The 229313-nt window shown below is 41.0% G+C and overlaps 2 protein-coding genes and 1 long non-coding RNA gene across 5 annotated transcripts; all 3 read left to right on the top strand.

The window, feature by feature from the left end:
• Positions 1-3795: 3795 nt before the first annotated feature.
• Positions 3796-4713, top strand: LOC124865056. Its single transcript, XR_007037435.1, has 3 exons — positions 3796-3949; positions 4034-4080; positions 4507-4713. It is a non-coding gene; the product is annotated as an uncharacterized LOC124865056 (long non-coding RNA).
• Positions 4714-6043: 1330 nt separating this feature from the next.
• Positions 6044-182129, top strand: LOC124864062 (centrosomal protein of 112 kDa-like). The gene is made up of 28 exons (XM_047358676.1): positions 6044-6123; positions 6483-6588; positions 8536-8726; positions 8860-9023; positions 20746-20830; positions 24464-24541; positions 29884-29931; positions 30044-30109; positions 45729-45815; positions 54138-54237; positions 54595-54713; positions 55965-56108; positions 63274-63424; positions 63930-63933; positions 64157-64286; positions 64371-64463; positions 64584-64643; positions 68069-68148; positions 91092-91227; positions 97204-97311; positions 107382-107564; positions 116082-116312; positions 134368-134430; positions 140654-140803; positions 170279-170368; positions 177073-177174; positions 180957-181021; positions 181831-182129. Exons 2-28 carry the CDS (start codon positions 6489-6491, stop codon positions 181832-181834), a joined length of 2832 nt encoding a protein of 943 aa, XP_047214632.1. The 5' UTR covers positions 6044-6123; positions 6483-6488; the 3' UTR covers positions 181835-182129.
• A 17732-nt stretch (positions 182130-199861) lies between these two features.
• On the top strand, positions 199862-216047 carry LOC124865030 (axin-2-like). 3 transcript variants are annotated; one of them, XM_047360020.1, is made up of 10 exons: positions 199864-200752; positions 203515-203646; positions 207148-207250; positions 209579-209719; positions 209812-210338; positions 210823-210999; positions 211084-211299; positions 211513-211638; positions 212300-212458; positions 215559-216047. In XM_047360020.1, exons 1-10 carry the CDS (start codon positions 199962-199964, stop codon positions 215683-215685), a joined length of 2499 nt encoding a protein of 832 aa, XP_047215976.1. In that variant the 5' UTR covers positions 199864-199961; the 3' UTR covers positions 215686-216047. The 3 variants fall into 3 exon arrangements, with proteins under 3 accessions (XP_047215978.1, XP_047215976.1, XP_047215977.1); XM_047360021.1 differs by having other exon boundaries at positions 199866-200752; positions 211087-211299; XM_047360022.1 differs by lacking the exon at positions 215559-216047 and having other exon boundaries at positions 199862-200752; positions 211513-211741; positions 212300-212434.
• Positions 216048-229313: the final 13266 nt, after the last annotated feature.

The raw sequence follows: 229313 nt of genomic DNA, 5'->3' as shown, positions 1-229313 counted from the left end.
GCACCCTAAACGTTTCTGCAAATTTCATTTTCTTACACATTAAACTCATTTTCTCGCTGTGTACATTAATTTGTGGCTGGGTTTTCAGAAAGTACTGTTTGCCTAATTGTGGGGAAGGAAGTGGCCTTCCTACATTTACCACAGATGACTCTAAGGCCTGGAAAAACGTTTATATTCTGAATTAAAGTGTACAAGAAGCTCTAAAAGGCGACGTCTCCCGATTTTGATAAGCTCAACTGTTCAAACTACAGTTGCGGTGCGCCTCTATGTGGACATAACGTGTAACTGCAGGATTAAAGAAATGCATAGCTGGTTGTGAATTTTAAAAATCGAAAAATTACTTTATTTAAACTGACCATCTCTTCAATACCTATACTTTACAAATTGAGTTTAAATAATTTCCCTTTGGGATTAAAGTATTTGAATTCCAGAGCCTGATGCAGAAGCGATTCGTATCTACGATTGTCCCCTTATTCAACCATATTGGGTTAAATCATTTTGAAATATGCTTGATTTTATTTTTTGTACTATACCAAAGTGGGCTGTAGTGACTGGTATTTGTTTTGAATGTCGTAATACAACCTGTAACTACAAAACGGTTCATGAAAGTACCCCAAATAATAGAAATGGAGTAGGAATTTTTCCTCTTAATTTTAAAGGAAATGCACTCTAAATGGAAGTGGAAAACCTTCATTGAATGTGAACTTGGATGCTTTTGTGTACATATACCGTTTTGATTGAACATAGAAGTGTACCTTAAGCATATTCTTTGTGTTCATAGAACGACTACATTGTGCACTGAGAACCTCTGTGTAAAACCTGCACTGTCTGTTCTGTCAACAGAACATTATAAATTACAGTCTTCTTTGGAATGGTCATCTTGCACTTTATATGAAGAGGAGAATTGGGATTTTCATTAACTTATCTCAGTGCCTTAAATTTAATTTCAACCCTATTTTGTATTGTTGGAATAAAAGCCAACATGCAAAGATGTATTGCACAGTGATATATTGCAAGTTTATAACTCATTTTTGAAGATAATAGTTTACAACTAGTAAAAATCCAAAGTTTGGTTTCTCAGAATATTGAATTATTCATGAGATAAACTTTAACAAATTCAAAGAAAAAAGTTATGCAATGGTCATGTCGTGGGCTATCCCAATCATGGGACTTGAGCCACAAAAGGTCATTGTTACAGAAGCTGTCTGTTTTGCTGGTTTCTATTGGAAAGTTGAGCGGAAGGAAAAGATAAAAAAAGCTTTGAGATTACAGTGAACGAAAACACACTTGTTTGAGAGAGATTCATAAGACATGGACTACAACTGGAGTGAGTGCTTTAAGAGTCACCACACACAGATGAGGGGAGAGACCCCAGACCCAACAATGCAGATGAGCTGAAGGTCACATTTATGCAGTAATTATTCAAAAGAAGTTCATGTACTGTACAGTGCTTTTTTATTTTATAACTTTATTTTATTTATAATCATTAAAATGTTTGCACATTAGGGATAAGTTTTTATCATCAAAATTATTACAAATGAGTGCTGTAAATACATCACTCAATGTTTAGTAGATCTATGTAATATGTGAGTTTTACTGTTTGACACAAATTACTGAAATAATTTTATTCTAGTTTGTTGAGATGCAGATGGTCCATAGACTGGTTCATATTTTTAGGTGATGAAAGGTAAAGAATTAGCTTAAAATGAAACACAACAGCAAACTTTAAATCTATGGAAGAAAAACCCATGCAAATAAAGTTAAAGACATAGTGTTATTGCATTTCCAATGGATAAAAGCAGCCTTTATAATATAAAAGAAGCAGAATCTTGGGAGAATTCGTTTTTAAATTTGGAAATTTCACAACGATTTAGAATGTGCCATAATTCAGCCGCCGACAATGGTTACATATAAGTTTGTAGACTTCAGCTCGGCCTTCAACACCATCATACCAGACATCCTCCACCAGAAGCTCACCCAGTTCAATGTCCCAGCCTCCACCTGTCAGTGGATCAACAGCTTCCTGACAGACCGACAGCAGCAGGTGAGACTGGGGAGCATCTTCTCCCGATCCATATCAATGAGTACTGGTGCCCCCCAGGGGTGTGTTCTATCCCCACTCCTCCCTCTATACAAGTGACTGGACCTCAGTGGACCCGTCCGTGAAACTCCTGAAGTTTGCAGATGACACCACTGTCATTGGACTGATCCAGGACGGTGATGAGTCTGCATACAGACAGCAGGTGGATCGGCTGGTACACTGGTGTTGTCAGAAATACCTTGAACTGAACCCACTCAAGACTGTGGAAATGGTGGTGGACCTTTGGAGAACACCACCCCCATACACCCCACTCACCATCCTCAACAACACTGTATCGGCCGTGGACCACTTCAGGTTCTTAGGAATCACCATCTCTGAGGACCTGAGATGGTCTTCACACATAGACACTGTTCGAAAGAAGGCCCAGCAGAGACTGTACTTCCTGAGGCAACTCAAGAAGTTCAACCTTCCACAGGAGCTGCTGGTCATCTTCTACACTGCCATCATTCAGTCTGTCCTGTCTTCATCCATCTCAGTGTGGTTTGGATCATCCACAAAACAGGACAGGTCCAGACTGCAACGAATAATCAGGAATGCAGAGAGAATAATCAGAGCTGACCTTCCCTCCATCCAGGACTTATACAGGTCTAGGGTCAAGAAAAGAGCTGCTATAATCTCTGCAGACCCCACACACCCTGCACATAAACTGTTTAGAGTTTTACCTTCAGGCCGTCGCTACAGAGCACTGTTTACTAAAACCAGCCGCCACAGAGACAGTTTCTTCCCCCAGGCTGTTTCTCTGATGAACATTTAATAGAGTACAAAACAACTGCATGCTGAACTTGCAAATGCACCTTTGTATATAAGTATATTTAAGGACATAAAGATATATGCATAAATATATCTTATAATGCACAAAAAAAACAAAAAAACCAAGAGAGCAAAGTGTACCGGAGTCAAATTCCTTGTTTGTATGTACGAACTTGGCAATAAAGCTGATTCTGATACAGGAGGAGATTAGGGGAAAAAGTCTGTAATTTGCTGAGAACATACCTACAATTAAATGTACATTCCAAAAATTATTTTAAACGTTCTTTTTCCTTATTCTGTCAATCTCTGAGAAAATGACGAGTCCAAGTAAAGCTGTGGGTGGCCTGAAGGAAAGGAAGAGAATGACAATAAAAGAACTACGAAGATTAAAAAATTCAACTTTTAAAAGAAGTATAAATAAACTTCAAAGAAAGGCAGATGGGAGTTATTTAAAATAAATACTAGACATTATTTTTTTCAGAATACTTTACAAAACATTTCAGCAAGATTTGCTCTAATAATTGATTGTTTAGTTTGGTTGTAATGTTCTGAGCATGGAGTCCTTTGTCATTTTATTAGAACAATAGAGCTGAGGGTCTTTTCAATAGAACATCAATATGTAGCAATTATTAGCACTTTAGGTTTAGTGTTTTTTAAAACTTTTGTTTTAAAAAACACTAATATAAATGTTTACATACACTGTATAAAGAGACATAATCATTTTTCTTACTGTCACACATTAACTCCAACTAACTTTTTGCTGTTTTAGGTCACCTGGGATTTCCAAAATTATTTCTATACACTAGATGGAGCATTATGATGTCACTGATAATGTTACCAAAAAGCTTTAATGTTAAGTTAGGGAATAGTATTGCTCAGCTGCTACAGCTGCACCTCATAGGCCAATCATTGGCCTATGAGGTGCAGCCGGTAGTGCTCTTTTTAGAAACAAACTGGGAACGGTATATTAAGCAAGGCTGAGCAGCAGTGGTTATTTTCCAGTTGTTCTCTGCTTGCTTTGTCTCAAGCCATAGCATCTGAGAAGCAAAGGAAGCTGCTTTTCCGTCAAAAGATCATGGCTCCTGGACTTCTTTTGTGGTATCTTTTGTTGCTATGTGAGTTCTTGTTTGTAATTGTGAGCAGAAGAGATCCTCAATGAAATGTTTGTTTGCAACATTGTAGGATTTCTTTGCTGTTGAACCTCTCTGCTGGCTTTTCAACTCCAACAGGTAGGTTTTTTTATTTTTGATTTTTAGATATATATATATATTTTTTATATATAGATAGATATATATATATATAGATAGATAGATAGATAGATAGATAGATAGATAGATAGATAGATAGATAGATAGATAGATAGATAGATAGATAGATAGATAGATAGATAGATAGATAGATAGATAGATAGATAGATAGATAGATAGATAGATAGATAGATAGATAGATAGATAGATAGATAGATAGATAGATAGATAGATAGATAGATAGATAGATAGATAGATAGATAGATAGATAGATAGATAGATAGATAGATAGATAGATAGATAGATAGATAGATAGATAGATAGATAGATAGATAGATAGATAGATATAATCTATATCTCTTCAAATGCTATTATGTTCATATTTTAACAGCTCTTGTCTATTTGCAGGAGGTCAATATCAATCCCTACCAGATACTCAGAACCCACTGGATGAAGAATTCTTTAATGCTATGGCCACTGGGGATGTTGTGGATAACAAGCCAAGTAGTCCTGTCATAGTATAGTACAACTGGCCTTTGGTCTCTGCTAACCAAAACCAGCCAGAATCCCAAACTAGACCAGTGATTGCTAAACCTTCTCAAAGTGTTTCATCCCCAAACGCTGCAGAGTGGTCTGGCCAGGACAACGAAGTTGACAATCCACCTGTACATATCTCTCCTCCATGGAAACCTTCACCTCCAAATCAAGTGGACGAGGCTTCCTACAAGGATTGGATGAGCATGGCTTTTTCCAACATCTTTAACGAGAACCTGTTCTTTGACCTAATGGATTTTCAGCCAGAAAATTCTGTCAACTATGAAGTATTGGGTTCTGATGAGCTTTCCCCAGATGGCCTAACAACCGGCCCCTCCTCGCCCAAGTTGTAAAAGCCTGATTAAGACGTCCAAGACCGGTTACAGTCGCGAGAGGCTTCTCCAGTCCAAAGACGCTTACTGGTCTGCTGCTGGAATGCAGCAGATGAAGGCTGCCAAAAATTGGGATCCAGTACCAAGAAGGGTCCCAACTCAAGGTTATCGCAAAATGTGAACACTTGGCGGTAAGTCCATTTCACATTAAAATGCTAGTGGGTGAGGATACTAGTCATAAAACTGAAATTGCTGGCAAATGCTGATATCTACCTTTTTTTGCTTGCAGATACCTCCCTTCAGGTGAAATAAACTTTTTTTTTTAAATTCAAAATGGTTTGCAGTTGTGTTTTGGGGACTTGTCTAACTTAATGGTCTGTTAAGAGCCTTTCTGAATTGGCGTGGGGGGGGGGGGACGGATGTTGTTCAACATGCCTTGGTGGAGTGAAGAGCAGTAATTGTGGAAGAAGTGTAAGTTGAGCACCTGACTCTGTAAGGAATCATGCCCCCTACATGGGTGGTGGGGGGGGGTTAAGGAGCATTTATTTGGAATGTGGATAAGTACATATTTAAATCAATATTTTTAACAAGGCTTGCAGTGCTAGATTACTAACGCATTGCAGTCTTGGGATTGATGGCTTATGATAAACTATACTTGAAATTAGTGTTCAGTCTCCTCAAATACTCATCTTAAAATCCGTCTGATCAGGGTGACATCGTTTTTTAATTTAAGGAAGAAATTGGAGTCCAGCACAAATTGTTTTAATGTTTCAAATTTAACTGTGAATTTTCAGAACCCAGCTTTCAAAACTTTATACTATCCACCTTTCAGGTCAGGTCCATCCACGGGGTAACCGCAGAACCCTGAACACACAAGACCTGAGGGCAATTTGGCGTGACCCAAGACTGATATTGGTACAATAGTTCTATGTAATGGTGTATATTTTCCTTTTAAAACTTTAAAATAAAACGTACTAAATATCGTATAGTAATATAAAATCTAAATTGGTAAAGGGGAAGCTGGTGTCAGGCGTGCATCCAGCTCCTGTATGCAGGAAAGGGATCTTTTGAAAGGAGGAAGAAGTCGTCTCCGCGGAAACGGATGTGCCGTAAACGATTAAAGTTTGAAGCAGTTTGAGCGGCGAAAGTCCTGCTCAAGGTAATTCTCATTTCATGTCAGAGCTTATATTTTCGTACACATTGTATTATGTTTTAGAGCCCCATTAGCTCGCCACAGAAAGCGAGAGGCAAACGATACAAGAAGCAAATCCTAGCAAGGCAGCAGTGAGTTAGCTCGGCTAACATTAAAGCTAGTCACTCTAAACAGATTGTCTAATTGCCCAGCGCTGCTAAGAGTTGTCATGGCAACGCAATATGTTGTCTCTCACGTAGAAAATGGATTTAAAGAGGCAATAGCCGAAGCTGAGCTTCAGGTTGATAACCGTGGGGACTGGTTTAAAACAGCGACGTGAATCCGTCCAACATTCTTTAATTTCGTATTCTGATAAACCCTCTCAGGTCACTATGAGCGAACATGAAGCCTTATGGGAGAGGCTAGACACCGAGTTTGACCATGTTCTGGTAGACATGAAACCGTATGTTCTCAAGCATCCCAGCAAAACAGGTGAGATTTCATCACAGCTGCAGTAACAGCAACACACAACAGAAGTGAACACATCACCTATACGGTGCCTTGCAAAATTATTCACCCATTGAGTGTTTTTTTTGTCACATTACGGCCATGTTCTCTATTTAGGGCAACACAATATGGAACATAATTGTGAAGTGGAAGGAAAGGAACACATGTTTTTCAATATTGTTCACAGAAAAAAATCTATGGGAATTTTTTTATTTTGCGTTCCCACGCAAAACTTCTGCGTTCTCATCCAATAGTCTTTGCGTTATCTCGCAATACTTTGTGGGAGACCCGTTTTTGAGATTTATTTAGTTTTATTTTAAATCGGCATTAAATAAAAGGATCTTCAATCAGACTTAAAGACAGTTATCCACAAGCTGTCAAACTGCTGAACTCTGAACAATAATGCTGCACGAAACCACATCTGTGACACTTTTTGCTTATTCCTGCTGCATGATGTGCAGTTTTTTTGCACGCCACTTTTGTTTTTATCGTGATTTGAACGGGTCTTCTTATCCCAAGCATTTAATTACACTGTTGACTGCGTGTTAACCTGCATATGACAAATAAACCATATCAATGCCATATCAGGGCTGTTTGTCAAATGTGCTGCTGTTCCAAAATGCACAGCTTTCTCAAGGTGATTAACATCTTTTGCGAGCGAACGCAAAAGTATTGGGGACGCAAAAGAAAAAAAAAAAATCCCCCCATGTCCCCTCGCGGGCTCCATACAATACTACAGAGCCCGCGAAGGGACATGGGGGGGATTTTTTTTCTTTTGCGTTCGCTCGCAAAAGTCGCACCTTGAGAAAACTGTAAATTTTGGAACAGCGGCACGCATGACAAATTACTTACAAAACAAACAACACTGATATGTCATTGATATGGTTTATTTGTCAAATGCAGGTTAACACACAGTCAACAATGCAACGAAATGCTTAGGATAAGAAGAACCGTTCAACTCACCATAAAAACAAAAGCACTAATGGCGTGCAATTAAAAAAAAAAAAAAAGTACACATTGTGTAGCAGCAATAAGCTAATAAAGTGTCACAAATGTGGTTTAGTGCAGTATTATTGTCCAGAGTTAAATAGTCTGACAGCTTGTGGATAATAACTGTCTTTAAGTCTGATTCAATAGACTTTTATTTAAGGCCGTGTTTTCAAAATAAAACTCAATGGGTGTAGTGTTTGTTCCATTTTTGCAGTTGTCTGATTTGGAAACTATCCCACAAAGTGTTGTGAGATAACGCAAAAAATATATTGCGTGCGGACGCAAAAGTAAACAAAAATCCCTCCATGTCCCTTTGCGGGCTCCGTAGTATTCAGCCCTCCATATGATAGCCCTAAATAAATGCAGGAGCAACTGATTGCCTAACCTGGCCCTAAGTAAATATGCGGAACAAATTGCTCTGGTCAGATAAGAACAAAAATGACCCTTATGTCATATATGCAAAAAAACTAACACTGCACTAAACTCTAAACATGCCCTCCCCACAGTAAAACACGATAGTAGCATCACCTTTGGGGATGCTTTTTTTTTTTTACAGCAGGAGCAGGGAAGCTGGTCAGAGTTGATGGAAGCTCCATGAAGCAAAACACTTGCCCTAGAAAACCTGCTAGGCGCTGCAAAAGCCTTGAGACTGAGGGGTGGAGGTTTGACTTTCAGCTGGAGAATGACACCATTCATACAGCCAGGGTTATAATAAAATAATTTAGATCAACATTTTTAGATCACATTCATGTGTTAGAACGGTCCAGTCATAGTCCACGCCGAAATTCAATTGAGAATTTGTCGCAAGACTTGAAAATTACTCTTCACAGACTGTTATTTTAAGATTTTTGTTGTTTATTTTTGATATGTAATGAACATATGTAATGATGTATTTAAAAATAAGTTACAGGTTTTAATTTCCCCTTTGTCAACTCATGTTAGAGCGCCAATGTTGTGCCATATGGATAAAGAAGCTGTGTGACCCGGCAACATGTGGTTCGGGTCTGACAGATCGAAAGAACCGCAACACGTATGCCCGTTTGCTGCTTTATATGCTCAAAAGAGGGATCCTGGAGGGCCCTTTTACCACCAAACCAGAGCCTGGAAAGCTCAAAACACTCCCTGCCTACATGGTATGAAACAAATTCTACACTTCACTTGTGTTTTTCGAAGATTTAAAATTTCATAACCATCGACATCGATTGCGTAAGAAACATTTATTTTCCAGATATTCTAATATTCTGCTGTTTTAATCTGAATTTGTAGTCCATCTATTTTGATGAACCACTGACTGGTCGATCTGTGGAGCAGAGCAACAGAGGTCTTCCTGACTGGGTCACAGGAGAGCTGAGCGGGTGTGCGGATGAAAGTTTGGCCATGGATATTCTTAAGGACCGACCCAGTTCTACACCCGTCACTGCTCACCACAGGTGGGTTACAACTGCAACCACACATAATCGGTTTTCGTTTACAAACCTTCTGTCAGAATGCAGGTACTATTAGAACAAAATGTAAATATGTCCGCTTATTAAAGGATTTGGCGTAAGATGATTTTACAGCGGGGAAGAAAAAGCGAAGAGCAAAAGCGAGCTGCCCTGTTACGGCATCCAGTGAAGCTGCCTTTTGTCAGTTTACTTGTTAAAAATGTTAACCGCAAAAATGCAAAATTTGTTTCCGAGTAAATATTTGGGAAAAATAGTGAAACCTTCGAATTTGAACATGCACTTTGTATCTTGAGAATTTGTATATGGAGACCATATTTGCCAACTACAAATTAATGAAATTAAAACAATTAGTTCCAACCCCACACCCAAGCCCTCCTAATAAATGACAAAAGCAGAGTTATTTACATCCTAATAGAGGCATTGTTCTTTTTAATAACATCGCTAGAAGGATTGTGTGGTGAAATACAAGACCCACACCTCTTTGAAAAGTTTTCTTTTCCATCTGCAGCACTGGCACCCATCCCATCATCGTCTCTACTCGCAGTGGGATTTATGGAGGGTCAGACAACAGCTTTTCCGGGTGATGCTCGGCAAAAAAGCCCAGTGTCTTTTCCTGTTGTGTTGCTTTTCTGCAAGTAGAGCAGATCGAATTTAAAATTGTATTCTTAATAGAGTTTTATATCTCATTAGAAACCCCAACTGACATTTTAATTTAGTAACAGTACTTATGTTGTTGCATGTTATAGTATTAATTACTGCCTTTTTTGGGATTGAAATCAGGCTCAGTAATGTGTTTGTGACTCTAATAAGCCAATCGCATGTCTAAAAACTAGAATGCTATGATAAAGACAAATGGAACTGTGATACGTTCTCCAAAGCCCTTTTGTAGTGTGTTTCTCATTGAAACACACATACAGCCTCATTAGTTCTACAGGTCCTTCTTAAAATATTAGCATATTGTGATAAAGTTAATTATTTTCCATAATGTCATGATGAAAATTTAACATTCATATATTTTAGATTCATTGCACACTAACTGAAATATTTCAGGTCTTTTATTGTGTTAATACGGATGATTTTGGCATACAGCTCATGAAAACCCAAAATTCCTATCTCACAAAATTAGCATATTATTAAAAGGGTCTCTAAACGAGCTATGAACCTAATCATCTGAATCAACGAGTTAACTCTAAACACCTGCAAAAGATTCCTGAGGCCTTTAAAACTCCCAGCCTGGTTCATCACTCAAAACCCCAATCATGGGTAAGACTGCCGACCTGACTGCTGTCCAGAAGGCCACTATTGACACCCTCAAGCAAGAGGGTAAGACACAGAAAGACATTTCTGAACGAATAGGCTGTTCCCAGAGTGCTGTATCAAGGTACCTCAGTGGGAAGTCTGTGGGAAGGAAAAAGTGTGGCAGAAAACGCTGCACAACGAGAAGAGGTGACTGGACCCTGAGGAAGATTGTGGAGAAGGGCCGATTCCAGACCTTGGGGGACCTGCGGAAGCAGTGGACTGAGTCTGGAGTAGAAACATCCAGAGCCACCGTGCACAGGCGTGTGCAGGAAATGGGCTACAGGTGCCGCATTCCCCAGGTCAAGCCACTTTTGAACCAGAAACAGCAGCAGAAGCGCCTGACCTGGGCTACAGAGAAGCAGCACTGGACTGACTGTTGCTCAGTGGTCCAAAGTACTTTTTTCAGATGAAAGCAAATTCTGCATGTCATTCGGAAATCAAGGTGCCAGAGTCTGGAGGAAGACTGGGGAGAAGGAAATGCCAAAATGCCAGAAGTCCAGTGTCAAGTACCCACAGTCAGTGATGGTCTGGGGTGCCGTGTCAGCTGCTGGTGTTGGTCCACTGTGTTTTATCAAGGGCAGGGTCAATGCAGCTAGCTATCAGGAGATTTTGGAGCACTTCATGCTTCCATCTGCTGAAAAGCTTTATGGAGATGAAGATTTCATTTTTCAGCACGACCTGGCACCTGCTCACAGTGCCAAAACCACTGGTAAATGGTTTACTGACCATGGTATCACTGTGCTCAATTGGCCTGCCAACTCTCCTGACCTGAACCCCATAGAGAATCTGTGGGATATTGTGAAGAGAACGTTGAGAGACTCAAGACCCAACACTCTGGATGAGCTAAAGGCCGCTATCGAAGCATCCTGGGCCTCCATAAGACCTCAGCAGTGCCACAGGCTGATTGCCTCCATGCCACGCCGCATTGAAGCAGTCATTTCTGCCAAAGGATTCCCGACCAAGTATTGAGTGCATAACTGTACATGATTATTTGAAGGTTGACGTTTTTTGTATTAAAAACACTTTTCTTTTATTGGTCGGATGAAATATGCTAATTTTGTGAGATAGGAATTCTGGGTTTTCATGAGCTGTATGCCAAAATCATCTGTATTAAGACAATAAAAGACCTGAAATATTTCAGTTAGTGTGCAATGAATCTAAAATATATGAATGTTAAATTTTCATCATTACATTATGGAAAATAATGAACTTTATCACAATATGCTAATATTTTGAGAAGGACCTGTATATGCAGTGATTTTCACTCTGTTACATGCTGATGATCAAATCAGAGGCAATCATGGGGCCTCAGTGCCTTGCCTGAAGACCCCGGTATTACAGATGTGAAACACACCTCCTGTATTTTAGTCAGAAGATAACTACTCTTTATATGAGCCACACAGCCAGTCTAAAGATCTTATTTGTTCTCTCCTATTAGCTGGTTTATTTATTTGCTTAAGCCAATTTAGACCTGGCGAGTCTTGACCTGGTATGGGATTCCTATGGTTTGATATCCTTGATAACCTTTTACAATATCACAATATTTACATCAAATCCTCAAACAAAATTGCTTTTTAAACCAAAATGTTCTTTCTACTGCTTGTAAAATAGTATAACATATTGATTATTATACCTTGATTGTAAGGGAAATGTCTCTTAAGGAGTGCCATCAAAGCAAGACAAGTTTATTTGTACAGCACATTTCAGCAACAAGACAATTCAAAGTGCTTTACATGATGAAAAAACATAAACAAGTACATTGCAGTTGCATGATAAAAGAACTACTGAGTGAAATTAATGACCTCGACTTTTGAAAAATCTGAAGACTAAACGAATCCCCTGCAGGGATATTCAAGTCTTTAACTCATTCATTGATGCAGTCGGTGCTTTTTGGGTCGTATTTTTTCACCATAAAACCAAATGTTACTCCCTGGGGAGGAGGTCATTCCTTAGAACCCTCCACGTCTTGACCAAGAGTCAGAGGCTTCTCGGCGCTCTGTAACCTATCCCCTAACTATTGTTAGGAGGGCCCAGCTCAGCCACGGTCAGTGGGGAGGGGTCTTCTGCAGTGAACTGCTTCTCAATGCACGCAGCGAGGTCCACCTTGCTCACGTTCTAAGGTGGAAATTCCCAAGCTCCCATTAACCCTTTACATTATAGGAGCTAGTGTTGGTATTAACAGATATTAATAAAGATCTATTGTTGAAAGTTAATACAAATATTAATAACATGCATAATTTCTGTGGCCATCTTTGGAAACCAAGAACAAATATCTATTAATAATATAAGCAGACTTATATGTATGTTGGCCTATGACACCTAGAAGGCAGAATTAATGAAGGTTAGAAATCAAAGGCTTTTTAACCAGCAGCCGTTACATCACGCATACACAAACAATGACAACCGCTTTTTGGAAATGTGCAATATAAATTCTAACAGTAAACAAGCAAGGATTAAACTCAGTGGTGCTAAACCTACTAAACCTATTTGACTAATACCTAGGATTCTGTAAAATGTGCAATTCCAAATGATCATCCCAGTGTCTTTGTTTGGTGTGAGAAATCTCTGAGATGACTGCTGATACCATGTGGTCAGTCTGGTCTTGAAACAAGATGGTTGTCGTAGCTAGAACACAGACATTGAGATGGAAATCTAGTGGACCCCATGTTGCTTACTGAACATTGTGCTCTACACCCACTGTGTTTCAATACAGGTGGTACAGAAGACAGTGGATCTCTCTTGATTTCTAGTCCTAGTCCATAACAGAGAACATGCTAGGTTGTGCGACCGATGTGCTAGGTTAAACAAAGGTAGGGTTAGTTTGCTCGCAAGATCCTATCTAAGACCATTTGTACCACTTGGCCAAATAACCACAAAGGTAAAACACAAATTGAGATTGAGATTTTCTTCTGCAGGCCCGTTTATACCCACCCTTTGAAGCTGACATGATTTTAGAAAGCATTACCGTTAGCGGTCGCACAGGGTGAAAGGAAGCGGGAACAAACTCTATAGCTGACAAATGCGCTGGCGAGAACCTTGATGTAGAATCAACATCATGGCAGCCTCACTTCTGTCAGTGTGCCCCAGGGTAGCTGTGGCTACAATGTAGCTCACCACTGTCAGTGTGTGAATGTGTGTATGGATGGGTGGATGACTGATTGTAGTGTAAAGAGCTTTGGGGTCTCTAGGGACTTGATAAAGAGCTATACAGGTGCAGGCCATTTACCAACATCTGCTAAATTTATTTTTTCAAATGCTTATTGCATAAAATTGTCTAAGAATAAGAGAATAAGAAGCTGTTATTAGCTGGCAAGTTAGTCAGGCTGTTCCCTAAGGTAGCCAACCTGCAGTTAGCTAGCTGTCATGCAACTCATAGCTTACTAGATATATTTGTTAAACAAAGCAAAAGTGTAGAAGCCTTCTGACCGGTAGGAGGGGCAGGAGTTTGCTACCTTATACTCCATACAAGCAGAGAAAACTGATCACTCCAACACTTTCTCAGACATGTCATTAAAAGGACCTGAAACTTTAGGAATGGTGTGCAGTAGCAGTTTGTAACCGTAGCTGTTTAGAATCAGAATCAGAATCTTTTAACGCAAAAACCCCCACCAAAAAAAAGAAACCCAGAGAGCAAAGTTTACCAGAGTCACATTCCTTGTTTGTTGTGTGTACGAACTTGGCAACAAAGCTGATTCTGATTCTGTTTATGTCTTTGGTATAGCTTATTACGGGTTACTGCCTGATGCCTAGAGATGACCCACCTTTACCAACTGATTTCCTGAATGTATTATTTTCTCCACAGCTGAAAGCTAAAGCCAATAAATCTGCTATTGGCGAGCATGATGTATTACACAGCTTTCAGTTCATAGTTACTCATTAAGATTGAAGTGGGGAGTCCTTTTACAATTAGATCTGTACTTAATAGGATAAGTGTTATATTGATGTGTATAAGGGGTTCTGAAGGGAAACGTGCTTTATTTGTCTGTTAGGGAGACAGGCACAGGAGATGTTTGCGTTAATGGATACGGCATCTGTCGGAACTTCTTCATTCCAAACTTCTTCTACTGGACTGAGGAAATTGAACTGCGCTTTGAAGCTATAGATAAAAATAGCTTTTCTTACTGATTGCTTGTCGTATTTGCTCAGGAGCACTATCTGAAAAGCTAAAGACATTGCCAAGTACTTGCATCAGTCTGCTTGAGCTGTCCATTTTGGGTTTTCAAAGAAAAACACTTCAAAACAACATGAGAGGATAAGGAACTTCTCTTATACTTTACCCATCGTTCTGTTGCTCCTCTCCACAGCTGTAACCCCACATTGCAGAAAAGGCAAAGAATAAAGCTCAATACATCATTAAAATGTTTTATTTATCTTTTAACATTTGAAACGTTCAAAAAATAATTTGTTTTAAGCTTAAAATTAAGTAATTCAATTCAATTTCCTTGTCTTTTTTATTACTGTGTAAATGTGTCGGATTTGAAGGCAGCTTACTTTACTTGTCATCAGTCATCCTAACACTCTGGGATATTTCCTCTGACTGGAGGCAGTCCAGGGGCTCTACAACGTGTTGTTAGCAATGGCTCCTGGTTTTTCAAATTTAATTAGGAAGGAAAGGCAAATCAGAGCCCAGTGGCTTCCCATACTCATTAGCATCATAAAAAGAGAGCGCTGTAGTTGGCAGCGATTAATTTACACCAGGGCGCTGCATACGAGGGAGTACAAGTCCACCGCCGCCGTATTTAATCCAAAGTTTTCTTTTGGGGCGGTGGAATTATGTCGTTACGATTAGGCGCAGCAGCAGTTAGTGCTGTCACCTCTTGGGAAGATTGGTTTAGACAATAAAAAGGCCTGCTGGGGCCTCACTGTGTGGCATTTATACATGTATTCCAAAGATATGTTAGTTAACTGACAAAAGTCTCTCACAGCTCTGGGATTGAACTGTATCCTGTTGTCCAGCCGTCCTGGATTTGCAGTCAGCTTCAGCCTCTTTGCAAACTGCTAAAGGTTAAGTGCATTTTCCTCTTCCACGAAATAAAATGCTAAATTTTTCATTTCACATGAACCTTGCTCTAAGCCTGAGGCCATGATTCGTATCTAGAATAGGTGGATTGCTCACTCAAGGTTTCTGGTCAGAATCTGCCTAAAGCGAAAGAGTTAAAGTATCTTGGTGTTTTGTGCCCAAGAGATGGTAGGATGGAGCGGGTGATGAATAGACAGAATGGGTCCCTGTTGGCAGTAAAGTGGACCCTTGCTCCATTCTGTCTTCATGAAGAAAATCCTGAGCCCAAAGGCAAAGTTCTTATTATACCAGTCACTCTATTTTCTGAATCTCACCTATGCTCATGAGATATGAATCATAAATGAAAGAACAGTGCAGATGAAGCTAATGGCTGAAATGAGCTTCCTCTGTGGAAGTGGATGGATGGATAGACAGACAGAGAGACAGACGAATGCACAATAGGTGCATTCAGTCAGTAAGTCATAAAACAAAATACTTATAGGTTTAATGTTTAAATCAATGTGAGATCGAGCAATTTAAAGTTAAATATGATTTAAATATAGATCATTCAAAAAATCACTTAATTTAGTAGTAGAAGGTTTTTGTCTTTATGAAACAAGTTTGGAAAAGCAAGCGTATTATTTCATTTTTTTCCATTCTTATCCAAATTTCAGAAACCCTATGTAACACTTTTTGGTGTGGCCACTGTTGCCAAGAAAAGATTTAAAAGTTTGATATTTTCCATGTCAGTAAGGTGTTTAAAACAAAGTCAAAAGGAATCACAGAACTGTACGGTGCTTAAAGGAAATGTATTTTTTTACTACATGTCAAGACATGTCCTCAGATTCTTCAGGCTGTGAGAGACCGAGAGAGAGCAAGACTTTCAGCAGATATCAGGAAGGATGAACGAAGTGCTCTGTTTTATATTTGTGACCTTTTAACCTCTGTCTGTTGTGGAACATGCTGGCAGCTATTTGGAAAACTTGGTTAACCTAAAGATCTGCATTTCTAAAGAGAAGTTAAAATGTGAACTTCATAATTATTTTGTCTTTGTTTTTAACTAAATAATAAAACGCTGTTTAACAGCAAATGCTTCATGTAACCAGACATCATTACTGCTCCCATTGTAAATAAATAATAACTGCTAATGGCAGGAGAGCGGGAAAAAAAACCAAAAACATTTTCAATATTTTCTCATGTCCTCTTAAAGATAACATCAAATAACATCAAACGTGATTTTAAAACTTTGTCACTACAGAACCTTTTACAAGTGTCAGACGAGCCATTTCTTCTTCCTGTGTTTCTGCTGAGCACAATTCTGAGATAAGAGCATGAAAAACTCCCAGATTACAGACAAACATCCTGAAAGAGAAAATGAATCACTCCACGAGTCCTTTTATGTTTTTGTTTCATTTAGCTATGATGTGTCGCTATGATGTGGCACTGTTTGATCTCCCCACAGTTTGGTGTGAGGTAGACTTACTTGCTGCTTGCAGAACGGTTTGGCTTAATTCTGTTTTAACCCCATCTCAAGTTAAACTTTGACTGTTTTTTTTCCTGCTGTTTTCAGGTGTTGCTCTGTGTTGCTTAGAATTAGGTCTGCTGCCATATGTGGATTTTGTCTCAAGCTTAGATATTCCTTTACACGTACTGTTCCAAATTTGACCACAAGATGGGGGTGTTTCATTGTGTATAGCAGTCTGTCATTCAGAGGAATCTGGAAGAAAAACTCATTAAAAGCTAAAACAGTTCTCTAGATTTTTTGTCTTCTCCAACTTTTTGTGCCTGTTGTGATGCAGAGTAATATAAACTGTTGTTGGTTTAACAATAAGTGCCCTCCTTTTTTACTTTTTAGATCAGAATATTACATCATGTATGTCTGTTTTAGAGCTTCCTTTCACGTTTTATTTCTTTGTTTTCCTCTTTTCTATCCTTGATGTCTGTCTTCCATCTGTGTGCTTTTCATCCACATATGAAAACGCTTGGCCAGGTCTACAGCCCCCTTCATTCTCCTCTGTGTTTTTTCTCTGGGCATGTGTGACAGTAACATTTTCTGTGCAGTTGTGCGATTTAGTTGTTTATTTTGGTATAAGTGTCTCTCATTCCTCGCTCACAGAGTCTTTTCTCTGATCTTTCCCTGTGTCTGTTTATGGTGAAGGGTGTGCAGGGACATGTGGATGTTTGTATCCCAAGGTCAGACTTTTTCTGGGGGTGCTTGAGGCTAAGACCTGGGCCCGCTGGCTCTGCACCTGGAGGTCAGGCTGGGGCTTGGATGTCAGGTTGCTTTAATCAGCCAAGCTGCAGCTTCTGAGGCTTTACATAGTGGGTGCTCTCTTTTGTGTGTGTGTGTGTGTGTGTGTGTGTGTGTGTGTTGCTCTGGCCTGACCTGCCACTGCTTTGATCTGTGGGCCTCAGACTCCAGACACATCTGATTCAATTATCCTCATCCACCTGTTGACTCAGAGGCCTAAAATTGTGAAGCTTGGCCCCCCATCCAAATTTCAAAGCTACATGTGTGTGAGTGTTAATGTGAGCACACAATACCTTGCCTCTTTTATTAAAACATCTTGATTGAATCAAATTGGTTTTGCAACCTAAAGTTTTCATACACATAATCCATGAATAATAAATTAAGATATATTCTGCAAGCCAGTCTGGACACTTGCAAGATGTTGAAATGCAACAGCCAGAGAGGGAAGTGGACCATAGTGATGTTTAGTTTGCAAAAATTACATTTGTTCATTTCTTTTGCACAAACTTGATATATCTGAGCTCATGCTGTCACAATGTTGGCAATAAGCTGTCATAATCCAGTTTGAGTTTTTCATATTAAAATAATTAGGCCAAATGTCACGTACTAGGGTTCAGAAGGAAGATGTGTGGTTCATATGACAGCAGAGGCTCAAATAATTTTTGATTTATGTAATTAATTTCTAAAATAACCATTAGATACATGTTCCAAGTACATAGACAAGACCCCACAACATAAAAACTCTTAAAAAGAACAATAACTAATGACACCCCATTATTCAACACAGTGCAAAACCACTATGGCAATAATACCTTGAAGCAGCCACCAACTGTATGCCTCCAATTTAGCTTTCAAAAATGTAGATATACAGATGCGTTGATGGGAAACGCAAATGTCCAAACCACCATACTTAATTTCATTTAATTTCTTACTTTGTTTTTATAGGAAGTACTTCAACGTTTGGACCCAAAGCTAATTTACAATGCTTATCCCTACCTAGTTAGGCTTTTGATTACAAAGCAACCAAAATTATACAAAGTTTTAAATATAAACACAAACAGAGTAAAAAGATTGCACTCATTAAGACCTAACAGATCATAGAAGAAAATACAATACCATTAAATTGATGAGAAAATAAATGGTGGTAGACATTGATGACCACATAACTGATCCTTCCAAAGAAACTGTTCAAGTTTTAATCTAAAGGGGTTTCAATCGGTGCTTAGTTTAATTCAACAGCATGAGCACCACAGGTCATTCGAAGTGTATCGCACATGTGCGCCGCGCTACAGAATTGACACAACTGCAATTCAAGTATTGCAGCCATGATTTAATAACATTGTTTAATCTCATTGTGTGCTATGAAGATGCTTCTCTCTCCTAGGCATGATACATCCCTGAAACTAAAAGTGAAATAAATTTCTGTTTTGACTAATTCAGCTTTTAATTATCTGACCACCTGGGGGCACTCATAGAGTATTTAAACCTCATTTTCAGATGCTCAGTTATTGTAAAAAAGGACACCCTCGATCGCAATAAACCTGCACTGTTCTGAGCTGAATTCTATCAAAATTGCAAACAAACTTCAAAGATGTGACAGGACTTGATGTTCCACAGAATCCCTTCATTTCCTCACATGTAGTCCCAGTTGTTTTCAAAACCGTGTAAATAACACCTAAGGGATCCTTAAAGCATTGAGATAAAACAAGATGCTATTTTAGAGATGCATCTTCTAAATATGCGCAAGTTTAGCTTCATTGTATGAGTTGCTTTGACATCAGATAATTAGGTCACATCATGCGGCACTGATAGAAGTATTTAATCTAATTAATACATTAACATCACTGTTCATATATTTACATTACCTCTCAAAAAATCGAGTCCTTGCGGTTTTTCACATTTTATCCCATTACAAACAAAGATCAATGTGTTTTTTTGTGATTTTGTGTTATAGATTGCATAATTGAGAAGTGAAAAGAGAAGGATGCAGGGTTTTCAAAATGTATCCCTGATCTGTCTGGTGTGTTCCTTGGTCAACATGTTGCTGTTTGTTCACTACTATTTATTCTAAGAATAAATTACATGTTTATCTGGATTTCATTTAGGGGAATCTGAGTGCAGGGAACTGAATACATTTGCACACCACAAAGTGTAAAATGGTTTTAGGGGGTATGGATACTTTTGCAAGGTGCTGTTAATATTACTGGCTCTTAATTTGAGCAGATTATTTCTAACAGAACATTTTTAGACCTAGGGGCAAATGTCTCTGAAACACAGCTACCATAGATTCAAGCACTTGTTTAGAGTTTTGAGGGAACAGATGAATTGACGTGTTATATCTTAGAAGACCTAACACTGATTAATATAATAAGTGTTGTGCATTTCCTTCATAGTAAATGCCCCCAAAGAATGACTCTGCCTTTGATAAATGAGATTCAGTGGTCTTTGTGCTTAAAAATGTACACATCGACAGAAGGAAAATCCCGTAGGGGTTGTTATAAAGTGCTAATCAGCCACCCTCCAGAAAACAATGTGATGTCTTTATAAAATGACTGGATTTCTTTTATTTCATTTTCTTTTAGTGTGGCTCCACATCCGCAAGGCTTTCCAGCATCCATTCACTCAATTTGTGTTAGTGGGCTAATAATGTCTCGTGTGCCTGTGCCTAATGAGATTGTTAACTCAGTTATGCCCCTGATACTGTGTAAGAGTATGTGAGTCTGTGAAATGTAAAGAGCACTGTTAAAACAACTGTGTTTGTGTGTGTGTGTGTGTGTGTGCACGCGTGCGAGTGTCAGCAGTTTTCCTGTAAAGCTTCTATTTTAATACACCATGACAGACATGATGAGAAACAGTCACTGACGTGTCTGATTATAAGGAGATGGTTAAAGCCTTAGCCAGGCTCCCGACATGTTGCACATGGACACAGAGTGAAGAATGGAGTGGACATTTATTGTTCGGATAATGGATTGGAATGGATTGCAGACCAAAAACCACACAACCAGTGCCAGATGCTGATATGCACATATGTCAAGGAGGACTGCCTATGCAAGCACATTCATATACAAAGAGGGAGACACGAACAGACTGCAGGACTATGCAGTCAGAAGCTGTAGGTTACATTCTTTACATGCGTTCCTCTAATGTTTCTCTTTCAGGAGGAGACTGTATGAGGAGAAGATTCTCCCTGAGCCCATGTCCTCCAGTCCACTAAAGCAGTGTCCAAGACCAGATGCAAGAATGGTTAGTTTATAATCACTCTCCAAACTGGAAAATATGATCAGATAGTGCTATTAGATGAATATCCTGAATACACATACTGCTGCCAAGTGAAATAGAAGGCAATATTTATTCATTCATTAACATGGGCAAGTTTTGGCTTTTTTGTAACTCAGTCTTGTAAAGTGTAGGGAAACTCCCCTTCCCTTCCCTCACCTCTTTCTGTTTTACAAAGTTAAATTGTTCTAAACAAGGTATTTCTGACCATAGTATGAATGTACTGTATTCCCTGCCAACAATTAACTTATGTTATTCTGGAAGATCTTTCCTTATGAAGATTAAAAGTTTGAGCGTTTGGTCTGAGATGATTAAGAGTGGAGTGGCTTTCTCTATACAACCAGACCAAGGTTTACTAAAAACTGCTATATAGTGTCTGTGCAAATATTTACCTAAAGATTACCTAATACAGGCTTGAGGTTTTTTTTTTTTTCAAAGCCCATCAAGTTTCAGGGGTCAAACTAAACAGAAGCTGGAAAATCCTTGAACCTCAGTTTAATAAAATGTATTTGCTTTAGCTGTTATAACAGTGTCCTATCTGGCCATTTATGTTGGTGTAATAAAAACGTGCATTACTATGTCTAAACGTGAGCAGATAAAGATGATTTATGTGGAACATCAAGTCTGGTCAGGATTCTGAAGTATATGCGCTGCTTTCATTTATTCCTATTCTATATAGTGCAAGTACAGGGGTTGGACAATGAAACTGAAACACCTGGTTTTAGACCACAATAATTTATTAGTATGGTGTAGGGCCTCCTTTTGCAGCCAATACAGCGTCAATTCATCTTGGGAATGACATATACAAGTCCTGCACAGTGGTCAGAGGGATTTTAAGCCATTATTCTTGCAGGATAGTGACCAGGTCACTACGTGATACTGGTGGAGGAAAACGTTTCCTGACTCGCTCCTCCAAAACACCCCAAAGTGGCTCAATAATATTTAGATCTGGTGACTGTGCAGGCCATGGGAGATGTTCAACTTCACTTTCATGTTCATCAAACCAATCTTTCACCAGTCTTGCTGTGTGTATTGGTGCATTGTCATCCTGATACACGGCACCGCCTTCAGGATACAATGTTTGAACCATTGGATGCACATGGTCCTCAAGAATGGTTCAGTAGTCCTTGGCAGTGACGCGCCCATCTAGCACAAGTATTGGGCCAAGGGAATGCCATGATATGGCAGCCCAGACCATCACCGATCCACCCCCATGCTTCACTCTGGACATGCAACAGTCTGGGTGGTACGCTTCTTTGGGGCTTCTCCACACCGTAACTCTCCTGGATGTGGGGAAAACAGTAAAGGTGGACTCATCAGAGAACAATACATGTTTCACATTGTCCACAGCCCAAGATTTGTGCTCCTTGCACCATTGAAACCAACATTTGCCATTGGCATGAGTGACCAAAGGTTTGGCTATAGCAGCCCGGCCGTGTATATTGACCCTGTGGAGCTCCTGACGGACAGTTCTGGTGGAAACAGGAGAGTTGAGGTGCACATTTAATTCTGTCATGATTTGGGCAGCCGTGGTTTTGTTTTTTGGATACAATCCGGGTTAGCACCCGAACATCCCTTTCAGACAACTTCCTCTTGCTTCCACAGTTAATCCTGTTGGATGTGGTTCGTCCTTCTTGGTGGTATGCTGACATCACCCTGGATACCGTGGCTCTTGATACATCACAAAGACTTGCTGTCTTGGTCACAGATGCGCCAGCAAGACGTGCACCAACAATTTGTCCTCTTTTGAACTCTAGTATGTCACCCATAATGTTGTTTGCATTTCAATATTTTGAGCAAAACTGTGCTCTTACCCTGCTAATTGAACCTTCACACTCTGCTCTTACTGGTGCAATGTGCAATCAATGAAGACTGGCTACCAGGCTGGTCCAATTTAGCCATGAAACCTCCCACACTAAAATGACAGGTGTTTCAGTTTCATTGTCCAACCCCTGTATATTGCGATCAAGGGTGTGGATTGACAGTGTTCTGCTGCTTCAGGGTGAGCTATGTTACTTTGCTGTGACATGGCTGTCTTGTTTTTCTTTTTTTTCATATTCAAGAATCAGCTGCCTTTCTTGGAAATACTTTAAAAAAAAGAATGGCCGATACGCATTAATGTTACAGGTTTATTAGTTGGGATGGATTTTCTAAAAAGCTCTAGATCATTGGGTTCAGTGAAGTCAAAAAATTAAAAATGATTCTTACTTCCACAAGCAATAATGTCTGTAAAACTACAAAAATCACCCCTCTTAAACACAACCTAATATAAACAGAGAGGGAATAAATATTGCAAAATGTATGATAGACGTGGCTACAATGTAACCCTTATAAGTCAACCTTTTGTAGTTAGAGTTGTGTTAGGAATGTTTTTTCTCTATTTTTTCTTTTGCTACCAGTTGTTAGATACAGGTAGATTTTATCTGCAGTGCCCATGTGCTGCTTAAAATAAGAACTAAAGCCCCTCAAATGCACCTCAAGCAAAGGTCTAAAAGCCAAAGGGCTGTTCATCGTGGCCAAATTGTCTCTAGAGTTAAGAAACCAATGACAAAGGTTTGGAAGGATGAACATTTATCAGAAACTATATAAATGTACATTTTGCTAATTTGTTTGAAGGACTTTCAACATGTATTTAATCCCCTGACCTACTACTTGGCTCTGTAGTTTGACTAAACTGGGTTTTTCTAAACACACTTTGCTTTTTTTTTTAGATTTGGGCCTTCTTGCATGAGCTTGAAAAAGGGTTAAATTATACAAAATAATAAACTACAACTTTTTTTTTTTTTTTACCAAGGCCCTAATAATCACCGGACAGCTGAGTAAAACTACTATCAAAATCCCTGTTGGTTCTGATGAGTTTAATATAGAAGCAAGGCTGGGCAGGTATTATGTACTGTTCTCATACAATTAACAAATATATGAGCAAGATTTGCTGCCAGAAGTAATTGAGGAACTTCTTTAAACTGGGCTTTCTTGGGCCCTACAGAGCCCATGTTTTGCTGGTTTGAACAGTTAGTGTAGTGCATTCCCAGCATTCCTATATGCAGAAATTAAACATTTATCCTGTTTTTCTGAGTTTGAGGCTTTGAGGCCGTATTACCGTTCTAATCAAAGAAGCATATAATCCTTAGCTATACCATTCATCTGTTTCCCTGTGCCAGCGCCATCACACTGAGGTCCTTCCAAGGTCCGCACTCCATTAGATCCTAATCACATTTAACAACATCACTCAGTTTCCTATTGCTCCTTCAGTTTTATTAGATATTTCCCGTCTTCCTACATCTGCTGCCCAAACTTGACTTGGTAAACCAATCTTGTATCAACAAAACCCCTGGAACCATTGGAATTATGGCGCATAATACAGATCCGGAGCGCAGATGTAACAAAAGGCTGAAAATATTTCCAGTGTAAGAAAGCCTAGCTGCACATACCTCTCTTGGAATTAACTGTTGGATAGATATTATGTAGAACTGCTGCACATCTGGAGAACTGGATGTTAAAATGAATAGAATGAGCAGAAAACATTAGACATTGCTCAGTGAATACAGTGTTGTTGGTATTTCAGGAAAGCCATCTTTTAACCTATCTCTTTTCTCTCAGGTGGATGGGCTGCTAAAGGCAAATGTCTCTTGCGATGACAGTGACCTGGAGGCTCGCCTTAACAGCTGGAACCTGGGGGTGAGTCCAGGGGCATGCTGTGAGCTTCTTGGGTGCAGCAGCTCACAGCAGGGACAGAGGTTCAGAAAACTCAGAAATAAATCTACAAGACCCAACCAATACCCTTACTTTTGTTCTGCTGCAGTAAGTGCTGGTGGTGCCAACAGTAAACATCTAAAAAAAATCTGTCAAGATTTCTTTTTGTTTGGAACCAATAAAGGTTTTTGCCCTTTGTTTTCACCAAAATTCCTCAATGTTCGAAATAAGAACTAACCATAAATACGGCAGTGTCAATTCATAACACATTCCTTATTAATTCATATTAAACCCCCACATCTTACCACTGAGAAGATTAAATAAACTGGCTTTATTCCCATGAAAATGTATTTAAAAACAAGCTTTAAAAAAAGACACAAAGCTTGGGCTACTTTGTTAAAAGTGTAATAAAATTGTGACAAAAAACTGGAGTTAAGATCCTTTAAATAATAATTCGAAAAACTGGGCTGATCAACAAGTTGACAAACGACGTCCTGTTAAAAATTTGCCTGTAACTCTGCATGGCATTAAAATTAAAAACAGTTCCTGGGCAATTTAATCAGTTAAACAGCTGTCCGAGGACATATTCCACAAAGGATGAATTGTTTTTGTTAAAGGTTTGTAGTAAACTCATCGGATCTTGTTTTAATTCTCTTCGTCAATCTTTAGATGATTACCAAGCGTGGTATGAGTAAGTCTGTAGTTTGTTTTAGTTGTTTTTGGAGCTGATTTGGGGCTACCTGACCATGTTTCTTTGCGCTGCATCACTGTCACATAACTAGACAACTACCACAGGGCATACCTCCTCCCCTCCCAAAACACATCCACAAACGGCAACAAGAGGGAAAAAACACCAGCAGTGTTTTTTTAGATTTGTTTTTTAGTGAATAAAAAACAAATTACACAGTATAATTGTGTAAAGTATATCTCAGCAGATCACTTAAATAGTAAGGGGATGCCATCATGCAGCCCCTGTAATGGCTATTGGCTAAGTGCTTTCAGCAGTACGTTATCAGCCTCCAGAGTAAGACTGAAGCACTCTTAACCGCAGTACTGTAGTGATACCGAGTTACCTGTGGTGCCTGGGTGCCTCTGAGCAAATAATGAAAAGGGCCTTTTACTTGAGTACTCTTGAAGTCTCCTCCTTTTGGCATTTCACTGCTGTTGTAGGTTGTGAGGGTTGTGTAAACTGTGTTGTGGAAGATGTCTGCACCTGTTTTATCTCTGTTGTCTGGAGAGCTCCAGGTCAGGGCTTGATAGGCAATCTGCCCTCATATCTTTTATTTCCTTTCTCCTCACCTGCATGACTCTCACTCCTTCTTTCTCTCATGTTTTGCCTTCCTGTTGCCTCTAACGTTTTCCTACATTGCCTACACACAGATATTTTTGCTGATCCCCCTCAGCTCTACTTTTCGTATTCCTTCTCAGTTACTTTCTGTTCTCGTCTTTCTTCTCGTCTGTCTGTCCGTGGTTCTTCTGCTCTTTCCACTCGGCTCCCCTCCCTCTCTTCCAGTCCTAGGGTAATCTGAGGAATCTATCTGCTGACGTGAAGCCGTGCACTGCACCACTCTGCTCTCCACCGTGTTGAAACACTGATAAAAAGCATTGCTTGGCAACACTCCCCCAAGCCTGCATCCCTCAAATCAACAGATGTTTCTTCACACACAAACACACACGCACAAACCCTGCTGAAGTTTTAGAGATGCACAGCTTCAAAGTGCCCAGCTCCTACAAAATTTCAGCAGAGCCAAGCATCACTATCTGGAACATCTTTCATTTAGATGTTCTGAAGCAGTCTATATTAGTTTTACATTCATTTCTGCTTTAATAGAGTGTAGTCAGTGAAGTCTATCATGGTAACCAGAGCCAAAGTTTATGGAAGAGTGTAACATTACATACAAAATATCAAACTCTGGCCTTAATCTATAACACAATGGCTGCCCAATAAGAAAATAGTGATAGTCTTCAAGTTGAGACGACGATTTACAGCATGTGGTGATTTGTCCAGTGAGAATGATGTCAGAAGTAATGTCTAAAGGCTCCCACCTGCTTGACTCCGAGGACCTCTGCTCATACTAGAGGCGGACTCAAAGCGGAAGGCCACCAGACACGTCCACGCAAAGCTCAGTTTTTACACACAATAAACTGTTCGGTGGGACAAAGTCTTCACGTTTAACTGTTTTATATTGTCACTGCCACTCTCTGCGCCACCCTGGCAAGTGTCATCCCCAGTCAGGTTTAATGACCTTATATACCACCTTCTTTTCTTTTGTTTTTCCCAAAGCTACAAGACAAAGTAGCTATTCCTCCTCGAACGATGACGCTATGGCAGTAAGTGTGGATAATGTAGGAATTTGTCAGGAGAAATGTAGGAAAGGTAATCTCGACTATGAAATCTCAAACATCCTAGACCTAACATAAATATCTGTGAGTCACCACAGCGGTGAGTTGCTACTTGTAAAAAAAAAAAAAAAAAGTAGTCATGCATGCAGTTAGAGCAGGGGTGCCCAAGTTCGAGCCTTGAGAGCTACTATCCTGCAACTTTTAGAGGCATCCCTTCTGCAACACACCTAAATCATATGAATGGCGTTTTACCAGACCTTTAGAATCAGAATCAGAAAAGCTTTATTGCCAAGTACGTTTTTGGACATACAAGGAATTTGTTTTGGCGTAGTCAGTGAATGACTGAATGCTGATGAGGGAATTCAACCATTCAGAAGTGTTGGAGCAGAGATGGATCTAAAAGTTGCAGGACAGTAACTCTCCAGGCCTAGACTTAGACAACCCTAAGTTAGATGATGTAATTTCCACTCCTGTTCTGACCAGCATTGTTACTCTGATGTGCACAGATGTATGTGAGGACTTAGTAGTTATCTCAAGCATTGAACAGTGAATAGAAACAGATGGATGTTTCTCTTTTCTGAACATAATCACTCTCGGTTTTTAATTAGGAAAATCCTTGAGTGTTATAACGTAGTCTGTCATACCACTCAGAATCTATAATTCCAGGTTTGTCTGCATTTTCTATTTGAGGAAGGACATGTTAAATTCCCCTTGAAGCAATGCTAGACATGTGATAGTTAAAAAGGAAGTCTGATATGTTGTTTCTCTTGGACACTAAGAGAAAAAAATTGCAGTTACACAAAATTTTTACAGGTTTTTGATTTATTTGTTAAAAGAACCGGAGGATATCAGGATACATTTTGCACTGAATTAAAAACCATCACGAACAACACATTTTCTTACCAAGGAAAGTTTATGGTAACATACAACACCAACACTCAGCTGGTCTGGGTGCTGACATTTCCAGTGCTACCTCTCTTAGCCTTGGCACCAACTGTCCATTAACCATGAGCTGTTCCTACTATTGAAACCATTATTTGAATTGTTCCAACTGGAGCAAAAGTTGTACTGAAGCACATTGGGTGCAAATCTCACCAACATTTCCTGGATAACTGATGTTAGGGGAAATAAATATTCTCACTCTATGCCTTTTTTTGTATTGCTAACAAGGGGCCATGCATCCTCTTGATATATTCCAGTTAAAAAAGATCTATTTTGGGGTGCTGGGTGGCTCAGTTGGTAGAGCAGGCGGACTGTGTGCAACGGCTTAGTCCTCGATGTGGTTGTCCTGGGTTGAATTCTGCGTCTCGGTCCATTTGCTGCATGTCTTCTCTTTCTCCATTCCGTCTCCTGTCAAACTACTGCCCAATAGAGGCCACTAGTGCTGCTAAAAAGTTTATTTTCTTTAAAAAGGAAATACTGTTTAAAACAACAGTTAGCCATCCTCTGTGGTTTCAGAAGTTACGTCATCATCAATACATAATAGTGCCTTTCCATTTTGAAGAGGTGTGCTTTAAAAAACAGTGGATTATTTGTGCTTCATACTTTTCCGATTTTTGGTTTCTCTGTCTTTCAAGTATTTGCCCTTTAAATTATCTCTGAGGTAAAACGATGCTCTAACAAAGAAACAGGAGTTGACTCATACTAAATCACTGTTCTGTATAAAATAAAAATTTGTATATTCTTTCTAATGCAGCTCATTTAGTTTGTGTGAAATTATTATGCTATCAACAAATGTGTTTCATTGTTGAGTCCTTGGCATTCATATGCATGGTGTTCACGTTTACTGCGACACTGTGCCAAGACCACACCACAGGATTTAGTCTGCATGTCCTCTCTGTCCTGAGGGCCATGCTCAATCAATCTGATGACTGGATGTTTGTGGGTATAAAAAGAAATCCCATTTTAGTTTTCTTGTTTGGCACCAGTTTGCAAAAAATAATTTTTTCCCTCATTGCGCTTGAAGCAGCTAGGTTTTACTCTGTCTAATGGACAGAAAGTAGAATGATTTTCTGATCCTGTACATTTCTTACAACAATGATTTCAACCAGTTTAAGGGTCACAGTATGTCAACTCACAAAATATGTTGCTCATTTTTACCTGTGTAAGTTTGTCAGTAAGGCAGAGCTGCTTTCTTTCTATTGTGAATCTCTCGCTCTGAAGCAACAGATTGTGATTTTATTCTGTCACTGGATACAGCTTTCTTACCCCCAAGTCCCTAAATTCTCTCAGGTCGTGTTCCCTCATCTCCCATTCATTCAGGATTAGCTTTGTGTGAGTAGCGCCATCTTAAAGCATTGATTCCCCTTTTTTAAAACATTGAATTCAATCCCGTTATTTTCTTCTGTTCCCACTCCTTCCTTTTGTTTTGGAGATTAGTATTGGAAGTCGTTGCCATTATTTTGAGATTTATGTTCTTACTCTGAAAGGCTGTGATGTCGATGTTAAATGTGAGCCCCCACAGATGGCCCTAAAGCATCAGAGAGAAGCGTTGTATGATGATATTTTTGCAGCTTGTGTCACAGTTAGCGAGCCTCACTGATGTAAAGCCACTAAAGTCACATGGACCGTGACCCGCTTTCTTTCAGGTGGTTAACCTGCTTACACTTTTCAGTCCTCTGTGTTTTGTATTGTAAGCAAAGAGCATGCCGAGTCAGTGTTTGGCAGGGATGTATACACATTGGTCTCATGTGATGGTAAACAGAGTGGGGATAGCTTACAGATTAGCGGTCTTCAATGTTGACAAAAGGGACAGCAGAAGGGGAGCTGAGAGCGGAAACAGAGCTGGCCACACACACAAAGCCTTGAAGTCGCCTGACAGTTCTGCCTCTCTAAACAGACAGGAGTTGATGGAAAAGACTTTGGCTGTCCACATTGTTTATGGCAAACTCACTGCTAGGGATACATTCTGGTAGTTTTAGGGCTTTGTAAGCAGGGGCTGAAGGAGAAAGATAGGTCTGAATGTTTTTCTGTTTGTCTTTCAGATCGAAAACCCCAGGTATTTGAGAGAGAAGTCCGTTCCCTTGTCACCAGTAAGTTGTCAGGGGTCATTTGTTGTTTACCTGTTGCTTGGACAAAAATGTGTCACCTTTGAGTTCTTTAGTCTTCTTATCACCTATTTTTTTCTCCATTCTATCTCTGTAGATATTCAAGTCAAGCTTTGAGAGGAATAACACCTTTGCCAATGATCATGGCATTCAAAGCAGAGAGGTATGCAGCTGAATGTAGTAAAACTTGGAAAAAGCCCAATCACACCGTTTCTCCTTTAGTCACATTATAAGCACAAACCTCATTGCTTTTAATAGAAGCATTATGTTAGTGGAAAAAGGGATATATGGTTTTCAAAAACTTTGAACAAAAATTAGGTTCTAAATCTAAACATTTTCCTTTGGAGACAAACAAAATATTGGGCTATCTGCATTCTGCGAGGCACAGATACACGCAACCATTGTGGACACCCAGGTGAACGCTCACTCCAGCCAATAGACAAAGACTGTGCCAGAATAGATGTCACTACCACCTGCAAGACAAGCTAAGATATCTGCTGGATTGGTTTTTCCCGCAACGTCTGTTACTAAATAGTTTTTTAGGTTGTTTTGTTTTTGGTTTTTATTCATATCTTAGATGTGTGGTTAACTGTACTTTTTATTTAAAAATCCTAAGCAGGGACTTGGTATTCACATTAGCTGATGGTTAGAAGGCCAATGTACAGAGCAATAGTTATTTTGAGACAACGATTATGTGTTCTCCATGACCAAGTAAACGTGAATGAATTTAAGGTCTGATAGGTGCCGTATATTTCCTTCCATCGCTTTTTCTATGCAACTTTTTCCTTTTTCTTGCTTTATATGTATACAAAAACTAGAATAACACATGGAAAAGTCAAATCTCCCCTGCCTGCATTAAGGTGTTAGATATCCCAAAGTCATTTATAAACACCCGTATACATGGCTTATATTGTTGGAATGGCCAATTCCTCTAAGAAGACAGAAATATTGCCAGCTTCCTCTGATGACTCTTTCTTTCCGTATGTGAATTTAAGCAGAAAATCCGATTCTGAAAGCATGCTTTGAAGTCTCGTCTGACCCTCCCCAACTCTCCCAAACCTCCAGTCATTCCTTCCACTGAGCACCTTAAACGTTAAATATAAAACTGTGCATGACTCGTCTGTAATCGTCATGGCTTTTTGTGGCTGCAGCAGTCACTTAGATGGCTTCACTGTGAGGAGGATGTGGGTGTGGGGAGGAGTTCATGGGAGAAAAAATGACACACAAGACATTGTTGAGAGGTGTTCTTGACATGGTGTTCTTCACTGTTTGTCCTTTAACCTAGAATCGCACGGTATCGGTAAACTGATTTTAACTCAGCTACTGAAAAACAAAAACGTTAGATCGTATCTTAGACTGGCTGACTGGCTCAGTATGGATGAATGTCATGGGAATTTATACTCTACACTGAATGCATGCAACACATGTGGGTTTACACTGGTGTAGTGATATCCAGTATTTCAACCCTGTTACAAACTGTAAAGCTTATGAGCTGTTGTCATTTATAAAGGCTTTGATTCAACTGTATTAGTTTTTAAGGCGGTGGTGTCCAAACATTTTTCCATTAGGGCCATAAACATAAAGTTGAATGCACTTGGGGGATGTTTGGCGTTCTGTCCACTAGAAAAGTTAGATAAATGTAGAATCCTGGTTAATAAATGAGGAATAATTTTTGTTATACCACTAAAGGGCAAAACATAGTTGTGCGTACTTGACTCCCCAGATGTACACGCAGACTCGAAGTGGAGTGACTGACTGCTTCAAGCAGTCAGTCGCGAGTATGCACAGCGTCATGGCCACTCTCTGCGCAGCACTGACAAGTGTATTCTTCTTCTTCGTCCCTAGTGTGGTTTAATGGCCTTTAATACCTACTTTTCCTTTTGTTTTTCCAAAGCTACATGGCAAATTAGCTCTGCCTCCTGATCCAATAACTCCATGCGGAGTCTGCGCTGCTCACAGTACGCCAGACTATGTTCTGCCCTTAACATTGTATCATGTAACCTTTTTTATTTTATCATATATTTTATTTTACCTGTCGTACTCTTACTCGTCGTCTTCCAGGACTGGGTCGCGGGGGCAGCAGACTCAGTAAAGACACCCAGATGTCCCTCTCCCCAGACACCTCCTCCAGCTACTCCAGGGGGAGCCCGAGACGTCCCCTGGGCCTCCTCCCAGTGGGACTTGCCTGGAACACCTCATGAGGGAGGAATCCATGAGGCATCCGGTATAGATGCCCAAGCCACCTCAACTGGCTCCTCTCGATGTGGAGAAGCAGCGGCTCTACTCCGAGCTCCTTCCGGATGGCCAAGCTCCCATTCTATCTCTAAGGGAGTGCTCAGCCACTCTGCAGAGGAAGCTCATTTCAGCTGCTTGTATCCGGGATCTCGTTCTTTTGGTCATGACCTAAGGTTTATGGCCATAGGTGAGGGTAGGAACGTAGACCAACCTGTAAATTGAGAGCTTTTCGGCTCAGCTCTCTCTTCACCACAACGAACTGGCACAGTGCCCCCATTACTGCAGCAGCCGCACCGATCTGTCTGTCGACCTCCCGCTCCATTCTTCCCTCACTCGTGAACAAGACCCGAGATACTTGAACTCCTCCACTTGAGGCAGGAACTCCCCTCCAACCTGAAAAGGTCGAGAACCATGGCCTTGGACTTGGAGGAGCTGATCTTCATCCCAGCTGCTTCACACTCGGCTGCAAACCGCCCCAACGCATGCTGTAGGTCTTGGCTAGAGGGGGCCAGCAGGACCACGTCATCTGCAAAAAGAAGAGACGAAATCCACTGGTCCCCAAAACCAGACCCCTCCGGCCCTTGGCTGCGCCTAGAAATCGGCTGACCGGTGACAAAGGGCAGCCCTGCCGGAGTCCAACATGCACTGGGAACAGGTCCGACTTAGCGGTGGCAATGCGGACCAAACTCTTGCTCCGCTTGTACAGAGACCGGATGGAGGGACCCCGACTCCATACTCCTGGAGCACCCCCCACAGGGCACCTCAAGAGACACAGTCGAATGCTTTCTCCAGATCCACAAAACACATGTGGACCGGTTGGGTAACCTCCCATGAACCCTCGAGTACCTTGCAGAGGGAGTAGAGCTGGTCCAGTGTTCCACAGCTGGGGCGAAAACCACACTGCTCCTCCTGAAGCCGAGGTTCGACTATCGGCCAGACTCTCCTCTCCGATACCTTGGCGTAGGCCTTACCAGGGAGGCTGAGGAGTGTGATCCCCTTATAGCTGGAACACACCCTACAGTCACCCTTCTTATGAAGGGGGACCACCACCCCGGTCTGCCAGTCCAGAGGCACTGTCCCCAACCGCCACGCAATGTTGAAGAGGCGTGTCAATCATGACAGCCCCACAACATCCAAAGACTTTATGTACTTTGGGCGGATCTCATCCACCCCCGAAGCCCTGCCACCGTGGAGCTTTTTAACCACCTTGGTGACTTCACCATGGGTGATGAAAGAGTCCAACACCAAGTCCCCAGCCTCTGCTTCCACCAGGGAATGCGTGATGGCAGGATTGAGGAGATCCTCAAAGTACTCCTTCCAACGCCCGATAATGTCCCCAGTTGAGGTCAGCAGCTTCCCATCCCCACTGTAAACAGTGTTGGCAAAGCACTGCTTCCTCCTCCTGAGGCGCCGGACGGTGTGCCAGAATCACTTCAAGGCTAACCGGTAGTCCTTCTCCATGGCCTCACCGAACTCCTCCCAGGCCCGAGTTTTTGTCTCTGCCACAGTCTGGGTCGTGGCGCGCTTGGCCTCACGGTACCCATCAGTCACCTCAGGAGTCCCACAAGCCAACCACAGCCGATAGGACTCCTTCTTCAGCTTGACAGCATCCCTTTCTGCCGGTGTCCGCCACCGTGTTCGCGGATTGCTGTGCGACAGGCAACACAGACCTTACGGCAACAGTTACGGGCGGCAGCATCGACAATAGATGCGGAGAACATGGTCCACTCGGACTCTATGTCTCCAACCTCCCCCGGAATCTGGTCAAAGCTGTCCCGCCAGACGATCCCAGCAGACCCTACTATACTTGGGCCTTCCAAGTCTCTGACTCTCTCCTCTTCCAGCGGACCCAACTCACCACCAGGTGGTTATCAGTGGACAGCTCCATCCCCCCCAGCGAGGTGACATTCCACATCCCTAGAGCCAGCCTAAGCATCCTGAGATCGGGCCGTAGAGGTCTCCACCTTCGTCCGCTGCCCAATCCTCTTAGCACCGGTCCCCTATGGTTCCTTCTGAAGGTGGTGGACCCACTGGGGGATGGCCTCGCATCTCTTGTTCGGGATTGGACTGGCCGGGTCCCGCGAGGAGCAACCTGGCCACCAGGCACTCTCCGACGAGTCCCGACCCCAGGCTCCGACGTACAGGGCCACTTCACATGCCTCAATTGTGTGGTCCTCATGACGGGGTCTTGAACTGCTCTTTGTCTGAGCCATCACCCGGAGCCTGTTAGCCATGGGAGAGCCTACCATACAAGCACTCAAACCCCTCCACCACGTTAAGGTGGCGGTTCAAGGAGGGGTATGTTACTGCTAATATAATACGTAATATACATATATGTGTGTACATATATATACAGGGGTTGGACCATGAAACTGAAACACCTGTCATTTTAGTGTGGGAGGTTTCGAGGCTAAATTGGACCAGCCTGGTAGCCAGTCTTCATAGATTGCACATTGCACCAGTAAGAGCAGAGTGTGAAGGTTCAATTAGCAGGGTAAGAGCACAGTTTTGCTCAAAATATTGAAAGGAACACAACATTATGGGTGACATACCAGAGTTCAAAAGAGGACAAATTGTTGGTGCACGTCTTGCTGGCGCATCTGAGACCAAGACAGCAAGTCTTTGTGATGTATCAAGAACCACGGTATCCAGGGTAATGTCAGCATACCACCAAGAAGGACGAACCACATCCAACAGGATTAACTGTGGACGCAAGAGGAAGTTGTCTGAAAGGGATGTTCGGGTGCTAACCCGGATTGCATCCAAAAAACATATAACCACGGCTGCCCAAATCACGGCAGAATTAAATGTGCACCTCAACTCTCCTGTTTCCACCAGAACTGTCCGTCGGGAGCTCCACAGGGTCAAGATACACGGCCAGGCTGCTATAGCCAAACCTTTGGTCACTCATGCCAATGCCAAACATCGGTTTCAATGGTGCAAGGAGTGCAAATCTTGGAATGTGGACAATGTGAAACATATATTGTTCTCTGATGAGTCCACCTTTACTATTTTCCCCACATCTGGGAGAGTTACGGTGTGGAGAAGCCCCAAAGAAGCGTACCACCCAGACTGTTGCATGCACAGAGTGAAGCATGGGGGTGGATCAGTGATGGTTTGGGCTGCCATATCATGGCATTCCCTTGGCCCAATACTTGTGCTAGATGGGCGCGTCACTGCCAAGGACTACCGAACCATTCTTAAGGACCATGTGCATCCAATGGTTCAAACATTGTATCCTGAAGGCGGTGCCATGTATCAGGATGACAATGCACCAATACACACAGCAAGACTGGTGAAAGATTGGTTTGATGAACATGAAAGTGAAGTTGAACATCTCCCATGGCCTGCACAGTCACCAGATCTAAATATTATTGAGCCACTTTGGGGTGTTTTGGAGGAGCGAGTCAGGAAACATTTTCCTCCACCAGTATCACGTAGTGACCTGGCCACTATCCTGCAAGAAGAATGGCTTAAAATCCCTCTGACCACTGTGTAGGACTTGTATATGTCATTCCCAAGAAGAATTGACGCTGTATTGGCCGCAAAAGGAGGCCCTACACCATACTAATAAATTATTGTGGTCTAAAACCAGGGGTTTCAGTTTCATTGTCCAACCCCTGTGTATATATATATATACTGGTCCTTCTCAAAATATTAGCATATTGTGATAAAGTTCATTATTTTCCATAATGTCATGATGAAAATTTAACATTCATATATTTTAGATTCATTGCACACTAACTGAAATATTTCAGGTCTTTTATTGTCTTAATACGGATGATTTTGGCATACAGCTCATGAAAACCCAAAATTCCTATCTCACAAAATTAGCATATCATTAAAAGGGTCTCTAAACGAGCTATGAACCTAATCATCTGAATCAACAAGTTAACTCTAAACACCTGCAAAAGATTCCTAGGGCCTTTAAAACTCCCAGCCTGGTTCATCACTCAAAACCCCAATCATGGGTAAGACTGCCGACCTGACTGCTGTCCAGAAGGCCACTATTGACACCCTCAAGCAAGAGGGTAAGACACAGAAAGAAATTTCTGTACGAATAGGCTGTTCCCAGAGTGCTGTATCAAGGCACCTCAGTGGGAAGTCTGTGGGAAGGAAAAAGTGTGGCAGAAAACGCTGCACAACGAGAAGAGGTGACCGAACCCTGAGGAAGATTGTGGAGAAGGGCCGATTCCAGACCTTGGGGGACCTGCGGAAGCAGTGGACTGAGTGTGGAGTAGAAACATCCAGAGCCACTGTGCACAGGCGTGTGCAGGAAATGGGCTACAGGTGCTGCATTCCCCAGACCTGGGCTACAGAGAAGCAGCACTGGACTGTTGCTCAGTGGTCCAAAGTACTTTTTTCGGATGAAAGCAAATTCTGCATGTCATTCAGAAATCAAGGTGCCAGAGTCTGGAGGAAGACTGGGGAGAAGGAAATGCCAAAATGCCAGAAGTCCAGTGTCAAGTACCCACAGTCAGTGATGGTCTGGGGTGCCGTGTCAGCTGCTGGTGTTGGTCCACTGTGTTTTATCAAGGGCAGGATCAATGCAGCTAGCTATCAGGAGATTTTTGAGCACTTCATGCTTCCATCTGCTGAAAAGCTTTATGGAGATGAAGATTTCATTTTTCAGCACGACCTGGCACCTGCTCACAGTGCCAAAACCACTGGTACATGGTTTACTGACCATGGTATCACTGTGCTCAATTGGCCTGCCAACTCTCCTGACCTGAACCCCATAGAGAATCTGTGGGATATTGTGAAGAGAACGTTGAGAGACTCAAGACCCAACACTCTGGATGAGCTAAAGGCCGCTATTGAAGCATCCTGGGCCTCCATAAGACCTCAGCAGTGCCACAGGCTGATTGCCTCCATGCCACGCCGCATTGAAGCAGTAATTTCTGCCAAAGGATTCCCGACCAAGTATTCAGTGCATAACTGTACATGATTATTTGAAGGTTGACGTTTTTTGTATTAAAAACACTTTTCTTTTATTGGTCGGATGAAATATGCTAATTTTGTGAGATAGGAATTTTGGGTTTTCATGAGCTGTATGCCACAATCATCCATATTAAGACAATAAAAGACCTGAAATATTTCAGTTAGTGTGCAATGAATCTAAAATATATGAATGTTTAATTTTCATCATGACATTATGGAAAATAATGAACTTTATCACAATATGCTAATATTTTGAGAAGGACCTGTACATATATATATATATATATATATATATATATAGTATATATATATTTATATAATACGTATATATTAAATTTTATTTTATTTGCCTGTAAAACAATCTCCCCCTAAAAATAAAAAAATGTACATCAACCGCCAGATTCGGCCAGATTTGCCTCACCCCGCCGCATAGAATCATTAGGGGGCCGTAAATGGCGACATTTGGGATGTTTATGCTTAAGAGATTTTGTTTCTCTTTTAACGGTTTTACTCTTTACAGAGATTATGTTCATCAAATTAAATCAGTGCCTTTTAGGGAAAGAGTTAGTGCTGAAGAAAGTACGTGCTTGTTGATATGGAGGTATTTTGAGTTGTATCTGCATTTCACACTCACACATTGCCATGCACTCCCTTTTTGCTTCCCTTTCATACCCATAAACCATTTCAAACCCATGTTGCAACACCATTGTGTATCACTATATGTGTCTTGCTAATTAATTGTTGAATTGAAAAATTATGGACAAAAATAATAAAATTGCTCCAATGTCATATAATTTTAGTTTAAGATTTTATATTATACCCTGTTTCTATTGATTTTGACAATAAAATAGATTATGATTCTCTGATCAAAACAAAATAACTACAAGCTACTGCTCAGAGACTTATACCCATATTTCCTTGCAATGGACTAGGTTTGCTCAATTGTGGAAAAAATTACAATCATGATTATTTTTTGTTTTTATACTAGGAATGATCAGTTATCCAGTTTGGAAAAACAAAGTTTCAGTTTCATATGAAGAGTGAATTTCCTTCAATATGATTTTTTTTCCCCTTGACACCTTCTTGCTAAATATTTCCTTAAAGTATCTGACTATGTATTTATATACATATGGGATATAATATAAATAAATAAAAATGTTAAAAATAAATAGCTAAACAGCCTGTGTATTTATATTGTGTGATGTAGCAGTGAGAGATGGTGTTTGTGACCATTCTGAGATGGATCGATACATCATGTACATCGTTATGATAAAAGTAGAACTACATGATGACACTGATGCGTTTAACCCTTTAGATTAAGAGGTGTTTGACACATGTGTAATGTTCCATTTAGACCCCTGCAGAGTTTGACCTCACACCTTATATTCCCATTTGCTGGTTTAATTTTTTAAAGCATACATGTTGATTCGTGATTATTAAGTGACCAGATGCAGCACAGAGGCGCTGGTCTTTTCAGCTTTATCGACAGCTCTGTTCTTTGAAAGAGGCCTCTGATGTCGCACATAGCTAACTGTAGTTTTAAAACAGCATTACCTTGACAAAGTGATCGATGCCACTCTTTAAGTTTTCACAAAATTACTGTTTTTTGTGACTGGAAATATTTTTTTTTTTTTGCAAGTGAAAGAAATGTGTAGTACCTATCTTTCAGCCAGCTGTCGGGCAGTGTGCAGAGATACAGTATTTCACAAAAGTGAGTGTACACGCCTTTTTCCATTATTTTCTTTCTGGTGTCACGTGACTCGTTACGAGGTCTCAGGTGAGAATGGGAAGCAGGTGTGTTAAACCTGGTGTTATCACTTTCACACTCTCTCCTACTGGTCACTAGGAGTTCAACATGGCATCTCATGGCAACGAACTCTCTGAAAATCTGAAGATAAAAATTGTTGCTCTACCTAAAGATGGCTGAGGCTATAAGAAAATTACCAACACCTCTGCAGCACGGTGGGCATTAGTATTCAGCGGTTTAACACGACATGTTCCTCTCAGAACAGGCCTCAACATGGTCAACCAAAGAAGTTGAGTGCACATGCTCAGCATCATATCCAGAGGCTTTCTATAGAATAAATGGATGAGTGCTGCCAACATTGCTGCAGAGGTTGAAGGGGAGGGGGGGGTCAGCTTGTCAGTACTCAGACCGTACGCCACACGCTGTAACAAATGGGTCTGCATGGCTGTCTTCTGAGAAGGAAGCCTCTGCTAAACATGATGCACAACAAAGGGGTGTACCCACTTTTGTGAGATACTGTTGGTGGAGGAGGGGCCGCACCCAAATACTCTCTGCTCCACATAACCGGAGAAAACTCTTGCACTTTCTTTGGGATTTCTTTAAAAGGACTTTAAACTAGCACAGTATGACTAAAAGGTTTTGCGGTTTCAAAACCAAATCTTTACTTGGATATAGTTGCTTGATCAAAAAAATCCCGACTGATCGGAGTAATATTTGTTGAAATGTGTACAAAAACATAATCCCCACCAGAAAAGCAGCAGTGAAAAGTGGATTCAAAGTGTATATGTGCAACAGATTGTGTTCAGGAGCCCACAGCGTGAGTAGGAGCCTTAGTCCCCATGTCTATGGACAACTCGATTCACTAAAAATAAGAACTAAATCACCTTCAGTGTTGACACAGCTTGACTGTTTATGCCCTTTAGTGGGAGGCTATGTGTGCATGGCATGCCTTTAGGTGGAGCCTTTCCCCATAGTCTTTCCCTAGACATATGTGACAGCTTATAGGTGAGTTCTGGATGTTGTCTTGCAGGAGCACAAAAGACCTGTTAATGCTACAGCACACTCTGGAAGTGCTTAGTTTTAAGAAGGCCGGGCCTTTATTTAGAAATTCAATTAAACTGTGACTGATGAGTCAGTTTTAGCTTAGCGTACGCCTAAGGCTAGAGACAACAGAAGATACTGACAGAATGATAAAGTCTCACAGCCTTTCTTTTAGGCTTATGGTGTACAGGCCATCTCGAAGCTTTTCCCTCGGTACCTGACCTCAGGGAAAGATGGCAGCAGCCTCGTAGATGTGTGTCAAGCGGTCTTGGTCTAATGGTCACAAGCCCTCGACTGGGGATCAGATCCCTTTGCTTTCTGATGCCATAATGATGCAGTCTCTCTAATCTGACAGTCCTCTGGGACGGAGCTTGAGTTCTGAGCCTGTGATTTAGAGGGCCATGGCCTGTCTTATCTGATCGCTTTTGAAAGCTAAAAAAGGGTAACTGTGCGTCTCTGTAGTTTTTAACGGGGACTAGTTCTGCAGCTGGCTTTCAAGATTGTGCTTGAGGCAGGGAACCTTGAGGGATTTACTGTGTTTCATAATAATAAAGTTACTATTTCAAATATATCTCCTCTGTTCTTGTTACCTTAGTGCTTTATGGATTTATACTAGATAATTTGAATGATAGTCTCTCATTCTCATACTCTCTTTCTGTACATATAATTTTAGCCATGATCTTGGTCCAGTCTTTTTATCTAGACAGAGAGATGTTAAGTAATGTGCTGTTAGGTGAGGGAACGGTCTCTAGTTGCTCCTCAGTAAGTAGCATAGAGCTGTACAGGGTTTCTACACATTTTTCATTTAATCACTCCAGGCTTTTTGCAAACTAAATTTCTAGAGTTCAGTCCATATCTAGATGGGTCAGGCTTTAAATATAAATGGATGGATGGAAAAAACAATAGATCAATGGAAGGATGGATAATGGTAAAATGGTAGGACTAGATGGATGGGAGGATGGAGAATGGATAAGAAATCCATATTTTTATGCGTTAAGGATGAAAAGTCTAGAAACGCAAATATTTTTCCATATTCTGTTCTCTTTTCAATTAATATAAATATTTAAATAAATAAAAAGTTTTCACCCCCCACACCCCGTCATTTTATCTCTTTTGTGACCTTCCGACCTGTAACTTAATTATTTTATGTGAAAGGTCTGCCCAAAAAAGTCTAAGTTGGTATGTGGATATGTATGCACCCCATTTGCTATGAAGCCCCTAAAAAGTTCTGGGCCCGTATTCACAAAGATTCTCAGAGTCCTTTCAGAGAGCTCCTATCTTAGCCGACAAATTCCTGGCAAGGACTCCTAGCTTAAGAGTGATTCAGTTCTCTGCTGAGAGCGACTCTGAGCATGGAGACGACAGAGAGGAAATTGCAGCACACCAGAGAACATCTCCACAGACGGGAATCATCGTGAATGACAATTTAGGTTTAGGCTGCTGACATCATCATGTACATCTTCCTTCTATGTATATACTGTTTAGATAATTTTTTTGATTTTTTTCCAAATTAATTTGATTAGAGACTTGAGTATCTGTCCATAGGACCACAATAATCCATAGACTATAGAGCTGGGCTATATGGAAAACTGGCCAGAGAAAAGCCATTACTAGAGTTAAAATAAGAAGGCATGTTTTGACTTGGTGAAAAGCATGGGGGGCAATCTCCAAACGTATGGAGGAAGGTGCTCTGGTCAGATGAGTCTAAAATTGAACTTTTCAGCCATCAAGGAAAACGTTATGTCTGGTGCAAACTCAACACATCCCATCACCGAAGGAAAACGTCAACCCCACAATGAAACATGGGGGGGAACTGGAAAACTGTTTCAGGTCAGTGCAGGTCTCAATGCTCAAATCTGATTTTTTTCAGGAATCTGAGAGAATTATCCAAAGTAACTTGCTGCTGTAACTGCCACAAAGTACTGACTTCGGGGGGACATTAATGCACGCTGACACTTTCAGTTGTTTTGTCCTGTTTGTTGTTTGCTTTACACTTAAAATGATACTTCAGAGTTGTTGGAATGTTCTGTAAATGAAATGGTGCAAACTCTCAAACAGTGCATTTTAATTCCAGGTAGTGAGGCAACAAAACATGAAAAATGGCAATGGTGGTGAATACTTTTGCCACCATAAACAGTTCCTGGACAATTTTGTGATCGTATCCCCCCTTGAGCATAAAGCCCCTCCCCACTCTCAACATGGCATTCTGATATTGAACAGAAAAATAGATTGTTTCTCTCTTCTGCTCACATCCCCCATCCACCCCCTGCTTCTTCCCGCCCTTGCTCTCATCCTCTCAAAAGCGAAGTGTCAAAAAACATGGCATCTTACAGCGCTCGCTTCAACTCAGAAAAAGAGAAAAGGGAAGGAGCTGTACCACCCAGTTGGGACTGATTGAAGACATCTCAGAAGCCTTAGGTGTATGACATTCCTCCTTCTCCTCCTCCCTTCACCGACGCTTTTATAAACAAGTTTCAAACACCACTGATCTAGTTTGACAAACTTTCTCCAAAGAACATTTGAAGAGAGGATAAGAAAGTGACACCCCCACATGAGCTTTTTTATTTTTTTTGTTCAGGAACCGTTAGAATCAGGTCTCTACTTTACGTTTCGTTTTTCAGTCAACGCTTTCTCCCTCCTTCTCCACATCTGTCTAACTCTCACTTCTTTTTGACTTTTTCCTTTCTACTCTGACAAGTCTCCTGTGGTCCTCTCAATTGCACAAGAAATAGTGTTAAATGAAGAAAAAAGACAAGGAAGAAAGTGCCGAACACTTAAACGAGCTCTGTCAAGGATGCAGTTTGAATGTAGCTCAAGCGCTATAATGAGGAGCATCATCCAGAAGGCAATTTCTGCATTTTAGTTGGACTTTTATTTTTAAAGGGGCTCTAAGTGAGAAGGGAATTGCTGACTTCAGAGCATAACTTGAGCTCTTAAGTTTTTTCGACTGTTTCAGTCCCAGAGCATGGCTACATTTAGTTGTGTGCTGTTGATGTCTTCATTGTGTTCTGTCAATATTTAGACACACAAACAATACTGCAGTTAAATCATGTATTTTTCTTTTGATAGTTATGATAGAGACAAGGTCTAATGAGTTCTCCCAGTGCCAGGTAACATTTTGGGAATTTTTCAGGTTAATGGTTTTGATGACTAGAACAAACAAGATTTAGCCTCGGGATGTTTTTAACCACCGACTTGCTCACACACACTCACACATGCACATGCTCCTAAGCACATTTTCAAAGGAGCAACATTGTCACCCTGCTGCAGGTTTAACGCACCAGAAGATACACAGACTATACATGAGTGGTGACATCAAAGCAAACAAACCAGACAGTTTTTCTGTCAAAGGTTTTTCTTTGCGCTTCCATGTGCTGTGTGTTTGTGAGGGGAAACATCCTCTAATTAAAGACAGCAGCTTTAGGGAAAAAAAGAGGAAAACTAAGATTGTCAATGATCAAAAAAAAGTATATAAGTTAAGGAAGGTAACAAGGTTTGTTATGGAAGGATAAATCCATAAAAAATGTTGGGAAGAAGATGCAGTGTAGATTTTTACAGGCAAGCCCTCTCTTTAAGGAGTTTTGTTGCCTTTTTCAATATAAAAGGTATGCTGAGTTATGCAGCATTTCCTCTGTACACACACATTTTCTTTTGGCACTAATGGCATTAAGCATTAGCTAGAAAGGAAGTAGGGTAGAGAAAGAAGGGGAAGACCTGTAGTAAATGGCCCAGGGCCAGGAATTGAACCCAGGATAGCTGCGTCGAGGACTGCCTCAGCTTATGGTGCACTTACTTCTACAACTGAGCCCACGTGACACCGCAAATCGATTTCCTCATTCCAAGTTGGTAAAATTGACAAGTTCCTCACCATTCCCAATCCAAAATTGCTGCAAGAGAAATATTTTTAACAGGAACATGTGTTTGTAGAAATCTTGGCTGGATGTGAAAAGTATGTTTTAAATTTTACATCTGTTATGGATATATTTGCAGTCAATCCTGATATGTATCTGATTTACTCTTTTTACTGAAGACATTGTTCGGTGGTTAAATAGTTTTTTCCCACTTGCCAGGAATGAATCCTGGCAAGGCTGAATGATTCTATTTGTTTGCCGTCAGCAGGAAAAAACACTGTGATGATCTCATTAAACCCCCCATTGTTCTGTTAGTACTGTTAACATCTTTTAGTGAGCGTGTTGCTTTAGTGTGTTGAAATGTAGATAAATATGTTGTTAAGGTTCAGGGATCCTATTGAGTCTGGAAAAGTATAGAATTTGATTTAAGCTTTTTCTGTTCTAGGTAAGTATAGAAAAAGAAAATGGAATGCGGAAAAATATTTGTCTCTCTAGACTTTATTCCCTGTTCAGCTGTGTAAGAATTGTATTTGTATCAAGTGTATGTATTCCTGGCAGTGAGACTCCATCCCACAGACTGAATGTATTGGATTCCTGACACTTTCCTGGCAACACACGGAATTATACAGCCAACAAATATTTCAATCTTATTGGTCCTTTGTGATATCATTGTGGCACACACTGATATTCCAATGTCAATATGTTTGGGATATATTGTTCAGCTCTACTACAGATGTCAGGAGATAGTATTTGGGAATGTTTAACCTAACTGTTCACTAGTTGCAATATGGACAACCAGTGGATTTGCTACACCTAGCTTATTAGTATTAGCAATACAAAAACATTTCCACTTACTGATTTACAGTACTGTGTGAGTGTGTGTGTGCATACACATTATTGCTGCAGCTGTAAGGTTGTTTTAAGCTGTATTAGATTTTAAGGTGGGGTTTTAAGCTAAAAACCTCAAACTTTCTAAGGTGGATTTCTGACTTCTGAGTGTAAAATGGAGCGCAGCAAGAGTTGGATGTAACGGCATTCTCAGATCTGAGTTTCACCTTCCAAGGTAAATGGAAAGCCGTATTAAAATGGCAAAAATCCAGGGTTTTGTCATGTTACATCCACAAACTTCATTCATTTGCTAATAAAATCCCAAATACAAGCACAGACATTTGCGATTTTAACCTGAGAAATTGTGAAAAGTATGGATATTTTTTCGAGTGGGTCTTTTCCAAGTTGGATCCATGTCATTTACAGCAAAGGCCCTCAGGACATGCCTGAAGTAAATGTTAATAATTAAATCTTGTTTATTTGCTATGAATACATGATATGAGAAAACTGTTTGGTTGGAGTGATTCATGATTGGGTTTGTAGGGTTTAAAGAGACTGAAATCTAGAAGCTCACTTAGTTCAGGGAGATCTGCTCCAAACTTTCTCAGCACAATGTCGAAACTGATCCTTTTCTAAATAGTACATTTGACACAAAACCGTAATCTCTGTTTGATTGACTATTATAGAAATATTACATAGTCATTTAACTGACACACACCTTCTTTATTAGTTTTCTCCTCTGTGCCAGAGATTTGCCTCCCAACAAGTTAAGTTTTATATTAAAGTGGTTTTTTTTTATGTTTGCTGTTATTTGCTCCAGCATCCATTCTAGTGGCTGTTTTAATGTGAAGGTTTTTACTTCCCTTATTTCTTCCACACATGGAAAAATCCCCAAATAAACAGGCCTTCAGTTCCATTCACTCCTGTGCACAAATTTCAAGGTGTGTGCATAAATGTTTTTGGAATGACATCCACAAATGTAATGAAAATCTGTCCCTGGAAATCAGTACATCAGATACATCTGCAGATGTTTTCACATCCATTTTTGGAAGCTACAACTAAATTACAGAGTACCAGACATGGTGTGAAGAGGGTGTTTTCTTTTCCTGTGCATGACATGATCTTTCCTGTGTTCTCAGACTGAAATAAAGATCAAAGTGTTGGAGGCCAAGCACCAGGAGGAGAAACTGAAGATGCAGCAGAGACATGATACAGATGTTGAGAAGGCAAGAATGAAAAACATGAAGCCATGACCCACCAACTTAGAAGCTACTTTTTTCACTAGTTTTATTTGATGATTTTAACCTGTTTTTCAGTTTAAATGTTTAACTTTTAGTAAGAAATTAGAAGAGCATGTCAAAGAGTGAATTTAATACAGTTTGTATTTGCCCACAGAGAATGATCTAATAGATAAAACACAAAAAACCTAGATTCTCTACCAGATGGACAAATCTTCTAACAACCATTGAATCTGCATCACGGTGCCCATCATAAAGCCAATAGGTGGCAAAATGAAAAGTAAAGCAATACTCCTCTCCTCCTCTCTGGTCCATCCAATGAAATAATTATCTCTTCAAGGCTTCTTGTCAGATGGAGAAAGCAGCACTAAAGCTGGTTTATTTCAATGTACGTGCTGTCATCTAGACTGCAGCTGAAACACCTGGAATCCATTTCATCCTCACATGACTTTCCTTTGCTGCCATTGAAGCTTTTAACAAAACAGAAGAAAACAATCCAGTTGGCTCTTCACTTACGATGTTTCACAATCGGCAGGATGACGCATCACTCTGTGTAGTGCTTTCTGTCTTCGAATAAATACTGATTGTGAGTGACTTTCAGTTTATGTTCATGTATATGCCATAAAGATTAACATACATCCTTAGGGGGAACAGACAGTGAAAATACAGATTTTTTTTTTTTTTAGGGGTTATCGTATTGTTAATACGGGAAGGGCTGCTGATAGAAATGCACTTTTCGGAATCTTATGGTTGCCGATCTCATATATATACACACACAGTACAGACCAAAAGTTTGGACACACCTTCTCATTCAAAGAGTTTTCTTTATTTTCACGACTATGAATATTGTAGCTTCACACTGAAGGCATCAAAACTATGAATTAACACATGTGGAATTATATACTGAACAAAAAAGTGTGAATCAACTGAAAATATGTCTTATATTCTAGGTTCTTCAAAGTAGCCACCTTTTGCTTTGATTACTGCTCCGCTCACTCTTGGCATTGTGTTGATGAGCTTCAAGAGGTAGTCACCTGAAATGGTTTTCCAACAGTCTTGAAGGAGTTCCCAGAGATGCTTAGCACTTGTTGGACCTTTTGCCTTCACTCTGCAGTCCAGCTCACCCCAAACCATCTCGATTTGGTTCAGGTCCGGTGACTGTGGAGGCCAGGTCATCTGGCGCAGCACCCCATCACTCCTTCTTGGTCAAATAGCCCTTACACAGCCTGGAGGTGTGTTTGGGGTCATTGTCCTGTTGAAAACTAAATGATGGTCCAACTAAATGCAAACCGGATGGAATAGCATGTTGCTGCAAGAAGCTGTGGTAGCCATGCTGGTTCAGTATGCCTTTAATTTTGAATAAATCCCAACAGTGTCACCAGCAAAGCACCCCCACACCATCACACCTCCTCCTCCATGCTTCACGGTGGGAACCAGGCATGTAGAGTCCATCCGTTCACCTCTTCTGCGCCACACAAAGACACGATGGTTGGAACCAAAGATCTCAAACCTGGTCTCATCAGACCAAAGCACAGATTTCCACTGGTCTAATGTCCATTCCTTGTGTTCTTTAGCCCAAACAAGTCTCTTCTGCTTGTTGTCTGTCCTCAGCAGTGGTTTCCTAGCAGCTATTTTACCATGAAGGCCTGATTCACACAGTCTCCTCTTAACAGTTGTTCTAGAGATGTGTCTGCTGCTAGAACTCTGTGTGGCATTGACCTGTTCTCTAATCTGAGCTGCTGTTAACCTGCGATTTCTGAGGCTGGTGACTTTGATGAACTTATCATCCGCAGCAGAGGTGACTCTTCGTCTTCCTTTCCTGGGGCGGTCCTTATGTGAGCCAGTTTCTTTGTAGCGCTTGATGGTTTTTGCGACTGCACTTGGAGACACTTTCAAAGTTTTCCCAATTATTCTGACTGACTGACCTTCATTTCTTAAAGTAATGATGGCCACTCGTTTTTCTTTACTTAGCTGCTTTTTTCTTGCCATAATACAAATTCTAACAGTCTATTCAGTAGGACTATCAGCTGTGTACTGTATCCACCTCCTGCACAACACAACTGATGGTCCCAACCACTTTTATAAGGCTTGAAATCCCACTTATTAAACCTGACAGGGCACACCTGTGAAGTGAAAACCATTTCAGGTGACTACCTCTTGAAGCTCATCATATATATATATATATGTGTGTGTATATATATATATGAAGCTGAAATACCTGGTTTTGGACCACAATAATTTATTAGTATGGTGTAGGGCCTCCTTTTGCGGCCAATACAGCGTCAATTCGTCTTGGGAATGACATATACAAGTCCTGCACAGTGGTCAGAGGGATTTTAAGCCATTCTTCTTGCAGGATAGTGGCCAGGTCACTACGTGATACTGGTGGAGGAAAACGTTTCCTGACTCGCTCCTCCAAAACACCCCAAAGTGGCTCAATAATATTTAGATCTGGTGACTGTGCAGGCCATGGGAGATGTTCAACTTCACTTTCATGTTCATCAAACCAATCTTTCACCAGTCTTGCTGTGTGTATTGGTGCATTGTCATCCTGATACTTGTCCTTCTTGGTGGTATGCTGACATTACCCTGGATACCGTGGCTCTTGATACATCACAAAGACTTGCTGTCTCGGTCACAGATGCGCCAGCAAGACGTGCACCAACAATTTGTCCTCTTTTGAACTCTGGTATGTCACCCATAATGTTGTGTGCATTTCAATACTTTGAGAAAAACTGTGCTCTTAGGTGTTTCATTGTCCAACCCCTGTGTGTGTGTGTGTGTGTGTGTGTAATATATATATATATATATATATATATATATATATATATATATATAGTTTTTGTAGCCTTCCTGCAGAGATCGGTCATTAATTATTTATAACAGGGGCAGATGTGACAGAATATGGATCCTTACCTTAACTGAGATTTTCAAAGGCCTCTCAGTATTTCCAAATACAGCTAATAATTTGCCAATTCCTATCAAAAGCAGATATCTCCAGGCGCCTTTAGCTGCTACTCATGGTTGACATGTGGATATCAAGAGGCTGATTAGAGAACAGTCCTAATTATTGTAGATTCGTTTCAGTGAAGAAGTGCATCTTTGTGGGTTTATGTTTTTATTTGTTTACAAGCGATCAGGATTTTTTGTCCCAAGACCAATTCCATTCATTGAGGAATAGGCACTTCCTGATAACTAGTGCTTGTTTACTTATTTAAAAACAGAAACTTTTCAGTTCAATTCAAAAATACTTCATTCATCCCATCAGGACATTAAATGTTATTGTAGCTGATATTATACAGGTTTCTTTAAAGATCCATTGTAGATGCTGATGGCTGTGGGCAGGAAGCATCTCTTGTTGCGGTCTGTCTTACAGCACATCTGAATAAACCTTTTTAGGTAAGACAAAATTTCTTATATTACCAAAATAATACCCACGATCTATAATACAGCCATGCACATTTTTAAATACACTGTGAATTTTAAAAACTGGCTGCCTAAACTGTGGTTGGACGTCTCACTGTCGGTATTTTTTACATGAACATGTAAAAGATTAAATTAATCTGAAGTAATGTGGTTTGCAGATGTGAACACGTTTTCCCAGTCAAATATTGCATTGTAACATATATTGTTGCTATAAAAGAAATTTCACTTTACCTGTCAGTGATCATAATGTTTTGGCAGATCATTGTACTTTTGTTGGTAATGCTAAATTAGTTTTCTCCTTCCTCTCTATTTTATTCATTAGATTCTCTCTCCATTAGGATCTCTTCTAAAGGCCTCAGAAAGGGATCATAAATGCTCTCATTTCCCACCGTGGGGTGCACCCTGCCTCAACCTGACACTCTGCCATCGCCTTTGGTTCCAAACTCTGAAAAGAAAAACAAAAATCTCTTTGGGGTGGTGAAATGGAAAAAAATTGGGTATGCCTAAATGTTTCGTGACCTTTGCTCCAGGCGCTCAATCGTCCTTTCATCTCCTCCATCCCGTTCACGCCAGGGTGATGACAGGCTTGGCTAATAAGGAGCGTCACTGGCTTCTAGAGTCGGACAAAAAAATCACATCTCTTATGTTTTTCTGCCATTCCCAACAGGAAAAACTTGTTTGTATAGACTTGTTCTGTAAAAAGATATTTCATTTTTCCATAGTTCCCAGTGATTTGAGTTCCAGGTCTAAATTATTGCACAGAAAAGACTTTTTCTTGTATTGCATATTAATTCCCAAGCAGTGCAACTGAGCTAACGTGCTAGGAAAGTTATCTGCAGTATTTCCATTATTGGAGCTGCAGCTCGCTGTCGCCTAATTGAACTAATTGCACCCAGATGGCAGCAGCAAGCAGATGCTTACCTCATCACCTCAGGACAGGTGGTTCACTCACCTGCTATTTTACGCCGATTGTCTGTGGCCTCCTAAGGAATAGAAATGCATAAAGAATATTTTCTGATTATACAGTGAATGTTCTGATGTATACATGTACATATAGAAAACATGTATAGTTCCTTTTTTTAGGAAATATCTTTAATATTATTTATCATGTGTCATGAATACAAGCGCAATGCTCTTTTATTTTAATGTTTCTGATGTGAACAAAGTCTTCCTTTATTTTTCTATGTGCACGCCATTGTTTAAAAAAAGTTAAGCATGGTTTGTAAATCTATTAGATAGCAAACCCACACTTGTCAGAGTTTGGTTGGGGTCACAATCTTGGGTTTGCATCAAGGTGGTTTGTCTTGTGCAGTTATCCAGTACAAGCTGAAGTCAGGAACAGGTATCTTAAAGGATTTGATTGGATGATTTATCCCGGGTGCTTCATTTTGTCATTACCTTGTTGAATATAGCAATGATTATATCGGTTACGTTTTACTCTGTTGTCCCCCACAGTCTCCACATCATTATCCTTGAACTTAAGCATCTTGGTCACCAAGAACTATATCAGTTTGAGTATAATAGACCATCTAACTGGCCAAATGTTTTATTGCAAACAGAGGTTGATAGCATGACGCCTGATATAATGCACCCAAGCAGACGTTTGCTGTAACAATTTTGCACACATTAAAATTCTGATAACATTTACTGTTTGCTATATTATGCAGATCCACACCTAAATTATAATTACACACCTATTTGCGTGTGCTTAATGTTTTTAAATTTGAGTTTGTGTGTTCTTCTAAGTCTCAGCCCAGACGCAAAGACAGATCCGTCCCTTCAACTCAATTCAGTTTTATTTATATAGCGCCAATTCACAACACATGTTGTCTCAAGGCACTTCACAACAGTCAGGTACATACATTCCAATTAATCCTAACAATTGAACAGTGCAGTCGGAGTTAGCTTTTTATACAAATTGGATAAAAAGTTTTTCTGTCTAAGGAAACCCAGCAGATTGCATCCAGTCAGTGACTTGCAGCATTCACTCCTCCTGGATAAGCATGTAGAGACAGTGGACAGTCACTGGCGTTGACTTTGCAGCAATCCCTCATACTGAGCATGCATGTAGTGACAATGGAGACAAAAAACTCCCTTTTAACAGGAAGAAACCTCCAGCAGAACCAGGCTCAGTGTGAGCGGCCATCTGCCACGACCGACCGGGGGTTAGAGAGAACAGAGCAGAGACACAAAAAGAACAAAGAAGCACTGATCCAGAAGTACTTTCTATGGGAAGGAAAAGTAAATGTTAATGGATATAGCTCCTTTAGTTGTTTCACCTAGAAATAAAGAACAGATAAACTCTGAGCCAGTTTTCAAGGTTAGAGTCTGAAAGAGAGCACATAGAGTTAATCACAGTAAAAGCTCAGTCAATCGCTATATCTAGGAGAGAGAAAGGGTTAAACACTAAAAGACAGGGCTATGTGGATCATCGGTAGAGGGTGAGCATTAAGTTGTTGCCAGCAGAAGCTCGGGCGATTCCCCTCTCCAGAAAGGTGTCACAGGTAGACACAGAGCCAGGCCAGGTGTAGCTTCTAGGAAGAGAAAAGAGAGAACAAGGTTAAAAGCTGAAATAACAGCAAACAATGCAAAATTGGAGAGTAGTGTGAGAATGTAGCAAAGAGGGTGAAAGTGGTCGTTATGTCCTCCAGCAGCCTAAACCTATAGCAGCATAACTACAGAGATAGTTTCAGTTCAGATTATTTAGTTAAACGGCACTTATTTACAACAATGTCGTCTCAAGACAAAGGGTCCCACTGATGGTCATTGTTATACTAAAAACCACAATGATTGGGATACCTCTCTCTTTCAGATTGACCATAACCATTGGAAAAGAGAAGGGGTCATACAGGTAGCAGAAATGGAGGGTGTGTTTGCACCTCATAACTGAGTCAGTTTAGGCTAAACCTGACTCCCCCTTACTCCATCCAACAGGGAGGGAGGAAGGCGGAGGTAAAAAATAAGGAAGATAGCTCAGGATAACCTAAGCCACTCTAACTATAAGTTTTATCAAAAAGGAAAGTTTTAAGCCTAGCCTTAAAAGTAGACAGGGTGCCTGCCTCACGGACTAAAACTGGGAGCTGGTTCCACAGGAGAGGAGCCTGATAACTAAAGGATCTGCCTCCTATTCTACTTCTAGAGACTCTAGGAACCACCAGTAAACCTGCAGTCTGAGAACGAAGTGGTCTGTTAGGAACATATGGAACCATCAGATCTCTGATGTATGATGGAGCTAGATCATTAAGGGTTTTATATGTGAGGAGGAGAATTTTAAATTCTATTCTGGATTTAACAGGGAGCCAATGAAGGGAAGCTAAAATAGGAGAAATATGATCTCTCTTTTAATTTTCATCAGAACTCTTGCTGCAGCATTTTGAATCAGCTGAAGGCTTTTAACTACATTTTGTGGACATCCTGATAGTAAAGAATTACAATAGTCCAGCCTTGAAGTAACAAATTCATGGACTAGTTTTTCAGCGTCACTCCTCGATAGGATATTTCTAATTTTGGCAATGTTCCAGAGATGAAAGAAGGAAATCCTAGAAACCTGTTTAATGTGGGATTTAAATGACATGTCCTGGTCAAAAATAACACCAAGGTTTTTTACTTTATTATCAGAGGTCAATTTAATGCCATCCAGGTTAATTCCTTCAAATTGTGTCTTTCTTTTCTGATGCATTTTGCCCACATTTAAAAGAGGCATTGTTCATGCATTTAGAGAAAGTTAGTCTCCATTAAATTATTCTCGTCCCCAACATGCAAGGTGGGTAATCAGTTGGGAAGAATTATTATGAATCCTTTCATTGTCTTTAACAATCAACATTAAAAACATCCACATTACTTATGGATTTAGAAACACTTCTTCAGTCTTGATTTATCTCTGATACAGTCAGACATCCTTAAAGCCCATAAAAATTAAATATCTTTCTTTATGGACAGTGGTGAAGTTGTTTGCACTGTTGCCTGGCAGCAAGAAGGTCCTGGTTCCTATCCCGGCCTTGGGTTTTCTACATTGAGTTTGCTTGTTCTCCATGTGAGTGCGTAGATTTTCTTAGGGCACTCCAGCTTCCTTCCACAATCCAGAAACATGAGGTGAATTGGCCACTCTAAACTGCCCTTAGGTATGAGTGTGTGTGTGTATGGTTGTTGGTTCTGTGTCTCTGTGTTGCACTCTGATGGACTGGCGACCAGTAAAGGGTAAACCCCGCCTCTTGCTCAATGATCCCTATAGACAGGCGCCAGCCCTTCTGGATGAGCAGTGATAGACAATGGAAAGATGGATGGATCTTACTTTATCCCTTAAAATGCGACCTGATGCATGAATAGATGAAAGTTGTTCTCATCTGATGGACTTGATGGGCATGTTTGGGCATATATTTAGGGCAGCCTGCTTTGTGAATCTGTTGCCGAAATAAATCAAGTAGCATGTGAAAAACAGTTGCAATAAATGCACTGCATTTAGCACTGCTTTGTTAATGTCTAAAATAGATGCAAAATGTAATCCGAGCACTTTTACATTCATGCTTACTTTGTCACAAACACCTCTCTCACATTTTCAGCAGTTATTACCGTTATTAGGGATGTTTTATACATTACATGTGTGCTGTGTGTGTGCTTCCTAATGCATGTGATTTTATCTGGCAATTAGCATAAATAAAAAAAATAAGACCGAAAGCTGAATGATTGGATACTGACATGCTGAACATTTGGTTTACAGATGAATAAATGCAATTTCTTACATTTGCATTACTACTAGCAAGTTTGAACCTACTTCAATTAGGCAAAGATAAAGAATGCAGCAAAACCACACTTTTAATGCTAAAATACAGCCTGACTGTTTCTGTATAGTCCTGAAAACAGTCCCTTTTTCCTGACACTCTCTAGATTCTGGACCGAAAAAACCGTGAGATTGAGGAGATAAAGAGTGTGTACCGAGCTAAGCAGAAAGAATCTGAGGAGATGATCCGAAAGCTTGAAAAGAAAGGTGAGAGGTGACGTGATAGCAATGTTAGCTGGAAGGATGTTTACCGTAGTGTCTCTGAACACTCAGAGTAAAAAGCCTAGAAAGGTAAAATCCCACAGCAGACCGTACTGGTGCAGAGTGATGTTCTCCAGCTGTGCTGTTCAGTCTGCGCTACGAGCACATCATTTTTGCTTTTTTCCATAAAGAGTTTAGTAACTGTTTCAGTTTTGTACCTTACTTTTATTTTCTGCATGTTTTCAGTTAACTTACGGACACTATCGGTTCCCACAAGTACATTTCTATTTGCATCCATGTTTTTTCCCACTTAAGGAAAGACCTGACTCCCTTTTGTGTGTTTGTGTGAAAACTCTCCCACAGTTCAAAGTGTTCTGCGGGAATCTCAGGTCATCTGTGAGAGCAAAGAGAAGCAGATAGCGGAGCTGAAGAAGATATCTGATCAGAGTGCTGACTCTGTAAAAAACGAGTGGGAGAAGAAGGTGGGATACTCTGCAGTCCTTCGTTGTTTAAGCTGCCTAAAGCCAGAGGAAAACTGCTGGGTAGCGGGAGACCTCTCTGCAAGGAACTAGGCTGTACTGGTTGAGAAAACAGATTAATTCCTGTCTGCTTATCTTTCTTTGGGCTTTTAGTGAACATTTTGGTCCAGTCCACATGTTGCTCCACTAATTTCTTCAGGGTTGCTGACTGTCTTATGCAAGATATTAAAAAGTATTGGAAATCTTCTGAATTACTGGTACTCTTCCAGTTGTATTAAACAAATTGATAACTTTCGGGCATTTTTTCTGACGTTATATCCCTAAACTTTTTCACATTTTGCCACATCACAACCACAAACTTCAATGTAGTTTAAAGGATTTTATGTGATAGACCAACACAAATATTTGTGAAGTAGAAGGTAATTGCTACACAGTATTTAAGATTTTGTACGTGAGGTGTGCATTTGAGTCCGTACTCTTACGGCGCAGTTAAAGTTGCCAGTATTTGGAGTAAAGTATGTCTCTAACAGGACTTTTATGGGTTTTATGGTGACATTAAATCTCACACAGGCAGACTGTTTACTCATTAGGGAAGTTCTGAAGGGTTCTAATACCCTTAATTTTAGGTAAGGTTATCAGATGAAAGGGGTCTTTTGAGATTTTTGTTTTGTAAAAGAATTTAAAAAAATGACAAAAGGTTTCAGAGGAGGGAATAGTTTTGGAAGGCATAGTATCAAACAGACTTTTTGTAACGTATTCTTTCCCATGAAAATTATCTTCCTAACTTAGGTTATACAGATCCTACAGTGTTGAAACAGTTGTTTATGTCACTTGAAGACATTTTTTGTGAGTTGTTAGAGAAAAAGCCTTTATAATTTTGAAAATTTACACTTTTTTTTTCTTTCTTCAGAACATCTTGAAAATTCGCACCAATAATTAAAAGTCCAATTTTTTATTTATTTGACAAGCTCTCTGGCATATTTTTCAAATTGATTTTCATTCATCTCTTTTGTCTTCAATACTAAAGCAAATTCTTATTCAATGTGAACTGTAGCCCATGTGCTGTGGCACTCAGTGACACTTCAAAGAATTAAGTTAATCAAATTTATTTATTATTGATCAACGGAACAACTGTGGCTGTTTTGGGGAAACAGATGAGGAGTGGATGAGTTATGTCTCCAGGTGTTTTCATGAAAAAGCAAGTCATTTAAATTCAAGGGGTGTATCATATGTAGCTTTTCTCTTCCTTTTCAGTTACATGCAGCTGTAGCAGAGATGGAGAAGGCAAGGTTTGAAATGCAGAAGAAACACACTGAAAACATCCAGGGGCTGTTGGACGACACCAACCACAGGCTGGCTAAGATGGAGTCTGAGCATAAGGCTCGTTCTCAGGCTGCTGTAAGTACTGCAAAAGAAAGGTGGAAGTAGTTCAATGAAGTGCACGAATATGACGAGGTTTTAAAATGTTCAATTTGATTAAGTTTTACTAACCGCCCCCACAATTGATTACTGCCAGACTTGTAGAACCAAGAAATTATTTAAATAGAACCATTCTGACAACATGAAGTAGGCTTAGTGATCTCAACCAGCAAAAAGCATCATGTCCTGATCTAAAGAAATTCAAGAACAGAATCAAACTCACTGACATCTGTAGTCTGGAAAGGGTTACAAAGCTGTTTCTAAACCTTTGAGGCTTGAGTGAAGCACACAGTAAGAGCTATTATGTACAAATGGAGAACACATGGAACAGAGGTGAACTTTCCCAGGAGTTCCAAGAGCGCTTCAACTACTCATCTGGGAAGTCAAAAAACAACCCAGAAAAAGCTCTGCAGGCCTCTGTTTCCTCAGTTAAGGTCAGTGTTCATAATTAACCAATAAGAGTGTCTTGGCATAAAATAGCATCTATAGAAAGGTTCTAATGCCAAAACCACTACTGACCAAAAGCAATACAAAGATTCATCCTACATTTTCCAAAAATACCTAAAGAAACCCCAAGACAAAACAGAACTGGAGCCTTTTGGACAGCACATGTCCCGTTACATCTAGCTTAAACCTAACACAGGATTTCCGAAAAGTACATAAATATACCTATAGTCAAACATGGTAGTGTGATGTCTGGGGCTGTTTTCTTACGCCAAGATTTGGACAACTCACAGTATTTTAAGAAACAATTAATTTAGCTCCTAACTAAATAATGTCTATCTATCAGTTCCTAACCTTAAGTCGGGGGCACTTGGGCCATGTGGCAGGAAAATAATTCAAAAGCACACCAGAAAGTCCACTTCTGAATGGCTTAAAAAAGCACATGAAGGTTTTTGAGTGGCCTAGTAAAAGTCTTGACTTAAATCTGATAGGGTGTCCATTATGGGGGGAATTTACTGCCCAAAATCAAGAGCACATATTTTCAATTTGAGAACATGATTTAATTCTGCTTGTACGCAAACTTAGATTAAGCAACTTTTGCTATCTGATCATTAATTGAAAAATTGTCAACTAATTAATCAATCAGAAAAATAATTGTTAGTTGCCAACCTCATTTCACTATATTTTACATTAGATTACGACTGCAGAGACTATAAAGTTGACTACAATAATCAGTTGACACAATTATCTTGAGTTTATCTTTTTATATATTCTTTAAACTTTTTAAAATATTACAGTTGTTTTCTTCCAAATTGCTCAGATGTCTACTGGACCAGGAGGAGGATTTAGGAAAGTTTTTATCCATATTTGTGCTTAAATTTCTTACTTTGTTTAACTTTGCATGTGTACATCAGTCACAAATCTAATAATAAAACATCCAGCCTCTTCATTCCACGCCTTGAATGAAAGGAGGCATCCTTTAACATCTGGGTGGGAGTGACTGCAATTTTGCATGTCTGTCATCTCTTTAAAGGTCTTTGATCTGAGTCCATATTAAATCTTACTCAGTGCTAAGATCGTCCTCAAAGATGGGCTCGCTCACATTCGCACACACCTTCCAAAGCTGCAGGGTCTTTGATGTTATAAAAAAAGACTGTAGTGTCAAATGGGATTGTGCACATTTTATTAACAGGGCTCGTCAACACTAGAAGACAGTTAATTGAGCTGCTCTTTAAAAGGTATGTTATAGAGCTCTTGCATATATTATATAGGTTTAATGTTATCAGCATTATGGTTTTTCCATACATATCACCCATACACATGTATCGCTTCTGGCCTTAATTTATCAACTGGCTGACATTTCAGAGGCATCGAACATTGGATGGTGCCGAACCTATGGTAAGGCACTTTTTTAAAAATAATTAAGGACAGACAGGATCCAAGAGAATAAAAAGAACCTCTAGGTCACGGAAAATTAGTTGCCTTCCTGCCATGTGGTTGGCTTGATCTTCAGACATAGTCAGGATGGCTTGATTAAAGTGGACGCTGAGTTGCTGCAGTCCCTACAAGGGGCAGATTTGGCATCTGGGACAATTAGGCGTCTGGAGGCATTTAGATGCCTCTGAGACTGGACAGCTTTGCTGAAATCCACAGACACCGACGTAATGACTATTGATAACTAAAGCAGTCAATATCCATGCAGTTTGGAATTGCAGTTTTCTAAGCACAGCACCTTGCAAGATCACTCATAGACATTGAACTTTTTCATATGTTGTCACATTTCAACCACAAACATTCAATGGATTTTATATCGAGTTTATATCGATTATTTTCAAGTCATAACAAACAGAAAATAACTCCTTTCTGTGAAGCGGAAAAAAACCGACACAAAAATCTGAAAAAACAGTGCCGTCCATTTATATTCTGCTCCTTTGAAGCAATACTCTGTGCCAACAAGAGGTAGAGCTAGACTTTTTTGTTGTCATTTTGATGGACTGGGTAAAAAAAAGTCTTGTAATGTTTTTTCCCCCCCGTCACTTTATTTTTAAAATGATAATAATTAAACATTCAATAGTATTTATTTTCATTCATTTTAATTAACTTTCAGTCCCAACGAGTTGGACAAAGAATCCACATCAACCAGATGAATTCGTGTAACTTTTTATCCGCAGTGACAAAAAACACGTCCCAGTAACTACATGTGAGCAATGAAATTAAATGATTGCACTTAAAATATGAACAGATCACCTGCTGTGCCCTGAATGCACAATCTCACAACTCCCGCTTAACCTCCTTGCTGCCGCTTGCTCGCTCTGTAGTTGCCGAGGGCTGATTGCTTGTTTGTTCTTCATCTTCCTCTGCATCATTACCTCTTTTTTCACCTCTTTTATCAACACCATCATTGTTGTTGGGCTTTTTGAAGAAACTTCGGACACTCAGCTGCCGTGACATTATTCCGAGTGAAGCCAACGAGATCAAGGCAAACACGTCATATTTTTTTTTCCTAGACCATCTTCCTCCATGTTTGCTGTGTCCTGACATGGCTTGTGACAAACATGACATTTTATGGCTTTCTTTCAACAAAGACTTTCTTCTTGCCACTATTCATTAGGGTCAGATTTGTACAGTGCATGCTAACAGTTGTCCTGTCAACAGATTCTCCCACCTAATTAATGGCTCTCTTCAGCTCCTCCTGAGTAACAATGGGTAAGGTGACAAGATTTCTGAAATCAAATCCAGGGACATTTCCAGGTTGGCAATTAAAATTATTAAATGTAATCAACATATAAGGAAATATCTTTAAATATTTATTCATAATTAAACAATAGAAATCATGTATAATAGCAGGAAAGTGTCTATCTACCCTGTTGTTATCATTTCCTAAGAGCAATAAAACAAATAAAGCAATAGTAGTAGTAATGTCTGTCTTCTTTCCTCTTCTTTCCAATTTTGCTCTGCTGTTTCACTCTTCTCTATCTTTCTATTTTCCTCCTCTCTCCTCTTATATCAGTCTTTTACTATAAAAAGGAGACATAATATAATCACAATCTTCTCCAAAACATTAGAACATATAACCTACCGAAAAATATAAATTTAACAAATTAAATAAGATTTTTGTTTGAGGTACCCTTTAGAAATTGGTTATTTTTAGATAAGAAACTAGGGTAATCCTAATATAATTTTATAAATATTAACGTTTCTTTAATTATTTGACCAGTTTCCTCAGCTGGTAAAACAACAAAGAAACCCACCTATTTTTACTTGGAGTTACAAGGTAATAAAACAGAAGAAATGCACATTTGACCATGTAATTATCTCTCCCTCCTTATTATTCTCAGTTCATGCAATTCTTGCCTTATTCAGTTTCCCTGTTATTAATTCTTTTATTTTTTGTAAGGGACTTTTCAAATGTCCAAACCAAGTGAACAAACACCCCTCAGCCTAAAAGTATGTGTTCACATATTAAAACAATAAATTAACAAATCAACTAATAACTAGCTCTAAAAATATAAGCTAAAGCTCACCAATAAATTTTGAAACATCTTACTTCGGACGAATCCTTGTTGACACTGTAGTGCTCCACTTTACTTAAAGTGATTTCTCACTCTCTTACTCACTCAGCTGCAGCTACTCCCTATGCTCTTGTCTTGCCTTTTGTTGTTCTGTTCATTCATAAAAGCCTGGTTTATTTGCATTTGGATCCTCACCTTCAGTTAAACAAAACACATCCCAGCCCAATTTCCTGGGCACAGCGAATGTTGACACCACTAGTAATGTTTCATATGGTGACCCAAGCCTTCATCATGGGCAAGACAGCCCAGTCCAAGGCGGCGTGCTCAGCTCTTCTTCTACTATGTCTGTAACTGTGACAGCTGTTGTTGCGCCTGACATGCCCCCTCTACGCTTTCTACCCCCAGCTACTGTAATAACAGTCTACACGCAAACATTTTTATTCTCCTTCACAAAACGTTAAAATTGGGGACATTTTGGGAACAGCTTTAGCTGGGGACATGTCGTCTAAAATGGGGACTGTCCCCGGAAATCGGGGACGTCTGGTCACCCTAACTATGGACCTCTCTGCTTCTACTCTGATTAATTCTGTTTTTAATTGGCTTGAAGAATATTCCAGCAAACATAAACATAAACATAATAGGCTGCACGGTGGTGTGGTTGGTAGCACTGTTGCCTTGCAGCAAGAAGGTCCTGGGTTCAATTCCCAGCCAGGGGTCTTTCTGCATGGAGTTTGCATGGTCTCCCTGTGCATGCGTGGGTTCTCACTGGGTACTCCGGCTTCCTCCCACAGTCCAAAGACATACCTGTTAGGTTAATTGGTCTCTCTAAATTGCCCTTAGGTGTATGAATGAGTGTGTGCATGGTTGTTTGTGTGTTGCCCTGCGACGGACTGGCAACCTGTCCAGGGTGTACCCTGCCTCTAGCCCATAGACTGCTGGAGATAGGCACCAGCTTCCCCGCGACCCACTATGGAATAAGCGGTAGAAAATGACTGACTGACTAATTAAACTTTTTCCTTGTATCACAAAGAGTAGAAAACAGGGAGTTGCCTTTTAATAATGTATTCTCTCTTAAATGCATGCACTCCAGACCTTACTGTGGTCATGCAGGTATTTGAATGTATGACGTATGATTCTAAACATTCAGAGCTTAATAATTTCTTCTAAATATTTAGAGAAGTGAGCAGAGAGACTTAAAAGACAAAGAAAAGAAAAGCTGCAGAAATCCACAGCTGAGAAGGGAAAATCTGCTGACAGGACAGCTATTAGGAATTTTCTTCTTAAACATGGCCTTTTGGAAGAGTTGCAAACTTTGTGAATTGTTGATGGGGAGCCAGAAGATTTGCAAATTGCTGCAAGCCATGTAGGGGACCCAGCAAACTGGAAGAAAGGTGCTCTGGTCAAATGAGACCACAATGAAACACTTTGTGTGATGAAAAAAAAACCAATGCACATCACTCTGAATACAGCATTCCCATAGTGCAGCATGGTGGTGGCTGCACCATGGTTTGACGCTTCACCTTCTAATTGGACAAAACATGTTAAATACATGGCCACAGCTATAATAAACTGGCTTAGATGAAACATCTAAATGTGTTAGAATGACCCAGTCAAAGTCCACACCTAAATCTGATTTGGAATATGTGGCAACAGAAATGTTCATGGATATGCTCTGTCCAATCTGACTGAGCTTGAATCATTCTTTAAAGAAGAAATGACAAAAATCTAAGTCTCTAGATTTAGAAAGCTAGTGGCGATATACACCCCAAACAATTTGAAGCTGTAACTGTAGTAAAACATGGTTCTACAAACGATGTATTCAGGGGGTTCTGAATACAAATGCATTTCACACTTTTCAGATCTTTCCTTCTAGTTTCCTTCTACTTTATACATATGCACCACTTCACAAGACATCCCAATAAAATTAACAGGAGTTTGTGGTTGTAAACAGAGAAAATATGAAAATGTTGAAGAGGCATGAATACCTTTGAAAGGTATTGAATTAAGCTGGAGAAACGCTTGTAGCTCCCTGTTTGGCTGCCAGACTTTGACTATATAAAGCACTGATTCTCACTTTGGTTGTTTCTTTGCAGGTTTTCTGTGTCTGTTCTTAAGCTTAATTCATTCTGAAATCTGTATGAGAGCTAATTCTCCCACTGTTCATATCAGATTAGTGGCTCATGATATGTAATGTTATCATATTATAAGGTACGTTGTTTAAGAAATCACCTCAAAGCAATGGTTTCACACCTGCTGTTTGTCACTGTTCTGTGGTTCTTTAGTTTGTTTCTCCTACTTGGACACTAGACTTTGGTTCACATTATACATTCATGCACACAGCCTGATAAACCTCTGGAGATAACTGTTGATGCAGGCTGCCTTCCAGTTGCTGGCCTCGGTTCTGATACAAAAACTGCGAGGGGATGTCCATCACTATAAATGGCTTTTCAGCTGAAACTTCAAAGTCTGGATCACTAAATCTGTGAAAGGCAGCGGAGAGATTGATGTATCTTATATAGCCTGCACTTCTCATCAAGTAAGTCTCCTTCTAAAACACCTAATTACTGGACTTAATTTGCTCTCACCAAGTGTGTCCAGGTGCACCCAGTCAAGGCTCATTGTGCAGACGTGCCTCCTCTCATCTGCTGCCAGGGAGCTAAGTGTCAGCACGCGGCCAAATCACAACACAGGCCCCTTGTTCTTTTCTTAACACCCCTCAGCACTGACACAAAGAAAAAAATCTCTGTCACCAACCTCTGATGGGCACCGCCGTTCCCTCCTGTCATCGCTGGCCCATGTCAACATGTAGATCAGCTAGCACGCTCCATCTCTTATCCGCAGACCATCATCGCCTTTATCTGCTGGGCTCGTGCTACATTCAATGCTGTTATATGCCTGCGTACAGAGACACATGTGCAAGCTGAAGAGTAGTTCTTTTCTTTATTGAAATACTAATCAAGTCAGAAAAAAATATTAATAAACAACAGAATAACTTCATTTATTTTTCATTAATCAGCTTTTGAGGGTTTTCAGAACAGGAATAATCCTTCTTTAATTGGGAGGAGCCAGATTTCTGTGTCTGACTCGGAGAGCATGCTAATCCTCTACCTTGACATTATCTCATGATTCCACCCTCATTGGTTGATCACTTTTTGACTTTGTCCTTTTCTTGCATGTTTTTGGGCCAGGAGCAAAGAATGCGTGAGATGGAGCAGCGAGTGAAGCAACAGTCGGTGGAGGTGGAGAAGGCCGACCAGTTCCAGCAGAAAGTGATGCAAGAGAAGGTCTGGTTGGAGGTCAAGACTGCTTCCCTGAGTGCTAAATTACAGGAGGCAAACGGTATGGTGGGGTTGGGGGTGGATTTGTTAAATGCAATAATTTAGGGAGATATACAGTCTTGCAAAAGTATTTCTACCCCTTGAACGTATGAACATCCCATCATAATTCAGTGTGTTGAACTGAGATTTTGAGTAGCGTAAAATAGGGGGAAAGTAGTACCTACTTTTTACAAATAATAATCTAATTTGTATTCAGGCCCACTTGAGTCAATACTCCTCAATACAAGCCCCACCTTTAGTAGGACCACCATCCATAGGTCTCTTGCAGTTTTGTACTTCTAAAGACTGAAATGTTGCACATTATTCTTTGCAACTTTGGCCAAGCTCAGTTGACTTTGTTGAAAAGCATCTGTGCACAGCAGTTTTCTCTTTACTTGAATTAGGCTGTTCTGTGCTTTGATCTAAACCAAAAAAAAAAAAAAATGTATGTCTGGTGTCCTATTCCTTCCACTGCAGATCTGAACAACTTTGTTTAGCTATCAATTAAAATCCCGAATAAAATAAAGAAAGGTGCATGTGCTTTTACAAGGCTTTCTATAAGAGAATTGATCAAATATTCTACGTATTTGAAAGTCTGAAGTCAATCTTCAGTCATATTCAGATTTTTTTGTCTGGGACAATGTGATCCAGTGAGTAGTTACTGACTCATCTCCCTGTTTTGTTTTACTGTTTGAAGATGTTTAAAAAAATAGCTTGCCAAGGTTGTTTTAACTGAGTCTTTGAATGTGTGCAGGATTACAATGCTGCAGAAGGAGAAAGAACAGCAGAGTGAGCAACACGAGGAGAACGTGATGAAGCTCCAAGCCAAACACGAGACAGACATTAGCCACCTATATCAGGAACATGCTCTGTCTGCTGCTAAGGTTTATATTACCATAACATGTCATCTGTTTTTAAATGTATTGCCCACTGTTTATTGAGACAAAAAAACAAATCATCTCTTGCAGGCCACAGATGTGATAGAGGACTTGGAGAAGACTGTGGCTCACCTCAAGCAGCAGCTTCAGGAGAGCGATTACAGAAGACACCAACAAGTCAGAGTAAGGTTTACAAAGGGGTTTGATGTGAGCTCAAATACGTCACAGATTTTCTTTTGTCTGTGAAGCATTAATGTTGTGTTGTCTGTTGAACCACATGATATAAATGTTGCTTTCCTTCAGGATCAAGAGATGAAGTTCCAGCAAGAAAAAGATGAGCTGCAGGCTAACTGTGAGAAAAAGGTACATCCTCCAGTGACAGCCTCTCTGTGATCTACTACTTTATGAAAAATGTGGAAATATAATACTTTATTTGGTGCATATTTATTCTGTGGAGACAAAGGATTCAAAGGTAAAAATATTTTGTAATTTGCATTAATGTAACTCAATATTTGTATTAATATTTCACTGCTTTACGTTCATTATAGTTTCTGAGAACATCCAATCTATGACTTTCTGGTTCCCTTGTGCATAAATATAACACGACAAATAGGCTCAGTTGTCTTAGCCACTGGAAAATAGCCTTTAGATGCGGTGCGCCAACTGGTTAATTCTGAGTAATGCCAAAAAACAAAACAAAAAACAACCTTTTTGGCCCTACCATCACAAACATAAACATGTTGGATTTGTTCAGGGGGTACGGGGGCTTCAGCTGAAGCAGCTTTGGTCAGAGGAGACTAAGATTGAACTTTTCTGCAAAAAAACATGCCAGTAAGGTTTGGAAACAAAAGATTTTTATATAGAAGAGCACCTCACACCCACTGTTAAACATTGTTGAGGATCAGCAATGCTGTGGGCCTGTGTCTCTTCCAATGCCCCTGGAAAAACCGAGAATATTTAAAATAAAAATCTGGTGCACTCTACTGGAAAACTGAAAAAAACATGACTAAAACAACACAGAACTGGTTCACTGGACAATAAATGTACATTCTTCCATAGCCAGCTCAGTCCGCATTAACAAAATCCTGTAATAGATTTGTGAGGTGAGCTGAAATTTGATCATTTCTTATTGCACTTCATAGGAGAGATGAAGTGCAATAAGAAATGCTCAAAATTCTCTCTGTATGGATGCTGTTCCCCCCACACATCCCGTCTTTCTGTCAGGTGTGCCAATAAATGTGACCAGCATGTTTCCTTTGGTTTTTATTTCTTTATTTAAAGTTTTCTCTACCTTCTCTGTGATTAACAAGAGGAAACATAGACGTTATATTTATAAGTAGCACAGTAATTTCAGTATAAAACAAGCAGAGTTAGGAATGGGAAGCAAATTCTTTCAGAGTTCATTGCAATAGATTGCAGTGTTTTTTGAGGGATTTACTGTCCCTTTAGTGTACCCAGGCGGACACTTAATTGCTTGTGCTTTCTACTTTTGAAAGCCATAAAGCATAGAGTCCTGGCTCATTGTTAATTAATCTGAGCTGGACCAGACAAGTGTAGGCCAGATGTCTCGGTTAAAGATCAGGTTTAAAGTCTGTGCTGCACCTGGGTCATCTTCAAAGTGCCATTCCTACAAACTGTGTATTGGTGGAAGACCAGCATACTTGGGGCCCTTTGACTGATACACCTGTAAAAACCTAGCAGACCTTTGTACTCTTTATTCGGGGTCAGGGAGATATTTAATTAGGCCTCTCGGAAATTTAGTTTTTGACCTCTGCTTCTTATACAGGTCCTTCTCAAAATATTAGCATATTGTGATAAAGTTCATTATTTTCCATAATGTAAGGATGAAAATTTAACATTCATATATTTTAGATTCATTGCACACTAACTGAAATATTTCAGGTCTTTTATTGTCTTAATACGGATGATTTTGGCATACAGCTCATAAAAACCCAAAATTCGTATCTCACAAAATTAGCATATTTCATCCGACCAATAAAAGAAAAGTGTTTTTTATACAAACAACGTCAACCTTCAAATAATCATGTACAGTTATGCAGTCAATACTTGGTCGGGAATCCTTTGGCAGAAATGACTGCTTCAATGCGGCGTGGCATGGAGGCAATCCGCCTGTGGCACTGCTGAGGTCTTATGGAGGCCCAGGATGCTTCGATAGCGGCCTTTAGCTCATCCAGAGTGTTGGGTCTTGAGTCTCTCAACGTTCTCTTCACAATATCCCACAGATTCTCTATGGGGTTCAGGTCAGGAGAGTTGGCAGGCCAATTGAGCACAGTGATACCATGGTCAGTAAACCATTTACCAGTGGTTTTGGCACTGTGAGCAGGTGCCAGGTCGTGCTGAAAATGAAATCTTCATCTCCATAAAGCTTTTCAGCAGATGGAAGCATGAAGTGCTCCAAAATCTCCTGATAGCTAGCTGCATTGACCCTGCCCTTGATAAAACACAGTGGACCAACACCAGCAGCTGACACGGCACCCCAGACCATCACTGACTGTGGGTACTTGACACTGGACTTCTGGCATTTTGGCATTTCCTTCTCCCCAGTCTTCCTCCAGACTCTGGCACCTTGATTTCCAAATGACATGCAGAATTTGCTTTCATCCGAAAAAAGTACTTTGGACCACTGAGCAACAGTCCAGTGCTGCTTCTCTGTAGCCCAGGTCAGGCGCTTCTGCTGCTGTTTCTGGTTCAAAAGTGGCTTGACCTGGGGAATGCGGCACCTGTAGCCCATTTCCTGCACACGCCTGTGCACGGTGGCTCTGGATGTTTCTACTCCAGACTCAGTCCACTGCTTCCGCAGGTCCCCCAAGGTCTGGAATCGGCCCTTCTCCACAATCTTCCTCAGGGTCCGGTCACCTCTTCTCATTGTGCAGCGTTTTCTGCCACACTTTTTCCTTCCCACAGACTTCCCACTGAGGTGCCTTGATACAGCACTCTGGGAACAGCCTATTCGTTCAGATATTTCTTTCTGTGTCTTACCCTCTTGCTTGAGGGTGTCAATAGTGGCCTTCTGGACAGCAGTCAGGTCGGCAGTCTTACCCATGATTGGGGTTTTGAGTGATGAACCAGGCTGGGAGTTTTAAAGGCCTCAGGAATCTTTTGCAGGTGTTTAGAGTTAACTCGTTGATTCAGATGATTAGGTTCATAGCTCGTTTAGAGACCCTTTTAATGATATGCTAATTTTGTGAGATAGGAATTTTGGGTTTTCATGAGCTGTATGCCAAAATCATCTGTATTAAGACAATAAAAGACCTGAAATATTTCAGTTAGTGTGCAATGAATCTAAAATATATGAATGTTAAATTTTCATCATTACATTATGGAAAATAATTAACTTTATCACAATATGCTAATATTTTGAGAAGGACCTGTATTTTTCCTTTAATCGGGCGGCATTTCTTCTGCCTTTTCTTTAACTTCCAAGGTTGCAGGATTTAGACTAGTAAGTTATTACAATAGTTTATTTTGCATTTTTTTGTTTCCTCTGGAAAGATTCTTTTTAAACTTTTTTTTGAATGCAGTGTGAGCTAACGTGATGTAGTATCTGTCTATTAGAATGGCCCATATGGCTGCCATAGATCCAAAGTGTGAGATGCTCTGAGCATCCTGACGGTACTTATGATGGGGTGATAGGGAGAAACGGTGAGAGCGTATGCAGAGGGTCACATAGGCAACAGCGGATTTCCTGAGTGATGTTTGATGGTGTCTGCTTTAGCACTCACTTGAACCTCTATCTCTGTCCTACTTTTACTCTTTCTGTCTTTCAGGTGTTGGCAGTTCACAGTGAGGCTGAGAGGGAGAAAATAGAGGCCAAGAGGAAGATAGCTAAACTAGAAGATGCACTGAGGTACAGCAAAAAAGAAGTCTTATTTATTGCATATATTGAAAATAAGGTTTGAAGTAGCTCAGTGTCAGTGCTAAACTGTAGCAAAATACAGATGCATCTTAGTAAATAAGATTATAAGCAAAATACATGTTTTTTTCTGTTATTTTAGATTAAAACTGCTCATAGCAAAAATTAACTCTCATAAAACAGAGACATGTAACCCTAGTTAGAGTATGTCCATGTGCTGTACGGTATAAACACCCAATACTTGGTCGGGGCTCCTTTTGCACAAATTACTGCATCAATGCAGTTTGTTATAAAGATAATCAGCCTGTGGCTCTGCTTTGGTGTTAATGAAACCCAGGTTACTTCAATACCTGCCTTCAGCTCTTTTGCAATGTTGGATCTGATGTTTGTTATGTTCTCTCAACAATAATGCACGGATTGTTGCTTTTGAATCTTGTCTGACCACAGTTTTTCCTTCCACTCAACCCTCAATTGATACTGGGCAGAGCACTCCATAATCAACGATAGTCATCCAAATTAATAACAATAAACAACTGAAATATATTACTCTGTTGTGAATCTGTATATTATGAGGTAAACCTTTTGAATTAAACCACAGATATTCTGATTTATTGAGATGCAACTGCAGCATTCAGATATACAGGTCCTTCTCAAAATATTAGCATATTGTGATAAAGTTCATTATTTTCCATAATGTCATGATGAAAATTTAACATTCATATATTTTAGATTCATTGCACACTAACTGAAATATTTCAGGTCTTTTATTGTCTTAATACGGATGATTTTGGCATACAGCTCATGAAAACCCAAAATTCCTATCTCACAAAATTAGCATATCATTAAAAGGGTCTCTAAACGAGCTATGAACCTAATCATCTGAATCAACGAGTTAACTCTAAACACCTGCAAAACATTCCTGAGGCCTTTAAAACTCCCATCCTGGTTCATCACTCAAAACCCCAATCATGGGTAAGACTGCCGACCTGACTGCTGTCCAGAAGGCCACTATTGACACCCTCAAGCAAGAGGGTAAGACACAGAAAGAAATTTCTGAACGAATAGGCTGTTCCCAGAGTGCTGTATCAAGGCACCTCAGTGGAAAGTCTGTGGGAAGGAAAAAGTGTGGCAGAAAACGCTGCACAACGAGAAGAGGTGACCGGACCCTGAGGAGGATTGTGGAGAAGGGCCGATTCCAGACCTTGGGGGACCTGCGGAAGCAGTGGACTGAGTCTGGAGTAGAAACATCCAGAGCCACCGTGCACAGGCGTGTGCAGGAAATGGGCTGCAGGTGCCGCATTCCCCAGGTCAAGCCACTTTTGAACCAGAAACAGCGGCAGAAGCGCCTGACCTGGGCTACAGAGAAGCAGCACTGGACTGTTGCTCAGTCGTCCAAAGTACTTTTTTCGGATGAAAGCAAATTCTGCATGTCATTCGGAAATCAAGGTGCCAGAGTCTGGAGGAAGACTGGGGAGAAGGAAATGCCAAAATGCCAGAAGTCCAGTGTCAAGTACCCACAGTCAGTGATGGTCTGGGGTGCCGTGTCAGCTGCTGGTGTTGGTCCACTGTGTTTTATCAAGGGCAGGGTCAATGCAGCTAGCTATCAGGAGATTTTGGAGCACTTCATGCTTCCATCTGCTGAAAAGCTTTATGGAGATGAAGATTTCATTTTTCAGCACGACCTGGCACCTGCTCACAGTGCCAAAACCACTGGTAAATGGTTTACTGACCATGGTATCACTGTGCTCAATTGGCCTGCCAACTCTCCTGACCTGAACCCCATAGAGAATCTGTGGGATATTGTGAAGAGAACGTTGAGAGACTCAAGACCCAACACTCTGGATGAGCTAAAGGCCGCTATCGAAGCATCCTGGGCCTCCATAAGACCTCAGCAGTGCCACAGGCTGATTGCCTCCATGCCACGCCACATTGAAGCAGTCATTTCTGCAAAAGGATTCCCGACCAAGTATTGAGTGCATAACTGTACATGATTATTTGAAGGTTGACGTTGTTTGTATTAAAAACACTTTTCTTTTATTGGTCGGATGAAATATGCTAATTTTGTGAGATAGGAATTTTGGGTTTTCATGAGCTGTATGCCAAAATCATCCGTATTAAGACAATAAAAGACCTGAAATATTTCAGTTAGTGTGCAATGATTCTAAAATATATGAATATTAAATTTTCATCATTACATTATAGAAAATAATGAACTTTATCACAATATGCTAATTTTTTGAGAAGGACCTGTAGTTAAAAACAAATAAGTTTATGAGACGCTTTATTGGTTAATAGTTCTTGCTCATAGCCAAATGTTTGACACACTGTGGGGGTCAAAGCACTGATATCTTGGCAGATCTGGTTTTACTTCCTGCAGATTCCTAAAAGTTAAACATCTGGACTGCAAGAAATAAAAAGTCAGGGAAACCTTTGGCCAATATGCCATCCAGTGCTTAGCCATTACTGTCCTAATTGAACAGTAACCAAAGAATCTTAAATTTGGTGACAGATAGTGAGTGAAAGTCACATCCTAGGCTCTGAAACCTAAAGTAGATGGAGTATTCTATTTGTTTCAGAGTTACATCACACACTCCAGCCTTAACTTTCTGAATTTTACCTTTATTAGTGAGTTGTTTATATCTGACTTCAGTCTTTGATCATGAGAACAGTGGGTATGAATTTTGATTTAAGGTGGAGTTTAGTTTTAACAAGCCAATCCTTTGATCTTTTTATATAGCGGAGTTGAACTGCCACATGTGAGGGCTTTGAAAGTGTTTCACATGAGACCTTTAGTTGTGAGTGTTTGCTATGTTTTAAACCGTGTTAGTAATCCTAGACGTATTGCAATGCTGGCATCCTAGATAGCCATCATTTTCAAAAATAGAAGTTAACCTTAGATATAGTTTAAAATTCTTAGTGCTTTTTTTATTTTTACCTTGTTTTTGATGTTTTTAAATTGTAGAAATATTATGTAAGTCAGCTTCAGCTTCCTCCTTAACCTGTTAGGGAAATTGGTCTCTCAGAATTGCTTTAGTATGAGTGAGTGTTTGCATGGTTGTTGTTCCTGCATGACCCTGTGCTGCTCTGTGAAGGATTGGTGACTGGGATCCAGCCTCCTGCCCTATGGCTGCTGGAGATAAAGACCAGCCTCCCCGCGACCCTGCAAAACTATGCGAGTAAAGGCGTGAATATATTTGTTTTTTTTCCCACACCTTTACTGAAAGCAAAAGCACCAACCTTACCACTTTGAGTCTCTACTGCTGCCTCAAAGAGAATATCTGGGGCTTTCGATTCTCTCATGTTTTTATTCTGTGGGTCATATGTTGACTGAAGTGTCATTATTCTCAAAAATTCATCGCGGTGAAACAGGAGGGTCTATATCAGGGGAGTAAAACATGTACTGTAAAATCTTGCCCTTTTTTCTTCTAAGTACATCTGAAGCAATTGTAATGAGTTTAATTTAATAGTATATTAACATTTTAAAAAGCATGTCCTGCTCCTCTCCTTTAGCTTTATCGAACCTCTTTTTCCAGAGCTACATTTAGTTTCATGCAAATGTATTCATACCCCTAAAACTTTCTCACATTTTGTGACTTTAAAAGCAGATGAATGAAATTATTTTATTGGGATTTTGTGTGACAGAATAACCCAAGATATCACATAATTAAAAGCATGAAAAATGCTAGCTGTTTTACAAACATTTTACTAATTAAATTCTGGGAAGCAAGACGTGCATTTACAGGTCCTTCTCAAAATATTAGCATATTGTGATAAAGTTCATTATTTTCCATAATGTCATGATGAAAATTTAACATTCATATATTTTAGATTCATTGCACACTAACTGAAATATTTCAGGTCTTTTATTGTCTTAATACGGATGATTTTGGCATACAGCTCATGAAAACCCAAAGTTCCTATCTCACAAAATTAGCATATCATTAAAAGGGTCTCTAAACGAGCTATGAACCTAATCATCTGAATCAACGAGTTAACTCTAAACACCTGCAAAAGATTCCTGAGGCCTTTAAAACTCCCAGCCTGGTTCATCACTCAAAACCCCAATCATGGGTAAGACTGCCGACCTGACTGCTGTCCAGAAGGCCACTATTGACACCCTCAAGCAAGAGGGTAAGACACAGAAAGAAATGTCTGAACGAATAGGCTGTTCCCAGAGTGCTGTATCAAGGCACCTCAGTGGGAAGGAAAACGTGTGGCAGAAAACGCTGCACAACGAGAAGAGGTGACCGGACCCTGAGGAAGATTGTGGAGAAGGGCCGACTCCAGACCTTGGGGGACCTGCAGAAGCAGTGGACTGAGTCTGGAGTAGAAACATCCAGAGCCACCGTGCACAGGCGTGTGCAGGAAATGGGCTACAGGTCAGCATTCCCCAGGTCAAGCAACTTTTGAACCAGAAACAGCGGCAGAAGCGCCTGACCTGGGCTACAGAGAAGCAGCACTGGACTGTTGCTCAGTGGTCCAAAGTACTTTTTTCGGATGAAAGCAAATTCTGCATGTCATTCGGAAATCAAGGTGCCAGAGTCTGGAGGAAGACTGGGGAGAAGGAAATGCCAAAATGCCAGAAGTCCAGTGTCAAGTATCCACAGTCAGTGATGGTCTGGGGTGCCGTGTCAGCTGCTGGTGTTGGTCCACTGTGTTTTATCAAGGGCAGGATCAATGCAGCTAGCTATCAGGAGATTTTGGAGCACTTCATGCTTCCATCTGCTGAAAAGCTTTATGGAGATGATTTCATTTTTCAGCACGACCTGGCACCTGCTCACAGTGCCAAAACCACTGGTAAATGGTTTACTGACCATGGTATCACTGTGCTCAATTGGCCTGCCAACTCTCCTGACCTGAACCCCATAGAGAATCTGTGGGATATTGTGAAGAGAACGTTGAGAGACTCAAGACCCAACACTCTGGATGAGCTAAAGGCCGCTATCGAAGCATCCTGGGCCTCCATAAGACCTCAGCAGTGCCACAGGCTGATTGCCTCCATGCCACGCCGCATTGAAGCAGTCATTTCTGCCAAAGGATTCCCGACCAAGTATTGAGTGCATAACTGTACATGATTATTTGAAGGTTGACGTTTTTTGTATTAAAAACACTTTTCTTTTATTGGTCGGATGAAATATGCTAATTTTGTGAGATAGGAATTTTGGGTTTTCATGAGCTGTATGCCAAAATCATCTGTATTAAGACAATAAAAGACCTGAAATATTTCAGTTAGTGTGCAATGAATCTAAAATATATGAATGTTAAATTTTCATCATGACATTATGGAAAATAATGAACTTTATCACAATATGCTAATTTTTTGAGAAGGACCTGTATATTCAACCTGCCCTCAGTCAATACGTTGGAGAACCAACTTTTTTTTGCAAATACAGAAGCAGGTTTTTTGGGGAATTTCTCTACCATCTTTGCACATCTAGAGACTGAAATATTGACCCATTCCTTTGTGATATAGCTTGAGCTGTTGTTTTTGAATATTCTGTGACAACCCTTTGAAGTCTTCTTAAAACAGTTGAATTTATATTGAGATTCTGTTCTAAACATTTCCTTCAAGCAATTTTGCTCCAACCATGTCGGTCTCTTGTGTAAAAACACTGTATATATACAAATTTACAAAAATAACCTTTTATTTTTATTCCTATTTTTCTATATATTTATTTTTAATGTCTTTGTTGAGAGCAAAGAGCAGCTGAAGTCAAATTCCTTGTTTATGTGCACAAACATGGTGAATAAATCTGATTCTGATTGTAATTTTTGTGGGCCTTACACCACCTTTAAAGGTGAGAACATGAAAAAATTTTCAAAACAGGTGTGAATACTTTAGTGAGGCACAGAATGAACTCTTTGCCGAAAGTGTCACCAGACCAATCCGTACACCCTCCCATGCAGAACTACAGTGGTTGGACAATGAAACTGAAACACCTGTCATTTTAGTGTGGGAGGTTTCATGGCTAAATTGGACCAGCCTGGTAGCCAGTCTTCATTGATTGCACATTGCACCAGTAAGAGCAGAGGGTGAAGGTTCAATTACCAAGGTAAGAGCACAGTTTGGCTCAAAATATTGAAATGCACACAACATTATGGGTGACATATCAGAGTTCAAAAGAGGACAAATTGTTGGTGCACGTCTTGCAGGTGCATCTGTGACCAAGACAGCAAGTCTTTGTGATGTATCAAGAGCCACGGTATCCAGGGTAATGTCAGCATACCACCAAGAAGGACGAACCACATCCAACAGGATTAACTGTGGACGCAAGAGGAAGCTGTCTGAAAGGGATGTTCGGGTGCTAACCCGGATTGTATCCAAAAAACATAAAACCACGGCTGCCCAAATCACGGCAGAATTAAATGTGCACCTCAACTCTCCTGTTTCCACCAGAACTGTCCGTCGGGAGCTCCACAGGGTCAATATACACGGCCGGGCTGCTATAGCCAAACCTTTGGTCACTCATGCCAATGCCAAACGTCGGTTTCAATGGTGGAAGGAGCGCAAATCTTGGGCTGTGGACAATGTGAAACATGTATTGTTCTCTGATGAGTCCACCTTTACTGTTTTCCCCACATCCGGGAGAGTTACGGTGTGGAGAAGCCCCAAAGAAGCGTACCACCCAGACTGTTGCATGCCCAGAGTGAAGCATGGGGGTGGATCAGTGATGGTTTGGGTTGCCATATCATGGCATTCCCTTGGCCCAATACTTGTGCTACATGGGCGCGTCACTGCTAAGGACTACCGAACCATTCTTGAGGACCATGTGCATCCAATGGTTCAAACATTGTATCCTGAAGGCGGTGCCGTGTATCAGGATGACAATGCACCAATACACACAGCAAGACTGGTGAAAGATTGGTTTGATGAACATGAAAGTGAAGTTGAACATCTCCCATGGCCTGCACAGTCACCAGATCTAAATATTGAGCCACTTTGGGGTGTTTTGGAGGAGCGAGTCAGGAAACGTTTTCCTCCACCAGTATCACGTAGAGACCTGGCCACTATCCTGCAAGAAGAATGGCTTAAAATCCCTCTGACCACTGTGCAGAACTTGTATATGTCATTCCCAAGACGAATTGACGCTGTATTGGCCGCAAAAGGAGGCCCTACACCATACTAATAAATTATTGTGGTCTAAAACCAGGTGTTTAAGTTTCATTGTCCAACCCCTGTACGTACCTTTGTCACCAGCAGACTACAGTGCCCCTGCCAAAGCTAGAATGTGTTCTGAACAACGCTCCACTTTCAGGGCGAGTCACTTTACCGCTATCCACCGTAGGAAGTTTTTAGTTCCAGTATTTCACTGAATTACACACGTTTTTATGTTTCTGATTAAATTACCTGAAGCGTAAGGGCAGAACAAGTTTCACTGTTTATTTGTGTTTATATTAGCAAATAATTTTTTTAGCTCTGTCCTTGTATTTAGAATACAACGCTAGCATGGCAAGAAGACATTAGTCGCTATGCCAGCCTATTGTTTGCCTGTCACTGTCATGCTGACGGCAAACGCAGCAGGCAGATCAGCTGGTGCATAAATTGCTCTCGTTGTTAGCATCAGTAACGAGCCAGTCATTCCCTCGTTTAGTGTTAAACACCAAAGAATCGGCAACTGGCCCATTGGGCCTTTTGCTAATTAAGTACTTGGCCTCCACAGAGGCACACATACACACTAAGCACTCTGATGTCTTCTACCTGCCTGCTGCCCTGGCAACACTAAAGGCCTTTAGAGGCGATCCAGAAGAACTTCAAAGTCAAAGCAAGACTGCACGCAGGTGTATGTGAGTGTGTGTGTGTTTGTGCGTGCATGTTTATAAGTATGAGGATACATGATAAAATTAAACAAGCTGAGCTGCTCAAAATGCCTTCTATCTGCCAGATACTGTCTGGAATGTGTTTTTCTTGTATTTATGCTGCTGTTAAATTCATGAAAACACATCCTGTTTGCTGTTTTTTTTTAAATATATGCATATATGTCATTATTATGAAAAGAACAGTACCTTGTCTTGCAGGGCAAATAGGCAATGCTGCATCAAATTTATGCCAAGTCTTTGTTGCTATGGCAACAACAACAACAAAGAAGTTTCTTCCCATCCCTCACTTTGGTGCGCCTTAGATCCTTACAGGGCATTAGCATAGAGATGGAGAGGTGCACCACGGAGGGAGGGAAGGTTGTGCATAAAGAGGGGGAGCAGCTTGCCTGATTTTGCAACAATGACCCGAAAGCCCCAGTTTTCACATCAGAAAGCCACCTGTCTAGTAAAAGTAGGGAAAAACAGCTGCATTCATTTCATTTTAATTCTACTTCCATTTTTTATCATGCTTCGTGTTTTCCTTTCTGTCACTTGGCACCAAGTTGGCCTCATCAAAACTGTGTGCCTACCAAGCAGGGTTTCTGTGGAGTCTTTCAAATATACTTAATTCTAAGCCTTAAAATGTCCTAAATACCTAATTTACTTAAAGTAAGTTAGTTAAAACACATCATCATTCACCAGTAGAAGGCTTATTTTATAAAGGTACATCTTAATTAACGTATCATCAAAAAGTCAATTTATTTAAGGAATTTTGTACATTTAGCACATTTAATGTTTTATTGAATCACTTTGCACACCAAAATTGAGTAAGTAAATAAATACTTACTACTTACTTAAATAATTGGACCAAAAAAGGACATTTTATGAAGAAGTGTCGGCTTACAGAAAAGAATGTCGATGTTCCCTGCATGAATGTGGTGTGGCATGGAGCCGATCAGCCTGTGGCTTTGCTGAGTTATTCAGGATAGCCAGGTGGCTTTATTAGCAGCATTCAGTTTGTGTTTGCATTGTTGGTTCTAGTGTCCCTTGAAAATTACCAATAGATTCTTTGTGATGTTTAGGTAAGGCCAATCAAGCACAGTCATCTTTAAAATGGGCTATCCCTGTAGCTTGTACACCTTTTTCCTCTTTAGTTTTTTCTTCCACTCAACATTCCATTAATAGGCTGGGATACAGCTCTGAGTGAACAGCCAGGTTTTTTAGCCTTGACCTTTTGTGGCTTACCATCCTGGTGATTGGTGTGAATAACTGTCAAGTCACCAGTGAGTAGGCCATTACATGGCCATAACATTTAGATGATAGATTGATAATGTTTTTTGTGAAGATGCACCTGGACTGTAAGTTAGGTGACCTAGGTGTAAAAACCTGCCGGAGGAATAAAACAGGTCTTAAAAATCTTACATTTAATTTACTGAAACTTGTCAAACCCCTGACTAAGGTGAGGTGCAGGGTTCTGGTAGTTCTCCCTTCTGATTCTATCATTCCTTCTGATGAACAACACTGACTTAGAAACACTAAGCAGTCTGTTATAAAAAACAATTATAAAAAAAGCTCTGTAATGGTCAGGGACTGTTTTACACGAACCCTTGGCAGTATTCAGATCTCTCCTTAGGTGTCAGAGTTCCTGCAAAGTCTTTCGTGCTTTCCTTCTTTGTGTTCTTCTACCCTTTGTCACCTTGTATCCTACCGTCCCTCCTTGTGTCCTTTTCATTTTCTCACTTTCTTTTTTGTTTCTTCAATTCCTTCTTTCCACCTGGTACACATTCATAGAGAATTTTTCTATTTGTGTTTTGAACAGGGCAAAAATGACCTAAGGACTTTGGAAATTTCAGTCTTAAAATGTGTAGAAATTGTTTTTTTAAAAACCCTATTGTGTTCTTTTTCCACTTACAAACGTACCTTACACCCGAGTGTGAGACTGGACTCATTGTTCTCAGCATGCCAACAAGAATCTAGCAAAGCTCTCTGGTGCATCCAGGGACCACAAGTAGCTAAACAACCTCAGTTAATGTTCAGGTATGGGAGCAGGTGGAGGTATGGATCCTGAATTATAAAAAGGTTAACCAGAGCTCAATAGTTTTTCCCTTGGCAACTGCATAAAAAGAGGTTTTGGGGAAGGGTTAAACATCAGTTCAATACTAGAGAGCTGCAGAAGGAAAACTCTGAGTTCCTTCACTGCGTCCTCCTGCAGCAGTATTTTTGTCAGATACATAACCTTTATCAGTGATTCAGTCATATGTGTATATTAGCCTAAAACCATTTACATTACAATCTTTCCTCCAAATATTGATTTTTGTCTTTGAAAAGCTTCAGATAGATTTTATTCCTCCTTCATTCTGATAGTTGCTTCTTTTAATGCAGCCAGACCTTTTCAGGGTTCCTACCCACCCTGTGTGCAACGGTTGTGCTTTGTAATGTGTTTTGCTTTAGTACTTTCCACATTAATATGGTAAAAAACGAAAGTGAGTAAAAACATTTATGTTTATCTCTATGCTTCTTTATATCTTTTCCGTCTCCCAACAGTTGATTATATAAATGTCTAAATATTAATTGCCACAGAAATGCTGATTTTTTTAAAGGTTTAATTTAGAAAAGAGGGGAAAATAATCATTGTTTTGTTTAATCTCTTATAGGTTTTTTTGCCTCAGGTAATAAAACAGGTTTTCAGTACATGTCTGTATTTGTGGTGTTTGGAGCATACGTGCAATAAAACCTGAATGCTATTCAAACATTTAAAGAAAATCACAGTAAACATTTCTACTTGGATGCAAGAGTGACTCAACAATTGACTAAAATATTTTGAATTTTTTAGTGTAGGGACTGTGACGTATACGCAACCCCACAGACTTCTGAAGGCACCTTATTGCACTTTATTTAGGACTATAGAATTAAAGGGGGTTGAAATAAAAGCATGCTGCAATTTAGAGATTTTCCTTTTATAAACGTTTTTGAAATCATTGTATCATTTTCCTTCCACTTCACAAGTGTGCACGTTTTCATGTTGGCCTATCATATTCAGTGTCGATGGCGGAGCGCCAGACCCAAAAGCGACGCTTTCCGTCTGTCGGTGTTTGAGTAAAGCCCCTTTTCCCTCTGCAGCTCCCCCAGATACAGGTCCATCTCAAAATATTAGCATATTGTGATAAAGTTCATTATTTTCCATAATGTCATGATGAAAATTTAACATTCATATATTTTAGATTCATTGCACACTAACTGAAATATTTCAGGTCTTTTATTGTCTTAATACGGATGATTTTGGCATACAGCTCATGAAAACCCAAAATTCCTATCTCACAAAATTAGAATATTTCATCCGACCAATAAAAGAAAAGTGTTTTTAATACAAAAAACGTCAACCTTCAAATAATCATGTACAGTTATGCACTCAATACTTGGTCGGGAATCCTTTTGCAGAAATGACTGCTTCAATGCGGCGTGGCATGGAGGCAATCAGCCTGTGGCACTGCTGAGGTCTTATGGAGGCCCAGGATGCTTCAATAGCGGCCTTTAGCTCATCCAGAGTGTTGGGTCTTGAGTCTCTCAACGTTCTCTTCACAATATCCCATAGAGAAGCTCTCCCAGCTGAGTGTGCCCGACTCCACCTGCAGGTGGATCACTGACTTCCTGTCTGACAGGAAGCAGTGCGTGAGGCTGGGGAAGCACGTCTCTGACTCCCTGACCATCAGCACCGGTTCCCCCCAAGGCTGTGTTCTCTCTCCTCTGCTCTTCTCCCTGTACACCAACAGCTGCACCTCCAGTCACCAGTCTGTCAAGCTTCTGAAGTTTGCGGACGACACCACCCTGATCGGACTCATCTCTGATGGTGACGAGTCCGCGTACAGATGGGAGGTGGACCATCTGTTGGACTGGTGCAGCCAGAACAACCTTTAGCTCAACGCTCTAAAGACAGTGGACATGGTTGTGGACTTCAGGCAGAACCCAGCCCCACCTGCCCCCATCACCCTCTGTGACTCCACAATTGACACTGTGGAATCTTTCCGCTTCCTGGGAACCATCATCTCCCAGGATCTCAAGTGGGAGCCAAACATCAGCTCCCTCATCAAGAAAGCCCAGCAGAGGATGTTCTTCCTGCGGCAGCTGAAGAAATTCAACCTGCCAAAGACTATGATGGTGCACTTCTACACAGCCATCATTGAGTCCATCCTCACCTCCTCCATCACCATCTGGTACGCCGCTGCTACAGCCAAGGATAAGGGCAGGCTGCAGCGTGTCATTCGGTCTGCTGAGAAGGTGATTGGCTGCAGTCTACTGTCGCTCCAGGAACTGTACACCTCCAGGACCCTGAAGCGGGCAGGGAAGATTCTGGCTGATCCCTCCCACCCCGGTCACAGACTCTTTGAGACTCTCCCCTCTGGCAGGAGGCTGCGGTCCATCCGGACCAAAACCTCACGCCACAAGAACAGTTTTTTCCCATCTGCCACCAGCCTGGTTAACAAAGCCCGGAAACCACCCTGACACTCTCCCTTTCCCCCAAACCCCCCCTTTTTTTGCTGACAGGACACCTGTAACCTGTAACTCTATGCGTTACATTAACGCTCAGCTTGGACTCCTGCTTTACTTGCACATTGATCACCTGCACTGTTGTATTGCTCTTGCATCTTATACTGCTCTATATTTACTCTCACTCACTTAAAACTGTGCACATATATTTATATTATATTGTAGATATGTTTATACTGTTTAATTTGTATTGTATTGCACCGACTACGCCAAAACAAATTCCTTGTATGTCCAAAAACGTACTTGGCAATAAAGCCATTCTGATTCTGATTCTGCTTCTCTATGGGGTTCAGGTCAGGAGAGTTGGCTGGCCAATTAAGCACAGTGATACCATGGTCAGTAAACCATTTACCAGTGGTTTTGGCACTGTGAGCAGGTGCCAGGTCATGCTGAAAAATGAAATCTTCATCTCCATAAAGCTTTTCAGCAGATGGAAGCATGAAGTGCTCCAAAATCTCCTGATAGCTAGCTGCATTGACCCTGCCCTTGATAAAACACAGTGGACCAACACCAGCAGCTGACACGGCACCCCAGACCATCACTGACTGTGGGTACTTGACACTGGACTTCTGGCATTTTGGCATTTCCTTCTCCCCAGTCTTCCTCCAGACTCTGGCACCTTGATTTCTGAATGACATGCAGGTCGGCAGTCTTACCCATGATTGGGGTTTTGAGTGATGAACCAGGCTGGGAGTTTTAAAGGCCTCAGGAATCTTTTGCAGGTGTTTAGAGTTAACTCGTTGATTCAGATGATTAGGTTCATAGCTCGTTTAGAGACCCTTTTAATGATATGCTAATTTTGTGAGATAGGAATTTTGGGTTTTCATGAGCTGTATGCCAAAATCATCCGTATTAAGACAATAAAAGACCCGAAATATTTCAGTTAGTGTGCAATGAATCTAAAATATATGAATGTTAAATTTTCATCATAACATTATGGAAAATAATGAACTTTATCACAATATGCTAATATTTTGAGAAGGACCTGTATTAACTTGTGCTAGTTTTGACCTGCATTTGACTCCGGTCTTTGGTCCTAAATATATCTGGGCTGGTAATGGAGAAAGGTTTGAAATGCAAAAGGTCAAGTGCCCAGAAGTTAATGCAATGTCTTGACATGTCAGTTTTCTGTCACAAAAGACAAAACAGCAGAAATCTATGAATACGCCAAGTTAGACCTTAATGTAGGACTTATGCACAACTAAGTAACATTTGTACCAGTTTGCTTTAATTTGCTGTATTTTGTTTTAGCCTCAAAGGTGAATGGTAGATGAAGCGTATCTAATACTAAGTACGTTTAGGAGATCATGGCAGCAATACGCCCAAAGCGCTCCATCCAAGCACACTGATGACTGTCCACTGATGTTCTGTTGATGAAGGATAATAAGAACCTTATCTCTTCTTACACACTGTGGCCATTTTATTTCAGTAGTTATAACATGCACTGCCTTCAACAAACAGGCCACATTTGTAGGCAGCTTTAAAGCTATCCAGCCCAATGATGCTCAGCTTTCTGCGCTCCCTTTTCAACTCGTTCTGTCTTTAATTTTTTGCTTGTCCTTGCGTTGTCTGTCTTTTGTGTTCACTTATTTGTGGTCTGTCTATCATTCTCTGCTTGTTTCGGTGCCCCCCCACTCTCTCTGTTTCCCTGGGGATGTGAATAAAAAACCAAGCCTGTTTTTTTTTTTCTTCAGAGGGCGCTGAATATTTCAGTTTTGCATTTTCACTCTTTTTATGTGCTCCCTCTTTTATTTTTTCCAGGGCCCCTTTGATGTGTCTGCGGATTCGTTATCATTCCGTTTGGATGAGCTCACAAACGTAGATGCGGGGCGCTTGCATGCACTACCACACACACACACACACACATATGCAATGTAAGCACACACTCTGACTTTTTTTATACTACAGACCAGAGGCATCCATATGCAAGCTTACATTCAGGTCTGTTCGCCAGTTGTTTCCATGTGCTGCTCCACCCACATTACTCCATACAATTCCTAAATGCTCTATTTACATGGGAGGAAGAAAGAACATGTGCATAAACCATCAGGGGCTTCATTGTGTACTCATGTGTTAATTGCATATCTATGGGGTTCCTACAAACTTTGTAAAAGTATGGAATTTGATTTCATTATCTTCCCGGTCTGCATAAGGATGACATTTCTACCTTCTTTCAGTGTGTCCTTCATCCTTGTCTCCTTCCATTTTGTGTAGTTCATTTCCTTCTTTATACACTTTCTTCCATCCTTCCTTCCCTTTTCTTGTGTTGCTCCTTGTCCCTATTTCCTTCTTTTGTTCCTCCCTGTTTGTTTGTAGATTTCATGGTGTCTATATTTAGATCTTTCCCGCTGTATAAATATGTGCCATAAATTCGTATTGAACAAGTGTCTTTTGTATTAAAATGCACATGAAGGACTGGGAATTCTTGAAATTTGTGTTTTTGGAAAACTAGAATTTTTACATGAAAAATGTGTGGGAAACATGTATTTATGTGTTAGTGAATGTGTACATCATTTCCCTATGTATGCATTACGTGGCACACAATAACAAAGGCAGCATGTGGCATTGTGTGATTAGAGCAACTTGGAAAACGACCCTATTCCGGTCAGCGGGGCGGCAGAATGACAGAAGCTCCTTCACCCTGTCAGCTACAATCCCTCCCCTCTGCTCACCTCACCTCCTCCTTTAAAACAGCCGCTGACGATTGAGGGATGAGAGGACTTCCTCTTTAGAGAAGGCACATCTTTAATTTGAGCCTCCTCTCCTTCCACATTTCTGACCAGATATCCTTTTAAAGCCAAAGGGCCGCCCTGGCGCCAGCACCTCTCTCCTTTCCTTTCCTTCTCCACTTCTCCTTGCCAGGCCACCCTGATTCCCTTTTTTTTCCTCCTACTCATCTCTTTGCTCTGTTATTGATGGTGACACGCTGTCTGCCACTTTAGTGACCACACACATTCTCACACAAAGTTATGCCTTTACATCCTCATACTGTTAGTTTCATTTTAATGTTAGCTGCGGTGGATTTTTTTTCCTCCTTTTTTCCCCCGTATCCTTGGAGGTGTAGGCCCAGCAGCTAGTTCCAACATAGCTCTAGTGCTTTCTTTGAGTTGCGTTGTCAGTCGCAGAGAGAGTTTGGGACCATGCCTCATGAACAAAGGCCCGTGCACACTTACGTGCACACACCCGTACACCCGCATGAATTCTCTTTGCTCTCTCAAGTGAAGCACACGCTCAAATTCTTTTTTATTTATTTGTTTGCTCTTCTTTGGAAGTTAGCTATTTCCGTGACATCCTCTCGGTTTCCTGTTCTCCTTTCTTTTTTCTTCTTTTTTCCTTACCCTCTCCACAAATTATTTTGTCTGACTGAGTCCGAGAGGCAGTCATGCAGCGGGTTTGATTAATAATTACAGAGTACACAAAATCTGGAACGGAAAAAAATGCCTCTTTGTTGTTTGATGTCCAACATGAGAGAAACCAAAATTACTAAGAGACAGAACACACTTTAAAGAGGAGCGAAAGCCTGCACATTCCTTTCTGAATCTGCTGCTTTTGTTCTTGGCCTGTTTTGTTCTTTGCATTCTGCTGTTACTGTTCTAGCTTTCTCATTGCTTTTATTTTTGGAAAACAATAATTTCTTTAAAAGCTGAAAATTGCACATGGTTGTGTGCACCTAAGAGCTGAGGGTGTTGCATGTTCCTGTGTAGTTTGAATGTTATAGTACTTTGCAAAAGCGTTCAAAAAAACTCACCTCAACTACCACCTTCCACTTCAGTAAAGTCCACTAATTCTTCACAAATGCAAATCTGAAAAGTATGAGAAGCATCTTTCTTTAGCCTCCTTAAGTCAATCCTTTGAAGACCCACCTTTCACAGCAGTTAAAGTGCAAGTCTTTTGGGGTATGTTCAAAAATAGCTCAAGCTCAGTTAAATCGATAGAGAGTGGCTGTGAAGATGAATTTGTAAGTCTTGCTGCAGCTTCTCAATTATTTTTAGGTCCAAACACACTGACATCCTTTGGTCCAACAGAGCTCTGGCTGTTTGTTTAGGGTTGTGGTGCTGCTGGAAGGTGAACATCGGTCTCAAGTTTTTTGCAGCCTCCAACAAATGTTCTTTTTTATGTAGCTTCATCCATCTTCACATGAACTCTAAACAGCTGACCTTTTTGAAGAAAAGTGTCCCACAGCATGATGCTGCCACTGCCATGTTTCACTCTAGGGATAGTGTGTTCAGGGTGATGTGCAGTGTTAATGTTCCACCACACTTAGCATTTGAAAGCATGTGAGCCCTACATGGCTATTGGTAAACTGCAAACATAACTTCTTATGCGTTAAAATGTTACTTTTTTTGCCACTCTTTAACAAAGGCCAGTTTTGTAGAGTGGCTATCAGTTGTCCTGTCAAAAGATTGTCCCACCTAAGCTGTGGATCTCTTCTGCTCCTCCAGAGTTACTATGCTGCGTCTCTGGTTAATGCTGTCAATGCCTGACCTCTCAGTTTAGTGGGCTTACAAAATGTGTGCAAAACTACCATGTCTTGGTAAGTATTCAGTTGTTCCGTACCCTTTCCATTTTCAAATGATGGATAGCTCAGTACTCTGTGAGATGTTCAAAGCTTGGGATTTTTTTCTTTAAACTTTAAGCATGCAATGATTTTTGATCATAAAGATCCTGTTTGTTCAAGTTTTCTAACAAACCTCTGAGGCTGAACAGCTGGATTTATACGGAGATTGAATTACACATATGGATTCTGTTTTAATAATAAGGTTGCAAATTGCTTGCACTGGATTTCAGGTAATGGGAATCGAAGTAAAGGAAGCAGATTTTTATTTGCATTTTCCCTTTATGATTATGATTTATTTTTTGTTGGTCTGTTGCATAACATCCCAATAACATGTTGAAATGTGAACAAACTTAAGATTATAAGTATAAGTACTTTTGCAAGGTACTGTACGTTGCATAATACACTTCATAAGATGGGCAAGCACCGGAAATGTCACACACTGACTTTGTAATAGTTGTTCTTCTAATTGGTTTAAATTGGTTCCCCATTGCACAGGATTCCTTCTCTCAGTCGCTCAGCTGTCCAGGGGGCATAATTATTCACACCTTTTTAGAGCGCCCATTTACAAGAAGAGGAGGAAAGTGCACTGACACACAGCTGGCATGTTTTACATGCTGTTCTTTAATTTTCACTATGAAGAAAAGAAAAGACTATTCATACAGTGTAACACTGACATACTTGTGTCAGAGTGAGGATCTGTCGGTCTGTGACCACAGGGAGCTGGACCTGCATCATATCTGTTGCTTTATTTTAGCATTTTTGAAAGCTGTGTTAAATAGGCTTACCTACAGGTTTTTCCAGGGGCAGCGTAATGGGCATCTCAAATACAGCATGGGGCAATTAACCTGCCATGCATAATTTTTCTCCATACATGACGCAGTAGATGTAGCTTTTACCATCCAAGCCTGACTGAATGCACCCAGCACTTTATGTGTGACAGTCATAATCACAGAGTGATGCTCTCTCAGTGCGGACAGTGTTCGATTACAAGTTTGTAAAAATGTTTCACTCGTACTAATTTGATGCATGAGTGTTTCATATTGCATGAATTTGGAAGGAGCCACACTTTTGGCCAACGGCAGAAAGGTTCAGTATTTGAGCAGAATTTAGGTTAACTGAAGGGTTGGAAATGACTATATGAGTATTTCAGCTCTGTGACTGACTGATCAGTCAAGGGTGCACCCTGCCGATTGCCCCGATGTCAACTGGGGTAAAGTCAAACCCCCCTTCTGCCATCCATAGAGGGAGTGATGGGTGGATGGATATAAAAATAACCCTTTCCATTCTAACCTTCATAGCTACCTTTGTCATCCATCCGGCTCGACATCCCCCCTGTCCTACCCCCCCCCCCCCCCGCTGTGTTGTTGAGCTTGACAGCTGCTCGGTTGCTCTTGTATATGATGTTGAGGCTGGGCATGCTGGCTGCACTCTGACAGGTCTCAGTACGATGCTGTCCCCCTCAGTATGCCTATCAATCCTCTCCTACTTTCAACTCTGTGACCTGACATTTGGCAGCACTAACAGCAAACTAGCATGGAGGACACACACAGGTTCATAGTGTACATGTTTAAAATAATATAGAATATATTTATTTCCTGTTAAATTTACATGGAGTTTAAATAAAACTTCAAATTAAACAAATATGGTAATATAGAATAAATATAGTACATATATTGATGTACATAGTTACACATAAACACTTTTATACTTATAGTACCAATTTCCATGATACATAAATTAGTTTTTGAAAATAAAAGTTTCATTCAAATGTTTTACATTTGGTGACTTTTACTTTGACACCTCTCAATTAAATTTAATTCCATCAATTACATAAATTAAATTTAATCTCAGTATAAATCCAGCTGTTCTGTGAAGGCCTCAAAAGTTTGTTACAGAACATTAGTGAATAAACAGCATCATGAAGACAAAGAAACACAGCAGAAAGGTCATGGAGGTGACTCACGACAACTATTGCTAGTGCATGGTCTTTATGAAAGAGTGACAAGAAGAAAACCTTTGTTGTTATACACCAACAAATAGTCCTGTTTGTTGTGAAACATAGTAGTGGCAGCATCATGCTGTGGGGATAGGTGATCTCTGTCCAATTTGACTGAGTTTCATCTATTTTGCAAAGAATGGGCAAAATGTTCTGATTTTAGATATAAAGCTGGTAGAAGCATACCACCAAAAGACTTGCAGCTGTAGTTGCAACAACAGGTGGTTTTTGCAAAGTATTGACTCAACAGGATGGAAGGCTAATGCAAGACAAACTTTTCAGATTTCCTTTTAAAAAAACAATTATTTAAACATTTCTTTTGACAGTAGGAAAAAATATAGGATTATGTGCTGCCACATGGCAACAACTCAAACAGTGGTTGAAGAAGGCAGAGGGGAGTCATTATAGACCTGAGTTGTTTTCCTAAACAGGATCGATTATATAGGTTCTGAAGTGAAAGCTGGTTTGAGGCAATAATCGTATTTGCGTGGCTGATAACTTTGTTCAGTTTATTTCCATTTAGCTGACGGGTTAGCTGGGTTAACATCAAAATGTTGTCCTGACAGCAAGAATGCTCATGATAAACAACCTATAGTCATTGTCTGGTTAGGACTATAAAAGCCTCTGTTTTCTGAAGAGCATAATTGTGATTTTCTATAAATACACCGCTCTAAAAATAAAGGGAACACTTAAACAACACAATATAACTCCATGTAAATCAAACATCTGTGAAATCAAACTGTCCACTTAGGAAGCAACACTGATTGACAATCAATTTCACATGTTGTTGTGTAAATGGAAAAGACATCAGGGGGAAATCTTTGGCGATTAGCAAGACACACTGCTTTCTGGCTGATGTTTTGGTCACTTTTGAATGTTGGTGGTGCTTTCACACTCATGGTAGCATGAGATGGACTTTACAACCCACACAAGTGGCACAGGTAGTGCAGGTCATCAAGGATGGCATATCAATGCGAGCCTGCGAGTCTGTCAGCGTAGTGTCCAGAGCCTGGAGGCGCTACCAGGAGACAGGCCAGTACACCAGGAGACGTGGAGGAGGCCGTAGGAGGGCAACAACCCAGCAGCAGGACCGCTACCTCTGCCTTTGTGCAAGGAGGAACAGGAGGAGCACTGCCAGAGCCCTGCAAAATGACCTCCAGCAGGCCACAAATGTGCATGTGTCTGCACAAACGGTTAGAAACCGACTTCACGGGGTTGGTATGAGGGCCCGACGTCCACAAATGGGGGTTGTGCTCATAGCCCAACACCGTGCAGGACGCTTGACATTTGCCAGAGAAGACCAGGACTGGCAATTTCGCCACTGGGCCCTGTGCTCTTCACAGATGAAAGCAGATTCACACTGAGCACATGTGACAGAGTCTGGAGACACCGTGGAGAGCGATCTGCTGCCTGCATCATCCATCAGCATGACCGATTTGGTAGCGGGTCAGTAATGGTGTGGGCTGGCATTTCTTTGGAGGGCCGCACGGACCTCTTAAGAAATGACTGCCATTAGGTACCGAGATGAAATCCTCAGACCCCTTGTGAGACCATATGCTGGTGCGGTTGGCCCTGGGTTCCTCCTAATGCAGGACAATGCTAGACCTCATGTGGCTGGAGTGTGTCAGCAGTTCCTGCAAGATGAAGACATTGAAGCTATGGACTGGCCCGTCCGTTCCCCAGACCTGAATCCGTTTGAGCACATCTGGGACATCATGTCTCGCTCCATCCACCAACGTCACGTTGCACCACAGACTGTCCAGGAGTTGGCGGATGCTTTAGTCCAGGTCTGGGAGGAGATCCCTCAGGAGACCATCTGCCGTCTCATCAGGAGCATGCCCAGGCGTTGTAGGGAGGTCATACAGGCACGTGGAGGCCACACACAATACTGAGCCTCATTTTGACTTGTTTTAAGGACATTACATCAAAGTTGGATCGGCCTGTAGTGTGTTTTTCCACTTTACTTTTGTGTGTGACTCCAAATCTAGGCCTCCATTGGTTAATAAATTTGATTTCCATTGATGATTTTTGTGTGATTTTGTTGTCAGCACATTCAACTTTGTACAGAACAAAGTATTCAGTGAGAATATTTCATTCATTCAGATCTAATTCAATTCAGTTTATTTATATAGCGCCAATTCACAACACATGTTTTCTCAAGGCACTTCACAAAGTCAGGTACATACATTCCAATTAATCCTAACCATTCAACAGTGCAGTCAGATTCGGTTATTTATTCAAACTGGACAAAACGTTTTTCTATCTAAGGAAACCCAGCAGATTGCATCCAGTCAGTGACTTGTAGCAGTCACTCCTCCTGGATGAGCATGTAGAGACAGTGGACAGTCACTGGCGTTGACTTTGCAGCAATCCATCATACTGAGCATGCATGTAGCGACAGTGGAGAGGAAAAACTCCCTTTTAACAGGAAGAAACCTCCAGCAGAACCAGGCTCAATGTGAGCGGCCATCTGCCACGACCGACTGGGGGTTTGAGAGAACAGAGCAGAGACACAAAAAGAACACAGAAGCACTGATCCAGGAGTACTTTCTATGGGAAGGAAAAGTAAATGTTAATGGATGTAGCTCCTTTAGTCGTTTGATCTAGAAAGAAAGAACAGATAAACTCTGAGCCAGTTTTCAAGGTTAGAGTCTGAAAGAGAGCACATAATTAGTTACAGTAAAAGCTCAGTCAATTGCTATATCTAGGAGAGAGAAAGGGTTAAACACTGAAAGACAGGGCCAAGTGGATCATCTGTAGAAGTTGAGCATTAAGTTGTTGCCAGCAGAAGCTTGGACGATGCCCTTCTCCAGAAAAGTGTCACAGGTAGACACAGAGTCAGGTCAGGTGTAGCTTCTAGGAAGAGAAAAGAGAGAGAACATAAAGTGAAAACCTGAAATAACAGCAAATAATGCAAAATTGGAGAGTAGTGTGAGAATGTAGCGAAGAGAGTGAAAGTGGTCAAGTATGTCCTCCAGCAGCCTAAGCCTATAGCAGCATAACTACAGAGATAGCAAAGGATAACCTAAGCCACTCTAACTATAAGCTTTATCAAAAAGGAAAGTTTTAAGCCTAGCCTTAAAAGTAGACAGGGTGTTTGCCTCACGGACTAAAACTGGGAGCTGGTTCCATAGGAGAGGAGCCTGATAAATAAAGGATCTGCCTCCCATTCTACTTCTAGAGACTCTAGGAACCACCAATAAACCTGCAGTCTAGAACGAAGTGCTCTGTTAGGAACATATGGAACAATCAGATCTCTGATGTATGATGGAGCTAGATCATTAAGGGCTTTATATGCGAGGAGGAGAGTTTTAAATTCTATTCTGGATTTTAATTTTCATCAGAACTCTTGCTGCAGCATTTTGAATCAGTTGAAGGCTTTTAAGTGCATTTTGTGGACATCCTGATAGTAAATAATTACAATAGTCCAGCCTTGAAGTAACAAATGCATGGACTAGTTTTTCAGCGTCACTCCTGGATAGGATATTTCTAATTTTGGCAATGTTCCAGAGGTGAAAGAAGGAAATCCTAGAAACCTGTTTAATATGGGATTTAAATTACATGTCCTGTTTAAAAATAACACCAAGGTTTTTACTTTATTATCAGAGGTCAATTTAATGCCATCCAGGTTAAGTGATTGACTAAGCAGTTTCTTTTTTAAAGACTCCAGTCCAAAGACGACAACTTCTGTCTAGGATGTTATTTTTTTTGAGCAGTGTATATTTGACAAAAGTTTGAAAAGTTAGTTTGTTGTCCACCAAAAAGATGAGTAACAACCCTCCCTACTTGGTCTTTTATATTTCACAGCATTATTAAGGGTTTTGTTGCCTTTCCTCACGTGAGAGGTGGATGCCACCCTCTGCAAAACAACAGTCTATTGCAACACATTTGTATTTTACAATTTAAAACTATTGATTGTACACTTTTAAAATCTGGAGTCAGTCTATAGTTTAGTTGGCAACTTTTATCTCCTTTCTGCAGCTGATATTCTTTGGCTGGGTGAAGTGTATTCATTCCTTTGTTCTTGTGCTTGCTTTGAAGGGAGATGGAGAGCCAGCTGGACAGGGCAAGACAGAGACAAAGACAGCAGATTCAGCAGGCCGATTTGGCACTGGAGCAGTTCAAGACACAGGTGGAGCTCAGCTCTGAGAAGGCCTATGCTGACATGAAACTCCAGGTCTGACAACAATAATATAGCGCTCACAAATAAAAATAAAACATGTTTTTTGGTTGTTTTTTTTTACAGAAAATCCATTATGTTTATTGAGGAGCCACATTTATTGGCATCCCTGGTGAAAATGTGGGGAAAAAAAATTAGGGTATTATTTGAGTACATTTATTCAGTTGGGGGAAAAAAAATCCATGTTAAGAAATTGCTTTCAACTCACTGGAACTATTGGTACCCAAACAGATTTTTTGTTAAACAAAAATTCATACTTTGCGTTTTGAAGTTGATCAGAGGTTCTAGGAACTTCTTATTAATGATCTATGACCTGTATGACACGACACTGAGGGCCATTTCTCTAGCATACAAATAGTCTGTTCATCCTGCACCACACACAGGAAGCAGGTTTGTAAGGATTTTCAAAAAATGCTCCAAAGTTGTGATCACAAAGTCTCCATAACAATCATTAGCCGCTATCTACAGGGGTTGGACAATGAAAGTGAAACACCTGTCATTTTAGTGTGGGAGGTTTCATGGCTAGCCAGTCTTCATTGATTGCACATTGCACCAGTAAGAGCAGAGTGTGAAGGTTCAATTAGCAGGGTAAGAGCACAGTTTTGCTCAAAATATTGAAATGCACACAACATTAATGGTGACATACCAAAGTTCAAAAGAGGACAAATTGTTGGTGCACGTCTTGCAGGTGCATGTGTGACCAAGACAGCAAGTCTTTGTGATGTATCAAGAGCCACGGTATCCAGGGTAATGTCAGCATACCACCAAGAAGGACGAACCACATCCAACAGGATTAACTGTGGACGCAAGAGGAAGCTGTCTGAAAGGGATGTTCGGGTGCTAACCCGGATTGTATCCAAAAAACATAAAACCACGGCTGCCCAAATCATGGCAGAATTAAATGTGCACCTCAACTCTCCTGTTTCCACCAGAACTGTCCGTCGGGAGCTCCACACGGTCAATATACACGGCCGGGCTGCTATAGCCAAACCTTTGGTCACTCATGCCAATGCCAAACGTCGGTTTCAATGGTGCAAGGAGCGCAAATCTTGGGCTGTGGACAATGTGAAACATGTATTGTTCTCTGATGAGTCCACCTTTACTGTTTTCCCCACATATTGGAGAGTTACGGTGTGGAGAAGCCCCAAAGAAGCGTACCATCCAGACTGTTGCATGCCCAGAGTGAAGCATGGAGGTGGATCAGTGATGGTTTGGGCTGCCATATCATGGCATTCCCTTGGCCCAATACTTGTGCTAGATGGGCGCGTCACTGCTAAGGACTACCAAACCATTCTTGAGGACCATGTGCATCCAATGGTTCAAACATTGTATCCTGAAGGCGGTGCCGTGTATCAGGATGACAATGCACCAATACAAACAGCAAGACTGGTGAAAGATTGGTTTGATGAACATGAAAGTGAAGTTGAACATCTCCCATGGCCTGCACAGTCACCAGATCTAAATATTATTGAGCCACTTTGGGGTGTTTTGGAGGAGCGAGTCAGGAAACGTTTTCCTCCACCACTATCACGTAGTGACCTGGCCACTATCCTGCAAGAAGAATGGCTTAAAATCCCTCTTACCGCTGTGCAGGACTTGTACAGGTCCTTCTCAAAAAATTAGCATATTGTGATAAAGTTCATTATTTTCCATAATGTCATGATGAAAATTTAACATTCATATATTTTAGATTCATTGCACACTAACTGAAATATTTCAGGTCCTTTATTGTCTCAATACGGATGATTTTGGCATACAGCTCATGAAAACCCAAAATTCCTATCTCACAAAATTAGCATATTTCATCCGACCAATAAAAGAAAAGTGTTTTTAATACAAAAAACGTCAACCTTCAAATAATCATGTACAGTTATGCACTCAATACTTGGTCGGGAATCCTTTTGCAGAAATGACTGCTTCAATGCGGCGTGGCATGGAGGCAATCAGCCTGTGGCACTGCTGAGGTCTTATGGAGGCCCAGGATGCTTCAATAGCGGCCTTTAGCTCATCCAGAGTGTTGGGTCTTGAGTCTCTCAACGTTCTCTTCACAATATCCCACAGATTCTCTATGGGGTTCAGGTCAGGAGAGTTGGCAGGCCAATTGAGCACAGTGATACCATGGTCAGTAAACCATTTACCAGTGGTTTTGGCACTGTGAGCAGGTGCCAGGTTGTGCTGAAAAATGAAATCTTCATCTCCATAAAGCTTTTCAGCAGATGGAAGCATGAAGTGCTCCAAAATCTCCTGATAGCTAGCTGCATTGACCCTGCCCTTGATAAAACACAGTGGACCAACACCAGCAGCTGACACGGCACCCCAGACCATCACTGACTGTGGGTACTTGACACTGGACTTCTGGCATTTTGGCATTTCCTTCTCCCCAGTCTTCCTCCAGACTCTGGCACCTTGATTTCCGAATGACATGCAGAATTTGCTTTCATCGGAAAAAAGTACTTTGGACCACTGAGCAACAGTCCAGTGCTGCTTCTCTGTAGCCCAGGTCTGGGGAATGCGGCACCTGTAGCCCATTTCCTGCACACGCCTGTGCACGGTGGCTCTGGATGTTTCTACTCCAGACTCAGTCCACTGCTTCCGCAGGTCCCCCAAGGTCTGGAATCGGACCTTCTCCACAATCTTCCTCAGGGTCCGGTCACCTCTTCTCGTTGTGCAGCGTTTTCTGTCACACTTTTTCCTTCCCACAGACTTCCCACTGAGGTGCCTTGATACAGCACTCTGGGAACAGCCAATTCGTTCAGAAATTTATTTCTGTGTCTTACCCTCTTGCTTGAGGGTGTCAATAGTGGCCTTCTGGACAGCAGTCAGGTCGGCAGTCTTACCCATGATTGGGGTTTTGAGTGATGAACCAGGCTGGGAGTTTTAAAGGCCTCAGGAATCTTTTGCAGGTGTTTAGAGTTAACTCGTTGATTCAGATGATTAGGTTCATAGCTTGTCTTGAGACCCTTTTAATGATATGCTAATTTTGTGAGATAGGAATTTTGGGTTTTCATGAGCTGTATGCCAAAATCATCCGTATTAAGACAATAAAAGACCTGAAATATTTCCGTTAGTGTGCAATGAATGTAAAATATATGAATGTTAAATTTTCATCATGACATTATGGAAAATAATGAACTTTATCACAATATGCTAATTTTTTGAGAAGGACCTGTATATGTCATTCCCAAGACGAATTGACGCTGTATTGGCTGCAAAAGGAGGCCCTACACCATACTAATAAATTATTGTTGTCTAAAACCAGGTGTTTCAGTTTCATTGTCCAACCCCTGTATGTGTCAACGTATTATTTGGAAGTAATGGAAGAAAACAGACCTTTTACTGGCCTACCATTGCAAATGTAAACATTTGAATTTGCTAAACTACTTGGACTTTAACTACAACTGTGCGATCTGGTCAGATGTGCCTAAGATTGGACTTTTCTCCCTGTGGGTTTGGAATATTACAAAGGATGAATACATGGAAAAGCACTCAATGCCTTTAGGCATGTTGCGGGATCTATAATGATGTGGGTCCTTTTTCTCTTCTAAAAGCCCACGAAACCATGTTAGAGTGCATTGCATCATGAACTGTGGATCTTCTGACAGGATAGTGATCAAAAATTCATACAACCAAATCAACACAGAACCGGATAATCCCACAGAAAATTAACCTTCTTTGTGGCCATTTCCGTCCCCACACCAACTCCAACTAAAAACCAGTGAGGTGAGACAGAACCCAGCACTTTGGAAAATCTGGAGAGTCTTCTCTCTGTAGGAGACTAAGTCCTATAGACCAAAGAGTTTTGAACACATTGAAGTACACACAGAAAGATACCAATAACTGTGGTGCCTTTGATTTTGTTATACAAATGTTATAAATGTTATTTCTCCCACTGTTTAATTGTTGGAAAATTAAAAGTTGGCCTTTTCTGAATGTAAATAAGTGTTAAAATTCTTTAAATATTTAAAGAGTTTTTACACATCTTCACCAGCTGGGTTAGTTAATGGGGTCTAGGTTTATTTATTCTTAATTAATTCATCCCAGCTATTTATACAAACACACATTTCTGCAGTAAAAACGTTAAATTCTCTTCACCTTTTAACTGCTTTACACAAAAAAATATATATGTTGGAGCCAGGAACATAATCGCCCTCGGGCCGTTTGCTTTCATTTGGTGAGCCTGAATAAATGAAATGAAATAAAATCCTGCTCATTAAACTTCTCTGCTAACACTTACTGACCTCACAGGTTGTAAGTGGGCAGGACATCGAGTGCTCAGGTTCCAGTAGAGAACGGGCTGTGCACAATAAGCAGTTAGACTAATTAGTCCAGCAGCCGGTGCTGCGTGGGCTGCTGCTTATTGGAAAAGTTTACCAGTCAATATGTACTCCATGCAAAACATGTGATGCAGTCTATAGCTATAGGCAAATTCATTTTTTGTCGAGTTGTGCTGTGTGTGGTCGTAAATGGTTTAAAGTTCTCCGTGTTTTGCAAGTTTTAGTTGCTGATTGGTGAAGTTTTTCCCTTAATCGCTGCGTTTGGGGGTACTTGGGTGTAGGAATATAAGAGATAGTGTGGGAGTCGAGTTTATGCACGGTTATTTGTGGGCGCACAAAACAACCATTGTTTCCTAAGACTTAATTTAAAGAAATTAATTATGCCATTATTTCTTTTCCTCTTGTTTTGTAAAGTCCTGGCCCTCCTTAGGTTATAATATTACTGGATGGATTCATCGGAGAGTTTTTTTTTTGTTTTTTGTTGTTTGTTTTTTTTTGGGGGGGGATTGCCTGAACATGAGTATTTTTGAATATTTGAAATTGAAGACTTGTTTTTTCCCTATCCTCTTAAATGCAATACTTTCCCTTCTCCTTCTCCTTCTACTGTTCTCATCCTTCCATCCTCTCACTCACTCCTTCTTTTCCTATTGAGCCCCTGGCATCCCAATCTTCAATCTGACTTTATCCTCAGCCCACATCAAAGCCGTGGGAGCGCAGAGCAGTCTCCTCTGCATCCCTGTCATCTTCTCTCCCTCTTTTGCTTTTTCCTCCTCTTCCTCCTCCCCATCCTGCTTTTGCATCCTCCTGCTAAGGCTTTAATGTTGTGGAAAGTACTTCAAAATAAGTTTTTCAGTCTTTTCTCGTCCTCTCGTCATTCCTTTCATCGTCTTTCTCTTCTCTCTTTTTACAGATGGTGTGATATCTAAATGGATTATCTGCATCACGCCTGTCTCTATTTTTAAAAGAAAAATCAGTTTCTCACATTTAGGCTGCAGTTAAAAGGAGGATTCTGCCCTAATTTGGTTTGAAATAAAGGAGAAGAAGCAGCATCGCTGTATGGATCTCAAATCTATGTTGCGTGGAGAGTTCAAAGAGGTTTTAGGATTCTAAATAGATTAATAAAGAGCGCATTAAGGATTTCATAAGTCTTACAAACAGCATAGCTGAGATGTTTCTGTAAATTACACCTTTTGTTACTTTTCAACACCTGAAAAAAGTATGAAAACTGTTGGCTGCGAGGAACGTAAAAGGAGCTGATAGTGTTTAATCTCTCCTCACACACCTCATATTCACTTTACCTTGTATGAACAAGTTAATATAATTTGTATATTTAACTAGTTTTATATTTTATATCTTTAACGTCGTCTTATTGAAACAATACTTTTTGCATTGATCCTTGATTAATTTGAAATCCTGGAGAAATAAGATTTAGAATAGCTCCTTCAGAATCTCCTAGAGAATGGATAATGAAATGTTAGTATTCAGTCTTAATATATATATATATATATATATTTGGGGATTTATGAGATTAGGCAATTTATAAATATTAATCGACTTAAATGCAGTTAAACTCTGCTACATATTAGTAAAGGTGAATTGTCACATGTTTAGCAATACTGGAATTTGGATGGGATTTTATCATCAGACAGTGAAAAAATTGTGAACTTTTTCTCTTGTTGTCTTCTTGTTTCACCACCAGATGGAGAAGGTAGAAGAGGACCTGGTCCGTTCCAGAACCCTTAGGGAGAACCAGGCCAAGGAATTCTCTGAGCAGCTAGATGCACTGAGACTAAAATACAAGCAGCAGGTCTGTTTGAGGCTGGAACTTTCTGTTCTTGTTGCTTTTGTTTCACATCCTAACATTCCCTATACGTTGTGAGTGAAAGCTTGGTCTGTCGGGGATGACATCAATTGAAAAATAATTCTCGTTACTCTTTCCTATCCGTTCTGCTTGATTTTTATCTCATGATAAAGGACACGTTTTACATTAAGCCTCAATTCCAGCTCCATAAGTATTTTTACCATGGCTTTTTGAACACTAATGCAGGCTGCATGGACGATGTATAGTTATTTTATTATTTTTCTCATTTTAGAGTCAAGATATCATTTTCAAAACACACCGACTGATGACATTAGATTTAATTAAACCAACAAATTCAATATTCTTCCAGGCAGCTGATCTAATTATTTAAAGCAAGGAAACTCTTGAGACTAATTTAACATACTTCTCATACATGTTGAGTAACTGTGAGTAAAAACACCTAAAAAAAAAAAAACATAATAAAGACATAACAGCACTCTGTTGTACAAACCCTGGTTAGTATCTGTAAAATACCTTAAAATGAATAGGATTTTATTACCATTGCATAGTCACGCACTTCAAAATTGAGAAAAATCCAACTATGAACAGTACATTTATTCATTGAAGGAAAAAAAAAATCACATTAGGAAATAATTGTTTTATAAAGTCACATATGCCAGAAATATTGGCACCACTACAGTCAAATGACTGACAGTCATTTTCTATACCGTTTCTTCAATTGTGGGTTGCGGGGAAGCTGGTGCCTATCTTCAGCAGTATATGGGCTGGAGGCATGGTACACCCTGGACAGGTCGCCAGTCCATCACAGGGCAACACCACTAACAATTCCTATAAAATATAAGAATTTATTTTATTTATACACTGCTCAAAAAAATTAAAGGAACACTCAAATAACATCCTAGAATCTGCTTTTCTATAAATGAAGGTTGGTGCAGAGACGTAAAAGGGCTGGGAAAAACATGTAGTCCGGATCTGGAGTCATTTTCCATAATCTGTAAGCCATTTTATTCACCGAGAGAGTTTTCCTCGTTTATAATAATTGGCTCATATTTTCCACCGCATGGCTGCACTTCTGCCGCGGAAAAACATCTTGCTGAGCTGATTACAGACCTGGAGAAAAAATACACGGACTCTTTCATCATAATACTGGGAGATTTTAACAGAGCAAACTTCTCCCATGAACTCCCCAAATACAGACAGCATATTAAGTGTCCCACCAGAGACCAAAACACACTGGACCATTGTTACACAGCTTTAAAGGACTCATATCACGCTGTTACCAGGGCTGCTCTGGGTTTTTCAGATCATTCTCTAATCCACCTCATCCCAACCTACAGACAGAGACTAAGAGCTTCCAAACCCAAGGTTCACACTGTTAAGAAGTGGACTGAGGAATCAAAGCAGATACTACAGGCCTGCTTTGAATGCACAGGCTGGACTGTTTTTGAAACCTCAGCCACTGACTTAAACCAACTAACTGATGTGGTGACATCATACATCAGTTTCTGTGAGGACATGTGTGTGCAGACCAAGACCTTCTGCACCTTTGGGAATAACAAGCCATGGTTTACTCCACACCTCAGAAATCCGCGCAGGGAAAAGGAAGAAGCTCACAGCAGTGGAGATTGGACGCGGTACAGGCAGGCCAGGAACAAACTAACAAAAGAGATCAAAGCAGCCAAGAGAAGCTACAGTGAGAAGCTTAAGAACAGCCTTTCTACTGGTGACGCTTCAGCTGTATGGACTGGTCTGAGAAACCTGACTGCCTATAGGAGACCCCCCACCTATCCTGAACAGAGTTGTCTCCTGGCAAACCGTCTGAATGGCTTCTACTGCAGACATGACAAGAAGCCATTCACACCTCAAATCATCCCCTCTACATCCCATTCAGGAACAAATTCCTCCCATAAAGCAACCAAACCCACCATCAGATCCTCTGCCTGCACTAAAGATCTCTGAGGAAGATGTAAACAGGCTCTTTCAGCGCAAAACAAAGAAAGCTGGAGGACCTGATTACTTCTCCCCATCATGCCTGAAAGCCTGCACACATCAACTTGCTCCGATCTTCACAAGGATCTTCAACAAATCACTGGAGAAATGTGAGGTCCCCTCCTGCCTCAAACGATCCGCCATCATCTCGGTTCCCAAGAAACCCACCATCGTAGGATTAAATGACTACAGGCCTGTAGCCCTGACGTCTGTGGTCATGAAATCCTTTGAGCGGCTGGTGTTGAAGCACCTGAAAGACATCACAGGCCCCCTGCTGGACCCCCTGCAATTTGCTTACCGAGCAAACAGGTCAGCAGATGATGCTGTTAACTTAGGTCTACACTTCATCCTGCAACACCTCAACCACCCAGGGACGTACGCCAGGATCCTGTTTGTAGACTTCAGCTTGGCCTTCAACACCATCATACCAGACATCCTCCACCAGAAGCTCACCCAGCTCAACGTCCCAGCCTCCACCTGTCAATGGATCAACAGCTTCCTGACAGACCGACAGCAGCAGGTGAGACTGGGGAGCATCTTCTCCCGATCCAGATCAATAAGTACTGGTGCCCCCCAGGGGTGTGTTCTATCCCCACTCATCTTCTCTCTGTACACAAATGACTGCACCTCATCGGACTCGTCCGTGAAACTCCTTAAGTTTGCAGATGACACCACTGTCATTGGACTGATCCAGGACGGTGATGAGTCTGCATACAGACAGCAGGTGTATCGGCTGGTACACTGGTGCGGTCAGAACTACCTTGAACTGAACCCACTCAAGACTGTGGAAATGGTGGTGGACTTTCGAAGAACACCATACATACATCCCTCACCATCCTCAACAACACTGTATCGGCCGTGGACCACTTCAGGTTCTTAGGAACCACCATCTCTGAGGACCTGAGATGGTCTTCACACATAGACACTGTTCGAAAGAAGGCCCAGCAGAGACTGTACTTCCTGAGGCAACTCAAGAAGTTCAACCTTCCACAGGAGCTGTTGGTTATCTTCTACATTGCCATCATTCAGTCTGTCCTGTCTTCATCCATCTCAATGTGGTTTGGATCATCAACAAAACAGGACAGGTCGAGACTGCAACCAATAATCAGGACTGCAGAGAGAATAATCAGGACTGCAGAGAGAATAATCAGAGCTGACCTTCCCTCCATCCAGGACTTATACAGGTCTAGGGTCAAGAAAAAAGCTGCTAAAATCTCTGCAGACCCCACACACCCTGCACATAAACTGTTTAGAGTTTTACCTTCAGGCCGTCGCTACAGAGCACTGTTTACTAAAACCAGCCGCCACAAAGACAGTTTCTTCCCCCAGGTTGTTTCTCTGATGAACATTCAATAGAGTACAGAACAACAGCATACAGATGTTGCAAATGCACCTTTTTATTATATATGTGTATATTGTACATTGTAAATTGTAAATTTGTATATTCTGTAATGCAAAAACAGAACAAAAGAGCAAAGTGTACCGGAGTCAAATTCCTTTTTTGTATGCACGAACTTGGCAATAAAGATGATTCTGATTCTGATTCACATGGAGGACCATGCGACCCTCCAAAGAAATGCCACCTGTGAAGAACACAGGGTGCCAGTGGCAAATCTGCCAATCCTGGTGTTCTCTGGGAAATGCCAAGCGTCCTGCACGGTGTTGGGCTGTGAGCACAACCCCCATTTGTGGACGTCGGGCCCTCCTCATTAGATACCATCCTCATGGAGTTGGTATCTAACCGTTTGTGCAGACACATGCACATTTGTGGCCTGCTGGAGGTCATTTTGCAGGGCTCTGGCAGTGTTCCTCCTGTTCCTCCTTGCACAAAGGCGGAGGTAGCAGTCCTGCTGCTGGGTTGTTGACCTCCTACGGCCTCCTCCATGTCTCCTGGTGTACTGGCCTGTCTCCTGGTAGCGCCTCCAGGCTCTGGACACTACGCTGACAGACACAGCAAACCTTCTTGCCACAGCTCGCATTGATGTGCCATCCTGGATGAGCTGCTCTACCTGAGCCACTAGTGTGGGTTGTAGAGTCCGTCTCATGCTACCACGAGTGTGAAAGCACCACCAACATTCAAATGTGACCAAAACATCAGCCAGAAAGCATAGGTACTGAGAAGTGGTTTGTGGTCCCCACCTGCAGAACCGCTCCTTTATTGAGTGTGTCTTGTTAATCACCAAAGATTTCCCACTGATGTCTTTTCCATTTGCACAACATCATGTGAAATTGATTGCCAATCAGTGTTGCTTCCTAAGAGGACAGTTTGATTTCACAGAAGTTTGATTTACTTGGAGTTATATTGTGTTAAGTGTTCCCTTTATTTTTTTGAGCAGTGTATTTTACTTTTCAAATTGATCAATGCCATGGTGCTTTTATTTTGTAATCCATAACTTCCTGTTATCACAGGTTAGAAATATGTAAAAAAAGAGGCCCGTTTCTCTTAGCCACTCTTCAAAATCGAGAAGACAAGAGATCTTGCCATTCAACTAAGGCAGTTGGTGTTAATCTGTGATGCTCCGGGCCAGTTTATCTTCTAAATGGTATCATGAACTCTTTCAAAATCAGGAGATTTTACCTGAAAATTCTGATGATCTCTGCCAGAACACTGGAAATGGGTCCTCACTTGGTCTTTCGACATAATGATGGGTCAAATCAAGGCAGACATGGTAAACCTGATTTAACATTCAACAACATTCTTACATTATTTCATGTGTTATACCTACTGAACAAATGTACTCAAAGGTTGGATTTATGATTGTGAGATTTATGCAAATGCAATAAACTGCTCAGAATTATGATGGGGTTCTGCTTATGCATTTACAGATCTCATCCTATAACACATTTATGGTTAAATTGTTCATCGGTTTTAAAAATGGTAAATGGCCTGCTCTGCATAGTGCTTTATCAAGTCCAAATGTCATGATTTGAGGGTGTTTGGGTCTTTGTTTGGGTTCAAGATATTCTTATTTCCAGTTTACGTTTTGGATCTTGTTTCTGTTTATTATTTTCCTGGCTGTGGTTTAGTTTCTAATTGTGTTCTAGTTCTTGTTCTGTACGTTGTGTTTTCCCGATTAGTTTGTATCCTTGAATTTTTGTTTTGCTCCAGCCGAGTTTTGTTCTCTTCTGTCTGTTTGCAATTAGATTCATTCGGTCCGCTTGTACCTTGTTAATCAGTTTTGTTTTTTCGCCTGTACCATCCTCCATTTATGCACCTTCATTGTGTTCATTCCTCGCAGAAACATTTTGGATCACGTCATCCTGTTTTCAGTCAGTTCATGCTGTTCATGCCAAGCCTGTCCATGCCTGTTTTTGCCATCCCCTTCTGAAGTGAGTTTCATTTATTAAATCATTCACTCACCACCTAAGCTTCCTGCTCGTCTGCATTCCGGGGTTCTCCTCTACACCAAACCTGACACCAAGGACTTTAGCACCTTACACTACAATCAGTCATCTACCCATACTCACATTGTAGCCACAGCTGCCCTGTGGCAGAGTGACAGAAGTAGGACTGCCATACAATCGGCACCACCATCAGCAGATAAGGTGGATAAAATGTCTTGCCTGAGGAGACAATGACTGAGACAGACCGAATTGGGCGTTTGAACCGGCAACCCACCGGTTACAGGACGAGCCCCTACTACATGAGCCACTGTCACCCTACAGAAAAGAAAGGAAACAATAATGGGTTTGCCCATCGCCCCATGTTACGATGCACAGTGTGACACACCATAAGGACACAGCACTAACTACAGTAACATCTCTATTTCCCATCTGCATCTGCGGCGTGATTGCTTTCCAAGCACCAAACCTGTGCGGTAATAGGCATGCTAACACTCATTTTCATGCCAGATGCAGTTTAGGCTGCGTGTAATTTGTGGTAGATTGATGTGAATGGAGGGGTTTCAAGCCAGGGTTATTTCCAAGGAGAGGAGAAACCATGCCCTTACTTATTTGCATCACAGCTGAACAGTTATGTTAAATCATAATAACCATTCCTTTAAAATAAAAAGGAGAAAATGTTCCAATACTGAAGAGTTGGCGGAAAATACACATATTTCCACAAATATCAAACAGTGCTGGTTTGAAGAAAAAGGCAATTTAACTCCTTGTTTTAATCCATTAAATGTGTTTTTAATTCCAAACTATAATGTGTTGCCTTATTGGACAACACATTCTATCTCATGCATTAGAAAAAACAGTTCAACACAATGATTTTTCAAGCTATGTTCAAGTGATGATCATCGAAGCTGCTTCTCTGAGAGGAGATAAGGCTGACATGAGGACGACTGAACATGTCGAACAGAAACGCTTTTGTCTATAAGATAAAAACCCAAAGACGATTGATCTGTCTGTCTCATGAGAGTGGTTGACATCAGTCATTAGAAAAGTGAATTTGAATGGACAGGAAGGGGCTGTATTATTTATGAAAGCCATTTCACGTTGAAGCTTTGCGGTACATTGTTAGTTCCCCATCTCCAGGCCTGCATGTGTGTGTTGTTTCCACTCCAGAGAGATTGGTGTCACAAGACTGAAGAGGTCACGGTACTGTAGTCCGTTCAGAAAAGCAAACTCCCTCCAGGGCGGCTTTAGTGGTACTTTAAGAGGAGAAATAAATGAGAGGGGAGCTTTTGGCCAGCTGACCCTCCACGCTGTCAGGCACCGTTTCTGAATCTGGCTTAAATTCAGAGAGTTCTTATAGCTGGTTTGGAGTCAGCAGCTTAACATGCTTACTCTTCAGCTGTCAGACTAGAGCATTAAATGAGAAAGAAGTCTAAACTATTGACGTATAGATGTATAAACAGAAAGAAATATGCTTCTATTCACAGTCTGTGCAACTCACTGTCCATCAAGCGCTACAGTGAAGAGAAGATGTTTGCCTTTGTTCCTGTTCTCTCTGTTCAGATATTAACTCCTGCCTTTTTTTTCCAACAGTCATTCTCTTTGTCGGCTCTTGTCCCTCCTCTTCAAAGCGAAAGAAGCCCGTTTACCTCACTCTCCAATCTCTATTCATCCATCACATTCAGAGATCTCTGTAGCTCCAAGCTGTGCTTATGACTGACTCACTGTTTCTTAGAAAACCGCCACACATGTCCCTTAAAGAACCGCAGCACCTAGCAACCTTCACTGCATACTTAATGTCGCATCCAGGCTCCTTGCTGCAAATGCGTTCTGTCTGCCTCTCTCCTTTATTCTTTAATCCTGCAGCTGATCGATCTTGTCCATTTCTTTATCCAGGACACCCATATTTCGATCTCCACTAATCTCTGTCAAAGTTCATCCTGCTGAGGAGGTCTTATCAGCACGTCAGCTGTAACTTATACACTCCTTCATAAGTCTAATGTTTCCGGTGAGGCAGCAGATTCTGTCTGGATTTCCAGTTGTTCAGTCTTTGAATGAGAAGCCAGTAGAGGCGAGGCACTTTATCTGTCGGGTTTCCTTCAGGATCAGCATCACCAGTAGCAGCATATGGAAGATCTTCATATTTTAGCTTTCATGTTTATTTATTTTCTCGTTTTTAGTTGAAGTCGGTTTGGATAAAAACGTCTACTAACTGCATGAACATAAAATATAATTTAATGAAAAAGAAAAAGTGGCAAAACAAAATTGTGACCTATCTAAGCCAGACTGTTAGAATACACTTTCACATAAATGCCTCCTACTGCCCACCTTTCTCTCAGGATGGTTGGCAAAGCTAGAGTGCCTTTTAGAAGTTTACATAAACTCATCATGGCAGGGTTCCTAAGCAGTCTGGAAAAGTCTGGCAAAATATTTGTATTTCCAGACTTTAGTCTCTTTTCTATTGTCTAAATGATGCCCTTCCTTCTTTCCTTCCTTGAGCGTTTGTGAGGGGTTGTCCTGTTCTTCCTTCCTTGTGTACTCATTTTTGTCCTCACTCCATCATACCCCTTTTACGTTCCTTCTTCTCTTCCAGTTGCCTTTATGTCTATCTTTCTTTGTGTTTTCCCTTCTTTCTGTCCTTATTAAATTCGCAGGGTCCTTCCTTTGTCCTTTCACTGCATCCTTTTGCCAGTCCTTATTTTTGTATCCCACCTCCCTTTTATCTGTCCTTCGTTCTTTTGTGTCCTTATTTCTTTCTTTTCCTTCCTTTGTTTGTTTCCTTCCATTTTTAGTTATTTATTTCCTTCTGTCTATCCTGCTTCCCTTCAAATTGTTCATTCTTCCTACCTCCTTGTCTTCCTAGTGCTTCTGTTTTTCCATTTCTGGTACTGCCGGTAGCATGTGTAAATCTTGCTCACTGCACACACATCTGATACTAACTCATGCTGAGTATTTGTATAATAGATTGAACAACGGTTATATAAAATGCAAAGGAATCCTGTCAGGACTATGAATGTCATTGTAGTTTTCGGGTTTCAGCCGTGTTTTTGGACTGTTCCTTTTTCAGGGCCAACTGATTGTACAACTTACAAGTCAGCTGCAGTGATTTAAAAAAGTGCACACGCTTAAAATTATTTAGAATTTTCTTTAATCCACACAAGCTTCTTGGTGTATATTTCAACCCTATTACCAAATGGTAAAACCCATTTAAATTAGTTAGCATGCCAGCACATACTCTTCTTCTGAGGATAAGGTCATACATTTTCTATAGGGCTGAGTTCTGGGCCACTCCAGAAGCCTAGTGTTATCCTGCCTTATCAATTCCCAAAAGTAGTTGTGCTATGGTGTGTTTGGGCTTATTTTCCTGGTGGAACACCCAATTATGTCCCAAGTTTCAACCGTGTAGCTGTCGATTTTAGGTGACGTTTATGAATTTTGAGATGATGGTATTTAAATGTCTGACAGACTCTGTAAATCAAAAATGCAAGATTAGATCATTGGATGCCAAAATGTCCTTGAAATCCAGCTTCCTGTAGATATTACCTCATTCATCACCCTGTCTGAATAGTGCTCTGTGTTTATAGCTAGTGCCATGGACAGAGCAGACATCGGACACAGTGGCTGTCGATCTTCGCTCTTCTGGCAGGCCAGGTAGGGTGCCGTCATGCACAATGTGTGAGGATTAGCTTCAAAGCACAGAGGCAAATGGGCCCCGGGCCCCTGCTGTCCTTTCAGGGCTTGGGCTGGGCCTGAGCGGTGGGATGGTGTGGGGGTCGCTTGTCCCCCACTTCACCACAGGGGTGTGGGAACAGAAGAGAGTCTGGGAAAGACTTGGGAGCTTCACCGGCGAGTCTCACATCCCAGCAGGTGACTCCTTTTACAGCTCAGCTAGAAAACAGACTTGCTTCAGCTGACAGGATGATTAAACCTTGAAAAATTTGACCTTATTGTACCATTAGAAATGTTTTCCTCAATGACATTGTCATGTTTTGGGTTGAAGCCCTTGTCAGACCTAAGTCTTCAGGATGTTCATGTTTCAACCTAACCTTCCTTTTATAACATTTTCACTAAGCCTTACTCGTCAATGTTAGAGTTCCCCCTTTAAACCTTAAATACCCACCGATCGCCACACAAATCTCATCTTCTAAACTTTCAAATTGAAACCGCTGTAAACGTTCTGTCAAGAATCGTTAAGCGTCTTCCTCTCAAACTTTCTTACTTTTTTGGGTTTGGATTATAATAATCATCATATTCTTCACCTAAGCCGATTTTCACATTCTGTCAGGCGCATAGCATGGGGCATGGGGTGGTTACCGCAGCCAGATGGCTAACCCCTACCAGCTTTCTTACATAGCAGAAACTAACAGCTCTTTCATATGGCGAACTCAGAATGGGACTTGGACATTAAGGGTCAGTCCGTACAATTAGCAGTGGGAGCCTTGAGGGTTTGGGGGAGCAGTATAGATGTGAACACATCCCACCATGTCTTCATGTCTGATGATGTGAGGATGCAAAAAAATTTCTGCGCTAATTTTTTTTTCTTCCACATTCCTCTTAGTCTTGCCTAATTAGTCCAGTACTCTGGTTGGATGAAAGTAGTGGAAGAAACGGGATGAAGAAGAGAAAGAAGAAAAAAAAAGTAGATGGACAAGTTGTCATGACGACAGGGTTTAGAGTGCGTGTGTTGGCTGATGAAGTCTCTTTTTGCCGGCTTGTCCAATCAGATGGCTGAGCAGCGCGCACAGCACGAGCAGGAGAGGACGTGGCTACAGCAGCAACACAACTCGGAAAAGGACAACCTGGTCCAAGAGCAACAGCGGGAGGCGAGCAGCCTGGAGAGGCAGGCCAGGGCCACCCTGCAACAGCACCAGCAGCACGCTCAGGAGTGGAGGAAGCACGATGCCCAGGTAGGGGGTCTCGACAGATCCATCTTCATAGACGCAGACACAGACACCAACACACCTGCTGACCCGCCTCTCTCCCGTGGATAACCATTTCGTATTTTGCCCATTGACGTTGTCCTGGGGTTTTAAAAGCACAGCAGGTTGAGACACTTTTAACCTGATGCCAGACGGGTACTGACTCTGAGTGTGAATAATTTTTCAGGTTGCTGCGTATTTCATGCGAGAACTTTAAATATGTATGTTAGAATAGAAAATATTTATAAACGAAGGCGTGTCTTGGTGAAAATACAAAGAAAACTAAAAGAAACATGACAAATCTAAGGGACAAAACAACAAATCTAACTTTTATTATCAGTTTCTCATTGTTTAATTACCAAAGCACGTTTCTAGATGCAACAAAAAAAATTTAAATGCTAAAGTTTCCAGTTCTGTCTAGCACCAAGCTATATTGTGTTTTTACTTTTAAATCTATATTTTTAGACGCCCGGTGATCTTCCCAAACCGCAGGCGATGTGTATTTTTTTTACGGGGCTTTGTCCTCTCACCGCAGGTAGTCGTCTCCTTCCAGAAAGCGCAGTTTATTCTCTCATTACTGCATTTTTATTCACAATGACTGTATGAATTCTTGATCTGAATCAATGGATGTGTCAGACATTGAGGGGGCTATTCTGTTAAGATATACCCCAAAAGCAGCAGGTCTTCAGGCTAATGCCCTCCGCTGGGTCTTGGGCGCTCTCCAGCCTGGGTAATAGATTGGAGCTCTGTGGGAAGCTATTTGATAAACCAGCCCCCAACTGGGATTGTGTTTAACTCGTCAGGCTTCGTGAAGAAATGAATTTTGTCAGCATGCAAAATTTTTATTTATTGGACCTTGGCTGGAGATATAAATTTGGGAAAGGAGATACTTGGCAATAATATTTTTGGTTTATTTTGAAGAGAAGTGAAAACTGTTTACGGTTAGTTACTCTAAGCTTTTGTTAGATGAAAATAAAAAGTTTCACAGAAAATAATTTTTTGTTCTTAATTAAATTTTATAAGTCATTTCAATTTGTTTTTCTTTTTTTAAGAAATTGTGTTTTAACACTACTTCTTGTAGACACACTCAGGCAGTAATAACAGTATCTCTTTAAAAACACAGTCCGTTGTCCCCGTTCATGATCTGATATTCCAGGGGAGCATTATTTTCACAACATGTAAATGTAGGACCACTTGTGAGGGTGTGATTTCTGGAGATGCCGTCACCACACGACGCGTCTGTTCACAACAAACCGCCTCACCCGTGTCAAAGTGACGTACGGTTTTACGACTCTCGGCATCTGACGGGGTGGGTGACTGAAAACAAATTTCCCCCTGTCCTCATTTCATATTCTTAGTTCCTGTTGTTTGCCTGTGCAGGCTTTTAAAGAAACAATCTGACGCCTCTCTAATGTCAAAATTGGCATTTCAGGCCATAAAAAGAAGGAAAATACAATGACGGGTTCTCTGTCACTGATAACTGGGTGCAGACAGTTAAAGTTTGCATGCAGAGCCCGTTTTAAGCCCCTGCGAACACTGAAAGCGTGTCTTGCATCGTCTCTGCTTGTCTTCATTGTTAATAAGTCCAAAGTTGGCAGAGAAAGAGAACAGCCAACGTCAGTGACACCTTTCCAGGATGAGTAATACCTGCTCATCCCCTTGTTGTGGCGAGGTGCTAATAAACAGAGCTGAAAAACTTGAACAGGGACACAACTTCATCCCACCAGTCTGCGTCAGTCAGCAACGCATTGGAAAGGCTGCATCACCCATCTGTTGTGCAAATGGGGTTTCTACATCATTTAACACACTTCTAAACTGTCATTTCTTATTATTTGTTGTTCAGAGAATTAATCAGAGTTGTAATTTAGTGTTTTGGTGCTTTTTTTGTGCTTTCGGTCATTAGTCTATAATATTGAAATATCTCGGTGTCTGCAGCCAGCTGTGTGTGTTTCTGTTAGTTGATCAATGCCCCCCAGAGGATGAATTGGTGTCCTAATGTGTTTTGGGTTTCCAACACCAGCAACATACATTCCTGATTCCTAATTTTAACCCCATCTTTCTCCGAATCATGTCATATTTTCCCACATTCCAGTAAATCGTGTTTTTTCTGTCTGGTTAAAATGTCTACACAGTAACTTGCTTGACTCATACATGTTTCAATGGTAATTAAAATTGAGTTTTAGTGGATACATGGTTTTGATTTCAGGGATTAATGTGTGTGCTATTATTCCCGTTGCCCTGATGTGGTTGTGGAGTTTCCGAATTCGCAAGCATTTGTGAGATTTGTCAGTAAAAAAAAAATAATGAGGGCCCAACCTCCAATCTATCCATGGTTTCCACAAATACCTAAAAGATTTGAGGTCAAAAACTTCCATTCTTGGTCAAAATTTATACTTAAATACACTCGTAGATTGTATGTTTCTTCATTTGCTTGTTCCGTCAACTATCGTATCTTTTATTTTTATTTCTAGGCGGCACTGGCAGCATTGGTTGTATTTCTGGCTAAGCAATTCCGATGTCATTCCGATACTTCTGTAGTTAGTTTAGGAAATAAAAATCGAAATGTTCTTGTTTCATTATCCTCTAACAGCTCAGTCATCACAGGAAAGTTGATATAACAAGGTTTGACTTGGAAATAGGGCTTTAAACCATAAGATGCCAAATTTAACCTCTACCTCTTAAGCAAAATAGGTTCTCTTCAGAAAAGTGCGCTGCATCAACTCCTGCACTTGTCGTCTGCCCTCTGGTGGACGGTCAAAGTCCAGTATGGCTCCAAACACCTTTCATGAAACAGTTTTCACAGAGTACAAAGTCCTTTGTCCAAATGCTTGCAGGAAAGGGTGAAGAGAATATTATTTTTCAAAGTTAGTCATTCAATGTTTTATTGAAAGTGTGTGTGTCAGTTGTAATACACTTGTGTGGATCAGACCAGTTGATTTCTGCCAATTGATTTTAAAGCATATTAGTTGGGAAAATATGAGAAATGCATGACCATAAACACTAAATGTATCAATTATGATCCAAAAATCTTGGTATTTACAAAGTCATGGTTTTGCTAAAGACATCTATTGAGTTCAGTTTACTAAAGGGTCTAACACATTGGGGGCTTGTGAAGCACTCGAAAATACGGCACTAATAATTTATGTAAATTATTATAACCCACACCAGCGACATATGGACACCGTCCACCATTTCACAGTACTCTATTCCTCTGCACAGTCCTATTTCCAAGCACTATCCTATGCTTCAGTTAATATATAAGTTATGTACGAGGTATAAAGTAGGTAAGGTAAGGTATCGTCAATCAAAAGGATCCTAAAGGTCTTAAAGAGAAAGAAATATAATAATTATAATAACAAATATTAAATATAATGGCAAAATTAATAATAGCTGGAAACAATTTAATGTAACTCACTGAAACCGTTCCTTAGATTTATAGCTCATCATTCATGTTGTTGTCCACCTGCTCCTCCTCAAAGTCAGTGGATGGGTGTTATTTTTCTGGGTAAATCTTTCTCTTCTGAAAGATGGTTTACACCAACTGGACTTTAAACACAGAGAAAGTAGGAACGTTTTTGAGATGTTTTGCCTCAATCGAGGTAAACAAAATTATGAGGCTTTCTTTCGTTTCTTTTTTTTTTTCTTTTTTGTGGTGTTTTTTTTCCCAATGGTTGAAAATCCCGAGACGCGATTAAACCACATCAAATGAAAAGGATGATAACAGACTGTGTCAAAGCTGAGATAAAGAGGACAGCCTAGACTGGGATGGTCTCTGATGTGATGTCATTCTTGCATACAAATTGTTTTGTTGCTCGGTAACAAATTACTGTTTCACATACGCTGAAGGTCAGTTATGTTCTGACTACACAGCGTATTAAACGTTGCTGGGTCTCCCTCCATAATGTCTGATAATATTGAGTCTACTGACTGTCAGCCTACTGACCCAATAACTCTGAATCTTGTCTTTGCTGTTCATCAAACTTTTTCTTTAAAAGAGTTTATTTAGGTTTGAGCTCTGATGATTTGTGTTTCATTTTATCCCCCTTGGGCCCAGTTCTGATCACAGCTGAACTCATCAGTGAACACTGATGCTCTGTGATGTGTGACAACAGGCTTCCTTATAAACCATGAAGTCATTTATTATGTGCATACATCACACCTAGGATGGCAGCCAGATGCATATTTCACTGACTGACAGACGCGAGTAACTCACTGCCACGCTCAGCTGTGTCTCGTACGCACAGTTTTAACTTTGAGATATGATATGTTGTGTAATTACAGAGTTATTAGCTTTCTGTTCGGTTGTACTAAAAATATTAAGCATGTTAAAGCAGGATTCAGCTTTTTTTTAGGATTGTATGTAGTAATCAAAAAGTAGTGCATAATAATGAAGTGAAAGGAAAATGATACATGTTTTTTTCCCCACTGTTAAACATGGTTGGTGACAGCATCATGATGTGGTAATGATTTTCTTCAGCAAGGGCAGGGATGGTGGTGACAGTTGATTGGAAGATAGATGGAGCAGCGGTTCCCCTTCCAGCAGGGCAACCAAAATATGAGGAGTGGTTTAAATCAAAGCATTTCCATGTGTTAGAATGGCCCAGTCAAAGTCTAGACCTAAGTTAAAAGGGCAAATTTGAAAATTCATGTTTGACGGCGTTCTTCATACAATCTGACTGTTTCTGAGCTCTTTGCAAAGAAGAGTTGGCAAAAATTTCAGTTTGTCGATGTGCAAACAAGGCTGAGACTATCTCTAATTGTTGCAAAAGATGTTTCTTCAAATTATTCACAGATCATGGTTCCACAATAAACACGTGACCACGAACGATCACTTTGTTCTTTCACATCATGCAACTCGATCCGCCCAGATCACAAGCCTTGGGCGCTTTCTGACCATGCAGTTGAGGTTGCGAAAACAAAAGGACTCGCAGCATTCACCTACGTAAGACAGCGCTGAGCTCTGTGTCATGATGCTCATGCATGATGTCCAGGTTCATTCCGTGCTTTAGATACAAGCAAAGTTGTTGTGCAACATCCCAAGCATGTTATGCAATACTGTACTACACTAAAAGTTCAGAACGATTCATGGCTGGTTGATCAGTAGCGTGATATTGGTGGGTCGACTTTAACCCCCAGTTCTTCTTGGTATGTGGAGGAGTTTTAAACACATAGATCGTGGAACAAAAGGATGATCTGACTCAGGGGCTCCTGAAGACAAATGCACACCACCCTTTTTTTAATTTTTATTTTAAAACAAATTGTATAGGCATATACAGGTCCTTCTCAAAATATTAGCATATTGTGATAAAGTTCATTATTTTCCATAATGTCATGATGAAAATTTAACATTCATATATTTTAGATTCATGGCACACTAACTGAAATATTTCAGGTCTTTTATTGTCTTAATACGGATGATTTTGGCATACAGCTCATGAAAACCCAAAATTCCTATCTCACAAAATTAGCATATCATTAAAAGGGTCTCTAAACGAGCTATGAACCTAATCATCTGAATCAACGAGTTAACTCTAAACACCTGCAAAATATTCCTGAGGCCTTTAAAACTCCCAGCCTGGTTCATCACTCAAAACCCCAATCATGGGTAAGACTGCCGACCTGACTGCTGTCCAGAAGGCCACTATTGACACCCTCAAGCAAGAGGGTAAGACACAGAAAGACATTTCTGAACGAATAGGCTGTTCCCAGAGTGCTGTATCAAGGCACCTCAGTGGAAAGTCTGTGGGAAGGAAAAAGTGTGGCAGAAAACGCTGCACAACGAGAAGAGGTGACCGGACTCTGAGGAAGATTGTGGAGAAGGGCCGATTCCAGACCTTGGGGGACCTGCGGAAACAGTGGACTGAGTCTGGAGTAGAAACATCCAGAGCCACCGTGCACAGGCGTGTGCAGGAAATGGGCTACAGGTGCCGCATTCCCCAGGTCAAGCCACTTTTGAACCACAAACAGCGGCAGAAGCGCCTGACAGAGAAGCAGCATTGGACTGTTGCTCAGTGGTCCAAAGTACTTTTTTCAGATGAAAGCAAATTCTGCATGTCATTCGGAAATCAAGGTGCCAGAGTCTGGAGGAAGACTGGGGAGAAGGAAATGCCAAAATGCCAGAAGTCCAGTGTCAAGTACCCACAGTCAGTGATGGTCTGGGGTGCCGTGTCAGCTGCTGGTGTTGGTCCACTGTGTTTTATCAAGGGCAGGGTCAATGCAGCTAGCTATCAGGAGATTTTGGAGCACTTCATGCTTCCATCTGCTGAAAAGCTTTATGGAGATGAAGATTTAATTTTTCAGCACGACCTGGCACCTGCTCACAGTGCCAAAACCACTGGTAAATGGTTTACTGACCATGGTATCACTGTGCTCAATTGGCCTGCCAACTCTCCTGACCTGAACCCCATAGAGAATCTGTGGGATATTGTGAAGAGAACGTTGAGAGACTCAAGACCCAACACTCTGGATGAGCTAAAGGCCGCTATCGAAGCATCCTGGGCCTCCATAAGACCTCAGCAGTGCCACAGGCTGATTGCCTCCATGCCACGCCGCATTGAAGCAGTCATTTCTGCCAAAGGATTCCCGACCAAGTATTGAGTGCATAACTGTACATGATTATTTGAAGGTTGACGTTTTTTGTATTAAAAACACTTTTCTTTTATTGGTCGGATGAAATATGCTAATTTTGTGAGATAGGAATTTTGGGTTTTCATGAGCTGTATGCCAAAATCATCCGTATTAAGACAATAAAAGACCTGAAATATTTCAGTTAGTGTGCAATGAATCTAAAGTATATGAATGTTAAATTTTCATCATGACATTATGGAAAATAATTAACTTTATCACAATATGCTAATATTTTGAGAAGGACCTGTAGTCTTTCCCTTCACAATAATGCAGTTTATTTGTGCTGATATATGACATAAAATCTAAATAAAATGATGAAGTCCGTGATTGTTCCATGAGGAAATATTAATACTTTTGTAAGGCACTATATCTGATGATTTCATCTATATAAATGAATCTATTCTAAGTTGTTGCTGTACCAAAAGCAGACTTCCTTCATGAGTTTCCTATATGTCAATGCTGGGATTTCTGCTCTGCAAGCTTATTTACTTAATTATTAAGATACTTTAAAAAAAATCAAAATCAACCCAAACGGAGAATTTTAATGCGTTAAAAACTCCCGAGGGCTCACATCGGATTGCTTCTTGCCCTTGATTGCAAGAGCAGAGAAAATTGCGAACGATCACACAGAATTTAGGGGACAAGATTTCATGTTTGTTTTCTTTGAATTTGCTGCTTGTTATTCTCAGTGTGTGACAGATAGACTACACGTCTTTGTACACACAACCGCGCACGAGGAGATCTGTCTGTGTGAATCAGTGCAGACAAAAGTGCGACTCGTAGCCACAGCTTCTGCTTGTTTGTGTGGCGCTCCTTTCAAGTCCCCTTTGCCTCTCCTCAGTGACCCCTAAATAAAAAGCACTTCAGACACTCGCTGTCTGAGTGCCTTAACGGGGTGTTGTCCTGGGATTCCTGGGCCTTTCTGGCGGCTGGGGACCAAACTGGAGGCAGAGTACATGCTGCTAACCGAAGTAAGAACAAAGAGTGTGCAATATCTGGGGAATAGGTGCAATACAGGTATGTTGGAGTGAAAGACTGCCCTTCATCTTAGACCTCTCAACACTTCACTAATAGTTACTGCTCATTGCTTCCAATTGGTGGAGCCATCCTAGAAGGCCTTTAAGTTTGAGGTGTTTATCTTCATGTAGTACAATTACTTTGAGTATTTGAGGTCATCTTATTACTCTAGCCAAATGTCAAGAAGTCAGTGTTCCATATGAGAACAAATATTCTCTCTATGGATGTTTACAATATGCAATTATTACTCCATGTGCCACGTTTCCTTCAAAACAGTCTCCATCGTCCTAATCATGGGATGTTTAGTGTTTTTTTGTTTCTTCTTGACATTCTCCAAACTCCAAAGTTCGTGCTCCCGCTGCACATGTCAGACCGGTTTATTTTCACAGTTTTTGGGACCACTCGCTTGTGCTTATTAGCATTTGCACTATGTTATGTTTAACTCTCACTGGCAACACGATTAAACATGCTCTTCTGAAAAAACGTTGATGCTGAGACGTTCAAAAAAGGGGGAGTTAGAGTGAGAAGTCGGTTCGCTGCAGAGGCCACCACCCACATCAACACAGAGTTAAGTGGAAGCCTTTAAATTTGTTTTAGAAAGGGTCAGAAACAGAGATTGTCAACAGAGGCGCTCCCTCACTCTGATACTGTATCTAATTATCTCTTTCTATCAGCCCACCTCTTTCCTCAAACATTACTCTTTCAGTTAAATCAGTGAATGAACTAAATGTTCAGACTTTCTACTTTACAAAACACAAACTTAAAGAATTTGTCATTTAAAATAGCTTGTTCTGCGCTGATTAAATAGGAAAAATGACTGTCATTTTCCTCAACCCGATGCATTTTTCTATCATTCTGCAGACAATTTCTGATTTGGAGGCCCAGGTGTCAAGTCTACATGAGGAGCTTCAGCAGGTCCATGCACTGCACAAGCAAAAGCTGGCGGAGATGGCGTTGCTTCAGGAGGAAGAGAGGCAAAAAGCGAGCCTCAACAAGGAGGCATCGATGCAGCAGCTGCGCTCCGACATGGAACGGATTGCCAACGACCTCAAGAGGAGCCACCAGCAGGAGATGGATGCCACTCTTCATAAGGTAAATATGGGAAATAATGTTCAGTATTTAATTAGGATTTAAAAAAGATGTATCTACACGAAGCAGTCCAAATAGTGAAGGTAAAGGATAAGGACAAATGGTTGTCCCAGTTTTTTACAAGCTAAAATCTGAAAAGTGGGCATGTATTTGTCTTCAGGAGTCTTTACTCTGATACCACTATTAGAGTCTTCCAATGCTCAGTTTAAACCAAGAAAAAAAAATCGACTGTAAAACTATTAGCGTTTGTGGCCCTTATGGAGAGGGTAAGAAGAAAGTCATTGTTGAAACACAATCATGATATTTATAGTTTGCAGATTGGTAAAGACATATAGGGGACACAGCTAATGTGTGAGGACATGCACTGGTTAGTTGAGAATGTAAAAAAATGGAACACTTTGGCCTACATGGAAAATGTTGTGTCGAAAGACGGGGACAGGGGCCGAGGTTCACCTTCTAGCAGGAGGACGACCTTGAATATACAGCCAGAGCTACATTAGAATGGTTTAGATCAGGGGTGCCCAAACCCAGTCCTCAAGAACTACTGTCCTGCAGCTTTTGGATGTATCCCATCTCCAACACACCCAAATCCAATGAATGTCTCCTTACCAGGCATTTGCAGGGCTGAATGACTGAATGCTGATGAGGGAATTCAGCCATTTATAAGCCAAACGTGTAGAATTGTACATTCTGTTTTCTGGCTTCAAAGTTCAGTCTTGCAAATTCATTCATTAAACTATCCAAGCTCTTCTGCAAAATTACCCAATTATGTCTGCTTTCACAAGCTGAAACACACAGTGCTCACAAGATGGCTCTATAGTCGAGAATATGTATAAATTTCAAGTTAACTCAAAGCATCAATGTCATCCTTCATCAGCCATTTATATTAAAACACTCTTGCACAAAACCCTTGTCTCTACACTACAGTGTGACAATCATTTGGGTGAGAAGTGGACTTAGTTTTGGTTTGTGCAGCCATAGCAGTCTCCCCCTCCTGGTCAATTGACAGAATGCAACCTATATGTGCCCCCAACTGGCACACCTCACCAATACCACCTCCCAAATATCAAATTGGTCCATTATATACAGTATTTTGACATGAAATCAAACAAAGTGTAAAAAAAAAAAAGATTAATTTTCTGAAGCATTTGTTATTTTTATCTGTGCTCTTTCAGTCTTCGGTGGTCCTCTTCACTTCCAGCCAACGTTCATTCTGACACATGCATTTACACTGGCCATTGAACCTCTTTACCATTGGCTGTGGAGTAGAGCTGACATCCAGCTTTACATTTTACAACTTTGGAAATCTTGCAAGTACTTTTATTACAGTGTTCACACCCTTTGAATTTTTTCATATTTGGTCAGTTAACTACCACAAACTTGTATTTTATTGGGATTTTTTGTAATAGGCCAACAAACAATCACAATATTATTGTGATGTGGAAGAAAATGAATATATGTTTTTCTTTTTTTGTGAATTAAAGTGTGGTGTGTCATTTGCATTCAGGCCAGATTAGTCATTACTTAGTAGAACGACCTTTTACAGTTACATTCAAGTTGCAACCTGCTGAAATTATCATTTGCACATCTTCTTATCTTCTTTGTACTCTCACGTTCATTGTTATCTCAATAAGAACCACCAAATATCATCATAACATTTCATTAATGCTCTTCTGGCCTGGCCTGTCAGTTTAGGTGGCACCCATATCCAAGAAGGTTTGCAGTGGTGTCATACACTGGGAAATGTTCATAGCTTGGGGTTTTGGCTTTAAACATGATGTTGTTTGTTTTTTAACCAGGCCTTAATTCATCCTGAGATTAAATGAACACATGTGCGCTCTGTTTATTAGTTAGGTAAGCCTTTGGTTGCAGTGGATTTTATTTAGGAGTGTCATAAGAAAAGGGGCTGAAGACATGTGCAAAGCACACATTTATTAGGTTTTCATTTGTTACAAGTGGAAACAGTGCATCACTTTGCTCACAAATATGCACTACCTTGTGTTGGTTTGTCACAAAGGTCCCAATAAAACATTAAACATTGTGATTGTTACATGACAAAAATGTAAAATAGTACAAAGGGTGTGGATATTTTAACCATCCACTGTATATCCTCATTCTTTTCTTTTCTTTCTATCCTTTTTTCTTCTTTTTCCACCTTTGTAACTGAACCCAAATTGCAAAATCGCTCGTAATCTTTTACTAGTCCAGCAGGAAGCTGACCTAAGGTGGTGTTGATCAGAACCTAATCCCTCCACAGGGCCCATCAAAGAGAGCATTTTCATTAGACCCCAGCCCACGTCAGCTGCACAGCATTAGCACCGGAATGCACGTTCCTCCTAAGCATTGAGGTGCCATTTTGGCTCCATATGGCACCCAGAACTGAGAGTGTGACAGAAATCCTGATAAAGGGTCTCATGTTTTGTTTTTAGGTATGTGAAAGCTGTTTTGTTGCTAACAATTAGTTTATCTCTTTCTTTCTCGCGTTTTTTTTTTTTTTGTGTACGCAAGGAGAAGCAAGCCGCAGTTGTCAGGCAATCTGGAGAGGATTCAAAGCAGTGCTGCCGTGTGTTGAACTCTGACTGATAGATAACGCTACCCGCTGTGTGCTAGTTTCACTTTTTACAAGTGAGATTAATGAGTTCTGCCTCCCTTTTTAGCAGCTGAAAGAGGTTGCTTCTGAAAAAAAATCCTAAGGAAAAGGTTGAACATCACTTTTTTTTTTGCTTTTTCTGTACTTTCTAATCTTTTTCCAAGTTTGACTTCAGATGAGGGAAGAAAAAAACTTTCACTTTGTCGTTGCACCAGTGGGACTAAAGTCAGTCAGGCCTCAGATCCATATTGACTCGAATGCCCTGTTTTGTAAGCTAAACGTTTCTCAGTCTCTTGATGCCAACAGAAATGCTGTCCTATGCAGTCCACTTTGCTCTTGGAAGTAGAAGCAGGGCAACTTTTCTCCGCTCGCTTTTTCCTAAACACATCTTCGAGATTTGGATAGAAAAAAGGCAGGGGAAAAAAACATTAAATCCATGAATGGATTCTCATCAAAGACCCATGAGTTTAAGGGATAGGCAGGGGAGAGAAAAGAGATGGCTGGGTGTTGTGGTGGATGCTATTGGGAGTATACTGTCAAAGCTTTCAGAATTAAATAATGTGAAACAGAAGAATCAGAGGAAATAAGACCAGACTGTGAGATAGTCCCACACATTTGATCTGCTCTGGAAAGAAAGCAGAGGGAAAACTGATGCAAGCAGGCTGAGGGAAGGTTACAACGCTTTTAAAGTTTATCTTTTTTGGTGTGTATCTGTGTGTGTGTGTGTGTGTGTGTGTGTGTTCCTGTCTTGCCATCACAGTGAGAACCATTTTCCCGATTTCACCATCAAATTGAGGACCGTTTGTACCAAAGTGAGGACATTTTGCTGGTCCTCACGACCTATTTTGCTAACGGTTAGGTTTAGGACTAAGGTGTGAATTGACTTTAGGTTAAGGTTAGGGTTAGGTAAGCACTGGTAATGGTTAGGTTTAGGGTTATTGTCAGGGTTAGGTCATAGAAAGGGTTGAAAATGACTGAAAATCAATGGAAGTCAATGGGAGTCAACACATGGTCCTCACTACATATAGCAAAACAAGAGTGTTTGTGTGTGTGTGTGTGTGTGTGTGTGTGTGTGTGTGTGTGTGCGTGCACATATGTTCTGGGGTGAGAATGAGTACACACAACCTCAGACCTCTCAATCACCCATGCTGCAATGAGGGGACTGCAATACTGTCTCTGGGCCTGATAAAAACGCCTCATCTCCAGGCTACAATGAGCAAGGATCCTGCCTCTCACCCACACCACCTCCTTATCTAATTTTCTTTTTCTGCTCCACACCTCTACCCTTCATCTTTATGTCTTCCCCCATATCCTTACCTCCTCCTTCAAGTTATGGCAAAGCTCAGAACATCAGGTGGCTGTCAGAACGCTGGTCTTCACCAGAAATTTGAGCTAGCCAGTTTGGAAGCACTTCTTAACCTGTATAACTGTATAAATTCACATTTGCATACTTTTCCTGGCACATTAAAGAGAGTTGATGTTTCCAGTAAGCATCTAACAGGACTCAAGAGTTTTGTTAGAGGAGGAAAACTTCTTTGAGCAACACAACAGTACAATTTATGTCAAAACTAGAGAGTTGAGATAATGTGAGACAAAAGATCAAGCGACTTCAGGTCTGAGGAAATGAATAACGTCTGGAACTGTGAATTCATATTTACTCTCGGTCTGGAGAGGATGGCTCTTTGAACTGCCAGAGGAGATTAGATGGTAAAGAAAAAAATCTCTGCGATGTTTGTGTATGACTTTGGGTGTGCATGTCAATGCAAGCCTGCATACTTGTATTTGTCGAGTGGATTTGTTGCACTAATACTACATAGTTACCTAAAAAGAACCAGATTTTTATAGAATTAAATTGCCGACTTATGTGTTTGCATGAATTGCCCACAGTGCCAGATGACAGAAATAGTCCCGCTAACAGTTTCTAATTTAACCTAAAATGTGAGAAGATGTGTCTGTGCCTACTTTTACTTGAGATCAAGGGTCACCTGGTGGAAAAAAGTCAGCCAATGGCAGAGCTGATTTTTAGCTTTAAGTAGCTAACCCTTACTTCCCGTCCTACAGCCCAGTGTTGGCTTGTTGCACGTATAAAACCAAATTTTTTTTTTTTATAATGTCACAGGGTCTAATTGATTTTATTTAAAATATTCTTACTGTTGCTGAAATGCATAATGCTTAATCAAAATATAGAAAAAATACCCACTGAGTTTAGTAGTTGTTTTTAAGCACTTAATGCACAAACTATTAGACTTTCCTGTCATTCTACATTTAATAGTGTAACACTGGGAATCTAGCTAACTAATGTTAGCTGGATAAAAAGTAGGGGCTATCTGTCCAGGTATAGCTTGCAGTCGACTGATTAACCAACATATCAGCCATACATTTAAAACAGCAGTATCTTAAAAGGTCTTTTTTTCAGCCAGCTTACTGTCAATGTGCAGCAAAAGGTGAAGGAGGAGCAGTGCTGTCTCTATGCTCTAAACCAGGGTTTCCCAAACTTTTCAGCATTTGACCCCCAAAATGACATGAAATAATACATACAATTATTTCACTCTGTATGTATTTATTAAATAAATGCATATAGAGTGAAATAATTATATGTATTTTACTCATTCACTCATATCTTATACCGCTTCTTCCATAGTGGGTCACGGGGAAGCTGGTGCCTATCTCCAGCAGTCTATGGGCGACAGGCAGGGTACACCCTGGACAGGTCGCCAATCCATTGCAGGGCAAAACAGAGACATACAGGACAAACAACCATGCACACACTCAGTCACGCCTAAGGGCAATTTAGAGAAACCTATTAACCTAACAGTCATGTTTTTGAACTGTGGGAGGAAGCTGGAGTACCCGGTGAGAACCCACATATGCACGTGGAGAACATGCAGACTTCTAGCTGCAAGGCTACAGCGCTTCCAACTGCGCTACCGTGCAGCCTATATGTATTTTAATTATATGTATTTTAAATTAATTCATTTTTAAATTACATTTAATTTCAAAGCTATATTTAAATATTTAATTGACACAATTGTTTAATTATGCATTTCATAATTTAATAATATATTTAATTATTTAATGCATTAAATTAATAATTGGTACATTTATTGATTTCATGGGGCATTCACATTTATTTATTTCATAATATATTTATTTTTTTATTTATTTAATTTTGTGCCTTTTGAACCTCCATACACCTCAGGGGTCACATCACAATGATTCTGAATTTCATCTTGCTACCCTCCACTTGGTGACCTGCGACCCCCACTTTGGGAACCCCTGCTCTAAACAGTTGGATCAATCGCAGGTCCTTCTATCTCTGTCTCTGGCATCTCATTGAAGTCTTTCATGAGATCTAAATCCACCATTTTGGAAAACCTGGGTAAACCTTGACCTTAACTGTCTTAATGCTTGCCAGTGTCCCTTATGCTATTCATTTCATATATATGTATGAGATGTTTTTATCTCATTGTGACATGCTACATACAAGTTTACTCTAAAGGTTTTAGGCGCTTCAGTCTTGTAGCATGTCTGTTTTCTTCCACGCGTGTTATTATTGCCTATAGGTGGAACAGGAGCTGTGTTCTTCAGGCTTTTTAAGAGTTTTGACATACTTTCAGCGCCACTTGGGATTTTGGTTTTATTTTACTGTTAAATTTCTGCAAACACAGAAAACATTTACACTTTATATTTCAGAACAAATCTGTGTTTAAATGTTAGATGAGATCAGGTTTACCTTCTAGAATTTTCAATACGAAGAAACAAGTTTTTAACCTTAGAAAGCTTGATGAGTGGAATGTAGCAATCTCTCGGTTTAGGTTTTAAAACATCCTGTAGGTTGTTTGCTTCAGGAAAACCGTTCGTTTATTACTTTTGTTTTAAGTGACCTGAGATGCCTCTGCTTTAACGCAGTTTTCCATGTGTGCATGCAGAATTCCCTCACACCTTCTTTTAATGCGGTTTGACGGATCGGATTTTAATGGGTTCTGAACTTTTTGTGTTTCTCTGCATATTTAGAACCGCACACGTTTGATCCAACCACCCAAGGTGGCTTTAGCGCTGATTTTGAGATCAGAACATACAGCTCTATTAAGATACTAGAATCTATGACTTTCTCCTCTTAATGTAATAAACATTCGGTACTCTTACTATAACTTAACTCGTCGCTGCTTTCTTTCTGCAGTTTGTCACCTTCACCTTGTAGTGGTTAATATTTCAGTGCTGCATTAATTGGAAATATTAGCCTTATGAATCATGTTACAGAGCATCTAAAGTAACAATGCAGAAACAAATCCTGAAATCAGACTAAATTTTCCTACATGTCTTTTAAAAAAATTCATTTGTTTTTTTTATTTGGCAAGAAGACTCAGAATGTCATCAATAGCTTACAAGTGATGCTTTGTCTCCTTATGCTAGCATTATTTTAATCCCAGCATGGATATGATGGTGGCATCACTTTATATCTTTAGTAATACTCTTCATTGCTGAATAAATAATAAAAATAAAAAGATGTATTAGGACTATTACAGCAATAATGTATGCAGATTCTCACAGCACAGTCTTCTAAGATGATACACACTGATTTTTATGATATCACACCAAAAGAAGTGTAAATCCTGCTAACTGAGTGTCTCCAGCAGCTCATTTGACCTTCTTAGTTGACAGGAGACACAGTGCAGTTTTAAAGTACCCATATTGCTTGTCACGTTACAACCACAAACTTGACTAGGATATGAGTTTATTGGGATTTGGTCTGATAAAACAGCACAGACTTGGGCATAATGTGAAGTAGAGGTATACACGGGATACATTGTTTGTTGTTTTGTTTTGAGCCTCTTACCTTTTGCTGTAATTAAACAGGCAACTCTTTTCTGGTGTGTCTTTACCGACTTTGCCAATCTAGAAACTGAAATTTCTGCCTGTTCCTACTTGGAAAACCTTAAGCTCTAGCAGACTGAATGGACAGTTTCTTCAAGTCTTGCCATCGAGTTTTAATTGGATTTAGGTCTGGACTTTAACTGGGCCATTCTAACACATGCATATACTCTGATATAAGCCATTGCATTGTAACTTTTGCTGTATGTACGCCCCAGTCTCAAGTCTTTATCAGCCAACAAGTTTTCCTCCAGTATTCAGCTCCAGTCATCTCCCCATAAACTCTGTTTCCCTGTCTTTCCTAAAGAAAATCCTCCCCACAGCATGATGCCGTCAACACCATGTTTCACAGTGGGGATGGTGTATTCAGTGAGAAACGGAAAAGTGCAATTTTGGACCTATATGACCAGAACACGTTTATCCACATGTTTGTTGTGTTCCCTACTTGTCTTGTGAGAAACTGCAAACACAACTTATGACTTTATTTCAATAATGGTTTTCTTATTGCTTATTTCTTAATGCTCAAATCCATACGTCCTTTTTCCTTGCACTTCACAGTTGTGTGCCTGTTTGCACTGGTCTTGCTCACAAAATGCTTTGAAGATTGTGATTGTAAAATGATGAAGTGTGAAAAGGTCCAAGGTGTGTGAATATTTTTGCAAGTTACTGTCATTGGCCAGTTCCAGCTTTGTGAGAATTTTTATAATAAAAAGGCCTCAGTGATATATGAATACATTTCATTGTGAATCAGGAGAACCTCCTTTGTTTGTTCCGGCTGGTAGTTTTAAACTGTAGATCGGTCCGGATCAAACTGAGAAATCTGGACCATAAGAGTTAAATACAAAAGGTATGATTCCGTTATGTTACGCTGAACCTTTATCCCTCCAGAAAGCAATTAGCCTTAATCTTGATGTGTGTTTCTACTGCCACACAGATCTGAGTTGTTTGTGTAGATCGCTCTGGGGATGCTTGGAGACTGGCTTCTCCTCAGTAAATTAAAATATAAACATTTTTGTACCATGGATACTACTAACATTTTGTCAAATTACTCTAAACTCCCTGCGAAGGTGTGACTAATGAGTTAATAATAAAAAAAAAATCCACATTTACTGAGGAGAGATTGCAACCTGGTGTTCTTCAGTCTGGAACATTTACTGCTGAAACCCCTGGTTGTGGTTGTTCTTATTTGTGCTTTAGAACATAAACCCCAAAATATTGCTTTGAATGGAGGGCTTACTTTCTCCACTGGTCCAGAGCAGACATCAGTGCCTTAAAATTCAAGTTTAAACTCAAAATATTTTGAATTATAATTATGAAAAAAATAATTCAGTCTGAAATGCTTACCCCTTACCCTGCACAAAACTCCATCCTAAAGTTTGTGGTCAATGAAAAAGTAGTACTTTCCAACCAAGGTGTTGCTCTTGGCTAGATGTCCTGTTTGATGAAAAGGGTTCTGAAACTGTGCCTGCCACATTTACAAATACCTGTCTCACTCTATTTGTTGTCCTAAATGCAAGCATGACTTTGTAGTTTACAAGTCAGGATTTAGAAGGTTAAACTAAAGTGCTGTTTATGTCATTAACATCCAGATGAATCCATTAAGCTTTGATCCTGACCCGCCTGAGACATTCACTCCTTCAGCCAGAAGGTGGTGGTACGAGGTTGTTGTCATTGTTGTCGTCATAGGTATGTCTTTGCCGCAGCTGACTTAATAGTTTGGTCTCCTGCCATTTGGAGATACACCAAATCATATTATTAATTCGGTCATGGATTAGGTGAAGAGGAGAAAAACATTGGCTGGGGGATGATCAAAGAGGGCCCACATTCAGCTTACACTGACAGACTTACTGCCAGACAAAAAAAGGAATCTGATTTTAGGGCAGAAACTTCATTGTGTTTGTTAAAGGGTGTCCAGTTTATTAGCTCCTTATGTTTAAACTTATGTTGCGTTGTGTATATTTGCACATGCTCAGACCTACATGAGCCTATTTGCCTGTTCAGTACGCCAATACGGCCCAACAGCAGAGAAAAAGAAAGGGAAAGGGAGAGAGTGAGTCAGACTGCAGATGAAAGAGTCAAAGTAAAGGCTCTGCCGTCCCCCCAAAAAAACATTACAGCTCCCTTGCTCACTTTCTGAAGTCATCCAAGAGGAGGGAGGGAGGGAAGCGACACACTTTCTCAATCGCATTAAGACATGGCATCAGGCAGCTCCCATCATGTTGCATGCTACAGATTACACTTTGGTTTGAAGTGGAGTTTTAAGTGGGACATGATGCTTTTTTTTCTGCGTTGCATTCAGAATTCCTCTCAAAACCAGCCTGCATCCAAACATCAGGACTGTTTACTGATCAAAGCAGGGATTGGGATATAAATGGATAGAAAGCGAGGTCGACCTGCACTTTAAAAGCAGATACCCAGAATATCATCATGCTCGAGTCCATGTTCATTGGCTGTTTGGATCGAAATACTACATACAATTAGCAGAAAGCATGACAACACATTCTTTTTAAATATCTGACCACCTGTCTGACCGTCTGATTTAGCAACATTTAAAGCCTCTAGCAAAAAGCTAAATTTCACCCTTGACCTTATGATGCAGGTTAGATATCAAGTCTTTTCACACTAATGGAAATGGGCATAATTGGTTTTCTCACTTCAAGACGTATCTGTGTATAATCACTGAACATTTGCTATGTGTGGAGCATTTGATGTATGTTTATCTGTGTACGCCTGCTTCTGTTCGTGCTCGTGATACATTATTTTTGCACTCTGCACGACGAAGCACTGACACTGAGCAGCGTGCATGAAGCAAATCACTACTGACACACATTGATGGCAAATTGTGAAATGCAAAATAAAGCCTCTTGTCATTACAGCACCAACTCCCCTCTCTTGCACAGTCTCTCAAAGATGCGCAAGCAAAGACGACGATGATTACAGACAAACAAGTAAATAACATCTCCCAGCTCTCCCTTGCAAGCAGATTGAAGTCAAATTGTTACGAGAGACTTGCGCGACAAACAGAGAGTCATTTTCAGCGCTTACAAACACAGCTGCCACTGGAAAGGCTTGGTGGAGCACAAAAAAAAAAAAACCTTTTTAAATCCGGATATTTTTTTTTGCCGTTTTCCAAAGACGAACGCTATAAATCAGATCCCTAGTGTACAATGTGCAGCTTGTTGCAACCAACAACAGCTATTGGATTATGTTTTATGACACATTATAGCCTGGCCTTCTCTACTTTGTGTTTACGTTGCCAAATGTCCCCATTTGGCAACAAAACCTCAACTCTCAAGACTTTTAAAGTAAACTTCTATTGGTTACTGGGAGGTTTATAGGCAAAATGAAAGGCATTTTATAGCTTTGCTGAATTTTAGCATTGAAGCTTGAGTTCCCAGGTGTGAAAAACACCTCTACCTTTGGTGATTGGCTCTGTATTTTACACAGGCGTGTATATATATAGATCACATCAGTGTTTTGTGACAGGAATCAGCCTTTTTTAATCCCAGCTGTATATGTTCTCCTCCTCAAAACCACCAAACATTTCCTAAATAAACATAGGTTTTAGTTGTCTAGACACTCAAATCTTTATGCAGTGAAAAAACAAAAGTACAGATGCATGTGAGCACATCCACATTATTAAGATCACTCTAGGTTTTTACAACACACATTGAATTTAGTTGGTATTTTTGAAATATTAGTGTGGTAAAAAGCATTGATTCTGCACTATAGAGTTGTAATCAGCTGTTTGAAACCTACTTATTTGTAATAAGCTGTTTTGAATTGTACAGGTCCTTCTCAAAAAATTAGCACGTTGTGATAAAGTTCATTATTTTCTATAATGTAATGATGAAAATTTAACATTCATATATTTTAGATTCATTGCACACTAACTGAAATATTTCAGGTCTTTCATTGTCTTAATATGGATGATTTTGGCATACAGCTCATGAAAACTTTAGGTTAAGGATTTAACCCCGGTTCTCTGAAACATGAGTGAGGTATCTCACCAGATCACCCTCCTTGCAGGGAGCGAGGAAGAGGTGTGCTTATTAAACTGCTAGCTTGGCGTGCTAGCCTGCGCCGACGAGACTTAAGGGAGAGCCGTGCACAGTGCTCGCAGCTCGCCGGTGACGCCAACGCGTCCTGGGCATGTTGCAGCCCCAGACACGAAGCGCAGACAGAATGGGTATCTGCCCCAGCTATGAGGTTGCCACATGTGCAGGTTCTAGATGGTGGTTTGACTCTGTTCATGGTGAGAACGAGTGCAAGTTACACAACTTCTTAAGCTCCGTTAAGGTTGCAGCTAGTTTGGTGACCAGTTGCAGCGCTGCTGTTTGGCGACAGACCAGCGTTGAAAGGGACTCAGAACAGTCGAGCACAGTTATTGAGAAGCGCTCGGCGACCGAGTTGTTAGCTCGCTCTGTGAACAGTTAAGCTAGCTCAAGTTACTGTAATGACCGTCTGAGAGGTGCTTCTGGAAGCGAGAAGAGGTGTTAGACTGAAGATCACCTACGTGACGTCAACTTTTATACTGGGAGGAAGTCCTCCCATGGGAGCGGACGTCACTTCCGCCTGCCAGTCAAGACTGGCGTAATGTAATAGAGCTTCTGGGGGACAGGCGCTGGAGGCGTGTCCCCATAGTGAGATACCGAAACGAATGTTGAAAGAGAACCCAAAATTCCTATCTCACAAAATTAGCATATTTCATCCGACCAATAAAAGAAAAGTGTTTTTAATACAAAAAACGTCAACCTTCAAATAATCATGTACAGTTATGCACTCAATACTTGGTCGGGAATCCTTTGGCAGAAATGACTGCTTCAATGCGGTGTGGCATGGAGGCAATCAGCCTGTGGCACTGCTGAGGTCTTATGGAGGCCCAGGATGCTTCGATAGCGGCCTTTAGCTCATCCAGAGTGTTGGGTCTTGAGTCTCTCAACGTTCTCTTCACAATATCCCACAGATTCTCTATGGGGTTCAGGTCAGGAGAGTTGGCAGGCCAATTGAGCACAGTGATACCATGGTCAGTAAACCATTTACCAGTGGTTTTGGCACTGTGAGCAGGTGCCAGGTCGTGCTGAAAAATTAAATCTTCATCTCCATAAAGCTTTTCAGCAGATGGAAGCATGAAGTGCTCCAAAATCTCCTGATAGCTAGCTGCATTGACCCTGCCCTTGATAAAACACAGTGGACCAACACCAGCAGCTGACACGGCACCCCAGACCATCACTGACTGTGGGTACTTGACACTGGACTTCTGGCATTTTGGCATTTCCTTCTCCCCAGTCTTCCTCCAGACTCTGGCACCTTGATTTCCGAATGACATGCAGAATTTGCTTTCATCTGAAAAAAGTACTTTGGACCACTGAGCAACAGTCCAGTGCTGCTTCTCTGTAGCCCAGGACTGGGGAATGTGGCACCTGTAGCCCATTTCCTGCACACACCTGTGCACGGTGGCTCTGGATGTTTCTACTCCAGACTCAGTCCACTGCTTCCGCAGGTCCCCCAAGGTCTGGAATCGGCCCTTCTCCACAATCTTCCTCAGGGTCCGGTCACCTCTTCTCGTTGTGCAGCGTTTTCTGCCACACTTTTTCCTTCCCACAGACTTCCCACTGAGGTGCCTTGATACAGCACTCTGGGAACAGCCTATTTGTTCAGAAATTTCTTTCTGTGTCTTACCCTCTTGCTTGAGGGTGTCAATAGTGGCCTTCTGGACAGCAGTCAGGTCGGCAGTCTTACCCATGATTGGGGTTTTGAGTGATGAACCAGGCTGGGAGTTTTAAAGGCCTCAGGAATCTTTTGCAGGTGTTTAGAGTTAACTCGTTGATTCAGATGATTAGGTTCATAGCTCGTTTAGAGACCCTTTTAATGATATGCTAATTTTGTGAGATAGGAATTTTGGGTTTTCATGAGCTGTATGCCAAAATCATCCGTATTAAGACAATAAAAGACCTGAAATATTTCAGTTAGTGTGCAATGAATCTAAAATATATGAATGTTAAATTTTCATCATGACATTATGGAAAATAATGAACTTTATCACAATATGCTAATTTTTTTAGAAGGACCTGTATATGGCACCACAAAACTTTAACATGGTTAGATCCTAATTTTTAAACACTCCATAACAAGATTCATTTCTCTATTCCTTTTACTGTTGCATTCTTTCTCAGGACATATTTTACTTTTCATGCTTAACGTTTTAGAAGTTGTGCTTCTCAGCTAAATTTGTTCTGCAATTGCATGTGACAAAGATACCGAGGATACATATAAAATTGAAGAATGCTTGACATCTGTGCAGAACTTGTATCTAGGTTAGAAAATTTATTTGATCAAAATCAAAATGCAAGATTAGAAAAACCGGTGGAAGTTCTTGGTCACATTTCTGCAAAAACTTGTTCAGTACAGACTTAATCTTTAAAGCCAATGTTAAACGTCTCCTTGTCTCTCTGTACAGGTTTTGTTTACTAACATACTAACGTTACTTTTATGCTATTGTGTCTCACTGAACTCACTCATCAATGACCTCCTGGAGTTCCTCCTTAATTTGCAGCTCTAACACAAGACAAGCTTGGGTAAAAAAAACAAAAAAACAATTATATTGTCACCTAGAACAATCATAGCTTCATCTTTTGTTTTTTAAAGATATCTCTTACCTGACTTATATAGCCCATTTGTTGTTCCTGTTAACTTTGTTGAACTGCTAGGTTAACACTATCATTTTTACAGTTTGTTTTGATATGACTTGTTGATAGTTTGGTACCTAACATTTTAATGCAGTGCCAGTTAATTGCATGTGGACAAAACTCCTGTTTATAATTAGGTTTCTAAACTTGTGTTTCTCTCCGCTACATCGACACCTGTTTGGGAATATATAACGTCCAGAGCACATCACAGGACACTGTCAGACATGAAAGTCTCTATTTTACAGTAAACACCAATGTAAAGGATGAAAAAACTTTGTCAGATCAGCCAAATAATATGCACAGCTTATAATACAGTTTTGCAAGTCGCAGACATGACAATTTTTTGGCAATTAATAATTAACACAAAATTAATGGGACCAGCTGATTCAAAATTACAGGCAGTACACTAGCAACACCAATAAATTGTTGAGTTTGTTTTGGGGCTCCTATTATATATATATATATATATATATATATATATATGCCTTGATCAGACCTCGTTCTAATACTTGGCATTGGATTAGTTCTTTTTTTGGTGGTTTAATACTCATACTCTAGATGATCACTGTGAAGAAACTTTCTGACAGTGACTTGGACACATAATGAGTACAAAAGGGTCACATTATGTGCTTTTCTCTTTGTGTAGGGTCAGTACAGTTTTCTGTCATGTTTTTAGAGTTATCATTCAGACAAAGTAAGAAATTTGATATTATTGGACACATTTGGAAGAAAAAATGACATGGAAGCGGAATTCTGGATATCCTTGTTTTTCTACTTGTCTTCCCATGGAAACAGAAGCACTCATTTTAACTTCCACAAACCCCAGAAGTTAATATGTGTTGGCACATTGCACTACAGAGAAATTCTAACTTGCCTTTAGCAGCAATTCAGTAAAGTGTTCCTAGAATGCACACCTTGAGCGGACCTTTTCTAAACGGCTGTAGATCAAAGTCAGGCTCTCTGTTTGTCCATTATCTGTGTTTGAGTAACTGTGACTTGTGTGTCTTTAGGCATGTTAGAGAAAGTTGTCACTCTGCCTTCTGACACTCTTGTCAGTCTTTGTGTAGTGTGTGTGTGTGTGTGTGTGTGTGTGTGTGTGTTCGGCCTGGCTCCCACTGCAGATTATTAATTAAGTTCTGGTAAGCGGTGCATGTCTTGCCTTCAGATCTACTTCCACTCTCTTTAACACTCACACATCCACAAGGTATTTGTAAACACACACATACTTCAAAGCAGCTGCACTCCACACTGCTAGGATTAAGGGGCGATTGAAGAGCCTGATACAACCTCAAAGTGCCTTCAGCACAAAAATGCCTTTGGCAGGGCACAGGTAGTCTCTTTGAAAATTCTTACAGACTTACTCACATATCGCTGGGCTTTTATTTTAGCTCTGTTTTTCACAGTCCAGCTGGGCTTTTTTTTGTTTTATTCACATGTTTCTTCCACATCTTGGTGTACGTCCAGCCATTTCTTAATGTGTATTTAGATGGTTCGTCTCTATAATACTTGATGATGTACAGTGCTTTCTGCTGCCTTCCCTTGGGTATATGTAGGTAAAGGGAATTGGCTAGTAGCTGCCTCTTTATGTTTTTATGAAACATCTGAGGCTGTTTGCGTGTTAGTATGGCAGAGTATTGCGTGTTAGTATGGCAGAGTATCTCTGTGAAGATGTTTAGATGTGAAGCAAAGTCATTTACAGTACATCAAACACTTCTTTAATTCACAACCAATTCCAGTAATGATAATGTATATTTTTCACTGTTCAGTCACATTTATGCCTTTTGCTGTAATTTAGACAGCAAAGCCAGTGTCTTAGAATGAGACAGTTAAGAAATCTCGCCTCCCGTCAAATTGCTAGTTTTATTCAGCAAAGCTGTAGTGCTGCCACAGTCAAAGGAGAAAACAAATAAATCAAATGTAAAGAATAAGAGACCCGTTTGCACCTCCCCTCTCCCACACACACAGTTCTTTTTATCCTCTTTTCTACACCCTTCTTTGTCCGCATCACTCTCATCAGGTACCGCAGGGCCCCTAGGGACAAGCGGGGGCGCCATTCAAGGACTCCTGGCGCAGGAAGACAGGTCCGTGTGCTTCGTGACGGCTCTGTGTATTCATAGTGACAGGTGTGTCCGTTCAGAGCGGACAGCAGTGTTTGTCAGGAAGTATTTGGATTGGGTGCAGAGGCCGAACGCAGCTTAGGTGTTGATGGCTGTGAGGGGTGTGTTCAATGGAGCAGTGTTTGCTCAAGAGTTGTCTGTCTGTCAGGGACTCTCAGGATGTGACAATCAAGTGTGTTTGAGTAATTAGCGTGTTTTAAATCACTACTGAAAGAAGCCATAAATCATTAGTCAATTAAAAAAATTTGGAGTTTTTTATTTCTAAAGGGTTTATTTTATATTTTACAGTCATAAAACCATAAAATCTTAAAAGTGTAAAGTAAATAAATCAAAATAAGTATCCATTATCCATTTAGACAGACAGTTTATCACATTCCTAACTGGTAGAAAAAGAGCCTTTGGTGTCATGTCCTCTATACCCAAAACTGCCTATAGCTGTAAAAATTGAATTGTTTCCCTGACAAAACATAACTTTCTAACAGGAATATAGCTAATAAATGTATGGCCTTTTTTGGAAACAAAAAAAGGACAAATGGAGTACTCCTACTGCAAAGATCATTCTGGGCAGCAAAAGTGGGTGTGTTTTGTGAATGTAAAAGGGTGAAAAGGGTGGAGCTCTCACCCACCAAAAACAGTCTTTCTGCTGAAAACAATTTTTGCCCAGTTATTTTAAAACAATTGCAAACTTGGCTTTAAGGGATGTACAAACCCAAGGTTGTCATAGTCAGCAGCCAGACCACTGAAGTGACCACGGTGTTGTTTGTGAGCATAAAGTTTCTGAAGCATGAAAATGTGTTTTCCCATAGTTTTTTATGTTTTATGTGTAGAAAAGTGAGATTTCCAGCTGCTGATGTATTTTACCAAATCATTGCCCCACCCTGAGATTAAAAAATCTCAGGCATTTTGGTCATCACTTTCTCCTCCACACTGGCTGAATCACCATATACATCTACACTTTACTATCTCAGTTTCAAATTGGAGACTTTTCTATTTTAACTTTATTCTTGGTTGGCCATTGTGTTACATATAGATGCCCAAATTTGGTCTCCCAAACTAACATTCTTTACTTTTTTGTATCTGTCAGCTGCTTTTTTAGCTATCATGTTTGTTTTGCTCATCCTTTTTTTTACATATTACTTGACTTTTGACATTAAATGTATACCCTTTTTGTGAACTGCAAGCCCACACATAATTGCAAAGGAAATGTACTGGAAATAACGGAGTCCGCCCTTTAAAAAAGATTTGGGAATCTCAATTATACACTGATACAAATCTTCTTAGATATTGTATATAACTTTTAGATTGCTGAATCAAGTAACTAGGGCAACAAAACGATAGAAAATCAGCACTCAGTTAACATCAATTCACTCTGAGGCTTTTCTCGATCATCACTTTCTAGTTTTTTCCCTGTGTGGCTATTTGGCAGCAACATTTTAATTCACCCCTTCAACACTCCCATTCTTGTTAAGTGATGGATTGTTGGTTGGGGATCAAAGGAAACTGGTGCCCTCTGGCCACCATGACAGTCACTACCTTCTGGCACACATAGGGGTTAAGGCTGGAGTGGTGCCAATGGGCCACAGAGACACACTGCCAACATACAGAGGTCAACGTTAGTGTGTGTGTTCGTGTGTGATTGAGGGTGGGTCGGCTAGCTGGATAATGTGTCTCTGTGCACTTCCTAACCGAGGATTGAATTTCACCTCTCAGTTCTGTCTCTTTGTGTCCCTCCATCCACCTGTCTGCATATCTCTTTCTCACACCCGCCCCTCTATTCTTTCTTGTTGCAGACAAACAGCAGGGCGAAGCAGATTGAGAAGGAGTACAGTCAGAAGCTTGCCAAGTCTGCCCAGGTAATCAGTTTATTTTCTCCTGCCTTATTCTGCCCCTTCTTTCATTGAATATTTACCTTTTCCACACAACTTTGTCACAGAACACATTGATGGGGAAGGTGAGGACATTTCCCTTCAGCCATTGACAAAATACAAATATTGCAACAATTCAAAAAACATTAATCCACACACGTGTAAAAGAAGCTTATATTACTGTACTCAACACTGTAATAAAATAATTTTAGTAAAAAATCGTTGAGACATTTTTCATACATTATTTTGTTATATACTCGCTAAGATGGCAAATTGTTGGTTTGCAGTTTGTTCGTCTGCTTCCAAGCAGGGCTCCAGGATATCAGAAAATCTCATTAAGATGTTTCAAACTTTCTCTGTGACCATTGCATCCTGCATACTATTTTCTGTGTTTGGTGTTAGAACGTAGTGTGCATAGAGACTCCATCCAACAGGCTATATTTATATCTATGCCATGCAAAGAAAGAACTCCTGATATTAGGAACAACTAACAAATATTGCTCTGCAAACATTCCTTTGCAACTTTAGTACTGCATACAGCTATACAGTGACAATTATATATTTGCAATATACTTGGCAGTCTACTATTAAATCACTTTACTTTGTGTAGTGTAATTTAGATTTACCACAGTGGTTGTTATCTGGTAATGTAATAGGTTAAAGTCAGTCAAATATGTTTTAGGATATAATTATACTTTATTTACAACTGAATTTTATTCCTGGAAGAACAAGTTTAGTCTATTTGTTCTCTCGCACTGACAGCTAAAAGTGGGTGTTTCATGTGGCGTCACTCAATGATGGAGATCTTTATGACTCAACAAGTGCTGCTTGGTTCTGGTTGTGGCTGTAGTTCATTTTTGTGACCGACACATTATTTGTCCTTCATTGAGATGCTCTGACCCAAGTTTTACGTGTTCTAGTCTAGTCACAATATGTGTATTCAGCTGACTGCTACCTGCAATGCTATTTTCTGACCACCAGAAGGCACTGTCACAGAATACACATATGATTTGACCACGATTGCATCAGGCGAGACTTTTTGTCCTCTCAGCCCCTCGGTTTATTAGTCAGCCATAGGCTAATTCGCAGGCCCAGTGCTGGGCCCAGTGTTGGGCCCAGTGCCGGGCCTAGTGCCGGGCCTGCGAATTAGCCTATTGCTATTGGACTTTCAGACAGCACAATTGTTTCTTTTAAATGTGATCAAATCATTTGAATGAAATTAAATATGTGGAAATATTCTTTTAAATAGCTTATTACAGCTTTTGTGTTTCTGCTGATTTTGTTATAAGCATCTTATTGAAACAGGAAATCTTCTTTCTGCAGTAACTTCCACACCACAGCATGTTGTTGTCATAGCAACATGGTAGAGTTTAGTATCGTGCATTCACAATAACAAGTGAAAAATTTCACAGTTTTGAATTTCCAATTGGCTGGTTACCAATCAAAGCCAATCAAGCTGAAAATCGACTGGTTCTGGTCACCGGCTGGTTATTCTAAGCTTCTCTAGGTACAAAAGATCTCTGTATTATCAGTCTTTGTCTTACAGTATTTCCGGATTTGCGTGGAAAAAAGCTGTAGAAAAACGGGTTCCAAAACCCTTCACTACCTTCAACCTCTGCTATTATCAAAACCACATTGGAGTAAAACAAGAGCAGCCCAGTTCTCCACATTGTAGCCCAGTGCTATGGTGGGTCAGGTTGCTGTAGCTGCCTTATTTCTGCAAAGCACTGTAGTACGTTCATTAAATCTACAGAGCCTCCATACTTGATCAGCCTCTAATGTTTAAAAGCAAGATTATAAATTCACCTAAAACGTGTTTTTGTCTTTTTCTTTGTTTCTTATATTTTTATGGTATTTCTTTTACTCTGCTCCCATTTTACTGCATTTCCTTCACCTTTATTTTCCTCGTCTTCCCCTAGCCGTACTTGTTTTTGGACCAACATGTTTAACATTAGAACATGTCACCTCAGCCCATTTAAATCCGGGGTAATTCTTCTCTCTAAACAGAATTATATCTTCCTTCAAAACTGCCATTCAGCAAAAATGTTTTGGGAAGTTCAAGCACTTTTCCCTTCAACAGCTTAAAGATCTAAAACACCCTTAAGTACTGTTTACACAGCAGAAGAGAAAGGTTTTCTTCTCGATTATGTTGCAGACTGAAATATTACAATCATTTGACCATAATTGCATCTTGTTCCTCAAAGAGAGGATTCAAAGAGGGGTGTTGTTGTTTTTCTTTCTTCCCACCTGTGAGACACACACACACACACACACATTTTGGGTTGGCTGGCAAAAGCTCCGAGTTGAAAGCCAGGTTGACATGCAGATGTTGTGAGAAAACAGTAGCTTATTAGGTTACACAATGCTCAATTTCAAAAGAAGTCGGATGCTGCGAGAAAGTTCAGTCATGTTTGGCCGCTTTGGTGATGAAGTGTGCCACCGCAGACGAGCAATAAGTAATTAATCCTCTGTTTTGGGAGCATAAAGCTGGCGCATGTTTAACAAACACTCTGATATTAAAGAAAAGTCTTTGTCTGAAAGATTTGAAGCATTCTTGAGTAGGTTTTGAGAATTAAGTTAAAGATGCATGTTTTTTGTAATAATATTAAGACGTTTAAATAATAATAAGAATTTGTTAGGGCTTCATCAGCCTTGTTTTAAAATGTAAAGGTGGAGCCGTGGGTTTTTCAGCCATCTCTTTGGGGCACCTCAGTCAAATATAAACAAGAGGTCTTTGAAACTCAAAGGGTAACCTCGGTTGTTAACCCCTTAGTGACTGACAGGGGGGCATCGTTCATGAGCTCAGCTGCATGGCTAATAGCCCAATTAAAAGCATACCATACCATACATTATCCTAGGGGGGGATAAAGACTCCACAGATATAGTAGTATGTCTTACTTGCACAAACGCACACAACAGTCTCTCATGCATATTTTGTCTTTTTGCTTTTGTCTCCCTTTTTCTCATCCACACATACACAGATCCGCCTAATTAACTTTTCTGTGATTCAGCCGTGTGTATTAAGCATCTCGCTGAGAGTGGTCCTCCTGGGTGACCTGTGAACTAAGCAGGCCTGTACTCTCTTTCCCAACTTAATGATGAGGTTATGGTGGGTGGTTTTGAAAGTGTTTTTGTTGAGAGATCATTACTTTATCCCTGACCATTCACAGTGGGAGTTGGGTGGAGGGAAGCCCAGTGGATGGGAGCTGGAAGTTCTTATGCAAATGTATTTAATAATTTTTAGCTTTCAGCTTGGTTATTTGATAACAATGCAGGGTCTGTAACAATATTTATATATTTGATTATGTATTTAATATCAGATTTATGGAGCTCTGAAAATGTATTTCCCCCCTTACAGATTTCTTCTGTTTATGCATTTTTAGTAACACCTAATGGCTTCAGCTCATCAAAAGAATTTTAACATGATGCAAAAATAGCCTAAACAAATTCTATTTTCAAATGATGCTATTTTCAAATGATGCCTTTATTAATTAAAAGATAAAAGCAACTAACACCGCCAACCACCCATTAAGTTTTGAAGATTCCAATTTCTCCATAAAAACTATAAGTAGCCTAATTTAAAACATTTTAGCCCTCCTGCTGTGACCAATCCTTAATTATTTGTAATAGGTGCACAGATACTATGTCAAAATAAAGACAACATGATTAGTTGTAGTAATTGTAAAGGGGAACGAAGAGGAAACTAAAAAGTCTTTCTTAAAATTAGCAGCCTAAATAAACATCCAACATGCCTCCATTAAAAAACAACTTTTTTATGAATAGTTTCTCACACCCTTTGTGCCCCTTCTTACTTTATTGTTAATTGTCTCACTCTCACTGGAAAAAGCCAACTTTTAGTCCCCTTATGACTAACTTCCACAGTGAAGAGTGGTGCTGTTAGTGCCACCTGTTAGCACTCGTTTCTCAGGGAATCTAGTTAGTAATAATGAGTAATTATGTTGTAGTTAGTTTATGCTATATTGTGGCCAGAAATACGTTATTTGAGTTCAAATAATGAGTAAAATATTAATCTCTTCCCATCTGATCTAGAAACAGACAGCTTTTTATTGTTAAAGTGTGAGGGACATCTTTTCCAAAGACATTGAAACCAGCCTTATCTTCCTCCTGGTGAATGTTCAAGGTTCCAGACTCAATGCCTACCCAGAAAAAAAGTTCCTTAAACCCTCTTAAAAAAGTATAATGAATTGACTTTGTATAAAATAAACCTCTATAAAAAGCACAATTACAGAAAGCCCAGATTTTGTAGGTCCATATTCTGGCCATTAACAGATTCCTCTCACTTTAGCCCTTGTCAATCTATGGTCTGTCTGATTTGCATTTCAATAAAGATTTTGTATATACCACACGTAGGCATCATTAATTTGGAATTTATGTAACTGCTAAACAAATATCACTGCAATGGCCCAAAAAAAAACCTACTTCATGTCATGCAATGCTATGCAGATTCTCTGTCTGCACTGATGATGATTGACTCACCTCGGGATTCTGAATACTTGAAGTGGCTCCATGACTGTGATGTGACTTAATCTTTAACCAGTAGAAAATTGTGAATATTACATTTCTCCTACTATTCAAAAGCGAGACACATTATATACTTAACACACACTTCATTGACATGACAGGGCTTGTTTCACAACTGTGCTGCATTTCTAGATGTGTAAACTTTTAACATGTACATAAATACACCAACAAAATAAGCACCAGAACAGTTTAATGGTTTAGTGTTTAAACTCTGGATAGTCTTGTTTGAAAAATATAAATCTTTAATACATCAGATACTAGTTTTTAGCACAGTATTTACATTTAAAAAGGTAACCTATGAGACTAAACAACATGGAGTTAAAGTGCCAAATACTGCCACAGCTCAAATACCATCTTTAGTCTGACTTCAAAACTTACTGTAGGTGAATCCTTTGAGAGACTCTGTTGGAAAGTATGACTTTGTTGCATAAATGTTTCTAATGATTTAATAAGATTTGTGTAATTAGAAATTGTTTGGAGATCTTTATAGGAGAAAAATGCTATATAACTTACATTTTTAAATATTGTTGAATCCTGTTGATTGGGTGTGTATTTTAATCCCTTACATAAATCATTCCCTTGCGTTTCACTTTTGACTTCCAACTCATACGATTACACCCGATGACAATGGTCAGTGTTTCACAAATCACATTGCACGGTTGTTTCAATCTTTGTTAACAGTGTGTGTTTGAAACAAATTCATACCTAAAGCAGGTTTGAATAATCAAATAAGTTTCTGGCCTTAGTTATCCTTCTAACTGCTTTGTTTCTAAATAGGTGATCAAAACTGCCCATTCCTCCCATATTTATTGTTCATAGACCCCATTATTAGGCATAAACAAAGATCCTACAGCTTTGGGAAATAGATAGGCCTTGCCAGATCAGAATAGACTTAAAAATGCCAGGCTCCTTCTCACCGTTGCTCCACCCTCACCATCTCCCTCTATCTGTTGCCGACCTGCATCGCTTTAACTGCCTTACTCCCACACAGTGAGCAGATTCCAGCGGGGCTAGTCCTCCAATGTGTGAACACGGTAAACAATTATCTGTCTAGCCCAGAGCTAGCTGCAGAACCACCACCCAGCCACCCCTCAAACCCCGCCTCTCACCCCCCCTTCTTTCACCCACTCACATCTTTCCTCATCTTCTCTCTAACTGCAGCTTAAGTAGAATGTTAATTTGGACGGGAGATTTTCAAAGACAAGCCACTTCCTTTTCATCTTACCGTGCACCGCAACTTCACCAACACAAAGTCAATGAGCTCTTATGAAAAGAAAGTTGTTTTTTTGTTCCCATCCATTTTTATATCTACCTCTTTTCTTTTCACTCTTTATTCTATGTGTTGTCTGTCTTCTCTCTAAAAAGACATGAGACTAGTATAGAAAAAGCTGCATTTCAAGGTGACTGCTCATCATCCAGATCCTCTTTTAAAAGTGAAATGTGTTTTCCATATCATCTCCATTTTCTGAGATGAGGGAAATGACTTGGAAAACAACAGTTTTTGTATACAATTTGCTTCTGGCAGTAACTGCTCTTTTTATCAAGTTAAATATGTTTGTTAAAAAAAGAACAGTTTGTTATTTGAGCAGCCTGACTAGTTTCATGCTAACTCATCCGTCAGGTTAGTGGGATTCCAAATAAAATCTTTCTCTTGTCTTCCACCTAACAGGTGATTGCAGAGCTGCAGACGTCTGTATGTGACTCTAAAGAGGAGACTGTTTGTTTACAGCAGGCAATGCAGAAGCAACTAAAGGAGGTCAATGTTCGGTGGGACGAAGAGAGATGGACGATTACCCACACTGCCAAGCAGGCCAACAAGGTTTGTGCTGGCCAGTTCTTTGCATCAGTGTATTTGATCTAGGGATGTCCCAATCAGGATTTAACCCTTACTAATACTGATTCGAGTTTTGGGGCCTTTGCAGGTACCAAGAACCCAATGTGAAACTACATTAAAGTTAATAAAATTAATAAATACCTTTTTCCTTCCTTCCTTCCTTTCTTAAGTCCTCCCTGTGTTTCCTTCCTCTACTTTTCTGCCTGACTTCATTTATTCTCTGTGTCCTTCCTTGCTGCCTTTTCGTCTTTCCTTCCGTCTTTCATTCTGTCCTGTCTTTATTAAGTCTTTTCTCATTGTCCTGCTTGTTTTTTCTCTTTTCCTTCAATTTATTATGTGCCCTTCCTTCCTTCTTTCCTTTCTTAAGTCCTCCCTGTGTTTCCTTCCTCTACTTTTCTGCCTGAGTTAATTTATTCTCTGTGTCCTTCTTTCCTTCCCTTCTTCTGCCCTGTCTTTCTTGTCTTTTTTTCTCATTGTCCTGCTTGTTTTTTCTCTTTTCCTTTAATTTCTTCTTTGTGCCCTTCCTTCCTTCCTTCCACTCTGTCTTTGTTTTCCTTGCTCACTTTTCTTAAGTTCTTCCTTTTTATTCCCTTGTACCCTTTCTGTCTTTCTTCTGTCCTCCACGGTGTCCAGTATTTTTTGTGTCCTTCTATGTATCCTTCCTTTTTCACTTTCTTCTTTGAGTCTTTTTTTGCCAACCTTGTGTCCTTCATTCTTGTGTCTTTCCATCCTTTCTCTATCCCCAGTGTCCTTTCTTTCTGTTATCCTTCCCAGTATCCTTTCTTCTTTCCTTTTCTCCTTTGCTGTTTGCTTACTCCCTTATGTCCTTCCACCCATGCATCTTTTGCTTTTCCTTTCTAGTGTCGTTTCTTTTTCACTTTCTTCCTTGCCTTTCCTTTCTTCTTTTCTTCTTTATGTCATTTTGCCCTTCCCTTCTTCTCATTGTATCCTTCTTTCCTCGTGTGCATCCTTTCTCATTTTGTCTTTAATTCCTGGTTTCATTCCTTCCCACCTCGTGTCCTTCCTTCTTGTCTGTTTGTCAGTCTGTGGTTTTCGCAGGTTTTATATATAAAGCATGTCTAGAGTACAAATGTCTGTCATACAGTCATATGGAATTATTGTATTTATGTTTTTTAATGTGCTAAATGAACTGATAACCTGCAAATTGTACTCTGGAAAACTATGGAATTTTTCACAAAAAATGTAGAGGAACCTTGGGTTGCTGAAGTGCTGAACAACTGATACCTTGTTTGCTCTCTGTTTGGACATGACTTATTGATAAGACATTTTGATTACATTCCACTTAATCACGTGCAGAAAAAGTTGTTCTACTGCTTCATTAGCTTAGGTCAATGCTTCGAACACCATAAAATTTAATAAGCATGATTTCAGCAGCTTTCTGTGCAGGTCATTACCATACAAAGGTCATGTGACACGGATAGACAAGCAGCTACAGCTACCAGTGCAGCATTTGTTTTACTGTGAATTTCATTGTAAAACGTGAAAAACATTGTTAAACAAAATCCAGATTGGTTAAGTATTATGAAAGGCATATAATATTTAATATAATAATAAGCCATGCACATGAAAATATATAAACACTGGCTGCATGGCTCACTGCTTGTGCAACAACGGGTATTATGGTTTAGGTTTAGTCAGGAAACACGGATGCTGGTGCTGATACTTAGAATTGCATCAGGACATCCCTAATCTGATCCATTAGTAGTTGAAGCTGGGTGTTACTTCTATTTGTCATTTTAGGCAGAACCACTTTATCAGAACATCATAAATGTCCATATCCTTGTAAAATAATATTGCATCATTCTGTGAAGGGTTTCATCAATATATGTTTAAATAGTTTTATAAGTCGCTTTCTCCAAAACTGAGCTTATCTAATGCTATTAGTCCTCTAGGTAAGGCTTCTTATATTCTAATAAAGCTTTTGACATTAACCCACATCTGTGTCAAGTAGGGGGTTGTCATCCTTTAAAAAGTTCTGTCTGGTTTGACTTTAATAGAGTAGTCATGGGGCGCTCTTCTTTTGTTAAAACCCACTTATTGTTTGCATGTGCTTTGTCATTTTTATGGCTAGTTGCAAACTCATAGTGTCTTTAAGTGGCTGGCATGCTCTGTGTCTCAGTGAGCTTATATATGCGTCTGCTGCAGCCCATGCCTTTGTCATCACTCTCATTCTGTTTCATAGTTTAACTCCTTAGCTTGTAACTGTTTATGTTCTAAAATGCAACCTAATTCCCCTTCAGCCCTTTTTTAAAATGTATAAACAAAGCAGCCTACATATGTGTGCAGATGACATGAGTTCTTTTATTGTGCCTGAAGCAGACGGGAAGACAGTTGCACTGGCAGTTAATTGGGTGTAGCTCCCTAAATAAAGAGTTGTTGTGTCTGAGATCAGAACATGTTTCCAAACACAATTTAGTCTGTTTGTGGCTGCAGCTGCCTTGCATAGAAAGATGGCAGGTTTGTGAGCCCAATCTCAGATCTTTTCTCCATGTCCGATGTTTGCTTTTTTTCCACAACCTTTCATTTTTCTCCACAACAGGGAGCAACAACTATATCATGCACCTAAAAAAAGGATGTGTTTTGTTTTAATCTAAATATGTATAAAAGCAAAAGATTCAGAGGCAGCCATATGCAACTGCCTGTTAAAGTGTAAAATGACAAATTCCGTTCAGTATGTATCATTATCCTTCTGAAACCCCAACATCAATGTTTATCCATATTTCCACTGTGTAGCTTTTGATTTGAGGTGAAGTTGGAGAATTTGAAGTTGAGACCCTTTCAGACTGAAAGCAGCATCTTTGGTTTTGCACTGAGAAACCAAACTATTAGCATTTTATTTGTTGTGCAGCAGTGATTTTACTCTGCAGCGAGCAAAGCACAAGGAGGGGTAGTTCTGTTGTTAGTTTGGGCTCAACACAGATGCATCATAATCATGTATAATCATAATCAGGTTGCTATTTTGAAAGCTTTTGGACTCGATTCCATTAAATTCTGCTGTGGTATACTTGGTTCACCGCTGTCCACTGCATAACGCTCAGCACATGCCCAGTTTGGTCTGTAAGCCACAGTTTTAAACATTACACCCACTTTGTGCAATGCACCAGTACCACCGGCTGCAAGACTCTCAGCATGATACCACCCCCACCATGCTTGATACCTTCATCCAGGTGAAGGGATTACCAGACATAACAGTGGATGGCGGTAATCCACCAATTTGTTGTTTTCCACCCACTAATAAAGTGTTAAGAAGAAAAAGACAAGGATGAGGAGGAAAAAGGAAACAAACGTGGAAATATTTATCTGCATCTTCTGACAATATTTCCTGTGTTCCACCCTCTCCATTCATTGGCTGCACCACATGCTTACAGTTGTCATTAATCAGTTCCCAAAATGTTTGATACAATGCCTACCGAGGTCAGTTCTGCTCCCTTCTTACATTTGCAGATATACTTCTCACGCATTTACAGAGTTTTGCACCAACAATGGAGGCAGAGTGTTCTTTATTTGCGCAGCCGGATACAGACTTTACCAAACTGGAAATCATTGGAAAAGTGTGATAAAAATATTGTATTATGTCCTCATGTTAGTCTTGGCGGTTCTTAGGTTGTTTTCTGAACATCCTAACAAATTTTACTTCATTTAAGGGAGCCAGTTTGGGTCAAATGGTTGAAACCTGAGCACAATTAGATATTCTGACACAGTAATCCCAAACACATATAAAAACTTTGAGCTTGAGAACACCCCCCAAAACCCTGACCAATCCTACTGAAATGTACAAGAAGATGGATCAAATATTGAGATGGAAAAATCCCAGGATCTTCTTGATGGCTACACAGTCTGTGTAACTTATTTGAGCCTTTATGTATAATTTTGTGGAGGAGGAATTATCCACAATTAAGACCAAAAAAGACCAAAATTAATGACATCCATGGCCATGATGAGTGTATGTAAACTGCTTACATATTTGTACTTGAAGCTCTCGATTCTGAATATAAATTTCCAAGCGTGGTCTTTTTCCAAGTACCAATAAAACTTTTGGTTTTTATGGTACTTCATCTCAGATCATTCTAAACTTATTGCCCGTAGTCTACCCCGATATAACACACACACCCTGTCTTTTCTGTCATGAGCTATTTCGTTTGGCTTGGCATCTGTGTTGGGAGCTTTCATCATCTGTCTTCATTATAACAATCCTCCTGTGTTAAACAATAGCTAATGAGACTCCAATTAATGCTTGAATAGTTTAGTAAAGGCCAGACATTTGTGGGGTGGGGGAGAGGTGGGGGATATTGGCCTAACAGGAAATGAAGAGAGAAAATAAGGAAGTTACATAAAGCTTCGGCATCAAGCGCAAGAGTAAAGAAGTGAGGTGACAAAAACAGCTTTTGGGAATAGAAGCAGGGGGAGAGAGCAATGAAAGGACAGAGGAAGTGGAGACGTTGAGACAAAAGGTGGGGAAAGAAAGGAGTGGTGGAGAGCTGTCAGTGGGCCATCGGAGTTAGTGTGTCGCCTGCTGACATTGTTTCCACGCTGTTCACTTCAAAGGGCTCGGATTATGAAGAGAGCGAGGGGCTACAGACAATAGGAGGGGAAGAAAATGACATCAAAGTTAGCCGCACATTTGAATTGGGATAATCCCAAACAGTTGCCCTGAATGCATGCAGCATCGGATCAGATGTCCTTTTTTCCCCTCCTCTCTCTACCAGCCCCATTCTGTCGTTTCTAGCCTGAATTTAGCTCCCTCTGTGGCTCTGTTGCTCCTGGACCTCTTAAATGTGGGTGTTAGCTGCACAGACCTTTCTATATCATTAAAGCTCTTTTTAGAACATTGGTGGTACAGTTAAGTACGCTCATTACCTTAGTTTTTTGTATATTGGTTGTTAATGTGGAGGAACACAGTTTTGTGAAAATTCTTGCAACAGTTTTCTTGCCTCACATACAATTAGGATTTTAGGTTTATCTCTTCATTCTTAAGTATTATGATTGTATACTAATACCCATTGTCCTATAAATAATTAGTAATGTTTTGGGATTGTATGCAGGAGCAAAAAACCTACATACTATGTATTTCACCTTGCACATTACCAATATTTCCCAATCATGGTCAGATGGGCCACATGATTTAGTTACAGGAGAGGGAACTCTATCAGTCAGTCGACTCTATGAGAAAAGTGAAGATATTGGTTAGTATGATCACCTTGAGCCAAAAGGTAACACTGTATTAAGGTGACAAAGCAAAACTTGAAAACATCCCCTTCATATTTCAAATGTTTCCCATGATCTACCAGAAATACCTCTTCACTTAGTACTGCTTCTAAAATAATAGACATTTTTCTGCCAAGCTTATTAAACTCTTAGGGTGTATTCACACCTGCCACTTTAGTCCGCTTTAAATGGACCAGAGTTCGTTTTCCCCGTTGGTCCGGACCTTTGGTGCAGGTGTGAATACACTCAAGCGAACCCTGGTCTCGACCAAACAACCGAACCACGCCCACTTTTTGAGGTGGTCTTGGACCGCTTCCAAACTGACTCTGGTGCAGTTCACTTGTGTTCTAAATACGAACCGGCCCCGATCTGAACCAACTACAGAAAACATACGTCTCTTTGGACTTAACAAGCCACCGTAGCAAAGGTGTACGTCATACTAAAATCATACCTGATAAGCTGTATGTTGCTTAGCAACTCTACTGGCATGTTGTGGGACAGGGCACATGCATTCTCCGAAGCTGTTCAAAAATTAAAAACAGAACTTCGCAAAATCTGTTGAATGAGCTGCTCTTGTCTCTCACAATATTATTGCAGCTGTAATAACGCCCCCGTCAACTCTGTTTAATAGGAGGGAACCCCACAGTGAGCCCACCACCTGCAGGGGGAACTGTGAGGGACCGGTGTAAAGAGGATTGGGTGGCAGACAAAGGTGGAGACCTCGGCGGCCCGATCCCTGGATGCTTAGGCTGGCTCTAGGGACATGGAATGTCATCTCGCTCGGGGGGAAGGAGCCTGAGCTTGTGCGGGAGGTAGAGAGATATCGACTAGAAATAGTCGGGCTTGTCTCCACTTACAGCGTTGGCTCTGGAACCCATCTCCTCGAAAGGGGTTGGACTCTCTTCTTCTCTGGAGTGGCCCACGGCGAGAGGCGGTGGGCTGGTGTGGGTTTGCTTGTTGCCCCCCAGCTCAGCCGTCTCGTGTTGGGGTTTACCCCAGTGGATGAGAGAGTCGCACCCCTGTGCCTTCGGGTTGGGGACATGTCTCTGACTGTCATTTCGGCCTACGGGCCGAGTGGTAGTGCGGAGTACCCGGCCTTCTTGGCATCCATGTCGGGGGTGCTGGATAGTGCCCCTCCCGGGACTCCATTATTCTGCTGGGGGACTTCAACGTCCACGTGGGAAACCACAATGATACCTGGAGAGGCGAGATCAGGAGGAATGGCCTCCCCGATCTGAATCCGAGTGGTGTTTTGTTATTGGACTTCTGTGCTAGTCACGGATTGTCCATAATGAACACCATGTTCAAACATAAGGGTGTCCATCAGTGCACTTGGCACCAGGACAACCTAGGCAGGAGGTCGATGATCGACTTTGTTGTCATATCGTCAGACCTTCGGCCGCATGTTTTGGACACTCGAGTGAAGAGAGGGGATGAGTTGTCCACTGATCACCACCTGGTGGTGAGTTGGATCCGCTGGAGGAGGAGAAAGCCAGACAGACTTGGCAGGCCCAAGCACATAGTGAGGGTCTGTTGGGAACGTCTGGCGGAGCCCTTGGCCAGGGATGTATTCAACTCTCACCTCCGGGAGAGCTTTGACCAGATTCCGAGGGATGTTGGAGACATAGAGTCCGAGTGGACCATGTTCTCCGCATCTATTGTCGATGCTGCCGCCCGTAGCTGCGGCCGTAAGGTCTGCGGTGCCTGTCGCGGCGGCAATCTCCGAACCCGGTGGTGGACTCCGGCAGTAGGGACGCTGTCAAGCTGAAGAACGAGTCCTATCGACTGTGGTTGGCTTGTGGGACTCCTGAGGCGGCTGATGGGTACTGTGAGGCCAAGCGTGATGTGGCCCGGGCTGTGGCAGAGGCAAAAACTTGGGCCTGGGTGGAGTTCGGTGAGGCTATGGAGAAGGACTCCCGGTTGGCCTCAAAGCAATTCTGGCAAACCGTCCAGTGCCTCAGGAGGGGGAAGCAGTGCTTCACCAACACTTTGTTTACAGTGGGGGTGGGAAGCTGCTGACCTCGACTGGGGACATTATCGGGCGTTGGAAGGAGTACTTTGAGGATCTCCTCAATCCTGCCATCACGCATTCCCCGGTGGAAACAGAGACTGAGGACTCGGGGTTGGACTCTTTCATCACCCAGGCTGAAGTCACCGAGGTGGTTAAAAAGCTCCGCGGTGGCAGGCTTCGGGGGTGGATGAGTTCCGCCCTGAGTACCTCAAGTCTCTGGATGTTGTGGGGCTGTCATGGTTGACACGCCTCTTCAACATTGCGTGGCAGTTGGGGACAGTGCCTCTGGACTGGTAGACTGGGGTGTTGGTCCCCCTTCATAAGAAGGGTGAACGGAGGGTGTGTTCCAACTACAAGGGGATCACACTCCTCAGCCTCCCTGGTAAGGCCTACGCCACAGTATTGGAGAAGAGAGTCCGGCCGATAGTCGAACCTCAGCTTCAGGAGGAGCAGAGTGGTTTTCGTCCCGGCCGTGGAACACTGGACCAGCTCTATACCCTCTACAGGGTACTCAAGGGTTCATGGAGTTTGCCCAACTGGTCCACATGTGTTTTGTGGACCTGGAGAAAGCATTTGACTGTGTCCCTCATGATCCACTGTGGGGGGTGCACTAGGAGTATGGAATTGGGTGCTCTTTACTAGGGGCCATCCGGTCTCTTTACAAGTGGAGCAGGAGTTTGGTTCGCATTGCCGGCACTAAGTCGGACCTGTTCCCGGTGCATGTTGGACTCCGGCAGGGCTGCCCTTTGTCATTGGTCCTGTTCATAACTTTTATGGACAGGATTTCTAGGCGCAGCCAAGGGCCGGAGGGGGTTTGGTTTGGGGACCAGTGGATTTTGTCTCTTCTTTTTGCAGATGACGTGGTGCTGCTGGTGCCCTCTAGCCAAGACCTACAGCATGCGCTGGGGCGGTTCGCAGCTGAGTGTGAAGCGGCTGGGATGAGGATCAGCTCCTCCAAGTCCGAGGTCATGGTTCTTAACCGGAAAAGGGTGGCTTGTCCTCTTCAGGTTGGTGGGGAGTTCCTGCCTCAGTGGAGGCAGGAACTTGTTCACAAGTGGGGGAAGAATGACAGAGATCGACAGACGGATCGGTGCGGCTGCCGCAGTAATGGGGGCGCTGTGCCGGTCTGTTGTGGGGAAGAGAGAGCTGAGCCGAAAAGCGAAGCTCTCGATTTACCGGTGGGTCTACGTTCCTACCTTCACCTATGGCCATGAGCTTTGGGTCATGACCGAAAGAACGAGATCCTGGATACAAGCGGCTGAAATGAGCTTCCTCCGTAGGATGGCCGGACACTCCTTTAGAGATAGGGTGAGGAGCTTGGTCATCCGGGAGGGGCTCGGAGTAGAGCCGCTGCTCCTCCACATCGAGAGGAGCCAGTTGAGGTGGCTCGGGCATCTATACCGGATGCCTTCTGGACGCCTTCTTCGGGGAGTGTTCCAGGCACGTCCCACCGGGAAGAGGCCCAGGGCACGCCCCAGGACACGCTGGGGGGTCTATGTCTCTCAGCTGGCCTGGGAACGCCTTGGGCTCCCCCCCGAAGCAGCTGGAGGAGGTATCTGGGGAGAGGGACGTCTGGGCGTCTCTGCTGAGTCTGCTGCCCCCGTGACCTGGTCCTGGATAAAGCGGAAGACGACGAGTACGATAACGTCCCCGTCGTTTCTGTTTAATAGGAGCAATGATCGTCACCTGCGTGACTTTGTTTACAAGTAATAGTTCACTTGCAAAAAGTACATTGTGAAAATAAACCGCACCAAACAAAAAAAAGAAAGTCTGCTTTTGGTCCGGACCAAACAAGTAGAATAAAGGACTTAGCTGGTGTAAATACACCTTTAGCTATAATCACACTATTTATTTTACTCAAGGGCTCTTTTTTTGCTTCCCTGAAAAATTATCCCTTGAAACTTATTTGCCCAGTACTCTTTATCTCTTTTGGGTTGTTTGTTGTGTACATTTCCATAGCCATACAGAACTGTACAGTTTTTTCATCCCCTCTGTTGTGACTATTAATCTGAAAATATTATTTAATATTAATATTTTAATATTTTATCAAATAATATTTCGGTCTGTTAAGGGTTGTCCTGTGAATACCAGCCCAGTAAGGCAGTGGTATTAGGACAAAATCAAAAGGGTGAGCCAAGCTGTGACATTATTGAACAGCAAAACTCTGCACACACATGGAATGAATTCACACAATTTCTTAAAATACAAGAATTTATTAACAAAAATAAGTCAACTCAAAGTCAAACATATTTCAATCAACAAACTCTTTACTATGCTAAAACAATCCAACTAAACTACCAAGCAGAATTAAAGAATAAGGAAGACTAATATAAACAAGCTGATCAAAGATGGTTGAAAACCATGACAAAAAGAGTGATGCAACATTACCATGCAATGTTATTTATGTTTGAGAACCAAGGATAATCTTGAAGAATCTGGAAGTGAAGTTAAGTTAGTCTTGGAACCCACTTAGGCAATAATAAGCAAACATTTAGACAACCATTCACAATGCAAGATGAGATAAAATATTATTTTAATAAAATAATGTTTTAAAGAATGGTCTGCTGAATAATACCAACTCTCTGGATGACTAATTCTCAATGGGGTCTCATTAGCTACCTTTAATTATTAAAATAATATTTTAAGAAATATTATTAAGGAAATGGTAAAATATTTAAGGAAATATTTTGGAAAAGAGCCAAATCTTTCTGGAGAAATGGGGCTTAATTGTGTTACTTAGTTATCAATTCTAGCAAAATAATGTTTAGGAAAATATTCTTTACTGGATTGAAAACTAACAACCTTTCTGGGTAAATATTCTTTAGTAGCAAGCACGTGTTCTTAGCTGTTAGCAGTTAAAGCTAACAAAAGAAGCTTATAGCTTAGCACCAGAATCAAACACACACCTTTAAAATACCGTTAATAAAAGAGTTAAAATGCATAAGCGCGGACGGCGCGTTATGATCAATCTTCTGTTTACAATCACCCTTCAAGTAAAGTTGAGATAAAATGAAAATCCTTTCGATCTTTGAGGAAACGTATATCATTAATAAATGTTTAACAAACTAAGTCAGAGCCTCGTGCCACGGAAAAAAGAGTATTGCACACACATGCAGAATTAGCGTTCCTTTCGAGCCTAAAACCTGTTGTATGATTGTTTTTATTTGTGCCTCAGGACACAATCTCTGTAAAACATTTAACAGTTTGAAACCCTGAAATTGTAATTTGTTGGGCGGAAGGATGCACCCCCCTTGTCTTCTGAAACGACTGAGAGCAAAAGTTGCTCTTAAATTCTATTACAGTAAATGTTAGCAGAAAATACAAACTGTAGACAAGTTGAAACGGCTGATTATTACCATGGTGATAAAAATCAATCCAAAATGCTAAGCACCCTCCCTTTAGTAAAACCAAAGTACCATCCTCCTATTAGGGTAGTTATCTAGGGTAAATTTCTGCCCTTATAATGTGATTTGGCCCAGGTAGATGCAGTAGAAACAAAGGAGAGGTGAAATATCTGTGAAAGAAAACTACCCTGGTGTCTGGAACAGGTTTCAAAATATACCTTGAATTGTACTTATTTAAATATTATGCTTTGCAATCTCTGGAATGTTGCCTGGATTCTCCACAGGATCCATCATGTGTTTGGATTATAGTTTTAATTGTTTCTTGAAGTCATCTCTCCCATTTCTTTTTCATGAGTTTTTCTATTCATTTGATAAAGATAAAGTTTATATGCAGGTTTTTAAACAGCATGTTTCAAGTTTTAATGATTATTTTCAAAGACAGTTTTTCTAACTATGGATGCCTACAGAGTACAAGTGTGCATATGCAAAATCTGAATGAACTGAAACCCACATTAGCCTGCCAAGAGAAGGGTACACACACAAACACCTTGTGTCTTTTCTCTAGCAAACCCCATCATTCCAACTCCGTATCTTCGAACTCTTTCTGTCTCAAACTCTGTTTCTGCACTCACATTCACAAGCACACATGCTCACCTCGCCCTGCCAAAAGGTAGAGGTGGCTGGTGAATAAACAATGGCACTCCGCCCATAGTGTCACCCGCCTGGGCTTTGATCAGCACTGCTGTTCCTGCTCCCCACAGCAGTGCTTCCTGTCTCAGTACCTGCCGAATCTTTTCCATGCACGCACGCCAACATATGCGCACGCTCCCACCTATAGCCTAGTGTTTGTGGGCCTATATGCAGCCTCTCCAGTTTTCTCCTTACTCAGGTCCTCAAGTCTTTACCTGTCTATGTCTCTCACACAACGTGCCTTTGAGTTAGTGCCCCTTTCTGGGCAGTGTTGCATTCTTGAACATGCACCTTCGCACACTGTGCGTCACACACCCAGATAGGAACACACACCTTTGATCCAGGCACATCCAGCAGCAACTTCTGCAGCGAGTCAAAGAGAAGGTCCTGGTCCTTCGGGTGAAATGACAGTAGACACGTTACATAATGCAACAGTGACCATTGTCTCTTTATGTTTGAGGATGAGAGGGAATATATGAGGTGTGCTGTTGCTTGTGCACTACATAGTGCAGTCTTTGTCAAATTCACAGTTGATGTAGTCTTTGTGAAATAGTTGCTGGGCTTTTGTGAAGGGGTAATATTAAAAAGGGGTCCTGTGCACACACACCGGACCACACAAACATGGCATACTTTTACAGCGGCTGGTTATAGCAGCTGCAGTTTGTCTGTAGTTGTGTAGTTATATATGCATTAGTTTCTGAGGGGGTTGAAAGGATGACTTTGCCCGTGGGAAAGAATAGCTGTACTGGATCAAGAACAGGTGTGCTAGATCCTCTTTGCTGCAGAGACAAAGAGCTGCTTCAAACATTTTGTCTATGCGAGCGTGCATTGGTCCCCCCACGTTCCAGTGTGCATCCACGTCCTTCCAAACAACAGAGATAGTTGCACTAACCTTGAGCCGAGCATTTGTTTTCCGAAGTTTCTCAGCCATCTGGGTTTCTGTGACTTTGTTCTTCTTTTGTTTTTGTGAATGAACGCAAAGCTGACAGTGAATTTATGTTTAGTGGTGTGTTGTGATTTTTACCACATTAAGTGAAGCTCTGGGTGTTTGTGTGTCTGTACGTCATGGAAAATGTCCTTCAGGTGATGAGGACTGTAGCAGACGTTGCAGCAGAGGGTAGTGCTCTTGCATATGTTTACCCAGCTTTTGACATATTTTGTCTACAAAATGTTGTCATGACCTTGCAAAATATGATTGAAAAATTGTACTTAGTGTTTTTAAGACGTTTAATAGATGGTTGTAATGCAACTCATTTTGAGCATTTAAGGCCATCTGAAGTTGTATTTTTCACATCTTTGTAATTTCCTGTATTTCTTTGTGTAGTATATGTCATAGACAGTTATATAACAAGTTGTGGTTCAATAAATTATGTTATTTTTCTTATATTAGCATTCAGCAATTTATTTTGAGCTTTTTTTTATTGCATTTTTTTCTACTGGTATAGCTAGTAATCCCTCTCAGCCTGTGATCTTGTGAGTTCTGTTGACTTTTAGCTAAGTGTTGGATTTATTGATAAAACAGGTTATGATCATGACTTTACGAATAAAATCCCCTAATCCAGAGGCTTTTAAACTGCCACAAAAAATTATCTCATGTAAATCTAACTTAGCATTGTTTTCAAATCTGTATTTAACAAATTAAAGTAAAAGTAAAGGATAGAAGTTTCCATGACGTACAACATAGTCATGGGAATAACAGAGTACACCCTAAGATTTTGTCAGGTCTTTTTCATTCAATTCAATTCAATCTTTATTGTCATATGCACAGTAAAGAAACATGTTTCCCTGTGCAATGAAATTCTTACTTTGCCATCCCCACTTGATGTTAGGATAAAAGAAATATATATCAATAGACAACAATAACATCAAATTACACCGCAACAGGGGAAAGTAGATTAAAATAAAATATAGAATATAAACTTCTTCAAAATATACAGACTATTTACATTATGTAATAGTGATCAGATATATTACAATCAGAGAGTATATTTACATGTGCAAAATGATAATGGTGTGCAGCTGTATGCAGGCAGATACAGTACTTTTATACGTATATATTTCATGTTGTCATAGAAGAATTCTGTCCCACCCTTCCTTACAATGTTGCTTCAGTTCATGGAGGTTTTGTTTCTGCAAAGCTTTCTTAAGTTCCCATCACAGCATTCCAATCATAGTGTGGTCTGAACTTTGACTGGGCCATTAGAAGAAGTTGGTTCTTTTGTATTTTCTGCTGTGCTATGGATCATTTTTCTGTTGGTGAGGTTGTTTGGGCCAAGCTTTAGCTGTCAACCTTAAATCTTACTCAAGAAAACTTTCGTATACAGAAGAGTTCATGCTTGAATCAATGACTGCCAAGTGCCCAGGTCCCAAATTATCAGCCCTCCACCACCGTGTTCGACATTTGGTACGGGATGTTTGTGCCGATATGTTGTGTTCTGTTGTCTCCAAACATGGCAGATTGCATTATGGCCAAACATCTCTGCTTTGGTCTCATTTGTCCAAAGAGCATCGTTCCAGACGTCTTGTGGTTCATTCTGCTGCAACTTATCTAACCTACCTCATGCTGCCGCATTCTTGTTAAACAGAAGAGGCTTTCATCTGGCCACCCTTCAAACAAGTCCTAATCGTTCAGCCTATTTTTACACTGTACTGTCACGACCTTCAACATTTAACATGCTAATTGAGGCTTGTAGTGTCTAAGATAGAGCAGTTTCTCTGAGCATTGCACAGTTTGGCCTTGAGTGAATTTGCAGCAACATCTACTCCTGAGCAGATATTGGTAGCTGTCTTGAATGTTTTCCACCTGAGGCTTCCAATAATCTGGAAAATGACTTAAACCCTGGCCAGGCAGATGGGCAACCACAACTGCGTCTGAAGGTCATTTCTGATCCCTCTCCACCTTGGTGCTGTTTCAGCTTGCACCTGTATGTTGTGAAAATACCTGCATATATAGAGTTGGCCACACTGATGATGATCAGTTAATAAAGTGCATTGATTAGCATAATTTGGAGGCTACTCTCACTCTGAAATCCTGCAAAAGTAGGAAGGATGTATTTATTTTTCCCATCACTGTTACGGAAACCCCTTCTTTTAACCATGACTGCATTTTCACTGAACATCTCGACTGCATTTAGAAAATGTCTTGGCAGCTCTTAATTTCCAGGCAGTATTGCATAAGAAACACTGTTATCTCACTGTGATCATTAAAACCACATGGCCCATGGTACTTTGCAAAGCCCTTGTCTCTCAACACAGCTCACCATTTCACCCAGAACTGTAACATGAATATGTACAGGAACTTTACAGAGCCGTTTTGGCATGACCTCCTCTGGAATGGACAGAAAGAGGGCATGTTTTGTGTTCAGATAAATTTATGATCCAGCTTGCTTTAGATAAACTGGTCATGATGTTGTATGTGCCAAAGTTGAGAAAGTGAAAAGTGTAAAAGTGAGCATTTGTTGTGTTATGAAGATACATCAATGCCATGTATTGAAATGTTTATAAAAAAACAAAACTGAGATTCACTGAAAAGGTCACCGAAAGCATGCAAATTTAAGCTTGACCCTGCCGGATCGATGATCAGCTTGTTAAAAAACTAAAAGTTTAACCTTTTACCAATTAGAGAACACATCATAAATAATTGTTACCTTTCTGCCCTGACAACAACCCTCTTTAGTGGAAACATTTTTACAAAGAGGACTCAAAGTTACCCATTTTCAGAATGAGGGGGGTGAAATCAGAGGGAACAGTTAAAGTGTGAAAAACGTCTAGAATAGGATTTCTATGGAGGCATTTTGGCTGCTACAACAGTGAGCTGGGCTATACAGAAGATAACAGGACGGCGAACGTAAAACAGCAGTTGCTCTATTTTAGAATCTATTTCTATCTTATATAACACATGCTATTATTTATGTTGGCAGTCTTGGAAATATATTAATGCAAGGCTCGACTAACTCTAATGGTGGGGGGCACACAGACTGCTTGGGTTATGATAACTAATCGAGCTAATTGTGTTAACGCCAGTTCTGTAATCCCTTTTGTCTTGTTTGAAATCCTGTTGAACTGCAGAGCTGTGTAACGTATGTCGCTCTCACACACAGTGTGACAACTCCTCTGCTCCTAATACATATGATTAATAATCATATCAGACAGAGAGGATGTCTTTAGTTTCAAAACATGGAGGAATGATTTAACAATATAACTTAAAAGTAAATCAAAGTTGTTTTCTCTCACAATAAAAATGAAAAATCTTATTATATACTGCAGGTTACATTACATTCGAAATAATTAAAAATAATTGTGAGCAATTATGTGTCTTGTAAATTAGACATTGTTCAAGTATTTAAATTTGTCATTTATTTAAGCATACCTTGGTCAAATAAGCTGGAGGATGTTACTATATATGTAGATGTTCAGTAAAGCAGAGACAGACAGCTCTGTAACCTGGCAATTATCAGTTTTTCCAGAAAGTTGAAAGAAAATGTTTTTGTTATTTATATTCATAAAGTGAAATCGCATTGGGCTAAAATCAGTATCAGCTACTCAGAACTCTGCCACAAGATTTCTGATCAGTGCATCTCTATTTCGTAAAGAGCTCTGTTAATGTTAAAGTTAATTTACAACGTTTAGACTCAAGCTAATATACTGCTTTTAACTTCACAATCTGTCTGGTAATGTATTGTATTTTTATAGTTCACTACGACCGTCCATTGTAAAATTGATGAATCAAAAGAAATTTTTTTTAATTCTGTTCAATGGATTTAAAAAAGCATTAATTCTAGTTTGATCCCAGCTATTATATAATGCAGTTAAGTTCAGTTTATTGTGCCAATTGATAAAGCGTTTTTCAATCTATGAAATGTCAGCCGATTGCATCAAGTGTCTTTGCAGCAATGCAAAGTTAAGGCACTTGAGACGACATGGATGTGGCGACAGTGGAAATTAAAAACTCCTTTTTAACTGAAAGAAACATCTAGCAAAACCCGGCTCAGAGTGAGCGGGCACCTGCTGCAACCAACTGGGGGTCTGAGGAGACAGAACATACACACAAAGACCCAGAAGCCCTGGTCCACCAGTATTTTTCTGTTTTACAGAAAAAGGAATGAGTTAATGGCAGCATTAGCTCTTTTAGTGGTTTCATCTAGGAAAGAAACGGAGCTAAACACATAAGCTCCGAGCGGGTAGTACAGGTAAACACAGAATGAGAGGCCCTGGTGTATCATCTATTAAAAATGCTGATTTATCAACCTGGATATTAAAGGATAGAGGACTTGAAGGCCTTTCTGACTTGCACAGAGATTGCTTTGGTCAGTTCCATTCAATCAGTCAATATATATTTAATCAATAACACTAATCTCTGTCCGTCTTTCTCTTTATGCAAAGATGAAACACTGCGAATGTTTTGCATGTGCGTGCAGCTCAACATGCATTCATTGTGTCAGCTGATTGATTACGTTTCCAGCTGTGGGCAGTGTTTGATCCTTATATCAGAGGAGGAGGAAATAAGGGAGGGATTACATTGCAGGATGCTACCAGGGAACGTGGGATGTGGAACAACTTATAGAGACCCTCATCTACTGACAGACAACAAACAGGAATTACTCATGAACCCAGAGTTTTTCAACATGCAGTTATGTTTATAACTTGAGCTGAACTTAACAATTATTTAGCAATATACCATTTGATAAATAGAATATATTTATAAGTGCCGAAACACAAGTCAGCAGAAAAACACAACAGACATATGGCACATATTTTGGAGTTGTTTCCTATTCTCTTTCTACCATCGCTCCAGGCAGCTGAAAGTTAGAGAACAGCGTGTTCCCCCTGTGGGCATAACTCATTTGCAGCATGTCTTCATTAGCGCCGCAATTGTCTCACTACTTTCATCAGCGCTCCCGAAGACGCCGACGTGTGCTCGGGTTTGTGGTTCGGGAAGGTTCCAGGGCCGTCGCCGCATACCTTCCTGTTTGACTTGTGAGCTGGAAAGCTTCAAAGAGCTGCGGAGCAAGTCAGTTCACACCAGTATCAGAGTTGCATTTCAGAGGGGCTGTCCTGGTCGACTTGCTAAACCACATGTTTTTATTGCTACACGCAGGCAGACAAGACAGCAAAGCAAAAGTTTCTCTTCTCAAACACCTCAGGAGGGAGACCTCTCCTCCTCCTCCTCCTCCTCCTCCTCCTCCAGCTTCTTTCTTCTTTACCTTTCCCCATAATCCTTTGATAAAAGTGCAGATAAAAGAGAGGCTGTGCTCATCTCTCTGACCATCCATCTCTCCTTGAGGTTAGCACCTCTTTTATTATTTACCATTAGATCAGTAGCCATATGTGCTCACAAAGCCTTGTGCTGATGAAGCTGGTGTCTGTGTGGGCACTACATCTTTGTGTAAGTATGTCTGTGTGTATCTGTCTCATCCTTTGCTTTTCTCTTACTGTTTCTGTGTGTGTCCTTGGCTGGAGGCAGTGCAATGTGAGGTTTTTGCTGCCGTCTGAAATCGTCCAGCCTTAGTGTCATTAGAGGATCTCTTTAATCCAGACTTTGGAAGAAACTTCTGACAGCACGCTGCAAATAGAAGGGCCCCGCCGCACATGAAGAGCAGCTTGGCTCCTAACAGAACACCAAGTTTAAAGAGGTCCCTGGCCTTTTTTCCTCCTCCCACCGTTCCCTCCCTTCTTTCTTCTTTGCCTTTTTCTTCCCTGCCCTCTGTTGCTTTTGCTTCACCCTGGGGAAACATGCTTGCCTTATCTGTGCAGGAGGACCACCCAGGAAAGAATGACTCAGGCCTTGCTCCGTCTGTGTGTGTGTACGCTTTGTGTTCGTGCAGCACAATAACCACTGCCCGATCGCCCAACTCGCATTTTTAGAACTTGTGCTGTTAATATTAATGCGTGCCTATACCTGCATGAATCCCTCTCAGCAGTGTTTGTCAGTGCTTGTGTGCACGTGTGCCCCGCTTCCCCTTTGAGGGGAAAGTTTGGAATGAAAGAGAGGCTGAGGCCTGATTGTTGATGGAGAGAGAGACCTTCAAGTATCCCGACTGTGAAGCTGCGAGGCAGGAGTACTCTGCTGAGCCAGCCTCTGCAACCCAGCAGTATGCTTTTCCCCTTTGTCTCCCCCTTTCTTTTCCTCAAATTCTTGCTTTTTCTCATTTTCACCTTTCGGAACATTCATTCCCCTTCTGATTCGGGCACATGTCTCTCTTTAACATCCTAGGGCTTGTTTTGTAATTTCAGATAGTTCTTCTCCATATAACGTTCTCTGTCATGCTCTGTTCTCTTTTTCATTCCTGTCACACTACTTTTGTGCTTCCCATAATAAAGAAATCAGTTTTCTCCCCTTCCTGGCCTGCTTATAATCATCCTGCTTCCCATGGCTAACAAAAACCAGATCACCAATGCAATCTAGACATCTTCATATTATACACACAATGCTCCTTCACATAACAGCAACTTCATACTAGTAGACTAGTTCTTAAACTATTCCTTCATCAATACCTTAGTAATGACCCATGTGCATTGCCTTTTAGAGGTTTCTATGGTCATTACTGGCATGGTTATGAATATTTTATTTATCTTAAAGATGTCTTTGAACTGTTTTCAGGGTGGAATCATTATGCAATAAAGCAAGAATCTGCTGTCCAGGTTCGAGTTCATTAAGAATTTACTTGAACGTACATACAGGCTCCTAAATCAACCCTCTTTACACCCACGCTAATATTTGGATGAATGTCTTTGCGAGTTGCAGGGAAAGCACATACTTTTTGTAGCCCTGGAATAATTGTGGCTTGATATTTGACTACTCTTCTTATCTCAGGGTCCTACCAGGCCTAGAAAAGTCTGGAATCTGATTAAATGATTTTCCAGGTTTGGATAAGTAAAGAAAAGGAAACATCTTTTTGCTTCTAGACTGTTCCCATTGTCTAAAAGTTATTTTTATCCATGGATCCATAAATCCTTCTTTTTATTTATTCTTGCCAGTTTTCTGTTCCTTTCTTTTTCTTCCTCTGTTCAATCATTGTCCCTTCAGTTTTTTCCTGCCTTCAATTTATTATTTGGTTCTTTCCTGCCTCCAGTTCTTCCTTCTTTCCTTTGGTTTTTTATTCATTCATTGCTTGTTCCTTCTTTCTTTCCATCTATAATTTGGTTGTTATTGCCTTCCATCCTTCGGTCATTGCTTCCTTTCATTGTTATCACCTTCCTTCTTTATGTTCTTCAGTTGATCCTTTCCTCATTCTGTTTTTTTAGTCCTCCATGCTTTTTCTTCTATAATTTGGATGCTCCTGTCCTCCGTCATCCGTCTTTCTGTTTGCAAAAGCAGCTTGCTTTGAGGAAATATCTTGTGATAAGGTTCACTTTTACAAACAATCAGACAATCTGTCCCTCAGGGTCAGAACATAGAAATCGGGTTAAAATTCCTGCTGCAAGATTCATTTCCATTTCTTTATCTTCTTTTTCTTTAAATAAACAAACAAACCAGGTAGTTTTATAACCAATGAATTAAACTCATCAAAGCCTAAATTCGTAACCCTATTGTCATGTCGTTTTAGATGTGTGGCAGAGTGATTCCTCTGGATTAAAGTCAAACTCAGGGCAGGTGTTTGTGACTTCAGAAACATGCTGTTTTCCTGTAAAGCTGTCTCTGTCTATTACACTCAGTGAGCTATCTGTTGTTAGCAGTGTGTAATATCAACCCTCCATCCTGTCTGACATCAGTAATGACTAAATCACTTCAAAGCTGTTTTTCTGACTCACAAAGCATTGCTGTTCTTCAGCAGAGTCATCCCATATGATTCTGCTAATGATGCGACAAATGTTGAACTTGTGAACTCCAGCTTGTTCTGAGCACGTCAAACGTAGATGCCACAAGAAAGTGCCTGTCACATGTGAAGCCCTCTATTTAGCTGTCCTTCCCAGAAGAAGTGGACCAGATATCCTGCGTCACAGTGCGGGAAATTAGGCCTGGGTTCAGAAAGGGGGAGGGAAGATTTGTCATCTTCTTCATCTCTATGGAAGCAAATCGTTACCATATTTCAAATAAAAAAGCATTTTCAGAAATGCTTTTTCATTTTAAGAATGTGGCTGCATTATTTGACCCATAAATAAAATTAGTAATCAATCATCCTATTTGCATTCGCATTTTCTTCTTCACGACTGCACATTTTATGCCATAATCAAAAAGAAAACAAAGCAGACATTGCTTTTTCATTTTCGTGCTCTGCCCGCAAAGTACTGCCCAGAACTCAAAAACGAAAAAGCTTTCCGAGCGGCGGGCGCAGCAGAGTGACGTCAGCGGCCGCTCTTCCTCAGCTCCCTGCTGACCGAGCTACCCATCTTGTTCGGTGGGAGTCGCTGTGCACGTCTGCATTGCATTACATTGCAAACGTGCCGAGAAATTGATTGAATTGCAGCAGGACCGAGCTCAATTTGTGGCAGTGGTAGGCAGAATTGGTAGTTTTGGTGGCAGGCTGTGGCATCCTTATGGCCTGGGACATCCAGCGTGTTTTTAAGCATTTATTTATATTTATCTGTGAGTGACAATTCAGAATAGCCGCTCATGCTCTATAATAAACCGGCTGTTTGTGCAATAAATCTTCGTCATCCTTTCAACACGTCACACATACACATAGTGCTATTTAGACGTGCACAGCGCCCCCTACTGAACAGGATGGGTAGCTCGGTCAGCAGAGAGCTGAGGAAGAGCGGCTGCTGACGTCACTCTGCTGCGCCCGCCGCTCGGAATGCTTTTTCGAGTTCTGGGCAGTACTTTGCGGGCAGACCATTAAAACGAAAAAGCTATTTCTGCTTTGTTTTCTTTTTGATTATGGCATAAAATGTGCAGTCGTGAAGAAGAAAATGCAAATGCAAATAGGATGATTGATTACTAATTTTATTTATGGGTCAAATAATGCAGCCACATTCTTAAAATGAAACAGCATTTCTGGAAATGCTTTTTCATTTTCAAATTTTACATTTCACGTTGAATTTTGGTATCTATTTGCTGGGGTACATTTTGAAAAATAAATCTCAAATGTCTTTTTCTTTTTCATTTTAATTAAGTGAAAGAATGAGCAGTCTTGAAGAAGAAAATTAAAATGCAAATACGATTATTGATTACTAATTTCATTTATGAGTCTAACAATGCAGCCACATTCTTAAAATGAAAAAGCATTTCTGGAAATGCTTTTTTATTTGAAATATGGTAACAATTTGCTTCCATACATCTCTGGTCCCGCTGGCTTTACCATCACATTTATCGATGTGTCAGTACTGCTTAAAAAAAGTGTCCTATGAATTTGTCTTACAGTTGTTTAATTGGTAACTGTGTGTTGAAAAGTGTCAATTTCATTTTCACATTGCTCAACAAAAAACTTGTTTCAAGAAAACATTTTATTTTCTCAACCTCTTTTTTTCCCATTCAGCTGATATTGGGTCCATTTATTTTTGGTTTTCTTATGGCTCTGGGTCAGTTCACCCCTTCGCCAATTCATACCCTTATATCCGACCAATTATTGTCCATTATGTTCTGATACCTTTGTATTAAAACCTGTTTAGATTTTTTCTCCTACTGATCTCCATTTGGACCAGTTAACTCTTATACAATATATGGGATTTTAACCTCTGATCAAGTCAAAAGATTCTGAGTAACCTCCTGGTGGTAGATAATATTTGTTGGAGTGACAAAAATTTATTTCCGTCAAGTAGTCATTAAGCAAATAAAGCAAAATGACTTTCAATCGCTGGTCTTCAAAGCATCCCCCTGGCACATAGAAAAGAAAACATGGTCGGGTATGAAATGACCAAAAATTATAAACGTGCAATATTTCGACAACACATTACCCAGCTACAAGTGGTGAAGAGTGTTAGGAAAGACGTTTTTGCATAATTGGAGGGGCTCTGAGTCAATTCACAACTTCACCAATTTGTACCCCCGTTTCCTACTCCCTTACTACTTTCATTTTGTACCTGTAAACAGTCCTTTTCTTACCTCTGCACTTAACCTGGGATTCCTATGAAGTATGGAAAGAAAGGGAGTTGAGTTTAGTATTTTACAGGTCTGGATAAGTATAGAAAAAGAGAATAAGAGTATGGAAACATTCTGCTGTTTCCAAACTTTGTTCCCTTTACTATTGTTTAAATGTTGTGCCTTTCATTTTATCTTTCCTTCTTTGTATCCTTCCTTCCTTGTATACTTTCTTGTGTTCTTTCAGCCTCCTTTATTTCCTTCCTTCTTCCCTACTTTTCTTGTGTTCTGCCTCCCTGTCTCTCTCCCTCCTTCTCATGTCCTTTTTTGCTTTGTGTCCTTCCTTTTCTCCCTCCCTCCTCTCCTTCTTCCTTCCCTCATGTGTCCTTCCTTTATTCTTTTCTTCCTTATGTCCTCCTTTCCTCTACTGTACTTTTTTTTCTTCAGGTACTTCCTTCCTCTTGTTCTTTCTTCATTCCTTCCTCAAGCCCTTCTTCATAACTTGCCTTTCTTCTATCCTTGTCATTCCTTCTCTCAGTTCTTCTTCCTCCACGTCCTTCCTTCCTTCCAGTTTGTGTTTTTCTCCTGGTTCCATATTCAAAGCCTACCTACTCAAAAATATCTGCTATAAAATCACAGTAAACCTCAGTATTTTATGTTTTAAAATGATAGCAAAGGGCTGAGAGCTCTGGAAAGCTCAGCTTTTATATGGGAAATTTGTTGGAATCATTTTAACATATTAGTGTCCTTTTTTGGCATTTTAATGAATTATGGACATAATCATAAGTATGTTCTAAATGAGCAGCGTCTAACTGAAGAGAAAAATGTTTTCTGCCAGGAGAAGGAGTCATCCTGAACAATGTGTAAACCAGTGTCCCACTCCAACACACATGAATGACATGGCTGATTAGCGTCTTCGGCATCTCATCGTGCTATTTGTGGTGTGTTGGAACAGGGATACATCTAACGGTTGCAGCAGAGTTGCTCTTGAGGACCAGAAATGGAGAACCTTAGATTATTGTGTCATCATCAGTTAACCAGATAAACCTTTAGGATAATAAAATGCATAAAGCATACTGATTCATGGCCAGTCCTGAAATGATCATATTCAACAAATTCTCTGTCATTCATTTATTTAAAATGATGCTATCCTCTTGGCATCAAAACAACCATACAGGTCCTTCTCAAAATATTAGCATATTGTGATAAAGTTAATTATTTTCCATAATGTCATGATGAAAATTTAACATTCATATATTTTAGATTCATTGCACACTAACTGAAATATTTCAGGTCTTTTATTGTCTTAATACGGATGATTTTGGCATACAGCTCATGAAAACCCAAAATTCCTATCTCACAAAATTAGCATATCATTAAAAGGGTCTCTAAACGAGCTATGAACCTAATCATCTGAATCAACGAGTTAACTCTAAACACCTGCAAAAGATTCCTGAGGCCTTTAAAACTCCCAGCCTGGTTCATCACTCAAAACCCCAATCATGGGTAAGACTGCCGACCTGACTGCTGTCCAGAAGGCCACTATTGACACCCTCAAGCAAGAGGGTAAGACACAGAAAGAAATTTCTGAACGAATAGGCTGTTCCCAGAGTGCTGTATCAAGGCACCTCAGTGGGAAGTCTGTGGGAAGGAAAAAGTGTGGCAGAAAACGCTGCACAACGAGAAGAGGTGACCGGACCCTGAGGAAGATTGTGGAGAAGGGCCAATTCCAGACCTTGGGGGACCTGCGGAAGCAGTGGACTGAGTCTGGAGTAGAAACATCCAGAGCCACCGTGCACAGGCGTGTGCAGGAAATGGGCTACAGGTGCCGCATTCCCCAGGTCAAGCCACTTTTGAACCAGAAACAGGGGCAGAAACGCCTGACCTGGGCTACAGAGAAGCAGCACTGGACTGTTGCTCAGTGGTCCAAAGTACTTTTTTCGGATGAAAGCAAATTCTGCATGTCATTCAGAAATCAAGGTGCCAGAGTCTGGAGGAAGACTGGGGAGAAGGAAATGCCAAAATGCCAGAAGTCCAGTGTCAAGTACCCACAGTCAGTGATGGTCTGGGGTGCCGTGTCAGCTGCTGGTGTTGGTCCACTGTGTTTTATCAAGGGCAGGATCAATGCAGCTAGCTATCAGGAGATTTTGGAGCACTTCATGCTTCCATCTGCTGAAAAGCTTTATGGAGATGAAGATTTCATTTTTCAACACGACCTGGCACCTGCTCACAGTGCCAAAACCACTGGTAAATGGTTTACTGACCATGGTATCACTGTGCTCAATTGGCCTGCCAACTCTCCTGACCTGAACCCCATAGAGAATCTGTGGGATATTGTGAAGAGAACGTTGAGAGACTCAAGACCCAACACTCTGGATGAGCTAAAGGCCGCTATCGAAGCATCCTGGGCCTCCATAAGACCTCAGCAGTGCCACAGGCTGATTGCCTCCATGCCACGCCGCATTGAAGCAGTCATTTCTGCAAAAGGATTCCCGACCAAGTATTGAGTGCATAACTGTACATGATTATTTGAAGGTTGACGTTTTTTGTATTAAAAACACTTTTCTTTTATTGGTCGGATGAAATATGCTAATTTTGTGAGATAGGAATTTTGGGTTTTCATGAGCTGTATGCCAAAATCATCCGTATTAAGACAATAAAAGACCTGAAATATTTCAGTTAGTGTGCAATGAATCTAAAATATATGAATGTTAAATTTTCATCATGACATTATGGAAAATAATTAACTTTATCACAATATGCTAATATTTTGAGAAGGACCTGTAGGTACTGATCAGACATAACATTATGACCACTGATAAGTGAAGAGAAAAACTTTGACAATGGTTTCATCATGGCGCCTGTTGGTGAAAGGGATAAATTAGGCAGCAAGTGAAAATTGTGTCCCCAAAGTTGATGTGTCAGAAGCAGGAAAAAGGGAAAAGCAGCATTTGAGAGATTTTGGCAAGGCTCGGTTTGTGATGGCTCAACAACAGGGTCAGAGCATCTCAACTGCAGGTTTTGTGGAGTGTTGCTGGACTTCATTTGCCCGGATCAAAGTATGTTTGTATCAGCCATCCGCTCTTGCTATTGCATTCGGGCTTGCATCGTCTGCATTGCTTCAGCCACATATCCTGACACTGTATAGAAACGTTTAACCTAAACAACCTCCAGTTGAGAACTGATGATGATTTCTCAATTGACCCCACTTTATTTCCTGATTTAGTTTGACTCGGTTGTTTTATGTTTTTGACACTTGTATTGTCAATAATCATCTTCTTCAACACAGCCTAAAATCATGCAATGCAAGGTTAGGCCGCTGATCTTACTTTGCTGTCTGCAATGGAAGGCAATGTGGCAACAGGTGCAGCGAGGCTGCAGGTTGTAAGAGGAACAACTGGAACTGCTGCCCCTTTTCCACTGGCTTGTTTTAGCCGGCGCGGCTCTGCACCACTCCGTTTCGCTCTACTCGGTACGGTAACTGATGTGTTTCCACTGACCCCCCAACAGCTGAAGCTATGGCGACTGAAGCCCCGCTTCCAGCCATGAGTGTAGATGTGCTGCTATTAACGTTAAACATTGTCGCATTAAAGTAATCTGCGTGAAATGATAAAAAATAAAAACAAAAACATAAACAAATAATACTAATAACGTTTGTATTAATGTACAGGGGTTGGACAATGAAACTGAAACACCTGTCATTTTAGTGTGGGAGGTTTCATGGCTAAATTGGACCAGTCTGGTAGCCAGTCTTCATTGATTGCACATTGCACCAGTAATCAGAATCAGAAAAGCTTTATTGCCAAGTACGTTTTTGGACATACAAGGAATTTGTTTTGGTGTAGTCAGTGCAATACAATACAAATTAAACAGTATAAACATATCTACAATATAATATAAATATATGTGCACAGTTTTAAGTGAGTGAGAGTAAGTATAGAGCAGTATAAGATGCAAGAGCAATACAACAGTGCAGATGATCAGTGTGCAAGTATGGCAGTGCAAGTAAAGCAGGAGTTCAAGCTGAGTGTTAATGTAACGCATAGAGTTACAAGAGCAGAGTGTGAAGGTTCAATTAGCAGGGTAAGAGCACTTGGCCCAATACTTGTGCTAGATGGGCGCGTCACTGCCAAGGACTACCGAACCATTCTTGAGTCCACCTTTACTGTTTTCCCCACATCCAGGAGAGTTACGGTGTGGAGAAGCCCCAAAGAAGCGTACCACCCAGACTGTTGCATGCCCAGAGTGAATCATGGGGGTGGATCAGTGATGGTTTGGGCTGCCATATCATGGCATTCCCTTGGCCCAATACTTGTGCTAGATGGGCGCGTCACTGCCAAGGACTACTGAACCATTCTTGAGGACCACGTGCATCCAATGGTTCAAACATTGTATCCTGAAAGCCGGTGACGTGTATCAGGATGACAATGCACCAATACACACAGCAAGACTGGTGAAAGATTGGTTTGATGAACATGAAAGTGAAGTTGAACATCTCCCATGGCCTGCACAGTCACCAGATCTAAATATTATTGAGCCACTTTGGGGTGTTTTGGAGGAGCGAGTCAGGAAACATTTTCCTCCACCAGTATCACGTAGTGACCTGGCCACTATCCTGCAAGAAGAATGGCTTAAAATCCCTCTGACCACTGTGCAGGACTTGTATATGTCATTCCCAAGACGAATTGACGCTGTATTGGCCGCAAAAGGAGGCCCTACACCATACTAATAAATTATTGTGGTCTAAAACCAGGTGTTTAAGTTTCATTGTCCAACCCCTGTATATGCAAGAATGTGTTATTTATGCTTTTTATGTCTAAAATGATGCACTAGGATAATTATCTGGACCACAGCCCAGCCAGAACATCTAAAATAAGGCTCAGGGGTTCTGATGTGAGGGAGTGTGGCAGGAGAAACAGAGAGGAGAGATGCTGCTGTCTGGATTAGTGAAGCTCCAAAGTTTGCCTGGAAAAGTTACAATTTTGGGCTTTATGAGGAAGTTTTGTCTTATCCATGGCAATAACGAGGACAACGACTTAAAAGTGCAAAACTGCGGACTTTTGACCTTCGAAGTTAGTTTTAGGTTGGATATTGCAGATTCAGCAGGATCGTCCTCCTGTTTGATCTGATGCAAGCAGTCTGATTATGGGCAGCTTCTCTCTGCCTGCTCCCTCCTCCTGCAGACGCTGGTTCGCTAAAGGACTGTAAATAAATGTCCAAACCAAACACGTTGTCACGTTGTTCATGGTGGTTTTGTTTGGTGTGTTTTGGGGGAAATGTTTGGTCCTCTGAACAGCTGATTTTATGTGTGATCAGCTGCTTTAGGATGTTATTACATTCAGCGCCCTGCCTGCATGTAATCCAGAAAGGTGATTTGTCCTTTTTCTTTTCTGTCAGCCTTCAGGCATGGTTAATGACCCGTAAATGGTAAAATTACATGTTTGACCTGCTCCGGCCACTGTGGTCCTTAATATTATTGTAGTTGCTCTTGAGTTTTATTAACATTTCCCTGCACTGTCTCAACGAAAACCTTCTCATTTCTCCTCCTCCTACGGCCAATCAGTGAAAAGCAGTCTGGTGACGTCACATATAATCCCTACTCAGCCCCGGTCGTACATGCTCAGGAGCAGGGACCAAAAAAGTAGGTACCTAAACGGAAAAAACTGTAATGGAAACGAGCCGAGTGGAGTCGAGTAGGGCCAAATCGAGCGAGTGGAAAAGGGGCATGCATATATTCCCATGCAGGTCCGGAGAAGTATGGTAGAAAGTTGTTTCCAGACTCCTTTTAATGGATGATTTTGAAGTTTGTAAAAACATTTTTCACATACACTCCTCCTCCACTTTATTAGGTACAACTCTTTAGTTGCTTGTTAGTACAAACATAGACAATCACATGGCGGTAACTCAATGCATTTGGGCATCTAGATGTGGTGAAGACGACCCGCTAAAAGTTCAAACCAGGCATCAGAATCTTAAAATGTTTTTACTTCATATCAACATTACCGCCTAAGCTGGACTGCCTGACCGACATTCAACAACCTCTGTTTTAAACGGGAACATCATTTTACATTGTAGGCATGATGTTTGATTCAAATTAGGATCATATCTGGTAATTTTGTTTTGCACATGCCTGTAATTCTACTTTGAACACTTTTTTGTTTTTAAATAGATTTTAGCCTGGTGATGATTCAAGCAATTATTGTTAATATGGGTTTTATGTTTGACAACTGACTGAAAAAAACTGACTGAAAATGATAAATTATTTGAATTTTAGATAAATTATGGAATTTCTTCTGTCCTTACATCAGACAAATATTAAATAAATAAACAAAAGTAAGGAGACTCAGCTCCTGTTTGTTTGACTTGATATAATAACATGCCTGACTAAAGTTTCAGCTGTTTACCCCTCACTGCTTCTCACAGAGGTGCTGCTCAGAACCTCATTCTTGCCCTCAAGCTTTGTAGTCTGTGATTTATGGCAGTTGAGTGGGCCGCAGATCAGGTGGTCATGCCTATCACCTGGACTGTGTTTCCTTCTGCTCAGAGGATCAACAAGCCAACACCTGGCCCACTCACTCAGCTCCTGTGGGGCTGACTCCGCGAATATTGATCGTTGCCAGAGCCTTGCACACTTGACGGAGGTGTGTGTGTGTGTAGTGTAAATGCGCTGCTGTTCTTTTCTGCGAGCATGCACACCTGCGTGTGAGCAAATATGCCTCTCTCTGTTTTCCGTACAGACTAATCAAAGAAGAAGTGTGTGCTGAAAACATCTGGTTCTGTGCTGTACTCAGGAACTACTCATTTCTATCACTTACAGGCAGAGAGAAAGGAACTGATCTGTTCACAAACACACTCAGACCCTGTTTTATTTTTTTATTTTTGTCAAAATCTTCTATAAAAGTCTAATAAATTCCCATGTGAAAAAAAGCATTTTTTTCCTGCTTGTCCTTTGTGAAAACGTTCCTCCGTGATGGACATTATGGATTTCTTAGTTCACATGCAAAGACAGACTAGCTGCATCCTCTGTCTCTGTCTTAGTTTTCTGTCTCATTTACATATTTTGTGACTCTCTTGTGGCCTCTCATTTAGCTTCATCGTGCCTCTACTCTCAGCTGAAATGTTCCTGCAGATCCGTGTCTATCAGTCTGTGTCACGTACATATCAAACCACGCAGAACTGTTTTTGGGTTTGCATCTGTCAGCCGACTTAACGCCTCTTCTTTTCCTCAGGCTCTGCAAGAAAAGGTGGAAAGTCTGCAGAGACAGCTGCAGTGTGCAGAGGAGAAGCTGCTCAGCAAAGAGCTGGAGACAGAAGAGAGGGTAATGAAGTTGTTTGTCCTCTTCCCCCAATCTCTTCTTTTTCCATTCTTTTCTGCTGAACAATCCCCAGCTTACTGTCACTATTGCATCACTTTTTTCAACTTCGCCTTCAGCCTTTTGCATCACAACCTTCATAGTCTTCTTGATCATGCAGCCTTTTGTGTCGCTCTTAAAACCTGCCCTTTAACACCTACTTTTGCTGCTTTATAACTTCATGTTGCAATCCCCTCTCTTCTGATTTACTATTCAGAATTGGTCCTCCAGGGGGCCACAAAAGAAAAACAAAAGATGTTCTTAGCCTCCATTCCTCCCCTGCCCTCTTCCACCTACCATCTCTCCTTCTCCTGTTCGGAGTCAGCGATATGCCCTCTTGCACATTTCCCAAATTCCTCCAGATCTGGCCTCAAGAGCCAGCGCCTAGGGCCAAGAATGCCACCACTGCCTGTGTTCAAAAGGGAAGCTCTTGTGTGTGCACACACACCCCGTGGCTGTGGAGAATGCCCTGTAATCAGGCTATGTTTTGACCTTGACACACACTGAGAAGAAAGAACTAATGACTGTGCTCATGCAGGAGGTTGCTCTTTGTGCCGCTGTATGTACACCAAAGGCATGTTCCCTGTGTTCCCTCTGATCCGCCCACTGACCCTTGCACACACAGTCGTCAAACGTCCCCCAGTCTGGCCATCATAAATCAAACTGATGCGGGTCACTGGTATTCAGGAGCCACTTGTCACTGATCCACACCTTGGTAAGCTGCAGGGTGTTCTTGTTGTTTATTGCAAGATAATCTTACTTTCACTAAATTGTTGCTCACTGTGCTTTGCAAAAATACTAATACCTCTGGAACTTTTTCACATTAAACCAACATAATTCTGCATATTTTATTGGGATTTTATGTGACAGATTAAGTAGTGCATTATAAATAAAAAAGGAACACAGCAGAAAGGTCAGAGAGAAAGTTGTGGAGGTTTATGAAGGTTAGAGTGTAAAACTACAAGCTTCCAACATCTCACAGAGCTGTAATCTGAACATGAAAATAGTACCAGGACTTGGCTGTCCACCTGAACTGATGGGTAAGGAGATCAATCAGAATTGTTTGTCTTTAATCCAGTGGCAACAAGAGACGAGTTGTTGAAAAAGTCCATGCGAATGTAGGAGACACCGCGAACATATGGAAGGTGCTATGGTCACATGAGACCAAAGCTGAGGAATGACTGAGCAAAGAACACGACGAATGTCACAAAGCCTTTGGTTCCAATTTTAGGTTGTGAACAGCTCCTGATTCACAGCCTTGAATGCGTTTCAATAATCTAGTGCAGATTTTCTGTCTCTGAAATGCGGCAAAGAGATAAACAGAGAAAAGATTTTGAACAAGAATGTCAGAATCACATTTGTTGCTGTGTATTTTGTGCAAATCTCTCTTACAGTATAGGTTTTTCATTTGGTAGTTATGCACTCAGCAGGTTGTGCAGATTAATAGTTGAGGGCACACCGATTCGCCTTTTCTTCCTCAGTCACATATTGCTCTTGTTTATCTGCCAAAATGTGTCTTGTATCTTTTGTAATCCGATCTCTCGCATGATAAAGCAGCTTTCCTGCCCAGACTTAACCCAGATGTTGCTTGCCTTGCACTCGCAGGCTACCTCACCTCCGAAACGGCATCTCATCTGCTTGCTGCATGATTGAAGTCTCCTTGAAGATGGAGGCTTGAAGAGTGCAGCTCCTTGTATGAATGTGTGATCACAGAGCAGGCATGGCAAACAGCAACATAGGTGCCTGCTTTGCTTTTAAAATATACATCTCTGGTGTTCAGTAAACAAATGATGTTTTCGTTGTAAAAACATCACATCAGCTGCAATCAGTCTGTCCTAACATCCTCTATGCAGTCTGGAAACGTCTGGATTTTGATTGAAGTATTTCACTGATCTGGATAAGCATGGAAAAAAACAGGAGGGAAGATAGTTGTATTTCCTTTATTATCTGTTCAATTGTCTAAATGTTGTCTGCTTTCTTCCCTGTGTCCTTGCTTTCTTATATGCTTCTTCTGTTCTTCACTTCTACAGGTCCTTCCTTCCTCCTTCCCTCATGCCCTTCTTTCTTTCTTTCCTCTCCTTTCTTTTTTGTGCCCTTACTTTTTCCCTCCTTGTATCCTTCCTTCCTTTCTGCTGTTATTCTATCCTTGTCTCCTACCTTCCTGCTTTCTATCCTTCTTTACTTATGTCTCAAATCCATTTTTTCCTCGCACCCTTCCTTTTTTAGTCCTTGTCCTTTGTTCCTGTTTGTGTTCCTCCTTTGGTTCTCTGTTCCCTACACCCATTTTTCCATGTGACGTTTTCACTAATTCCTCTTTCGGTTCATCCTCTTTTTCTTTCTGGCTTTGTCGCTGACCTCCATTCCTTCCTTCCATCGTTTCTTCTTTCATGTCTTGTACACTTTTTTTTCTTTCCTTTCTTGTATTCTTCTTTCATTTCTTCCTTATGTCCTACCCCCAGTCTGTCTTTCCTTCATTGCTTCACCTCTTGTTCCTCTCTTTAAAGCCTGCCTTCTGTATAAATGACTTTTTGTATTTCATATTTTTAAATTAATGTAAGTCACTGGGAACTCTGGGAAGTTGAATCTGGAAAAGTCTGGAATTTTTACTTGCATGATGTTTTGGAACGCCATATTACTGTAGCCTGAATAACTCGTTCTAAGCAGTTTCTCTTTTCATCTCGCAACAAAACGTTTTTGATTCCAAATCGCTCTTTCCTGTTCTTGCTGAGTTCCAACTCTGGATGTGGAGGTGCAAACTTTGCGAACAGTGGCATATTTGATGTACCCTCTTGTTTCTGACAAGGGTTTTGTCACCCGGGAGCAACAGATATTATAAAAAATCTCATCCCCGCACAATTTGTTTCATGCGCACACACCAGCTTCATTAGCATGCATCAAGCCTCTCCAACGATGTGACAAACTTCATTTGAACGTTGAAAGTGTTTGGGGCTTGTTCGTTTCTGCTGGCAGCTGTCAGAAACCATGTCATGTGACACCGCTAAACACAAGAAAAAGTCAAAACCACAATCTGAGCACTATATATAGATGAAATGTTGTCATTTTAAGATGACTAGGAGGGGAAAACGACTGCCACTCCTCGCAGTCTTCAAAACGGAACCTCATCAGGAACATACAAAATCAGTTTTAAAAAAGAGCTGCACAGATCAAACCTGATTTTTCTTTAGAAATACAAAGTCGGCTTTCATTACAAAGGAAAAAAATAGTGGCACGTTTTTGTTTTTTTTCCCAGTGTCTCCCCTCCTCTTTTCTCCTTTCTTTCCTTTCTGCTCACATCTGGAGTCTGTCAGTGACCAAGCCCTCATGACGGGTTTGATCAGCAGCGTTGTTCAAAGACATCTCATTTTTTCTCCTATCGGTGAGGAGCCTCTTTCCCCCCTCAGATGTCATCGCATGTCTCTTTCTGCCTGTCGGGAAAACAAACACGCCTTTGCTGTAAAAAAGACGTTGAAAGGAAAAGGGAAAAAATGTGCGATTGCATGAAAGAAGAGGAGAGATGCGGAGGGAGGACCCTTGGAAGAGAATGCAAAGCTGGAGGAACATTGTTTTTAAGAAAACAAGTCAGCCGCCTTTTGGGGCGTCAGATGCTTCTGTTTTGCATTCTTAACTCCACCGAGTCACACGGTGAAGTCTGTGTCTGTTAGCCATGTACAGGTTTAAACAACAGAGATATTGTTATGATTCATGATGCTTCTTCCTCCCACATGCTCTGAGTTGGATGGATTTGGTCAATAAAGAAATAATGAGCGTATGTCTTGCTGAACTTTTTCATTTGGTGAATTTGGAATCCTAAACTTCAGTGTATTTTATTGAGATTGTATATGATCGACCAATAGAATTGCATAATTGTTAAATAGAAGAAAAAGGATGCATCCGAAATCAGAAAAATGTGGCATGCATTTATATTCAGCCTTCTTTACTCTGATTCCTCTAAAAAGAATCCAGTGCAACTAATTGCACCTATGTGTGATTTAATCTCAGTATAAATCCAGCTGTTCTGTCTGAATACTCAGAGGATTTTTTTTAGCTTTAGTGATCAAACAGCAGCATGAAGAACAAGGAACACAACAGACAGGTCAGTGAGAAAGATGTGGAGAAGTTTAAAGCAAGCAAGGAAAGTAACAAGAGAAGATTCAGATGAGACCAGAATTCATCTTTTGGTGTACATACAAATCTCTATATGTCCACATCACCTTGAAACACACCGCCCCCACTGTGAAACATGGTAGTGGAAGCCTCATGCTATGAGGACGTTTTTCTTCTGCAGGGAGAAGCAAAGATGGTCGGAGTTGATGGAGATGTGGACTGAGATGAATGCAGGACACAGCTCAAAAAAATCTGTTTGAGGCTGCAACAGTTGAGACTGGGATGGAGTTTAGCTTCTAGCAGGACGACAACTAAACATACAGCCAAAGATTTAATGGAATGGTTAGATCAAAGCACATTCATGTATTATAATGTCCTAGTCAAAGTCTAGATCAAAAGCCAATTTAGAATCTGTGGCAAGGCTTGAACATTTCTGTTCAGTTATTTTGCACAGAAGAATTGGCAAACATTTGGGTTTCTGGTCAGGCAAAAAGGTTCTACGAAGTCGAAGTTCAACTCTAGGACAATAAAAAAGCTTAACACACTCACATTTTTTGTTTTTTATTTAAACCATGCATTCTTCACCTTCTACTTTCCACAGTACTGCACTAATAAAGTGCATTGACGTTTTCAGTCATAGAGTGAGACAAAGGAAAGAAAACGTTTATGTGTCTGAATATTTTTTCCAGGACAATGTATGTTATCCAGTGTCCCTGCAGCTCTCTTGGATGCGTTGTGAATTTACTGTTGTAGCCTTGCCCATTCCAGTGTATGTATGGGACAGAAGATGGAGACAGCGTCGCCACAAGAGAGCTTATAATTTAGCCCAAGCGGACCTCTCATTGCTGCGGTGGCGGCACCATACACGAATCAAGAATGCAAAGCTGAGGAGCTTGGCTTTTGAAGAATCTGAGACTTGTATTCAGAGTGGTTGGTAAAGGATGTGTTTATTCAACCATTGTTTATTGCTTCGGTCTGAGGCAGTGAAGTGTGTTTTGTCTTGGCCTGCTGTTCTGTTATGACTACAGAAGCTGCTATAGATAGAGATGGACGTCTTAAGGACGTTGAAATTAAAGCTTCTACAACCTGTTTTTTTGTTGTTTTTTTTGTAACTTGTTTAAAAAGGTTGCTTTTTAAATCATCGCCAACCTCATTCTCACACAACAGGAGAAAAATAAAATTTTTCTAAACTGATGGATTCCTAACCCACTGTAATTGCTCCAACACTTTAAAATGAATAGGTTTGGAAGGAGGCTGGAGAAATTGGCAAAATTGTGCCAGGCTAATCTGCTGCACACTGTGCGGAGACAAAGTTAGCTGCCTCACGTAGGGATCATTTATACTGAGGGTTGCTTTGAAGGGCCTTCCCAATCCTTTTCATTGTGCCCAGGAAGATTAATTAGCCAAAGCCAGAACAATCAGTTAAATCCACAACAGGGAGATTATTTTAAGGGAGCAGATCTATTTTTTTAAACCCTCCCCCATCATTTCATGCTCTCTTCACTTGAAAGAGCAGATTGGACTTTGGCTGGACTCTGGCTCTGCCACACACAGACTCTCTCCCTGGTTACACCTTGGAATATGTGCATGAAAGCTGTTGCTTCCCCCCACTGTTAATGCTTTGAGCTCTGTTAAAGCGCTCATCGAGCTCTGAATTAATTGATTCAGCGACTCTTCAGAATGCTATAAACTCTTTTTACAGTACCGTAAAAAGCTCAGTTTGTGCATGCATGTCTGCAGCACGTATACGAGTGCTTCCATTCATGTGTGTTTGTGGGTAAAAAGTGGGGGTTGCAGTAACCCTTTTCAACTTCTATAATAAGACGCTGGTTTAGCAGAGTGTAATTTAGCCCCAGACAGACTTCCTCTGGTCCTCCCCAATGGAGATAGATTGCTGGCTATTTAGCCACTGCTGCGTTTCATGTGTTCTGTCCTCTTCCAAACTCTCGTCAATGCTTTGTCTCAGTTACAGCTATAGTGGCCAATAACCAGTAGGGGGGGTCTCGTACAGAGCCGAGTCATGCCAATCCGCTGCACCCTCTGTGGAGATGTGAAGGAGCTGTGTAAAGCAAGGGAACTCTGAGCCATGAAAAAAACGGGGATACCCTCAGCCTGTGTGTGTGTGAGCCTCCTCCAAGTCTGCTGCTGCTTGGTTTGCAGTACCTTGATGTCAAAGACAGGCAGAAACACTTACTCAGCAGGGACATTGTCACACTAATGAAGTACAGATGGATCTCAATAATGTAGAATGTCATCCAAAAGTTAATGTGCTGCATGGATTCAATTCAAAACCTGTGACTTGTATAGATTCATTACACACAGTGATATGCAATCTGTTTATTTCTGTTCATCTCAAAGATTGTGGCACGCAGCTAAGAGAACACACAGCTATGAACTTTTCAGGAAAATTCTAATTTAATGAGAGGCACTTGCATAACTGCACCTTTCAATCATCTACTTTGTCACTGTTTTGTTTTTTGTGCAAGTGTTCCTGCATATGCCTGATTACCATGTGGCCATGTTGGTCTTGGATTTAATGTTTGATTAAACTGTCTCTGTCTTCCCAGGTGACAATGGTGCATCAGGAGTATGAGGAGAAGATCAAAGGTCTGATTCCAGCTGATCTCAGGCAGGAGCTGGAAGACACCATCACCTCCCTGAAAGCTCAGGTGAGAACTTGTTGGTGAAAATAAATAAAAATTAAGATACAGGAATGTATTTTTTTTTTTTTCCAACAAGATTACTGCCTTTTAAATATAATTCCACTGTTTTTTTATGCATTGCATCACATCTTCTGGCAACAATACTTCAGTGAAGCTCAGTTGCTGTAAATTTGAAAATATGTTTTTTTTTTTTTTTTTTTTTATTCATTTATGTTTGATATAGAAGTCCAACTCCTGAATAGCCTGTAGCCTTTCTTTCAGTCATCTTTTTCCTTAAATATTTTCACTGGGCCACAAGTTCATGTTTTTCTGTTTATACATAACTACAGAAACATTATATGTGCAGAACACATATTTGTAAATATGGAAGTCTTTTGTTATCCATATCCTAATATGCCTGAAACAATCTGTTCTTTAAGGTTGTTCAGAAAGTTTTACCCATAAGTACATTCTGTTATTTGTTTACACAATGTTCTTACCTTGTTGGAAACTGGATATAAAAAAATCATACTTTATAAATGCACGAAACTACTGTATAAGGTTTTAAGCACTGCAATTTTATGTGCTTGCTTGCCAAGGAACTACACTTGTAGTTTTTTTACCATGTCCTGTCTGGCAGAGTAGCACTCAGAATTGTTGTCTGAGTGCCAAGAAGAGGCCCAACAGATTTACTTTCACAAGCAGAGCATCACAGCTAATGCTATAATGCTCTGCTTGATATGTATATATAAAAAACTTTCTTAGAAACGGCTTTAGGATTATTTCAGTTGCAATGGTCACCACGAAAGTGGAAGAAAAGAAGAAAGAAAGGGAGAGCGGTGGAGCAAAATGTTAAGAGGAAGAGAAGGAGATAAGAATAGAGGAGAGAAAGCAGGATAAAGAGAATACAAGATAATGCCCTAGAAGTCTGTTTCTACACCTGCAGAAAGAAAGAAAAAACAAAAATGTCAGGGACAAACAACAAACGTATATGTATAAACAACAACCCCCCAGAGAAGAGCAGAGTAGTGCCCCTTGGGAACCACCCAGCCACCACAGTGCAGAAGCCCCGGGGAGCTGCAGTGATGAGCTCAGAGGCCCCTCCGGCAGCAGGCTATGCTGGTGCAGATCCTGCAAAGAACCCAGAGACCCTAGACCCAAGGGCACAACACACAGAGGCCTGACATAGTCAGGGCGACCTTGCCCCACCAAGCAGCCACCGGGAGTGACCTGGCACACACCAGAGCACCCAAACCCAGACACCAAGAACAACCAATGCACTGGTGGGTAGAGACACCAGCCACCGGCAGGGAGTGTGGCGGGGGGGCGTAACCCCAAGACCCAACCTGACAGAAAATCAGGCCCAGGCAGTTCTTTTTCTCTCAACATATTGTTCAGCCATTGTGGGCTTACAACTTTAGGAAAGTGAACAAGTGAGACTAAAGGAACATGTGACACTGCTGCTCGGAGCCATGAAATACAGAAATATAGAAATAATTATATGTATTTTGTAATTCATTTATTTTTTAAAGTGACATTTAATCATTTAATTGTGGATTTCATACTTTTATTGTATATTTGATTCTTTAATAGTGTATTAAATAAATAAATGGGGCGTTTGTTTATTTCATGATATATTTATTTATTTAATTTTGTCCCTTTTGGCCCTCCATACCCTTGGGGGTCACATCACAATGTTTCTGAAAATCATTTCAAGACCTCCCACTTGGTGTCTTGCATCCCCCTATCCCTGGAGGGGTCCTGACCTCCACTTTGGGAACCATTGCTCTGTAAGACCCCATCAGAGAACCGCTGATCAGGACTGTGAAGCATTCATAAACACTACATGTTTTATAAAACAGCAGTAATTAATCGCAAGGATAAATCAGGGATACTGAGATAAATAATTTAATTTGTGTAGCTGAACTGTCTTCTTGCATTACGATCTTCCACAAATATACAAACTAACTGAGAGAATCAAACATTTACTGGATGAGATGTTTAGAGTCACGTAAGCTGGCTCTCTGGCTGTGGAAACCCAAACCAGTTCTTGGAGCTAGAACTTGTTAAGCATTGATACCACTTTAGTGGAAAACCCTATATGATCTGTCAACTCAGCGTTGGTTTATCCCTCGAGTTAACAAGCTTTATTATGCCTGAAGGATCCGTAGGTCAGAGCTAATTGGCTTATCAAACTGAAAAAATATGTTGCCTGAGAATGGTCAGGTAGGGACTGAAAATGAGAAGAAAAGCAGTGAAAGCCTTAAGAAAAACTTCCACAACCTTCAGAAATCATCAAGTTGGGGAAAAGGTCATTTGGCTCTTTCCCTTTTTTTTGTTCTTCCACATATTCTGTTCATTTGTTAATTAACATTTTGGGTAAAATAAGGAGCTATCTGTCTCTGATCATACATCAGTTTGTACCCACTTTGATAACTGTTTTATAGTAATTCTCCGTAATTTTACCCAAAGTTGACTGTAAGAAAATGTGGATACCCGACTCTAATAAATAATAACTACCACCTGGAAGTTTCACAGTTATTTTGGTTTAATCTGTCACTTTTTATATACGTTGACTGGTCCAAACATGGATTTGAACCAAAATAATTTTAAATTCGGGTGATAAAAGATGAAAACATTAAAATAAATAAAACTATTCAGGAGATTTGACTATTTTTAGGATTATTTATCACCTTAATTCAAGAAAACACCAAAAGAGCATGCAGAATTGAGTTATTGCTGTGTACATGTGTCCAAAATGAAAAAAAAGGTTGGGACCAGATAGCAAGACTGGGTATGAAATGAAGATACACACTGGTGACAAAACCACATAAAAAATTTAAATCAAATAAAAGGATTTGGAGATGACCCAAGACTTTGCACAGAGCTTTTAATAAAATAAGATCGCGTCCTTTTCTCTTGTTTTTCAGAGCAAACCTAAGGACCTCTTCTCAGTGTTTACACTGTAAATAATTTAGTTAATAGGAGCTTTCGGGGTAAAAAGGACTCATGTTAAACCCCATTGTTGTTTAAATATATCTCCACAGATCGCATTTCAGCACACAGACCACAGCGCTGTGATCAAAAATGTTTATAAAATGTAATCCGTGACCAGAGCAACCTCTCGTCTCATTGACAGCGTTTCGGGTTCTTACACATTAACGTATTGTTTTTTTGAATAGAAAAAAAAAAGCAGATACAGAGTGTTTTTGTGTCTCACGAGGATTGCAACCACATTTTGGTAGAGTTTTGCATATATTTTCAATGAAATGCTAGAATTCGAGCTGAGGTCTCCCCCACAGAAAGGAATGCATCCAGTACGCTAGTCCCAGAACAATACGGATTCTTCTGGAGCTGTGATTATTCTGCCAGGTGCTGAATGCCAAGTAAATGTAGATGTGGGTTTATTTTCACTACAGCCAAAAGCAGCACTTCATAAAATAAACTTACAATTTGTATCCAAACAAAAGAGCAGAGCTGCCTCTTCTCACGGCATCAAGACTCTGTTAACCTGGCCCATAATGTGCACTGTTGTCCAAGTTGGCCCTAACCCTACTGCCCTGATCTTCTGACCCCTCGGCCCGTGCTGTCTTGACCCCTGGACTTAACAAGCAGCCTTTTCTTTCACTCTGCCCTATTCAGGTATACAACACCAACCAAAACCACCACCTAGCTTAAACCACCCAGACTTCTCTGCTTCAAACTGGTCTCCTGCTTCCTTCCTTCTGTTTACACCCACAGTTAAATCCAGCACATTTTTGTGATTGCTGCACCATGTTTTACATCATGTTTGTCTGTGTGTGCTATAGGTCGGCTTCCTCCAGAAGACGGCCTCTTTGCTACAGGAAGACCTGGATGCCTGTCGCAGCAGGAGGTACAGAATGCACAACCATGTCTGCTCTGCAGATGCAGCTTTCTGTATAGATTAGTAGAAAATCTTAGATTATTCTGTTGAGTCACAACCAGAAACTTCAATGTGTTTGGTTGAGATTGTATGTGATACATCCACCAAAGGGTCGTTGTCCTGCTAGAAGCTGAACCTCCGCCCCAGTCTCAAGTCTGTTGCAGCCCCTAACAGGTTTTCTTCCACTACTGTCCGGCATTTAGCTCCATCCAATTTCACATCATCTCTGACCAGCTTTCCTGTTCCTGCTATAGAGAAGCATCCCCACAGCATGCAGTGTTAGTTTTCTGCTACGCCTAGCGACTGGCATGTAAGCCTAAAACGTTACATTTTAGTCTCCTCTAACCAGATCACACTCTCCCACATAGCATGTAAAAAACTGCAGGTGTGAACGTTCTAGTCGGGGTATTAGTGTAAAGGAAGCTGAAAACAAATGCATACTGCACATTTAGGTTTGTATTTATAAAAGATATATAACGACATTTTTCTTCTACTTCACAATTATGTGCTCAGCTGTGTGGGTCAGCCACATAAATACCAAATAAATTACACTGAAGTTTGTGGTTGTGTGATAAACGGCAGAAAACAATCAAGTAATATAAATCCTTTTGAAAGGCACCGTATATATTTGGTGTGTCTGGGTATTTTAAAGCAATTCTCATGTAATGGCGAACATCTGTCTGCACTGACAATGTAAAAATAAGAATATATGTTTTTTGTGTTGTTTCTGTTTAGATCTTCATCAATTTTAAGGCTCATTTTATGTTATATTTGTACAGGTAACAGTGTGAAGCTGAGACACTCCAGGACATAAAGGACAACATCGCCCAACAGAAGTGAGCGATGTAGTTGCCTCTCATACTTCACTTCACTAAGCCAGTCATCTTTAAGTTTAACATAGTGCTATTCTTTATAGCATGTGGAATGTTTATCTCATTTTAGTTTAACCCTGTTTAAATGTAGCATTTTTAATGTCTCATCCAGCTTCTGTGTGTTTTTATCAGTTACTGGATGTTCTCTTATGGATGTGTTCATATTTTTATAAAATCCTCAATTGTAATAAAAACCTTTGTCTTGTGTTTTTTTTTTTGTCTTGATTCTATTTTGTTCCCCATTCCACACTTGTTTTTTTTTCATAGTCTTTAATCAGTTTCTCAATCCGAGGAGATCCTGCTGTTCTCTCTGACCACAGTTTGCAAGTTAGCCAAGATTAGGCAATAACAAGAGTCAAAGACCTTGAATTCCCATCGCCCCCTGGCATTATTTTACATCGTGTCTCAGTCCGAACCCTCGTTTGGAGTGCGGAGAGCAGTCAGGGGTTTGTGGTCGGTTCGGATAACGTGCGCTGTAAGTAGATTGTTTAGACCTCAGGTTAAGGCTGCAGCCATACGCCTTGATGTTTCTGTTTCAGCCAACGCTTTGTGTTTTATCCACGTCCCACTCAGGGATTTGTATGTCAAATCTCGCAGCCTCCTCCAATGTGCCCAGAATTTCTAGCTTTTTAATAATCAGTTCATATGGTGGAGCATTATGAGGATATCTGGTAGATGAGGAATGCAGGGGCTTGAATACTGATAATTTTTTTTCTTCTCTCCCCTGAATAAGATTTAAAGATGTTATTATATTCCTGAATTAGTTTGGATTTCAGAGGTCTCCACACTTATTTGCATTGGAATTGCTTTCTTTTCACACCCACACTTCCCATGTTCTCATTGTCCGTGAGCTGCTCCGCTGTCTCCAAAGCAAACATGTTTCCTATCTCCGTATTTATTTGATGCGCTGATTTCTGCTGCCCATGCAGAGAGAAACAGAGGAGAATAAGAAAAAAGCACATAGAGAGAAAGAGAGAGGTCTGTCAGACCAACATCTGAGAAGCTGGAGTTTAGTCATTCAGGGCAAAGCCTTTGTAGACTGTGTTGTTTCTGCAGAAGGTGCAGAGAAGTCATTACTATTGCAATGTTACATCCAAGCTCTCATTTATAAATATCTAAGGACACGCATGGGATGTTTTTTTATATGTACAGTCTTTGTGGCCATGATGTGCTGTGGGTAAAGGCCTCTGTGTGCTTCAATCAAACTGGGTTGTTTAACAAGTGGTACGAGCAGACCAGGTTCTGCTGTGGACTTAATCTGAAGAAGGCTGGTGGTGAATCACCATCCCTTCTTTGTTCAGATTTTGATCAGAAACACAAATTGTTTTGATGTTCTGCAACCACAAACGTCAATGTCTTTTGGGGTTTGTCTCTACTCACGTTGCACATATAGAGACTGAAACTTCAACAATTCCTTCCAGATTGCAAAGATACTGAATATCCTATCAACTCTGTCCAGCTTTCCTGTCCCACACCATGATGCTACCACCACTGTGTTTCACTGTGGGCAGACTGTGTTCATTAACCTCCACTCTCATGTCTAATGCCAACTTCTAACAGGTTATCTTCCAGGATTACCCTGTATTTAGCTACATCCGTCTTTCCATCAACTCTGACCAGCTTCCCTTTCCCTGCTGGGTGTCCCCACAGCATGACGCTCCCACCACTGTGGTCTGCATAATCTGCCGGTGTTAGTTTTTCCCCCACACACAGTGTGTCTAAAGGTTTGTAGTTGTAATCTGATGTATTATGACAAAATGTGGAAAGGTTATTTTTCAGGGCAAAGCAACTTTTACTAGAATGTTCTGTGCAGTGTAACCAAAGATGAGATATGTTACTGGACTTTCCATTTATTTACCGTAGATTAGCATAATTAACTTTTTATTCACTAACAAAGATTATCCAGAATTTAAAAAACAAATTTTATCTCGTCATTCTTTAGTTCATATCAAAAATTACATCTTAGTCTGTTCAAGATACCCATAAAATCAGACACATTTGTTTTTAAAAATGTAGCTATGGTGGCTAAAGTGTGTAGAAGAACAGAGTGCAATGCAGTTGTATAAAGTAATATAAAAGTAATTAAATGTACAATGCAAGATGAATGAAATGCTGAAAAACAAAATACATCTTAAACATAAGATATATTGAGGATTCAGGCTCTGTTCTCATATGTTTAGGGCAGCCACTGAAAAAGCTCTTGCTGTTGTGAAGATGTTAAGTCCAGTTAATTAAGATTGGGTACGACCATTCAAAACTTTAAATGTTATGAAAAGAAAAATAAAGAAAATCAATGTAGAAACAGGAGTGGAGAGATGGTAAAAATAACCTTGTACATGAATTCTTGTACCATATAAAAAATGAACAGCTACAATCTGGACAATTTGAGGATGATGCGTTGTGAAGATTGATACAGAGAGAACACCTTTTCCCCTGGAAAATAAAGTCACTTATTTTCATTGTTGGCAGTATTGTGCATGTAGTTTGCATATTCACCGTCTGGGTAGGATCTTTCCAGGTTTTCCAGGACTCCCCCGGCCCAGAGACAGGCATGTTGGTGTAATGGGTCTCTATTTATTCTCCTGAGTGTGTCTCTATGTTCCCCAGTGATGGACTGGCGACCCGTCCAGGTGGTTCCATGCCTCTCATCCAATAACTGCTGAAGATAAGCCCCCCATGACCCTGGAAGGATTAAGTAGGAATAGAGAGATGTCGGCCATAACTCCTAAATGTAGAAAAGGAGCATTAAAAATATTACCTTGATAATAGTAAGGAGTGAAATGACCAAGAGTACGGTATTAATAAAGGTGTTAATGAGATTACCGTTTTCCAAACTGATAAAATGTTCAATTGAGACTAAAAAAAGTTTTCCTTTAACATGGTTTCAATTAGTAAATGCTGTCAAACTTCCAAATCAGATAGAGTTTGAACATATTTTTCTAAAATCCTAAGTTTACAAAGAAAAGCAGCTGACTCATAATTGCCCCCTGAGAAACAACCAAGTGAGACGAGCTCCAGAGAAGAGACATTCCCATAAACAAACAGAAAATATCCAGTTTTCTAGAAATTATTTAGAACTGTTGATACCAAAATCCTTTTGGGTCATGACATCAGGACTATATGACCAACAGTATCAAAGGCAACAGACAAGTCTTCAGGTACCTATACACCGATGCTTTGAGAAAAATTCATTCTGTGATGGAAATAAGTGCATACGTGCATATGGTCAAGATGTCCAGAGGTAAGACAGAAATCTCAGGTTTAAATGTCTAAGAGTGCAGAGTTTGTATTAAAATGTGGAAAAAGTGTCCATTTTTAAACAAAAGTAACAACACACTTCTTCATCCCAGGTGCACGATACGTGTTTCCATAATTACCTAAGGAATACGATGCCTTACCACTTTGTGTAGAAAGTATAAATTTACGCTCAGTAGCAAAGAGGTCAATTCGCTAACGTTGCCTGTACTCAACTGTTGGCAGACAAGACAAACAATTTGTTAGAAACTTGCAGAACCATTAAGGTTTCCAGCTGCTGATACCAGAGATCTAAAACTGTTTTCTATGGCTTATTAAGCAAGCTCCCGTTTAGCTCATTGACACCCAAACAGGATTCAGTCATAACATCTCCTTTAATCTGTGACATAGTTTCACTCTAATTGATTGTCTGCTGCCAAATTTACCTCCATAATTGTGCTTGTGTAAATACAAGCCTTGAATGTCATTTCCACAGGGCCGACATGGCCCCATTAAGGACCAAAGCCCTTGCTTCCTCTCAGTTATCTCTACATCAGACAGTGGACTGTTGTGCGACAACAGTAAAAAGGCCATCAACCACCTCCAAAGGTTTCCACTCATCCACTTTTCATGCTACTAAAATTTACATCGCCTTGCAAGCATTTTCACATTTTGTCATATAAAAACTACAACCTTGATGTATTTTATTGAGATTTTGTGTTATAGACATAACTGAAAAAGGGTAAAGAGATTCTTGAGGGATGTTGGAAGTGGATTTGCACATTTAGAGACAGAAATTGTTGTCGATTCTTCTTTGAAAGTAGCTTAAGCGCAGTCATATTAGATGCAGAGCATCTGTAAACAGCATTTTTTAAGCCTTGCAGCAGATTCTCAGTTGGATTTAGGCCTGGACTTTGACTGGACCGTTCTAACACAGGCATATTCTTTGATCCAGACCACTCTCTTGCAGCTCTGGTTGTAATTTTACAGTCTTTTTCAGCCTCTAACAGGTTTTCTTCTAGGATTGTCATGCATGTAGCTCCATCATCTTCCCATCAGCCTTGACCACTTCCTGTCCCTGCAGAAGAAAAGCATGCATGATGTTGCCACCATCACGTTTCACTGTTGGATTTGGGTTTTTGTAGCGTTTTGCATGTGGGCCGAAAAGTTTAATTTTGGTCTCATCTGATCAGATGTTCACCTTCTGCATATCTCCCATGTCCCTATATGGTCTGTGCAGTTTTAAAACTGGATTTCTTTTGGCTTTCTTTTAACAATGGCTTTCTTGTTCTCACTCTTTTATAAAGGCCAATTTTGCGGTCTGCACTACTAATAACCTCGGCTTTGCACCTCTGCTTCTCAAATGAATGTTCTCCTGGTCCAGACAGTTTAGGTCCCCAGACATCTCTTGGTAGATTTGCATACTCTTCATTTTCAGATCATGGATTAAAAAAAAGATCTCCAAAGCTTGAAGCATTGTTTTTACAGCCTAACCCCACTTTAAACCTCTCCACAGCTTTCTCCCTGACCTCTCTGCTGTGTTCCTTGGTATTCATGATGTGTTCACTAATGTTCTCTAACAAACCTCTGAGCTCCAAAACATTTGGATTTATACTGAGATTAGATTAGATTACAGACTCTGGGGTGATGAACTAAAGGGGGGTGAATACAAATCAACATCACATTTTCATTCTTATTTGTAAAAAGTATCCTTTTACTTCCACTTCACCATTTTTTTGCTATTTGTGTTGGTCCATCACACAAAATCCCCCCAACATACGCTGAAGTTTAAGAATAGTTCTGCAAGGCCTTGGAGGTGCTCCTCCAAAGCTTGCCTTAGCTGAGGGTTGTGATGCTGGATGATCTTTTTTGGGTGCAGGAAATTTTAAACTCGTGCATGAATCTGAATCAAAAGTGTGTTTGAATTGTAGATGAAACTTCTCAGAAACTGTAAAGAATAGTTTCGTTGATTTCTTTATCAGAGAGATTTCTTAAGACATGCATGTAGAGGCTGCTTGCAGATGTAGAGCATGGTGATTTTTTTATTGCAATCTCTGCCCTTCCTCCCTGCATCTTGTAAAATTTAAAGATGTGATGTGCGGATGTGTGCACCTCAGTCCCGTGGCAGGCTCCTGGGATTGACTGTGCATCAGTATATGATTGACAAAGTCATTGTCTGCGCGAGCATCTGGATCTTTTTATAGTGCCTGTGTTCTGAGTCAGACCCCAGGAAGCTGGTGCTCGGCTGCAGCAACACTGCTTGCATAAATAAAACCTGTTTATCGCCAGCACTTCAGACGCTCCACCCGTAACACATTGCTGTGTTTGTATCGTCTTCCTTCACGTTTTTTTCCGTTTCTGTCTTGTCTCTCTCTTTGTTGACATGGTATTTATGAGGTGTTTTTTCTGTCTTTTCCCAGTCCTGTCACTCAAACACAACAGGGGCTATGAAACTGAGATGCCTCTGAGTGATCTGAGAACAAGTGGGTTAGAGGCTATAAAGACTCTGTGAAGGAGGCACAGCAGGTGGTGTTTTTGTGATTGTGGCATAAATCCGCCATCTGATAATGTGGGCAGAGCAGAGGGACCTCGGCGTTCAAGACAGTGTGGGTGTTTTGTCTGTCTCTCTGACCCCACATCTCTGTCTTTTTTTATTTCCACTGTTCAGAGTCTGCCTCTAATGTGGCTGTGGATTAGGAGACAACAGGGACATCCATCTGTCCTAATAGAAGCTAAAAATGTTTCAGTCTGTCTGTTCTAAGCCAGACCTTTAAAGCTGACTTGCAGCTAACCTTGGTCAAACCTAAGTTTGTTTGGGGTCTAAAATGCAAATTCAACACAATTCAAGTAAAAAAAATGTGAAATATCTACAGATTTTGAACAGAAATGAGTGACAGTGAAGAAAATTAGGAAAAGTATTTTTGCACAGTGCCTTGCAAAAATACAGTATTAGTGATATTTTCCACATTTTATCACATTACAGCCACAAAGGTCAAATAAATTTGATTGATATTTTATGTGATAGGCCAAGACACAATAGTGGCTGATTGTACAGAGGATGGAAAATGATACATCAGTGCTGTCCAAACATTTTTCCATGGGAGCCAACATCACCAGCCCCTCAGTGTTATTTTTGTAGGACTGTTTGTTTTTCTGTTTTATTTTTTCCTGCTCGGCTACTTTGAAGCCAGATGCAGTCTTTTTCATTTAAAAAAGTTATGCAACAGGGGATTTAACTTGGAATCCCGTTTTTACAGAAAAACTGCCATTACAGTAGGCATCCAGCTACTTCATATGGTATACCTGAAATGTAAGGACAGGGGATGGTAAATAAGTACTTTTGCAGGCAACCAAAAATGCATTCATTAAAATGCAAAGCATAAATCTTTTTATTTTATTTTTACTTGCTCAGCATGAACATGCATAATTTTAAAGAAATGAAAACGTTTTGTAGAAAAGGGATCTGCGAATCATTTCTAGTTTAGAAACTAAAAAAAGGATCTCAGTAAGCATAAAGTTGCCTTAATGTTTTGCTTAATGGTTTTCTGTTTTATTGGTCTAGAAATAAATTTTACCTATCCTGAGCAACAACAAGGACACTAGTGAGTCTTTCTTGAAAAACGCCTGCTGTATTTAGCCAAGTCTAATTTAAAAAAAAACTACTGTTTGGTAAAAGTCAATGGATGTTTGTGTAGTTTTTGAAGCATCAAATTAAGATTAGAGCAAAAATCATGGTTGAAAGAAAAAATGAATCCTTCATGTTGTACAGGTCCTTCTCAAAAAATTAGCATATTGTGATAAAGTTCATTATTTTCCATAATGTAATGATGAAAATTTAATATTAATATATTTTAGATTCATTGCACACTAACTGAAATATTTCAGGTCTTTTATTGTCTTAATACAGATGATTTTGGCATACAGCTCATGAAAACCCAAAATTCCTATCTCACAAAATTAGCATATTTCATCCGACCAATAAAAGAAAAGTGTTTTTAATACAAAAAACGTCAACCTTCAAATAATCATGTACAGTTATGCACTCAATACTTGGTCGGGAATCCTTTTGCAGAAATGACTGCTTCAATGCGGCGTGGCATGGAGGCAATCAGCCTGTGGCACTGCTGAGGTCTTATGGAGGCCCAGGATGCTTCGATAGCGGCCTTTAGCTCATCCAGAGTGTTGGGTCTTGAGTCTCTCAACGTTCTCTTCACAATATCCCACAGATTCTCTATGGGGTTCAGGTCAGGAGAGTTAGCAGGCCAATTGAGCACAGTGATACCATGGTCAGTAAACCATTCACCAGTGGTTTTGGCACTGTGAGCAGGTGCCAGGTCGTGCTGAAAAATGAAATCTTCATCTCCATAAAGAATTTCAGCAGATGGAAGCATGAAGTGCTCCAAAATCTCCTGATAGCTAGCTGCATTGACCCTGCCCTTGATAAAACACAGTGGACCAACACCAGCAGCTGACACGGCACCCCAGACCATCACTGACTGTGGGTACTTGACACTGGACTTCAGGCATTTTGGCATTTCCTTCTCCCCAGTCTTCCTCCAGACTCTGGCACCTTGATTTCCGAATGACATGCAGAATTTGCTTTCATCCGAAAAAAGTACTTTGGACCACTGAGCAACAGTCCAGTGCTGCTTCTCTGTAGCCCAGGTCTGGGGAATGCGGCACCTGTAGCCCATTTCCTGCACACGCCTGTGCACGGTGGCTCTGGATGTTTCTACTCCAGACTCAGTCCACTGCTTCCGCAGGTCCCCCAAGGTCTGGAATCGGCCCTTCTCCACAATCTTCCTCAGGGTCCGGTCACCTCTTCTCGTTGTGCAGCGTTTTCTGCCACACTTTTTCCTTCCCACAGACTTCCCACTGAGGTGCCTTGATACAGCACTCTGGGAACAGCCTATTTGTTCAGACATTTCTTTCTGTCTTATGCTCTTGCTTGAGGGTGTCAATAGTGGCCTTCTGGACAGCAGTCAGGTTGGCAGTCTTACCCAGGATTGGGGTTTTGAGTGATGAACCAGGCTGGGAGTTTTGAAGGCCTCAGGAATCTTTTGCAGGTGTTTAGAGTTAACTCATTGATTCAGATGATTAGGTTCATAGCTCGTTTAGAGACCCTTTTAATGATATGCTAATTTTGTGAGATAGGAATTTTGGGTTTTCATGAGCTGTATGCCAAAATCATCCATATTAAGACAATAAAAGACCTGAAATATTTCAGTTAGTGTGCAATGAATCTAAAATATATGAATGTTAAATTTTCATCATGACATTATGGAAAATAATGAACTTTATCACAATATGCTAATATTTTGAGAAGGACCTGTACATCAAACAACTGTGCTGGTGGGCCCAATTTGGACCATTTTGCATGCAAAATCCTTCCAGTGCCTACAAATGGTCCCCCGGGGCCACACTCTGGACACCCCTGTGTTAAATACTTTTAAACAGGATTGCCCTGTTATTTGGTTTTCCTGACCCTGCTCAATGAAAGCATCCCCCGCATGATGCTGCCTCTGCCATGATGTGTTCAGGGTGCAGCGTTACTCCTTTGGACGTCATTGGACTAGATCGCCTTCTTCTGCATGTTTTCATGTGTCCCCTACATGGCTTGTGGCAAACATTTAATGGAGCCTTCTTATGTCTTTCTTCTTGCCACTTTCCATAAAGCTGTATTTGTGGATTGCATGGGCCAACAGGAAGCATCAAAAAAGATAGAAATCTGGCCTCTGATGAGTGGGCAAGCGAGTTAATCACCATTCCAATCTCGGGGGAGGGGGTCAGGAAGAAGGCTGATGGGGTTACGGTGATAGATTAAGGATGAGTGAAGAAGTCCAGGTTAAGACTGATTCAGAGACAAATTCCCGTCCTGTCAAGCATGGCAGAACTGGGGCGTCTGGCCTGTGAAGTGTCTGCATGGTGTTTGACTGCAAGAGGCGGAGGAAATAAAAGTCATTACTGTCAGTGTGGAGTGAGCTTCATGGCCCAAACGGGATTAGACAGTGCATCCGACATTGTTTCTATACATTGGTAGACTTAAAGGTCAAGCGCAAAATGGGATTAAAACGAGGGGAAAAAACCAATAAATAACCTTCAACACCCCCCCCCCCCCTTCTTCTTCTTATGCTGCCTTGTATTTCTTCTCTGACTTATTCTCTACCAATTCCCTTCCTTTTTCATGTGTAATTCACATCGTCTTCTCTTTCACCTGTCTCACTTCCAATTCCCCTCTCTTTGACACGTTTATCTTCTTCCATCTTTCACACTCTCATCCCCTATTATCAGAATTCACAGGTGAGGCGCCGGCTCTTGCTTGCTCTCAACACTTTCTGTTTGGCAGAAAAAGGAAATTTTAAAAAATGAGGACACATCCTTCTGGGTCCCATTGGTGCCTGAAATCCAACTTCATTCCCTTCAAACTGAACCCTTTCGAAAACAAACCCTCCGAACCATTTGCTCTTTTATTCCACGCTTCTTCCTATTTCAAAACAGCCCCCATAACATACTTGCAAATTGTTGCCCTTCCTTAACTTTTAAGGCTATTATGCACCATGTCCAACTTCAAAGCCTGTCTTAACTCCACACTTTAATTGTATCTTCCCCAGCCCGCTGTGTGCCATTTGATTCTGCTGACAACAGCACATCTCCTTCTCTTCTCTCCCCATACTCCTCATGCCAACATTTGGTCCTCACTTAAACTGACCCCATGCACCATCACCTCCACCATCACCATCACAGCTCCTCTCATCAGCTTCTTGCTCCCTTTAGAGCCTTTTGTCCCCCCTGTTGTCACTCACTTTGAAGAGGTAGCCTTCTATTTCCTCTCTCTCAGCAGTCGATTGTCGCCTGGGGTGTGTACACACCAAACAAACTTGAAACAGTAACCCCCTGTCCTGCACTGGCAGACTCCTACTCTTTCTTTATCGTCTCTATGTGCAAGCTGACTTCCTCCTCATGGCTCTGGTTGATAATTGCCATGAGCTTCCCTCTTGGTTTCATTTTCCATTGTCCTCCCCCAAATTCTTGGTGCTGGCTCGAGATAAAGGGATGAGCACTTCAAAGGGGTTGATGCGAAGAGTTTAACCCCCAAGCCGAAAAGGAACAGCACACAATACTGTAATTGAGAGCAAGGTACTGATCACAGAGCTGCAGCACGAAGAAGACGGCACACCGAGGAAGTGTTTATGGCTGCAGCTGAGGTGGCCGGTTTCAGTAACGACAGGTCGGAGGCTATGACAGGTTGTAAAAAGTCTCCACCAATCCAAGCTGTCTGACTGAAGAATGTTTTTAGTCTGATAGTTTGTCCATTACGCACACACACTCAAAGAAATAAGAAGGTATGGGGCCCATTTGTGACTCACAGTCATGTCTTTTATGTGATACACCAACATTAAGTATTTTATAACTGAGAATTGGAAGGAAAATTATACATGGCTTTTCTTTTTTAGTTTGTGTTCAGTCCACTTTATGCTGATACCCCTGAATAAAATCCAGTGCAGTCATTTGCCTTCAGAAGACATTTCATTGCAGAGTTCAATGCAGAGTTAGGTTATAAAATAATATCCCAAACTTTTAACATCTCACAGAGCTCTGTTCAGTACATCATCTTAAAAAGGAACTGGTGTGGTGCAACTGCAAACTTATCTATACATGGGCGTCCACCTTGCTTTTTGGTCGGGAAAAGAGAGCATTGATCAAAGAAGTAGCCAAGAGGCTCGTAGTAAATCTGGAAGGGTTTAGATCACAGCATAGGTTGACCCATTCAAAGTCCAGACCTAAAGTTAATCAAGAATCTGTGGCTCTTCATTCATGAGCTGAAACCATTTTCCAAAGCAGAATAGACATACATTTCAGTATCTGGATTCTACAATTGGTGGAGATACATCCCAAAAGACTGTAGCTGTAAATGTTTGGAAGATCATTTCCCAAAGTATTGACCTTGAAGGGTTGAACACAATGTTTGCAACATTTTTCAGATTTACATTTGTAAAAACATTTTATAAATCATGCATCAATTTGCTTAAACTTCTCAGTCATTAACTACTTTTTGTTGGCCAATTAATTAAAATCTTGATACATTACATAACATAACATTACATAAGTTTGTGTTTTTAATGTGACAAAATGTGAACAAGTTGAGGGAGTATGAATGTTTTTACAAGACACTCTATGATGCACACCCAGTCAAAGAACAAGAAAGGACTGTGCCCAGTTGTGATTTATATGTTCTCTGGTGTCTCTATTTCTTGGCAGTCTGAGTTTGACCTGGCAATGTAATATCTCCCTATAATCAGAGAGTAACATCCTATATCCTCTCGCCTTGAAGCCCTCTTTTCAAAAGTCTTTTTATAGGGCATGAAACCAAGGACAACCCAGGTCCCTGACCCATGGGGACCTCCATTGAACCATGGAGGGAGCTGACAAGGCAGGACATGAAGGCCCAACTGGCCGTAGGTACTGGCAGGGGTCCCACACCATCACCATGGAGATGGTTTTCACCCTGGTGTCTTTACTGTCAGAGGTCAACCTGGGTTCTTCAAAGTTAACAAAGGCTGACATTTTCTGGGCAAGAATATTAACTGGATGTGCAGATAGCTTTTATGAGATGACAAATTTAGTTTGTGTAGACTAGTTTCTCTTGCCTGCAGTTTTGCTTTCAGTAACTGTGCAGGTCAAATAGCCTCCAAGCCTAAATGATGTTTTGTATTTTCTGAGCAGACGAGCTTCTTCACAAACTTTTGATGCACCTCTGAAGGTTGGCGGAGGTGTCTGCTGTGGCTCAAATACCACAAACTGTTGATCTTTAGTTTGGGACAATGAGATTGATGTCTGGTATGTTTTTTGTTCAGGATGAGAGCAAAGAGAAAGGGAGATTTTGAAGGCGATAAAGTGGCCCTTCAACGATGAGTAATCCCAGCGTCATTGTGCCCTCTTTAAGAGAAATTTCCATTTTATTAACTTTCCTGGGGAGAGTGGCAACAAGGAAGAAAGTTTCACAGCACCTTTAACAGACGGGCTGATCAAAGTGTTTGCCATCTTTGTATTGTACTTCGAAACCATGTCTACTGAGACATAACGGGACCAGAAACACCTACTGACTTGCTGTAAATCATTTATTCAGTTATGGTGAACAATGGCTCCCCTGTGGTGACCCTGTTAAAGCTGTAAAACTCTGTTGAAGCTGGTCAATAAACACTATTAGTATTGATGATTGTGTGAGTAAAGGAATATTCCAAAATGCCCACTCCATGCATCCACATTGTCAGTGGATCTATATTGAATCTCTGAGACCCTTAAGAGATTCTGCTATCTTTCTATATTATCTTCAGCCAAGGCAAACATTTGAGCATTTATTCAATGCCTTCAGTATGTGTTGGGGTTTTCCTGAACAAGATCTATAGAGATTTGGTTGATAAAGATAAAATACTCTTTGTGGTTCCATGTTTAGAAAATGTGTCAATTTTCAAGATTTAATTTCTTATTCAAGTGTCTAGCAAATAAAAGTCTGAATTTGAGAAATAACTTGCATTTTACATTGATATGATCTTGTTTTGGAGTTACTGACAGACAATGCAAACACTAAAAAGTGCAATTTCACTTTAATAAAAAACATTACACCTTCTAAGATGGTGGTTTTAAACTGCCCCTGCTTCTCTAAATATGGGTCTAAATGAGATCCCAAACAAAGTGCTCACCCTCCTGTTTTCTTTAGATTTGTAACAAACAAATAAAGGAATAACAGATAATCTGATCTAGATTTGACAAGTCTTAGAGTATTAAAGGTTTTGATATAGAACTATTCTTTGCTGGTCCAGTTGCCAAAACAAATTGTGAAATGGTTCTGACACCAGAAGCCAATGTCAGAGGTCTTTTGTTTCAGGATTTATGGAATATACAGATAATAAAACCTGACTTGGTAAATGTTCTGTACTGAAATATCCAGAAGGCTTTAGCCAACTAAAATCAATATCTGAGAGTGAAATATTTAAAATTTGGAAATGCAAAATTTGTGCATTTCTTACTTATTTTAGTTTTAATGTGAAAGAAGTTGCAAAATTATGCCCTTACTACCTAACATTCTAATGCACTAGTATGACTACAGCTGACCAGTGCCAGTGGTCAGGAACAAACTATACTCACCGGCCACTTTATTAGGTACACCTTGTTAGGACCGTGTTGGACCCCCTTTTGCCTTCAGAACTGCCTTAATCCTTCGTGGCATAGATTCAACAAGGTACTGGAAACATTCCTCAGAGTTTGGTCCATATTGACATGATAGCATCACACAGATGCTGCAGATTTGTTGGCTGCACATCCATGATGCAAATCTCCCGTTCCACCACATCCCAAAGGTGCTCTATTGGATTGAGATCTGGTGACTGTGGAGGCAATTTGAGTCCAGTGAACTCATTGTCATGTTCAAGAAACCAGTCTGAGATTATTCATGCTTTATGATATGGCGCGTTATCCTGCTGGAAGTAACCATCAGAAGATGCGTACACTGTGGTCATAAAGGGATGGACATGGTCAGCAACAATACTCAGGTAGGCTGTGGCGTTGACACGATGCTCAATTGGTACTAAGGGGCCTAAAGTGTGCCAAGAAAATATCCCCCCCACCATTACACCACCACCAGCCTGAACCGTTGATACAAGGCTGGATGGATCCATGCTTTCATGTTGTTGATGCCAAATTCTGACCCTACCATCTGAATGTCGCAGCAGAAATCGAGACTCATCAGACCAGGCAACGTTTTTTCCTATCTTCTATTGTCCAATTTTGGTGAGCCTGTGCGAATTGTAGCCTCAGTTTCCTGTTCTTAGCTGACAGGAGTGGCAACTGGTGTGGTCTTCTGCTGCTGTAGCCCATCCGCCTCAAGGTTCAATGTGTTGTGCGTTCAGAGATGCTCTTCTGCATGCCTTGGTTGTAACGAGTGGTTATTTGAGTTACTGTTGCCTTTCTATCAGCTCCAACCAGACTGGCCATTCTCCTCTGAACTCTGGCATCAACAAGGCATTTGCGTCCACATAACTGATGCTCACTGGATATTTTCTCTTTTTTGGACCATTCTCTGTAAACCCTAAAGATGGTAGTGCGTGAAAATCCCAGTAGATCAACAGTTTCTGAAATACTCAGACCAGCCCATCTGGCACCAACAACCATGCCACGTTCAAAGTCACTTAAATCACCTTTCTTCCCCATTCTGATGCTCGGTTTGAACTGCAGCAGATCGTCTTGACCATGTCTACATGCCTAAATGCATTGAATTGCTGCCATGTCATTGGCAGATTAGAATTTGTATTAATGAGCAGTTGGACAGGTGTACCTAATAAAGTGGTTGGTGAGTTTAATGCCTTATAAATCTAATAACTGGTTGCGCCAGCCCCATTGGAGGGTTTTCCAGCATTAACGGCCTGTTTAAGATCATGCCATAGCATCCTAATCAGATTTAAGTCCAAACTTTAACTAGGTCATTCCAAACCTTTAATTTTCTTTTCAACAGCCATTCAGAGATGGATTTGTTGGTAAGCTTTGGATCATTGTCATGCTGCATAATTCAAGCATGTTGAAGCAGAAAGCCACAAACTGATGGCCAAGATTCACTGATAAAAAGCATGAATTCATGGTCCCATCATTTTCGGCAAGTCATCCAGCAGTAGCAAAGTAGCAGAGCAACCCCAGATTATCACATTACCGCCACCATGTTTGACTGTAGGCATATTATTTTTCTAAAATGTTGTATTAGTTTCACACTGGATGTTACAGGATGCTCACCTTTCAAAAGGTTCCACTTTTGTCTCATCAGTCCACAGAATATTTCCTGAATTCTTGGCGATCATCAAGATGTTTTTTGACAAATGTGAGACTGGTTTTTATATTCTTTATGGTCAGAGGTGGTTTTCACCTTGTAATTCTCTCATCATATTTTAGCCCATTCTTACTTATTGTTGAATCATGAACACTGACCTAAACCGAGGCATGTGAGGCCTGCAGTGCTTAAATGTTGTTCTGTGTATTTTGTGACCTCCCAGAAGAGTCGATAGTGCCCTGTTGGGAGTACTTTTGCCCGGGCGGCCTCTCCTGGGACGGTTCACCACAGTTCTATGACTTCTCCAGTTTTGAATAATGGACCTCGCTGTGTTTTACTAGTCCCAAAGCCCTATGAATAGCTTTGTAACCCTTTCTAAACTGATAGAATGCCAGCGACTTTGTTTATCATGTATTCTTGAATTTCAATGTTGCTTTTTGAGGGTTTTTAGCCTGTTTCATGTTGTCAGACAGTTTCTATTGAAGTAATTTCTTGATGCTAAGGGCCAGGCGTTGGTCAGGCTTGTGTATGGCAAGTGGAAATTTACCATAAAAAATGTGGTTAATTCATAAATTACCAAGGTGGGCAGAAATTTTTTTAAATAGGACTAGGTTGGTTTGGATATTGGTTCCGCTTAATGAATTAAATCTTAATTTCTAAATTGCATTTTGTATTTATTAAAGATGTCTGATAATATGTTACAATTTGTTTAGTGATCTTAAACATGTAAATGTGAGAAAAAGCTAAAGTAGCAAAAATAGGACATATTTTGAAAACTTTCCATAGGCAAAGCTGGACAAAAGTGCCACTAGCTGGCAAAAGTACTTGTCAGGGTGTGTTTGTTTGACTAGTGTCAGGCACAACTGATTAGTTTCAACAACGTCCGCCTTGCAGAGGGACACAATAAATGTTCAAACAACTTGCCATAACGCCCTGAAAGCTTTGCCTTTGGTTAGCAGATGTTTTTATCTGCTGTGTCTGTTTGCTGCCACTGGTAGGAGCTGTGGAGTGATAATAGCTCTCGCTGTCATGGCTATTCAGCATGCTGCTCAATAACCTAAATAATGAATGAGGTGTAAAGTGATCAAGTCATTTCTTCTTATTATAACGTTTCCAACTTGATTCAAGACAGCATTTAACATGATGAGTAGACTATTTCCTCCCGCTTTAAGAATACCTCTGTGGTTCTGCCTTGAGGGCATATTAAAACATATATATATATTTTTTTTTACTAGTGTGCAGGACTAATTTCTCTTTATATACCCTTAGTTAAATAAAGAGGACTTAACTCGACTACTTGTGTACACCAACCCCTTTATTACCTACCTCCACGACTCTTCAGGGGTTTATCTAAACTTCATAAAGTCTATGTGGGCTTCAGAGGAAACAAATCTAGCGTATTTAAAGTATATGTGGCAATTGAGTGATTGTAACGACAATGCTGTTAGGGCGGCAGATCAGTTACTTCTGACGCTCCAAGCCCTCGAGGAGTTGGCTCAAGATTGCTTGTCTTTGATAAGGTCCTCTGCTGTAGCTACAACTTAGCGATCAGCAAAGATATTGTAAAAAAGCGCCCACATCTTGGTAAATAAATCGAGCAATCTATAAAGTACGCTTCATGCCGGCTGAGTGAGATATGTCTAAGAGTAGTTGACATTTGCTGCTTCGTTTTATAATCCGGAGGAAGAAAGCTGCGATTGTTTTTTATGCAGCTGTTAGGACCAGGCAGTCAGTTCCACACTTTGAAGTGCGCTGCTCCAGCCTCGCGGTTCTGTTGGTGTTGGAGTCGCCTACAGGAGAGACCGACGGCGTGGCATGGCAGTCTGAACGCACCAGGGTGGAGAAAACATTTCCCCCCTTTTCGTTGCATTTTATTGTTCCTGACTCTTTTTGGACGCCAGCTTGTGGATTATACGCGCTTTTTGTGGAGTTTAATTTGTGGGGAAACGAACTCGTGGATCGATGGTAAGTTGGAGGACTGTGTGCCTCCTTAAACTCGCCCCCGTTGGAGTTCCCTTTGATGTGCCTTTGAAGTAACGTTCAGGGGGAAGTGGGCCACTTTTTTGCAGTTTACAGACTAAAACATACGCGCAGTTTCGCCTGTATGCCTCTAGCTTTCCTTTATTTCCGAGAAGATTTTCTTTAGGACTTAACCATTCGTGAGAAAATTCCTTAGAAGAAGCCGACCTGACTCTTGTTGAGCAATTCCTCCCCCACAAAACCAGAGACTTTGATGTTCTCTGGCTGTAATTTTCGCCATCAGGGAAATTAGAAGGGATTTTCAGATGTTTAGAATAACGTAACAAATGATTTATTGCTGTATGGTCAGGAATCTCAGGTGCGAGTAATATGTGAGCGGTTTCTTGGTTGAAGCGCCCTGAAGCCCAAGGAGCTGAACTTCTAGTTCAATATTTTTGTCACGTTTTTCCATCTGTTTGGTATGATCGATGTCCTACAGGTACTGGAGGCAACGGGGGAGGCTTAATTTTAGTCGCTCCAGATGAGATGGAGAGTCCTGGGAATGAGAAACTAGAAAGTGACAGGAAGGGCGAGAAGACGTGTCGGTGACTAAAGCTTGCCCAATTGAAGGTCTCGTTGAAATGATGCGGCTGCATTCTTTAAATTGCTAAATTTCTTGTTTCTTTGCGCCCTTTCAGTGGAAATCCCAGTCCTGTTGGTTCATGTGAGAAACCGCTTTACGTAATGCTGCTGCAGCGTTTTTTTCTCCAGTTTTCAGTATGCTGCTCTGTTTTTTTCTCCTGTAAAATCCAGCAAAGGCTCAGACTGCGTTCCGCTGTCTCTTTGAAGTCGGGGCGGATCTGGTTGTGATTAGATCAATACTTTGTGTTTCAGAGAGAAGACGGGCAGTTTGAGAGAAGCCCCCCCCCCCCCGCTGACATAAGAGAGTGAGGAGATTACAGTAGGAGCTCAGAGGAGGTGATCAGCGCACAGGCTCTCTTTTGCTCTATCTCCTGCTGCTTTTAGAGACATGAGCCGGCCGCTTATGGATCATAGCGCCAGTAGCTTCCGCGAAGATGCCCCTCGACCCCCTGTGCCAGGGGAGGAGGGCGATGCGTCCCGCTACCCCAGCAAAGCCGCAATGATTAAACCCCTCAAATCCGCTCAGCTAAGCTCTCCGGGCTCCTCGACGCGGAGGAACGAGGATGGTCTCGGGGAGCCGGAGGGGAGCGCCTCCCCGGACTCGCCGCTCTCCCGGTGGACAAAGTCGCTGCACTCCCTCCTCGGAGATCAGGACGGCGCCCTTCTGTTCAGGACGTTCCTGCAGCGGGACAAAAGCGTGGACGCGTTGGACTTCTGGTTCGCATGCAACGGCTTCCGGCAAATGGACCTCAAGGATGCCAAAACGCAGAGGGTCGCCAAAGCGATCTACAAGCGCTACATCGAGAACAACAGCGTGGTGGCCAAGCAGCTGAAGCCGGCCACCAAAACCTTCATTCGGGATGATATCAAGAAGCAGCACATAGACTCTGCAATGTTTGACCAGGCACAGACTGAGATCCAGACCAACATGGAGGAGAACGCCTACCAGATGTTTCTGATCTCTGACATTTACCATGAATATGTTCGGACTGGTGGGGAGAACCCAGGTCACGTCAGCCCGGGCTCTTTGGGCAGCCTGAAAGTTGTCTGTGGATACCTCCCCACGCTCAATGAAGAGGAGGAGTGGAGTTGTGACTTCAAAGCCAAAGCCCTGGTTGGACTTAAGGGGCAAAGGGTCCCCATTACGAGGGCTGTGGAGATGATGGAGAAGGGATACAGGTATGTCTGCAGCACCTTTTATATCCTGGTTTCACGCTCTGATGCAATATTATCCAGGGTTTTAGTCTCCGTCTGCAGAGGTACAACACAGTTTTTCCTCCTCCTAAGTTTGCATAAACTCTGTGGCCATTCTTCACCCTCTCCCAAAGCCTCCAGCAGCAGCCCTCTGCTGGCGCTCGCCTGGATTTCCGGAGCTTTAAAATGGTTCCGCAGAGTGAGGGATCGTCTTCCAGAGAAAAGTTCACAGAGCAGGGACTGGCTCTGGCCCCAGCCAGCAAATAATAGATGATGGCATTGCTGTGCTATGTCTCCTCTTGTACCACCACTGTCAAAAGCCTTTAGGCAGTGATAAAAATCTACTGCGGCTCTTTTGATGTCACTTTAAAGTGAAGGTAGTTCATTTTATGTGTTTCCATAAATCTTCCTGCTCTGTTTGTTTAAGTTAACGAGAAAAAACTGTATGGTGTTTTTCAGTCTCAAGTATTTTCAATCTCCTGGTTCAAATGTTGGGAGTCCTCTGTTCCTGTTGCTAAATGTAGTTATTGTTCTATAGTGAAAAAAACAACACAAAATATATAAGTCGATCTCATTGCTTTTGTTTCAAACAAAAAGTGAAAATCATCATTCACTCTGCTAAAATAATGGAACATATTTGCACCAATCAGTCGTACAGAGAGCAGAATCAGCCAGTTTTCAATTGATTAGCTCTGATCAGTCATCAGAATAGTGAAATTGTCAAATATCGGGATTTAATTTTTCCTATCCAGTGAATGCATCAAAATTATGACCTCCTACCATAGTCTGTCTATAAATGCATCAGTGAACATCATGTACTTTGATTCGCTTTAGTAGAATCAAAGTTTCTTTTTTATGTTGTATAGACTTTTTAGGGATCGCAATCAACTGGTCAGACCTCATAGTATCTAATGTTGCCATACGTTTTATGGCATTTTATCTTAAGGCTGTACAGTTTCAGCAAAATCTTTAATTTTGATTTGGTTGTTCTAAATTGCATTAACAATATCAATTACAATTAACTGTCATCTTTCCAGACACCTTTTTTTTTTACCACTGAATAAGGCCCCTATAACTCTCTGAGCTTTAGGGTCTCAGCTACTAAACAATTACATCTGATGAAGATATTAAAGGAAGTTGGAATACATTCAGCTGGCCAAATGTGTTACAGGTATGCAGAGCGGGAATGTAGCTAACAGACATGCCACTCATAGCTAGCTTTCCAATTGTAATTTTAAACAGCAATACTTTTAATTAGGATTGGTGGATCCTCTTAAGTTTCTACACCATGACTGTCCCAAATTTTATGCGACTTGAAAGATTTTCAAACTGCTAAATTTGTCTTTCTTACGAGCAAAGTGAATCTGTAATAGCTTCCTTTCAGCCAGCTGACAGAGAGTGCGCAGCTACAGGTGGGATAGCTGCTTAACTATAAGCTATTTGAGCTAAATTTATGACCGGTAACTGCCCAAGCCTACCTAGAATATTATTCATTTGAACTATTCTGCGGTTTTAGGCTAACACAAGTCTCACAAGCTGATGTTAACTAGTTAAATAGTCAGGCTATCTGCTAAGGTATAGCCTGCAGTCAGCTGCGTGTCAGATGTAATTTAAAAATGCCGTTAATCAATGATGGTGATTGTGATTAGTTTGACAACCAGATGTATTCAGAAACAGCCAAATTAGGGAAGGAAAAAAGCATAGTGGCTGTCTTTCAGCCAGATGACCAACAGTGCACAGCAACAATTTATGTTGCATATAGCTGGAACAATTTCTAGCTGCTCTGGCATTTTCTCTCATTGAAAGGAGCATGGTACACCAAGAAACCAGTAACTGGGCTGTGCTTAATCACCAAACAGAGTCAGAACATGTGCCGTTCTTTTCCCAATCATCTCTTCGGATTCAGGTTCTCTTAAAAGCAAAAATAAACCTTTTAATGGCAGTAGCTACAGTACAGAATCAAAACCCTCCTCTTCCTCCCTTCACTCTTCGCTCCCCTTCTTGTTTGTGTCAGTTCTCCTCAGATTCCCTCTTTTGCAACCCCCCCGGCCTCCTTTACTTTTATCTTTTCTTCCTTTTGAAAACTGAGGGACGGGGACTACGAGGTGTGCTTTTGGAGCGGAAAGGAAGAACGGAGGGAGGGAGGACGGTTGCAGCTCATGAAAGGGAGGGAGGAGACAGGATAAATGAGGGGGTGAAAGAGAGGCAGGGAGGGAAGAATGCCCGGCCAGCTGTGTTAAATACCTGACTCTTTGCAAGCCCTTCTGAAGGTCAGTCTGGAGCTGGGGGGCCTGCAGCTTTAGTCATGCTGGGTCTTTCTCCCTCCACATGAAGACCCTCCCCTTCTTTTCTTTTCTCCCCTTTCTTTCCTTCTGTGACACACTCCCATGCTTCCACCCAGCGTTAGGAGTTAGTCCCCCTCCCTGCCTTCCTTCTCCTGTACCATGGCAAGAATGCAAACACAGCGGGGCATGCATGCTGGGGGAAAGAGTGAGGGTGGATGAGAGAAGTGGAAAGAGAAACTGTGGGACATTCAAGAAGTTTTCCCACAAAGTTTGCCAGGCCCCCCACCAGCCTGTCACATCTGTTCATCATGTTTGCTGTTCTTAGGAGATGAGGTTATAACCACACATTTGTTTCATCTTTTTCTCCCCTTCCTAAACATCAGAAAAAAAACAACCTGACTTCATTTGAAATCCTCGGCTTGTCTGTTAGAGTTGCAATAAAATGAATCTGTTGTTGACCAGATCCTACAAGAGAGGAGAGCAGATCAGCCCCTACCATGCGGGCTCATTCGCCCCCGTCAGCAGCACCAATGACAGCGAGGTCTCCAGCGATGCCTTGACGGACGACACCATGTCTGTGACTGACGGCAGCGTGTAAGTGGATGTTAAACAAACATACGTGTACGGCGGGAGGAAGTACTAAAGACATTTATAAATCATCTGATAAAACACTGGAGCTGGTTAGGGTCAATAATAATGATCCCAAAGGATCTCTGACAAATACGGTGGGCTGGTAACCAGTATCAAGTTATACCATAGTCATATAGTTCCTATAGTCATGTAGCACTTCCCCCTCCCCCACCTGTTGGTATGCAATGCTGACCAACTGTTAAAGAATGTGTTTGTTCTGTTGCTTAAGTTTATGTATCAAAATATCAATTAATATATGAATACCTTTGTAATAACCTGAACAACCGCTATATTTCATTAGCAGCGGTCTGAATAGTTGTTGCTTTTCTTTGATCATGCATTAAATCACCAGATTACATTTTGTGTAATTACCATAAGACCATAGTATTCATACTGTGAATATCTAATACCGACCCATACCTACTGCTGTACTATCTTCTCGCTGACTTAGACTCAAAAATGTCTTCCTTTTTTTTCTTTGCTGGTTTGGAGTAATGTTATTGTGTTTCTTGCTAAAATGTTATGTTATCTCATTCTTCTACCCCCATTATCTATCTGTTTTGGTTAAAATAGTGACTTTATGGAAGCAAAAATGTAGTTTCACGATTGTTAATCGCTGCTCAGATTGTTGATACTTCTACGTCGTTCCTAGGAGTGTAGACATAATATTAGACATTCACAGATCAGAGTTTCGCAGATATTGAAGGTCTAAAATAATGAAACAGACCAACTTTGCTGTACTCCATCATCCTTCCTGCTGTAATCTGTTGTGGTGTTGCTTGGTCTCACCCTCATACAGCCTGACCGAACCATAGACATGTTGTTGAAAATGCTGTTTCGATTTAAATAGCATCTGAGATCTCTGTGCCTTCTCTGACTTCCTTTTTAAACACCTCACTTATACTGAAAACAGCCAACTTTTGCCTTCTGCCCTCACCAACAACGTTCACGCTATAGAGTTTTTACTACGACCTGTAAAGTCAAGCTGAAACAGGCCATTTCTAATTTATATTCAAACATCTGTATCCAGTCCTCGTTAAATTTCCTTCTAGGTAAGGTAAGGTAAGTTAATTTATATAGCGCTTTTCAGTAACGAGACACTCAAAGCGCTGTACATACAATTACAATACAATCACAAGAAAATAAACACAGACACAGAAAAACAAATCAAATGATACTACAATCCTTCTAAGAAATCTAAAAATCTATGAATCCTTCTGAGAAATCTAATAGTCTCATCATTCCACTGAATTCTAACTAGGAAAGCTGAGTCACGGGTACAAAACAGCTTCAATCCACATTTTCAGGTGCTAATGATATATTGCTTTTACTGGTACTGACCGGTTGAACTAAGTAATAAAAGTCCATTGTAGTCTAATTAAGAAAGCTGGGTCATTGGTGTAAGAGCAGCTAAAGTCCAAATTACTAATAATATTTGGTTTTTGCTGGTAATCCTTCTGAGAAATCTGAAAATCTATGAAAAGTAATGAAATCACACATTTAGGTAAAGTAAGATAGGAGGGGAAAAATCATATTTCAGACTCTCCTAGTAGACCTCTTCTAGTATTATTAATTAAATTTTACCACTCCAAGCTCTATCTCAACTAAGCAGTGATGATCTTTGTGGCTTTTGCTTTCTATTTGACATAAATGACTTTTGAGTTTCCAAACTTGGTTATCATCGGCTCCTTTTTTTTTCTGATTTAAGAACTGACTAGGTACTCATGAATGCCGCTGTCCACATGTATGAACTTATCGACCTACGTGTCTTGGGCCTCGTTCTCATACAAGATAATCAACTGACAAGGTGTGACGTCCTTTTAGGCAGGGTCTTTCTCTGGGACAGAAAATGGAAGAATCGTTGACCAAAGTTCATCCTGAATTCATCTGTTAGGAGGTGTCAAAAAGGATGCCATCCAGATCAACCATGACCAAGCTAAAGATACTTATAAGCCGAAAGCACTGAAATTGAGTGCAAACTCTTGGCTTACTCATGAACACAGTGGCTGTAAAGCCTTTTTTTTTTTTTTTGTACAGGAGTCAGAAAGACATACTCTGCTGTACTTTGCCCAGCACAGTTTGAAAGCCTGAGCCACAGGGACACCCAACTTCCCCACCTCATTTCTTGCCCACTTTGGCCTTGATCACAATATCTGCCTCTCAGTAGGTCACAGCTATATAGACCCATAAACATTTAAATCACATTTCCAGATAAAGGCACAGGGAAAAATAGAAAATGACGAAAATGGTAACAGGGGAGGAGGCGCTTGGTTGAGAAGAGAAAGAGTGTGGAGATAGAGCAAGGGGGGGGGGGGATTTTTGCTTATATCTTATTTATGGATTTGCTTGGACGCTGGGGAATGCAGCTGTGCAGACTTCAAACATTACCTTATCTTACAAACCAGCCTTTTGATGTGCCGAGATCAGAGGCTGGCTGCGGCAGAGCTTGCCAAATGAAGATTGGGAGTGTTTTTGGAGGAGGCAGTGGGGGAACTATGCTCATGCGCATGACTGTGGTGTTTCAAAACAAAAGTAAGAAAGTGCTCCTCAGATAGGTTAGGGATCTAATGTTTAACATGGGCATAAAGATATCGAGCTAAAGTCATCTTTGTGCCAGGCAGCAATTCAGCTTTAACCACCGATGTATCTTTATGACATACCCTCTAATAACTCTTTAAAAAGCTGTAAGGAGGAGGTAAAACCAGCTGTAACTTTGGCTTTACTTTAGCTACTGGGACAGGAATGCTTGGTGCTGACACTTCTGACTTTCACAATGCAGCGTCCCTTTGCAGTCTAGATGAGTATGGAAGAAGAACTTAGAATGTGGAAAAATATTAAATGGAATTTCGTACTTTATTCCAAACTGTACCCTTCCTTTCTTGCTTCCTTCCTTCCTTACTTCCTTGCATCCTTTCATTTATCAGTCTCTCCATCCATCCTCCTGTGTATCCTTGCTGCTTCACTGGTTCCTTGCTCTTTGTGGTTGTTACAGGTTTTCAATTTAAAGTCCAATCTGTAGAATTAACTGTCATAAATACATAGTGAACATGTATTTATTTTTATAGTTTAAAGAGCTTAGAATGGGCAAATTACTCTGCTCAGTTGAGTAGGGGAAAGTATGGAATTTGGTCTTAAAAACTAGAACACTGTCTTGTGTGGATGTTGAGGGGGGACGGGAGCTGAAAATGACTGTCATTTCTGGGGCAAATTAAACCCCCCTCAAACTACCTCCTTTTGGAGTTGATAGCCCAGTCCGCTTCGACATACAGACAGATCGAACGCACTGACTTGGTTAACCTCAGGATTTGGGATTAAGCCTGAAGGAGGAATTCATAAATTACTTTTTTCTTTTCCTTGAAGTGTTTAATGTGTCCTTTTGGCTAACAAGCGGTCTTTAATGATGTATCTGATTGGGTAATTGACCTTTTGTGATATCTCTGTGTATCCCCCCCCCCTCTCTCTCAGAGATGGCATTCCTCCATATAAACTGGGCTCCAAGAAGCAGCTACAGAGAGAGATGCAGCGAAACATGAGGATGAACAGCCAAGTCTCTTTGCCTGCTTTCCCTGTAAGTACACAAACAAATGCACACACACTCTGAAGTCTCTTTGAGCCTGGGTCCCACAGTGTAATTTCCATACCACCCTCCGTTCTGGGTCTCTTTCTGTTCTATGAATAGTGTTGTGCAAACTGTATTTGGCATTCTCGATTCAACAACACCAGCAAAGATCTGAGGAAGTAGCGTCAAAGACCCTGCTTCCCACTCACACACACATCCAAACACAAGCCCCCTGCCTACCTTTGGTGTCACCTACATCCCCCATTAGGGTTCCTTGAAGTCTGTAGGGGGAAGGAGGGAGGTCTCTAAGCTGTTTATCGCCCCAGTGCTAATTTTTTTGCTTCTTCTTCCCCGCCGCTGCTGTAAATATGGAGAATAAGGAAGAGATGAGGAAGATCTCTGCCGCCTTATCCCGGGGGCCCTGGAATCAGCCCGGTTCCTCAACAAAAACAGAAAGATGCTCGCAGTGACGTGCACGTACACAGCGCTTTGATCTACAGATGAATGGAGCAAATGCACGGGGAAGTGACAACTTCCAACTGAGATGGCCCCCTTCCTCTATCCCCCATCCATGCATACACGGACCCCCCCCCTTCTCTCTCACACATAAGAGTGGAGGATCTGAGGGAAGAGTCTGAGCATGTCATGTGAGCTCTCAGCAGGTCAGGGGGATGTTGGTAGCTTAAGGTTTATGGGAAGAGAGAAGAATATGATTAAGGTACTGGGGCTGGGTACACGTTAACAGAACTTATTAAATACAACACCTTGCAGAAATATTTCTACACCTTAAACTCGTCCACATTCTGACACATTCCAACCACTAACTGCAATGAGTTTTTCTGGAATTTATGTGATAGACCAACACAAAGTAGCACATAATTTGAAATGAAAAAAAAGGGATGCCAGGTTTTCAAAACATTTTTACTGATTAAAAACCTAAAAGTCTGCAGCCAATAACATCTACCATTCCACGTATTTCAGACCAGCTTTCCTGTTGCTGGTAAATAGGAGGATCCCCACAGCAATAGGGTGCCACCACAAGATGTCACATGAGCCGCTGTAATTATTTCCCACACATGATGTCTTGCATATAGGCCAAAAAGTTGAGTTTTTGCCTCATCAGATCAGAGGACATCTTACACATGTTTGTCTTTTCCCAAATGCTTGTGAAAAAGTTTTAAACAGGCTTCTCTTGGCTTCTTCTCAACATTAGCTTTTTGTCAGCAGATTCTCCCTCCTGAGCAGCGGATCTCTGCAGCTCCTACGGAGTTACCTTTCACCTCTTAGCTGCTTCTCTGATTAATGCTCTGGTTGCTTGGCCTGTCAGTTCGGGTAGAGAGTGTATAAATGGTAAATAAAATCCGTAAAATGTTGCGATTGTAAAAGTAACCCATTGTAAAATTGTGAAAAAGTTCAATGGGTGTGAATACTTCTGCAAGGTACCATGAACTTGAGATTAAGCTTATGTTCTGATAAAAATCAGGAAGTTTGGGACAGGAAAAAAGCTTCACAGATTGGATCTGGCTGCTCTTCATGTTTTTGTTCTTGTTTTTGTTTCTCATCTGACTTTATTTTAGATGGCTGCCATTCCCATAATGCATCAGCTTCGAGCACCATCAGTCAGCCACTCTTTCTCTCTCTTTATCCTGACTACTAAGAGACAGGAAAAGTAGAAAAACATGGAGAAACAATCAAGAAAACCCAGATGCAAAAAAATGCAAATATTTTAAGATGTGTGCAGACACTCACTGTCACAACACTTCAGCTTAAAGGTGTCCAGTGTGTGACAAGGTGGGGGAATAAACTTGCTCAACCCTTCTGATCCCCCCCCCTATTTTTTAGTACCTTTATCTCTTCCTCTCAGTTCTTTCCTCCTTTTTATTTTATCCTGAAAGCGCACATCTCTGCATTCTGACTTCTCCCATTACTTATTTTTTTTCATCCCTCATCCTATCCTCCCATGAGTTCTCTTTCACCCCCTGTTGCTATGCGGCTTTTAGTCCTAGATGTAAAGCCACTGCTTCTATCAATCTATCCCTCCTTTCACCAGCCTATCCTCCCCTACTGAGTGTTTGATATTTGACGAGGAAGTCTTTGAAGTGTGCTGACTTTGGAGGCCCGCTGATGATGACAGAGGGAAGCAGCCGAGGCCTAACCCAGCATGACCGAACGCCAGGCCCACCGCCCCCTAAAACAGCCTTGGGTTTCAGTTAGCAGGCCGTGGTTATTACCGCTAGTGGTTTAAAATGGTGTAAACGACTATGGAAGCTGTGGAGGGTGGTGCCTTGATTGGAAATGATACACATGATAATTTATCTATTTTCTGTCCCCTCAAAGCGCACAAACTGTCCTCCGAAGGAGATGGTCCCTCTGGAGCCAGCACAGTTTGCAGCCCAGCTGATCTCCCGCTTGGAGAACTTGAAGAGGAAACAGGACACCTTTAACTCTCTGGAGGAGAGGCTGCAGCAGATTCAGGAGGTTTGTGTGAAACTTGTTCTAACAGGACTTCTTAATTTTCTCTCATTCCGTGAATACATTTTTTCTTTTGTGCTTTTCTTTTTGTTTACCAGGAGGAGGAAAGAGAAGATTCAGAGATCTCTGTAATTGCTCCCCAGCTCTCCCCGCATCCTTTAGCTCCTATCTCCTCTGACGAGGATCCTCAGGCCATTCTGGATAAGCACCTTTCTCGGGTCCTCAAGACCCCGGGCTGCCAGTCTCCCACCATGATCCAGCACTCCCCTCGCTCCAGCTCCCCAGAGAATCAGCCTTTCGCTTGCACAGGCTTCGGAGGCAAAACCCACATGAGAGCTGGACCATTGAGTTTTTCTGTTTCAAGCCCACACCAAGGCGCTTTTGCTCTGGCCTCAAGTTCCAACAAGACCCTAGTAAGCAGGCAGAGCACCAAACACATCCACCACCACTACATCCACCACCATGCCAGTCCAAAATCTAAGGAGCAGATTGAAATAGAGGCAGCCCTCAGGGTGCAAGGCGTCTGCTCCAGCGGCGGCAGGTGTCAGTCTTGCCAGGCTTACCAGCGCAGCCGCAGTCTGGGAAGAGAGATGTGTGGCGCCGTCTCAACAGAGAGCAACATGGGGTGAGTCCTAAGATCTTCTCAAAAGCTCAAAGGATAAATCAGAGGGACTTTGCTGTACTCTGTTCAACCTTCCTGTTATCTGCTGAAAGTCTTGCTCTCTTCCAGTCTTGCAGGCTGAATAAACAATATAAATAGAAACTTAACTGCTGTTAAGTTGTTATGTACATTTATGGCCTTCCTCTGACTTGATTTTTAATACCTATGTTGAAAGTGGCCCATTTTGTCTTCTTCACTGTAACAGCTTCCACATTGAAGTGTGGTTTTTACCATGACCTGTTGCCTGACTGTAAACAGATTGGATCTTTAAATCGGCCATTCAAGCAGAAAATTAACAAATCCCTGTCCCTTGCTGAGTTTTGCAGGGCACTTCAGATTTAGATCTGGATCATCCCCCTGATGTTACAAGGGAGAAAGTTTTTCCAGTTGGAATGTTCTTGTTTTCTTGACCTTATGGAAACAAAATGCCTCTTCTCTTTCTCCCAAGGCGCTCCAGCTCACTATCGAGACGCGTGTGTTGCACCGGGGCTGAAGATGGAGTTGCAGACGGATGCCTAGAGGACCACGGGATCTCACAGTTGCCCACAGACACCACAGACCCCACCCAGAGCGTGTTGCAGTGGATCCTGGAGAGTAAACACCAAAGCAGGCACAAGTCTCACAGGTGAGCAGATGTAATGGGCCTGACATGTCCTCATTTATCTCCTGCACATTTAGTATAGCTAGTAAATGTTTCCTCTCTGTCCAGCAGTAACCAGAGTGGCAAGAAATTCGGAGGCTCGTCAACTCAGACGCACACATGGGGCGGTGGAGGAAGCTGTGGCCACCTGCGTAGCCATCAGCCAGCCCAGCCCTTCATCCAAGACCCCGCTATGCCTCCTCTGCCCCCTCCAAACACTCTGTCCCAGCTGGAGGAGGCCTGCCGCAGACTGGAGGAGGTGTCCACCAAGCCCACCAAACAAAGGTACCGAACAGACACCAGAGCGCTGGCCTGGTCCACTTTATTCAGTGCATTTAAGGGAACTGAATACAAGTGCACAATCCATGGTTTTCAGATTTTTATTTGAAATTCATACATAATTTTTCTTCCCCTTCACAATCATGCATTGTGTTAGATTGTCTCATTAGGTAGACTGAAGTCTTTGCAGGTGGCCTTGATTATCTTCATCTTTTTTAGGCATTCATTACCCAGCCTTCAGCGGGAGAAGACCCACCAAGTTACAGTCCACGGAGGGGGGCCAGCCCTTATCAGTCCCAGCCCCTCTGGTCTTGTCTCCACCAGCCCGGGTCTCCAATCAGAAGAGTACGATGCCTCTAGCGTCCTGCCCTCCCTCTCCTCTCCTCCTCTCTGCTCCTCTTCCTCCTCCTCCTCCTCCTGCTCTGAGCTATAACAGCCAACTTCCAGTGTACTTAGACTCTTTTAACTCTTCCTACTTGACACCTGCACTGCTGAATGCGCACGCACAGAGAACAACACACAGACACACATATCCTTACAGTAACTGAAAAGAAATCTGCTTTAAGGTTTGCACGCAGACTTCCTCTGTGTTTGCATCAGTCTTATGCTCGTGCTGCGAATGTGGAGGATCTTGTCACTGTACCACCTGACTGACGCTTCCTTTTCATGGCGATATATTTGTATCATTAATACTGGCTGTCCTTCAAGGAGCTGGCATTGCGCTGCTGCGAGCAGAGCTTAGTTCAGAGAGAGCTCCTCTGAAGTTGGCCTACAAAGCCTTGGACCCAGCTGAAGGAGAATTGATAACACTGTGCTTCTTCACATGACTCTGACTCCCACACTCACTGACAGCTATCCTATTTCTAGACTTGCATAGTCAGCTGCTAGATAATTATGTGCCTTTGCTGAATTTCCTGCTCCTCTTTTTTTTTTACCGCTGTATTACGCCCCACCTGTGTCCATGTCATCTCTCACATCCTTTCTCCTCATCTTTGTGTCCCGACAGATGCAAGATTGGTTTGGGAGGCCACGCAGGGTGCAGCGGGGAGACGGTGGTGACGTATTTCTTCTGCAGCGAGGAGATCCCCTACCGGAGGACCATGAAGAGTCACAGCCTCACCCTGGGTCACTTCAAAGAGCAGCTCCGTAAAAAGGGCAACTACAAGTGTGTTAAAGGGGCGGAGCCAGTTTTAGTACATTTACTCATTTGCAGACTAAAGTGAAATGCTTAATACAGTACATCGCAAAAGTGTTCACACCCCTTGAGGTTTTTCGGATTTTTCTCTCCTTAAAAACACTCCCTAGAAACATTTTTGACTGTTCTTCTTAGCAAAAGAGCAGCAGCTCAGTCTGCCTGATTGAAGAGCATCAATGACTTCTCAAGTCTTGTCACAGGTTCTCGTTTAAATTTAGGTCTAGACTTTGACTGTGCCATTCTGAAACATTACTACGCTTTGATATAAACTGTTCTATGGTAGTTCTGGCTGTATGTTTAGGGTCATAATGCTGCTCAAAGGTGAACTTCTGCCTCAGAGGGGCATACAAGATTTATTTGCATTTAGCCCATCTTCCCATTCACTGTGACCAGTTTCCCCGCCCCTGTGGAGGAAATGCATTCCCACTGAGTGATCATTGTTCAGTCATCCTACTTCTGGCTAGATGTTTTAGGTTTTTGTCCTGGTAGAAGGTGAACCTCTGCCCCATTCTCAAGTCTTTTGGGGGCTTTAATGGGTTTTCTTTCAGGATTGGCCTGTATTTAGCTCCATCCATCTCCCTTTCCACTTTGACAAGCCTTACTATTCCTGCTGAAGAAAAGCACCCCCACAACATGAAGCTGTGAAGCCACCACCATGTCTAGATGTGGGGATGGTGGGTTCACAGTGAGTCATAGTTACTACCACGTAGCATTTTTTGTCAGTCTGTCACATAAAATTTGAATAAAATGCACTGAGGCTTTTGGCTGCAAGATGACAAAATGTGAAAAAGGTCACGGGGTATGAATGCTTTTGCAGGATACAGCACCACTTTGAACACAGCATAGCAGCAAAACATTGAATATCTGAATATATTTCTATAATGTGTCCTGCTGTCTGTGTTTTTGTTTCTGTGCGTGAGTTCGGATCGTGTCAGGCTGGCTTTTGTGCATGTGCAACAAAAAAGGAAAAGACGAGAGAGGGCGGCGCAGGGGTTAGTGGGAGAGTTTGAACTGCAGCAATTTGGGTCCCATCTGTTATTGATTTCCATGCTAAGGCACACTTAATACACATGGCTTTGAAGCCTCAGCCTCTTTCATTTTAACCAACAAAGACTCACACAAATGGCCAGTGTGCAAATTAGTCACTTATGCTATCAGGGCCTCTCTTTCTTTTTCCGTTTTTTTCCCCTCCTCCCGTTGCTTGTGTGTGTGTGTGTGTGTGTGTGTGTGTGTGTGTGCGCTGTGTTGAATGCTCACAGTGTTTACACATGTTGTAATCATTTTATGGATATTTCTGAGACAGTTAATTGCCAGATCCACTCGCTTTACAGGGCCCTGTTTAAGAGCACACAGCTTCGACGTGTGCTTGCAGAAAGAGAGAGAGAGATTTTTACTTTGATTACTTTTATCCAGTGGGTGTTAAAGGAAAAAGATCAAACATTTATTGTTTAGACTGTTGGCGGTGTTGAGGATACGCACGGCTCAGCCGTTGTGTTAATAATTACAGGTATGAACCTGGAAGGGAGGAAAGGAAACATCTTCCTGTCCAGATTTGAACAGTGTTTTTTGGTTTTGTTTTTTGGATCAGCAGATATGACAGACGCTCGGCTCTTCACGTCTGTCTACTTCTGCGCTCGTCGTCTTTTCCGCTTTGGCTCGCTGTCTCAGTTCCTGTCTCATACCATCCACTTTTTTTCTTCTTCATTTTTTTGGAAGGCGAGCGGTTTGGTGCTTTAATAGCAGCGAGAGAATGTGTGGAGTTAGGTCATTTCAACATGGCAATGGTTCAACAAAGCACAGTACTGCTTGGCCCTGCCAGACGATATTGGTGCCAGATGTCAGTGCAAACAGGAGAGAGGTGGAGTGGGATGGGGATCTAGCCACATAAAACATGTTCCAGTGGAACTTTGATCTCTCCTAGCGAGAAAACATCATGACTCTTTGAAGCCCTTTTTTTTTTTTCGTCTTCTCCGAATTGTTGTCAGTTTTCTTATACTCTTTCCCTCCACCGTACTTCTTCACTATACGTATCTGTTTCTTCGAGGCCGCATTTCTCTTCCTGGGCTGCCTTGTTGGTGGTGGCCACCCTTGTGCTAATTGGACCACGTGGGCTCATGCTTTCCTGTACGCACGTAAACCCTTCATACATTCCAGGGACCCTACATATGGGGCAAATTGGGCTGTTTTTCCATTACATAGTTAATGAGCAGATTCCCAGACTCTGCCAACCAACCCACCCCCGCTGTTTTCTCTTCCTCTTAAATGAGGAGTTAGGAAGTGTGTGTGGGTATGGAGGGTTGGCGTTGCATCATTATGCCATGGTGAAGTCATTGCCGAAGAGAAGCTCCTCCTCAGGTTTTTTTTCTTTAACTTGCGCTCATAAAGCTGCCAGGGAGAGGCAGCAACAAGTCATCCTCGTTCACATTTTAGAAATCTTCGTCATTGTAGGAATAAACCAAGCATGAGGATTTTAATGTGATTTTCTGTGATACAGGAACTGCAGCAGGTCATTAGCTCTCAGGTGGAAGGAAAGTTAAACAGGCATTTTCTAGGATTGCATTGTATTCAATTAGTTTCCACCTTCCAGCTAAATAAAAGCATACACACAGCATTATGCCACCACCACCATGTTTCACTAAGGAGACGGTGTGTTCAGGGAGTCTACCCCACTTTGCGTTTGGCATTTTTGCATCCAGAGCATCTTCTTCCAACTTTGTTGTAAAGTCCAGATTTTCCTGTGTGCCAGATTCCCCCACCTGAGCCATGGGTCTCTGTAGCTCCTCCAGAGTTGCCATGGGTCTCCTTGCCTGACCTATCAGTTTAGGTTGTGCCCTGCTTGCTCCAGATTCTGTGGGATGTTTAAAGCCCAACCCTGTTTTAAACTTCTCTACAACTTTCCTCCTGACTTGTCTGCTGTGTTCCTCGGTCTCCGGGATGCTGTTTCTTCACTAACGTTAGGGACAGAAACAACATTTGATATTTGAAAATTTGAAATATAACAGATGTTAAGAATACCTAAATAAATGAGCTCTTTCGATATTAATGGTCTCGTGTCATTGTTCTGCTGCAGGTACTACTTCAAGAAAGCCAGCAACGAGTTTGAGTGCGGCGCTGTGTTCGAGGAGGTGTCGGACAACAGTTCCTTGCTGCCCACCTATGAGGGCAAGATCCTGGGAAAGGTGGAGCGGATGGATTGACTCCTTGCCATCAGCAACGTGGAATTAAAGCCCTATGTGTTCCTCCCGCCTCCCTGGATGTCCTCTCATTAAGCTAAGACTGAAGGACTTGGGGTTGTTGGAAGGGGTGCTGAGGGTTAAGCAGATGGACTAGATGAAAAGGCAGAGAAGAAAACAAAAGCAGATATGGATATTAGCGGACCATCAAAGAAAGTGGTTGGGATGGATGAGAAACATGGACTGCGTTGCTGGACTGAAGTGTCTCTGAGGTTTCTAGAGGCTCTAGGTGAATGACCACTTTCAGCGATGTGGGGCGGGGTGGGTATAATGTGAGACTGAGAACCCACCTAAAACCTGCCTGTGCCGATCACAAGCACTCGCTAGCACATTACTAGTATGTATATGCATATAAACATGTACATTGTATAGATATCTATCACTATTTATTGGAAATATCCCAGAGACAAGTTGCATGGATTGGAGAAACCTCCATTTTTTCCATGATTTCTCCCTTCAGAGCAAAATGAAAGCTTTCCTTCCTTTTTAACCCCTCATGTTGTTTAATTTTCCTCCTTTTTTCTGGACAGTGTGCTGCTGGAGCTTTGACTCAGAGTTTGATCACATACAGGGGTTGGACAATGAAACTGAAACCCCTGGTTTTAGACCACAATAATTTATTAGTATGGTGTAGGGCCTCCTTTTGCGGCCAATACAGCGTCAATTCTTCTTGGGAATGACATATACAAGTCCTGCACAGTGGTCAGAGGGATTTTAAGCCATTCTTCTTGCAGGATAGTGGCCAGGTCACTACGTGATACTGGTGGAGGAAAACGTTTCCTGACTCGCTCCTCCAAAACACCCCAAGGTGACTCAATAATATTTAGATCTGGTGACTGTGCAGGCCATGGGAGATGTTCAACTTCACTTTCATGTTCATCAAACCAATCTTTCACCAGTCTTGCTGTGTGTATTGGTGCATTGTCATCCTGATACACGGCACCGCCTTCAGGATACAATGTTTGAACCATTGGATGCACATGGTCCTCAAGAATGGTTTGGTAGTCCTTGGCAGTGACGTGCCCATCTAGCACAAGTATTGGGCCATGATATGGCAGCCCAAACCATCACTGATCCACCCCCATGCTTCACTCTGGGCATGCAACAGTCTGGGTGGTACGCTTCTTTGGGGCTTCTCCACACCGTAACTCTCCTGGATGTGGGGAAAACAGTAAAGGTGGACTCATCAGAGAACAATATATGTTTCACATTGTCCACAGCCCAAGATTTGCGCTCCTTGCACCATTGAAACTGATGTTTGCCATTGGCATGAGTGACCAAAGGTTTGGCTATAGCAGCCCGGTCGTGTATATTGACCCTGTGAAGCTCCCGACGGACAGTTCTGGTGGAAACAGGAGAGTTGAGGTGCACATTTAATTCTGCCGTGATTTGGGCAGCCGTGGTTTTATGTTTTTTGGATACAATCCGGGTTAGTACCCGAACATCCCTTTCAGACAACTTCTTCTTGCGTCCACAGTTAATCCTGTTGGATGTGGTTCGTCCTTCTTGGTGGTATGCTGACATTACCCTGGATACCGTGGCTCTTGATACATCACAAAGACTTGCTGTCTTGGTCACAGATGCGCCAGCAAGACGTGCACCAACAATTTGTCCTCTATTGAACTCTGGTATGTCATCCATAATGTTGTGTCCATTTCAATACTTTGAGCAAAACTGTGCTCTTACCCTGCTAATTGAACCTTCACACTCTGATCTTACTGGTACAATGTACAATCAATGAAGACTGGCTACCAGGCTGGTCCAATTTAGCCATGAAACCTCCCACACTAAAATGACAGGTGTTTCAGTTTCATTGTCCAACCCCTGTAATTACTGCTGCAGTGCTATTTGTGGATGTGTTCCCCATCTGCTCTGAAGGGCTTCTATATGAAAAAACAAGCAAAAATGTTATTAATGTTTAATTCCCTGCTTTGGGACTCTGCCCAGCTAGCCTTGATCAGTCACGTCTTAGTGCCTTTTGTTTCCGTGGTGAAGGCATCGCACAAAAACAGCCTACATATGTAGAGGAAACTGCCCCGAACAGGTCCTCAAGCCCCCGAAAAACGCGTTTACACCAATGTTTTCCAACAAAAAGCTCTAGAATATGCTCTTCAGTGTGTGTTTGTGTGTGTGTTTGTATTCTGCACTGTGAGCTGCAGATGAAGATGACGGCAGTGGTTATTTACATTATATTTATGCTGTTTTCATCGAGTGTACAGTAACTGTGCGTACATGGGTTGTTGCCATGTTTTACCCAGTTTTCAGGGTCGGCTTATTCCCTTGGTTTTTACAAGGGGCCTTTATGTTTGGAGAAAAATATATTTTCTATGCCTTTTAGTATCCGTTTAATCACATCTGTGTTTCATGGTGTTTCTCATGGCTTCTCCAGCTCAACGTGTAAACTGTAAAATATGCGTTCCATAGAGCTCAGTTTAAAAGATGCCTCGGTACTTTAATTATTGTAATTATAAAGAGATGTAGCCTTTATTAAAATGCTCTATTTTTCAAATTAGCCAACTGCCTCTTGTGTTTTTGTGTTTCTGTGTGCGCCTGCTGTGGAGAGTTCAACCCGTCTGGTCCTGGGAGAAATTTCCGATAGATTTGCATCCATTATCAGCTCTTAATGCGCTCCCTGCTGGAAATTAAAACATGCAGCATTAATTTGGCCACTAGAGCCTCCATGTGTTTTTTTTTTATGGTGAGAAGGAGGGAGTGTTAAGTGTGTGTTAATGAGACGTTTGGTAATTATACAGTTTGTCATGAGTACATTTCACTCGGCTATTTACATGGTTAAGCGTTTAGCCTCCTGTGACTCTTTATGTACCATGAAGGAATGGGATTAATTCAGGGTTTTTTTCCCCCGATTCTCTTGGGTAAATGTCTAATAAAGTAAGTCTGCTGTTTGATGAACCAAGCACTTTAATATAAATCTTGAAATGTTTCTATACTGACGTTATTTTAAATTCATTTTAACCTTTTACCTCTGCCTAGGAAGTAATGTTTTAATTGAGTGTGTGTGTGCGTGCAGGTGTGTGTTTGTGTGTGTGTTAGCAACTTGGCCAGACGTAGCGGATGATGCAGTTTCTGTCTGCAGTCACCTTTGTTTTAATCTACTGCAGCAGCGTAACGTTAAAATAACTGACTGAATTTAAAAGAACTGGAAGAGGTAGAGAAAATTTGCTGCTCTAGGTTCAAATTTAAAATAAATGTTTTATTTGTTCAAAAATTGTAAAAGATCTGCATATGAAGATTTAAGGGGTTTTAAGATAAATGCTGCTTTTTTCCCCACTAACAGGGCGATCAGTGTAGTGAGGGGAATCGAGAAAGAACGTCCAACAGAGACATTTCTGCATCATTCAGCCCATAAGAAGAAGACGACTCCGGTGCTCTTACGATTGCATGGATCTTATTGAAAACATTACATGGCTCTCACTGGCCCTGGGTCACTTATGTTTCAGTTATCGATCCCAATTGCAGGGCACATTTCCGGTTATAATGATATATTTATTATCCATAAAGCACTTTCTTTCTGTAAGAACAAAGTTGTACAAACGTCTTAGTCATCATACTGTTAATAATAAAGTCAAAAGAAGATTTGAAGCATATAGAAATATTGGGTTTGCTTGATCTCATCCAAGTCACAATATGGATAAAAAAAAATAAAAGAAGGAATCTATCCATTTTATTGCCTGTGTGTTGCCGGTCAGGCATCCCCTCTGGGTGGCAACATAGCTTCCACCAATAGCAGTCACATTATACCCTCAAACTTCAGATGTGATAAAACCAGCACGAAGTTGTGCATTATTGTGAAGTGGGAGGAACATTGTCTTAAATAAAAATCTGAAGTGTGGGTTGCATTTAGTGCATTTAGATTCAGCCCTCTTTACGGTGGTGCCCCTAAATAAAATTTAGGATACCAAAAAAGTGCCTCAAATACTAAATAGAGTTCATGTGTGTAATTTAGCCTAAATCCAGCTGTTCTGTGAAAGGTTTGTTGGAGAACTTTAGACTGGTTTAGATCAAATTGTTAGAATGGCCCACTCAAAGTCCAAACCCAAATCCAATTAAGAATTTGTTGCAGAGATGCTCTCCAGGAAGGGGCAAACGTGTTTAGTTTTTGCAAAGCTGTTAGAGAGATACTGCAAAAGACCTGCAGCTGTAACGGCAGCCAAATGTGCTCCTACAGAGTACAGGCTCCAAGGAGGTGGAAACATGCACACCACACTTTTAGAAATTTTGGTTAAAAGAAATTGTTAAAACTATAAATTATTTAAGCAAACATTTGTGTTGGTCTATAACAAAATCCCAAAAGATACATTGACATCTGTGATTTTCTTTAATGTGTGAAAACGTTAAGAGTATAAATACTTTTATGTAGCACTACGATTGTAACAAAAATGCAGATTTTCCCAGCAGGGATTTTAAAAATACTGAAACTTCAAAATGCACTGATTGCACTTTTGATGGTAGATACCAATTTCTGGTTTGATCGGTTCAGGTCTGAACTGTTGCTTCCATAAAATGTGTAGACTTTGTTTGAATGAAACTGCTAGGTGTAACAAACATTAAGTATAAAAAGAACAAAATGTGCTGCAGGTTCGTTGACGGATGTAGTTTAGATAAAAAAAAAAAAAAACACATGAAATTATTACATGATTATCTGCCTTTATGCTTCAAAGGACACGTCCCAAACTGGTTCCACTAATCTACAGACGAGTGAGTTCATCAAAAACAAACTGTTTGGTAATATGTTCACAGACCAAGAAATGTGGCACTTTTAGTTTTAGGTTTAAATTAAAAAAATCAGACGATCAGTTGAAGAATTGGCCAATTAACCGCTGCAGTGGTTGGTCAACATCGAAAACATGCAGCATGCCTAAAGGAAAACACCTACCTATCCATTTCATAGCAAAAGATAAACATGTTGTCCTTTTAAAAAGCGTAAAGAAAAAGTGGACATCAAAAAATCTGTAAACTAGTTGCTTTTTCCCAGGAACAGTAACACCTACATAGAAAGCTTAACCTACTGGATATTCTAGTTCTGGAACACCTGCCTTATCCTTCAGTCTAAGATAATTTCCTGTGTCTAATATAAAATCATTCACTTAGGAGGATCTGGTGATGATAAGAATGTTTAGTGACAACAAAGTCCTCTGAAAAACTTTACATAAAGTCATTTATAGGTTCAGCTTTATAAGTTCACACACCTGCTGTCTCTTATCTTCACACACCTCTTGCACACCTCGTTCCTCTGTTGCCCAACGTCCTTTCAACTTTTATTGGTTGAGAGAGTTGCTTATACAGCCTTTCATATTGAAAGGGCATCATGATATTGTTAAAATAGCATTTTGGACTCCTTTCATCAGGAAAGGTCAGTGCATACACTTGAAGGCCATCCTTTATCATCTTTAGAAGCTCTCATTCAGCAGCGTGCTGCTGTTAGGGGGCCTTCTGAACCCATTTTTGTGTAGAGAGCTATTTTAGATGGGGTCATCTTTTTGAAGAATGCCCAGGGTTGGTAAACTTTACACCGCTATTTATTCATGTAGCGGGTTTATAGGTGGGGAGGTATGAAGAATTAAGGGCATATAAAGGTTTGATCATGAACTTCAACAGTTAGATTATTTCTGTAAGCTGAATGATGCAGATTCTTTCACAGGACCACTGTGACGCTAAGTTCAAGGTTGAAGAAACCTATAAGTGTTGGCATTGTGAAAGGCAGCAATTTCTTGGTCATGGGTCCAAACTTGTAAATCCCTTCTCCTGATCTTATGCAAAGCCTCCTGCCTGCCCTTCTCAAATGAACCTGGATAAAAGTATCAAAGTATAAAACAAAAACCCAAAACAAGGAGTGGAAGCAGGCTCCTGGAGGGTTAGATTTACATCCATGTGCTTTTCATTTTCCAAAGCTGCTGAGTGGTGAGGCAAACGTTGAGAAAACTTCAGCATTTATTGCAAAAAACTGAAGAAATTCAGAATACGTCAAAGGACAGCTGAGTATAGAAACCCTGGGAAACATCAGCTCACTGTCTGCCACCACAAACCTCAGGTTCATTTAAATGCACTTCAGCCATCCCACCATAGATGGATATAAGAAAGCAAGACCCCCAATTCTGGGTCCCGCAGCCCTTCATTTAGAACCTGGACCGACAGTGAAAGTTGTTCCACACAAGGCACCGACCCAGACAGCCGCAGGACTGTGGTCAACCATGGGGGCCTCGACTGGATCCTGGTCAGGCGCCGCTGACGAAGCTGATCCTAACAGCACCATGTGACCGGGTCACATGATTTTACGCAGCTCTGTACCGCACTCTGTTCAATGGTAAACTCCCAGGCTAAACATTTTTAGAAAAACCAGAACAAATCTCCAAAAAAGCTGATGTGCACTAGAGCTGAATGCTTTTACATACTGATAGGAAGCATCTACAATGCTCTGTAAAACATATCCATAATCCTAAAACTCCTTCACATTTTCATCACATTACTTCCACAAACATCTAAGTATCTTATTGGGATTTTATATGATAGACCAACACAAAGGAAGGAAAAATATGAAATCTGGAAAAAGAAAAGTTAACATATATTTAGCTCCCGTTATTACCCCTTTATAAAATCCAGCACATTCAGAAGTTACCTAATTAGTAAACCAGACTCCTGCAATGTGCACATTGGTGAGCATACACACACCAGAGCCAGAAGAAGCTGTGTTTGCAGCATCCCCATTGCACCATTGAAAATTGCTGTTCAGAAGTTCTCCAATCAGAAATGTGCAAAGCTGGCAGGGACATATGTAAGGAATCCTGCAGTTAAAGGTCGTTCAGATTTTTGCTTGCAAAAAGGCTGAAAACCATGTAGCATTTTTCCTTCCGCTTCACAATTAGGCACAACGTAGTTTAGGTATGCACTTAATATCTCAACAAAATCCATTGCAGTTTATGACTGAATGTGAAAAGTTTCACTTTTGCCAGGTGCTGTAAAAGTCCTTTCGCTCAGTCCTGTTTATAGCAGAAAAACAGCTGGAAATGTATTACTGAAAACATGTGACAAAAACAATAAAGAACCCTTCCAGCGAATGAGATCTTTTTTTTTTTTCCCCACAGTGCTTGTGTTAGAATAATGCCTGATATTTTAATCCCTAAACACAAACCTTTGTGGAGATTTCTATCTTACTGTAGCTTTGACAAATAAAAACACTTAGGGTTTCAGGGTCAGAAATCCAATCTTCTTCATGTGGTGCAGCTGTCTTAGGAGCTTTGATTTTAAAGGAAAACTTCAGAATTGATACTCCGTTAAAAAAGCTATAAAGCCAGTTTACAAGATGAGACGATAAGCAATATTAGGTTCATTAGAACATAATTAAAAAGAGATTAGATTTTGGCATCATTTTGAGAAAGATGAGGATTTGTCTTACCAACAGTGAAGATTTTCCATAAATCACAGACAGTGTTTTAAAGAATCTTTAACCATTGTACAGTAATTGAGTTCAGGTGTCACAGGTCCGCAGACAGCAATGTTTATACTAATGTTTATCTCCTATTAAAAGATTTATCAGATTTTTAAAAATTCTGTCTTGTTTCTTGCTCTTTGTAAGAGGAAGAGGAGGTGACGTTTCCAAGAGTCTGAGCTTCTGTTGGTTTGTGAACTGATTTCTTTGGGAAGTATTGGAAGGAGGGCAGGTGAGTTTCATGTTGACTGACACAGAGAACAACCTGAATCAGATGGCTGTGGAGGCAGGAAATCCAGGTGAATATTGAGCTTCTGTCTAAGGTCCTGCCCAATTCAAACTGCTTAAACTGCTAAGACATTTTAGCTTTGGAGTTGTTTTAGGATGGTAGTCTGCTTTTGTCTTGATCCTCTGTTAGCTTTAGTGTCCTGGTCCAACTAATCTGGAGTTATACTAATTGAATGAGGGTTTTGTACTACAGGGAGGTTATTAACGGCCTACTATCTTTTAAAAGACCTCACCTCAAAAACCCTGAACTATTCCTTTAAAGGCAGACAATGAGAGGGGAGGTGTAATAGCCAGCCGGTCCAGCCTCGGGAATTCTGCGTGCATCCTCCACGCAACTGAAAGAAAAGCATCCTTTGTAAAAACGAGGGTGCACCATTGTCCTGCTTTGTTGTTTACTTTTGACTTAAATTTCACCTTGTGCATGTGGCAGCCCCACTAAGCCACAGGATAGGCATTGTTCTGGAAGCCTGCAGTCACCTTCTTTCTAACCGTAGCCATTGCCCTTCCAGAGACCCCTGTAATCTTTGTTTTTACTCCTGGCCTCAGACAGCTTAGATTGCTGCCTGATGTTCCTTCCTCTTCTACCATTGTTTCAGTATCTCCTCTTAAGTTATACTTTTCTTCTCCTTGTAGGTTGATGTTTGTGTATTCTCTGTTTGGAGTAAACACAGGGTGGGTTTCGGGGGATTTGATGCTGGGGTGTACAGAGTGCACGTGAAGTTTTATGGTTAACCACATGTGTTTTTTAATCTCTGAGCTTCCATGTTTTTTTTCCCAGGGTGAAGGGGTTGTGGGTAATATAGCATGAGGATGTGTGGAGAGGAAAAAGCTCAAACAGGGGACATGTGGTTCCTGTTTGGGCCTCAGCGTGCAGCGATGGTGAGGCTGGTTTCTCTTTGCTCTGACTTGCATTTGCAACCTAAACATCCCAATGATTATTAAACAATATGGATGCGCTTAGTGCTCCCTTGATGTGAACCAGAAACAGATAAACAGTTGGATCGTGACACGCTCTTGCAACAATTAAAATGTTGGAAGTAGAGGCTTTTCTTTCACTGGAGAAAGGGCACATAATATCATATGACGAACTGTTTTCCTTTGTCTAAATGTATATCCTAGATTAGGTATCATGTGTGTGGGAGCAGATAAACATGATGCCTCTAGGCTCTATGAATTCACTATATCTACAGTAGATTATATGAACAATAAACCAATGGACACCCTCATACTTTTGGATACAGGAAACACCTACACAATCCTACAATGCTTTACATGAGAACAGCACTGAAATCACCAGCAGTGGTAATCTTGTTGACAAAAACACTTACAGAAAAATGTCCTCATCTTAAAAGATCAACAAAATTAAAATTTAAAGTTTTCCAATTTCTGGTTTTCTTTGAGGTCTGACCTGCTAGTTCTGGCTGATTTTGACAGAACTATTTTTCCTAAGGACTTCAACACACTCAAATACAGAAGTGCTGCAGGTTTTAGATCGAGGTAACCGTTAAGAATCAGATAGAAAACGAAGAAGTTACAAAATCATCTGCATTTAACCATGAAACAGTGTGCGGAAGTTGTTGCTGAGGGAAGAATACTCAAAGTTTTAGGAGGTTTAAAAATGAAGTCAGATGAAGCACAAAAGGTACTTAAAAGCAAAGTGTATTTTCTGCAGAGGCATGTTGATCATTTATCAAGGCTGCCTCAATACAGAGCAAGACTTCAGCTGGTGTTGGTCATGCTAATACTTCGCATTTTCGTGCTTTTGTAGTTGTCGTCCTGTTTTACCCAACCAGCCGTTTGCCACAGTGTCCAAAGTCAAACATGCAAATAACATTATTAGTTAATTATTTTTGTTATTTTTCCAAAGTAGTCATACAGGAAGTTAGGTGGAGACAGGGAGAAGACATGCAGGATAGGGTTCCGGGGTTGAAATGGCTGTGTTGAGGACTAAGTACACACTTGAGGACTCACTTCTACTTACGCCTCTCTGCCTGCTCAGATGTTTTCTCCTAAGCTCCCTGCTTGCTTGCATTCTTTTACTCCTAACTTTTTATCTCTTAGCCAAAATTACGGAAATATTGGACTAAAACTACTTCTTACCAGCGACTCCCAAGGATTATTATTATTATTATTTTTTTCTAAAGGATTTTGATGTTTTTATAATCAAACTTGAAAGAAGGACAAATTGACGCCAGCTAATCAGCACAAAATGCTTCCCTTCATCACAGAGGACTTCAACAAACTTTTACAGAAATTGGAGATGGAATTGGAGATTTTGGAGATAAAAATCCATTGACTAGAAGTGAATGTGGAGGTGAATATAGGGTTAGCCAGCTCAACGACTCAGCCGGCAAACAGAACACTGAGAATAAACCTAGACCCTCCTGGCATGTTTTAGACGCGTGCCCAAAAAAATCAAGGTGGACGACTCACTGGAAGATCTCAGCAATTAAATGAATTAGAATGGCCAGAATTACAGAGAAATGCCCCCGTTCGTTTCCACTGGGAAAAGGAGACTTCGACAGCGAGCTGCTGTCACAACAACTGATAGGAGTGAGACAGCTGGAAATAATGGAGTTCCCTCCAAAACAGATTTGCTCCACTACAGAACGAAAACCAGGAAAACTATCCATCTTCTGAGAACAATAAAAGGTTTGAGAACAATCTTCATTCTAAACAGTCTTCTCCTAAATTGCCAGAGAAAAAGTACCCCACCAGACCAAGAACCCTAATAGTGGGCAACACAGCTGTGGATGGGATTAAAAACTTCTGCAACAAGAAAAACACAGAAGTTATGATTGGTACCAGTAACGTGGTGTCTGATATCTCAGAGAATATTCTTGCAATCACAGAAAAGCGCCCATCTCTAGAAAACCTTATTATACACTGTGGAGCCATGGATGACGTGGCTAAGAAAAAATCAGAAGGATTGAAGGAGGATTTCACTCGTCTTCTGAATATTGTTGGAGGTCTCAATATCAAGGTGTTTCTCAGCAGACCCTTTGCACCAATTTTCTGTGGAGATGAGATTTTTTCAAGACTTCTCATGATTAATAAATGGTTGAAAAAAACATGTGCTACTACATCCATGAACTTCATTGACAACTTTAATATTTTTTGGGAAAAAAGACAACTCTTCAAGCAAGATGGTTTCTGTTTGAACAAGCCGGGAGCCAGACATCTCACATCTAATCTCTTCTATTCAGTAAATAATCCACCAGCAGCTTCGACCTTCAGCAGAGAACATGGAGTATCAACAACAATGATAACGCTGCCTCCAACAGCTCCAGCAGAAACAATCAGCCAGTTGGCTGAGAAAGAGAGGTCATCACAAAAGGTCTCCCCGTCGAAATCCACAGGAGAAGTGGATCCCCCATTTTATACCCCTCCCACAAACCCAGACCCAGATTGACCCCCCTGTTAAACCCCTCTCACCCCAGAACCCGACCCAGACCGCACAGAACTCTCCCATCTACCCACTGAGCCCACTTTTTGCTTTACTGGATTCTGATAACATGAAAGGAGCTCTTAAAATCGGGACCCAAATGGTTCTGACATCTTCTCCATTCAACACCCCCGTGGCCGAGGCCCTGCTACTAAACCAACATCTTCCAAATGCCGCAGACCTCCACCACCTCCTAATCTATCTCCTCCTAATCAGGACCTTCAAATCACTTCTCTGTGATACAATCTGGGCCCCAGTGGTAACTATCAGAACTGAGCATGTCCAGGAAAAACTTGGACCCCTAATAGAAGATAGTTGTAAAATCTCTGTGCTTATACGTGACAGAAAGAACAAAGCCAAAAGGATAAGATAAGAATAAGACAGTAATAAACAATAAAAAAAAAAGCCATAAACCGTCAGATACAACCAGACACACAGTTAATATCAGCAACTAAGTCAAATAAACTGGCTTTATTGAACATTAGATCTCTGTCAGGAAAATCATTTTTAATCAATTACTTCATTACTGACCACGATCTTGATGTTATGTTTTTAACAGAAACATGGTTACATGAATTTAATGAAGCTCCCATTCTGATAGAGTCGACGCCTCCGAACTACAATTTTCTTTGTGAGAGCAGACAACAAAGAAAACGTGAAGGGGTGGCCACTTTGTTTAAAGATTTATTAGAGTGTAAGAAAGTATTTCTGGGCAAATTTGACTCTTTTGAATATTGGGCTCTCCAGGTAAAGAGCCCGGTCTGAACAATGTTCTTGAATATTTACAGGCCTCCTAAGTCCAAAACAAACTTTTTCAGTGATTTTGATGAGCTTTTATCTGTGATTTGCATTTATTATGACTGTTTAATTATTGTGGGAGACTTCAGCATTCACATGGACAATCCTGAAGACAGACGTACAATAGATCTATGTGACACTCTTAGAAATTTTGGTTTGACTCAACATGTTAAACAGCAAACGCACAAACAGGGACATATTTTGGACTTGATCATCACTAAGGGTCTAAACATTTCCAAGGTGTCTGTAACTGATGTTGCTCTATCTGACCACTTTTCTGTTATTTTTGAAAGCATCATCTGCAATGACTCAGTTTGTAGGATCTCAACTCCTCTCCTCCTGGTTGGTTCTGGCAGCTTGTTATCAGCAGCTGCAGCTCACCAACTGATGAGCTCACTGGGCTTCTTAAGGCAGCTGCTGGAACAGGTATTCGCTGGAACATAACCTCAGTTATGTGGACTGCCTGTCTGCCTACCTTCCCGGCTACCTACCTGCCTACCTGCCTATCTGCCTGTCTGGACCTGGTAAATACTCACCTAAGGACAGCACTTTAAATATACTCACCATCAGCACTCTCACCTTGGATTCCTGGATTCCGTCCTCCTCCCCTGGTTCCTGGACAACACCAACTTATTATCCTAGGCAAGCCTACACTAGGAATAAACTTCACTTACCATCTGCATCCTGTGTTTTGAGTCTGTTTTCATCTTCTGGTTTGTTCTACTTCGACTACCTTAGTGATTCATGATATTATGTTCCAGCCCTCTAACATGTCGAAGAACAATTCAGATGATGAACAGACTTCCATTAAAGAACATTTACAATCTAATGAAACCATGCTCCAACAGCTACTGCAACAACAAAGGACTACAGATTCCCATCTCACAGAACTTGGTGGTATGGTTCATGCTCTAAGTGAAATACTAACCAAACTCTCACCTGCTTCTCCAACTCCTCCAGTTCAAATAGAGAATCCTCAAACGTCCTCAACCCTTTCTTCTGGGATCCGTGAGCCTGACTTCCGTCCGTCTGAACTTTTTGATGGTAATCCTAATAACTTTGGTGGCTTTTCTCTCCAGTGTGAGTTAGCATTCAGTCGTTCCCCCTCTCTTTTTCCTACTGCTGCCTCCAAGATTACTTATATTGTTACCTCGCTAAGGGGACCTGCTCTGCCTGGGCGCACGCCTATTTGGCATCTAACCCTGTTGAGTCTCTTAGTTATCCTACTTTTTTCAGTCACTTTAAGAGGGTTTTCGACCAACCACTCCAGCAGGAGGCAGCGGCCAAGAGAATACTCACCCTCAAACAGGGAAGGAGAGCATTGGCGGAGTTTGCCATCGACATCCGGGTGGCAGGAGGTGGGTTGGGATGAAGCGGCACTCAAGGGCATTTTTGTTAATTCCCTTGCAGATCAAATAAAGGACCAGTTGGTTTTGAGAGATGAACCCGAAAGACTGGATGAATTAATCAACCTATCTTACCATCTACATCCTGTGTTTTGAGTCTGTTTTCATCTTCTGGTTTGTTCTACTTCGACTACCTTAGTGATTCATGATACAGTTTGCCAAAGAGACATGATAAAGCGCATCTTTAAGGACGGTGCTGCTGAAGCCTTTA

The sequence above is a fragment of the Girardinichthys multiradiatus genome, chromosome Y, assembly GCF_021462225.1.
Source record: "Girardinichthys multiradiatus isolate DD_20200921_A chromosome Y, DD_fGirMul_XY1, whole genome shotgun sequence".
NCBI lineage: Eukaryota > Metazoa > Chordata > Actinopteri > Cyprinodontiformes > Goodeidae > Girardinichthys > Girardinichthys multiradiatus.
Note: the sequence above shows the minus strand (reverse complement) of the source record. Positions and strands in the feature narration are given on the sequence as shown.

Coding starts and splice junctions, on each gene's coding strand:
- LOC124864062 (XM_047358676.1), top strand. CDS start 6,489: ATGAGCGAACATGAAGCCTTATGGGAGAGGCTAGACACCGAGTTTGAC. Junction 24,542..29,883: donor TTAACAGCTGGAACCTGGGG/GTGAGTCCAGGG, acceptor TTTGTCTTTCAG/ATCGAAAACCCCAGGTATTT. Junction 64,644..68,068: donor AGGCTAACTGTGAGAAAAAG/GTACATCCTCCA, acceptor TCTGTCTTTCAG/GTGTTGGCAGTTCACAGTGA.
- LOC124865030 (XM_047360020.1), top strand. CDS start 199,962: ATGAGCCGGCCGCTTATGGATCATAGCGCCAGTAGCTTCCGCGAAGAT. Junction 200,753..203,514: donor ATGATGGAGAAGGGATACAG/GTATGTCTGCAG, acceptor GTTGTTGACCAG/ATCCTACAAGAGAGGAGAGC. Junction 203,647..207,147: donor TCTGTGACTGACGGCAGCGT/GTAAGTGGATGT, acceptor CCTCTCTCTCAG/AGATGGCATTCCTCCATATA.